Source organism: Triturus cristatus, chromosome 8 (genome assembly GCF_964204655.1).
Source record: "Triturus cristatus chromosome 8, aTriCri1.1, whole genome shotgun sequence".
In the NCBI taxonomy this organism is placed as follows: Eukaryota; Metazoa; Chordata; class Amphibia; order Caudata; family Salamandridae; genus Triturus; species Triturus cristatus.
In genome coordinates, this window is record NC_140591.1 from 41,117,828 (window position 1) to 41,406,185 (window position 288,358).

Below are 288,358 nucleotides of genomic sequence, written 5' to 3' on the forward strand. Positions count from 1 at the left end.
AACTCCTCCCACCGCTCTAGCTCAGGAAGACACATCAGCCTAGTGATGGGCCATCGGGATATGCAGGGCACACCTCAGTTCCCTTTGTGTGGCTATCTAGAGTTAATGCACAAACAGACCAACTGTCAGTCTGAACCATATGTGGATTCCACAGGCAGGCAGAGACACAGAATGGTAAAGCAAGAAAATGCCCACTTTCTAAAAATTGGCATTTTCAAACACCCAATTTTAAAACCAACTTGACTAAAAGATGTATTTTAAAATTGTGAGTTCAGAGACCCTAAACTCCAAATCTCTCTCTCTTCCCAATCGGAAGTTACACTGCACCTTCAATGATAGCCTATGGGAGAGATAGTCTGTGCAGTAGTGAAAAACGAAATTAGTAGTATTTCTCTATCAGGACATGTAAAATAAACCAGTACATGGCCTGCCTTTTAAATGCACTGCATTCTGCCTATGGGGCTACCGTGGGCCAACCTTAGGGGTGCCTTTAAATGTAATAAAAGGGACGGTTTGGGCCTGGCAAGTGGGTGCACTTGCCAGGTCAACATGGTAGTTTAAAACTGCACTTACAGACACTGCAGTGGCAGGTCTGAGACATGGTTGCAGGGCTACTCATGTGGGTTCCACAATCAGGGCTGCAGGCCCACTAGTAGCATTTAATTTACAGGCCCTGGGCACACACAGAGCACTTTACTGGGAACTTACCAGTAAATCAAATATGCCAATCATGGATAAACCAATCACAATCATAATTTACAGAGAGAGCATATGCACTTTAGCACTGGTTGGTAGTGGTAAAGTCCCCAGAGTGCTAGCCAACAAAAACAGGTCAGGAAACAAATAGGAGGAAGAAGACAAAAGGTTTGGGGATAACCCTGCAAAAAGGGCCAGGTCCAACACATACATAAACACGTGTTGCATTTGACTCACGCGTTTCACAATAATTCTATCTGGCTTAGTACCAAAAGAGATTAAAATCACAAAAAATTATACTTACCATGTGTGGTAAAGGCATACGTGGTAAAGGCCGAGCTGAAATGGCATGCATGGTGAAGGATGAATTGAAATGTCATACATTCTTACTGGGGTAGTCACAAATGATTGCATTGGAACCTTATCTAATATAGCTTCTTTGAGGATGTGCACTTTCACTGCATTGTAATAGGCCTCATTCATTATAATCGGTTGAATCAATTCGCAAAGATTACTTTCCAGATTTGCCACAAGACTCATAAATGTATCAAAGCTCATATTTAATATATCTCCTTTTGGCCTGAGAACACTTTCAAACAGCTTGGTCGGGAGGAGGATAAAATTCAGTAAGACACAATGATATTGTCTTTTGAATATTTAACTTGTATATTAATTCCTGGGTCAATCCACAGCCAGATTCATTTGTTCTAATTAAATATGAACCATTTCCTAGGAGTGTGCTACGAGATAGATTGAATGAAACAGGTGCTACAAGCAAGGAAGGGGCATCAAAGGGATACAAGGGCAGGGAAACATGTTAAAGTCACTAAGGAGTGATGTCCTAGTGGGTTAGTACATGCCAATGTGCTAATGAAAGCAGTATAGTATTTCTTCTAGCAGCTGCACTCAAACTGGAACATCCAGGCATGTTTATGTTTTCATCCCAATCCAAAAATATGTTTTTGACATTCATAAAATTGAAAAGCAGCGATTGGCAAGATTACTCCTTGCAGGAGCCCCATAAGATAGAGTGCTCTCTATCGGTTTTATTGACAGAAGTTCTATGAAGCCTTCTTTTTAGAGGTCATTATCTGCCTTGAGATTAAATTATAGGTTACAAACACAGCTGATTTGTTTATGAGCTTCCATGGCACTTAATGCTTTTTAAAAAATTGTCATGCCCAATTTAATAGTGTTAATACTCACATTTGGGCCTGCCCTTTTTGCAGGGATTCAAGACTTTTTAAAAAGATTGAAGGCAGAAGAAATAATGGTTGAGATGATCTATATATGTTTGGAAAGTGTTTGAAAGTCATTTTCAATAACGTTAAATACGCTTTGCTTTGTTTGTCAGTTTCTCTAATTCTTTCAGTAGCTTCTTTTTCAGAGTATGCATGGTCTTCTTTTATAGCAGCATATATTACAGTATATATATTGAAATCTTTTATTCTTTTACGGGATGCACCCCAGAAGAAATGCACTTAAATCCATATTTTCAGTAAGCTTTAGCAGGCGTTTTTATTAACAGAACTCAAACAAGAACGAGGCTGCTACTTCTGAAATAGCTTTCCTGCAGAGTACATAGTTGCAATCATGGAAACTATATGTTATTACTAGGATCTGGACAGTTTGCCAATGGCCCAGCATCTTTTGACATAATATTATCCACTCAATAAGGCTTGTTGTCAGCGAAGGGTCTGGGGGAAATAGTGCTATATTGCCTGGGCATGAATTGAGAGTGTGGCTTAGGCCTATATGCAGGTCCCAATAAATGCACATGTAATCACGCTGGCCTTTGACAGCCTACCAGGGAACAAAGCACCTTGATTGGACAGTCTTACTGTAGAGCTCTTTAAGGCATTTAAGACAAATCTTGCATTGCGGCTAGCTTATCTCTATCAAGAATCGACAGAAACAGGAGTGCTACCTCCCCCCACTGACAGAGAGTCTGTGATCACCGTAATTCTAAATCCTGGCAAAGATGCCCAGGAATGCCCATCCTACAGACTGCTTACTGTATTGAATCTTGATAATAAAAGTCTAGCTTGGATCATTGCAAACTGACTCAACACACTGATGAAGGGATTAGTGTTGCCAGGAGACATACTTCCATGCCATTGCCATTCCCCCTCTGACCTCTTCTTTTTGTCCTAACCATGGAGTATTTCGCTACATGGCTGCAGAAGAGCAATCAACACAGGGGTATTGCCTTCCCAAACAGATGTGTTTTATTATAACTTTATGCTAATGACTTTACGTTCTTTGTGAAAAATTGAGTTCAACCTCTGGGCGATCATTAACAAAAAAACAAGGTATGGGGCACTTACAGGTATAGATATTAATTGGACAAAATCTGAAATATTCCCCTTCACTGACTCCTCCCTTAAGCCACAGGCCAACTAGCCAATACACTGGTAGAAGAGTTTAGAGTACTGAAAAATTAAGTGAGCAGGTTGAACGGTAGATAACGCTGTCATGATCAATGGCTGGCAGAGTTGCTCTGATTACAATTTTATTACTGCCCAGTTTTTAGTACCTATTCAACCACACTCCCATTCCTCTTGGTTAATCTCTTTTTGTTAAGCTACGGTTGGTATGGGTAGAACGAAGACCTAGATTGAATTGGGGATTGCTCACAATGCCATATGATAAATAAATATTTCGGCAAAAAAGATTCATCATAAAGTTGAGAAAAGCCTCACTGGTACTTACACATTAATGGTGGATGTATAAAGGCGTCTGTAATTTGAACAGCACTCAACAGTTGCTATGGTTAATAGGGGATCTGGTCATGGGAATAAGGGATTTATTATTCAAGGCGTCTGATTAATTATAATGGCTTCTGAAGAATTGAAAAGGAAAAAACCTGTAGGGAAGAAATTCCTCTAGGCACCAAGAACCAAGTCCATAGCAGAAGAAAATTATGTCCTTCGAATGAGTGTGCCAATGGTGTATAAGCATGGCAGACATGCCAGTATTCAGCACATGGTGCGTGAAAAGACTAGAATATGCACCCCACCATACAAAGTGTACCGACAAGTGAGAAGAGAAATACCAGCAATAGGGAAGGGACAATATCCAGAGAGTAGTACATGAGGACCACTGAATAATCTGAAACTAAAAACACACACCAGTCCTAAAAAAGTATGCAACATGGAAAACATTGACAAGCATGGATAGATAACCAAGATATACAAGTTATCAGTTTAACAAGGCAAGAAGGAGCAATAACGGGCATGGCGAAGCGGGGAAGAAAGGGTTGGTGCTTTTTTGTCCTATTGAAAACATGAAGATAGAAAACATTTAGTCTCACAGCATGCAAAACCTGTGGATGGTCAAGCTATCCTACCAGAAGGGGCTTATTATCCAAGGAGATTTAAAGGTGCATAGCAAAAAGTGACATAACCAATTATATCCTGGCAGTCACAGTGGGTCAAGTTGGATATCTTACAGCCCAAGAAAGATTAAGAACACTGATCATATAATCAAAAAGACCCTATAATAGCTTTATATATTGGATGATAACAGTTTTTGTTATAAAGCCTTGTTAGCAGTTCGTACAGGGTGTAGGAACTATAGTGCATGACTAATGCATTAAGTGCGGTGATGCGGGCACTAGAACGCGTTAGTCTGACCCATGATGCGTGGTACTTGACATGGCTGGTGATGTCGATACAGGGGTCAGTGATGCACTGCCTGGAGACCAGTCCTTGCAGCGGCACTCTCGTCATTACCCTCCCACGTCCAATGCACTATATCCATATTTTTACTTTCCTTTTTCCCTCACACGTCCCCTCTTCAGAGTCCGGGGTCTGCTGCTGTCACGGGCGCTGTGATCTTTGCTACTCCCCTCAAAGCTGCTCTGAAAGGAAGCGCGGCTTAGGACAGACACACATCTCCGTTCCCTGACATACACAGGGGTGAGTGTTGGGGGCGGTGTTAACCTGAACCCCCCCAACATCCTTTCAATTCGGGGTTCGGTTTCTTCCCGTCCTTCGGCCGCGGCTGGTTTCAGCCTCGAGGCCTGGTCAGGGTCACTGCAGTTTGTGTTACTTCTTAATCCGTTGTCTCTTTCAGTTACTCTCAGGCCGACAGGCACGTGATTTCCTCTTCCGGGTCAGCGAGTGCAGAGACAGCACCAGCAGTGAATGCAGGCACGTCCGCCCTGTTCCTCCGGCTCCAGCAGCTGTAGGGGTGGAAGGATCCTCCGTCTGTGCGGTGACCTTCACCCTCTGACCCCAGACATCACCCTGGCCTCGGATTGTCATCTTCACCGCCCCTGGCCGAGGGAGAGAGGGCTCTGAGCAGGTGTTTGCGCAGGTAGGAGTCTACCTGTCCACCCCTCCCCGTTTCTGGACAACCTTAACTCTCCACTCCCCCACTTCAAGCCATGGCCACTCCCCGCCTGCGGCCCCCTTCACCCCTCCCCTCTCATGTGCAGCCTCTCTCCTTCCCACCTCTCCTGTGCAGCCTCTCCCACCTCACCTGTGCAGCCTCTCCCTTTCCCACCTCACCTGTGCAGCCTCTCCCTTTCCCACCTCACCTGTGCAGCCTCCCCCTTCCACCACCTCTCCTGTGCAGCCTCTCCCCCTTCCACCACCTCTCCTGTGCAGCCTCTCCCCCTTCCACCACCTCTCCTGTGCAGCCTCTCCCCCTTCCACCACCTCTCCTGTGCAGCCTCTCCCACTTCCACCACCTCTCCTGTGCAGCCTCTCCCCTTCCCACCTCTCCTGTGCAGCCTCTCCCCTTCCCACCTCTCCGGTGCATCCTCTCCCACCTCTCCTGTGCAGCCTCTCCCACCTCTCCTGTGCAGCCTCTCCCACCTCTCCTTTGTAGCCTTTCCCACCTCTCCGGTGCATCCTCTCCCACCTCTCCTGTGCAGCCTCTCTCCTTCCCACCTCTCCTGCGCAGCCTCTCCCACCTCTCCTTTGTAGCCTTTCCCACCTCACCTGTGCAGCCTCTCCCCCTTCCACCACCTCTCCTGTGCAGCCTCTCCCCCTTCCACCACCTCTCCTGTGCAGCCTCTCCCCCTTCCATCACCTCTCCTGTGCAGCCTCTCCCCCGTCCACCACCTCTCCTGTGCAGCCTCTCCCCCGTCCACCACCTCTCCTGTGCAGCCTCTCCCCTTCCCACCTCTCCTGTGCAGCCTCTCCCCTTCCCACCTCTCCTGTGCAGCCTCTCCCCTTCCCACCTCTCCTGTGCAGCCTATCCCCTTCTCATCTCTTCTCTTCCCCTCACCTCTCCAGCTTCTCCTCTCTTTTTTTTTCCCGTGATCCGCTTGACCCTGTTTGGTCTCAGATATTTTCCTATGCTATGGTGACCTGGGCGGCGCAGTCTGAGACTCCCTTCTTCTATACATTGTTTATGGAACACACTCTGTCACATGTGGCACTGGATCAGTTCGGCTGCGGGTGGCTCGGAGAAAGCTTTAAATACACAAACAGCACGCGCTGGGTCCAGCCTCTTGTGGATCTCGGCACCTTTTGTTGTTTTCTGACTCCCTGAAACTAGTGATGTAGGCACCTAAACACCGAGCTGCCATTAGGCATACAGACCCCTAGCCCCCACTCACTCCTGTGCCCCTTGACCCTGGATCCAGGGGGTGCATTACACTCCTGCAGGGCAGCTAAGGTCATCCGCAGTGCTTAATTTGTGCCGGTGGTTGCCAGTGTGCACCACTGCCGCTTATTCTTATGTCCGGAACTCTTTCCACACAAGCAGCAATCACAACTGTGCTAGTTATATATATTTTATTTTTTTAGGATGTTTTATTCTGACACCGCCAGGCATCTTGTCGTATGTGTTATGTCATTATGTGACCTCAGCGTTGTAGTGTCATTATGATGAGTCATTACCTCCTCCTTTGCCTGTGACCGCCCTGTCTAGACAGGGTCTCTGCAATTGTAACACAGCCCACCCGTGAAGCAAGACTGCAAGCAGTCATCGGGAAGCCTTAACCGGTAAAACAACCACACCATCTCTTTTCATTCCTAAACGTGCAATGCACTGGTGACGTATAGTACTGCATTGTAATTTCACTTATCACTCCTCGCGTCCTGCCCCCTCCGCCCCTACTTCACTGTCTACAGCTCACAATCATTTCCATCCCAAATGTGCAGTCCATCCGAGAGGTTGTTGGCCCCATGCAAGAGTGAGGGGTCAGAAGGTCATTGGTGACAGTGGGCATTATTTCCATACATCAGATGGCACGTTGGAGCCAAATACAAATACTGCCCCGCATTGGTTAGTGCAAAAACAACAGTTGATGGACAGAATGCAGAACAATGTCATACATTCACCCCAGTACAGAGATCTGGGCCTAAATCCATCGTTTTTTGCTCACCATGCCATTCCAGTTTGAACCCAGCCATATGCAAATCAGTCTTGACCCTGTGCCTCAAGGGAACAGTCCAGCCCGAACTGCCAAGCCAGGTCTTCTCTGGACTGGAAGCAAGCATCCTAGGACCGGTGTCGGGGTTTCACCCCTCTTCAGCCAGGATAGCTTGATTCCAGTGGCATGGAGAGCACGGGACCCACATCTAGGCATACCCGTCTAGACATACCCGTCCCCCTCGGGGTGAAAAATGCAAAAACAACAGTTGATGGACAGAATGCAGAACAATATCAGACATTCACCCCAGTACAGCGATCTGGGCCTAAATCCATCGTTTTTTTGCTCACCATGCCATTCCAGTTTGAACCCAGCCATATGCAAATCAGTCTTGACCCTGTCCCTCATGGGAACAGTCCAGCCCGAACTGCCAAGCCAGCCTGGCTGATGACTGCTGATTAGCCAGAAACCGGTCCCAGGATGCTTGTTTCCGGTCCAGGGAAGACATGGCTTGGCAGTTCGGGCTGGACTGTTCCCATGAGGCACAGGGTCAGACTGGTTTGCATATGGCCATGTCAGAACTGGGTGGCGGAGTGAGCTAAAGAATGATGATGTTGATGGAGCGCAAGACCGGGTAACATGCACCAATATCCTCCCTGCGTTGCAGACCCGACGTCACACTAACTCATTCATGCATGCAGTAGTTGGTGCAGCCCATAACACCAATTCTCACTCATCTCTCTTACTAGTCTGCATACACAGGAGGGATGAGTAGTTCATGCGCTCGACGTGGGGGGAACACCTTATAACCTATAGGGAGGAAAAGTTATTTACAAATATACATTAACGCTCTTCGCCTACAGATCCTCAATCCTAAACATCAAGGCACTCCTCCCACTCGGTCAATGGACCAATTAGTTGGATTAGTTGATGGTGATTTAGAACCAGCTAAAACACATTATAAGATTTAGATCTTACCTTCCTTAAAAACCACAGACTCGTTTTCTTTGTTAATCAATATCTTATTTATCTAAATATTTGCATTAGTCTTTTCAAGTTTTAGAGAGATTATCATATTTTCAATAAATCGCGGAACATCATATTTACCTATTCTGTCTATTTGGAGTCATCTAATTCATTGGCTCTGCATAATCAAATTTTCAGTCAATCGTCCGGAAGGAGGCCAAGCTCAAAGTTCTCTGCTCGGCACGCTACAGTCCCAAAGATCGGCAAAGGACCAGAGGCGTGCAAGCATCTATCATTGCCCGTAAAGTCAGGAAAAGTTCGCAGTCATCAGATAATTGGGCAGCATCCGGACCCTCAAAGCGACGTGGCAAAACGTAGCAAGGCAACGCAAAGCAACGTAGACCCCAAAGTGACGTGCCGTGCCCTCCCTATTCTACCATCGTTTTTATAATAAAAATGAAGTAAAGAAGATACAAATTAATATTTTAGGACAGTCGTGATTGGTTGGTTGAGATCGTCCGATGGTAATGTTATAATTTTCAGTACAGTTTGAGGGGTGAGATCATCGGAAGGTTCAAGAGTTGTCTTTTTTCTGTTTCTACTGTATAGTCCATTGTTTATTTTTCTTGGCAGTCCTCCATATGCCGACCTTGTTCTGGTACACTATGGGTAAAAGGTCGTGACGAGGTTTAGGAGATTTTTGTCGCTTCTGCGCACCTCACTCCACGCCTCGTGGGACAGTGGCCACTCCCTCGTGTGCTTTCAGCGGCCATCTTGGATTTTAGGCCCGAATGTTAACTTAAGCAAAACAAACACAAAAGAGTAATTAATACATAGAAATAATGAATCTAATGTTAACCCCTTACTAATCCCTCTATGTGCTTGTATTTATCTAGCGTAAAGCGACATTTAAAGCAAATATATTCACCTTTTGGTCCTCCTCTCGGGCAACATTACAAAAGTGACATTTATCATGCAGTATTCTATTACCACATTTTCTATTGTTAGTATGCGTACTGATTTTAGTAATAACGGTTATTTAGCCATGCAAATTGCAAATCCCACGTGTAATTCGAATATTAGTAATATTGATTAGTTATTCATGCATCACCCATTAATAATATTATTGTTAATAGATTATATAATTAGTATTTTCATGCGAAATAGAGGGGTATACAACATTTTGTACTACCTGCTCCATCAATGGATTAAACCCAGATCAGTTGAGTGGGGGTGAGTGCTTGCAATGTTCAACACTCCGTCCATCATCCCCTTTGGTTTTGCTCCGCATTGGTTAGTAGCAGACCCCTGGTGCTCTGTAACTCCTATATAAAAGGAGGTAGTGTGCACTGATTGGGACACTGCCATCATCCACTTGTTAATGAGCTGCCTTAAATGGTATTTGATGATCTTAAATGTAAAACACGCCTTTAAGCCCTAAGTCACTTTTTTGAACAAGTCTGTATCTATTTACAGTTAGAAGAGTGCATTTGTTTTACTTCATCATATTAAAATGGAAAAGGTTGAAAGAGCGGTGCTGCCTGGCTTTGAGAAAGCAAAGAGTTTGTTGTGATTGAATGCAGTCAGTCCTCTGTTCGTATTAGTTTGTAATTTATTTGTTTTGCTTGATTTTGATTCTTCCTAAATCTAAACATTTGGGTGGAATAAAAGGCTCACACCGTTTAATTGCTGCATAGTCCAAGGTATCACACATCTTCAAGGGTTAGTAGCTGAACTGTGGTTATTGAAGGCCTGTGTGAAGACATCTTTTCCAAATAAAATCTTGCAATGTAAAGGAATTGACCCCATCCTGTGTTTTGAAGTGCTATGTAGGCACATTTTTTAATTTAAGAACTATTCTACTTTATATGGAAAGAGCAAGCACATAATGAAATGCAGTCCAAGCTTTGTAAAATAGAGCAGACAAAGGCAACACACAGTGAAATCAGATATGAGACGCAAGTTCTACAGTACAAGGGGCAACACTAATATATATTAAATATGTTAAGTAGTTCAGTTTTATATTGGTAATGGACTATTGTGTCCTTGGAAATGAATAGTTTGAGACTCGTCACACAAAAGAATTAAGGAGCACACATACACACCCAGAAAAAATAGTAATGTCGCACATAAGGAAAACGAAAACTTGGCAGCATAGCTGACCTGGACTGTTCTCAGAGACTCCCCTCACAGAGGGACCCTGCTGCTGTGTGGAGCATAGGGTGCAGACAGGGTAGGGTCTGATCTGTCCCAGGGTGGTGGTGTAGTAGCACGTGTATAGCGCTTGATTACCCTGACTAGGTGCCAGAGCACGTTTTCAAAGGATGCAGCACCCGTCCCCTTTGGGTGTGCTATGGATTGAACTTCATCAAGTATATTTGGGTAGTGTTTTGGTGGACTTGAAGACCGGAGTTATATTTTGATTTTGTTCGTCATAGCACTTATGCAAGGATTTGATGCGAAAATGGGTGGGAAATTAGATCTTTTAGCTTTGGGTGCCAGTGTTGGATGGGTACAAACTGCGTGAGTGAAGTACAATTTGTGTACCAGTTGTCGTGGTGTTTTACCTGTATGCAGAGTCAGTTCAAATGACGCCAGAGTAAGTGTGCAGCTTTGTCTGTGCACCAGTGTAGGGAAAAGTGAGAGAAAAGATGCGCTCATCCCTGCAGGTGGATACCTACCAGTTTTGGCTTGGTCTCTATTGGATATGAGCATATCAAGGGACCAGTCATGAGATGATACCACTTCCGGGCGGGTACAATCTTTCATTATCTACAGCATGGGTGCTCATAAACATTATTGCAGGAGACAAAAATAATTGTCTGCTGCAGTGACAGCTCCTGCATTAGGGTGTTGGGACTCCACCCTTCTGATTTTGAGTTCTGGATTTTTTTCCTTCTGTTCTTACACATAATACATCCCATTCTTTAGAGCATCATGGTCGCACAATATACCCTTTTGTGGCAGAATTCTCCCCGCTTCAGCTAAACCTTCTTTTAGGAGTTAGGCGTTGCATGTTTTGTTTGCTTAGTCACTGCACTTCACCTTGGTTATCATTGCTGTCCCACCATTTTGAAAGTTGCCCTGCTACCACTGGTCTGCAGTGTGATTTAGGGCAACAGTGACATGTGGGAGTAAGGTCACCTTTTCTGTACTGCCTTTCCTCGGGTCTGTCACCTGTATGTTTAGGAGGTCACATGCTTTTCTGCTTCTCTGCAGAGAAACAGAAAATAATATGCATGGCCCTTAGAGCGGACCATTTTGCCTTTCACTACAACCAAGATGTTAGGTTTGCCTAGTGAGCTCATACTTAAAACATTAAATTAACTGCTAGGTGCAACCAAAATGCAACAAGCAACGACAACTGGAGACGGCAGAGGGAAACAGAAACAGCAGGAGGCGGCTGTGCAAGCAATAACGGGCAAGCAACGACGACAACGATGACGGGAGAGCGCAAGAATTTCAAAAGGTACCTGAATCCGAGCCTGAGTAGTGGAAGGGCACCTATAAAGTAATTAATTGGAACTTTGTCCATGCTCCTTCAAAGGGACAAACACGAGGAAGAAAGTGAAACTGACAGGCGCTGACCAATGTGATCCAAGGAAAGAAACAAACAAAAGCTCTCGCAAGGGAATCTTGGGCAAAACCTAAAAATTACACAGGGGAGCGGCGTGCAGTAAAACCATCAGTAAAGATTTTAAATTTAAAAATACATGAAAATTATTTACCACACCATAGCTTATTGCACAAGAACTGTGGTGCCTGGCCTTGTCCTTATGGCTTTGCTTAGTTAATCGTGGTCATAAATTTACATAATAAATGCTTCCCCTGCATTGATGCTGCCAGGGCTCACCCCTGAGACGAAGGGCCTGATCTAGATGTTGGTGGATATGGTCCCACCGTCACTTTTTCGAGGGTCTTCCCGCTCACCGTCTTGGCGGTCCACTCATTGTATTTAGATGTTGGCGGGTCTCTGGAGGCAAGACCGTCGGAGTCCCGCCACCTCCACCAGAATCTTGCACCCGCCTCGACAGCATCAGAGGGAGAAGCGGCAGTCAGAGGAAGTCCCGCCAAGAACACCTCCGTCCCAATTACTATGTGCCTTTCTGTCGAGGCAACTGTGGCAGGGAAACTTCCAAACTCGGGTTGGGAGAAACGATGAAAATGATGTGAAAACATAACTTTTTTCGAGATCCCACTTCCGTTTCCGTCCAGGTCCTTCCTGTGCCGCTTCTACGTGACCACTACGCTCCCCCACCCTGTTGTCGCCGGAATCTAAGGTAGGCTTCTGTGTCACTTGTCTCACTATGAATCATGTGGTAAAATTAGTTTCCACCTCATGTATTTTTACATTGCTCTTGGAACCGCCGCGGCGGCGGGACGACGGTAGTCCCAGCAAGATCTAAATCAGGCCCTTAGTTTGTAGGTTATAAGTTAGAGTAGGTCATGATGACTGATCCGACAAGTGAAGTTAAGCTAAAGACGCGCTTGAGCTAGAACGTCCCACTGGTAGAGGTGCCCTGGGTTGACCATGTGCCTTAGCTGCCCCTAAACAGATGGGCGGCTGTCTGAGAAACGCAGTTAGTGGGTTGGTAGCGACTGGCAGCTGGGCGGTGAGAACGGGGCCTGCGCATACCATTGCAATCTTAACCTGAGAGAGGGACTCAATGAGATCATGTTGGGACCGTAACTTTGCACTCGGTTAGAGAAGCATCACTTGAAATGTATACAAGAGATCTACACTGACCACGTCTGTACTGCAAATGGCAATAAAAATAAGTTTAAAAAAAAACTGCTTCCCCTGCCACTAAATTAAAATTTGTTGACTATCCTCTGCAAAAGCACCAGAAATGTACCTCACGCAGGGATTGGGCCAGTGGCCTCATTGATCATGCTAACTGTGTTAATTAATGCCTTGTCTTTTACCTGTAATTCTAGACAGTTGAGTTCTCTCCAGCAGCCAAATGGGAGGCACTGCACAAGCAGAATCAATGAGCAGGGTCATTGCAGAGCAAGATCCTAGATGCAAATCGTCAATTCACACTCCCTGGCAAAGCCAGGGTCGCTGCCTGGCCAGCTATGGCTCCTATGAATGTTGATGGAACTAGTGTCCTCAGAAAATGACCCCATCCAAGGCTCTCTCATTCATCTACCCTGTACCATGGATTCCTGTCCTGCTGGTGGAAGGTCCCCTTCTGTACTGCACCTTCAGCACAGCCTGTCTGCTCTGAAGCTATGAGGGTTGCAGGCATCTAATTAAAGTCCAACAGGTTTGGCTGGTGCTTTTGATCAAATGGAAAATTGCATTCAAATTCAATTTCGTGTTCACCATTATTGCTATAAGTTAGACATGTTTTTAAAACACACAAAGCTGTGCGTTTGCAGTCTTTGCAAAGTTCCACACCTCCAACCTGCGTTGGGGGTGTGGACATTTCAGTGAATGTGCTTTAATACTTGCATTAAAAAAAATACAGATTCCTTCAAATAGAACAGTAATAATTAAAAAGCTCCAAAATCACCTTGCATACAATACCATTTTCCCCAACAAATATCAGTGAGAGCTGCACCCCAAGGGCCTTCCTTTAATGTTGCGTCATTACAGGGGGACATGTCCCCCTTAAAATATACTTGGAGCCTGCCGCCTGCTGATCCACCTCGCGGCTTTGGGTGAAAAAACACAAATGTGATGGTCACAAATCTTGAACCCCCCCCCTTTCATTGTTGAGCATTTTTCTTGAGACTAACTAACATAATTTACAAATAAATCCGTGCACGGTTTCATCAACAGAAAAAGGACATCACTTTCATTTTTTCAATGGAGTTTTGGAGTGCTAAAAATAAAAATAAAGCATTTGTGTATTGCAGAAATGAATAATGCTCACTAGACCTCTTTGCCCAGTGAAAGCCGAAGCCCACTCTGACGTATTTTGCAAAACAATGGCCAATTATGAGGCATTGCGAGCATTTCTAAGCAGAAGGCTTCAAGTGCTAGAGACGTCTCTAACATCAAACTGACCTTAAACGTATTGCACATTCCAAACCTCTATCACCCTCCCAGACGAGCTTCAACAAAGGGAAACCTTAAGGCAGTGGCCTTAGAGTTTAGACTGCCAGGATTGAAAGGGCGTGCACCCTAATGTGCAGTCCATGCAGGACAACACGTATGTTGGTCCTGCCAGCCACTCCGAGAACAACTAAACTTTATCGAGGAGGTTTGGTCTTTTTTTCAGCCTGTGTAAAACATGTTAAAAATTAAGAATACAACCTCTGCTGGCTGAGCAACCTTCTCCAGAAGTCTGGCTCAACTTGTGCCACTGGCACAGTGTGCTCCTGGGCAGCCTCCTTCTCAGGCCGGGTTTACGTCCTGTCCTCTACTGACGTACCTTGCCCCCTTGGTCAGCTTGACTCTCAAACAGAGTCAAAACTGAATACTTTCTTACATTGTATGCATGTGATGGCCAAGTGAAAGTCCTGACAGAGCTTAATATGTATAGATTTTCTTATGCAGCACCAGAATCAAACCATCGCATTAAGGCATTGGCATTTTATTGGCTAACAAAGGAAATGAGGCACAGGGTGAGATGTAGTTCATACATTGCAAGCACTGTAAGCACATATGCCAACACATGCATGAGAGGCAAGCTGACCAAGAGAACAAGGTGCGTCTGTAGTTGACACAAGGTGAGAGATTAATGCTTATGGCCGAGTCTGCTTGGGAAGATCACACAGAGCGACAGTGGCACGGGTAGGCAAGACTTGTGGAGGACGTTGCCCAGGAGCAGGTGGTACGCCAGAGGCACAATGTGAGCATGTTACTTGCCCACCAAGAGGGGAAACAAGCAATGGGATTCAAAAATACTTTCTCGAATTTTTAATGAAAATATTCTTATTTTAGGGAAAAATGCTCAGAAATCGTTGAAAAGAGACTTACCTGAATGCATTCTGAAATATTTAGTCATATTGATTTTGCCAATGAGAACTCGAGTGTTCTGAAATGACATGTCTGATTGCCTCACCATGAAAGTACAGCCCTTATTTGCAGCACCCATAGCTAGAGTGCAGTTTGCTATAACAATATTAACATTTTCACACAACGGGCTTTATCAGACAAAAGGTCGCTACATCCTTGGAAGATACCACTAGCCTACGATCACCCGAAGTGATCGGCTTCCCTGGCTCGCCCTCAGGCAGCAGCGGCCCACAGTGCAGACCCTTCCCACACTGCCGTTCAGGCTCATCATGGTCCTTCATAGTTTACAGAGACGCTAGTATTTTTTTTCTTTTGAGTTTTATATAGCGTGAATAGACCCAAAGGTATCCGAGCGCTTGACATGAGCACCAGTTGCGTTACAGACGGGCACATTCATTTTGTTAGGCACGGAGATTAAGTGATTTGCCCAGAATCACAGGTTGTTGAGCGTCCCTGCCGAGAATACAACCCGGTTCCCCAGCTTTGAGGTCGACTGCTCTAGCTGTTAGGCCACATCCATTCGGGCCTGAACTGCACCTGCAACCTTCCACAGGCCATTGAAGAAGGTCACTGAGGTGTTCCTGGAATTCATGGTCCTCGGCATCAAAAGAGAGCGGGATCTTTCACGCCGCTCAAATTAAGAAATAGGCAGCTGAGTAATGTACTTTTTCTCTCCGTGTAATGTGTGCTCTGGCGACTAGCGTGCACGCTACTGGAGCAACTCTGCATGGTGTGTAATGGCAGGGTGCGTGCAAGTGCGCCCTACTGAGAACATAGGTCTGGAGTCTTTGTAGGAGTTGTTTGGAGATTCAGGCGTAGAATGTTGCCGTAGTCCAGCCCAGGGAGGATGAGTGCTTGCGTGATGATCCGTTTAGTGTTCCAAGGCAACCATTTGAAGATTTTTTTGCAACATGAGTAGGAAGTGGACGCATTAGGTGCACACTGCATTGACTTGAGCCGCTGTACTGAGTTTATTATCTAGGGTGATCCCCAGATTACGTGCGTGGTATGTGGGTGCGGGGTTGGGTCCTATCTTCGATGTCCACCAAATGGAGTCCGTTGAGGAGGTCTTGTTGTCAAAGACCAGTACTTCTGTCTTGTCAGAGTTGAGCTGCAGGCAGTCGGTTCGCATCCAGTCTGCTACCATGGTCATGCAGTTTGTGAAGTTGGTTCTGGCGGTGGTTGTTTTGTCCGTCAGGGAAAAGATGAGTTGTGTATGATCGCTGTAGGAAAAGACCGTGATGATGTTGGCGAGTAGTGTCATGGACATGTTGAAAAGGTTGGAGCTGAGGAACTCTGCATATTAATTTATCTGTCTCTGTTTGTTTTGTTTGTTTTATTTCTGTAACACTAACCAATTACAAGACTTTCTGAGTAATTCAATGTTTTATTGCTCTATATTTATCCTATAGGCTCAAATTCTTTAGGAAGTCTTTAAAGATCTCATAGGATCCTTTCTACTACTTTCCTTAGGCTTAGGCCCAGCAGACTCCTTCTTAGCTCCAGAGGGCGGCTAGAGCTCCACCGCCAGTGTCCTCAGGTTAAAGGACAAGGTAAGTGTCTTTTTAACACAGGTAACATAAAAAAAAATCTAAATGATTGGATATCTGATTCTTCTCAACTCATCATCTACTGCTGTTCTTCCCAACTACATCTTTTCCAGCCATGTTCTGCTTGAATTTCTTTCTGTTTGTTTCTCCTGTCTGTTTTATGCTCTCTTTTGATATGTTTCTTAGTCCTTCATACTCTCTTCTCCTCAACCCTCCATTACAAGAACAAGGCCCTTAGTTAGGCCATCAAGACTTGCTCCTAAAAAAAAGAAATTCAAGAGATTTTAGGATCATATGCACAGTTGTCATGGTTTTGACATCGGTTGTCCTGTACTCTTCCCGAACTACCCCTGTCACGCACCTGGTCATCCACGGTCCTCATCAGAACCATGATGGGCCCACAGCGTTTCCAGGTGGAGTGCAGGCTTCCATTTCTGTCATTTGTCTGTATTTCGAGGTCTGCCTCTTTGCCCTGTGGTGCTCCTCCCTCTAACAGAGCTCCTCAGTTTCGATTCCTTCTGGCTGTTATGAATCTTCATCATGTTCCCTTTGCAGCAGGCTATTCTCCTCCGTGAGTCGACTCCTCGTTGGTGGTCCTCCGCTTCCCAGGTCTTGGGTCAAAGATTGCCAGCATGAGAGACCCTTTTATAGTCCTTTGTTGGTTTTCCCACTCCATGTCTTTCCTCTGTATTGTTCTTTCTGTCTTCTAATTTTTCCTTCTTTCCCTGTTTGTCAGTCTTTCTTCTAGTTCTACATCTTCCTCTCTTCTTCCTTTGCAGGTCTTCGTCCACTCTCAGTATCCTGAGGGCGTCGTTAGGACTACTCCTCCTTAGGTAAGTACTCCCATCCACGGCGGGGTTTACGATAGCTTATTTTTGTCCTCATTGTTTTGTTAGCTCTCTGTAACCAAAAATACAACACTATTGTTCACTCTCAAGCTTACTAGCTAGACGTAATTAAAACCACATGTTTCTGCATATTTCACTCCCTGAGCACACTACAAATGGTTTACATTGCCTGGACACATATCTACTTTTCTTTCTGCAAGGTTGCGCCAAGAGTTAATTCACAACAAATGACTGCCCATGGCTGAGAATCAGTCTGGGGTATACAGAGGCTTTTTATTTTCTAAATTGTCATACTTTTCTCTGTAAGCTCCTCATATTAAAAAATGTGGTGCTCTGCTTCACTATCCACGCTACTAGCAAGACACAATGAAACCCCAAAATCAGATTGAACCCACACTTTAAATCAACAAGAGGCTTAATGTCAAAAGCAAAACCTGAGGTACACTTGTACATCTTTTATTACAGACAGCCATGTCTTACCATTGGTTCTGGTCTCTTAAACAACACGTACGCTCCATCAGCCAGGCCGCAGAATGTTTGGTGCCGGGCTCCGCTTTCACTCTGGCAATGCCAAGTCTGCAAGGAATCCGGCCAGATACTTAGGCAGTGGATAGTCAGCTGGGGGTCATTTGTCTCTATGTGAATGCTGTGCTTGGAATGTTCCATCAGACAGATTCATAGGCAGTGGATTGTCAGCAGGGGGTCTTTTGTTTCTATGTGAATGCTGTGCTCGGAATGTTCAGCAGATTGCTTGTTTCTTGAAGCCAAATTCGTTTGCCAACAAATTCAGAATCTTACATTGAACTAGTTGCTGTCAGAGGCACCACATACACTCCCCAACCCACTACAATCTTCCCAAAAATGAGTGCCCAAAGTATTTGCACCCCAATAATCGGGCCTTTTATTGGATTTTGGACCTGAAAGCATCTGTTCATGCAGGCTGCAAGGGAGTATTGCATCAGACTATTTACTAGAAGAGAATCAGCATTGTGAAAGCCAGTGTGTCTCGTTTTTTGGGACCCATTGGGTTTGCCAGTGCTTTTTGGTGATGCTGTACAGCAGTTGCTGTGCAGCATGGGCAACGCAAAAGTCTGTCATTTTTTAGGCACCCACATGCAGGTGTTATTGCTTGCCTGCTTGTCATTACATGCCTAATAACTGATACGGGGGGCATTTTCTTTTACCTATCACTAGGCATCTTGGCCTCAAGAAATGGAAATAATAAATAGTAATAGCACAAACAGTGATTTTACTAGGCAGGGGCTTCAGCAGCATTTCGCTGCCTGGTCATAGCCCAAAATCAAAAAAAAATTCTGGATTGCAAAGGAGGAGCAGGTGGGAAGGAAGTAACGGGGGTGACTGGGGAGAGAAAAAGCAGCGCATGAGGGAAAGTAACACACTTCACAAAGCAACACATATAGTAGCATGGAGTTTGGGGTAGTTTGGTTGGGAGGAGAAGCACACGAGAGAGCTTGCAGCATGAGCGAGACAACAGCACAGAAAGCCGGGGGACATGCAATGGAGAACTCTGAAAGACACATGGACTTATGAAGTGCTTAAGCAAAATAAGTAGTTTGCTAAAGGTGAGCCATAGAAGATGGGGAAGAGAATGTGCTCCATGGGAGGGTCAAACTCAAGAACAACAACCTGGAACAGGAAAAGTTAGCAATTTAGAAGCCAGCAAATGACTCAAAATTAAGCCAATCATCAGTAAACAGCGAGTGGGCTATAAGCCTAGGCAAGTTCTTTGTAAGCCCACAATAGTTCTTTTTAGCTCAACCTAAAAAAAACGTTCACCACATAAAATTGTCTTTATTTCTTCCTCATTAACAACACATTGTGAGAAGGTGCCCTCTTTTTGCATGGTCGCCCCCCACTTTTTGCCAAACTATTGATGTAATTTGACTGAGTGTGCCCTGGGTTCCTGCCAACCTGTACCCAGGGCCTATGTTCTTTCCCTAAACTGCATTAATACAAAACCCTTTGTCCGCATGTAAGTCCCTTGTAACTGGTACCATAGGTACCAAGTCAACTTTGACCAAGGAAGGCCTCTAAGGACTGCAGCATTTATTGTGACACCCTTGGAGGCCATGTACATTTACACACACACACAGTGCCCTTGCAGGTTGCGTGTTTTGGTGCAACAAAGTGAAGAGTCGACATGGCATTCATCACTATGTGCCACGCCTACAACCCACTTCCCTGGCATAGGTAAGCCACCCCTCCAGTGTTGAAAAGTAAACCTCTTTGAAGAAGAAAGATGCTGAGGCTTGAAGTAGGGTGTCTCAGGTTTATTTTCAGTAGTAGGTATAAACAACTCATCCACCCAACTGTCAGTAAGATAATGATCTCACTGCTCACACACATTCCACAGCTGGCTTAGTCCTGACATTCCAGAACACTAAGCATCATCAGAGTGAAGAACATAGACAAGTTGTACCCCATTGTCTGTAAGCAAAGTCTCAGGAATCCCTTCCTTGGCAATAATATCTTTTAGACATCGAATAACCGTAGCAGAATTAATATTCTTCACAAAAATCACTTCTGGCCACCTTGAAAACAAATCCATGACCACTATAACAAACGTGTCAGAACCATCCCCATGAATAGGCCCTAAAATATCAAGAGCAATATCCTTCCAGGGGCCACACGGACGAACTCTTTTTTCCATGGGCTGTGTCCTAGTTTTCAAAACCTTTTCACTAAGAGCACATTGAACACATTCCCTGACTAAATGTTCAATCTGTGTGTCTAAACCCGGCCACCAATAGCTAGAACGCACCCTCTCCTTAGTTTTAGAAATTCCTAAGTGTGCCTCATGTGCCAAATCCAAAACCTCTTTCCTTAAAGACACAGGGGGTACTAATTTGTGACCTCTCAACAACAAACCCTCACAACTTGAAAGTTGGTCTTTTACCAACCAAAAATCTCTCACGGAGTCACTGCCTTGATCTTTATGGTTCCAACCCTCACAGATTAATTTGGAGACTTCTTGAATAGTGTTGTCACCCTTACAAGCATCCAACCACCTCTCACGAGAAATAACCTTATAATCTACTCCACAGACAAAGTCCTGTGGAAGACTAAAAGATGGATCTGAATCCTGATCCAGTTTGTCTTGTTGTTCGTCAGGAACTAACCTAGAAAGAGTATCCGCAACAACATTTTCTGACCCCGGAACATGTTTAACAATGAAGTTAAACCCCTGTAATCCAACCACCCATTTTGAAATTCTGGGAGATATCGAGTCAATCCCTTTTTTAGTTAGTACTTCACAAAGGGGCTTGTGATCAGTTCTTACAACAAATGAGGTGCCCCACAAAAACTTTTTTAATTTCTAAATGGCCCAGTGTACCGCAAGGGCTTCACGTTCAATTACAGAATAGCGACATTCAGCTCCTTTCAAACACCTAGATATAAACATGATGGTATTTTCTGGCAGAACACCCCCTTGATACAGGACTGCACCAATACCTTTCAGACTTGCATCAGTAGATATAATAGAGCTCTTACTGGGGTCAAAATTCCTCAAATTTGGAGCATTCTGTAATTTCATTTTTATGTCATTAAATTCCTTGTCACACAAACTATTCCAACTAAACTTCTCTCCTCTCTTTAACAAATTTCTCATATTGAACGTGACCTCAGCAAAATTCTTTATGAATTTATTATAGTATTCAGCCATACCTAAAAATCTCATGAGTTCCTCCTTGGAAGAAGGAACCACAAGATTACTAATGGTATTCACAAGGTCAGCTTTTGGAACTACACCTTCCGCACTAATAGTGTGTCCCAAATAGTCAATTTTGTCGAGACCAAACTTACACTTTTCCTTCTTTACAGTCAAATTGTGAGAGGTAAGCTTGTCCAGCACTTGCCTAACCCTTCTTTCATGTTCAGCAACCGTAGATCCATATACCAAAATGTCATCTTGGTACACACAAATTCCAGGGATGTTAATTAAGACCTTCTCCATGACCCGTTGAAAAACTGAGGCTGCAGAAACCAGGCCAAATGGAAGTCTAATAAATCTAAATGTCCCAAACGGAGTAATAAAGGCAGTAAGATCTCTGGAGGACTCATCAAGTAAGATTTGATGGTACGCCGATGTTAGGTCAATTGTACTAAATACCTTTGCCCCACCTACCATGCTCAACAGCTCAGAAATGTTAGGTAAGGGATATTTATCTACCTGAACGCATTTATTGAGTTGTCTGAGGTCCACACAGAGCCTCAAAGAGTTGTCAGGTTTCCTTGCGGCCACCACCGGAGCAAGCCAAGATGTACCCTCCACCTCCTCAATTATGCCCTGGGACTTCAGTTTATTTAACTCCTTAAGCATGTCTTCCTTGACAGTGAACGGAACATTTCTGACTTTACAGGAAACAGGAGCTGAGCCAGGAAAAAGTTTAATCTTATGACAGTAACCCTTAAGGCAACCTAGCTTGTCACCAAAAACCAGTGGATATTGGCTTATCAAAAGAGCCTGTAGTGAAGAACCATCCACCACCGACTCAACACTTCTTTTTTCTCTCAAAATGATAGGAGGATTGCTGTTCGGGTCTAACATGACACCAAGATCTTTTTGGTGCCACCAACTAATAATGCTATCACCTTTCTTTGAAACATAAACCTTCCCACTAGCAAAACGTTCCCAGTATTCAATTAGACCATTAAAGTAACCCCTTAACTCAATAGGATCACCTCCATATGCAGTTGGACGAATGTCTGGCTTCAATAGTTTAACTTTCTTGCACAAATTATCCTCAAAGAATCTGCTAGAAATGATAGTAATTTTGGCTCCTGAATCAAACAAAACCTTGGTTCTGTGACCCTCCACCAAGATGAAATCAAGAGGCCCCTCAGCCCCAACCTGGACCACAATTTGTCCACATTCAAAATCATGTTGATCTGATGTGCTGCCATCAGAGACTTCACTAACTTTTTTCTTTAAATTTTTGAACCTGCAGGCACTTACAAAGTGACCCTTCTTCTTACAATGAGAACATGTAACATTTAGTGCAGGACATGACTTATCATTTGCCCAATGTGAAGTGCTATTGCATCTGTAACACTTCCCACCTCTGTTAGAATTCTCACTAGATTTATTTGCACTCATATCTTTAACACGGGTCTTTACGTGAGAGTCACCCTTGTCCGCTTCTTTCCTAGACGCCGAATTTGTATTAATCAGCGACACATCTTTATTAAGATCTTTCTTTATCACCTTTACACATTGTAAAGAGTGTTCTATTCTCTTAGCGACTACTAGAACTTCATCCAAAGAAGGTTCATCTTTCATCCAGAGTTCATCACGTACTTTCTCAGATACACAACCAAGCATAAACTGGTCACGTATTCTTTCATCCATTAGTGCGTCAAACTTACAACTAGAAGCTAAGCGTCTAAGTTCCGTTATATAATTCTCTATATTTTCCTCATCATTTTGCATACGTTTGCCAAAATGGTATCTTTCCAAGATGGTGCTAACTTTTGGCAAGTAGTGAGCATCAAGTTTATAAATACACTGCTCATACTCATTGAGACCCGAACTGGAACTGCTAGGGACATCCGGTAAATGGTCAAAGACATCCTGTCCCTCAGACCCCAGACAATGCATCAATAAAGCTGTCTTCCTCTCCACACTTAAAGAAGTACCACAGACACGAGCGTAGCGCTCGAAAACCTTCTTCCATTTGGACCATTTAATGGGAGGGTCACCTGGGGATTGTAGAAAAAATGGGGCTGCAGTGACGTTTTGCATGTTAAGAGGAGATAAAGATGTGCAAAAAAAACTGATCCAATAACCAAGTGTCTGGTAGTAAAGAGCTGTGCGTGTCAGCGCTGTTGAGTTGAGGATGATTGGCACACTAAATGTTAAGAAGAAGGCTGAGAGCAATTCCGTTGAGCTGAGCGTGCCAGCACTGTTAACAATAAAGATGACTGACACGCCAAAAGGCAAGAAGATTAGCTGTGCGTGTCAGCGCTGTTCGGCGTTAAGCTGTGCGTGTCAGCGCTGTTAGGATCAAGACGATTGACACACTAGAGTAACGCCGTTAGGCTGTGCGTGTCAGCGCTGTAAAAATAAAGATGATTGACACGCTAAAAGACAAACAAATTAGCTGTGCGTGTCAGCGCTGTTCGGTATTAAGCTGTGCGTGTCAGCGCTTTTAGGATCAGAACCATTGACACACCAGCTATTGAAAAGGAAGACTTTAAATCAGGGCGTTAAGCTGTGTGTGTCAGCGCTATTAGATAAAGGCAATTGACACGCTGGAGGTTGCAAAGAGAGTGCTGTGCGTGTCAGCGCAAAAATGAATATGAACACTGAAAGGAGCTTCCACGTTTGTTCACGTAACATGTGTTCAGTAGTAAAGTTATCAAAGACGGCGAAGACTCTCTCTTAAAAAAAAACTCCTCAACTGTTTATGACGATGTTTGCTTAGCAACCCATTGTTGTAGCATCCAGCAAGCTTTCGAGCGAATCAGATTACGTTAAAATACACAGCAGCCAATCAGGATACAGCTTCTTATCCACCAATCCAGGAGAAGTTCTGAAATTAGTGTAAGCCCTTCATGCGTTTCAGCCCCCATGCATTCCAACCTGTGACGAGGGATATCCAGAACTTCAAGGCGTCATGGCTTCTGCAGGCAGGAGAACGCGCAGTTGATAACGACCAGAGCGCGTGAAGAAGCGCGAGGGCTAGCGTGAGTCATTTGATTATTTCCCAAATTACCGTTAATGAGAAAAGTGCGTGATTAGTGCACTCTTAGTACAAACTATCACAGCTACCTCGTTATCTCAGGGAAGTAAGGTCATTGAATGCTAGTAGAGATATTAGGAAGAGTTTTAGAGATTGCGCAAATGCCGAGCAGAGCGTTCTAAGCAGTAGTTGACAGGAATAATTAAAAAAAATGTCTCTAAACGAAATTTATTAAGTAAGGAACGTTCTTACTTGATGTAAAAGGTCTTCTTTGAAGAGAAGAGATGAAATATTGTAGTTCGCCAGAAATGAGATGAAAGTTGGAGTTGAGTTGAGATCCCAGTCGTCGCCAGTGTTGAAAAGTAAACCTCTTTGAAGAAGAAAGATGCTGAGGCTTGAAGTAGGGTGTCTCAGGTTTATTTTCAGTAGTAGGTATAAACAACTCATCCACCCAACTGTCAGTAAGATAATGATCTCACTGCTCACACACATTCCACAGCTGGCTTAGTCCTGACATTCCAGAACACTAAGCATCATCAGAGTGAAGAACATAGACAAGATGTAATTACAGGAAAAGAAAGCCATTACAACACCACCCCTCTAGCTGGGTGCACTATACCAGTGGTGAGGGTACAGGTGCATGAGCTCTGTACACCTACAGTGTCTAAGCCAATTCTTAGACTTGGATGCCAGTGTGGGATTTAATGAAAAATGCACTCAGAGGGCATCTTAGAGGTGCCCCCTGAAAAACGACCTAACTCTAGTGTCCTGGCTCAGTGGCTGCTCACTAGCTGCCACCACCAGACCTGTTTCTGGCCCCCTGGGTCTAGAGCCTGCTACTCTTGGGGGGTCTGGAACAATGCACATCCTGGGACGAGGTGCCAAGCCTCCTCCCCCAGGATGGGCAGGGTCCACGAAGGGGAAGCTTCAAAGGCTTGCCGCCTTTGTGAGCTATCCCAGCCATTTTCTGCTTCCAGCAACTGGCCCCCACCAGCTGTGACCCCCCCACTTTGGGTGGGAGAATCAGTGGGAAAACCAAGTGAGGAAGGGAGGTGTGCCCACTTTTGCCAGCCCCACCCCTCTGGTGGGGGAGGCAAGGTGAAGCACAACACTCAGTCCCCGCCATCTTGCAGATTGGGGGACCCAGCCAACCCCAACCAGAGAGAGACATATCCCCCCCTCCCAATATCCCCCCTCCCACTGGAGGGTGGCATAATAGGGGGTGTAATCCCTCCAAGGAAGTGACCCATTGGTCCCGACCTGTACCTACCTATAACGCTCCTAAATGTAGTTTTAGTGGCAACCCTGAACCTTGCTTCCTCAGACAAAAAAACAACTAGAAGAAGGGCAGAAGAAGGACCGAAGAAGTCGTGCTGAAATAAGAAGAGGACGACGCCCCCTGACTTGGCCCCTGCCCTACCAGCCTGCCCCCACCTCGAACCTGCTCCAGCGAAATCCCAGTGTGTCCTGCAGCCAGCAGCCCCCAACAACCCGGAGGTCCTGCCCTGCCTTCTAAAACCAAGACTTTGTCTTCCGTGAACACCAGATTTGCTCAACAGACTCTGGCTCCAGCCAAATCTGCAAGTCTGCACCACTCTGCACCCGACGCCCTCACCTGAGTGGCCCAGCCCCACAAGGAGGTCTCCCTGGCAATTCCGACCTGAGATCTGGTGATCTCTAACCTGCCTTGAATCTCCAAACGACCCCTGCAGTCCCTTTCTGAAGGATTCCCCGCGACCAAAGCTGGTATGAAAACCCGACGCCTGCAACCGACGTCCCACGGCCTGGGATGGCCGAACCAATGGTGTCCCCATCCCCAGGCATCTCAACTTACCTCTCCAACCAGTAGTCACCTCCAGAAGATCTTCGCCCCCGAGCCTGCAGTGTTTGTTGCAACCGGAAAATCCCCATTGAAACCAACTGGGCACCTGACGCCAAAACAGCACCCTGCACCCAGCTGACCCATGTGCCCCTGCGGGTGTACTTTGGGTGCTGACTCGGATCCCCGTTTGCCCTGCGCCTAACAGCAGAAGCTTTGCTCCCACAACCTTGTGGCCTGCTTGTGAGCAGCCACTACCCGGAGGCCCCCTATCCCCCATTGGATAAAATTGAGCCTCAGCACTCTGCACCCGGCTGCCCTAGTGCTGCTCAGTGTGTTCTGAGAGTGCATCCTCGACCCTGGGGGAACCCTGGGTCTAACCCCAGAATACCAAATTCAACAAATAAGTACTCACCTGCAAACCGTTAACTTCGTTTCTTTCCATAGGATTGCATTGACTGTTTTTCCTTGAAAATTCTTCGAAGTCTGGAGTTGGTTTGTATGAAACATTGAAAAACTTAAATGTACTAAAAGTGAACTACTTACCTTTTGTCTAGGAAATGTCTCAGTGTAATATCTAGGGACATCACACTGATTAGCAAAAGTAACTTAAAAAGTAATCTAAAAAGTAACATGCACAGTAATCTGTAAAGTAACTGAAAAGTAATTTCGAACTGTTAACCTACCTGTAATTCAACCAACTGCATTTGAACCTGCATTCAACTGCAAATCACTGCATAAGATTTTGCAAAGTATTATTTCACTTACCTGCACCAGGCTTGGCTTGGTTCTAGAAATAAAAGAACTAAATAATATTTTTGATACAGACATATTGGTCTGAGTTCAGTATTTGAGTGTATGGCATCATTTCTTGCCTGAGTGTGTACAACGAATGCCCAACACTACCCTCTGATAAAGCCTTACTGATAACCCACACTACCACACATAGAGAGTAAGGTGCTATCTACTTTTACCTCTGCCTACCTTTGGGGTTCCACTGGACTCTGTGCACACTAGACCTAATTTTTGGGATAGTATATACAGAGCCAGCTTCCTACACACGTCAACTATGTAAACTTGTATTTCTATCAACATTTTAGCTTACATGCATTTTATGATAATGTCATAAATTGTTTTATTTGATTGAAGCTGCATTTATCAAATGCATTAAACTGCCTTTACTCAAGTAACAGGCATAAAATGAACTTTGCACCACCAACCAAGAGTAAAATAGACTGCAGAGCTATGCTAGTTGTCATAGATAAGCCAAACACATATTTGGCTAAATGACATCCAATTTTGCAATAGTCTGTTATAATTTACCCTTTTCAATTTATGTTGCTTTTGCTTCACAAACTGCATTGAATACATATTTAAAAGTCTATCCTTCTGCATCTGAGGTGCAAATAACATAAACAATATATCCCACAAGTAAATGATACATGGGTCCCTATTTAGAGTTTGGCAGATGCCGTACACTGTCACCAACAATGCAGATATCCAGTCAGCAGCAGTGTAAGCAGATTATAGTCTGTAGCACTCTTTGATGGGATAACCTCCACTTTCTGATGCAGTATCCCGTCCGACAATCTCTAAATAAGGCCCGTAACCTTGAATCTGATTATTGTGAAATATTATTCTGTTGGATATATTTCTTTTTTTTTTCTCTTTCATTGACATATGAAATTCAGACATAAATATCAGTTTAGGGGCAACCACATAGGAGTAAAATCAAATGGAGTCTCTTTTGCTAGAAATATTACTAGGCAGTGCCAACCACTCTTATTTTGCTAATCTGCGTACCAAGGTAATAATTGGGATCCCAAAAGGATGTGGTGTCACAAATGTAAACAGACTGAACACCAAACTGGAAATTCTGCCTATCTCAAAAAGAATCCCCCTGCAGAGCATTGGTTTGGCAAATCTCCTGGTGGAGTACTTAGCGTACCCTGAGCAAATCAGAGTGCACACACAAGCTACACTGGTCTGTAAGGGTGAGGCAGATCTTGCAACCATAGCTGTTTGGCCCACTAACATGGGAAAAAAAAACAGCAACCCTTAATTAATGGGATCATAGTAGAAGCCCTGAGAGATACAGGTGCAAGTGTCACCATGGTGACTGAAAAACTGGTATTTCCAGGACAGTATCTGACTGGAAAGACCTATCCAGTCACCAGTGTTCATAATGTTACTAACGTTCATCCCATGCCTATGGTGTCCTTAGAATGGGGAGGGGTAGTGGTCTCTTCTGAAATCCCGGTTGAATGTCTGCTAGGAAATGATCTAGAGTCTTCAGCTTGGCTGAGGTTGAGCTTCCGTCCCATGCAGCCATGCTGGGAATTCCTGAATGGGTGTTCATAAAAACCTGAGCACAGTGCAAGGCCCAGGGTGACCAAGAGGGGTTGGAGCCTGAAAAGACGGATCAACTCTGCAAGAGAAAAGGTAAGAAGTCTGGGAAACCAACTTCTGATTAGCCGCAAGCTCAAGTCCCCTCCCCCAAGGAGGAAGATCTGTCCGCCCCAGAGGGAATGGAGCTCCAGGAGCTTGGGCCTTACACGACTGAGCTCCTGGGCAAAGAAGGGCCCTTGAGAGAAGAGCTGTGCCAAGGGCAGAGGACCTGTTCTACTCTTGAAAGCCTGAGACAGCAGGCTGCTGCACAGGAAAAGAGAGATGTCAGTGGCTCCCACAGGACCTATTGGGAGGAATAGCTCCTGTACACTGAGGCCAGAGACCCCAACCCTGGTGGCACCAGGAGAGTGGTAGTGCCTCAGCAGCTCAGAGAGTTTCTCCTCACATTGGCCCATGACATCCTCCTAGCTGGGCATCTTGGCCAGAGCAAGACTTGGAGTATGCTAGTCAACCACTTCTACTGGCCAAAAATATCCCAGAAGGCAAAGGAGGTTTGCAACTCCTGTGCCACCTGCCAAGCCAGTGGCAAAGCAGGTGGCAACCTAAAGACCCCCTTAATTCTGATTCCAGTGGTTGGATTACCTTTTGAAAGGGTAGGGAATGACATAGTCAGTTCCCTGGACCCCCCCTCACCCCGCAAACTGCATCAGGGAAACCGCTTTTTGTTGGTAGTAGTGGATCCTGCTACCAGGTACCCTGAAGCAATTACACTTAGGGCTACCACTGCTCCTGCAGTAGCTGAGGCCCTCATTGATATGCTTACCAGAATGGGTTTTCCTAAGGAGGTGGTGTCAGATAGAGGTACCATCTTCATGTCTCGCTACCTGAAGCGCATGTGGGCTGAATGTCGAGTGACTGTAAGTTCACTACCCCATATCACCCACAAACCAATGGCCTTGTTGAGAGATTCAACAAGACCATCAAAGACATGATCATGGGGCTCCCAGAAAAACTAAGAATGAGATAGATGTCCTTTTGCTATGCCTGCTTTTTGTTTACAGAGAGGTATCACAGAAGGGAGTACGTTTTTCCTCCTTTGAACTTCTGTGTGACCATCTTGTGAGGGGACCACTTTGTCTGGTTAAAGAAGCCTGTGAGAGACCTCACAGAGAACCTAAACAAGATATTGTGTACTACGTACTAGGCCTCCGTTCCAGGATGGCAGAGTACATGGGAAAAGCAACCAAAAACCTGGATGCCAGCCAAAGAACTTCAAAAACTCTGGTGTGGTTCCAACCTGGGCAACAGGTATGGGTATTGGAGCCCGTGACACCTAGGAGCCTCCAGGACAAATGGAGTGGTCACAACCCTATCCTTGAGAGCAAAGGTGAGGTCACCCATCTGGTAGACCTGGGCACTAGCAGGAACCCCAAAAGGGTCATCCATGTTAATCGCCTGACACATTTCCATGACCGAGCTGAAGTGACTATGCTGATGGTTACTGGTGAGGATCAGGAATCAGAGAGGGATTCCAGCAGCCCCAAAGATGGGTCAGTGGGTGGAGTTGTCTATTCAGACACCCTCTCTGACCAGCATTAAGATGACTGCAGGCAAGTCCTGGAGCACCATGCTGGGCTCTTCTCTATAACCCCTGGACAGACACACTGGTGTACCCATGATGTGGACACTGAAGACAGCATGCCTGTCAAAAACAAGTTCTATCAACAGTCTGACACTGTTAAGGAGAGCATCAAAGCTGAGGTAAGCAAGATGCTGAAATTATGGGTTAATGTACCCTCTGACAGCCCCTGGGCTAGCCCAGTAGTCTTAGTCCCCAACAATAGTCGAGAAGAAAATGCCATATCGGCTATAGGCATGCCTCAGTATAAAATCGGACAATGCAATTTTACTGCCTATATGTAAAAAGGTTAAATGCCGCAAAACCGTTGAACTAATTCCAAACCTTGCATTTCTCACATGACAGATCATCTGACTTAATTGATTTGAACTGATCTAACTGATGTTTTTATCAAATCTTTCCTTTTATCTTCTTAAAATTGTAATTTATAATGCAAACTTTTATAATAAATTTTTTAGCAATGGTTTTAAATAACTACGCGAAATAAAATAAAACTTGAAACTAGTCCCCAACCCTCGCACCAAGGGTGGAAAAGCAGAGATGAGGTTTTGTGTAGCCTACAGAGGTCTCAATGCTGTCACCAAGACAGATGCACACCCCAGAGCTGATGAGTTGATAGACAAATTGTGGGCAGCTAAGTTTCTCAGTACCTTTGACTTAACCTCAGGGTACTGGCAGATTAACATGGCCCCAGGAACCAAAGAGAAAACCGCATTCTCGACCCCAAATGGGCATTATCAGTTTACTGTTTAGCTCTTTGGTTTAAAGAATGCCCTTGCCACCTTCCAAAGGTTGGTGAACAAAGTTCTGGATGGGCTGGAGGCTTTTAGTGCGGCATACCTAGATGATATTGCTGTCTATAGCTCCACCTGGTAGGATCACCTGATCCACCGTGGCAAGGTTTTGCAGGCCCCGCAGGCCTCACTGTCAAGGAATCTAAATGCCAGAGAGGGCAGGCCACAGTTGTATACATGGGCCACCTTGTAGGTGTATGCCAAGTTCAACCCTTACAACCCAAAATCGAGACCATTCTGGATTGAGAAGCTCCAACCACTCAGACCCAAGTCAGGGCATTCCTTGGCTTGACTGGGTGCTACAGGAGGTTCTTGAAGAGGTATGGTACCTTTGTGGCAGCCCTGCCATAACTCACCTATAAGAAGGTGCCCAAAAAGGTGAACTGGACAGTTAGTGGTCAAAAGGCTTTTGACACCATAGAGGCAATGTGCTCGGTACCCATTCTCAAAGCTCCAGATTACTCTGGACAGTTCATTGTGCAGACTGATTCCTCTGACCATGGGATATGAGCAGTCCTATCCCAAACCACCGATGATGGCCATGACCAACCTGTTGCTTTCGTAAGTAGGAAGTTACTCCCCAGGGAACAGTGTTGGAGTGCCATCGAGAGGGAATCCTTTGCTGTGGTTTTGTCCATGAAGAAGTTGAGACCAACCTGTCACTTCCTTGTCAAAACAGACCACAGACCTTTCAGAATGCTGATGCAGATGACGGGTGAGAACCCAAAGCTTTTGAGTTTGTCTATCTGCCTACAGGTAATGGACTTTAGGAGTGGAACACAGATCTGGGACTGACAATGCCAATGCAGATGGCCTTTCCAGGATATTCCACTTAGACAATGAAGACTCTCTTGGGAAAAGTTAGTCTCATCGTCCTTTAGTTTGGGGAGGGGGGTTGTGTAGGAAAGTGCTTCTTTTACATGGACACCCCACACTTTTTGCTGGGTATCTGACACAACTTTGACTGGAAATGTGCTGGGTCCCTGCTAAGCAGGTCCCCAGCACCAGTGTTCTTTCCCTAAAACTGTACCTTTGTTCCACAGTTGTCACCCCTTTCTGATCCCCAAGATCTGCAGCACAAATGTTGCTACCCTAAGGGACCCCTCACCAAGCTCATGCAAACTGCCACTGAAGCCTGCGTGTTTTGGTGCAGAGAAATGCAGAGTCGACATGACACACACCCCTGTGAGCCATCCCTGCAGCACACTGCATATGGTATCGGTAAGTGACCCCTACAACAGGCCTGGCAGCTCTAAGGCAGTGTGGACTATACCCATGTGTGGACATATCTGTGATTCAAAGTTCACCCTTAAATACCACAAGTGCACAGGGAAGACGTACCGAGTGCATGAGCTTGACACCCGTCATTACGAGTTTCCTGGCGTCCCTGTACCACCAGATGTTTGGTACCAAACATCTCGTCTTAGTAAACCCACGCTGATGCCAGAGTTGTATTTACTCAGAAATGCACCCTGAGGGCACAGTAGAGGTGCCACCTGAAAACCTACCGACTACTAGTGTGTAGACGGACTAGTCTCGACCAGCCCGCTACCGTAGACCAGTTTCTGACCTCCCGAGGTGAGAGCCTTCGCTCTCGGATGCCAGGATCAAAGCCTTCCCTGGGCTGAGGTGTTCACACCTTCTCCAAGTAGGATGTACCTTGCAGGGTGGGAAGTTTCAAAGGCCCTGCCTTTTGGCGGCAAGACAGTTGGTAAAATTAGTAAGATTAGGAGGTGTGCTCATCTCAAGCCAGCACTACCGCTCAGGTGGACTAGCTGATGTGGACCCCACTTTTCAAATTCCTCTATGTTATTTTGGGTGGTATTAGCATTCTAGGGTCAGGGTTCTGCCCACATCCCACAGGAAGTGGTCATATAGAGAATATAGACACCCTAAAGGTAGGCAGCCCATTGGATACTACCTGTCACTCTCCTTAATGCCCCTAAATTGAGTATTTAGGTGGCACCCCTGAACCCAAGAACTCGGATTCTATGGATATAGAGAAGAAGGATGAAGAAGAGTCACTGCCTGGTCAGAGCAGCAGAAGTGCTGTGGGCTTTTGGCGCGAAACCCTGCCTGCTGCAGCGTCTCTCGACATTCACGACAGAGTGACTCGTCCTGCCAGCTAGGGGACTACCAAAGCCTTGGGTAGCCTGCCAGCCCCTCGCAAATCACCTCAAGTCTCCATTGGAGTAGAGGAGCTTCTACCCTGCAGCCGCAGGCACTGACAAACAGAGTCCGGTCCACTGTCTTGCAGCTCCACAGCCTGACCGACACTGCAGATGAGGTACTCATGCTCTGGAAGGTCAGATCGGTCTCCGCACCGAGTGTGAAGACACCAGAACCATCTAGAGAGGTGCAGCACCAATCCCTGGGGTACCGGACACCCTTTACCCCACAGCAGCACCAGTAGTCCAATCCAGATTCCGCCTGCCCCACGACTGAGTGGCCATCGAGGTCAGTCAGCATCATTGAAAGCCACTTTGTGAGTGGCCAAGCTGTCTTGATTTTGCGCATCCAGCCCCGCCGACCTAACCACACTGCACCCATTCCGCCTGGCCCGGGTTCCGACGAACCGGCTGTGCTCCTTTGCTCCTAAAACCCTGTTTGGAATCCCTTGGACTTGTTCACATATCCCTGTGAGCAGCCTGTGCTTAGGTGTCCCTTCTTGTCCTTAGCACACCCAGCTACTGACTTCACCAGCACCCTGCTCCCGGTCGAATCCGGGCAGGTCCCAAACTACTGCTGGTAGTACTTTGGACCTTGGGCCCTTACTACTCTGAATCCTGAAGGTGAACCCCCAAAGTTGAATTTACCTACCTTTATTGCATTTATGACCTTTCCTCCCATAGGATTGCATTGTGCGTAAAGGAGAACAAGTTAGAACTATTTGCTAAAAAATAGATATCGAAGAAAGTATTTAGCTTTGAACGAAGTTTTTCTTTTCAAAACATATATAAAAAGAAGTGTTATTTTTCTAATGTGGTCTTACGTGGATTTATTCTTTGTGTGTGTCTCATTTATTTATTCTGTAAGTACAACAAATGCTTAGCACTACCCTCCTGATATGCCTAACTCCTCACCCACAGTACCACGAAAGAGATCCGGGCATGAGTGCCATGGGGTACAGTGCCACAGCACCCTGGCCAGTGTGGAGATATAAGGCTGGTAATTTCCCCCTTGGATGGTAGCACAGGGTGTGTGGCAAGGGGAGGGGGCAATGGGATCACTGCAGTTAAAAATCGGTAGAGTTCACACTTGGATATGAGCAGTTGTTTAATGGCTAATGGAATAAGAAATGGAAATGTAGGAAACATAGTAAATCCAGTAAGATCCGTGCAGAAATGGATAGGCAAGTAACGGGTAGCAATGCTTAATGATGCAAAATGAACTTTGACTCTTTAGAACCAGAATCCTGCAATGAAGAAGGCAATGGGGAGGTGCAATAGTGAGGCAAAGTGCTGTGCACTGTTTATAGAAAAGCCCATGTTTTTGTTATGCATCGCACTTTTAAGACTTGGTACTTTACATATAAGCCTTGTTTTTTATTTTTTTATTTTAAGCACGGTGCACTTTCTTACTTGTGGGCTTTATCGAGGTGCAATGAAGTAGATTAGGCACTCTATATACAGAATAATTCAATAGGGATATGAAATGAATCGAAAATATTTAGTATGTCTGAAATATTTTAGAAAAAGCATATGTATATTCTTGCACTGCACTTTCGGTTATGGCAGAAATGTGGGCACCTTGCCATTCTAAGCATGCTTTTATTGCACTTTAAGCACAGCACTCTTTCTAAATGTGTTGATTTCTCTGTGGCGCCATGAAATGCACCCTGGGTACTTTGCATACGGGAGAGTGCAATTGGGAAGTGAAATGTATTGACATTTCTGTTTGGAATGTACATGGATATTTTTGCACTGCATTTTACTTTATGGCATAGTATATCTGCAGTTAGGCTTCCTTCGGCACTGCGTTTTAGCTTGAAATACCTTTATATTTTGAAACCCAGGACTTAGATGAGGGTACATAAAGATCACTTGAGAATTGTCTCATTTAATGGCAATGGGCTGAGTCATAAGCGTATGGCACGGGCTATTGAAGATTGGATGAAAGGACAGTCACCAGATGTAGTGCTTATTCAAGAGAGACACTTTTGCGACAAAAGGGAGTCAAAGTACAATATGTTCAAGCAGTGGGCAGGGCATCAGTGTATCTCTGGGAGTATTAGCCGGGTCCAGTGGCTTAGTGGACTAATGCTTCCACTGTGGGGGCTGTGTTTGACCTCATGTTCACAGGTTAAAATCCTGGTGGGTCCACTCAGTCTTTCATCATTCTGACTTCGATTAAATACCATTGATTTGGGTACCAATAAACATCTGTTATTCAGCGCCAAGATACACCCGGGTGATCGTGCGCGTTACAATATGTATGTTATGTTATCTCGAGTGCAAGTGCTGCCCATGGGGGTGTTGCAATTTATATAAATAGATATTTCCTGTTCCATGTTGGCTTCTCCCAAACAGATAAAGATGGGAGGTGGGTTCCCTTAAGTGGATTACTTAATAATGTTAGTGTTACAATAGCCACAGTCTACGCTCCGATCTTAGACGATCCAGCCCCACTGGTAGAGCACTATCAGATATTGTTGACCATCCTGGGAAATTGATTAAGGGGGGGATTTCAATAATTTTCTTTGGAATCCAGAGCTAGACTCTACATCTAATACTCGTAAGCAGAATAGGCTGCGAATGGCCATGTCGGACTATATCAAGAGTCTGAGCCTGTTGGGTCTATGGCAACAAAGGTACCCGGATAAGTATGAATTCTCTTGTATTAAAAAAAGACATAAATCTGCAGCAAAGCTAGACTATTTTCTTTCTTCATGAGAGTGGGGTCTAATAGTTAATTGTTTTTCAGATCACTCTTTGATAGATACTTTTCACTCTTTTTATAGAACTGTTAGCTATAGCTGTTCGGATCGATACGAGTATAAACCCGCCAATACGTGGGATGACTAACATCAGGCTATACGCCGACGAAATAGCTCTATTTTTAAACCCGGATTTAGAGAATCAAAAGCGGGTTTTTAAAATTTTGCAAGACTATCAAGCACTTGCTGGATATAAGATTAACATGCTGAAAACTGAGATTTGAATATGTAACTGGGCACTTGACACTTTACTTTAAGAATTCCATTCTCTTGTTAATTCCAGGCTTAAGCGTTATTTCGGAATATTGTTCTCCGTAACATATAATGATCTATATGAACTGAATTACTCCCCTCTGATTAGTCATATTAAGGTGCTATTCACAAGATGAGCCAACCTACCCTTATCGATAATGGGCTGTGTTGCTTTAATTCTGATGTCGGTTTTACCCGCGTGCAATTTTTTGTTTGCTGCAATACCCTGCACTCTTCAGATGAAGTTTTTTTAAGAAAATGGAGGTAATGTTCTCAGGCTTCATATGGCCAATAAAAAGCCTAGATTGGAACCTTTGTGACCCCTTGGGAGACCCCATACTTTGGCTGTTTGTCAGCAGCAAGGCGCTCAGGGAGAAGCCTATCTGTTCACGCCTGGTGGCTTCTCCCCTTGCTTGTGGATTCCTGGCCGATCATTGGTGTTACTTGTTTTTCCTGGAAGAGCTTACTCTCATTTGCTTTTCCCCCACTTGAGAGAAACTTTATTTGATTTATTTTATTCTTTTCTGAGTTTTATATAGCGCTAGCCAGACCAGAAGGTATCGGAGCGCTTTACAACACTTGGTAAAGAGGAGAACACATTTTATAGCAGTATTAAACAGACAGGTATTATAGCAGTAGTCAAACAAGAGGCCCAATGTCGCAGAAGGAGACTTTGCATGTTGTATGCTGCTCGAGGCTGGGAAGTTGCATAGACTCATAATCGAGAGCACAGTATTTCAAGCCGCGCATCCTTCCTGACGGGGGGATAGTGGGAAGGAGTCGGGCTAGGCTTGAGGTAGAGGTCTTAGTTTCAAAGTGACATTGTACCAACGTGTGCACGCTCTTGAGTTTTAGTGGCATTCTATCCATTTGGGATAGTGTTCTTGAGGAAGAGGTCTTTGAGCTGTCTTTTGAATTTTGGAAAGGAGGGGATGGTCCCGATATTAACTGGGATGGAGTTCCAAATTTTGGGTGCATTTCCAGAGAAGGCTCGTGCTGCGGTTTGTTGTTTACGGGTTTTCGGCGGGATGAGGAGTAGAGTGTTAGAACTCCTGAGGCTCCTTGTCTGACCGGCCTTCGTGAGTTTGGAGGCCAGGTATGCGGGTTTCCCTGTGTGAAGGGCTTTGTGGGTGAGGCAGGCAGTTCTGAAATTGGTACACATTTCAACTGGGAGCCATTTCAACTCCCTGAGTGCGGGCGAGATGTGGTCATATTCTTTTACTCCGGTGACCATTCTTGCAGCTGCATTAAGGGTTGATCGGAGGGGAGCTAGGTGTGATTTTGTTGTACCTGTGAGGGTTGCATTTCCGTAATCCAGTCTAGAGAGTACCAAGGATTTACTAAGCTAGGACTTGCCCGTTCTACTAACAGTGCGGCCATCATAAATAGTCTGGCTGCGATAAGCTATTATGTGCTCCATTTTGTAGGATCAGAGAAAGAAAGGGAGGATTCCCTTCTGTGGAGCAGGCTAGAGAAACAAAGATAGGACTTTCCTGTGGTACTCATGGTGCGGCCATCTTGGAAAAGCTTGGCTGCAACAAGATACTATGTTCTCCAAATGGCAGGATTAAAGAAAGAAGGTAGGACTTCCACTCTGCTCTACCTGTGGAGTGGCCATCTTTAAAGTCTCTTTAAAGTTTCTCCTACAACAAGTAACTATGCTAAGCTTTACCTAGGAGTGCTATAATTCACAAGACACAGATGTTCTTCTGTTCAACAAATAGTTTATCCTTTAGCTTCTCCCTGTCGCATTCGGATCCTTAAATGGAATATTACATACTTAACATTTGGTTGTCTGCAAATTGATTTTGTTGAACTCAAATATATAGGGCATTTTTCCGCCTGTTGTCCTTGTTCGCTTTCCTCATCATGGCTCTACCTGCTAGGAGTGCATCGGACCAATTGACCTTGGTAGGCTGAAAATGCTTTTAATATTATCTATCCCCCACCCTCTCGAAGAAAGCAGCTAAGTCTTTAAACACAGTTTACACAAACGTTGCCCTGAAACGTTTATCTCTGATACCTCTTAAAGCTCATCAAAGGGTTTAGTGGTTACAGACCTTATGTGTACACATCCAGAAGAGCCCAGTGTAGAAGAGCCCGAACTGCTACGCTTCGTTCCAAACCCTTGGACAAAACCCCGCACGGCTTCCGAATAGTTGTATTACCCTCTCCAGTACTCAATGCCGATGTGACCATTACTCTCTATAATAATGGAAACGTCCTTATTCAAGCCTCCGACCTAAATCTTGATCGCTTTGGCATTATCTTTATGAAGATTAAAATCTCACTTAATAACTCAATATCTAATTTACATCCTGTGAGTTTGCCCTCTACTGCGGATGCTCTTGTTTCCTCCTGCCCTGCTTCCTCTCCGCCCCCCCTTCATTCTCTATGGCCCGGTCTGATTCTTTCCCAGACATGATGGATGAGGGTAATACGTTCAAACCCCACCCTGTCAGCCTGGATTATCAAATTCAATGCGCCTGTAACAACAACCTTAGTGCTCCCACTACTCTGCACCCAATCCCCCCTCTCCCCAAATTGCATAACCTGATGTGGTTGACTAGTATATTACTCACAAACCCTACCCTGATGATCCTTCTTTAAGTGTCTGTAACACCACTCTAAGTGCTTCGCCTACTCTATACTCAATGTCTTACCCCCAATACATCTCATACCAACCCTCGCCTTCCTATCTCCTATTTCTTCCCCCATCTCTCAGGTGAAATTTTCCTTACTGGTCACTTATACGTCTCCAGGATGCTACCTTCAACCTCCCGCACCGAGCCCAGACGACATCTATGCTAATCTTCCCACTCTAGAGGTTAATATGACTGAACTCTTTCGGACTACAGTATCCCCCTGCAATTTGGGTGATGACTGTTTATCTTCCAACTCCACTCTACCTAAGGGACTCCATACTTGTTATTGCTCCAGGCCAGTCACTGACTATGTTAGTCTCGCTTTCCTTGAGGAGAAAATGGCTGACCTCAAGTACAATCTCCTTACTGTCAGAAATAACCTGCAGACCCTCCTACACTTCTTCTTGAAGATTGAGAATTTTTACAAACTCGATCCCTCCTGCGGGTTTGATCGACCTACTCTTCCAACCAATGTTAAACGCTTCAGGGAGGATAGATCCTCTCTCACTATCCCACACTGGATCACTAACACTCTTCCTAACCACCCCTCCAGGCCCCCAGGGTCTTACCTCAGCTGTCAGTTGATGACACGCACGCTCTTCTTCTTTCGTACAATGGCTCTAGGCGAGGCTCTTCTGACTCACCAGTCAACATACCAACTATCTCTGCCGACCATGGTAGAGAACCTAGTTTTCCTTAGAGGCGTGAATAGTGATAACCTGCTTCAGATCACCACGTCTGGCCCAGAAGCGGTCACTACCTCTTCTCATATCAAATCAATGCTTCTCAACTGCAGATCAGCTTTGAAACACGCTTCTGATATCTATGAACTCAACATCTCTCAACAGCTTGCACCTCAAGATCCATACCGAAACTTGGCTCAATGACCCCCCCCCCCATACTCGACATCTTAATCCCTCCTGATTATGACATTATCAGATGCGATAGACTGGATAAAACGGGAGGGGCATTGCCTGCATCCATCGCTCCAGCCTCACATTGAAACAGGCTCCAAAGGTGCTGATGTCCTCATGGGAGCACCTAGTCACAGAAATCTGGAACAATGGCAAGATTGTTCGTGTGCTCCACACGATTTATCATCCACCTGGTGACAATCTGCTCTTCATATAGCAAATTATGGAGTCCATTTTCTCTTGCACTGACCTTCACGCTAGACATGTCTTCCTCTGGGATTTTAACGTTCACTGGAATGACGCAAATGATCCCCTAGTTTGTTCTTTTAAGGCTTTCCTCTCGGACCTCAACCTCATCCAACCAAGCCTGCTATGGTCCCACCCACAATAAAGGCGCCACCCTGGACCTTATTATAGCTAGAGACAACATTATACTTCTTGATGAGATTCTACTCTGTGACTGGTTGGATCATCACCAAATCTCCTTTCACATTTTGGAAAGGGTCCTGCTCAGACAAGGTCAAGTGCTTAAAACCAAACAGCTGGTTCGCAATCATTAGCAAGAACTTGTTTCAGCCACCCCCTAACATGTCTAACTTGGATGACCTAACGGATCTCTACATCAGTTCCATGTCAAGTATGGTTGACTCTGTCGCTCCCTTGCAACTCAAAAGGATTCCGAGCAAACAATCCAAACCCTGGTTTAATGAATTTGTAAATGAGGAACGTCGCAAACTTAGGCTTTCTTAGGGACTATGGAGAAACTCTCCCTCCACTACAAGCCTCAATCCATTAAGGAGGATGAGAAACGCTTACAACAAACACATTCGTAGTGCGAACATCACTTCAGGGCCCTACTGGACAGCGCTAAAATCAGACCCAAGAAACTGTTTGAAATCATCAAACAACAAGTCACTCATACCACAAACCATATATCGGCACTCGTGACCTCCTACTCCAGTGAGGAGGATTTCTCAGCTCAGTTCTCGGAGACGGCAAGGAAAATTGAACTTGAACTGCAATGTGCCGCACCTAACCAGCGGTCCTTGAGTTCCCCTGCGTTGGCTGTGCCTAAGGCAGAGATTGCTTTTTCACACCATATAGCTGGCTCTTCTAAAAACAACGAGTATTGGAACTCTTTCCAGCACCCGGATGACGCGTAAGTAAAAAAATCATAAATCCGGTATTTGTAAAGCGTGAACTACTCACCCCTACCGGTCTCAAGGCGCTGGGGGCCGTCGTGGAAATTAAGGGAGCTATTGCCCAGAATCACATGGTGCTGAGCTGACTGCCGCTGGAGCTGGGGATCGAACCGTGAGCCCTGTGCTTCGAAGTCAGCTGCCCAGGCCGCTGTGCCACACCTCCACACCGCTGGCTAGCTCCCTGGTGTCTCTAAAACCCTCCAACCACTTCAACAATCCTCTTCCCGCTAATGTTCTCAAAGAACTCAATTCAACCATTCTTCCACTCTGGTCCAGGATCATTCAAGAATCTCTCGTACAGGGGAGGATTCCTGACTCGACTTCTCCCAATCCGGCTTCAGGAAGATCAGGAAGAACCACGGCACCGAACCCACTCTCCTCACGGCAACAACATCCGCTCCCTACTCAACATAGAAGAGACGGTAGCCCTCATCCTCCTGGATGTCGTCGCTGCCTTCTACACCGTCTCCCACCGCACCCTAGCCCGCAGACTCTGCGAAGCAGGTATCCGAAACAAGGCCCTCGACTGGATCGTTCCCTTTCCTCTCCAGCAGGACCCAACGAGTCAGACTCCCTTCTTTTCACTCAGAGCCCACTCCAACCACCTGCGGAGTCCCACAAAGATCCTTCATCAGCCCGATCCTGTTCAACATCTACATGGCCCCGCTCGCATCAATCGTCAGAGCACACAGACATAACATCACATCATACGCAGCTCTCTCCAACCAACCCAACATTGCCAGATGCAACTTACAAATCGATATAGAAGCCGTCGCCAGATGGATGAAGAACTACCTACAACCCTACAACTCAACGTGGACAAAACCGAAGTGCTCATCATGGGTCCACACCCCGACTCCTGGAAAGACTCCTGGTGGCCCCCCGTTGCCACAGACTACGCACTCAATATCGGGATCATAATGGACCGACAGGTCAAGGCCAGCACCTCCTCCTGCTGCGAAAGACCTTCAACTGGATCCCCCACGAACACAGGACAACCGTCACACACGCCCTCATCAGTAGCAGACTGGACTACGGCAATGCAGAACGTTCAGAACGCCGCCACCAGACTAATCCTCAACCTACCGCGCCACTGCCACATCAGCCAACACCTATGGACCATACACTGGCTCCCCGTAGAGAAGAGAATCACCTTCAAGATTCTCACCCAAGCATACAAGGCCCTCTACAACATCGAACCCGACAACCTAAACCACCGCCTCACGTTCCATGCCCCCCAACGTTCTCTCCGCTCGGCCCTTGTCCTAGGACCAAGAAGACCAGAGCAGGAGGACACTCCTTCTCCCTCCTCGCGGCCAAGGCATGGAACTCCCTTCCCCTCCACCTCTGACAGACCACATCGCTCTCTAAGTTCCTAAAGGACCCCAAGACCTGGATCTTGGATGGGACTCAGTGCCCCCCCCCTCCGGACAGCTGCCCCCCCAGCGCCTTGATACCCATTCCGGGTGAGTAGTCTGCGCTCTACAAGCCCATGATTGATTGATTGACTGCCTCAAGATGGAGCAAGTCACTCCCATCCCGGAGAACCCTAATGCTGACTTAGCGGATCCCACTAATTTCCGTCTGATCACTAGCATCATGACTTTAGCGAAATTACTCGAGAAATGCGTCCACACACAGCTCTGCAACCACATCGAGAAATGTCAGCTCCTTGACCATTACCAGTCTGGTTTCAGAGCTTTGCACAGTACTGAAACCGAACTAACCCACATCGTTGATGAAGCCTTGAGATCCCTTGATCAAAATGTCCCTTGTCTTCAGATCCTTTTTGACTTGTCCTCAGCTTTTGACACTATCAAACATGAAAACTTGATTGCCATTCTTCAACATAGGATGGGGTGATCGGGCCCTGTCATAAATTGGTTTGCTTCTTTCTTGCACAACCGTACCCAAAGAATCCAAATCAACCAATCACTTTCTGCCAGTACCCTGGTCACTATTGGAGTACCTCAAGGTTCTGCACTGTCACCCACTCTCTTCAACCTTTTCATGCAACCTCTTTCCAATATTGTGAACGGCTCTAACATTCAATACCATATGTATGCTGACGACACCAAACTATATTTGAAGATCTCCTCTCCTGAGGACGTAAAAATGCTAAATGATGCACTTTGGAAAACGCAGCAGAGGCTAACACATAATCCTCTTATTTTATTTATTTTATTTTTAGAGTTTTCCGTAGCGCGAACAAGACCCAGAGTAGGGTATGTGAGCGCTTTACAAAACAAAGCAGAGTAAGTATTAAAACATTTTGCAAAACAGAGCAGAGAGAGTATAAAAACATTTTTAACAAGGTTCGCTAGGTGGCAGAAGCGATAATGGAGATGATTTGTTCGTAGCATTAGGGATAAGCTCGGGTAAGAGTAAGCCTTAGTGGCAAAGGTGTCATTAAGTGAAGTGTAGAAACAAGTTCGAAGTAGTAGAGTGGTTCAGTGCCATAAATGTCTGTGAAAAAGTTGATGTGATGGTGAGGCCCCAAACGGTGGGGCATGTGCGGGATTAAGGTAGGAATTTGCTCATCAGGAATGATTTTGCTTCCCTTTTGAATAGTGGTGTAGAAAAGGTTTTTCTGATGCACGGAGGTAGCGAGTTCCATATCCTTGGTTCCGCTCCAGAGAATGCTCTGTCAGAAGTTTTTCTTGTTAAAGCAAGAGGGTTTCAGGAGTAGATTGTCGGAGCTCCTAGAATGTCTGTTTCCTCCAGATAAAGTAAGTTTGTGGGATAGGTACTGGGGGGTGTTGTGGTGTAGTGCTTTTTGAATGATGCAGGCAATCTTTAGGTGGATTCTAGCTTTGTAGGGTAGCCAGTTGAGCGCCTTCAGGTGTGGTGATATGTGGTCAATTTTCCTAGATCCTGTTAGGAGTCTTGCTGCTGCGTTGGGACATGCTTTTAAAGGGGCTGTTGAGATTTTGGGAAGCCCCGAGAGGGTGGTACAACCGTACTCAAACCTCGAGATGATTAAAGCCTGAACTGCAGTGTTGAGGTGAGGGATCTCGATGAATGGATTCATTTTTCTGAGAATGCTGAGGTGAAAGCATGCATTTTTAGCCAACAGGTTGATGTGTAATTCCAAGCGATTTTGTGGTGTCCACCAGAATTGGAGTCTAGTTTAGAGCAGTCATCATCTTGGTCCATTCCTTTATCTCCAGTGAGGTGTTTTTTTAGGCGGGAGATTTTAGCTTGAGGAAGTTGGTCGTTAGCCAGAAGACGTTTTTTTTTTTAGCGAGCTTGATTCATCATCTTTATCTATTCAGTGGAAGTATTCTTGATGTAAAGTTGAGTGTCGTCCGCGTACATGTGGTAGGAGATATTCGCCTGCTGTAGTAGTTCGGTTAGTGGTTCGACATAAAGGTTGAATAGCGTGGGGGATAGCGTTGAGCCTTGTGGTGCTGCTAGTAGGTTGGGTGAGGAGGGAGAACGATTTTTATTCACCATGAATCTGTTGTTAAATACCATAAAAACAGAACTCCTTCTGATTTCCCCCTGCAACCACTCGGCTCCTACCCAAGACTGGATCAAACAACTCTGCACTCAACTGCACCTTCCACGTTGTTGACTCTGCTAGATCTGTAGGCATCACCCTGGACAAACACCTAAACATGCAACCTTACATTTAGTGCCACTATTAGGGGTGCCAATCATCAGTTCAACACCCTAAGGAAAGTCAAACCATTCTTGCCTCCTGAGCACATCCAGTCAGCAGTCCAATCCCTAGTTATCTCACGCTTGGAATATGGTTTGGTGACCCTAGCCAGCCTTCCTAAAGCTAGTCTGGCTCCGCTTATAGCCACTCTGAATGCGTCGGCCAGAATCATCACGGGCTCCAGAACACATGACAATATCACTCCGGACTTAATTCAGCTTAACTGGCTATCCATTGAAGCAGGGATTCACTTCAAGATTGCTTGCCTGATGCACAAAGCTATTCATTACAACACCCCCATTTACCTAGCAAAATAACTTGAGCTTATGGGATCGAGTCGGAACTCAAGAAGCACTAATACTCTACTTTTGAAACCACCCAAATTCAGTAAGAAAAGAACTTGCAACCGTGCTTTCTCTGGTCTTGTTCCAAGAATTTGGAATGCTCTTCCTCCTGAGATCAGATCCAACCCATCGACTACTTCTTTCAAACAAGCATTGGCAGAGCCAATAGGTCTCGCCTTTGGAACCTTATAAGTTTTTAGCCATGCAGCACATTATTCTGGGTGCTTAATATTTACAGGTTTTACTACATGTAGCACTGGGTGGGAGATTGCAAGCAAAACAAACGTACGCCGCATGAATGAGAAGAGGAAAAACTTCCCTTTAATTTACAATTTATACTTTTAAATACAAACATCAAAGAATTATCGCTGCCTGCACTTGTTGCTGCGGGGGGTAAAGAGGTGATGGCAGCTCTTATGCCCCCTTGTGTTAGCTTTCCTCAGCACGAGGTGGTCGCTGTAGCGCTGTTGTAGGTGAGGCAACCAGTGTCCCCCAAGCAATACACCGTGCTACACTTGCTCTAGAAGGCTCTTGGGGCAAACTAGGGGGTTGGCAGGTACGTAGCTGTCAATAGTGTAGCGGGTGCAGTGGCACCAAGGCCCAGGGGTGTGTTGGGCAATGTTTAAAGCAAATGTGGCTCAGAGGAAGGCAGAAGACGGCCAGCATTCAGCGTCAGGGGAAGGCAAGCGCTAAAGGTGTGTTCAGGAGTGAAGGATTGCAGCGCTGTGAATCGGCAGTGAGCAGTGTCAGAGATATGACTGTGCCAGAGGTGGCAAAGGAAGAAGCATGCAAAAGGAGGCCAGCGTCGATTGTCTGAGGAAGACACGTGCAGGAGGCAGCCAGTAGTGGGTGCCAGAGGAAAGAAAAGTTACTGCACAAGATTACCGAAAGTGGAGGAAGCACGGTGCTGTGGATTACACCACCAAGTAGCGTCAGAGGAAGGAATGTATGTTGCAAATCGTGGCTGCACTCACCCAAAGATTCATCATGTCAGACGTGAGCACCTGTGTCAGCAGGGACAGACCCCTTGCAGGCTGGCCAGCATATACTGCATGCAAGGTGGGAGAGTTCAGGAACAGCAGTACCAGCAGAGTCCCCTTCCTGCATGCAAGATACACTACCCCCAAGACGAGGGTCCCACGCGGGAGCTGTGCCACAACAGAGCAGCCGTCTCCACAGGACCGAAAATTGAATGGACCCATGAGAAGTAAGAGGGGGAGAGAGCCCACTCTGCTCAGGTTCCTGCACACTATAGAGAAAGAATAAGGTCCCACACGGTGAGAGTTCGCTAGCACTAAGGAAGCGCGCCCACCCCGGCACAGGGTACGCTACAATCAAGACACGGAGTCCACAAGGATGAGTTCAGGAGCAAAAGAACTCTCCTATGAGCCGGGTGCGTGGCAGCTTGAAGAAGGGAAGCTCGCGAGGGAAGGACGTAAGCAGCTGCGCAATCAGATGGCGTACAGGAGGTGGAAAACCCCGGCACGAGCTCTGTCCTTAAGGTTGTAGGGTCAACTCCACCGTATGCTGCCGGACCCTCAGCAGCAACGCCAGCACGGAACCGCCTCAAATGACACTGCATTAACTGCCAACTCACGGTACACTGCTCTCACTCTCACAACCGCCCTTATGCCCAGGGGGTACTGCCGAGCACTGACAGATCATTACAGAGACAGGCCAGGGAGCAGGGCGAGATGCCTGGGCGAGGCAGGTACAGGGTGTGGGTAACTAAGACAGGTACAGGGAGAGAGGTACAGCAAACGAGAAAAGGGAATGGAAGGCAACTACGGTGAGAGGGGCACCCAGATACATGGAGGCGGGGAAGGAAGCAATGCAGGTGTGGAAGATCAGACACAAACCCAGCACAGGTAGGGAGCCACACAAGAAGGGGGAGGGAGTGCAACGTGTAGAGTGAACGGGCAGAGGTGCGTACGCGGCCAAGTGGCGGAAAAAGTGAAAGCAGCTGCAGCGTCCCAAGAGTGGTGCGTGCCCGCTCGTGTGAAATCTGACACAAAACAGAGGGCACACTGCGCGCCGCTGCTCGTAACCGCAAACCGTAGGCCTTTTCACATGCACGAGTTTGTGAGCGATTCCAAGAAGTCGTTTTTCTAGAGCAGCGCATGCACGCTGCACTAGGCTCCACCTAAAAACATGTAAAGTGTCTACAGCAATAGCCCTGATGCCATCTTTACTCAACTTCCATCGCATACTTGATGAACTTTTTAACGGTCGCTCTAAATTTGTTACGTTTCTCTTCACAGGCCCTTTTTTATGTATTGCCTGCTGTAAGTGTTCTGATACTTCTTGTGTTCAAGTTTGTACTGCACCCTGTTTTAAAACTCTTGCCATGTACCCTCCTTTGTACAGCGCTATGATACCCTTTTTTGGGTCATATTTGCGCTTTACAAAACATTTCAAATAAAATTTAAAAAATAATAATAATAAAGGTACATTATATAGGTCAGTTAAAGAAGGTGGCCTCGCCCTTCCAGATTTAAAAGAATAGTACTTTGCGAGTTTTGCACGTTGCTGTTATAGGTACTTTAAGTCTCCCGGATTAATTTGGATGAACAACTGTGAAAGTATTATGGTATTCCTGCTATCATTGGAGTTACCCTCTTGGTAGATGTACATATCAGGGGTCTACCTTTATTAGATTAAGTTTCGAAGTCTAGACTCCTGGAAAGACTGGACTGCAGTTGAACCCACTATTAGGCACCCTTAAGTAATGATGCAATGGCCCATTATTGAGATAAGATTTTTTTTGCAAGAACTGGAGCCTAGAATAATTTTGACAAGTTTGGATCTGGGTGAAGAGCTAATAGTGACTAGAACACACAGATCCATTAGCTGCTGGGTCACTATCTTGAGACAAAAACAGGGTGAAAGGCTCGGGATAAGAGGAAGTCCTAGGAGGGCCTACAGATGTCGGTAGAAACCCGGAATAAGATCCATTTGTTCAAGTTTCCTTTAATGAAGGGGATGAATTTCCATCGAATGCAATTCTATACAAAATGCTTCTTCTATAGAACTCCAGATTTTTTGCACAAAGTTAACCCCCATATATCAGAATGTTTTATGCGCTCAGTGGCGAGGGGAGAGGGGGTGGTCAACAGGGCATGTATTATCTGGGACGGACCAAAAATAAACCCGTTTTGGGTTGAGATTCAGGAGTGTGGCCACCATACATTAGAGACTGAACATCCACTGTATCCCAGACAGCGGTTTCGGGGTCTTCCCCTGACGTCAAAATAGAACTGCTGCAGAAGAAACAATTATTTATAATTGCCTTAATAACAAGGTCAATCATTCTTCAAAATTGGCGGTCGGAAGTGATTCCTACTTTCCAACAATGGCGGTCGAAAATGTTAAAAATTAAGGGTCACAAATATCTCTATGCGTTAGGGTCTGGAACTCCTAACAAATTACACAGACTATGAGGGGCTTTGGGATAGGTGGAGTGATAAGCTGAGGGGCAAAAAAATATGCGGGACAAAGTGCAATGTAAGGTACTCCATTGGCTGTGATATAGAGTGTTTTTGCCGTGTTTTGCCATATGTGTTATTTGTTTATTGTTTCTTTTTCTGTTTACCATTACGATGTAAGGGTTTAATGAAATGTGGTATGTTGGCGGTATGAACTCTTACAATAAAAATAATTTTAAAAGTCTGTAAATAAAGTACAATTTATATAACCCTAAGTCCATCATTTTCATTTAAAAATACCAGGTTTCTTGTAAAACGTACAGAATATTACGTGAGGTACTTAAAAACAAATCTGCATATTATATTCTCACATACATAATATCTAGACATCTCTGATGCATTGATTCATCCACAAAGGCTAAGGGTATCTTTCCCATTTTACTTACAAAATGTCAAGCGCGACACCCAAAATCTCAACCCTTATATTACACCTTACAGACAAGATATCTAGAGATCATTGAAGAGGGCATTAATGCATCTGTGAAAACCACTATGTCTATCCCACTATATTTGTGCAGCCCAACACTGCATGTTATGTTATGTTATGTTATTTATTCATTTCTATAGCGCACGGCTACTCAAAAAGAGTGTCCCGGCGCTTTAATGGAGAAAGAGATAATACTGCAACATAAAAAACATAACACCAAATAGAACTAACAGAAGAATGGGCCAAAGATTCACGGAGAACCAGCTACTGAGAAAACAACCAGGTTTTAAGGCCTTTCCTAAAAGCTAATAGGCTGCTGGCTCCCCGCAGGGCCAGTGGTAAAGAGTTCCACAGCTGAGAAGCCAGCAATCCAAACGAGCGGCCTCCGAGGCGCGCTTTCTTGACCCGGGGGACGACAGCAAAATGCAGGGCTTCCGACCTCAGAGACCTGGTTGGATGGTAAAAAACCAGTCTCTTTTGGAGGTACTTGGCTCCCTCCTTGTGAAGAGCTTTATAGGCCAAGGTCAGCGCCTTAAAAGCGATCCTCTTACGAATAGGAAGCCAGTGTAAAGTTGCCAGCAGGCCCGAGGCCCTGGATCGCCTGCTAAGGCCAAAGATTGCCCTTGCAGCGGCATTCTGTACCACTTGAAGCCGCTGCAACAAGTACTCTGGAAGGCCCAGGTAGAGAGCGTTGGAATAATCCAACCTGGACCCAATCAGAGCCTGGACAGTCAGCGTCCTGTGTTCCATGGATAACAGAGGAAGAAACCTCCGCAGCATCCTGAGGACGCCAAAGCAAATGCCCGACACCCCCAGGATCTGGGATTTCAAGGTAAGCCTGTTATCCATCTTCACCCCCAGATTCTTAGCAACCTGAGAGGAACAGGACGGAGGGAACATATCCCGTGGCCACCAGGCCTGCCAGTCTGGTTCTGTATCACACCCAAAGAAAAGTACTTCGGACTTGTCGGAATTGCACTTAAGGCTGTTTAGATGGAACCAATGAAAAACAGCCCCAAGGCAATCCCGAATGCTCTCCCCATCAAAGTCGCCTCCTCTCTTACAAGAGAAGAGGAGCTGGGTGTCGTCCGCATAGGATACGATCTGGGCACCATGCGACTCCACCAACGCCGCCAATGGGGTCATAATGATGTTAAAGAGGGTCGGGCTTAAAATAGAGCCCTGAGGGACCCCGACTCCCAGAGGCGGCATCACGGCGGAATCCGGCGGGGCCCAGATCGACTGCCGGCGGCCGGCTAGAAAAGAAGAAAACCAGTCGAACACCGTCCCCCGCAGGCCTATCTCGAAAAGTCTAGCGAGAAGACCAACATGGGGAACGGTGTCGAATGCCGCCGACAGATCTAACATCACCAGCATGACTTTGCCCCCGGAGTCCAGAACCCCTTTAATGGTTTCCGAGACCTCCAGGAGCGCAGTCTCAGTACTGTGATGGGGACGAAAGCCCGATTGGGTGGCGTGCAGGATCCCATTAGATTCAACAAAGTTGGAAAGCACGCCATGGACGTGCTTTTCCAGCATCTTCGTAAGGGCCGGCAGCAAAGAGATGGGCCTATAATTAACCGGGGCCTTCGGATCCAAACCAGATTTTTTGAGCAATGGAATCACCATCGCCTGCTTCCAGGACTGCGGGACGACACCAAGCCTCAGTGAAAGATTTAAAAGCGGATTGGCCAACGGGTTGATCACCTCCGCCACTTTCGCCAAAAATTTAGCAGGGCATGGGTCAAGAGGAGAACCCGATTTTAAATTGCCCATAAGAGCCAGGGAGTCCGGAGCAGAGATGGAGGGAAACACACTCAACGTCGCCCCTGGCCCGGCCTGTGGCAATATGGTGATGTCAAGTTCAGCCTGGCCGGCAGACACTGGTGCAAGGAATGACTCCATCACGTAGTACATAAAACTGTAAGGTTCGAGAGAGAGCAGTCTATCCCACCCTATATAATACAAAGATGTGCAAAATTGCTTACTGCAGCCCATTATAGAGTTCAGAAGGGACCGGTCACATCCACTTACCCATTTTCAATTAAAACAAATCCCAATATACGGCGTACTCTCCGCCTTCAGCGCGGACGCCATTTTTAATCCACTTTAATACTCCCGATTCATTTGTTCACCACTGGATTTAACCACCTCCTGCAACCGCCATCTTTGAACCCTTTTCGCCGTTCAGGGCATTATATTTAAGTCCAATGTGTCCATTTACACAAGTAAAAAGGAAAAAAGAGAAACACTAGCCATAAAGCTTCCAATATGATGGGGGGCAGCACTATCTGCGAATGTCACATTTCTTACCTTTTAATATTCCGGGTTAGATATTTGGTATGTTTTTGGGTTTAGAAAGAGGAGTTACACTCCTGCATCCCCCATGGGCACCATATTAGATCCTCTTTCTAATTCAAAACCTAATATCGAGACTCAGTATATTGATAAACATAATGTAAGAATTCCTATGTTGTCATTTTATCCATAATCCCATTTCATAGAATCATAAACCAAGTCTGTCATTAGTGCTGGGAAAAAGCCCTACCCATAAATTTAATGTGGTAATACTCCATATACTCACAACCAGTCGACAGAAAATGATACTTTTCTTTGTTGGTATTATGTCAATATTCCACACTTATAAGTCTTGTTCTCCATTTCGCTTCAGCTTTCCTCAACATTACTTCTCTGTTTCCCCCTCTCTCATTATCCATAACTGGTTCTAATGCATAAAACCAAACTGTGATATCCCCAGGATGATTTTGATTGTAATGTATTGCTACTGGGTTGCCCATGTTTTTACTCCTAATGGCCTCACATGTTTTTGGATGTGCAACTTGGGAGGACGTATGCTACTGCACACCTAACTCATTCCACAAGTGCGTCCAAGAACACGTACCGTGTGTGTTGTATTACAATTTATGAAACTGTTGGTCATATATCTCATCTTATTGTTATAGCAAAAACTCTGTGTCTTGTTCCTTCCAAACTGACACACATTATATTTGCCACAGGTATAGAAGCCCTTTGTTTTAGCTGGCATCCAACTCTCATTTTTAAGTATGGTATTACTACTTTTTATATAACTCGGGCATAGTTGGTTCTTAATGGTCATCCCCTTGCAGTATATAACCTGTGTTCTGGATGAAACAACTCCCTCCTGTAGCTCCATGCCCGGAAGGGTATGCCAGTGTTGCCCTAAATTCAGTTTTAGGGAAGCTCCTGGCACCAGGGAATGTGAACCTGCCAACTTGAAAGAAGACAGATGTGAAAGGTCACAAAAAGCCAGAACAGAAGATCTAGCAACTGACTTTGCACCAACCCTGCCAGCCCATCTGCTGACTTCGTTAACTGCGCCAAAAGATGACTTGTCCTGCAGCTGCTGTGTCTCCAAAGCCTGGGAGAAGCACCAGTACTTTGCCCAAGAACCAGGAACACCAGTGGAACCGCTGAGCTGCTCCCCTGCACCTTCCAGGTTCCAAGAAAGACCTATGAGGCTCCAAGACCATCAAAACCTGACTCCGGAAACCACCACTGCACCCCAGCCATCCAGCCCGAGCTGAAGTGGGCCAATGGTGCCAACTTGGTCCCCCGACCCTCCAGACTGGAAGCCCACCTTGGGTTTCCCCTCTGTGGACTTCTTTATACTACCTGCAGCCTCTGTTTGCAGGCCCTCCTCTACCTCAACCGCTCGTGGTGACAAAACCCAATGCCTAAGGACACCTCTGAATTCGTCGCCCATGGAGAGGAGGACCAAAGGTGTCCCCATGTCCCTGAGCGTTGTGAGGCCTGAGCCTCCTGTTGGTTCAGCCTGACTGGCCTCCCAGTTCAAACCTGCAGCCTCTTTTCATGCAGACCGATACCCAACACTGTATGCCCTACTGCACCCAACCGCCCTAGTGCCGCTGGAGGTGCCCTGCTGGTGCTGCCTTGGACATTACCCCCTACTCACCTTAGGTCAAGTACATTGGTCTTGTAAGTCGCTGTACTCTAGCTGTATGCTGTATTTGTTTTTTGTCCCATAGGATAACATTGCAACCTCTGAAAAATGCAGTGTCGACTTTTAAATCGTAAATGTTTTTCTCTTGCAAAACCTACCTACCTGATCAAATTGATTCTGATGCCCAAGTATATATAAAGATACGTATTATTTTTATAAATGGGTGAGGATTTCCTTATTGAGTCGTGTGCATCATTTATTGACTGTGTGTATTTTGCATATGTCTAACTCTGATCAGCTTAAGCCTTTCTCACTCACACTACCCCCTAGAAGAGCTTCTTAGGATTGCTAGAGCAAGCCCCTGTCCACTGATAAGGGAATACCTCCACTCTTTGCACGGTATACCTTGTTTTTGTTATACCATATGAAGATCTAGTTTCCTACACTGGTGATCCAGCGTCGGGATACAAGACTTGCCATCTGCTGTACCACGTGGTTAATAAGTGATTCCACTAAGGAATCAAAAATTGTCATTAGTTTTAAAAGCATCTTTTCTGATTTTTCATGTTTTTTTAATATGTTTAAAACCTAGCTTTTAGGGCTTTCTGTGTAGTCCCACAGTGAAACTGTTTAGAATTTAAAAAGTATACTACTTGCTGGGCCCAAAAGTCTATTTTAGAATTGTTGTTGTTTCCTAACAAGGTCCCAGCCATAATTACAAAAATAAAAGCATACAGAACTACTAACAAGGCAAAGCTCCAGGAGCTCTTGGCAGAGTATGAGAAAAACCATCCAGGGGATGACTCTGATCTCCATGAGGGTCAGAATGGAGACAGTAGAAATGAGAAGAGTTTAGAGCCTCTTCCCCTTGAGAGAGAGGACCTCACAGAGGAGGAACCCATCCTAGAGAGACTAGCCAGGAGGGCAGCTCTGGAAGCCAAAATCCTAGCTAGGCGCAAAGAAAGAGCTGACATGGGCCTTGGACCAATTTCTGGTGGCAGCAAATTCATAAATAGGGAGAAAGAAGAGGCTTTTGACCCTAAGATCCCCAAAGGAATTGTCCCCAAATAAGTAGACGGTGATGATACCACCAACTGGTTTACAGCCTTTGAGAGGGCCTGTAAAATGAGGCAACTCAGCCAAAGGTATCGAGGCTCTCTTCTCAGGAATATGTAGGGATAGGTTCCTGGCACTGAATGAGGCAGATGCTGAGTCGTATGACCTCATGAAGGATACTGTAGTAATCTGCTAAGCTGTTATCTATTTGCCTAAGCTGTGATGTCATCTATTGAGATATGGAATGTTACAGTTTGAATCCAAGGGGCTGCTGTGACAGTTCCCTGGGGGCTGTGGAGACGAATGGTCATTAAACATCGTGTTCCCACACTTACCTGTTCTGTGGTGATTACTTCAAATTTGGCGACGAAGTGGTCTGACCGTTCGACGTCTCCACCCACGTGTGCCGCAGTCTCGTTTGAGTCCAGTGGGCAGCTGTTGTAAAGTCAGCTGAGAAGTGACCACTGATTCTTCTGGTTTCTGTTGGTGGTGCAGTAACTGTCAGGTCTGCTGAGGAGTGTCAGCTGACAGATTCATTGCCTCAAGCTATCCTTTGGTGGGGGTTCACATCGGAGTTAACATCAGTGGGACGTCCTGGTGTGAGGTGAACCGTGTCTTCTGAGATTGTTCTTGAGGTTCGAGTCAAACAAGCTTTTCCGGTGTGCTGCCACATCGTGTGAGTTCCCTGAGCGTCGTTGGAGTCATGGTGGAAGGAGCGGAGTGTCACATTACTCAGGTACTTCTCTTTGTCATTGTCCTGAGTGCTACAGCATGAATCCTGACATTCCCCAGAGAGTACCAGCTTCAAATGATGACGTGTCAGAACGTTGGATGCCTGACATGTCAAGGGTGACTTGCACGGTGCTGGTGAAAAACGTGTGACAACCAGCGTCTGACGTGTGGTACGTTTTGCGCAGAAGAGGAGTTCTCCGTGTGTGCGGTGTTTCCCTGGCAACCAGCATCTGACGTGTGGAGTGCTTCGTGCAACCAGCGTTTGTCGTGTGGAGTGTTCTGTGCTGAAGAGGAGATTCCTGCCATCGCTGATCTACGGCGTTTATTCTGCTAGATTGAAGAGGTGTGTTTACGGCTTTCGGACACTTATCTGGTGTTGGTCAAGGAGCAGTGGCTCTCAAGTACTTTTGTTTTTGTTCTGCTGCTGCATTATTTTGGTTTTTATTTAAAAAAAAAAAAAATAATAACTTCATGTGATCCTTTAACACATAAGTATTCCGTGAGCATATTATCCGTTATTGTCCTTGACAGTGATTTTGTGCACTGTTTGACTTTAAACTATCTGCAAATATTTTTCTTAAGTATTGATTTAGTGCACCGGGTGACTCTAAAATACTGTATTAATCTATATGCTCACTATTTACTGTTTAAAGGTGAATGATTATTATTACTATTTTTGCGTTCATTTAGTTCAAAATGCAAACTGTCCAAGCACCCCCTATGTTTAGGTCTCGGCTAGCAAAGGCTGCGCTTGCGCAGTCTCGCTCGCGAGATTTAATGACTTTGAGAAGTGGGGCTTGAACCCGCCCCTCTTCTCCCTTGGCTGGCCTCTAAACATTCCAGCCAATGGCAAGAGGAGAGAAAGAAAAACACGCCCGAATCCGAAAATGCCGCTCCGTTTCTCCGAGGCATTTCTGCTTGACCTCGGAGAAACATGGTTACAAAGTCGGCGGGGTCCTGGGGTCGGTGTCAGCCATGCCGCTGTCTGTGGGGCACGATTTGTTTTTCAAGCGCAGTAAACGCACCAACAACTCTGAGGCGGGCGGACGGTGCAGCTTCTGGCAGGCCTCCCCTCCCCCCTCAGCCGCCGCCATTTTGTGTTCACAGCTTTTCCGATCGAGAGCTCCAGGGAGAGAGAGAGGAGGGAGCGCTGCCTCGCCAGGCTCCTACGTAGAAAAGCTTGGCATAAGCACCGGGGACAGGGCCCCCTGCGTCAACATTACACCTCCAGCTCTCGTAAGGTGTACGCGGTATATGAAGTGCTTTAGAAAACCGTCCGAGCAAGCTGCGTGTCCGCTCTCCATGTGCAGGGCGGGGCGGGCCAGCCGCCGTTGTTCTCCCTCAAACTAGAGGTAGGTGGCTTTGCTTCGTTTGGGTTACGATTCTGTCTTTGGTGCCAGGCTGGGGAAGATGCAACATGTACTAGTTACTGTGCTCCTCGTAACACTTACAGTACTACCCCTTTCTGCTTCCACCCCTTCATGTGATCCCGGAGTACATTTTTATCCATTTCCCTATTAGCTTGGACGAAGTTCTACACAAGAGAGACACTCTAAACAAAGCAATCTGTTGCTGTCTAAATCAGGAGACTGCCGCCTAAATTGTTAGTATTGGCATACCTCAATAGAACATACTTATTAAACTAGTGACATAATGAAAACAGTGTATTTTTTCACTCCTGTTAAAAAGTTAGCTTGTATTTGTAACAAGTTCTGCCTTGGCACGTGTTCAGGTCCTGCGCAGCTTTGGTTATCTCTTCTGCAATGCGTGAGCCTCTTATCTGTGAGTGAAATGTCCTCAGCAGCACCCGCTGCCCACAAACAGCAGCAAGCATCTCACGCGCACCCTTTGTTAACCTTGGTTCTGCGCACAGAACACAGTGGCTCGACCATGAGGTGACTATCTTAAAGCATTTTGTGGGTTTTGCATGTTTTGTTTGTAAAATAGAAAACACTATGGCAACCCATAACTATTAACACATACTGGAAGTAACATTTGAGAATCCGTATGCAATATTAAACTCTGTAGCCTTAATATTATAAGCAAACAAAACAAATAAAAGAACGACATAGCTAAAACGTGGAGAAGTATAGTCTTTGAGTAGACTCTTAATTTGTATGAAATTTCATGTATAATTTATACCGTGATTAATATTGTTTCCGATGTATGAACATGGAAAAGACTAGTTCAAGATGGCCGTTTCCTTCGCGGGTAGCCCGCAGCTCGAGCACGCCAGTCTGCTGTCTGTGGCTGCCAGTGGCAGGGCGCTGTGATGGAGAAGGAGGGGGTTGGAAGGATGAGGAGCAGCTGTGGCAGAGCAGGCAGGGAGCCTGGGAGAAGAGGATGGGCAGTGCCGTGTTCTGTGCAGGAGGTCAGTCTGAGGTGAGCGTGCATGCTGTAGCATAGAAGTGGTGCAGTCTGACTGGATGGGCTCTGCAGAGCCTAGCGGTGGTTGGGTCCCGCGCCACATCGGAATACAATGATGATGAGGAGGGGTTATACATACCTACACAAAGAAGAACAAAATGCACATGCAGGGGACCATTCTGAGCGAGAGTTGGCGAAATTGTGTACTGGAGAACTACTACAGTCTGTCAGTGGAAGACCTCATGCTTAGAGCGGTGGAGCTGCGGTATTTTCGAGGGGCGGCGCTGTTGTTTCCTTTGGTCTGACGCTATGCCCCCCCCCCCCTCCCAGAGTAGCGCCCTTGAGTTCTCAGTTTAAAAAAAAAATACGGATTATTTTCAACGCTGGAAAGAGTCCCACCACAGTCACTGGTGAGGGGTTTGGTCTGGCTGGTGCAGAGTAAAACGTACAGGCTTTTCTTTTTCAAGCCAGAGGAATATGGGTTTGCCATATCTATGTGAACACTGGGCCATTTTGTGCAACTCGCACTGTGTTGTCAAAGTTGCCCAGTATTCTCTCCCACTACAGGACACTCATCGTGGTTTTTTTTGTCCCGTCTTTGTGGTAGCCTTTCAAAGGCCTTGCATGCAGCTTTGCCCGGTTTCCATAATATTTACCTGTTGGCGGCTTCTTGTTGTACTCTTGGATCCTCAGACATATTTTCAAAGTGTATTAAGAACACGCATCGTTCGGTGCGCATAGCTATCATGTTTTTGTTTTTTATGAATGGCGACATTCATGTTTACCTTTTGTCACCCATTATTGTGAGAATTTTTCAAGTTGCAGTGGTAGGTTAGCAAGAGTCTCCGTTTCTATTTTTACGCTTTTTTTTCCCATATTGGCGCTTAGATACTTTGAATTGTGTTCCGGGTACATGATCTTTTCAATCTTAGGAAGCATTTTGTAACCAACAGTTAAAAAATCACCATATAATTTTGACCTGGGTTATCTGGTCATACAGTTAACAGTTTTTCCCTCAAAACTATTTGACTGTTTAAGTTGGAGTCCAGCTACAATTGTCTTCTGAATGTAGCATCACTTCAACCATTGAGGTGGCTGCAGGTTTGAGTCCTTCTAATCAATTTTGCTTAACCTTTCTGAACATAAACGCTTGCATCCTAAAGTCCCCAATAAATAAATAAATAATGAAGAAGCGAGGACCAGTGTACCTCCACTGTGAAACATGAGTGCCTACAGTGTGCCCAGACATGTCTGGCGCTGGGAGGCCTGCTGCCTTGTCAACGATAATTAGAACTGCGCACATCTGGTGTCAAGCGCACAAGACGCTCTTTAATTTAATAAGCACCTTCGTTCCCTCCAACCCGTCTGCCTCCCCAGGTGAGGACTTTCTCGTTTTTCGCCACCGTCGACAAGTTGAACAGGAAATGCATCTGGTCGCTGTGAACTAACGGAAGGGAAACTCTTTAATTGAATGTTTTAAACTGACAGCTTCGCCCGGACGGGCACATCACGGGCTTGTTGTATACATGTTTACATCTAACAGGACAATTTTTCTGTATTCCAAGCTCAAACCAGTACCGAGCAGGGCACATGCAGAGTAAATGTGATACCTGTATTCGGATATACCCTGTTCTCGTCTCAAGGCTGGTTTTATTTGCATTCACTTCAGAAAATCATACGAGAGTGGCATGGACTGGCACACGCGAACTGGCATAGTATCTAAGTATGCAAGCAAGAAGGTGTATTTTCGGATCTAGGTACAGCTGTGTGGGTGGCTCTGTGTGTGTGTGGCTCTGTGTGGGTGTCTCTGTGTGTGTGGCTGTGTGCGTGGCTTTTTTTGTAGGTGGCTCTAAGCGTGGTGGCTCTGTCTGTGTGTGGGTAACTGTGTGTGTGTAGGTGGCTCTGTGGGTGGCTCTATTTGTGTGTGGGTGGCTCTATGTGAGTGCCTCTGTGTGTGTGGGTGGCTCTGTGTGTGTGGGTGGCTTTGTGTGTGTGGCTCTGTGTGTGGGTGCAAATGCAATAGGTCTCGCATTTGAGAGTGATTAAGCTATTGACATTGTAAATAACAATGCCGTTTCTTTAAATGTTTTAAAAACAAAAACATAAACAAAAATATTGTCATGGGCAATGCCAATAGCTCTAACTTTAACAATGCCGAGACCATTGCAATGTAAATGCTCGTTTTACAGATTCCGGTAAGATGGAAGATTTGGTATAGAGCTTTTACAAAGTATTTAGGTGCCTTGGGGGGCTTTAGATTCAGTGCAGAACGTAGGAGATTTATTCTGGAACACAATTTAGGTCTAGAGGGTCAAGCTGTTTTAGAACACTTACCCCCTCTGGAAGTTCCAGAATGTGAACCTCTCAACGAGTATGACCAAGCAGTGGCCATGTTAGAAATGCAATTTGATGTAGAGGGTAATTTGGTTGTAGCGAGACATACATTTTTTACTAGTGAACAGGAAAATGATGAAAGTATTGTATCTTATGTTGCCGTGTTACGTATTCTTGCGTCTGAATGTGAATTTGAACAGTTTACGTCACAACTTATAAGGGACCACGTTGTGGCACATTGTAGAGACAAAAAAGTGCAACAGAAGTTATTAACATTAAAAAATCCATCGTTGTAAGATACTATCACTATTGTAAAAATTATTGAACTGTCTCAGTTAGCGTCTGAAGAGTTGAAACCTGATAAGATGAATGTTGGGGCAGTGAAGGAGAACAAGGAGCCAACAGATAAACAAGTTAATGTAATGCGTGGAAACAAGAACACCTCCTACAGACCTGAGAAGAAGTTGAACCCTCAAAAGAATGTGTGTACAAGATGTGGGTTTTCTTCGCACTTTCCCAATGCTCGCATTTGCCTGGCTAAGAATGTTTCGTGTCGCAAATGTGGCAAGCTTGGGTATTTTGCGAAGATGTGTATGTCAAAGGGGAATCTAGAAAACTCATTTCACGAGGATGTAGATAATGGTGAACAAATGGGTGACGTGGTGAGTTCCATGAAGGATTTAATTGTAGTGGTCAAAGATGATGCTGGTGAGTGTGTTGATCCAGTCGTGGAAGTAATTGTGGATGATACATCCATTCAATTGTTGATTGATTCCGGGGCACGCATGACCATGATCACAGAAGAGTTGTTTGAGAGTGTTTGGCAGAACAAGCATCTCGAAGCATCTGACAGGAACCCTGTATCCTATGAAGGCAGGAAAATTGAGCTTAAAGGTTTTTTTTAAACTAAGTTGATATTCAAAGAGAGATGCATTTTTGGGAAGGTGTATGTGGCAAAGAAAGGACGTTTTGGGGTGGTATCACCAAGGCTTATTTGGTATGACCCTTGGACCAGGTACTAAGGTGCAAGTATCGGTGGTGGATGAGTCTCAACAGCCTGAGTGTGTGACAGAATGGTGTGACAAGTTCAAGAGTGTGTTTGCTGATGGTTTGGGGTGCATTAAAGGTTTTTAAGCACTGTATTAAAGTGAAGGATCAGACTACCCCGGTGAAACACAAACTGCGCAATGTGCGGTATAGTGTGAGAGATGATCTGTCGTGTGAACTGAAAAGATTGTGTGAGTCTGGTGTCATTGAACCTGTGGAGTCATCCTTAAGGTTGTCTCCATTGGCCGTCGCCTGCAAGAAGGATCGAAGTTTGAGATTGTGCATTGATTTGCGCAGTCTCAACAAAGAGATTTGGGTTGACTCCCATCTCTTCCCCGCATTGATGACATTCTTGCAAAATTTGCTGGATGCAAGTTTTTTTCGAAAATAGATCTCTCATCCGCCTACCACCAGGTGGATTTGGACCCAAGTTGTAAGCATGTCACTGCTTTCGTTTCACCAATTGGCACATTTCAATTTAAGAGAATGCCTTTTGGGCTTGCATCTGCTGCTTCAGCCTTTCAACGCATCATGGAGCGTGTTCTAGAGGGTTTGGAGGACACTGTTGTCTTTCAAGATGACATTCTTGTCACTGGGAGATGTAAAGATTCTCATGACAGACAGGTTTCAAAAGTTCTACAAAGGTTACAGGGAAAAGGCATTGTAGCTAACGAGTGGAAATGTGTGTTTGGGCAGGAGTCTATTGAATACCTGGAACATCGTGTTTCAGGTCAAGGTATTCAACCTAGAGAAGGGTTGATTGAGGCCATTCGCAATGCTCCTTGTCCGGAATCTAAAGAACACGTTTCCTCATTCCTGGGTGTGTGTGAGTTTTACTCTAAATTCATCCCCAATTTTGCTGCCAAGACTGTCCATTTACGTGAACTTCTCAAGAGAAAGGTTGTTTTTGTATGGGGTAAGGCATGCCAGGAGGAGTTTCTTCGCATTAAGGAAGAGTTAGGTACGTGTAAGGTACTCACACCTTTTGATCCACTTTTACAATGTGTTGTATCAGTTGATGCTAGTCTTGATGGTTTGGGTGGCATGATTACACAAGTGAAACATGGTAAGGAGCATACAATTGGGTTTGCTTCTAGAGCTTTGCGTCCGGGTGAAAAGAACTACTCCGTAATAGAAAGAGAGTTATTGGCCTGCTGTTGAAAGGTTTAAGTGTTTTCTGTGGGGAAAGTCCTTCAAGTTACTTACGGACCACAAAGCACTCATCCCCATACTCAACAGTCACATTGTTAAAGAGCATACTCCCAGAATAGCGAGATTAAGTTCAAAGCTTTTGCAGTACAATTTTGAAGTTGCACACATCCCAGGTGGGAAAAATATCAGTGCGGATTTTCTTTCAAGATCACCTCTTCTCCTGGCTCAAGAGGAGTTGTTTCAGTGTGACGAAGATGAGGAATGCTTGATTGCAGCTGTTGATGTTTGTGGTGTGGGAGGTTTCTCTGAGAAGGAGTGGTTTGAAGCTATGCAAACAGATTCTGTTTTAAGGAGGGTAAAGGAACACATCGTTTTAGGCTGGCCTAAAGAGAAGCATCGTGATGCTGAACTTCAACCCTTTTCCAAGATTTCAATTGAGCTTACATTGGAGGGTGGGGAGTTAATTTTGCGTGGCGACCAGTTTGTACCTCCGGTATCCTTGAGGTCACGCTTCATCACTTTGGGGCACGAAGGTCATTTGGGACAAACCAGCACAAAGAGAAGAATTCGCTCAGTCTATTGGTAGCCTTCAGTGGACAGGCAGATTGATGAGGTGGTTAAGGAGTGTATCATGTGTTGCACTGCACGAGTGATAAGGTCATCAAGAGGGCCTCTCTCCTGTACAAGTGGTTGTTCCACCCTCTGAACTGTGGATGAAGTTAGCTGTAGATTTTTTAGGGCCTTTTAATGCTCTTCCCCATAGATAGAAGTTTGTGTTGGTTGTTGCTGTAACGCCCTGAACGTCTCAGGATCGTTTAACAGACACGATAATGAGAACGCAACCACTTGTGAAGGTTTAGTTATTTTAATGAAGGCAAAAATAATACAAGGAATAAACAAAGGTTATAGTCACTGGAATCCTCCAGGCTAAGTACGTTACCAGCCCACAGCACGGATGGTCCTAACCGTCCTCTGCATATACGCCGATCCCGGCGTATGCCAACAGAGGGCAGAAATGAAATGGCCGACAATGCCAATCGGTAGGCTGTGAGGGGCACGAAGAGTGTTGGGGAGAATCGAGGAGTCAGGGAAACACCCAGCCGGGGTCTCTACCTGAAGGGAGCAGCCGCTCAACCTCTTCCTCAGACTGCACCGGGACGCGGAGTCACCTCCTGGTGATGCGTCACCGATACCCCAATCACAAGCAAAGAAGACTGAACCGAGAGCAGCCGCTCGATCGATCCCGTGGACTTCCGAGTCTGTAACGCGGCAAACACCTCCTGGTGTGCGTTACAGCTGGCAGTCCCTGTATCTCTGGTCGGGCTGGGAGTTACGACTCCAACCAGCAAAAGCGCCACTGCGCTTTGACTCAGCCGAGTCAAAAAGCGAAGCTCAATGGTTATCCGGTAGAGCTTCCGGGTCCTTCACAGGTGACGATGGGGCAAGACACGGCCCAGGGAGTAACGACTCGACCTACCTCCGTTCTTGCCTTACTGGAGCACCACTCCGGAACACTGCTCTTCACTAAGCAGGTACGTCGGTGTAAACACAATATCCGACAGCGTTGTACCTCCCGGTTCCTCCCTTTATAGGGCGTGTTTTCCTTGAGTTATGTAACAGCTCTCCTGTTTACATAAGGGCGTGTTTTCCTTGAGTTATGTAACAGCTCTCCTGTTTACATAAGGGCGTGTTTCCTTGAGTTATGTAACAGCTCTCCTGTTTACATAAGGGCGTGTTTTCCTTGAGTTATGTAACAGCTCTCCTGTTTACATAAGGGCGTGTTTTCCTTGAGTTATGTAACAGCTCTCCTGTTTACATAACCTCTCAACCGCTAAGCCTCCTGGGAGATGTAGTCCGTTTTCGCTGGTTACCGTTTTCCTCCCTTCGCATGACAGGAATTCTTGACAGTTGCTGACGATCATAGCAAGTGGTGGGAAGTCCATTTTATGGTTGATCCCAATACCAGGGAGGTCATTTGTGTGGCTTTATATCATCCCCAGGCCAATAGTTTCATCGAGCGCATGAATCGTATCCTGGTTGAGTGCGTGCAGTGGGCTCTTTCTAATGGTGTTGACATTAAGGAAGCTGTCCACAGTATGTTATGGGCATACCGCACAACTCCTGTCCAGGCCATGGGTAAAAGTCAGTTTGAATTGTTGCGAGGAAGAGTTGCCACTTTTGACATGTGTCCTGCTTGGATGAGAAAGTGCGGTCTGCGTTCAAGTGTTGGGACATCTAACAAGATGTCGAACAGACCTTTGTTGGATTCTCATGATCCTGATATGTGTGCAAACAAAACCACATGAGATTCTTCCAGTAATGTTGTAAAACATTCATTTAATTCTAAGGTTTCTGTTGGCGATTGGGTCAAAATCAAGCTTCCAACTAAAGGGCCAAAATGGTTGTCCAAGTTCAGTTCCCTTTTACGGTGGATGCTGTTTCACGTTTTGCTGTCAGGGTCAATGGCAAGCATTGGTGGAATTGTTTTAGGGTTTACAAGATTCCCAAAAACTTGGTTTTCGAGAAGAATGGTGAGTGTCAGGAACCTGGTGAGTGCCCTTACCATAGGGCAGTGTTATCCCAAAAGACATAGAGTAGTAATTAAACCGGCTACTGTAAATTATTGGTTTAATGTTAACCCGGTGAAAAAGACCATTTCAAGATGGCCGCCGCGTTGCCCACGAAGCATCAGAGCCTCCGAAAGTGACGTTCTATTCTTGAAGGCTTTTCGGAATGATGCGGCTCGCGAGCGCGCTCAACTGCGCACTTCAATTTGAACCTGAGGTAGAGAAGTACGAATTCGAAGCGCGCTTCCTTTTAAGCAATTAGTGGAAGCGGCGCTTATTCAAAGACTTAATTTCACAGAGGGAATTATTTCCCATTCAAGTGTGCGGTGTTCAGGTGTCCAATTCATAATTGGGACATTACTAATTCGCATTGTGAGAGGCCAGTTGTTGAAGCCTTCCAGGAGTTTCGAGAGTACTAAGCTGGTGAGCCTGAGAACCTTCACAGTCAAGTAAGCCAAGAATTTCTCCTGCTACAGCGTTTAGGAGACTGCAACTTTGGAGAAGCGCGTTTGCCTCTGTACCCATCCTTCCTAGCGTTCTTCCCTTTCCTTTCCTTCCACTCTATCCTTCCTTGATCCTTCTTGCGCGTACCTCCCTGAAGCCATTTATCTTCACTATTTCAACGTGAACTGTACCAGACTTCAGGAAGAGAGACTTCGTGAGAGACTTCATTCAATTAGACAAATATCCCGAACCTGTTATGAGAACTATATGAGATAGGTCTAGCTACCAGTTAGGTAGGAGACGTCCATTTCCCAGTTAATAGAAGAATGGTAGAAAGTAGTGTTGTGATACTAATGTAGTGTCTTCCATGTGTGCTAGGAAGCTACAGTTCCAGGCCAGTAGGAACTGAGAGACCTCATTACAGAAGAGGAGCCTATACTCCAGCCATACCTGGTAGGATAGACAAGAAGTGATTAGATAAGTAATGAGCAGAACTGTTATGTGTATTTGAATGCTTCTTTCCCCTTATGTGCATTAGGAATCCCAGAAGACAGAAAAAACAGAAGACAAGGGAATTCAGGTCCAGCTCGAGTGTCTTTCTCTTCTCTGTCCACTCCCCTTTCCCCCTGCTTAGAGCAGCTGCTTTACGCAGTGTGTTCTGAGAGGAAGGAGTTGGGAATAAGCTTCTTCTGCCTCTGTGGAGAATCGACGGCCTTGACAGTGAGTTGGGTCCATCTCAAGATCCATCCATTTCCAATTTTTCTTTTGTGCGTAGGAGTCTAAGGAGATCTGTTCCTCCTAAACGCATGGATCTGTAGTTTTATTATTTTATGATGTTCTTTTATTATCCTGTATCTACATTTGATTTTCTTCCTATGTGTATTTCCTTTGTGCTTTGTCTTCTTTTCTTTTTCTTCTTTTCTGGTTCTTATGTTATTTGCATCCTTTTCCTTTCGCCTCTGTAACTGTTTATGAAAGAAGGGAAATGTTGTAGTAATCTGCTAAGCTGTTATCTATTTGCCTACGCTGTGATGTCAACTATTGAGATATGGAATGTTACAGTTTGAATCCAAGGGGCTGCTGGGCAGTTGCCTGGAGGCTGTGGACACGAATGGTCATTAAACATCGTGTTCCCACACTTACCTGTTCTGTGGTGATTACTTCAGATACCTTGATTGAGGGCTTTGGACTCACCACTGAGGAATACAGTATTAGATTCAGGGATACTCGAAAAACCCAGAGTCGGACCTTGGTAGATTTTGTAGATTTCTCAATTAAAAAAACACTAGGTGGTTGGTTAAAAGGTAATCCGGCCCAAGATTATGATGGGTTTTATAATCTTATTATGAAATAGTATCTGCTGAGTAACTGTGTTCCTGAAAAATTACATCAATATCTGGTAGACCTAGGTCCACTTTCTACTCAAGAGTTGGGGAAGAAGGCGGACCTCTGGGTCAAGACAAGGGTAACTAAGACAGCTAATGGTTGGGGCGACAAAAAGAATGGAGTTACTAAGCCTCCCCCAAGAGAAAGATGGTGACCAGTCCAAAGATAAAAACAAAGAGTCTTCTCAAGGCCCCCAGAAAACTGTTCAGGAGGGTGGGCCCCAAGCCAATATATAATCCAAGGGTGGGTACCACTAGAACTGGGATCATAAAAAGGCTTGTAGCTTTAATTGTAAGGTCAAAGGGCACCGGACTGGAAACCCTAGCGGTCTCAGCAAAACTTATCCCATTAGTTCACCTGCAACACCTGCAGTGGTAAGTCTCCAGATGGTATCCCAGGTGAGCCCTGACCATGTCCGAGAGCTCACTGAAGCAATTTTAGTCTCGGGGGGGGGGGGGGTGAGAGGTGGATATAGCTGCCCTTGTTGTCTGGTCCATTAACATGGAAAAATACAGACAACAGCCTCATAAATGGGATCAGAGTTGAAGCACTGAGGGATGCAGTTGCAAGTGTCACTATTAAGGCTGAAAAATTGATACCCCCGGAATAGTATCTGGCCGGTGAGGCATTCACAGTCATCAGTACAGACAACAAAACTAAGGTCCATCCCATGGCCATGGTATTTTAAGAATGGGGAGGGTTTACTGGCCAAATGAAGGTGGTGGTGGTATCCTCTGCAATTCCTGTAGCCTGCCTGCTAGGAAATGATCTGCAGTCAGCATGGACTGATGTCGAAAGAAAGATCCATGCAGCTATGCTGGGTATACCTGAATGAGTGTAAGTCAAACCCTAAGCACAATGCAAAGCCTAGAGTGAAAAAGAGAAGTTGAAGCGTGGAGTAATGGCCCAACCCTCCAAGAGAAAAGGCAAGAAGTCTGGGAAACCTGCTTCATAACAGACACAAGCTCATGTCCGCTCTCCTCAGGGAGAAGACCTGTCAGCCTCAGGGGGAACCGAGCCCCAGGAACTTGGGCCTTACACGTCAGAGCTCCTATGCCCAGGGAGGCCCTCTAGGCAAGATATGTGCCAGGGTCAGAGGACCTGTCCACTCTTGAAATCCGGAGACAGCAAGATACTTATCAGGAAAGGGAGATGTCAGTGGCTCCTACAGTACCTGTTGGGAGGGGGGCTCATTTACACTGAGGCCATAGACCCCATTCCTGGTGCCACTAGGAGAGTGGTGGTGCTTCACATGTAGAGAGAGTTCTTACTCACTTTGGCTCATGACATCCCCCTAGTTGGGCATCTTGACCATGCCAAAACTTGGAGTAGGAACTCCTGTGCCACCTGCCAAGCCAGTGGAAAAACAGATGGCCACCCAAAGGCCTCCTTAATTCTATTTACGGAGGTTGGGGTTCCCTTTGAAGGGTAGGGGTTGACATTGTTACCCCCCTACACCCTCCAATAGCATTGGAGAACAGGTTTATACTGGTGGTAGTGGATCATGCCACCAGGTAACCCTGAGGCTATACCCCTAAGGACTGTCACTGCAGTTGTCAGAGCCCTCATTAGTATTTTTACAAGAGTGGGTTTTCCTAAGGACTATTGACTGTGTGTATATTTTGCAGCTGTCTAACACTCTCTGATCAGCCTAGGGGTGCTCAATCACATTACACCCTAGAAGAGCACCTTGGGATTGCTAGAGTAAGCCCCTGTCCACTCATATGGGAATACCTAGGCTCTTTGCACAGTATACCTCTTTTTGGTATACCATATATATAACCAGCTTCCTACATCCTGCAACTGGCCAAAAGAGTCAGGTGAGCAAGTTGCTAAAGCGCCATAGACCGTGGTGATCTTATGACCTCAGTTCCTTCATTAACACTTTGGCCTCCCTCATGCAAAGTCGGCAAGAGCACACAGGAGCTACCCAAGTCTAAGGAATTGACTACAGTGGAGGTTATATTCACGATTGAGCTCTGTAAATGATTTCAATATAACTCACATGACCTCCCCCAACTTTGAGATTGCATTCCATCACCGGAGTCCCTGTAACCCCAGACAACTGCCCCAGCCATTTCCCCGACTACAGGAGTGTGTCCTTGTTATACGACGCATCCAGAGACGCATCCAGGCTGGGTTGTCCTGGGTATCAAACCACCGTCCATTTATAATAATTAAATGGGATGCTCTAAGATGAATCCACTACAGCCGCTATATGTCCCTCGAACATGGATTTGAAGCATTTTAACAGAGCAATTCTGGGAAGGGTGGTAGTTCCCTGGAAAACCTTGCAAAACGGCATCCATTTGAGTGAAGAGGTAGCAGGGAATAATATATGGAATAATTCTGTAGATGGTATAATTCGCGAGGCTAGATTACGATCTTAAAGATTGAGGAGCACCCCAAGAAGGACAGAGGGAGTGCTTATTAGAACCCCAGGACCCTGGGCAGACTATCCAGCTATGGTTGAATGTTTCTGTCCCAGGCCCTCTGCACATCCTCTGTAATGTATACCAAGAGGTATTTAACTTCATCAAGACCTGAAAGTCCCCTGCCCTTTCAAACGGTGAAAGGGGGTACACCATAAGATACACAGAGGATTTATCTTTGTTGATGATGGCGCTGAGAATTTCCAAAACATCTGAAGTACCCGGGGTCCTGACTGCTGAGGCTCATCAAGGAATGTCTGGACCTCATCAGCATATAATGCTAGTCTGTCTGACACCCCCGGGGCCCATTCAAGGCCCCTAACCAGTGTCAACACTCCGCTATTTGGTCCTTCACCATTATTTCATTGTTCTTTTTTACTACCCAATTAGTCACATGGAGCCAGCAGCCTCCCAGCCCAGTACGCACTCCACGACTACCGACTCATCCAGAGTGGGGTGATCTGCCCTTCATCTGGTTTGAAGGCATTTTGGTGGTATTTACTTTATAGAGAAAATCAGGATTTTCATTGAAAAGTTGGGTCAAAATGATGAAAAGTAGCTCAATGTGCTACTTGGCTTCACGGGGTCATTCCATAGGTGGTAAATGGATGTTTTCATGCAACCACCCATGGGTATTGACACAAAATCTACTCTATTAGCAGTTTTGGAGAAATATTTACACCAAAACATTATTCTTCCTTGAGGCAGGCTTAACAGAGGAGAATCATTTTAATTTGTACATACTTTTCAATCTTTGCATGTGTGTTGTGTACAAAATGGGAAAAATATGAAAGCTTAAGTTTTTTAACCGGAAAGCTCTCCTATCAGTATAAATCCTATGCTTAGTACAATGCACATACCCTTAAACCATGGTGCACAGGTGTGTGTGTGTTGGCAAATGGCAGCCTGAAGTGCATCAACGCTGGGTGAGAGGATAAACAGTGCATTATCTTGGTGGAGTTTTTCACACTCCCCTTGATGTAACACAGTGCTGCAACATTGGTTGCTACCTTGGGTCAAAAGTTAGCAAAATTCTCCCGTATTGTTAAGTTTTCAGACACTCCCAGATTTATTCTTCAATCCAATTGCAAAGGCATACTTTGACAGAACATTTGTCAGGTAATATAAACGTTACTCCATCATTATCCAGTGCATGTTCGTGCACATCAATAAGGTCTGCTTGCCATTTAGGGCCCGATGTATAATTTGGCCGACAGGCTTTTACTCCCTCGGGGCAACGAAGTCCCGGCCAGCCACATTTAGAAATGGCTGCCAAGCTGGTGGTCATTTTTTAGGCATTGCCAATAACCGCAGCCACGGCGGTTTCTGTCAATGTTTTTTTTTAAGTTTGACACACAGCTCCATCAGCATCATGGAGCCACCCATTAAAATATGTTTTTTTTTATTTTTAGAAAGAAAATCCCCCACCGGGACGTTTGCACTTTTCATTTGCCCTGACCTCCAGGGATTTCCTGGCGGTGATGGGCCGTTAGAACTGACCTGTATGTCCACCCATCTGATTTAGGTTGGTGACATAGAGGTCAGCCTCCGATGGCCCACTGTGGTTACATCAATGGTCTGCCTATATTTAAATTGAGCGGGCTGGCCATTATCGGTCTTTCCTAATTTAATTATTTTCCTTATCATGACATCAAGATGCTGAGATATGTTGTGTAAAATCGAAACCTTATTTTATTAATTATAAATAAATATGTATCTTTTAAACTTGGTGATGTATTAGAACATACAATGCTAAACTAATGATGAAAATGCATATACGTAGGTATGGCACTGAAATACAAAATAATCCATCTATCCCGACCCTCTCAAAAACTTGTGGCACAGAAGCGCAATGTTGGTTTTCTCTGCTGTTACTAGAATTATTCTTTTTACCTTCTTCCCGCCCTCCTCAAGTAGGCTTGACAGCAAATTCCAGAACATATTCATTAGCATTAAACTGTTTCATATTCAGTTATTCTCTGTCTGCAAAATGCACTATATACAGTTGTTGATGCAGTCTTCCAGCTCATCTTTGGGCTCAAGAATATTTTTTTCTATGAACGCTGTAAAAGCCTGACAGTTTCTATTTCACAGCGTGTGCTATAGCACAGAGAGGTCAGATGAAATACTGGCTTTGCTTCTGGCACATTTGATCTGATCAGGAAGTAAAATTTGTCTTCGAGGCATTTAATGTTAAGTTGCACACCGGTCTCCTCCATGTGCTGGAATATTTTTTTTGTGGAATGCAAAAAAAAATTACATAAATAACAACATCCACAAATGTCTTCATTTACTTCTTTCTAAAATACCAGAGGCCCCATTTTTAGACCTTTATAAAGATAATTGATCTTCAATAATACTTCCTACTCAAATTATGTTTCATTATGAAACAAATGTCCTCATTGTCCTACTTGTACATGCTTGCCACTTTCTCTAATGGGCTCCTTACCCCTTTAAAGCGCAGTAAAACCTGCCCAGTCTTCTTAAAACATTCAGCAGGTTCAGCCGTCTATTTCACCCTGTAAATAACTCTCACCACTTCCATAATTGTAAAGGGATGGAGCTTGTAAAATAGGTTTTTTATGAACTTTTCATGATCATCAGCACCCATCCATAACACAGTCATGAATCAGTTGATTGAAGTTGTTAATTTCACACCCATCCCAATGGTCACACCCTGCCTTTAGGCACATTTTTGTGGTTGTTGCTAGCACAGTCTGAAGAGTGCAAGAAACCATTTTACGATTGCATCTCTTTACTTACAGTTGCAGTTTTTATGAGATATGGAACGTTTTTCTATCTTGAGTAAGAGGTAAGAAATACTTGACAAAAGGTGTAGAACTTCCATATTCTTGCGAGCGGCGTCATCCCTCCATGGTGCCTCACTTTGCTGTAAAACAAACATCAACCTGCCTTATAACTACCCTCCTCATTACCATAGATTTAAATGCCCCTAAATGTACACTGCATAAGTTTGAAATATACTTATTTTTTGCATTCCAGGGTCACATGGTCCTTTACCATCCAGTGATTCTATATATTACGTACAGATTATTCGCTTGAATCGAGTTCCATACTATTACTGAAGCCCTACATCCGACTCTTCCTGTTCGATGCATTCATAGTAATTGTTCCACCTTCTTCTCTCATGGCTGCCTGTAGCATCAACAGACTTTTGTCTCCATTTTTGAGGCACTGCTAGGAGACTCCTTATCTGCTGCTGTCTCTGGAGGGTCATTGTGCTGCGGCTCTGACCGCTCTACACCGTGTAGGTGCTTTATTGAGCATGCCTATATTGTTGGCATTGTAGCCTTCAGATTTGGCTCCTAGTTTTCTTTTAAATTTTGAAGTGGTGTGCCTATATTTGTGGCTCCCTTCATCATTATGGCCATAGACTCTCCTGGAGGTCTGGTGTTTGCGCTATTACAAACCATTTTCAAAGAGGTCTAAAGTGTTTACTTTCTTAATTATAAAGTTAGAATTTCTTACCCTGGTCTGGAGCCTTCACACTTGCATCCTTGGTGACCATACTTGTCATGCAGAGATTTGTGTATAAAGTGTTCTTCACAGAGTACAATAGAAGGCATAGATAAGTGGATTAATGCACCTAGGATAGTGTGGTCAGTGTTTACCTTTTGTTTCACAGATTGTAATTAAAGTGATCTAGCTCCTCCCCATGATGTAGTCGCGAAATGAGCTTCAAGTCACACAATGTGAAATGTTTTTTGCAAAAGGACACGATCGGTAATGCAGCTATCAGCTAATTCTAGAACGAAGAATACTCGTCTGTGCTGGTAATCCCCTCTTAAAGACTGTGCCAAGCACACTGCAAGACATTTACGAATCAGGGCTGTAGCTACTACTTCTCTGCTTGTCAATTGATTTGACAAAACACACAACCAGTATTTGCACACCTGCTGTAAACGTATGAGCACAACAAATATACATGCAAGGGCTACATCATTATACTTGGACCTGGCCCTTTTGCAGGGTTATCCCCAAACTTTTTGCCTTCGTCGTCCTACTTTTTTCTCGCCTGTTTTTGTTGGCTTTAGGACTGTGGGCACTTTACCACTGCAGATAAGTGCTAAAGTGCATATGCTCTCAGTATAAAATGTATTGGTGATTGGTTTACCCATGATTGGCATATTTGAGTTACTAGTAAGTCCCTAGTAAAGTGCACTTGGTGTGCCCAGGGCCCGTAATTCAAATGCTGCTAGAGGGCCTGCAGCACTTATTGTACCAACCACATACGTAGCCCTGCAAACATGTCTCTGGCCTTCCACTGCAGTGTGTGTGAGTGAAGTGTTAAACTGCCATGTTGTTGAAACCTTCCATTTCACTTCATGTAAGGCCCCCGTAAGGTAGGATCATGATAGCCCCATGGGCGGGGTGTAGTGTATGTAAAAGGTAAGACATGTACTGATGTGTTTTACATGTCCTGATAGTAAAATACTGCTAAATGTATTTTTCACTATTGCAAGGACTATCTCTCCCATAGATTACCATTGGAGCTGCCTTGTAACCTCTTAGAAGTGTCACTTCCAATGGGGAAGAGATAGAGACTTGGAGTTTGGGGTCCTTGAACTCACAATTTAAAAATAAGTCTTATAGTGAAGTTGGTTTTTAAATTGCGTGTTTGAACTTGAGTGACTTCTGGCCCAGAGTCTTCTGACAGCCAAGTCTCCGTGAGAAACATTGCGTCCAGACTAGCCTCAGATAGAAGATCGAATATGTCTAGCTTGTGGGCAGCAAATACATTTGCCATTTCGTCTTAATTACTTATGGTAAGGCTGCGAACAATAAGAACTGCCCTCCCTCTAAACTGTTTGTATTGAACCTAACAAAATCACCATTATTGAACACTTGGCCAATCTCTGTGCATGCAGCAGGAAGCATTAACACACTGAATTGTGGAAGACCCTCTAATCATGCTTTCGCTTCATATAGACATTGCTTGACCGCTGTCTTTGTCCGTGAACGTACGGACATCATACACTTTGACATGCCACCCAATTCTCTTTTTCCCTCTAGGATTTGTTTTTTGTCCTGAAAATGATTCGGCTGTGTTTTTATTTTCATTGTAACATTATTATTTCCTAAGCTATGAATATGATAAAGTGAAATGTATTAATTAATTTTCTTGCTGTGCCATAGGATTTAAGCCACAACTCACTGACCAAGGCCAACAAGGTCAACACCATTATGTGATGTTGCATATGTTACTATTCAAATGAATCTGGACTCTGGTACATAATGGGATGTTCTTATTTTCTTGCAGCATGATCAATGAATGCTGATTTGCATTAGAATGATTATTGTCTGTAGTGGTACAGTGAGCTAAAAAGAAGGACTGCATTGCAACCTAGAGTAATTACCGGTAGCTAGAATTTATTCAAGTGTTTAATTTTTTTTTACATTTCATCAGAGACATTGTGTACACTTTGCTGCTTATAGATTACGACATTACAGGTATTTTTGTATCCACAGAGAGGAGATTCCTGAACACATAATAAGATGAAGAGTAATGAAGAAAATATGATAAAACTGGAAAGCTATCTGAGAAGAACCAGAAATGCCAAACAGCAATTCAAAATAGAACAACTCAGTAGGAGACAGTGAATCTTGTACATGAACAGACATATCCTGTAAGTGTAAGAACATTGAGTGCAATCCAGTGGCTTCAAGAGTCTGAGGGCATCCAAGGTGCCATTCCCAAAACATCCAAATAAATTAAAATCACAAAAATTACACAGACTGAACACATCAACAATTAAAACATGCTAGATACCACCCTTTATCTTAGATAATTATCAGGTAGTTATAAAACGTGCTCCCCTTACTAATATGACAATATCAATGCTGTGGTGTCAGTCCATCATAAACGCTGTTTTGGCTGGACTTTACAATTCGTAGAAAGAGGTATACAAACATAGGTTTACCAAACATGAATCGTGAAGCAGACATCTGAAAGTTAAAAGATACAAGTGTTGGGCTCTTATTCTAGAACATAACAACTTGGTATTGAGTTTTGTTCTGTGTGTGTTTGTGTCGTTGATATTGTCCTAGAAGCAGACTATTTAGATAAGCTGTGAGTATCATTATTTGCACACATCCTAGAAAGTTCTTAACACACAGCTCCTGATAGATAGACCATAGATATGTTATCAGTCCTGAAAGAACAGATATACTGCAAATACCTAGAGAATAATCAATTATAGTTAGTGGTTCAGGAACCACAATGGTTAGTCAGCAAACACATTAAAATGATTTAAACCAAAATATAACCAACACTTAGACTCCAAACCCCCAAAAAAAAAAATATACACACAACGTAAGACGAGCTTTGGCTTCTCCTCGGTACTGTAGCAGCACCACCAACCGTGCACAGGGTGAAATGTATGAGGATAGATTGAATGTGGCAATAGGGTTCATCAGTCATCACAACTAAGAGTTCATTAACAAACAAAAGAAATAACAAAGTTTCTGTGTTTGTGAGAAGAGGTTTAATCACTCATCCCTAGACTGCCACCAGTAACAACTCAAGAAAAAACGTATTTAGGTGTAATGAATGTAAGATGACTTTTAATGAGTCATCAGCTCTAAGGGGCAAATATCAAATGCATACAGCAGAACGTACAGGCAGTGAAAATGGAAAGAGCTTTACTACCTCCCCAAACCTAAAGATCCATCAACGAATACGCACAGAAAAACCTTACACCTGCAGTGAATGTGGAAAGAGCTTTACTTTCTCAGGAAAACTAAATATCTATCAGCAAACACAAACCGTGGAAAAAGCATATCCTTGCAGGGAATGTAGCATACACTTTACTTATTTACCAACACTAAAGGCCCATCAGCAAAAACACACAGGGGGAAAACAATACACATGCATTGGATGTGGAAAGAACTTTGATGAAGCATTACGTCTAACCACTCATCTGCGAAGGCATAAAAGGGTAAAGACATACACATGCCAAGAATGTGGAAAGAGCTTTAATAGATCCTCAAATCTAAAGAGTCATCACCTAACACATACAGGAGAAAAACCATACACTTGCAGTGAATGTGGAAAGCGCTTTAGTAGTTCCTCACATCTAAAGAGACACCATCTGACACACACTGGAGAAAAACCATACACTTGCAGTGAATGTGGAAAGCACTTTAGTAGATCCTCACATCTAAAGAGCCACCATCAGACACACAAGGGGGAAAAACCATACGCATGCAATGAATGTGGAAAGCACTTTTCTGAAGCATCAGCACTATCCATCCATCTACAATGGCATACAGGAGAAGAAGCATACACATGCAGTGAATGTGGAAAGAGCTATCCTCACTCATCGTCACTAACCTACCATCAGCGCAGGCATACAGGAGAAAAACCACACACATGCAGTGAATGTGGTAAGAGCTTTACTCAAGCTGCACACCTAGCCACTCATCTGCGAATGCATACAGGAGAAAAACCATACACATGTAGTGAATGTGGAAAGAGCTTTACTCAAGCTGCACACCTAGCCACCCATGTGCGAAAGCATACAGGAGAAAAGCCATACACATGCAGTGAATGTGGAAAGAACTTTAGTAGATCTACACATCTAAGGAGTCACCAGCGAACTCACACAGGGGAAAAACCATACACATGCAGTGAATGTGGAATAAGCTTTGCTCATTTAACAAGTCTAAAGATCCACCAGCGTAAGCACCCGACAAAAACCATGCACATGGATGAATGTGGAAATGTTTTCACTTAAGCACCCATCCTCACCATCCATCTGCAAATGAATGTAGCAGAGAAACCATACACTTGAAGTGAATGTGGAAAAAGCTTGGGTAAATCCACACATCCAAAGAACCGCCATTTAACGCACAGGGGAAAAACTTTACTCGGAGAATGTGAAAGAGCTTCACTCAAGCATCAGATCTAGCCATCCATCTGCAATGGAATATAAACGAAAAAACATGCAAATGCAGTGAATGTTGAAAGAGCTTTAGTGAATTCAATCGTCTAAAGAGCCAGCAGCTAACATACAATTTGTGGAGAAAAAAAACCCACATGCGGTGGATGTGCAAAGAGATTTACTCAAGCATCAGTCCTAACTAGCCATCTGTGAAGGCCTACAGAAGAAAAACTATTCAAATGCAGGGAAGGTGGCTTTGCTACCTCAACATACCTAAAATGCCACCAGCAATCACACATAGGAAAAACAACATAAAATATCTGGGCTGTTTCAGTTGTATATAAACTGTAAGACTCCTCCTGTAGATGTAGTAAATGAATGAATGGCTTTTATGATGTATTATGCATATTGGTCAATTAGTGAACACACAAAGAGGAAATAACATTCTGTATGGATGTGATAAGTGCTTCCATGCTTTTTTGCAATTACATGTGCATCAGCAAATGCACACACGAAAACTCATACATAAGAATCTAATACGATGATTTTTCAGTCTGTCATGAAATTATACGTCCTTTCAGCAACACGTCCAAGAAAATAATTTTGGCTACAGTAAACGTGGGAGGGCTTCATTCGCCTTTCACAGTTTTATGAAGAAACAGTGTCTAGACCTTGCAAATGTCAGGTAAGATTCAATTATTGTGCTTTATAGCTTTGGAAAAACACCCTCCCACTGTGGAAGTTGCCTTGCGCATGCTGTAAGGAGAGATAGCTCTTTGGCCGTATTACTTGGTATGTTGGTAACCTTAAACTTTGTTGTTCATGGGGCACATTTTTCTATTCCATTCATGTACGTAGGGATGGTGGAGGCCTTAATGAATTATGTAAACATTTAGGTCCAGGTATATTTTAATGTACACATTCATCATGGGGTTCTGATGACCATATAAACAACAAGGCCAAAGGGCATGTGGTTTGTAAATATGAGCAGATCCCTTAGATGGGAATGTAGGATCATGTCATAAATGTTAGTCAGTTTGTATTTTTTATATTACATGAATATTTTATGGCACTTGGGTTGAATAGTATATCGTTTTTCAAATGGGAATATTTATTAAAAACTGTAAGTGAAGTCTGTATAATTGTGAGATTGTTAATCACGTTCTCAATCTGGATTTTTATCATTGGAATATTCAATCAACAAAAACAATAGTAAAGCTCTGCAGATTGGTTTGAGGCTATTGACTTGCTGATGAAACCCATATTTGAAAGGGACCCATGAAATGCCTGCAGAACCCCATGAGGCAGTATAAGAGCATATTACAGGATTACCCGCTATGTGATTTTTCTCTATTAATGTATGATCTTATGTCATTGCTCAGATCTGGCAAATATATATACTTGTAAATGGAACAGTATAGTGTGCTAAGGATAGGATACATCAATCTTTTTTATGTATATTTTTCTTCTTCTTTTTGAAATAGTTATTATAATGTGTAGGATGACCGAAGGGCACCATCTTACAGAAACTTTTCAAGTCTTGGACTTTCTTTTAACAATCATTTGAATGAGGTCTGTCAGTTTCTATTGAAAAAGAACCACAATTACAATACCTGCAATGCACTAATGCATATTCAATGAAATCCTGCCACGCACCATCCACATGACATTGATTCATCTGCCTATCCTTATGCTGTCCTACTATTTATATTTGATAGAAAAAAAAATCAGAATGCATTTTGTATCTTTAAAAAAATGTTTGATTTCACTTATTATTGGTGATCTTGTCATATCAGTAAACAACGACCCCGTTTAGAACACGTTTCTTTTCTACTTTGTGTACAGATTACTGTTAAGCATAGATATTGTCTTTCTGCTTTGTAGGGAATATTGCTGAAAGGATATCATGCTAATACATTTTTCCCCTCTTAAACAGCACTCTGGCACAAGAATTGTCTCGGGGACATACATGCATTTCTTTTATTTCTGATAAACTCCAGGAGAAGCAGTATGTGCTTGCCAGGTTCAAAAGATTGGACTGTAACATACCCAAGTTGGATGGGGGAAGTAAATTAGGCTTCTTTTTAGAAAAGCAGAACATGCTATGGAAAGCTGTAGATAACATATACCACTTCCTAAGCATTCTCCTTTCCTTGAAAATCGCTAAACTAAATATGGAAGCATGCATCATTCACACAATGATCTTACATGCTAACTTGATACCATCTACTCTCAGTTGACATTGATTGGTATGCCGCTAATGAGGGTCCAGCATGGAGATCTTTCTAACTGTTTGCCACACTGGAGAGCTTTACTATCTATGGAAGGTGGCTCTGTGGAAGGCCCAACATAAGGTACAAATACTTATTTATTTGAAAAGTTTTATATAGCACTGGCTAGACCCGGAGGTATCAGACCGCTTTACATGAGGACGAGCATTGTTTCAGAGCATAGTTACCACTTACATAGTTACAAGTTATACAGTTTCAGAGCATAGTTACAAGTTGCTGGAGCGTAGTTACAAGTGTTAAAACATATACATAAGGGAAAAAGCAGGCAAGGGCAATGATTCAGGGGAGAGAGGATAGGAGCAGGGGAGGTAGACAAAGAATGAAAGAGGTGGGAGGGAGAAGGAGACACAAATGGGAGACGAGGAAAAACAGTGTCCAACGTCTGGAGTGCTGTGATCCCAGTGGAAATGTCACTCCCACACCTCCGCTGTGTGTGGCTCCCTTTACGCTGTTGACTCTCTCAGAGGGGTCTCTGAAACTTCAGGGCATAAATACTGGTTCCATTCCCAACAAGGGGCGAGGGAGTGCTTTGGCAAGGGGCGCCATTCTCACACCACCGCTGTGTGTGGCTCCATTAAGAAAAATATGAGGGCATGGGTTTGAGGTAAAGGTTCCACCAGAACGGGGATGCACAAGTGAGCGCTTTGTCCACATCATATGCAGTGCCCAGGAAATGTCGGGTTCAGCAGTAGTATGATATTTTTATATGGACTGAAAAGGTTGCAGTGGGGATTCTCCTCTTCCTGGCATCATCAAAATGACAAAGATGGTGATTTCCAGGGGTGGAGGGGGAGGGGAGTATTTTCATCTCTGTGTACAATCAGGCAGTGTCATTCTGGCTGTAGTCAATTCTTTAAAAAAGTGGAGTTATATTGGGCATTGTTTTAAATGCAGGCAGAAAAGACCTAGGCATGTCTCTTCTCATGCAGGCTAAAGAAATCTATAAAAGGTGTTGTATGGCTTAATCTTCTGTTCCCATGACTACGGCAGCCATCTTGTACTTTCTGCACAGCTTTATATGGTAACGTCTCAATGCACTGTGAATTGTTCCCTTTATATCACAAAAGGCAGGCAAATGACCAAAAAGTCAAGGTACACCTTTGCAGTATAGCCTTTTCGTTTTACTCTTCACCCTGTGTTCCTGGTCCCTCTCTCTTGAAATAAATGTAAAATGTGTATATGCCAGGGGCACTGGTAGGCCATGTCAAGATGCAGGCAATCATTAACTAGCGTTGGCATAGCCAATAGGTCTTGCCTTTGGGACCTTATGTGTCTAGCCAGAACTTTGGGCTATGTTGTAGAGTATTGTGGCTGCTGTGCACTATGTTGAAAAGTTGTAATAAAAAGTGTTAAATATTTTTGTTACCTTTATACAAACGAAGACGACGTTGCTTTCTTTTTGTTTCATTGTACTTGTTTGATTATAAAGATATGTCATATGGCTAATATTTCATGGTTAGGAGACTTTTGTTTTTACTGAATTATGGCTTTTGAAACTAATGCTAAATGTTAAAGAGTCTTAATCATGTAATTATTCAAACAGAATGTATGTTGATGCATAGACTGTAATATGTTGTGTATGTTGAAAGTGGGTGTGGATTTCGAGTTGGGAAATCTTCAGTTAGTCATCCATCAGCAAAGTTCATAAGTAGCAAATTACAGTCAGCAGCTTTGCGTTGTATGATTTCTCATGCTGTATTCTTGTGTATTAGCTATTGGCAAAACTATTTAGCTATAACCAAAGCCTGATGGGTTGCAGTGGGGGTTGCCAGAGAGCTGCTGCCCACTCTGCTCTAAGCTTCTACGGCCAGAGTCTAAATTCTACCTCCACCTCCATCCTACAGCTGATATGTTTAAAACACCAAACAATGGAATACCTAAATAGTTTTAGGCCAGGGAGGGTGCTTTGTGTGACCGTGGAGCTGACCGGTATATGGGATGCCTGAAGCCAGTTCTGCTGCGGTCGTTCATTCCAGCTGCGAGGTCTAAAGGTGAGATGAGGACCTTTCGATAACTCCATTCTGCTGCAGTACACCTTCATGTGGGTTCCGGCAGAGGATGGGCCATTATTAAGTAGCACTCTGGCAGAGGCCTACGCTGGTTACTGCCTGATTGGACCTGGAAGAGCTCGTGGATGGACTGCAATGGCCTCCTGGGCAGTGACACAGGCCACCACCATCTGGCCTACATCAACATGTCCAGTTGAAGATGGGAGACAAAGAGCATGAGAAGACCGCAGCCACAAGGAATCGAGGGAGGACCCTGTTATCACTCGGGCCTACTTTGTCAAAGTAAGGTGTGGCGTAACAATTCCAGCATGCTCATTGAGAGCCCCAATTGATGCTGCATATCACAAAACAAGATTCTGAACTCAGCGGAATTGCAGCTGTTTACCTCTCACAGGTGCTAATGAGTAAATTTATTTACTTTACATGACAGAGTAACAGCGCATTTTTGGCAAGTGTCCACAGTGCTGGGGCTCGGGTAGGAGGACCGGCTGTGGGCTGCAGGGATTATAACAAGCCTAGGCAAAAGCAAAGTTGAACTGCTGAACTTAATGTTGCAACACTCTTAGGGGTTGTGTTTAGCACCAATACCAACTAAGAGACTCAAAGCCGGATTATGGATGAGTTGGTTAATTCTGACCTTTTTGTGAAGCGTTGATTATGCACTCATTGGAATTACGAGTTAAAAGCTATTTAACTTATCAGGTGTGTTAAATACCTCACAAGAAGCTTCCCAGCATACCAGATCTTTTCACTCACAGTAGGGTCACAGCCAGGCATCCAAACCCCAAACAACCCAACCTTGCAATGTGGCTCCTGAAGTCTTAGAGTTTGGATACTTGCAATTGCCTCCAGAATGTATGGACCTTCTAAAAGAGACAAGACGCCCAAAAACAAGAGCCTGTTGTGCTGCCAAATGGAAAAATGTTGTGCACCCATTTAAAAAAATAAAATATTGCCATTTCAACAAGCATGATAATATGTACAGTATACCAAAACATTTGACAGTTATAGTATGTTGGACTTTTAACCCAACCATAGCAAAAGCAATGTTATAACACATCAAATATCCGCAAACTTCATGTACCATTATAGAAAGACAATTTGCCAAAATGACTAACAAGAACTCCACCTCCCACTCCCAAGCTTCCAATCGTCCACTGGTCAATACATTGAGGAGAACTTCCATGTGCATCCATAAGCCTACCATACTTCAAACATAATTTGGGTGTCCAGTGTCCCGCCCATGTCAATAGGCCCCTCCTATCTGGGGGTTCTACAACACCCCATTCTCAGACCAGCACATTGCCGGATTTGGTGCGTCCATCATGGCATTTCAACCTACAAAGGTTCCGATAGGACTTGCATCATGACTCCACAAGAAAGCAGATCATCTGCCACCTTCTCATCCCTAGGTGTCAGTTCCCATGCAGGGAGGGCTAGCACTTAGCCAACTAATAGCAATACATCTCTTAGCCAAGACAATACCCAGGACTGTAAATCATCTACGCATTATCGGGGAGTAAGCCCAGCAGACACTGCCGAATCATGCAAAGGACATCCCACCCCAGTATCTCCATCCAGTATCTCCATCCAGTAGGTCATTATAACTGGAAAGTGCCACACTACATGGAAGAAATCCTCCACAGCACTACTGCATCTAGCACAGTCCTGATCCCTTGTTGGGTAGACAGCGTGCAGTCTCTTAGGGGGAGGTATACTATTGTCCAGTCCAGCATATAGACCCTTGCGTTTCTACAATACAACAAATAGTATACTACCTGCTACACCTTCAAAAGTTATGTTTAGCATACACTTCCATACGACTGCATCTTGCAGTAATTGCAGCTTATCTCCAAAACCGCAAGCAACTGTCACTTTTCTGTATACCAGTCATCAAAGCTTTTATGTAATGCTTGAAAAGAATAATTCCACCACGTTTACCGACATTCCCTTTATGGAACTGGAACTTAAACGTTGTTCTTACACAGCTAACGTCCACACCTTTTGAACCATTGCATTCATGTCCACTGCAGTCGCTCTCTTGGACGGTAGCTGTCCTTGTTGCAATAACTTCCCTAAGAAGAGTAAGTGAAATTCATGCTCTAACCTTGGGAAAGTCTTACTTTCTGGTTTTCTAAGGTTAGGTTCCCAAAGTTTCTCCCAAGGGTCATCTCTCCATTCCACTAAAACCAAAAACGTAACTTACCAGTCTTCTGTCCTCAGCCAAAGACCGTAGCAGAGAGTGCTCTTTGTGCACTTGATGTACAAAGAGCACTTATGTATTACATAGAAAGCCAAAAATAGGAGTCATAGAATTCTCGCACAGCTTAATCTTAGGAAGGTACACATCGTTTTTCTGTAAGAATCCCATCTCGCGCATGCAGAAGCCCATAAATAACAGAAGAAATGGAGGGGACAGTTATTTTAAATAGCCTACTCCGCATTTTCTCGGGGGAGGGGGCGATATAAGAAGTGGTACCCCCTTTGCACTATTGGAACAGAGAATAGATTCAAATGGTAGATATGTGCTACTACATGGTGTGCTAGATGAGAAACACATAGTTTTGGGAAGTGTTTACTCCCTGAATTCAGAACAGGACAAATTTCTAGATATACTCTCCATGGCACTGTCGGAATGGGATGGGTACCCCTGGGTCTAAGGGGGGGATTTCAGTGCGGTACCAGACATAGGGCTGGATAGGTCAAACCGCCCACTACAATGCACAGGTTGCAAGTAACCGGCAGATGCTTAAGGGATGGGCAGAGGGCTGGAAAATACGGGATGCATGGCGCATGAAACATCCTGCAAGCAAAGAATACTCCTTTTATTCGCCGCCACATGGGTTACATACTCATATCGACAGAATCTTCTGTTCTTTACCTCTCATTGCACATGTATCTGATACCAAGTATATGGGTACAACCCTATCGGATCACAACTCCCTCAAAGTTACATTACTGTGGGGGAAGATTCCCGTGCCAATCCCTACCTGGAAATTGCAGCCTTCACTGTTGGAAGACTCAGTATTTCACAACTCCCTCTCTACAGCGATTGTTAATTTTTGGGGGAACTCCAGTTCCCGGAGTTATTGGTGGACCACAAAAAAGAATTAGAGAGACCAATAAGGGAAGGGAAAATAAGGGCAGCAATTAGGCCCTACCTCGAAAAAGAAAAACAGGACTAGATGGGCTACGAATAGAGTTTTACGCGGCACACTCAACATTACTAGTCCCCCATTTGCAGGGGCTGTATCAAGCCCCCTTAGAATCTGGCTCATTTCCTCCTGCAAGCAATAGTGGTCTCGCTACCAAAGCAGGGCAGGGATAGTAAAGGCATGGTGGGATACCGACCCCTTTCATTGTTAAACAAGGATTATAAAATCTTAAGTAAACTGTTAGCAAATAGACTCCAACAGTTTATACCACAACTAATACACATGGACCAGTGCGGGTTTGTAGCGGGAAGATGCACAGCTGTTAATATTAGAAGATTGCATCAGATTAGGACGTGCTCAACCACGGCTATTAATACACAGGGATGCGTATCCTTGGACCTACGCCAAGCTTTTGACTCACTCCACTGGAGCTATATGCTTCGATCTCTCCCAAGGTTTGGTGTTCCGGAAGAGTATATGAAATGGGTGGCTCTAATTTATACAAACCCTATGGCGCGTGCACGGACAGGGGTTCATATTTCACAACAATACGCAGTAGCAAGGGGTACTCGACAAGGGTGCCTGCTCTCACCTTTGATATTCATACTTGCCCTTGAACCGCTGGCTATTAAAATCCGCACAATGGCAGAACACCAAGGTATACGGTTGGGAAATGACACACACATTATCTCGGCATACGCAGATAATTTAATATTATACTTTGAACATCTTAGAAGGGATCATGAACCAATCCCTGCAATATTTAACACTTTTCAATCGCTATCAGAGCTCTCTATAAATGACACTAAGTTTTATGCGTACTTATTTACTGATACTACGCAGCCTGATCCATTACAATTCGGCTGCTGGACGTTTCCGACATTGGAATGCACTTTTAGATATTTTGGCATTCAAATATACAGAGAGGTGGGAGACCTGTTAGACGGCAACCTGTGCCGGGCAATTACAGCGATATAAACGCAAATTCAATTCTGAACATCCCTGCCACGGTCTGTGGTGGGCATGGTAGCTATTGCCAAAATGGTAATGCTCCCCAAACTGCTTTATTACTTCACGAATCTACCACTCATGATCCCGATGCAAGTATTTAAAACTCTGGATACTTTGCTGGTGGAACTAATATGGGGAACGGGACGCCGGTGGATAGGACTGGCAAAACTGCAGTTAGATGCAAAACACGGGGGGATGGGAGTACCAGACTTCAGAGCTTACTGTTACACATGTCAACTACATTGGCTGGCATACTGGATTGCGGGGCGCACCCAGCAAGAGATTACCATGACTCGGTAGGAATGAGATAGGGGGATACTTCACACACTTCTACTACCACACAGTAGGCTCCCATTACTTGCGCCTCCACTGCTAAAAGTAGCATTGTTATACTGGAAGAGAGCACTGCGATATACAAAAGGACAGACTCCATTTGCCCCTAATATTCCACTATTAGGACTCCCTTTACCATTAGGGACAGTAACACTTCAACGTATATCCGCCCGAGTAGAAGCAGGCATAGACACGGTGGGAATGTTATTCACAGATCACACATTAATGAATCATGACACATATGTGAGGACACAGGGAGTACCAAATACATTATTTCTTCATGCGAATATAACAAGATATGTTCAGAACACATAGGCACCTGGAGGGGCGGAACCCCCAACACATGCAATATTTGATGGGTAAGGGCAGTCATTTGACTAAATGGTTATATCGCGGGATCTGAACATGTGCTGCAGTATCACTACAAACACTCCACGATAAATGGAATATTGACATAGGCCGTGAATTGACGGAGAAAGAATGGAGAATTTGAATGGAATATCCGAGGAAGGTATTGCAAAATCCTAAGTTTAAATTCATTCAGCTTATGATTGTACATCACGCTTACCTGACCCCCAACAGATTAAGTATGATGTTTCCAGACATAACTGACGTATGCCCCCGATGTCAAGACTCAAATGCAAACTTATTACATATGCTATGGGCTTGTCCACGGCTAACACATTACTGGGGAACAGTACACACAATATTAAATGAGGTAGCCCCAAGGAGGGGAGGACAAGATAGTTTGAGTACTACATAGTAGGAATAACCACTAGAGCCAAATGGGAGTCCAACATAGAATTGCCAATTTGGCATTGATCCTCGCCAAACGCACAATAACCATGAGGTGGAAAGCGGCAAAAGCACCGTCTATGCTAGATTGGTACAATGAAGTGGTCAGACGGGGTAAAGCTGAAAGTGCAGAGTTATAAAGGGAAGAACGTAGAGGGCTGCGGAAATGAAATGGAATATGATGTTGGAGGAACTTTTAGCCAAAGAAGTACAGTCACTGTAGAAGGGGCAACATTAGACTGTTAAGGATGCCAACAAAAAGTGGGCGATGCAGAGACCTAGACCTTGCAATGCTATATAATAGGTACCAATTGCTGGACTTGTGCCACGAAATACAACTTTTAAGTATCGTTATGCTGACTATCAACATGAATATGTAAAGGCAGAACTGAGTCTATGGGGTGCGAGGGGTAGGGAAATATAGTTAGATTAGGTCAAGAATGAGAGGGACGAAATGAGTGGTGTAACCCGTTACAGCACCTATATTGTGTTATACGTATAGAAGTAACAACATTTCGATGGTCACTACAATTCAATGGAAGTATACATGTTAAATCTGTAAGATAGTACCACTGGCAATTCATTGACAATAGTACCACTGTTATTTTTTTTTCGAGATCTAATATATGGTATATTAATGGCGGTTTACATAATGTATACCATTGACGGAAGAAGTTGTGATAATAAGAAAATCAATAAAATATGTTATAAAATTTTTTTATTACATAGAAAGGAAGACACAGCAGCTTTTTGTGGCTTTCTCAAATCTAAGGAAAGTTAAAACCATTCCTGTAGCAGGAATTGCAAGATGGATTGTAAAATGTGTCCAAATTTGTTATGTAAAGGCCAAAAGACTTTTACTAACCATTCCAAGAGCTCACTCTACAAGAAAGAAAGGTGCTTCAATGGCTTTCGTAGGAATCATCCCCATAGTAGACATTTGTAAAGTTGGCTACTTTGTCAAATCAACACTCATTGACAAAACACCAGTGTGTGGATGTTCACACCAGACAGCAGTCTCTTGTAGGACAAACAGTCTGACTAACATTATTTCAAACATCTGTACCATCTAATGCCCAGAGCCCCCGCAAGAGGAGTACTGCTTTACAGTCCATGCATAGCATGTGTATGGGCAGCCAACACATGCTACAAATGGAGTATGTTACCCTGTAAGCCTCTATTCGTAGCGTGTAGTGCTGCTGAATCACATACGCCCTCCCGCATTGCCAGCAGGTATGAGATGGTGTCAGATTTACACATATCAAACACTGTATGTACATAAAACCATGTACACATTTCCTCTTGTTACACCCGCGTTCAGCAGCAATTGCTATCTTCGATAGCCCCAGTCTCAATCGCTAACACAGCAGGGAATTTTTTTTTTCAGGAAAACAAAAACAATTGCCTAAATAAGATTAGCCGCAAATTTCTTTATTTTCATTTACTACCTTATAAAATACCAGAGCCCCCATTTTTAAACCCTGATAAAGATAATTGGTCTTTGATAACACTTCCTTCCCAAATTCTGTTTCTGTCCGACTTGTACATTTTGCCACTTTCTCCTATGGGCTCCATACTTCTTTAAAGTACAGTAAAACTTGTTCAATCTTCTTGAAACATTCAGCAGGTTCAGCCATCTCTTTCACACTGTAGATGACTCTCACCACTTAGATAATTTTAAAGGGATGGAGCTCGTAAAATAGGTTTCATATGAACGTTTCATGATAATCCGAACCATCCAGAAGACAGTCCTGATTCAATTCAATGAAGTTGTTAATTTCACACCCATCACAATAGTCACACCATGCCTTTAGGCACACTTTTGTGGATGTTGATATCACAGACTGAAGAGTGCAAGACACCTTTTTACGGTTGTATCTGTTTACTTACAACTGCATTTTTAATGAGATATTTTTTCTGTCTTGAGTAGAAGAGGTATGGAAAACTTGGCAAAGGGTATATAGAACTTCCTAAGTCACGCGAGCGGCTTCATTCACCCCTGGCACCTGTCTTTGTTGATGAAACAATCATCAACTTGCCTCATAACTACCCTCCTCAATACCATTGATTTAAATGTCCCTAAATGTGCATTGGATAAGACTGAAATATACTTATTTTCCGTATTCCAGGTTCACATGGTCCTTCACTATCCAATGATTTCTATATGTCCAATGATTTCTTTGCTAGAATCCAGATCCCTACTATTACTAGAGTCCTGCCTCCGACTCTTGCTGGTAAATGCATTCATAGTCATTGTTCCACCTTGTTCTCTCATGGCCACCTGTAGCATCTGCAGATTTTTGTATCCATTTTTTGAAGCATTGCCTGGAGACGCCGTATCTACATCTGTCTCTGGTGTGTCATTCTGCTGCGGCTCTGACTGATCTACACTGTGTAGATAATTTCTCAAGCACGTCCCTGATTCTGCCATTGTAACCTTCAGTTTTGTTGAGTTGGGTGTCTACATTTGTGGCTTCCTTCATCATTATGGTCCTAGACTCTGATAGAGGTCCAGTGTTTACGCTATTACAAGTCATTGTCAAAGTGTTTGCCTTTTCATTTCTTACCCTGGTCTGAGTCCTTCACACTTGCATCCAAGGTGACCATACTTGTCATGCAAAGATTTGTGTATAAAGTGTTGTTCACAGTCTACAATCGTAGGTATAGATAAGTGGATTAATGCACCTCTGGTAGTGTAGTCAGTGTTTACCTTTTGTTTCACAAGTTATAATTCAAGTGAAATAGCTCCTTCCTATAGTGTACTCGTAAAATGAGCTCCAAGACACCAGAGTTCTACAATACTAAAACATTTATTTATAAAATGCACCCGTATCCGAACACCACCTCAGATTTCCCCCATCTCAGACATGTGCCAGAGCACACAATGTTTAATTTTTTTTACAAAAGGAGACGCTTGTACTACAGCTATAAGGTGAGTCTAGAACGAAGAATATTCGTCTCTGCTATTAATCCCCACTTACAGGCTGCGCTAAGGACACTGCAAGACTTTTACAAATCAGGGCTGTAGATGCTACTTCTCTGCTTGTCAACTGATTTGACTAGAGAGACAACCGTTATTTGCATAAAGTATTAGCACATCAAATATACATGCAAGGGCTACATCATTTAGCATTTCAGGCCCGTTCTTGTCTGCACAACACAGGTAAACTGGATGTCCTGAGAATCAAGGTGCTCTCAATCACCACCCCAGTACGAAGGCCATCCTTTGCCACTAGATTTAGAAGTGCCATCCATCATAAGCGCTGACTGATATAGCCATTGCTTTTTTTAAATGTATTTTATTGACATGTAATAAACAAACATAAAAGTGAAACAAATTGCACAGATATTTGCACAGTCCCAATCCCATGCCCTTGTGGGGAATAAAAAGTTCCATTCAGTTCAGTATGGAGAATCTGTATCACAATGAGACTATTGGGTTAAGGGGTCGACCACCGTCTTAGCTGTCTATAAGCTCCATCCCTGTCTACTCCGGGCCCAGCTGGTAGCCCGTGCAATCTGGTATCATTAGCTCTCAGCATCCCAACCAAATTTTCTCGGCCCCCTCATCCCTTGTATACCAACTTTTCCTTGACACAGCATATGTTCACTTCCCTTTCCCGGTTCCGCAGCCACGGGTTAGTTGGATTTCCCATAGTCTTGCAATCTTAGGGCTGCCTGTCTGTCAATGGGTGCGCTCTCAGTAGCTCCCTCCCCGAAAAGGCGTATCTTGAGACAAGCTCATATGGTATGTATGAACGTACTCTCCTGGAGGCAGGTGCGCAGGCACGTGTTTTTACTTGCGCTGCCGCCTATTTTGTGTAGGAATTACTTCATAGAATAGATTCTCTGTAGTATTTTCATCTTAGTCAGCCGGAAACGTGCCTGTATTGCTCCTTCACGCTAGTTCCCTTACGTCAGTTTGCCAACAGGACCTCAAATGGTCAAGCTCCTTCTGAGTGTTAGTCAGTAAAGTGCCATATTTGAGGGAAATTGCCTTTGTGGTTATGTGGCCGTTCAGCAGCATTCTCTCCAGCAGTGATTCCGCTTTAGTTTCGACCCCGGTGATATCTGTGCTTTCTGTGAGTGGTGCAGTTGGAGCTATTTAAATACCTGTGTGGACGCCATCTCATACTCTGTCCTTATATATGCAAAAGGTACAATACCATTTGCATCCCACTCATGTTCCAAGGTCGAGAGGCCGATATCGTCTTATTTTTTGAAGCCTGGTAATGTTGTCATAGGGACCAGCCTTGTGCACAGCCACAGTGGGGTCTTCAAAGTCAATCTCCTCTACCATTTCATTTATCTTAGTAATCTATGCTGCTTAATTACCACTGTCTCCGGGGGGGAGAGGTAATATGGGGGGTGTCAGCCGAGAGCTCTCCACCGTGCAATGCATGCAAATAGCCCCTCCTACCCAGCCAGAAGATCCAGTCAGAAGGCAGCACTATCTTTTTAAATATTGCTGTCCTGCCCAACGGCGGCAGTGCTCTGTAGGGTTTCACATCTTTGTCTAGCCTATTGTCCAATGGCATCAGGTCCTCCTTTATAGTGGGTATCATCTTTTTTTTTAGATCCACATATTTGTTTACAATGAGATCGAGAAATGCGAATGTTGTCAGTTGCTTTGATTCACCATTGACATTTCGATTAGGTGGCATAGGAAACAGCGCGGACCTGTCGAGCAGGCTGAAACTCAGTACCGATCTCAAGGGAACGAACAGCCTTCTAAATTCTACGCAGAGCACTAACTAGTGGCCTCGTGACCCGTTGACTGGTACAGGCTAACAGATGAGTCTACGGTTTGGATTGGGTAGGGGCTGCAGGCTGGATTTAATTTGTATCATGTTGCAGGGGAAAGCTTCTCCTTTTACACTTTTCCGGCACACTGCACGGTTGGCAAAGATTGATATCGCCCACCTGCCCGGGTTATTGTGTGGCCGACGACCTCCTTGCCCAGGGAGCCCATGTTACCCGAAGGAATGCTTTTCTTGTGGTCAGGCGTTTGCTGGGCTTGGCGCCATCTTTTCCACACCGCCCCCATGTGAATCGACACCGGGGCAATAGTGCCCCTAGTGCCCACGAGTGTAGGTGTGCCGGACACGCCGCCTGGTCTTGCGCCGTGCTGGTTTTATGTCCGATACGATCGGTGACCAGCCTCGTTGGCGTTGTTGCGGTCTTCTGTGCTCCCGCTGGACACGCTGTGTCTACTGCGCACCACTGGTGTCGTGTACCTGGGAGCAAGTTGGCATCGTGCGCGGTGAGTTTGGGGGGTAGGAAAGACTTTTGGGGGCTTTTTTGGCTGCTGATCATCTTGGCCAGGGGTGAACAGGCCTGCCAGTCGTGCACTGGGCTCCGAGCCTCGGGCTTGTATTGGCCGAGAAGGAGGTTTGCAGTGGTACTTGGGGCGGGTTACGCGGCCCTCGGTCTGGCAGCGCGTGGAGTATGCATCCATAGGTTCCACGCCGTCTGGTCAGGCCCTTTCGTGCCGCCAACACGTCGGGTCAGTAGTCACCTTCAGCATGTTTGGCGGTGAGCCACCCCCCCCTCCCCCTTATGGTATGGGTGTCATTGTCCGCGGGACACGCTGGCCTGGTCTGGCGCAGGTTTTGTTGCCGGTAGTACCCTGGCATTAGCTCCCCCCACACCTGCAGTCTCTGAGGCCGGAAGGTGTTGCGCTGCATGGGGGAGACATGGGAGGGCCCGCATAATGGTCCTGCACGGCATTTGCGTGCCCTTAGCATTGTTTCTGCTTAATTGTTTTAATCCATCGCCAAAGTGAGAGCTTTAAGTGCAGGGCCAGAATCATTAGGCAACTGGGCAGCACGAAAAAGGACTTTTAAAGGCACAGGTGAAAATTGTGCATGCTAATTAGTCCTTAAAGCCTACCTCTTGCCAGGAATTCAAGCAGGGGTTCCACGGGAGTACTAGCTATTAGCTACCTAGTTTTGTGAGCAAATAACCAGCATGAAATTTTGATGTGAGGCTGCTGAGTTGCTCTAGCATTGTTTGTCTCGTTTCAGGGCCAATGATTGTTACTTTTCAGGGTTAAGATTCAAATTCTTAGTTGCAATTTTTGGTACTTTGATAGGTTGCCCATATTCATGCAACACTGCAATAAAGTTGTAGTTTTGTGGAGTTTTGGAACTGGGTTGTAACTTACAAGAAACTTATCACAGATCTTGCAGTCTCTTCATTTCAGAACAAAAGCATTTTCAACATTCTTCAAGGAAGCCAGAGTTGTTGCTTAGTCAAATTATGCAGCTTTTTATGCGTGTTCGCGAAATTTCCGCGTGCTCGCGGAGATTTTTTACAATTTCGCTGGAATATGCCTAACGCGACTACGCAAATTCCGCCCACCCTTAGTTTCCAGAGTAGAGTGCTACTCGCCAAAAAAAGTACTTCAACACCCCATCAGGGGTAACAAGCGCTATATAAATACAAACCTTTTTTCCTCTTCTATCTTTCTGCTATCCTTCCGAATCCAAATAACTGACTAACCTATCCACCACTTAAATTACTTTCATATTTCACTATACTAATTCAACACTAATTCCTTTATGGCTCCTGGAGTAGCGTGCTACACACCGAAAAAGCGCTTCGATGCCTCATCTGGGGTAATAAGCGCTATATAAATACAATTACAATACAATACAGAGTAACACCACATGTAAGAGGGGGTGTCCTCGTGGAGGTTACAAAAAGACAAAAAGGCAATTCTAAGGAGGGACTTCTAAGTCTATTGCCCAATGAAAAGTCACCATTTACAAAGGACAGGGACAGGAGCCAATTTAAAAGATGGGTGAAAGTGGGCGAAGCTTCATGTCCTTAGCCTGAATACAGCATGTCTCGAAGAGACAGCACTAGTGCTGCCTAGGCGAGACCTAAAAATTACTAACCCATTACACTTCATTAACCCTAATATACTGCTGTCGTTGCAAAGACGACTTAAATAATAATAATAATAATATTAATGGTAATAGTAATATTTATTCGGCATATAGACAAATATGATCATCAAAGATGCACACTCCGCAACACAACATTACAGTACATTAATCATCATATATGTCACAGGCCAATCAGAGCACCGCAAACTTATAACACTACAATAAACATGTTAAGATATAAAAAAACAATAAAACTCTAAAAAAGAGCGCCAGCTGTTGTCCCCACTTATCGGCTAAATAATTAAAAGTCTCCTCCTATTATGAGCCCCTCGTATTTCTTAGCTTTAGGGCAGATCTTAAAACATTTGTGACACATGATAATGTATAGACATCAGGGCACAGTTTTAGGAACAGTAAGGCCACCCGGGCCTGCTTGAACTTGTGTTTCCTTAAAAGCCCCTTGAGATACACTCTTCTCAGGAATGAGTAATACAGACACAAAAGTACAAAATGAAGGGTGTCCTGTGGAGACTTACTGTCGCAGCCACATGGCCCCTTTTTTTCTAGTTGTGCCGTATACCCTGCCGGGGCAACCAGTAAATGGTGTACCAAGTCCAATCTGAACCGCGAGATTAAAAATCTATTGTGAGCACTGGCTATAATAGCTAGATACTGTTCTATACTTTGTGTGGACGTAACTAAAATATAGTTCCTGACCGAGGGCTTTTTTAGTTCAATTTCCTCCCTTTGGGCCCAAAACTGATTTTTAATAAGATCTTTGTCCCATGGGCTCACCTTGGCCGGGCCAGAGAACAAGTCTGCCCTGCCCAGCATGGTCAGGTCATCTTTTACATATTTTAGCCACAGAATTTTTAACATGTGATCCAAGGACAGGCAGTCTTGAATTATTTGTCTGTTAAAGCCTGTCTCCTCATTGGTCCAAGTATTCACCCAGCACAAAAGGGGTTTCACTTTCACCAGGTCCGAAATGTGCTTAATTCCCAACTCCTCATGTATAATAAAAAAGGGGGTGCTTTGGGGGACTCTCAGCAATTGCCTGAAGTACCTATTTTCTTCACTTTGTAGTTCACTTATCCCGGTGAAACCCCACACTTCACTTCCATATAACGTTTTGGAACTACAAAATGAATTATACAGTTTTAAAATTGTCGCCAGTGACCACTTGCTGAGCCTATAGGCAAAAGATGTAATTGCTCCTGTAGATTTTACCAGGCCTAGACACTTACTCTCTACTAACTGTCTAAAGTTCACTTTTTCATCGAACAAGATGCCAAGATATGGGAAGGCCTGTACTTTCCCCAATGTGTGTGTACCGGTTGTATAATGGTTTGCCTTCACGCTTCTTTTCCCTAATTCCATTACATAGGATCTTGTGAAGTTAGGTGTCAGGTCCAAGTCATTCATGATTGCCACAAACCCTTCTAATAGGATCTGCAAGGCCTTGGGCGTGCGAGTAAGGAGAACCTCGTCATCTGCGTAAAGAAGGACGGGGACTGGCCTTAGACCTAATTTAGGGGAGTCAGCTTGTAATGTGGTTAATGCCGATTCAAGACCGTTAATATATAGTGTGAATAAGAAAGGAGCTAAAATGCATCCCTGCCTGACCCCACTTGAGCAACTAAAATAATTTGGGGTCTTCCCCTCTTGCGTGTATCTTACTGTGGCCAAGGTGTTGGAGTGTAAGACCATAAGTACATTAATTAGTGCGTGATCTGCCCCTAATAACCCCATCAGCTTCCATAATTTGGTTCGATTCACACAGTCAAATGCTGCACTGAGGTCCATAAGGGTGAGGTAGAGTGCCCCCCCTTTCGCTACAGTATACTTCGTGCTAATTAGGTAAAGATTTAAACATTGTGCAACTGTGGATTTGCCAGAGCGGAACCCATATTGGACATCTGTTATAATACCATAGGTCTCTGCCCAGTCAGACAACCTATTTAGCACCACTCTACCCAGAAACTTCGCAGTTACGTCGATAAGGGATATTGGGTGGTAACAATGTAGGCTGTCCCTGTCCCCTTTTTTAAATATCGTGACGATGGTTGCCGTGGACTACGAGGGAGGCATTTTTGTTGCGACTGCCGCATTTATTACTCTTACCAGGATCGAAGCCCATACCTCTGGGTTACTACGGAACAAGTCAGGTGGAATCCCATCTGGTCCCGGGGCTTTGTTACACGTATGACAGTCTATTCCTAGTCTCACCTCATCTAGAGTAAAAACAATACGGCCAGTTATTCCGGTCTCAATCTGTGACTGTGTCTCAACTCCTCTCAGGGGCTGGTTATATAGGCCCTCATAGTGAGCCAACCATTGTTCCGGTAGGATGTTATGGGATAAGGTTGGACTATTTGACTCTTTAAAGCATGGGCTATTTATCACCTTCCAAAATCGGGTGGAATCCTTAAGCTCCGCGGCTTCTTCTTGGTCTTCCCAAGCCTTCGATTGGAGTTGGCGTTTCCTAGTCTTAACTGCCTGTTAATACGCTTTACGACAGGACGTAATCCGCCCCCTGTCTCTAGGTGATTGTTTACGTGCCAACTTTAGGGCTCCAAGGGCCCTTGAACATTGCCCGTCAAACCATCTGGGCACTTCACAGAGTCGTGTAGGTGCAGGGGCTTTTAGGAGGCTGTCCACTAATTGCGCAATGATTGAGAACGTCTGGATTAAATTCTGGCCCTGTGTGTCTAGATATAGGCAGTTCTGAATTTCCTGCTGACCTCTCCTAAAAAGGGATTTATTAAAAACAACAGTGTCCACTTGCGCCCAGCGCAGCAGTCTTCCTTGAGCCGTAGCAGAGATCAATCCCCCCGACAGGCTATACGGAACAGAATGCTGCTGAGCAGCAACAAGTGATAGGGTTACTGGGTTATGGTCACTGAATGCGCTGTGCCTGATGTTAAAGCTGATAATAAATCTCCTCACAGAATGAGACACAAAAATAAAATCTATGTATGATGCGCAACCCCTGCCCTTATACGTCGGAGGCACAGGTATGTCTGGGTGGCCAGCAATCAAATCCATTGTGTGGGTCAGCCCAAAGGTATTTAAGAGCACAGTCAGTTTCCTTCCTGGTTTTGTATGCTCCATGTGTAGCCATTTGTATAGTGTGCGTGCCTGCCAGTCGCGCTCAGTCACCCTCAAATTAGAACACAGATGGCAATTAAAATATTCCATTACTATTAAATGCGTGTGGACCTGTCCTTCAGATTGTAATCTCCCTCAGCAGGTGCTTAGTTCCTCGAAGGGTTTTTATTCATACGAGTTTTGCTGAGCATTATCAAAATTAATAAGTACCAGGTGATAGTTCATAATGTTAAGCCCGGTTATGTTTCCGACTCCCAAGGGGTCAACTTCCACCTCCCCTGTATCTACAAATCTACAAATATGATTAAGCCCCCTCTCGCTCTTCCTACACTTGATCTTCTTGCTGGGCAGAAAAAGGTTTTGTACCCTTCTAAAAAAAATATGTTAGCTGGCTCTCATGTTTCCTGGATAGCTATTATATCAATTTTTTTAATATAGCAGAGCCACTGCTCATCCTGAAACTTGCTCAACAGACCTGCCACGTTCCATGAGATAAGTTTTAAATCATCCAGTTTACATTTCACCTGGGCGCTGGGAACATCAGTAATGTCGCCCTCTGGGCTGAGCGACCTATTTGCCCTTGGGTCCCTATGTTCACTGTAGATGTTGTTTGTTCCCACGGCGTCAACCGTCTCCCTCCCTCAATGTGGGCCTTGATGTGTTTTGTCTGGGTGCCCTCCAGTCTTAGCATGCATGCCCCCTCTGCAAGTCAATCTATATAATTCAGGTCCCTTAATGGGGGGAATGCATTTCTTAACTGCAGAGGGGCCCCTCTCCAACTTAGACCCTCTTCCTGTCTAGCCATGCCCTGGGGGATGTGAGTTTGGAAAGTGGTCTCTAAAAGCCCAATGACACTGGTTTAATCCCAGAATCTGCCATAAATGATTGCGAGGATGAGAACAAAATCTTCTGGGCCATTGACGGATAAAATCAAATAATTTTTTAGACCTTCTGATCCACGCGACCCTTCTCGCCATCAGGATGTGTCTGAGCTATTGAACCAAAGTGTTTCCCTAACCAGTGGGTGACCTTGTTTATCAACTGAGGGCTGGACTCTTCACGTGGGCTGTCATGCCCTGGTACCCCCACTAGTACCGCCGTATACAGGCAGCATGCTGGTGGGAGGTCTATAACTGGCAAGAGTTGTGAGTAATGGACGGATTGGGCAATGCCGCTGGCACCCCTCCCCTCCTCCCCCCGAGGCAGGGACCCCTCCCAATCACCTCTTTCAGTCAGTTCCCTACTATTTATGGTCAACGGATCAGCCCTCTGGATGCCCACCCCCTGGTCCTTCTATGCCCCCAGCCCTGTGTTATCCGTTGCCACTGAGGGAACCTGAGACTCAGTGCCTATCTCTCTACCTGACATAACATTCAAGCCTGTTTGTTTTTGGACAATAAGGTCTGATACCACATCTTGCATCGAGTGGGCAGCCTGGGGTAATGCTTTCTCAATATTTGACAGGGAAACCTTGATATCAGTGACCGTATTTGATAGTTCACTTACAAAGTTCTTTAGGAGGCCGGCCATCAATGTCATGATTTTGTCCTTAAAGGACTCCCAGAGTTCTTCTGCGTCCTTTCCTGGTCCCTTGGCACCCCTTGAGTCTGGATCTTTCGGTAGCTTAAGTGCTGTTTTTCTTTGTATCTTCCACTGTCTCTTTGGGGCTGGAGGGCCGTTCTGGTCCGTGGAACGGCTAATGGAGATCGCTGCCCTACTCCTTGTGATCTGCCCGTCTGTCTGTGCTTCGAGCTCATGTTGGGGCTCTCATTTGGGTCGGAGATCTCTTCTACTTCTTCCCACTGCCCCTGCCGACGCCTCTGGCTCAGAACAGTTACCGCTCTTTTGCCCCCCACGTTATCCGCTACCAGGTCCTCCTCTGTTGTTAACACTGATGTTCCAGATCTGCCCAGCGAGAGGCGTCTCTCTGGTTTATCGATTTCTTTAGTGATTGCACCCACTGCTTTGATTAAAAATGAGTCAATGGGGCCCTTTGGCGTGCCTGCGGGTGAACCATGAGGGGGCCCCTTCCTTTTCCCCATAATCAAAATTAACGAATAAAGTAATCGCCCACGCGAGCCTCCCCCAACCACTTCTAACGTGAAAAACAAAGCAGTTTCAAAGTCTAGGTGCCGCTATTCAGGCTCAGTCCCAACCAAGAGCACTTACTTGGGAAGGTATGCAGCGGGCAGTGAAATACTTTGTTTGCTGGTGGCATATGGAAAGGGTATAGCCCGGCCACCTCCGGTCAGTGACGGGCAAGGACTTGCACGCCCTTGACCCATCCTTCACCCGCGCATGTCCCGCACTGCAGGATGACTTGAGCGCTTTTCAGCGCGTTCACGGCTCCTCCCCCTCCTGGGGTACCAAGGACTTGTGGGAGATGTAGTGCCCAAACAGGACACCAGCAATAGCAACAGTAGGCAGGCAACAGGGAGTCCCGCACCGCGGAATGACTGGAGCGCTTTTCAGCACGTTCGTGGCTCCTCCCCCTCCTGGGGTACCAAGGACTTGTGGGCAATGAGGTGCCCAAACAGGGCACTAGCCACAGCAGGCAGGCAGCAGGGAGTCCCGCGGGATGACTGGAGCGCTTTTCAGTGTGTTCGCGGCTCCTCCCCCTCCTGGGGTACCAAGGACTTGTGGGCGATGTAGTGTCCAAACAGGACACCAGCAACAGCAGGCAGGCAGCAAGGAGTCCGAGACGACTTAAATAGCACTGGACAAAAACACCCAGCTGTGAGTAACCAATGAATGGCCATGGTTATACGCTAGCATACATCAGCCGTAATGCACATAGTGTGTGTTTGCTAACGGTACGCATGTGTCCGTAATGTTTTTATAACTAGTACAATGTATCAATACCATCCTGGAGTGAGCCTGAAATGTTCTTGAGCCCACCTTTAGTGGAGCAGAAGACAACTATTTGCTCCTGCTGTATTTGTGCAAATTTGTTTTTAGTGTGGAAATCATACCTGTAGTACTTTTCCATAGGCAGTGCGGGGTGTTCCCTCTGCAGAAGTCAGTGTCAGTGCAGGGGAAACCAGAAGCGCTGCTTCACACGCCCAGGCCAAGCATTATAGTCTCATGTGCAGAGGCCATCACAAAAAAAGTTCCGCTTCAGAAGTGAATGGAAACAGTACTTGGGCCTCGGGAGACTGCTAAGAAAAACACATGAGGAAAACAACAGGAAATAGTATGCTACAGCCAACAGAAATGGAGGAAAAGTAAGTGGCAAGCACGGGAACCAAAAAGCAAGAAAAGCTAGAAGGCGGGTCGTAAGCCGCTTTTAAGATTTATATTTAATGCAATAGATTTCAGAAGCACAGTGCAAGCGAAACCTAAAAAGGGCAACCCTCAATCCCTGGGGCGATACCTCCCGATATCTTTATTAGACTTGGCGATTAGGCTGGTGGGCAGACTAGTCCTGGAACATCTTCATACCTGGGTCAGAGTCTGATACTCTGTTGGAGGTGCAAAATGGGGTCCGTGAAGGGCTTGGAATGATGGAGCAATGCCTACATTTACATCTGTTGATTGGCAAATACACTGTTGCTAAGCAGGGCCCCTCTGCATGACCTTCACAGACCTATCCTACACCTTCAACAGCGTGGTTAGGTCCAAGTTATGAGAGATTCAGACCAGCTTAGGAATGTAGGGTGAGTTGGTCCAGTTCCAGAGAGAACTACATTATGACCTATTTGCTTCAGTTAGGTTTGGCCCCTCAGAGGAGCAGACAGATTGCTTTAGACTGAGGAGAGGGGTATAAAAGTGGTGTGTCGTAGCACCCTTGTTGTTTTTATTGCATATCAATTGCTTAGGCACCGCTCTGTCCAACAACGTTTCTGATGGCCCCTCTGTTATCAGGAAAAAGGTTCCCGTCCCATTGTATTCAGACGATTCAGTCCTCCTTTCGAGAACCCCCATGGTCTTAACATCCTAGTACAAGAATTCTGTCATCTTTATGGGGTCACTTGGACTTGCCACAAATCAATTAAAAACCTTTATTATGGCCTGCAATCTTAGGCATACGAAGATGCGGGGTAATCCGTTACAAGGTCACCCCGTTGCCCACTCCCTGGATTTTTCATATGTGGGCATTGTTTTTGCTGCAAGGGGTAACTAGGGCCCTTGTACTGCCAAAGTCCGCCAGAAATTTGTTAGCTCGGTAGGGTATGTTTTAATCCTACAAAATGCATTGGTAAAAAACCTGTGGTACCTTTGCTTAAGGTCTAGAGAAGTGTCTACCAATCTTGATGTAGGGGTCAGGCATCTCGGGATACATAAACACAAACCCTTTTCAGCGTAAAAAAAACAAGGTGCTTAGGAGACTATTGGGTGTCCTGGCTGCGTGCTTCACCTATATCCTGCACTAGGAGCTGGGGGTAGATTATGTGGATGAAACTATTAAACCTGCCCCCCTACTCTTGTGGTGCTCAATTTGGACTAACTCACCCACCTCCTTCAACAGAGAAATTGTCAAGGTCTGCCTCTCATGCAAAAAAGGTTTGAATATCCCCGGCTCAGTTACATAAAGGGAGAGCTGATGTGTCTTGGAAGGCTGCACCTCTTATCCGAGCCTCAGACCATGAGCAGAACTGATATGACTTGGATGAAAACTACATTTAAATCAAAAAAGTGCTGCTTCAGAGAGAATTGTGAACTCACCAAACCCTCTGTAGGGAAGTATGTTGTGCTCCATAGTGCTATTGCTTTGGAGCAGTATCTGTGGGATAGAATGTTACTCACCTGTTTTAGATTGGGTTTTGTGAGATTTCTGTTATGCCCCTGTGATTAAAATTCGCCCCAGAGTCTTTTGCACTTTACTTTTTTACTGCCAATTTTATCTAGATTTTAATGTAAAGTACTTAATTCCAATTATCAGGGCCAGTGGTATCAGAAGATCCGAAGCTGCTTTGGTCTATTTGCAACAGCTTGACTTCCCATCTAATTGTATAAATATCTGTTCATTTTTAAAATGTGCTAATAATAGACAGAAATTAATGCTCTTTCAAAAGCAATAATGCCACATATTTTATGTATGTGTTCTTGAATGCTTCTTGGTATTTCATATGCTGAACTATGTAAATGTTTTATCTTGCACTTACACTTTGTTTTATTTTAAAGTGCTGGGGTGAAGGTAGCTTTACATTTAATAGTTTTCTCTCCCACCCAGGTATGAATTAATGTGTCGCATTTGTTAATGTTTTTTTCCATAATGCTTTGACCTGAGTTTTACTTTAATAATGTGCTTTTGATGTATTTGTATGGTTACATTGTTAAGCGAAATAACGTTTTTGACTGACTAACTACCAGCCTGGTATTTATTAATAATGCTCTATCTCATACACCCCTGTGACATTTTAACCAGCCCTGGAAGATCTCTCTGGTTTATTTTGCGCCGTATCAGTGCCTCTAGTGCTCTCTCGCAAAGGTGCTTATTCTTAATTATAATAATAAATAAATCCTTATTGGGGAGCAATCACAGCCATAAAAGATAGTCATACTATAAAATAGGATCATTACAATCCAATTAAAATAAACACTGCACATCCTATAAAAAATTGAGATACAACACCACTTTTTGTCACAGGTGAAACAAAGGGTAAAGGGTGAAAAAAACACACAGGTGGCCAATCAATGATCAATCAGGTCTAGATAGTCTGCATCTATAAGATGCCCACAGTAAACTTGCCACTGCACAAAGTGCGAGACCGTTGGGCAACAGCTGTAGATACATAAGTGCCACTTTGGCGTGCCTAAACTTCAAGCTCTTTAAAAGGGGGCAAAGAAACTGCCTTCCTGGGAGGGTAAAAAATTTGCACAGAAGACAAAATGTAACGTGTTCGGTGGAGACCTGGAGTCACAGCCACAGGGTCCTCTTTTGTTTGGGGGGACAAAGCCTGACGGGGATGCCAAGAGGAAGTGAAGAAGGTTAAACCTAAGCGGGTGACTAAAAACCTGTCAAATGCGCTGGTAATGGTAGAAAGGTAATATTCCATTCCCTGAACAGTCTTTAACAAGGCGTGTGCCCTCACTGTTGGTTTCCGGAGGTCTGTGTTTTCACGGAGGGCAGAGAAGTATTTAAAAAATAGATCTTTGGTAGTGTTAAGGTCCTGCGGCCGAACAGTGTTGCATGAGAGAAAGATATCTGGCGTACCTGAAGCCCAAAAGACTCATTTATATAAGGTAGCCAGGGAATTTTAGATGCATGCTCCAATGACAGGCAGTCTGAGAGGATCGGACGATTTAGGTCCTTGTTTTCCCTCGACCACAACTGAGGCTTAACTGCCACCTGGTCCACTAGAAAGTTAACACCCAGCTTTTCGTGCACTACATAGGCCTTCCTGCCTTGAGGGACCCGCAAGATCCAACGCAAAAACTTGTTTTGGACCACCTGTAATGTGCTGCAATATACCCCTAAACTTCACTACCATATAGTGCCTTTGAGGTGCCTTTGTGGTGCCTATAGACTGGTACAATTTTAGAATCCCCTCTGGTGCTCTAGATTACAATCTGTAGGCATTGCTGGCAATAGCGCATATAGATTTATTCAGATCGCTCAGCTTGCCCACCAGTATTAATTTCCAGTTTAATTGGTTGTCAAATAAAATTCCCAGATAGGGGAAAGTCGTAACCTTCGCTAGAGTGCGAGAGCCTGCTTTAAAGATTTTAGACAGGAGACCCCGGGGGCCAATTTACAAAAAAAACAACTTTGTCAAGTTGACTGACCGGTCCAGTCTATCCATAAAAACAATGAACCCCTCAATTAAAACCTGCAATCCCAGGGCTGTGCAAGCCATAAGCAAAGTGTTGTCAGCATATAGTAAGACTGGCAAAGATCTCCTGCCGAATGTGGAGGAATTAAGACTGTAAAACCATTAATGTAAATGGAGAACAAAAAAGGGTCTAAAATGCAACCTTAGGAGACGCCCCCACCCCCCCGCCCCGTGGACAATTAAGATGCTCAGCAAGGCCCCCGTCCAGGGAAAATGTTACTGCCACTACCGTGTGGACATGAAGACTCATTAGTAGGGATAACATGGAGGGATCAACACCCAGAGAAGTCAGTAAGTCCCACAGCTTCTTTCAGTTAACCCGATCAAAAGCTCCATAAAAGCTAAATACAATGCTCCCGATTGTGCAACCGTATATTTGCTTATTAAAAGATAGAGGTTGAGACATTGATCAATAGTTGACTTGCCCGGGCGAAAGCCGAACTGGACCTCAGATATTATTTGATTGGCGTCCGCCCATGAAGAGAGTCTAGTTAAAAGGACCCGACCCAGCACCTTAACTTTGACATCATTGAGGGAAATAGGGCGGTACCATTGCGGATTGTCTTTATCCCCCTTCATATCAATTGGAATAGTAGTGGCCGTTGACCAGGAGGGCAACATCCCTTTCATCGCTGTGCGTATTCTTGATTCCAGTTTCATTTAAGTGGTGGTCCGCTAGCCAGAGCGTGACCCACTGCAATTGTGCGCAATGTAGTACCCTTTAAAGTATGGGCCCCCATTCAGCCTTTGTCGGTCAGCAGCTTCAGCCTAGCCAGTGGCACTCTTCACCTCCCTGCTCCCCCATACCCTAGTACGGTATCTAGTTTTCTAAAGATAGGAGTAAAAACAATATATTTGCAAAGAAGTACAACAATCACTGCAGCATTATTTGGACACTGCTATTTGCCCCACCGCAGACAGCGAGAGCATGGACCAAAAGGCCACGTTATCTTAGGGATATTGTGGTTCTGTGAATGTTGTCCTCTACCAAGTCCACTTCATTATGATGTATATTTATACCCAAATATTGAAACATGCAGGGTTCCCAGAGTAGGTGACCTGCCATAGCAGTTGTGACTGTCTCAAGGGAAACAAGCATGACTTGTAGTTGACCATCAGTCCCGCTAATACCCCAAATTCCTGAATTGTATTAGCTATTGGTGTCAGATCCATCACCACATCTCTTCCACTTTTCTTCCAAACAACATCATGTTGTCTGCATATAGAGACACAACGTGTTGGTATCCCCTAGTGAAATCCCCCAGGCTAGGCCAGGCAGTCCAATTTTGTACCCCAGGGGCTTCATTGCCAGTGCAAATAATAAATTGGAAAGTGGGCAACCGTGCCTCATCCTAAAACTAATAAATTATGCTGTTCACAATATATAAGTCAGTAGTAGCCCATTGTCATACATTTTCATACTAATCAGATCCTACCTATGGTTTATCCGCGTAGCCTTCTGCATTGAACATAAGCTTTATCACTAGGAAAGCATCACTTATTCGGCCATAAAATGACAGAAACGCACAGATTTAAACTTAGCAAAACAAAATACAACTCCTTCGAAGAGGTCCTAACATTAAGGATCCTGACAGTGCAAATATTTTGCCCTCATAGGAGGAGGTAACAACACCAGAACCCTTGTCTACTACAGTAATTTGTGTGATTCCACCTAACAAAAAACCCATCTATATAGGCTTAATCTCAGCATAAGAATCCACTCTCAAAGGCCTATTGGCTTCAATATTTGCTTTATCGCAAGAAAGAAGTCCAACTACCTTTGTTGTCACTTTTCATACTAAATAGATTAATTTATAGAATCTGACATAACTTTTAACAACAAACTGACCAGGCCTATAGCCTTTCCTTTTATCACCAAAAGAAAACTCTGAATGGAGTAGAAGCTTTTCCAAAAGACAACAATGAGGCAGCCAATAGGATACACACATGTACGGAGTTACTGTTGACTAAATAATGTCCTACCCCTCTGAAGAGCGCCTAACAAGGGTATTCAGAGTGAAAGCCTCTGATGCTTACTGCGGTAATCTGTGAGACTCCATGCATCAAAATACCAGTCCACAGGCATCAGCAAAGAGTAATAATAATCCATTCTTTTATAAAGGGGTGTCTCTAGTTAGCAGTGACTTACACCCTGTCCAAGTAGGGACCCATATTCTAGTCAGGTTAAGGGTATTACACAGCTAAAATAACCCTTCGTCACCCCCTTGGTAGCTTGGCATGAGCAGTCAGGCTTATCTCAGAGGCAATGTGTAAAGCATATGTACATAAACAAGTAGTAACACAGTGAAAACACTAAAAAATGGACACCACACCAGTTAAGAAAAAAAGCCAATCTTTATCTGAATAAAACAAGACCAAAACAGTAAAAATCCAACATACACAAATAACTATATGAAGTTTTAAAGAATATCTCAAAAATACAGTTGTTTGAAGTCGATAGCGCCAACCAGGGATATCACGGCGTTGTGAACAACACAAATCCAATAGCTCAGTGCTTCGGTATCGGGAGGACCTGCAGAACAGTAACTTTGGAAAATAAGAGGCTGCGTGGACCTTACGATCAAAGCCGAAGATGAGGCGTCGCTGGCAGGCGTTGGTTCCGGCAGTCGGCGAGTCCTTGAAGTCACACGGGTAGCGCATCGACCTCCATGCTGTTGAAGTCAGGAATGCTGGCATCAGGGCTGAGATGTTGTCATGGTTCATGCGTCATGCTCCTCATGAGCGGTGACCACAGCATTGAGGCAGGCAGGCAGCGGCACGGCGTCGATGTGGAAGCGCTATTGTCGGCAGACCTGGGGCTACGATGTGAGATGGGGCGATTCGTTGTGCTCCTCATGAGCATGTCCTCAGCCACGGTGCAGGCAGCAACGTCGTTGGACGGGGTCAGAGTCGATGGTGCGGTCGTGGGCAAACCAGGGGCTGCGCTGAGAGACGAGGCGATCTGTCGTGCTCCTCATGAGCGAAGCCCTTAGCCATGGTGTAGGCAGCGGTGTTGATAACATCGTGAAGCTTCGTCGTCGGTAAGGCCGGGGCTGAGATGTTGTCACGGTCAATCCATCGTGCTCCTTACAAGCAGTGACCATGGCTTTGGTGCAGGCAGCAGCATCGGTGACGGCGTTGGTTTTCTTGGACTTACAGCACAATCACTCAGTTCTAAAGGTCCACGACTTGTTTTGGCACCACTTGGCAATGCAAGACTCACAGCAAAAGAGTGCCAGTGATGGCAACAAGATGTGGATGAAGTCTTTGATGTCCCTGAGACTTCCAACAGGAGGCAAGCTCAACTCAAGCCCTTGGAGAACAATGGCAAGCCGAATGAAGAAAACAAAGTTGAGTCCTTTCCTTCTTCAAGACAGAAGCAGCAGGCCAGCCCAACACAGAAATAAGCAGAGTGGCAGTTCCCCTCCTTCACCTTCTCCACCTCTTCTTCTTAGCAGAATCTCCTCTTAGTCCAAAAGTCTTCTATGGGATCACAGCTCCAGTACTACCAGTTTCTGCCTTTGAAGTAGGCAAACTTCAAAGGATAGTCTTTGTAGTGTACAAGACCCTCCTCTTCTCTGACCTGGCTCCAGACACACTACAGGGGGGTAAATACAGAATTGTGTGAGAACAGGCACAGCCCTATTCAGGTATCAGTGACCACTCCTCCCACCGCTCTAGCTCAGGAAGACACATCAGCCTAGTGACGGGCCATCGGGATATGCAGGGCACACCTCAGTTCCTTTTGTGTGGCTATCTAGAGTTAATGCACAAACAGAGCAACTGTCAGTCTAAACCATATGTGGATTTCACAGGCAGGCAGAGACACAGAATGGTGAAGCAAGAAAATGCCCACTTCACTAAAAGATGTATTTTAAAATTGTGAGTTCAGAGACCCTAAACTCCAAATCTCTCTCTCTTCCCAATTGGAAGTTACACTGCACCTTCAATGATAGCCTATGGGAGAGATAGTCTTTGCAGTAGTGAAAAACGAAATTAGTAGTATTTCACTATCAGGACATGTAAAATACACCAGTACATGTCCTGCCTTTTAAATGCACTGAATTCAGCCTATGGGGCTACCGTGGGCCAACCTTAGGGGTGCCTTTAAATGTAATAAAAGGGACGGTTTGGGCCTGGCAAGTGGGTGCACTTGCCAGGTCAACATGGTAGTTTAAAATTGCACTTACAGACACTGCAGTGGCAGGTCTGAGACATGGTTGCAGGGCTACTCATGTGGGTTGCACAATCAGGGCTGCAGGCCCACTAGTAGCATTTAATTTACAGGCCCTGGGCACACACAGTGCACTTTACTGGGAACTTACCAGTAAATCAAATATGCCAGCACCATTGACCAAGCTTTCAGGTTAATGCTTCTTCATTGGAAGACGGTTTCTATCGGCAAGGGTGCTTTATACCTTGCGTTCATTGACCTTAAAACCGCCTTTAACCTGGTCCCCCGCGACCGTTTGTGGTCAATCTTGGAGGAGCTGGGCATCCCTTCCTACATTTTGAAACTCCTCATCCGAATGCACGAAGAGAACTATGCCTGCATCAGATGGGGATCACAGGGCCAGAAAACAAATAAAATCCCAGTGAATAGAGGGGTTCGGCAAGGGTGTGTCATGGCGCCAACACTTTTTACGCTATTTGTCAATGGCGTGGTCTCTTTTTTGCTTGAAGTTGAAGCGGATGTTCCCGCTTTGGCGGGCGATAAAGTTCCAGCACTTCTTTTCGCAGACGACACCCTGTTAATACCAAAAACTCCGTCTGGCTTACAGAAGTTGCTACAGCGCTTCTCTTTGTTTTGTGAGCGCAGAGGCCTCGTCATCAACACCACCAAGACTAAACTCCTTTATTTTAATCCCTCAAAATACTCTGGTTCCACTCTGACCCTAGAGGGGAAACCATTGGAGCGTGTCAGAGAGTTTGACTATCTGGGAATCAGAATCTCTGACAGGCTCAGATGGCAGCCTCATATAGATAAAATGGCACTTAATCTGAAAAGAGTAACTGGTGCTTTGGGCAAGGAATTTCGGACCTCCACTTCCAAACCTATTACCCCAGTGCTAAACATCTATGCAGCAAAGGCTGTGGGTAGTGCACTTTATGGCGCCGAATTATGGGGCTACAGTTGTGTTGATTCACTGACTACCAATGAAAACAAGTTCTTCAGGGAACTTGTATCACTTCCCAGGGGTACCCCGACTAAACCACTCTTTAGTGATTTTGGCAGGCGTTCAATTAGGGATTTAGCCACTCTCCGCCCTCTGTTATACTGGGCGCGGCTGTGGCGAACCCCTGAGCTCTCTAATTATGCTGAAGGGCTCAGGGAGGTTATGAACCTACAAGGTGCCCATAAAATTGAGTGGCTTGTAAATACAAAAAAACTCCTGATTGCAACCGGCCTTATAACTGACTGGCCAGCGGGGGAACCTCTATCAAAGATTGAAGTTAAGCGAGCCTATTGGGCTTGGGTGGATGCCACGGAACAAAGAGACCCCAACATTGGAAGGTTGACAGAGGCTTTTTATCAACATAAGTCAACTATTCTTCTAGAACCATACCTTGACTTCATTACCAAGCCCAGGGACAGGTCACTTTTTATCCAGTTCAGGTTTGGGACGCTTCCAGTTCGTAACTATACTAGTAAGTGGAAACCCCCCCACAAGACCCCCCCTGACTGCCCTTTCTGTCCTGGTGTTACCGAATGCGTCTCCCATCTTTTCTTTGCATGCCCAGCCTACCTATCACCTAGGACGAAATGGCTTAAACCTGCATGTCTACTGTTAGGAACAAGGGATCACATTGTTGCTATGCGAATCCTTAAAACCACCACTAATACCACCTTAGTCTGTGGAGTGGCGAGATTCCTAGGATGGGCATGGCTAATCAGGCAAAAATCTAGCAGGTCCAATTAAAACTTTTTTACAATATTGTTTTTAATTCTCAAAGCTGCAAAAATTTAATACATTTTTAGATATTTATTCCAAACTGTTTTTTTAACGACATGTTTTAAAAATAATGAATTTGTAATTGTTTTATGTGCTTTGTGCTTTTATGACATTACGTGTCGAAATAAAGCTTTGTTGACAATATGCCAATCATGGATAAACCAATCACAATCATAGTTTACAGAGAGAGCATATGCACTTTAGCACTGGTTAGTAGTGGTAAAGTCCCCAGAGTGCTAGCCAACAAAAACAGGTCAGGAAAAAATAGGAGGAAGAAGACAAAAGGTTTGGGGATAACCCTGCAAAAAGGGCCAGGTCCAACACATACATAAAAACGTGTTGCATTTGACTCATGCGTTTCACAATAATTCTATCTGGCTTAGTACCAAAAGAGATTAAAATCACAAAAAAATTATACTTACCATGTGTGGTAAAGGCATACGTGGTAAAGGCTGAGCTGAAAAGGCATGCATGGTGAAGGCTGCGTTGAAATGTCATACATTCTTACTGGGGTAGTCACAAATGATTGCATTGGAACCTTATCTAATATAGCTTCTTTGAGGATGTGCACTTTCACTGCATTGTAATAAGCCTCATTCATTATAATCGGTTGAATCAATTCGCAAAGATTACTTTCCAGATTTGCCACAAGACTCATAAATGTATCAAAGCTCATATTTAATATATCTCCTTTTGGCCTGACAACACTTTCAAACAGCTTGGTCGGGAGGAGGATAAAATTCAGTAAGACACAATGATATTGTCTTTTGAATATTTAACTTGTATATTAATTCCTGGGTCAATCCACAGCCAGATTCATTTGTTCTAATTAAATATGAACCATTTCCTAGGAGTGTGCTACGAGATAGATTGAATGAAACAGGTGCTACAAAGAGTTTACAAGCAAGGAAGGGGCATCAAAGGGATACAGGGGCAGGGCAACATGATAAAGTCACTAAGGAGTGATCTCCTAGTGGGTTAGTGCATGCCAATGTGCTAATGAAAGCAGTATAGTATTTCTTCTAGCAGCTGCACTCAAACTGGAACATCCAGGCATTTTAAAGTAAAACATTGTTTATGTTTTCATCCCAATCCAAAGATGTGTTTTTGACATTCATAGAAGTGAAAAGCAGCGATTGGCAAGATTACTCCTTGCAGGAGCCCCATAAGATAGAGTGCTCTCTATCGGTTTTATTGACAGAAGTTCTATGAAGCCTTCTTTTTAGAGATCATTATCTGCCTTGAGATTAAATTATAGGTTACAAACACGGCTGATTTGTTTATGGGCTTCCATGGCACTTAATGCTTTTTAAAAATTTGTAATGCCCAATTTAATAGTGTTAATACTCACATTTGAGCCTGCCCTTTTTGCAGGGATTCAAGACTTTTTTAAAAAGATTGAAGGCAGAAGAAATAATGGTTGAGATGATCTATATATGTTTGGAAAGTGTTTGAAAGTCATTTTCAATAACTTTAAATACGCTTTGCTTCTGAAGAATTGAAAAAGGGAAAAACCTGTAAGGAAGAAATTCCTCTAGGCACCAAGCACCATGTCCATAGCAGAAGAAAATTATGTCCTTCGAATGAGTGTGCCAATTGTGTATAAACATGGCAGACATGCCAGCATTCAGCACGTGGTGCGTGAGAAGACTGGAATATGCACCCTACCATACAAAGTGTACCGAGAAGGGAGAAGAGAAATGCCAGCAATAGGGAAGGGACAATATCTAGAGAGTAGTACATGAGGACCACTGAATAATCTGAAACTAAAAACACACCAGTCCTGAAAAAGTATGCGACATGGAAAACATTGACAAGCATAGATAGATAACCAAGATATATATAAATTATCAGTTTAACAAGGCAAGGAGGAGGAATAACGGCACGGCGAAGAGGGGAAGAAAGGGTTGGTGCTTTTTCTTCCTATTGAAAACATGAAGACAGAAAACAATTAGTCACACAGCATTCAAAAGCTGTGGATGGTCAAGCTATCCTACCAGAAGGGGCTTATTATCCAAGGAGATTTAAAGGTGCATAGCAAAAAGTGACATAACCAATTATATCCTGGCAGTCACAGTGGGTCAAGTTGGATATCTTACAGCCTGAGAAAGATTAAGAACACTGATCATATAATCAAAAAGACCCTAGAATACCTTTATATATTGGATGATAACAGTTTTTGTTATAAAGACTTGTTAGCGGTTCGTACAGGGTGTAGGAACTATAGTGCATGACTAATGCATTTTAGTGCGGTGATGCGGGCACCAGCACTAGTCTGACCCATGATGCGTGGTACTTGGCAGGGCTGGTGATGTCGATATACAGGGGTCAGTGATGCACTGCCTGGAGACCAGTCCTTGCAGCGGCACTCTCGTCATTCCCCTCCCACGCCCAATGCACTCTATCCATGTTTCTACTTTCCCTTTTCCCTCACTCGTCCCCTCTTCAGAGTCCGGGGTCTGCTGCTGTCACGGGTGCTGTGATCTTTGCTGCTCCCCTCAAAGCTGCTCTGAAAGGCTGCGTGACTTAGGACAGACACACATCTCCGTTCCCCTGACATACACAGGGGTGAGTGTTGGGGGCGGTGTTAACCTCGACCCCCCAACATCCTTTCCATTCGGGGTTCGGTTTCTTCCCGTCCTTCGGCCGCAGCTGGTTTCAGCCTAGGGTGACCAACCGTCCGTAAATTTCACGGACAGTCCGTAATTTCGGCCGTCTGTCCGTTGTCCGTGAAGGATTCTTTAACGGACGCCATTTGTCCGTAATTTTAACAGCTTCCACCCACCTCCCTGCTTGGCTCCGATGCTGCTGAGGTGGGTGTAAGAGACTCCGATGCAGCACCAAAGCTCAGACCCCCAGCAGCATTGGAGAGGCACAGCGGGACGGCGACCCTCACACCTTCAGCCCTTGATGAGCTGTTAAGAGGTGCTTGAAGGTGACTGAGAGGGAGGGGCTGCAGCTTCAGGCGCAGGGGCATCTATTCAGATGCAAACAGCCCTGAATGCCTCATGTCTTTGCAATTTAGAGGGGCCTCACACATTCCCTTTCTGCCCAGGGCCCCAAATACACTAGAACCGGCCCTGATTACACCGAGGCAGCACGTGGTTCTCTTCACAGAGCTTAATTACTGTCACTAAATTGTAAGCAAACCTCGGTTCTTCAAACATGCAGTCTATAATGTAATAAAATAAAGAAATGGCACAATCGCACCCACTCTGATTAACAAAGTATGGAGGACAATCAGTTAAATCAGTTCTCTTGGAGTATCTCCTTTAAGTACTGTACATCACAGTGGGGGATGGCAAAACTAACATTTTGGAAAGAGAGCCTGTCGTCTGGTTGTCTTGTCCAGGAGGGGGTGAGGAGCCCTACCCCACCCTGGAAGTGACCAAGATGATACTAGAATACTGCATGCCCACCCCTGTGCCCACCCTGGTGGATCTTGTTCTCCCTCCTGTGATGGCTCCTGAACCCCCCCCCCCCTAGCGATGGCTCCTGTCCCCCATGTGGTGGCTCCTGCCCCCCCCACCTGTGATGGATCCTGTCTCCATCCTGGGTGGCTTCTGTCCCAGCCCTGGAATGGCTCCTGCAGCGAGGGTGAAGTTCTTGATGGGCCTCAAAATTAATATGAAAAGGTGGGCGAGTGAGTAAGTGAAGGGATGGGTGGATGGCTGGATGAATTAGTGAAAGGGTGAATGGATGAATGAACGATTGAATAGATGGATAATGAGAGAGGATAGATGGATTGATGAGTGAGTGGAAGGATGGATGAGAGAAAAGGTAAATAGCTGGATGTATGGATGGAAGGGTAGCAGGATGGGTAAAAGGGTGGATGGATGAGTGAAAAGGTGGATGAGTGAGTGAGTGGATGGATGAGTGAAATGATGGATGGATTGATGAATTGATAAGTGCAAGGGTGAATGGATGGACAGATGAGTAAAAGGGTGGATGTAAGGATGGATGAGTGAGTGAAAGGGGGGTAGATGGACAAAAGGATGAATAGATGAGTGAAAGGATAGATGGATGAGAGAAAGGATGGATGAGTGATAGGGTCAATGGATGGATTCATGAGTGGATGAGTAGATGGATGGGTGGATGGATGGAAGGAAGGATGGCTAAGTGAAAGGGTCAATGGAGAGAGAAAGGAAGGATGGATGGATGACTGAAAGGGTGGATGGGTGGAAGGAGGAGTGACTGGGTGGATGGATGAGTAAGTGAAAGGATGGCTGGATGGGTGAAAGGGTAAATGGCTGGATGGATGAGTGAATGGATGGATGGATGAAAGAGTGGATGGATGAGTGTACAGATGGATAGGGTGGATGGATGGATAATGGATGGATGAGTGAAAGGATGGATGAGTGAAATGATAGATGGAAGGATATATGATGGATAGGTTTGCAAATGGTTGAATATGTTTGGATATGGCTGCAGTGCTTAATTTGTGCCGCTGCTTTCCGGTGCTCAGCACCGGCACTTCATTGTCAGGGCCGGGGCTAAAAATTATTTTCAGGAGGCAGTGGTGGTGAACGTAATAAAAAAAAAAGAAAACACGAACAAAGGGGATACCCTTCTGCGCTCTTGTGGAGGTTTTTGTAAGGATGGATGTGATTCTGCTGTGCTCTTGTGGCGGTTGAGACGTCCGGTCAGTGGTACCTGATAGCGTTATGTTGTAGGGGGGGTGTGGTTGAGTAAGGAGCCATGAGATGCTCTCTGTGTTATGTACACTTCACATGTGACGTGGGGTCATGCTTATTTACTGTACATCATGTGGAGTTTAACAAGGCCTTGCGGTTGCCTCCTGATAGGACGCCACCTTACTATGCTAGCACATTCTAAGGGGGTGGATGTTGCGTGTTCTTGAAGGGTGCCGAGTTGCACCTTGAGGCATGGGTGATTACACAGTTTAGTGGTGTTCTGTGGGCCGACTATACTACAGCTGGAAAATAATTCCTTTATTGGAAATAGTATTTCACAGCTTTTTGGGGCTTCCGTTTTCTGTGAGCGAACTGGGAATTTAGTTTCACCGGGTGTTTTTCCTTCTTGTGAAATGGCTATTTTGGTCATTGGCTGCATAATGTGTTTTCTTTTTCTTGAGTTGTAGAACTGGTCTATTTGTCTTGTGTATAAATTGTGTTTTCGTATGGCATCCTCCTGTTAAGAGGAATGGGGTTGTTGGCTTTTGTTTAAGTCAAAAATTTGAATCCCGGCAGGGCCACTCAGCCTTTCATCCTCCATGGTGAGTAATTGAGACCCTTTGACCTGGTAAATATTAACACCTGTTGTGTACAGATCGTAGAAAGGGGCAGAAGGGTGGTATGGAGCCGTAAACATACGTTTATTAATAATAAAACAGCATGACTTGCAATATATGCGTTGACCCTCGAACAGTACTGTGCCCTCTAACTTATCATTTGAAGTAAATATGCTCCTTAAAGAACGTCTCATGCATCAATGCTACATATATACTGCTGCAGTTTGGCCACGTTGTTAATGTAGGTTCGGACTAGAGACTGTTGTGCATGTGACTGTCACTCAGTGCCTCAGGGAAGGGACTGCCATGAGTGATCATCACTCGATGCCTCAGGGACTACCATGAATGACCATCACTTGATGTCTCAGGTGAGGAACTGCCATGAGTGACCATCACTTCATGCCTCAGGCGAGGGACTGCCATGAATGACCATCACTTGATGTCTCAAGTGAGGGACTGCCATGAGTGCCCATCACTTGATGCCTCAGGCGAGGGACTTCCATGAATGACCATCACTTGATGTCTCAGTTGAGGGACCGCCATGAATAACCATCACTTGATGTCTCAGGGAATGCCATAGGTGACCATTACTTGGTGCCTCAGGAGAGAGACTGCCATGAGTGACCATCACATGAATGACCATCACTTGATGCTTGAAGTGAGGGACTGCCATGAGTGACCAGCACATGAGTAACCATCACTTGATGGATCAGGTGAGAGACTGCCACGTGTGACTAACACTGGAAGGCTCGGATGAGGGACTGCCATGAGTGACCATCTCTTGATGCCTTAGGCAAGGGACTGCCATGTATGACCATCACTGAATATATAGGTGAGGGACTGTATGTGCATGACCAGCACTGGATGGTTCGGGTGAGGGACTCTATGTGCGTGAACATCAGTGGATGGTTTGGTCTAGGGACTGTATGTGCGTGACCATCAGTGGACAGTTCAGGCGAGGGACTGTGTGCGTGACCATCAGTAGATGGTTCAGGCAAGGGACTGTATGTGTGTGACCATCAGTGGATGGTTCGGGCGAGGGACTGTATGTGCGTGACCAGTGGATGGTTCAGGCTAGGGACTTATGTGCGTGACCAGCACTAGAGGGCTGAATTGAGGGCACTTTCATAAACGTAAACACTTGGTGGCCCATTGGTTTCATGTATTGGTTTCATGCCACCCTCGTCCAGGCCATTGGATTACAGCTCGGCGAGGTGAGCTAGTTGGTTTCTGTGGCTAACTTACTGCCCGGCTGGCAGGTGGCCATCCAGCAGCGAGGACCCCCGCAGAGTTGATAATGCTCCTAGAGTAAGTGGGTGGAGTCAGTGAAGGAAGTGAGTGGAGCCAGGGAAAGTGGATGTGGCCTCCTACAAACATTTGAGCACCTGGACTTCATATTTTACAAATTAAGCACTGTATGGCTGGGCTTACTTATATACTATTGTGCGACCTCCTCTGATGTGTCTGTAAAACTTACCTATTGTCCTGAAGTTTTGTCCTGAATTTTGACTTCCTGTCCTGAATTTGTGTCCTGAAGTTTGACCCTTTGTCCTGAATTTTTACACTCACCGTCCTGAATTTGCAACAATGCCAGTTGGTCAGCCTATTTCAGCCTCGAGGCCTGGTCAGGGTCACTGCAGTTTGTGTTACTTCTTAGTCCGTTGTCTCTTTCAGTTACTCTCAGGCCGAAAGGCACGTGATTTCCTCTTCCAGGTCAGCGAGAGCAGAGACAGCACCAGCAGTGAATGCAGTCACTTCTGCCCTCCTCCTCCGGTACCAGCAGCTGTAGGGATGGAAGGATCCTCCGTCTGTGCTTTGACCTTCACCCTCTGACCCCAGACATCACCCCGGCCTCGGATTATCATCTTCACCGTCCCCGGCCGAGGGAGAGAGGGCTCTGAGCAGGTGTTTGCGCAGGTAGGAGTCTACCTGTCCACCTCTCCCCTCCCCGCTTCTGGACAACCTTAACTCTCCACTGCAAGCCATGGCCCCTCCCCGCCTGCGGCCCCCTTCACCCCTCCCCTGTGCAGCCTCCCCCCTCACACCTCTCCTGTGCAGCCTCTCCCTTTCCCACCTCACCTGTACAGCCTCTCCCCTCCCACCTCATCTGTGCAGCCTCTTCCCCTTCCCACCTCTCCGGTGCAGCCTTTCTCTCCTCCTCTCCCCTTCCCACCTCTCCGGTGCATCCTCTCCCTCTCCTGTGCAGCCTCTCCCTCTCCTGTGCAGCCTCTCCCTCTCCTGTGCAGCCTCTCCCTCTCCTGTGCAGCCTCTCCCCTTCCCACCTCTCCGGTGCATCCTCTCCCACCTCTCCTGTGCAGCCTATCCCCTTCTCACCTTTTCTCTTCCCCTCTCTTTTTTTCTTCCGTGATCCGCTTGACCCTGTTTGGTCTCAGATTTTTTCCTATGCTATGGTGACCCGGGCGGCGCAGTCTCAGACTCCCTTCTTCGGTACATTGTTTATGGAACACACTCTGTCACATGTGGCTCTGGATCAGTTCGGCTGCGGGTGGCTCAGAGAAAGCTTAAAATACACAAACAGCACGCGCTGGGTCCAGCCTCCCGTGGATCTCGGCACCTTTTGTTGTTTTCTGGCTCCCTGAAACTAGTGATGTAGGCGCCTAAACACCGAGCTGCTATTAGACATACATAGCCCCTAGCCCCCACTCACTCCTGTGTCCCTTGACCATGGATCCAGGGGGTGCATTACACTCTTGCAGCGCAGCTAAGGTCATCCGCAGTGCTTAATTTGTGCCGGTGGTTGCCAGTGGGCACCACTGCCGCTTTTTTTTTTGGGTCCGTAACTCTTTCCACACAAGCAGCAATCCCAATCATAACCGTGCTAGTTTTATATATTTTATTTTTCTAGGATGTTTTTTTCCGACGCCGCCAGGCATATCTTATCGTATGTGTTATGTCATTATGTGACCTCGGCGTTGTAGCGTCATTATGAGTCATTACCTCCTCCTTTGCCTGTCACCGCCCTGTCTAGACAGGGTCTCTGCAATTGTAACACAGCCCACCCGTGAAGCAAGACTTCAAGCAGTCATCGGGAAGCATTAGCCGGTAAAACAACCACACCATCTCTTTTCATTCCTAAACGTGCAATGCACTGGTGACGTATAGTACTGCATTGTAATTTCACTTATCACTCTTCGCGTCCTGCCCCCGACGCCCCTACTTCACTGTCTACAGTTCACAATCCTTTCCATCCCAAATGTGCAGTCCATCCGAGAGGTTGTTGGCCCCATGCAAGAGTGAGGGGTCAGGAGGTCATTGGTGATAGTGGGCATTATTTCCATAGATCAGATGGCACCGTGGAGCCAAATACAAATACTGCCCCGCATTGGTTAGTGCAAAAACAACAGTTGATGGACAGAATGTAGAACAATTACATAATTTCACCCCAGTACAGAGATCTGGGCCTAAATCCATCATTTGTTTGCTCACCATGCCATTCCAGTTTGAACCCAGCCATATGCAAATCAGTCTTGACCCTGTCCCTCATGGGAACAGTCCAGCCCGAACTGCCAAGCCCGCCTGGCTGATGACTGCTGATTAGCCAGAAACCGGTCCCAGGATGCTTGTTTCCGGTCCAGGGAAGACATGGCTTGGCAGTTCGGGCTGGACTGTTCCCATGAGGCACAGGGTCAGACTGATTTGCATATGGCCATGTCAGAACTGGGGAGGCGGAGTGAGCTAAAGAATGATGATGGTGATGGAGCGCAAGACCGGGTAACATGCACCAATATCCTCCCTGCGTTGCAGACCCGACGTCACACTAACTCATTCATACATGCAGTAGTTGGTGGGGCCCATAACACCAATTCTCACTCGTCTCTCTTACTAGTCTGCATACACAGGAGGGATGAGTAGTTCATGCGCTCGACATGTGGGGGGAACACCTTATAACCTATAGGGAGGAAAAGTTATTTACAAATATACATTAACGCTCTTCGCCTACAGATCCTTAATCCTAAACATCAAGGCACTCCTCCCACTCGGTCAATGGACCAATTAGTTGGATTGGTTGATGGTGATTTAGAACCAGCTAAAACACATTTTAAGATTTAGATCTTACCTTCTTTAAAAACCACAGACTCGTTTTCTTTGTTAATCAATATCTTATTTATCTAAATATTTGCATTAGTTTCGTCAAGTTTTAGAGAGATTATCATATTTTCAATAAATCGCAGAACATCATATTTACCTATTCTGTCTATTTGGAGTCCTCTAATTCATTGGCTCTGCATAATCAAATTTTCATTCAATCGTCCGGAAGCAGGCCAAGCTCAAAGTTCTCTGCTCGGCACGCTACAGTCCCAAAGATCGGCAAAGGACCAGAGGCGTGCAAGCATCTATCATTGCCCGTAAAGTCAGGAAAAGTTTACAGTCATCAGATAATTGGGTAGCATCCGGACCCTCAAAGCGACGTGGCAAAACGTAGCAAGGCAACGCAAAGCAACGTAGACCCCAAAGTGACGTGCCGTGCCCTCCCTATTCTACCATCGTTTTTATAATAAAAATGAAGTAAAGAAGATACAAATTAATATTTTAGGACAGTCGTGATTGGTTGGTTGAGATCGTCCGGTGCTGCCTGGCTTTGAGAAAGCAAAGAGTTTGTTGTGATTGAATGCAGTCAGTCCTCTGTTCGTATTAGTTTGTTTTGATTAATTTTTATTCTTTCTAAATCTAAACATTAGAGTGGAATAAAAGGCTCACAGCGTTTAATTGCTGCATTGCCTCAGGTATCACACATCTTCAAGGGTTAGTAGTTGAACTGTGGTTATTGAAGGCCTGTGTGAAGACATCTTTTCCACATAAATCCTGCAACACCTTGCAGTGCCAAGGGATTGGTCACCATCCTGTGTTCTTGAAGTGCTATGTAGGCACATTTTTTAATTTAAGAACTATTCTACTTTATATGGAAAGAGCAAGCATATAATGAAATGCAGTACAAGCTTTGTAAAATAGAGCAGACAAAGGCAACACACAGTGAAATCAGATGTGAGACGCAAGTTCTACAGTACAAGGGGCAACACTAATATATATAAACGAATATGTTAAGTAGTTCAGTTTTATATTGGTAATGGACCATTGTGTCCTTGGAAATGAATAGTTTGAGACTCGTCACACAAAAGAATTAAAGTGCACACATACACACCCAGAAAATATAGGAATGTCGCACATAAGGAAAACGAAAACTTGGCAGCCTTGCTGACCTCGACTGTGCTCAGAGACTCCCCTCACAGAGGGACCCTGCTGCTGTGTGGAGCATAGGGTGCAGACAGGGTAGGGTCTGATCTGTCCCAGGGTGGTAGTGTAGTAGCACATAAATATCACTTGATAACCCTGACTAGGTGCCAAAGCGTGTTTTCAAAGGATGTAGCACACTTCCCCTGTGGGTGTGCTATGGATTGAACTTCATCAAGTATATATGGGTAGTGTTTTGATGGACTTGAGGACCGGAGTTATATTTTGATCTTGTTTGTCATAGAACTTATGCAAGGATTTGATGCGAAAATGGGTGGGAAATTAGATCTTTTAGCTTTGGGTGCCAGTGTTGGATGGGTACAAACTGTGTGAGTGAAGTACAGTTTGTGTACCAGTTGTTGTGGTGTTTTACCTGTATGCAGTCGGTTCAAATGATGCCAGAGTAAGTGTGCAGCTTTGTCTGTGCACCAGTGTAGGGAAAAGTGAGAGAAAAGATGCGCTCATCCCTGCAGGTGGATACCTACCAGTTTTGGCTTGGTCTCTATTGGATATGAGCATAACAAGGGACCAGTCATGAGATGATACCACTTCTGGGCGGGTACAATCATTCATTATCTACAGCCTGGGTGCTCATAAACATTATTGCAGGAGACAAAAATAATTGTCTGCTGCAGTGAGAGCTTCTGCATTAGGGTGTTGGGACTCCACCCTTCTGATTTTGAGTTCTGGATTTTTTTCCTTCTGTTCTTACACATAATACATCCCTTTCGTTAGAGCATCATGGTCGCACAATATACCCTTTTGTGGCAGAATTCTCCCCGCTTCAGCTAAACCTTCTTTTAGGAGTTGGGCGTTGCATGTTTTCTTTGCTTAGTCACTGCACTTCACCTCGGTTATTGCTGTCCCACCATTTTGAAATTTTCCCTGCTACCACTGGTCTGCAGTGTGATTTAGGGCAACAGTGACATATGGGAGTAAGGTCACCTTTTCTGTACTGCCTTTTGTCGGGTCTGTCACCTGTATGTTTAGGAGCTCACATGCTTTTCTGCTTCTCTGCAGAGAAACAGAAAATAATATGCATGGCCCTTAGAGCGGACCATTTTGCTTTTCACTACAACCAAGATGTTAGGTTTGCCTAGTGGGCTCATACTTAAAATATTAATTTAACTGCTAGGTGCAACCAAAATGCAACAAGCAATGACAACTAGAGACGGCAGAGGGAAACAAAAACAGCAGAAGGTGGCTTTGCAAATATAACGCTCAAGCAACGACGACAATGATGATGGGAGAGTGCAAAAATTTCAAAAGGTGCCTGAATCCGAGCCTGAGCAGTGGAAGGGCACCTATAAAGTAATTAATTGGTACTTTGTCCATGCAGAGGAAAAAAGTGAACCTGACAGGCGCTGACCAATGTGATCCAAGGAAAGAAACAAACAAAAGCTCTCACAAGAGAATCTTGGGCAAAACCTAAAAAACACACAGGGGAGCGGCGTGAGATGTGATGGAGATGCACACGGATAAATGTAGGCCACAAACACCCCTTCATCAAAAACGTCGAACACTCATGTCCAAAGCCTAGAGTGCTCATGTCTTAACAGCCCCAGGGGTCTGAGATAGATACAGAAACAGACAGATTCAAAGACAGATTGCCATACACACAGAAACACAGACACTCTTAAAACACATTCACACAGGATTTTTCTGCAAAACGAGGGTGTGGAAAGTAGGTTATCTACCGGAGAAGGAATGTACGTGTGTAGGTTTGGGGTCCCCAAAGTTCTTATACAAAGAGCCAGGTTTTCAGCTTTTTGTGAAACTCAAGAAGAGAGGAGGAGGCTGTGTCGTTCCATGTATTGGGTGCAATGTAGGCGAATCAGTGACCTTCAGTTTTGCTTTTGCGAATGCGGGGACGTGTGAGGCAGAGCATGCGTGTCTGGGTGGTTGGGGAAAGTGTTGGCGGGTGTTCTGGTATTCTGGTCCTGTGTTGTGTAATGCTTTGTGTGCGTGAGAAGTCTTAATTGACTGCGCTTGACAATGGGGAGCCAGCGAAGCGTCCTGAGCCGTCGTGTGCTGTGATGTGGGTGCAGCGTAGGAGGTCCAATATGAGTCTTGCAGCGGTATTTTGGATGGTCTGGAGCTATGTTCCCTCTGATTATTTTCCTCTGTGTGCGGCTCTTAAGAGTGTCTTTGTGCTGCTGTCAAAGCTATGTGCATTGAAGACATGCAGCAATTTACCAAGCAAGTGTGCAGTCACCAAAATCTGTGACATAAACTTTTCCAAACTGATGTTTGAAACTGAAATGCAGAGATGTGCATTTCCACTCACTCATATATGCCAATAGACCCGCTTCAGATGGGAGATTCCGATTTTTAAAGCCAAAAAATGGCTTTATTTCAGCTGTTACTGCCTAAATTGCCTCAATTTAAATAGAAGTTAATGGCAAACACATTCTCCAATAGTTTTTTCAAAGTCTCCCACTTTCCTGTTCTATTTTGTCATGTATGCTCACCTAGCTCAATTTGAGGCAGTTTGTGAAACCTACTCGCCCACCCCGTGACAGCATTCACTGTACAGTATATGAATGTGAGATTGTATTGTCCTCCCTAAACCTCACCTACCACAATAATATATATTTTTGTAAGTGTTAACCTCCAGCATATGAGCTTTTTATTCACTATGTTCACAAATTAAGTACTTGTGGTAGAAAGGTTTGCAAGTCAATAAACACATTTATTTAAAACACATTTATGGTTAGTTTCCTCCATACGGAAGGGATGGGAATGTGTAGAATGAGCAGACAGATGAGTAGATCATGGATCCCACCAGACCGCCTACAACAAGGCAGTTAGGACAAGGGTTGCCTAGGGATAGGTGTTAGAAGGTCCAGTAAAACCATCAGTAAAGATTTTAATTTAAAAATACATGAAAATGATTTACCACACCATAACTTATTGCACAAGAACTGTGGTGCCTGGCCTTGTCCTTATGGCTCTGCTTAATTAATCGTGGTCATAAATTTACATAAAAAATGCTTCCCCTGCATTGATGCTGCCAGGGCTCACCCCTGAGACTAAGGGTCTGATTTAGATGTTGGTGGATCTGGTCCCACCGTCACTTTTTCGAGGGTCTTCCCGGCCACCGTCTTGGCGGTCTGCCCTTTGTATTTAGATGTTGGCGGTTCTCTGGAGGCAAGACCATCGGAGTCCCGCCACCTCCACCAGAATCTTGCACCCGCCTCAACAGCATCAGAGGGAGAAGCGGCAGTCGAGGGAGTCCTGTCCAGAATACCTCCGTCCCAATTACTATGTGCCTCTCTGTCGAGGCAACTGTGGCAGGGACACTTCCAAACTCAGGTTGGCAGAAACGATGAAAATGATGTGAAAACGTTCCTTTTTTTATGAGATCCCAATTCCGTTTCCGCCCAGGTCCTTCCTGTGCCGCTACTACGTGACCACAACGCTCCACCCTGTTGTCGCCGGAATCTAAGGTAGGCTTCTGTGTAACTTGTCTCACTATGAATCATGTGGTATAATTAGTTTTCACCTCATGTATTTTTACATTGCTCTTAGAACCGCGGCGGCGGCGGGACAACGGTAGTCCCAGCAAGATCTAAACCTGGCCCTTAGTTTGTAGTTTATAAGATAGAGTAGGTCATGATAACTGATCCGACAAGTGAAGTTAAGCAAAAGACACGCGCTTGAGCTAGAACGTCCCACTGGTAGAGGTGCTCTGGGTTGACCATGTGCCTTAGCTGCCCCTAAACAGATGGGCGGCTGTCTGAGAAACGCAGTTAGCGGGTTGGTAGCGACTGGCAGCTGGGCGGTGAGAACGGGGCCTGCGCATGCCATTGCAATCTTAACCTGAGAGAGGGGCTCCATGAGATCATGTTGGGATCGTAACTTTGCACTCGGTTAGAGAAGCATCACTTGAAATGTATACAAGAGATCTACACTGACCACGTCTGTACTGCAAATGGCAATAAAAACAAGTTATAAAAAAAAACTGCTTCCCCTGCCACTAAATTAAAATTTGTTGACTATCCTCTGCAAAAGCACCAGAAATGTACCTCACGCATGGATTGGGCCAGTGGCCTCATTGATAATGCTAACTCAGTGAGCACATAATTAATGCCTTGTCTTTTACCTGTATTTCTAGACAGTTGAGTTCTCTCCAGCAGCCAAATGGGAGGCACTGCACAAGCAGAATCAATGAGCAGGGTCATTGCAGAGCAAGATCCTAGATGCAAATCGTCAATTCACACTCACTGGCAAAGCCAGGGTCGCTGCCTGGCCAGCTATGGCTCCTATGAATGTTGATGGAACTAGTGTCCTCAGAAAATGACCCCATCCAAGGCTCTCTCATTCATCTACCCTGTACCATGGATTCCTGTCCTGCTGGTGGCTGCTTGTGGAAGGTCTCCTTCTGTACTGCACCTTCAGCACAACCTGTCTGGTCTAAAGCTATGAGGGTTGCAGGCATCTAATTAAAGTCCATCAGGTTTTGGCTGGTGCTTTTGATCAAATGGAAAATTGAATTAGATTCAATTTCGTGTTCACCATTATTGCAATAAGTTAGACATGTTTTTAAAACACACAAAGTTGTGCTTTTGCAGTCCACCTATGTTGGGGGTGAGGACATTTCAGTGAATGTGCTTTAATACATGCCTTAAAACATTTTTTCCCTACAAATATCAGTGAGAGAATGCACCCCAAGGGCCTTCCTTTAATGTTGAGTCATTACAGGGGGACATGTCCCCCTTAAAATATACTTCAAGCCTGCTGCCTGCTGAACCACCTCGTGCCTTTGGGTGAAAAACACAAATGTGATGTTAACAAATTTTGAAACACCCCTCTTTCATTGTTGAGCATTTTTCTTGAGACTGTAACATAATTTACAAATAAATCTGTGCACTGTTTCATCAACAGAACAAGGACATAACTTTCATTTTTTCACTGGATTATTGGAGTGCTCAAAATAAAAAGAAAGCATTCGTGTATTGCAAAAATGAATAATTCTCACTAGACCTCTTTGCCCAGTGAAAGCCGAAGCCCACTCTGACGTATTTCGCAAAACAATGGCCAATTGTAAGGCATTGCAAGCATTTCTAAGCAGAAGGCTTCAAGTGATAGAAACGTCTCTAAAATCAAACTGACCTTAAACGTATTACACATTCCAAACCTCTATCACCCTCCCAGACGAGCTTCAACAGAGGGAAACCTTAAGGCAGTGGCCTTGGAGTTTAGACTGCCAGGATTGAAAGGGCGTGCACCCTAATATGCAGTCCATGCAGGACAACACGCATGTTGGTCCTGCCAGCCACTCCGAGAACGACTAAACTTTATCGAGGAGGTTTGGTCTTTTGTTCAGCCTGTGTAAAACATGTTAAAAATAATGAATACAACCTCTGCTGGCTGAGCAACCTTCTCCAGAAGTCTGGCTCACCTTGTGCCACTGGCACAGTGTGCTCCTGGGCAGCCTCCTTCTCGGGTCTGGTTTACGTACCTTGCCCCCTTGGTTAGCTTGACTTTCAAAGAGAGTCAAAACCGAATACTTTCTTACATTGTATGCATGTGATGGCCAAGTGAAAGTCCTGACAGAGCTTAATATGTATACATTTTCTTATGCAGCACCAGATTCAAACTAAATTGCATTAAGGCACTGGCATTTTATTGGCTAACAAAGGAAATGAGGCACAGGGTGAGATGTAGTTCATACATTGCAAGCACTGTAAGCACATATGCCAACACATGCATGAGAGCCAAGCTGACCAAGAGAACAAGGTGCGTCTGTAGTTGACACAAGGTGAGAGAGCAATGTTTATGGCGAGCCTGCTTGGGAAGTACACACAGTGACAGTGGCACGGGTAGGCAAGACTTGTGGATGACGTTGCCTAGGAGCAGGTGGCGCGCTAGAGGCACAATGTGAGCATGTTACTTGCCCACCAAGAGGGGAAACAAGCAATGGGATTCAAAAATACTTTAGCAATTTTTTTAATGAAACTATCCTTATTTTAGGGAAAAATGCTCAGAAATCGTTGAAAGAGACTTACTTGAATGCATTCTGAAATATTTAGTCATATTGATTTTGTCAATGAGAACACGAGTGTTCTGAAATGATATGTCTGATTGCCTCATCATGAAAGTACAGCCCTTATTTGCAGCACCCATAGCTTGAGTGCAGTTTACTGTGACAATATTAACATTTTCACACAACGGGCTTTATCAGACAAGAAGTCGCTACTTCCTTGGAAAACACCACTAACCTACGATCACCCGAAGTGATCAGCTTTCCTGGCTTACCCCCAGGCAGCAGAGGCCCACAGTGCAGACCCTTCCCACACTGCCGTTCAGGCTCATCATCGTCCTTCATAGTTTACAGAGAAGCTAGTTTTGTTTTCTTTTGCGTTTTATATAGTGTGAGCTAGACCCAAAGGTATCAGAGCGCTTTATATGAGCACCAGTTGTGTTACAGACGGACACATTCATTTTGCAAGGCACGGAGATTAAGTGATTTTCCCAGAATCGCAGGATGTTGAGCGTCCCTGCCGAGAATACAACCCGGTTCCCCAGCTTCGAGGTCGACTGCTCTAGCTGTTAGGCCACATCCATTCGGGCCTGAACTGCACCTGCAACCTTCCACAGGCCATTGAAGAAGGTCACCGAGGTGTTCCTGGAATTCATGGTCCTCAGCACCAAAAGACAGAGCGGGAAATTTCACGCCGCTCAAATTAAGAAATAGGCAACTTTTTCTCTCTGTGTAATGTGTGCTCTGGCGACTGGCGTGCTCTGGCGACTGGCATGCGCGCTACTGGAGCGACTCTGCATGGTGCGTAATGGCAAGTGCACCCTACTGGGAACATAGGTCTAGAGTCTTTGTAGGAGTTGTTTAGGAATTCAGGTGTAGAGTGTTGCCGTAGTCCAGCCCACGGGGGATGAGTGCTTGCGTGATGATCCGTCTAGTGTTCCAAGGCAACCATTTGAAGATTTTTTCCCAACCTGCGTAGGATGTGGAAACATTAGCTGCACACTGCATTGACTTGAGCCGCCGTGCTTAGTTTGTCATCTAGGTTGATCTCTAGATTACTTGCGTGGTCTTTGGGTGGAGTCCGTTGAGGAGGTCTTGTTGTCACAGACCAGTACTTCTGTCTTGTCAGAGTTGAGCTGCAGGCAGTTGGTTCGCATCCAGCCTGCTACCATGGTCATGCAGTTTGTGAAGTTGGTTTTGGCGGTGGTTGTTTTGTCCATCAGGGAAAAGATGAGTTGTGTGTGATCACTGTAGGAAAAGACAGTGATGATGTTGGCGAGTAGTGTCATGTACATGTTGAAAAGGGTGGAGCTGAGGAACTGCATATTAATTTCTCTGTCTCCGTTTGTTTTGTTTGTTTTGTTTGTTTTAGGTCTGTAACACTGACCAATTACAAGGCTTTCTGAGTAATTCAATGTTTTATTGCTCTCCATTTATCCTATATGCTCAAATTCTTTAGTAAGTCTTTAAAGATCTCATAGGATCCTTTCTTCTACTTTCCTTAGGCTTAGGCCCAGCAGACTCCTTCTTAGCTCCAGAGGGCGGCTGGAGCGCCACCTCCAGTGTCCTCAGATTAAAGGACAAGGTATGTGTCTTTTTAACACAGGTAAAATTAAAAAAAAAATCTAAATGATTGGATATCTCATTCTTCTCAATTTATTGTCTACTGCTGTTGTTCCCAACTATATGTTTTCCAGCCGTGTTCTGCTTTAATTTCTTTCTGTTTGTTTCTTCTGTCTGTTTTTATGCTTTCTTTTGCTATGTTTCTTAGTCCTTCGTACTTTCTTCTCCTCAACCCTCCATCACAAGAACAAGGCCCTTAGTTAGGCTATCAAGACTTGCTCCTAAAAGAAAAGAAACCCAGGAGATTTTAGGGTCATATGACGATTGCGATGGTTTTGACCCTGGTTGTCCTCCTTGGACTCCACACCAGCCTCTATGCCTGTACTCTACCCTACCAGTTCCTTCACCGAACTACCTCTGTCACGTACCTGGTCAGCCACGGTCCTCATCAGAACCATGGTGGGGCCACAGTGTTTCCAGGTGGAGTGCAGCCTTCCATCTCTGCCATTTGTCTGTATTTCGAGGTCTACCTCTTTGCTTCGTGCTGCTCCTCCCTCAAACAGAGCTCCTGAGCTTCGATTCCTCCTGGCTGTCATCTGTGCTGGAGCTCCTCATCGTGTTCCCTATGCAGCAGGGTATCCTCCTCCGTGAGTCGACTCCTCGTTGGCGGTCCTCCGCTTCCCATGTCATGGGGTCAAAGATTGTCAGCACGAGAGCTTTTATAGTCCTTTGTTGGTTTCCCCCTCCATGTCTTTCCTCTGTATTGTTCTTTCTGTCTTCTAACTTTTCCTTCTTTCCCTGTTTGTCAGTCTTTCTTCTAGTTCTACATCTTCCTCTCTTCTTCCTTTGCAGGTCTTCGTCCACTCTCAGTATCCTGAGGGCGTCGTTGGGACTCCTCCTCCTTAGGTAAGTACTCCCATCCACGGCGGGGTTTACGATAGCTTATTTTTTCCTCATTGTTTTGTTAGCTCTCTGTAACCAAAAATACAACACTATAGTTCACTCTCAAGCTTACTAGCTAGACGTAAATAAAACCACATGTTGAAAACTCGCGCATATTCAACCCACTAGCTGGAGGCTAGCTGTGCATTTGCTTTACTCTCGACACTCAAAAAACATGAAACGAATATATAGGCATTTTCATTAACCCCAAGACTAATTACTGCATATTTCACTCCCTCAGCACACTACAAATGGTTTACATTGCCTGGACACATATCTACTTTTCTTTCTGCATGGTTGCGCCAAGAGTTAATTGACAACAAATGACTGCTCATGGCTGAGAATCAGTCTGGGGTATACAGAGGCTATTTATTTTCTAAATTGTCATACTTTTCTCTGTAAGCTCCTCATACTCAAAAACGTGGTGCTCTGTAGGAGAGTGGCATCGACTGCATAGTTGCACCCAACTTTTTGCTGATGTTTTGACTGTTTTATGACTCTAGCCAGGCTGTGGCCCTGCTACCCAGGACCCCAGCCTATCTGCTTCCTCTCTTAAACTATGTGAGTACCCTAGGTACAAACCAATTGGATACTGAGGATACCCTAGCAGCCCCTTGTAGATGGTACCCTAGGTACCCAGGGCATGGGTCCCTCAGTAGGCCTACCAGGGCTGCAGCACTTATTGTGCCACCCTGGGACAGCCATACAAACTGTCACCCCCAGACCACTACTGTAGTCTGGGTAAGGTGGTGCTGGCACCCCTTACAGGGATATAGGTACCCTGTATCCCACCCTATTACAACACATATACTCTCATAGGTCACCCCTATAGCAGGCCTTGGTAATCCTACAAGGCAGGGTGCTGAGGTATGTGTGAGGGGGGACCCCTACCTGAGTAGGGCTCCTCTGCAACCTTCGTAAAATCATTGCTGGGTTGTTTGTAGTGTAGCCATACCATATACTCTTAACTGCATTCTAAGTATATCGCGATAGCGTGATAACTTGAGAATGGCTACACAGAACCATATCGTGTTTGGTGTCAAACATGTAGGAATCATACCCCTAGTCCAGCCATGGGCATGAGGGCACGATTCCCCCCTGCTAGAGGGGCGATATGGGCAAAGTGGCAGAATTTAGACACCAATTTAAAATTTCACACGTAGTACAAAATGGATGCTACCAGCCACCCACATGACTCTGGCTGCCTGTTGCTGGGGAAAACCCCAGCCTCGGCAGCTGGACAATAGGGATCCTGTTGCAGGGAGGTGCCAGCACCTCCCCAGACAGGCTATGTGGATTGGAACTGGGTGGGTGCACCATAGGATGCCTTTCAGAGTTGCACGTAGGCTGCTACAGTGCCTACATTGTGCATACACCGCCTGGAACCGGTTCAGGAGCATCCTGCCCCTCGCCCAGGCGGGAAACACACAAAGGGGAGAGGGTGTAACCACCCTTTCCCGCCTCAACTCTCATTGGTGGGCTCTGATCTGGACCCTCCCCTAATCTCCTGGATAAAGGTGAATACTGTGTCTCCAGAGCCTCAGTTTAATCTTGGACTTTACAGACTTGACCTTCGACGAGCTGCTGCCCAGCTGACTGAAGAAATCTCCCTTGGGGTAAAGGAGATACCCCCTGCTTGGCAGGCACCTGAAACACTGCAAGTGACCCGGTTGGAACTTCGCTGCTCCTACGGACTTCGTCAACTCCCAGCAACCTTGAGGTGGGTTTCCTGAGCATCCCCGAGGCCAGTGAGTGTGCACAGCAAGTCTGAGCACCGTGGACCGCGTGGGTGCCGAGATTCCCAATACCCCAGGACACCGGCCACCTCTTGCGTAGCACACAACCCTGACCAGTGGGGAAGTTGTGCTTTGGCCCAATATTGAGCCAACCTCTCAGCAGCAACTGTGTCAAAGATCAGTGCCCTAGCCCCCTCCGGTCACCATATATAGGCAATTTAATTAACCCCAAGACTAATTACTGCATATTTCACTCCCTCAGCACACTACAAATGGTTTACATTGCCTGGACACATATCTACTTTTCTTTCTGCAAGGTTGCGCCAAGAGTTAATTGACAACAAATGACTGCCCATGGCTGAGAATCAGTCTGGGATATACAGAGGCTATATCTTTTCTAAATTGTCATACTTTTCTCTGTAAGCTCCTCATACTCAAAAACATGGTGCTCTGTGTTGTGATCTCTGTAGAAAGACACCTGGAGCCAGGAGGTATTCTTAAGCTATCTTTATTCAGTCTCCAGTTCAGGTTACATCTGTCTCTACTCCAGCCAGTCTAGTGTGGTACCAGCCCCACCAGGAGCAGCCTCCCTAGCTGCTCAGCCCATCTTCAACTGCCAACACTCATCCACTCAGACACCCAGGCATTCCATGCATCACAGGCACACCAACATTCTATGACCATCTCACGCTCTGGCTGAGCAGCTAGTGGCAGCAGGGCTGGACTACAAGTTAATCAATTAAGTAGGATATAACATTATCCCTTTTTCTTCAATGAAAACAAACATGCAAGTGATAAAACAACAAGGAAGAACTATCCACAAGAATAATGAATAATGGTACAAGTGCCACGGATGCAAACATAAAATTAAAACATCGCAGGAGAAAGAACCAGTATACAAAGAACGGATAAGATAAATACATTTGATAAACAATATCTCCCATCCCTTCCTTAAAGAAATAAAAAAAACATTATGAAGCAAGAATAACATTACCCGAAATACATTTGAAGCATTTTGCATTAAACACTGTGACATAATGCACTACAACGGAAAGGGTAAAAGACCTCACCCAACCAATGCCCAAAATAATAACCTAGAGTAGCACTAAAGATAGCATACTCTACTACAACAATCCCAAAAGAAAGGGAACCAAACATGTATATGGGTCGTCACCCATAGAAACTCCCATGAAGGGACATACATAAGTACTGCGCGCAACTAAAACTCAATCCTGTGTGCAACACTAACTCAACCCTGTGTGCAACAATAACTCAACCCTGTGTGAGGGTTAACCATAAATAATGTACATTAGTACTGCGCGCAACTATCTATGGACAAAGCCATAACCCAACCCAGTGTGAGGGTTAACCTAGGTACTCCAAACCCCTTGAAGAGGTTACAAACGAGCTCTTAACCCCCTTGTGGAGGTTACGTACCCCATATGGGAGTAACACACATAACTAATCACAGGGCTATTACCCACAACCTTCCCTCATGTACGGGAACCATGTGAGGACCACCCACGGGACCTTAGACACCCCATGCAAAATAAAACGAAAATCTGTGGCATCATGACAAAAGATGTGCTGTTCTCACTATCTTAACCTCTGATAAATGAGAACTTTGTGGATTAATAAACTACACACTATACATATGCCTCTTAATAAAATATTATGCCCACGTAAAACATGCTGGTGAGCGCTCACACACCCTAGATATGATTGGACAACACTTCTCCTCCCTAAGAGAATCAATGCATAACCTGTGAGAGTCACAGGGCACCCTTGTACCTGAAGCATAGTCATCAAAAACATAGACAAACTGTGTGCAGAAAAATGATCCTTCAACATTCCTCACGGTGTATTCCTCAACTTGTCTTGCCAAAATCCAAACTGGTTCTACACCATTCCTCACGGTGAATTCCAAGTAGACAGACGACCCTTTATCAAATATACCCATAACAAATATCGCGTTGTCGCCGGCCGTCCAGTCATCCTACATAAAACTTTATCAAAAACACAGTGGTTGGCAAGATGTCACGTGGTTGGCAAAGTGCGTCCTTGAATGACTGCAACACTACATAGAACTTGGACATCAACCACCAAACACAAAATGGCCGCACGCAATCCCACTTCCAGCCGGATGGCTCACGGGACGTCAAGACTCCAAATGCGTACTTTCAAAGCTTGTGTGTCACCGAAGATCCCACGAAGAGACGCGTCATGTAGAACTCCACGCGAAGACATGAGGTAAATCAGCGCGCGCTGTTAGTGACTCGTGCCACGTTTTTTGAATTTAAAATGCAACTGCAGATAAATTAACAGTAAAGCGCTCCCATGTTTTTTCCTCGGTAAATCTCCGCAGAACGAATTGACTCGGCCAATACACATAACTGTAGAAGTATGCAGTACACCAACTCTGCATTCACAATGCCCGATAGAGAAAAGCGTGTTGTCTGCTCCCCGCTGGACAGTGTACACTCTCCAAAATACTCCTACAACAGTGCGTCAACATCAACACACTTGCCCGTGCTGGGCCTGCAAACTCTTGAGCAAGTCCCGCTAGTAGTGGATCTCCGCACCAACACAGACATAAGTTAAAAGTCACACGACCCGGAGAGCCCCATGCATAGACATCCTCAAAGTTGGCGAAAACAGGCAATATCATAGTTCCTTCTAGCAGCCTGTCACTTCGTAGCACTTGGTATAACATCCAGAACAGGAATCACGTCACATCCATACTTGCTACCACTGCACGCAAATCTTCGTTGCACACCCATTGCTTGTGAGACCTTGAATGAGCATAATACACGACCTTTTAGCTCAAAACTTGTGATTCTCCAACAGTGTACCACCATATATCCTTTTTCCTTAATGTCACAGTGGTCCAAGTAAGGCAAAGTGAGACACTGTGGCTTTGGAAGCCCCTTAAATCGCTACAACTGTCACTGTGGTTTTGGAGGCCTTCCAAATCGCTGCAACTGTCAATTAAGGACCTTTTTGAACAAGATATACACCATGTGTACAGCCACTGCACACTTTCCGTTTTTACATCTATTAAATTGACTTTTTCTTCTTTCTGTGGCTGGAACACCATATTCATAGTATGACTACTCCTCCAACTCACAGTAATCCTTTTGTGCTAACGTTGTGGCTGGAACACCAGATGCGGTCGTAGTTGAACTACTCCTCCAACTCACTGCAATCCTTTAAGTTAGTAGTAGTATTCCCAGGCTGTAGTGTCCTTTTAATGACACTTCTCTGTGGGCTGTCCAATGGGAAGGACACTGGTGGGGCTGGCGCTGGCTTTCCTGAGAATTCCTTCTTTGTAGATGTAGTTGCTTGTAGGGTCTCTTAGTTTCTCCTTTATTTCCTTTATAGTTCCTTTGTTTCAGTGGTTCACCAAGAGTCTCTAGGGTTCAAGTCCGCTCGTCGCCAAAATAAATGTTGTGATCTCTGTAGAAAGACACCTGGAGCCAGGAGGTATTCTTAAGCTATCTTTATTCAGTCTCCAGTTCAGGTTACATCTGTCTCTACTCCAGCCAGTCTAGTGTGGTACCAGCCCCACCAGGAGCAGCCTCCCTAGCTGCTCAGCCCATCTTCAACTGCCAACACTCATCCACTCAGACACCCAGGCATTCCATGCATCACAGGCACACCAACATTCTATGACCATCTCACGCTCTGGCTGAGCAGCTAGTGGCAGCAGGGCTGGACTACAAGTTAATCAATTAAGTAGGATATAACACTCTGCTTCACTATCCATGCTACTAGCAAGACACAATGAAACCCAAAAATCATATTGAACCCACACTTTAAATCAACAAGAGGCTTAATGTCAAAAGCAAAACCTGCAGTACACTGTTACATCTTTTATTACAGACAGCCATGTCTTACCTATTGCACCATGCCCTGAAGGATATGCCAGTGGTGCACCAAATTCAGTATTAGGGAAGTTCCTGGCTCTCTTCTCTAGGAGCTGTTCTCAGGAATATGTAGGGATAGGTTCCTGACACTGAATGGGGCAGATGCTGGGTCGTATGACCTCATGAAGGATACCTTGATTGAGGGCTTTGGACTCACTGCTGAGGAATACAGGATCAGGTTCAGGGAGACTCGAAAAACCCAGAGTTGGACCTCAATAGATTTTGTAGATTTCTCAATTAACACACTAGGTGGTTGGTTGAAAGGTAACCAGGTGCAAGATCATAATGGGTTTTATAATCTTATTATGAAAGAGCATCTGCTGAGTAACTGTGTTCTGAAAAATTACATCAATATCTGGTAGACCTAGGTCCACTTTCTACTCAAGAGTTAGGGAAGAAAGCTGACCTCTGGGTCAAGACAAGGGTAACCAAGACAACTCATGGTGGGAGTGACAAACAAAATAGTTACTAAGCCCCCCCAAGGGAAAGATGGTGGCCAGTCTAAAGGTAAAAACAAAGAGTCTTCTCAAGGCCCCCAGAAACCTGTTCAGAAGAGTGGGCCCCAAGCCAATATACAATTCAAGGGTGGGTACCAGGGCAAGAACTTGGATCATAAAAAGGCTTGGAGCTTTAATTGTAAGGTCAAAGGGCACCGAACTGGAGACCCCAGCGGTCTCAACAAAAATAATCCCATTAGTGCACCTGCAACACCTGCAGTGGGAAGTCTCCTGATGGTATCCCTGGTGAGCCCTGACCATATCCGAGAGCTCACTGAAGCAACTTTAGTCTCTGGCGGGTGATATGTTGATGTTGCTGCCCTGGTGGTCCTGTTCCATTAACAAGGAAAAATACAGACAACAGCCTCATATAAATGGGATCAGAGTTGAAGCACTGAGGGATACAGGTGCAAGTGTCACTATTAAGGCTGAAAAAATGATATACCCGGAATAGTATCTGGCTGGTGAAGCATTCAGTCATCAGTGCAGACAACCAAACTAAGGTCCATCCCATGGCCATGGTATTCTATGAATGGGGAGGGGTTACTGGCCAAAAGAAGGTGGTGGTATCCTCTGCAATTCCTGCAACCTGCCTGCTAGGAAATGATCTGGAGTCCGCATGGACTGAGGTCGAAAGAAAGACCCATGCAGCTATGCTGGTTATAACCGGATTAGTGTGGGCCAAAACCAGAGCACAATGCAAACCCTGGGGCGAAAAAGAGAAGTTGGAGCGTGGAGTAGTGGCCCAACCTTCCAAGAGAAAAGGCAAGGAGTCTAGGAAACCAGCTTCACAACAAACACAAGCTCAGGTCCGCTCTCCTCAGGGAGAAGACCTGTCCGCCTCAGAGGGGACTGAGCCCCAGGAACTTGGGCCTTACATGTCAGAGCTCCTAGGCCCAGGGAGGCCCTCTAGGAAAGATCTGTGCCAGGGTCAGAGGACCTGTCCCACTCTTGAAATCCGGAGACAGCAAGCTGCTGATCAGGAAAGGGAGATGTCAATGCCTCTTACAGAACCAATTGGGAGGGGGGACTCATTTACACTGAGGCCATAGACCCCATTCCTGGTGCCACTAGGAAAGTGGTAGTGCTTCACATGTAGAGAGAGTTCTTACTCACTTTGGCTCATTACATCCCCCTAGTTGGGCATATTGACCAGGCCAAAATTTGGAGTAGGAACTCCTGTGCCACCTGCCAAGCCAGTGGCAAAGCAGATGGCCACCCAAAGGCCCCCTTAATTCTATTTCCAGAGGTTGGGATTCTCTTTGAAGTGTAGGGGTTGACATTGTTGCCCCCCCCCAGACCCTACAATAGCATTGGGGAACAGGTTTATACCGGTGGTAGTGGATCATGCCACCAGGTACCCTGAAGCTATACCCCTAAGGACTGTCACTGCTCCTACAGTTGTCAGAGCCCTCATTAGTATTTTTACAAGAGTGGGTTTTCCTAAGGACTATTGACTGTGTGTATATTTTGCAGCTGTCTAACACTCCTCTCTGATCAGCCTAGGGGTGCTCAATCACACTACACCCTAGAAAAGCACCTTGGGATTGCTAGAGTAAGCCCCTGTCCACTCATATGGGAATACCTGGACTCTTTGCACGGTATACCTCTTTTTGGTATACCATATATATAACCAGCTTCCTACATCCCACAACTGGCCAAAAGAGTCAGGTGAGCAAGTTGCTAAAGAGCCATAGACCGTGGTGATCTTATGACCTCAGTTCCTTCATTAAAACTTTAGCCTCCCTCATGCAAAGTCGGGAAGAGCACACAGGAGCTACCCAAGTCTAAGGAATTGACTACAGTGGAGGTTATATTCACTATTGAGCTGTGTAAATGATTTCAATGTAACTCGACATGACCTCCCCCTCTTTGAGATTGCATGCCACCACTGGAGTCCCTGTAACCCCAGACATCTGCCCCAGCCAATCCCCCGACTACAGGGGGTTGTCCTTGTTATACGACGCATCCAGAGACCTAATAGCTTCATTCCAAACCTGAAATTTCACTCATGGCCAGAGGGAGAGAAGAAGGGGTCTCTTCCCCCCCATAAAGTAGGTGGAATACCCCGGCCTCCACATCGCCCATTTGTCAGGGGCAAAGGCTGGGTCGCCCCGGGTATCAAACCTTCATCCATTTATACTATTTAAATGGGATGCTCTAAGATATGAAGCCACTACAGCCGCTATATGTCCCTTGAACATGTATTTGAAGCATTTTAACAAAGCATTTCTGTGGACGGGTGGTAGTTCCCTGGAAAACCTTGCAAGACGGCATCCATTCGAGTGAAGAGGTAGTAGGGAATAATATATGGAATCATTCTGTAGATGGTATAATTAGCGAGGCTAGATTACTGTCTTAAAGATTGAGGAGCACCCCAAGAAGGACAGAGAGAGTGCTTACTAGAACCCCAGGTCCCTGGGCAGGCTATCCAGCTATGGTTGAATGTTTCTGTCCCAGGCCCTCTGCACATCCTGTGTAATGTTTACCCAGAGGTATTTAAATTCATCAAGACCTGAATATCCCCTGCCCTTTCAAACAGTGAAAGGGGTACACCATGAGATAAACAGAGGATTTATCTTTGTTGAGGATGGCGCTGAGAATTTCCCAAAGATCTGGAGTACCCGGGGTTCTGACTGCTGAGGTTCATCAAGGAATGTCCGGATATCATCAGCATATAATGCTAGTCTGTCTGACACCCCCGGGGCCCATTCAGGGCCCCTAACCAGTGTCGACACTCAGCTATTTGGTCATTGACCGCGATATCATTGTTCTTTTTTACTACCCAAATAGTCACATGGGGCCAGCAGCCACCCAGCCCAGTACGCACTCCCCAACTACCGACTCATCCAGAGTGGGGCGATCTGCCCTTCATCTGGTTTGAGTTCTGCAAACCCAGCTCAAGGCATTTTGGTAGTTTTTACTTTCTAGAGTAAATCAGGATTTTCATTGAAAAGTTGGTAAAAGTGATGAAAAGTAGCACTATGCGCTACTGTGCTTCACGGGTTTGTTCCATGGGTGGTAAATGGGTATTTTCATGAAACTGCCTATGGGTATTGACACAAAATCTATTCCATTAGCGGTTTTAGAGAAATATTTACACCAAAACATTATTCTTCCTTGAGGCAGGCTTAACAGAGGAGAATAATTTTAATTTCTATATACTTTTCAAACTTTGATGTGTGTTGTGTTATACACAGCACACGTACAAAATGGGAAAAATATGAAAGCTTAATTTTTGAACCGGAAAACTCTCCTATCAGTATAAATCCTATGCTTAGTACAATGCACACACCCTTGCACCATGGTGCACAGGTGAGTATGTGTTGGCAAATGGCAGCCTGAAGTGCATCCACGCTGGGTGAGAGGATAAACAGTGCATTATCTTGGTGGAGTTTTTCACACTCCCCTTGATGCAACACAGTGCTGCAACATTGGTTGCTACCTTGCGTCAAAAGTTAGCAACATTCTCCCGTATTTTTTAGTTTTCAGACACTCCCAGATTTATTCTTCAATCCAATTACAAAGGCATACTTTGACAGAACATTTATCAGGTAATATAAACATTACTCCATCATTATCCAGTGCATGTTCGTGCACATCAATAAGGTCTGCTTGCCATTTAGGGCCCGATGTATAATTTGGCCGACGAGCTCTTACTCCCTCAGGGCAACGGAGTCCCGGCCAGCCACATTTAGAAATTGCTGCCAAGCTGGTGGTCATTTTTTAGGCATTGGCAACAACCGCAGTCACGGCGGTTTCTGTCGATGTTTTTTTAGTTTGACACACAGCTCCTTCAACATGATGGAGCCACCCTATAAACGTATGTTTAAAAAAGAAAAAAAGAACCCCCCCCTACGGGAATTTAACAGTTTTCATTGCCCCTGACCTCCAGGGATTTCCTGGCGGTGATGGGCCGTTAGAACTGACCTGTATGTCCACCCGTCTGATTTAGGTGGGTGGACATGGAGGCCAGCCTCTGATGGCCCACCGTGGTTACATCAACGGTCAGACTATATTTAAATCGAGCGGGCGGGCCATTATCGGTCTTTTTTTATTTAATTATTTTCCTTATCATGACGTCAAGATGCTGAGATGTTATGTAAAATCGAAACCTTATTTTTTTAATTTTAAATAAATATATATGTTTTAAACTTGGTGATGTATTGTAACATACAATGCTAAACTAATGATGAAAATGCATATACGTAGGTATGGCGCTGAAATACAAAATAATCCATCTATCTCGACCCTCTCAAACTTGTGGCACAGAAGCGCAATGTTGGTTTTCTCTGCTGTTATTAGAATTATTCTTTTTACCTTCTTCCCACCCTCCTCAAGAAGTCTTGACAGAGCAAATACCAGAACATATTCATTAGCATTTAACTGTTTCATATTCAGAATTATTCTCTATCTGCAAAATGCACTATATACAGTTGTTGATGCAGTCTTCTAGCTCATCTTTGGGCTCAAGAAGATTTTGTTCTATTAACACTGTAAAAGCCTGACAGTTTCTATTTCACAGCGCGTGCTATAGCACAGAGAGGTCAGATGAAATACTGGCTTTGCTTCTGGCACATTTGATCTGATCAGGAAGTAAAATTTGTCTTCGATGCATTTAATGTTAAGCTGCACACCGGTCTCCACCATGTACTGGAATATTATTTTTGTGCAATGCAAAAAAAGAAATACATAAATAACATCCACAAATGTCTTCATGTTTTCATTTACTTCTTTCTAAAATACCAGAGGCCCCATTTTTAGACCTTTATAAAGATAATTGATCTGCAATAATACTTCCTACTCGAATAATGTTTAATTATGAAACAAATCTCCTCATTGTCCTACTTGTACATGCTTGCCACTTTCTCTGATGGGCTTTATACTCCTTTAAGGTACAGAAAAACCTGTTCAATCTTCTTAGAACATTCAGCAGGTTCAGTCGTCTCTTTCAACATGTAAATAACTCTGACCACTTCCATAATTGTAAAGGGATAGAGCTTGTAAAATAGTTTTTTTAGGAACTTTTCATGATCATCAGCACCCATCCATAAGACCGTCATGATTCAAATCACTGGAGCTGCTCATTTCACACCCATCACAATGGTCACACCCTGCCTTTATGCACATTTTGTGGTTGTTGCTAGCACAGTCTGAAGAGTGCAAGACACCGATTTACGATTGCATCTGTTTACTTACAGCTGCAGTTTTATGAGCTATGGAACGATTTTCTGTCTTGAGTAAGAGAGGTATGAAATACTTGAGAAAAGGTGTAGAACTTCCATATTCGCCCGAGCAGCTTCAACCCCCCCCCCCCCCCCCCCACCACCGCCATGGCGCCAGTCTTTGCTGCTAAAACAAACATCAACCTGCCTCATGCATATAATAAAGACCTCAGTGGATATGCTTAAATGATCTGCACATCATTGAATGTACAAAAATAGTATTAACAAACAGTAAAGAATTAGCTAGTAGTACGGGGTGCTGAACGAAGACAAATACTCGTCCACTAAGAGTATTGAACATGTCTTTTGCGATTTAACAAATCCAAAAGACTTAAATCCAATATACAATCTCTACATGGGATACTTTGAGCTCACGCACCTTTGGAACAAGGGTCCTAGTATACTTATGGAGAATGTACTCTTTCTAGGGAGATACATTGATGATATTTTAATGTTTTGGGCTGGAACCAAGGAAATGTTAGAGGAATTCTTTCTCTTCATTAATGATAATCCCTTTAATCTAACCTTTACCAAAACACAAAGCACCTCACATATCAATTTTTTAGACATCACAATCATAGCAGACAAGGATAGACTACTTTCCAGACCATTTAGAAGAGAAACAGCATGCAATGCAGTACTTCATGCCAAGAGTGCACATCCCCCCTCCCAAATTAAAGCTATTCCTTTGGGGGAGATGATTAGAACTAAAAGAAACTGCAGCGACTTGAAAATACTTGATGAGGAACTTAAGGAGGTTGAGAGGAGATTTTTTGCCAGAGGCTATAACAACACAACGATTAAGAAGGCACGTAAGACTGTAAATAAGATTAATAGAACACAGTTACTGACGGGCAAAGCTTATAAACAAAAATCGACATGTAAGAAAAAACGTATTAGATTCATTACTCCATATTCTACTGCGAGTTCTGACTTATTCAGAATACTTAACAGACATTGGCATCTATTAACGGATGACAATAAGACCAAGGAAGTAGTGGGACACAAACCCAATATTACATTTACAAGAGGTAACACACTTCAACAAACATTGTGTCCTAGTTTTATCCCAACAGCGTCCAACAAAACGTGGCTATCAACTAAACCCTTGGGTTTTTTTAAATGCGGGACTTGTAATATTTGTTCCTTTGCATTAAATAAAACGAAAACATTCAAATATAATTCTGAAAGAATCCATACAGTTAATGACTTTATTAATTGTAATACGAAGTTTGTCGTTTATTGTATTGTATGTATATGTGGGAAAATTTACATAGGTAGTACCATCAGACCTCTTAAGGAACGGATACAGGAGCATATCAGGGCAATTAGAAATAACAATGCCCAATACCCTCTAGCCTCCCACTTCAATACGATGCATAATCATACAGAGCTGATCAAAATAGGTTTTCATGGACCACTTGACCGCCTTCGATACCGTCTCCCATCGCATCCAAATCACGAGGCTCCATAACGCCGGCATCCACGACATGGTACTGGACTGGATCTACTCCTTCCTAGCCAGCCGAACACAGCGAGTCCGATTACCCCCATTCCTCTCAGAACCTACAGAAAGCAGCTTCAGAGTTCCCCAGGGCTCCTCCCTTAGCCCCACCCTTTTCAACATCTACATGGCTCCCCTCGCAGCAATCATCAAAAGCCACAGACTCAAGAACGTCTCATACGCCGAGGACACCCAGCTGATCATCTCCCTCACAAATGAACCTACAGCTGCCAAAATTAACTTTCACAACGGAATGAAGGCAGTTGCTACCTGGATGCAAGACAGCTGCCTCAAGCTCAACTTCGACTAGGCCGAAGTACTCCTCCTGGGACCGGGCCCTCAGCCCGGGAAGGCTCCTGGTGCCCCGCCACACTAGGAACCTCTCCCAACCCTACAGACCTTGCACGCAACCATGGCATCATACTGGACTCTTCGCTCTCAATGAACAGCCAAACCAACACAGTATCTTCGTCCTGTTTCCAAATGCTTAGCCAGCTTTGAAAGACATTTAGATGGCTCCCCACAGAATCCAGAAAGATGGTCACCCATGCACTCATCACCAACAGACTTGACTACGGCAACGCACTGTACGCCGGCATCACCCAGAAAAAGCTCAGGGAGCTACAGAAGGTCCAAAAGACCGCAGCCAGACTGGTCCTCAACATCCCTGCCATAGCCACATGACACATCATCTCCAACAACTCCACTTGCTCCCTATCAACAAGAGAATTGCCTTCAAGCTACTCACTCACAGCCACAAGGCCCTCTACTACGCAGGACTAAAATATCTCAAACATCGCCTCACTTTACACACACCTGCCAGACAACTTCGCTCCGCCCATCTCACCCTAGCCTCCGTCTCACGGATCGACACAACCAGAACTGGAGGAACATCCTTTGCCTATCTTGCCGCCAAGATCTGGAACACCCTACCACTCCACCTCAGGTAATCTACTCAGGAAGGACCTCAAGACCTGGCTCTTTGACTGAAATTCCACACCCATATGGATCAGCAACCCCCCCCACACCCTTCAGCACCTTGAGACCCTCACAGGTGAATAGCAGCGCTTTACAAACCCTTGATTGAAGATCCGTCGCAGAAAAGCCCGGTCTTTAAGGCCAGTTTCAGTGGTAGAGTGTTCCAAAGTCTGGGGGCCAGAAAGGAAGTGGATCTTCAGTAGGTGGGCTGATGAAGATCTGAGGGCTCCCAGGGAGATCAAGAGAGGCTAATGATCTCAACAAGGAAGGGCTCTTTCTATGAATTACCCTGTGAATACTGCAGAGAGTCTTGAACTGCTCTTGGTGTTCCACTGGAAGCCAGTGTAGATCTCTCAGAGCCTTGGTGGGCGATTGGTGTTTCAAAAGGATTGTCTGGAGGCGTGCAGCAGCTTTCTGCAGTCTCCTGGTGACATAGAGGGGTGATCCCAAAGACATGGCATTCCCATAGTCGAGTCAGGAAAGCACAATGGCCTAAATAATCACTCTTCTGGTGGTGGAAGACAGTAGGGGAAAGACTTTCCACAATAGTCTCAGGATGCCGTAGCACAGGCAGCAAGTATTTTGGCTTGATGGTCCATGGTAAGACCAGAGTCAAGCCAAATCCCAAGGTTCTTTATTGAGTTTTTGTGAGTGGGCAGTTTGCTCAGACAGTGTGGGAGAGGGCTCAGAGCAAAGGTCTGAGATTGTTACCCAGCAACATGACTTCTGTTTAGTCTTCCTTGAGGTTTAATTTACAACCCGCCATCCAGCTGGCTACTTCCTGAAGACAAGGAGTCTGAGATAGCTGGCCTGAGCCAGAGTCAGGGAAGATTGACACAACCAACTGGGTATCTCTGGCATAAGGATCCAACTACAACCCCTAGGAGTACACAATGTCAGCAAGGGGATGTAGATAGATATTGAACGGAGTGGGGCTCAGGGAGGAGTCCTGATGCACTCCACAGCAGGACGGGAGACTGGTTGAAAGGCAGGACTGATCCTGAACCTGAATGGTATGATTCTCCAAGAAGGAGGAAAGCCAATCGAATGCTCTGTCCATGAATCCTCTGCAAGAGAGTGGGATGGTCCACCGTATCGAACGCAGCACTGAAGTCTAGCAGAATGGTGGCTGCGGATCCTCCTTGATCCAGGAGCTGCCTGAGTTTCTCGACCACCGCCATCAGTGCTGATTCTGTGCTGTGTGGAGGGCGGAAGGCCATCTGGATGTAATGAAGGAGTTCCTTATGTTCGAAGAAGGCGGAAAGGATTTTATTAGCAAGTTTTTCTAGTAGCTTAGCGACTACGGGTAACAAGGTCATAGGCCTGTAATTACTACAGTTGGAGGGGTCAAGGTAGAAGTGATCTGAAAATTGCATGCTTCCACTGGAGAGGGACCTGTCCACAATACAGGAACAAGATTTAATAGTTCTGTCAGTACAGGGATAAGACCATCAGACTCTTGACGGAGGATGTGGGGACGAGTCAGGATCCAAAGGTGAACTGGAATTAACAGTTTGTAGGAGCTCCTTTACCAAAGCGTTCTTAAGCATCCTGAGCAAAAATACTGGAACCAAGGTCCATCAGATCAGAAATTTCCAGAAACACGGAGTAAACGTCAATGATTTTTTTCTGGCAGAAAGACGCCAATTCCTCACAGTGCTCAATCAGTGCGACCAAAGTAGGGCCGACTGCCAAGGGTTCTGTGATGTCTTTGAAAATATTAAAAATCTACCTAGGGCCATTGGAATAGTTAGTGATGTTTGTGAAGTAGAAGGCGGCTTGCGAACATTTAATCTCTGCATGATAGAGCATGATGGAGTTCCTATATTCAGCTTTACTGATCACATCATAGGTCTTCATCCATCTTCTTTCTAGATGCCTGCATTCTTTCTTCCAAGAAATTAGCTGAGCCATGAACCAGGGGGACTTGTGAGATCGCTTGACGTCTTTATGCCAACTCATGGGAAGACCTCATCCAAAGAGTTGACCAGCCACTCATTAAACTGGTGAGTGGCTAGATTGATATTATCCAAGGGATCGGGTTTAGAGGTTTCCGAGGCCTCCAGCCAATTCTCCAAATTAAGTTTGGCCCAAGGACGTTTCAGCCGTTTAACCAGGTAAGGAGGGGAGGGGGGGAGGACATGGGGAGGATAAGGGGGGGGGATAAAAAATTGGTCTGACCAAGATAGAGAAAGAGGGTTGTAGTCCTGAAGATTCCAGAGATTGCGAAACACCAGGTCAATAGTATGACCTTACTATTAGATGGTCCCTACATATAATGAAGCAGCTGTAGGGAAGCCATATCATGCAATATCATTTTAGAGGCACTACCATGCAGGTCATTCATATGGAGATTAAAATCTCTGGGTAAAGTGAAATTAGGCCTATCCACAGCTAACTCAGCAACTGCCTCCGGGAGACTTTGAAGGAATTTGGTATAGGGGTCTATATATGAGAATTCGGGAAAGTGAAGGTAGGACCGAAGGTTAGAGAAAAGGCTAAGCTCTTACAATTAGAGATGGTGGACAAAGATGAAGGGCAATTAAGTGATTCCCCATAGACCATAGCGATTCCACCGCCAACTTTTCCCTGTCTATGCAGCCTTATAATGCGGTAGCATGGGGGAAGAGCTTGAGTGACTTCGGGGCCAGAGTCCTCTGACAGCCAAGTCTCCATGAGAAACATTGCGTCCGGACTAGCCTCAGATAGAAATTTGAATATGTCTAGCTTGTGGGCAGCAAATGAGCGACACTTGTCTAGATATAAATGCCAAACTACTGGGGAGGATATGCAAGATCCCTGGGGCTAACTAAATCCAGGCTGCGCTAACCAACCATAGTAGTTGCAAGACCGTGATGGTAGATTAAGGTCAAAGGCATGCATACAGGAAGCGGATGGTTGAGTATGAAGTGCTTGTAATTGGCCACATGTTTAAGTTACCTTATCTGATGGGGTAAGGGCAGTATTCCTGGTCCTGGAAGGGCACAGCCCGGCTTGCCTCAGGCATGCCTTTGCTGCACCAGTGGCTCTTCCGTACCTCGGCCCTCATTTAAGGCTGGCCGGGCAAACCGCTTTAGTGCACAAAAACAGCACCTTTAATGGCACAATGCAGAGGAAGCAAATCCTCATTTCCCTCGGCCCCACCCTCTGACAACTCCCAGGAATTCCCCGCAGCAAAATTCAAGCAGCCACATTTTTTATAAGAGAATCGACGATAAACTTCACAGCCCCCCTCGTCCCCATATTCCCTGCAGCAGATTTCAAAACAAGCAGGTATTTTTAAAATTATGTCCCTTCCAGATGCCCGCCCGCTGGTAATATTTGGGAATTCACCCAGTTTATCTCAAGGCTGGAGAAGTGCCCATAAATATTGAAGATCTCACATTTCCACAAAAAATAAGTTTCGTCTGTGTGGGCTAGATACAATAGAATATCATCCGCATAGAAGCTGGGACCAAATCCCATCTTGCTCATAATGCCGAAAAAGAAGGGCCATTTCACTGAATCGAACGCCTTATTTGTATCCAGTGAGGCTACTGCCAACAGAGCCCTAATTCCTTCTGCTGTGGCAATGTTCAATGTGATCGATCTATGTGGCATAAACTCATTCTGGTCAGGGTGTTTCAAATCCAAGATTACCCCTCTCAATCGGTTTGCCATTAATTTGGTGTCCTAATTAAGCAGAAATATCAGCCTGTAAGAGGCCCACCTGTCTGCAGGCTTCCCAACCTTTGCTTGCGTATTTTGGATTTTTGTCATTTTGGTCTTGTTTTATTCAGATAAATATTGGTTCTTTTTTATAAACTCTTGTGGTGTCCTCCTGTAGTGTTTACATTGTTTTACTGTGTGTGTATGTACAAATGCTTTACACATTGCCTCTGAGATAAGCCTGACTGCTCGTGCCAAGCAAAGAAGGGGGTGAGCAGGCACCATCCGTTTCTAATAATTTAGTATAGCAGGCCAATTCTTGTATGCACAACACAGGTGGACTGAACATCCTGAGAAAACTTGCTCTCAATCCCCACCCAAGTACCAAGGCCATCATTTGCCACTAAATTTACATGTGCTGACTGATCCAGCCATTGTTTTTTTAATGCATTTTATAACAAACATAACAGTCGAACATATAAAGAATTGCACACATGTTTTCACGGTCCCAAATCCCACACCCCAGTGGGTAATGTTAGTTCCACTCAGTTCAGAATGGAGAATCTGTATCACAATGAGTCTGGTGGTTGAAGGGGTCCAGCACCATGTCTTTACTCCAGACCCAGCAAGTCGCCCATGCAATCCGGTATCTTTCTCAACTGCCCCAAATGTTCTCAAATTTCCTCAGGCACCCTCTTCCCTTGTATACCAGCTTTTCCTTGACACACATATGTTCGCTTCCATTTCTCAGTTCTGCAGCCGCAAATTAGTTGGGTTCCCCTACAGCCATGCAATCTTCCATTTTGCCAGCTGGAAGCCCAAGGTAACCAGCAATTGTTTTGTAAGCGGAGACGTCTGACTTCCGCCATATCCCCAGGAAGCCTAGAGTAGCCTGTCTGTCAATGGGCACGCTGGAGGCGCTTTCCAGCCTCTTAATAACTAACTCACAGAAAAGGCGTATCTTGGGACAAGCCCATATGGTATGTATGAATGTACCCTCCTGGATGCAGGTGCACTGACATGTCACTGGCCTTGCCTATTTTGTGTAGGAATGACTTAGTATAGTAGATTTTCTAGTATTGTCAGTGTAATCTGCTGAAATCGTGCCTGTATCACTCCTGCACGCTGGTTCCCCTACTTCAGTTTGCCAACGGTACCTCAATTGGTCAAGCTCCTGCTGCATATTAGTCAGTAAAGTGTTATATCTGAGGGAGATTGCCTTTTTGGTTATGTGGCCATTCAGCAACCTCCTCTCCAGCAGTGATTTCTATTTAGATTTCTATTTAGTTTCCTGCCCCGGTGATATCTGTGCTTTCAGTGCATCGTGCAGTTGGAACTATTGAAATACCTGTGGGCACCATCTCATATTCTGTCCTTATATGTCCAAAAGGTACAATACCATTTGCATCCCACTCGTCTTCCTAGGTTGAAAGGCCGATATCCCATTTTTTGAAGCCTCGTAATGTTGTCACTGGAACCAGTCTTGTGCCCAGCCACAGTGGGGTCTTAGGAGTCAATTTCCTCTCCCATTTAATTTCCCCTAGTGATCTATGCCACGTAGTTACCAATTTTATCGAAGGGCGTTGGCCAATAGCTTTTCACCGTACTTGGTGTGCAGATAGCCCCTCCTACCCAGCCAGACATTTCAGTCGGTAGGCGGGATCTTCCGACGGTACGTATGCCCATTTGTTGACAACACTGATCTGTTCAACTTCGTAGTATTTACATATGTTAGGTAGTGCTGTACCCTCATCACAGGTGGACCGCTGAAGTGTTTGGAGTGCTATTCGTGGCTTGAAGTCTACCCAGAGCAGGGTTTTCAGGACTCTTTTTATCATGAGGAAGAAAGTGTTGGGCAAGGCAGCATAAAGGTGAATTGGGGCAGCACTGTCATTTTAAATATCGCTGACCTTCCCAACAGCGGCAGTGCCCTGCAGTGTTTCACATCTTTGTCTAGCCTATTAACCTGTGTGATTAGGTTATCCTCATTGTGGGTATCATCTGCTTTTTGAGATCCACAGATCCAGGTATTTGAAGGGATGGGTGGCAATCTTTAACCACATTGGTTGGTGCCCCTCCACTTCCAGCCACCTCTCGGTAATATTAGGGAATTCACCCAGTTTATCCCAAGGCTGTAGAAGTGCCGATAAATATTGAAGATCTCACTTATCCACAAAAAATACGATTTGTCCGTGTGGGCTAGTTACGATAGAGTATCATCCGCTTAAAGGGATAGCAGTTCTTCCCTTGCATGATTCTATCTCCAGACCCAGATTTGGACGTCGACCCGAATCCATGCCACCAGCGCCTCTATCGCTTGGTCTGAAAGCATTGGTGAAAGGGGGCAGCCCTGCCTCATGTCCCTCTTTAATGGGGAATTCCAGAGAGAGGACACCATTGGCTTTGAGCTGCTCCCTAGGGTTATTATAGATCAACCTGACCCATTTGAAGAAGCTGGGACCACATCCCATCTTGCTCATAATACCAAATAAGAAGGGCCATTTCACTGAATCGAACGCCTTATTGGTGTCCAGTGAGGCTACTGCCAATGGAGCCCTAATTCCTTCTGCTGTGGCAATGTTCAATGTGATCGATCTATGTGGCATACACTTATTCTGGTCTGGGTGTTTCAAATCCAAGATAACCCCTCTCAATCGGTTTGCCAGTAATTTGATGTCCGAATTAAGCAGAAATATCAGCCTGTAGGAGGCCCACCTGTCTGCAGGCTTCCCAACCTTTGGTATAAGGACAATGGTTGCTCTGCACATATGGTCAAGGAGTGCCCCTCTCTGTTGATACAGGTGTTGTTAATGACATAATTTTCAGAGCAGCCTGTCTGATTAAATGGGCCTCATCTTGCTTTCTGTACAGTGATTACCAAGCTACCTGAAATTAACTATTACATAGCATTTGTTATGTGTTAGCATGTTTTGTACAAACCAGAATAATACCACTTTCTATTGCAAAATGTTTGAGTTTAGCATTGTTGCAAAGCATTTAATTTGTGCTAGTTTTATTGCAACAAAATAGAAATCTATTAATGCTTTTTTTGCTCAAGCATATAATTAAGTTAGGAAGTAGATTTGGGTGGGTTTTGTGTGTAAATAACTCCACACCCCAACAGTTTGATGCAGTGTTTGGACACATCTTGATAATGACTGCCGTATGACTAGGATCGGGGAATACTGGGCATACCATAACAAAGACTAGCACATGATGGGTATGATAAGTTTTGAGGTATTTGTATAGTGTGACATAAAACAATTAAACTGCCTCTTAATGCATAGTATAATGAATGTGCCGTTGCATTGTTTCCCAGTTGAGGGATCTTGCATTCTAACCTTAAAACAGCGTCTGCCACTTGATGCTCATTGCAGTAGTGCTATTTGTGCTTTTCCTTTTTATGTTTCTGGCCCAAAGTTATTGTGACCCTAAAGCACTGTCTCTTACCATCTGAGCTGTTGCAGTTTATCTCCCACATGTCTTGGAGGGTTGCATCTTGAACCTCACATCAGGCCATACATTTTAGAATATGTTTGGCTTGTGGTTGGAGATGGTTGTGTCAGTGCTGCTGGGTCTCCAGGTTGCCATTCAAATGTAATATGCTGCCCTTTGGTCTTGTATGTTGCTCAGTGTCTGAGGTGTCATAATTTGTAGTTATTTCGTAGATTCATACCTTCTCTCACTAGCTGCTGCTGTTTTTGTGAGGAGCATTAAATAGAGTTGTAGGTTGAGTTGAGAGAAGTCTGTAGTTAGGAATACATTTTCTAGTTGATAGTTTTAGTTGCACTGAATGCACCAGTTGGAAGGTGCTCTCGGTTCTCTTAAAGTTCTAGACATTTCTGTAAGTATTTTGAGTATCGTTTGATGATCTCTAAGCTCCCAATTTCTGGTGCATTGACAGATTTCTTTGTACTGTGTTTCAATAATCTTTAAATACATGCATCAAATATAGTATCAAGTGGGTGATCTACCAAACCAACAAGTCATCAATTACAGCCTAATGCATACTTACAAAGTGTAATAGTTCTAAATCAGTTACGCTAATTGTTTAAAAGGGTACTCTAAAGTAAAACTGTCAGGTATAAAACTAGGCTGTGTTGTGTTTCAGGAAGGCAACATTTCTTAGACATCCATCACCTTAGACAGTATTTTTTATCATCTTCACAGGTGCTCATTAAGTTTAGGGTCATTTCCTGTGCGCTGCATGTGAATTTTTTCAGCAACACTCCAGTGAGCAGCAGCTTTAAGCAACGTGTTGAGCCTTAACAGTCTAACTAGTGCATGGCTATTCTTCTCCTAACTGATAGCAGGGTAAATACAGAAACACCTTTCAATGCGTTTACTGTTATCTCACATTTAAAGTGCTTGTAATCAGCAGGACTACAATATGTGGATAAAAATCAGCTCTGGGATTTCCATACCTGGTACAGACATATCTCATGTAGCTACTTAAAAGCCAAGTATACTGTGTGTCATTTTAAATCTGGCACTGCCAGCACTTGTTTTAACTTGCAAGTCAGCTTGAGTTAGACCTACACATCTTACTTGGATCTGATTAGCAGATCTGGTTGCTTCCGGATTGATCTGTGCATCATATGTATCATATCAAAATCTAATGGCACCTCATATGGTTGACAGCAGTTAGTTTGAGACTGGACAGTGTTGAAAGAAATTTGCCATTTCGTCTTAATTACTTATGGTAAGGCTGCGAACAATAAGAACTGCCCTCCCTCTAAACTGTTTGTGTTGAACCTAATAAACCTACCATTATTGAACACTTGGCCAATCTCTGTGCATGCAGCAGGAAGCATTAACACACTGAATTGTGGCAGCCCCTTTAATCACGCTTTTGCATCATATAGACATTGCTTGGCCGCTGTCTTTGTCCGTGAACGTACGGACATCATACACTGTGACATGCCACCCAATTCTCATTTTCCCTCTAGGATTTGTTTTTTGTCCTGAAAATGATTCTGCTGTGTTTTTATTTTCATTGTAACATTATTATTTCCTAAGCTATGAACATGATAAAGTGAAATGTATTAATTTAATTAATTGTCTTGCTGTGCCATAGGACTTAAGTCACAACTCACTGGCCAAGGCCAACAAGGTCAACACCATTATGTGTTGTTGCATATGTTACTATTCAAATGAATGTGGACTCTGCTACATATTGGGATGTTGTTATTTTCTTGCAGAATGATCAATGAATGCTGATTTGCATTAGAATGATTATTGTCAGTAGTGGTACAGTGAGCTAAAAAGATGGACTGCATTGCAACCTAGAGTAATTACCGGTAGCCAGAATTTATTCAAGTGTTTAAATTTTTTTTACATTTCATCAGAGACATAGTGTACACTTTGCTGCTTATAGATTACGACATTACAGGTATTTTTGTTTCCACAGAGAGGAGATTCCTGAACACATAATAAGATGAAGAGTAATGAAGAAAATATGATAAAACTGGAAAGCTATCTGATACTTGAGAAGAACCATAAATGCCAAACAGCAATTCAAAATAGAACAACTCATTAGGAGACAGAGAATCTTGTACATGAACAGACATATCCTGTAAGTGTAAGAACATTGAGTGCAATCCAGCGGCTTCAAGAGTCTGAGGGCATCCATGGTGCAGTTCCCAAAACATCCAAATAAATTAAAATCACAAAAATTACACAGACAGAACACATCAACAATTAAAACATGCTAGATACCACCCTTTATCTTAGATAATTATCAGGTAGTTATAAAACGTGCTCCCCTCACTAATATGACAATATCAATGCTGTGGTGTCAGTCCATCATAAATGCTGTTTTGGCTGGACCTTACAATCCGTAGAACGAGGTATACAAACATAGGTATACCAAACATGAATCATGAAGCAGACATCTGAAAGTTAAAAGATACTAGTGTTGGGCTACTTGCAATGCAGAACATTATTCTAGAACACAACAACTTGGTATTGAGTTTTGTTCTGTGTGTGTTTGTGTCATTGATATTGTCCAAGAAGCAGACTATTTGGTTAAGCTGTGAGTTTCATTATTTGCACACATCCTAGAAAGTTCTTAACACACAGCTCCTGATAGATAGACCATAGATAGGTTATCAGTCCTGCAAGAACATATATACTGCAAATACCTAGTGAATAATCAATTATAGTTAGTGGTTCAGGAAACACAATGGTTAGTCAGCAAACACATTAACATGATTTAAGCCAAAATATAACCAACGCTTAGACTCCAAACCCCAAAGAAAAAAAAACATACACCTAACGTAAGACAAGCTTTGGGTTCTCCTCGGTACTGTAGCAGCACCACCAACCGTGCGCAGGGTAAAATGTATGAGGATAGATTGAATGTGGCAATAGGGTTCATCAGCCATCACAACTAAGAGTTCATTAACAGACAAAAGAAATAACATAAATGTTCTGTGTTTGTGAGAAGAGGTGTAATCACTCATCCCTACACTGCCACCACTAACAACTCAAGAGAAAACGTATTTAGGTGTAATGAATGTAAGATGACTTTTAATGAGTCATCAGCTCTGAGGGGCAAATATCAAATGTATACATCAGAACTTACAGGCAGGGAAAATGGAAAGAGCTTTACTGCCTCACCAAACCTAAAGATCCATCAACGAACGCACACAGAAAAACCTTACACCTGCAGTGAATGTGGAAAGAGCTTTACTTTCTCAGGAAAACTAAAGATCTATCGGCAAACACAAACCGGGGAAAAAGCATATCCTTGCAGGGAATGTAGCAAACACTTTACTTATTTACCAACACGAAAGGCCCATCAGCAAAAACACACAGGGGGAAAACCATACACATGCATTGAATGTGGAAAGAGCTTTAATAGATCCGGAAATCTAAAGAGTCATCACCTAACACATACAGGAGAAAAACCATACACTTGCAGTGAATGTGGAATGCGCTTTAGTAGATCCTCACATCTAAAGAGACACCATCTGACACACACTGGAGAAAAATCATACACATGCAGTGAATGTGGAAAGAGCTTTAGTAGATCTACGTCTTTAAAGAGCCACCATCAGACACACAAGGGGGAAAAACCATATGCATGCAGTGAATGTGGAAAGCACTTTACTGAAGCATCAGCACTTACCATCCATCTACAATGGCATACAGGAGAAAAAGCATATACATGCAGTGAATGTGGAAAGAGCTATCCTCGCGCATCAGCACTAACCTACCATCAGCGCAGTCATACAGGAGAAAAACCATACACCTGTAGTGAATGTGGAAAGAGCTTTACTCTAGCATGGGGCCTAACCCTCCATCTGAGAGGGCATACAGGAGAAAAACCATATGCTTGCAGTGAATGTGGAAAGCGCTTTACTAAAGCATCAGCACTAACCATCCATCTGCAATGGCATACAGGAGAAAAAGCATACACATGCAGTGAATGTGGAAAGAGCTTTACTCAAGCTGCACACCTAGCCACTCATCTGCAAAGGCATACAGGAGAAAAACCATACACATGTAGTGAATGTAGAAAGAGCTTTACTCAAGCTGCACACCTAGCCACCCATCTGCGAATGCATACCGGAGAAAAACCACACACATGTAGTGAATGTAGAAAGAGCTTTACTCAAGCTGCACACCTAGCCACCCATCTGCGAATGCATACAGGAGAAAAACCATACACATGCAGTGAATGTGGAAAGAGCTTTAGTAGATCTACACATCTAAGGAGTCACCAGCGAACTCACACAGGGGAAAAACCATACACATGCAGTGAATGTGGAATAAGCTTTGCTCAGTCAACAAGTCTAAAGATCCACCAGCGTAAGCACCCGACAAAAACCATGCACCTGGATGAATATGGAAATGTTTTTACTTAGGCACCCATCCTCACCATCCATCTGAAAATTAATGTAGCAGACAAACCATACACTTGAAGTGAATGTGGAAAAAGCTTGAGTAAATCCACACCTCCAAAGAGCCGCCATCTAACACACAGGGGAACAACTTTACTCGGAGAATGTGAAAGAGCTTTACTCAAGCATAAGATCTAGCCATCCATCTGCAATGGCATATAGACGAAAAAACATGCAAATGCAGTGAATGTTGAAAGAGCTTTAGTAAATCTAATCATCTAAAGAGTCAGCAGCTAACACACAATGTGTGAAAGAAAAAAATACACACATGCGGTGGATGTGCAAAGAGATTTACTCAAGCATCAGTCCTAACTAGCCATCTGTGAAGGCCTACAGAAGAACTATTCAAATGCAGGGAAGGTGGAATAGGCTTTGCTACCTCAACATACCTAAAATGCCACCAGCAATCACACATAGGAAAAACATAAAATACCCGGGCTGTTTCAGTTTTATATAATCTGTAAGACTCCTCCTGTAGATGTAGTAAATGAAGGAATGGCTTTTATGATGTAGTATGCATATTGGTCAATTAGTGAACACACAAAGAGGAAATAACATTCTAGATGGATGTGATAAGTGCTTCCATGCATTTTTGCAACTACATGTGCATCAGCAAATGCACACACGAAAACTCATACATAAGCATCTAATACGATGATTTTCAGTCTGTCATGGAATTAGAAGTCGTTTCAGCAACACGTCCAAGAAAATAATTTTGGCTACAGTAAACGTGGGAAGGCTTAATTCGCCTTTCACTGTTTTATGAATAAACAGTGTCTAGACCTTGCGATTGTCAGGTAAGATTCAATTATTGTGCTTTATAGCTTTGGAAAAACACAATCATATGTTGACACTACCCTTCCACTGTGAGAGATAGCTCTTTGGCCGTATTACTCGGTATGTTGGTAACCTTAAACTTTGTTGTTCATGGGGCACATTTTTCTATTCCATTCATGTACGTAGGGATGGTGGAGGCCTTAATGAATTATGGAAACATTTAGGTCCAGGTATATTTTAATGTACACATTCATCATGGGGTTCTGATGACAATATAAACAAGAAGTCCAAAGGGCATGTGGTTAGTAAATATGAGCAGATCCCTTAGATGGGATTGTAGGATCATGTCATAAATGTTAGTCAGTTTGTATTTTTTATATTGCATGATTATTTTATGGCAGTTGGGTTGAATAGTATATTGTTTTTCAAATGGGAATGTTTATTAAAAACTGTAAGTGAAGTCTGTATAATTGTGAGATTGTTAATCACGTTCTCCATCTGTATTTTTATCATTGGAATATTCAATCAGCAAAACCAATAGTAAAACTCTGCAGATTGGTTTGAGGCTATTGACTTGCTGATGAAACCCATATTTGAAAGGGACCCATGAAATGCCTGCAGAACCCCATGAGGCAGTATAAGAGCATATTACAGGATTACCTGCTATGTGATTTTTCTCTATTAATGTATGATCTTGTGTCATTGCTCAGATCTGGCAAATATATATACGTGTAAATGGAACAGTATAGTGTGCTAAGGATAGGATACATCAATCTTTTTTATGAATATTTTTCTTCTTGTTTTTGAAATAGTTATTATGATCTGTAGGATGGCCGGAGGACACCATCTTATAGAAACCTCTCAAGTCTTGGACTTTCTTTTAACAATCATTTGAATGAGGTCTGTCAGTTTCTATTGAAAAAGAACCACGATTACAATACCTGCAATGCACTAATATATATTCAATGAAATTCTGCCACACACCATCCACATGACATTCATTCATCTGCCTATCCTTATGCTGTCCTACTATTGATAATTGATAGAAAAAAAATTCTGAATGCATTTTGTATCTTTAAAAATTTTTTTGATTTCACTTATTGTTGGTGATTTTGTCATATCAGTAAACAATGACCTAGTTTAGAACATGGTTCTTCTCTACTTTGTGTACAGATTACTGTTAAGAATAGATATGGTCTTTCTGCTTTGTTGGGAATATTGCTGAAAGGATTTCATGCTAATAATTTTTCCCTCTTAAACAGCACTCTGGCACAAGAATTGTCTCAGGGACATACATGCATTTCTTTTATTTCTGATAAACTCCAGGAGAAGCAGTATGTGCTTGCCAGGTTCAAAAGATTGGACTGTAACATACCCAAGTTGGATGGGGGAAGTAAATTAGGCTTCTTTTTAGAAACGCAGAACATGCTATGGAAAGCTGTAGATAACTTATACCACTTCCTAAGCATTCTCCTTTCATTGAAAATCACTAAACTAAATATGGAAGCATATATCATTCACACAATGATCTTACATGCTAACTTGATACATCTACTCTCAGTTGACATTGATTTGTATGCCCCTAATGAGGGTCCAATATGGAGATCTTCCTAACTGTTTGCCACACTGGAGACCTTTACTCTCTATGGAAGGTGGCTCTGTGGAAGGCCCAACATAAGGTACAAATACTTATTTATTTATTTGAAAAGTTTTATATAGCACTGGCTAGACCCGGAGGTATCAGACCGCTTTACATGAGGACGAGCATTGTTTCAGAGCATAGTTACCACTTACATAGTTACAAGTTATACAGTTTCAGAGCATAGTTACAAGTTGCTGGAGCGTAGTTACAAGTGTTAAAAACATATACATAAGGGAAAAAGCAGGCAAGGGCAGAGATTCAGGGAAGAGAGGATAGGAGCAGGGGAGGTATACAAAGAATGAAAGAGGGAAAAAGGTGGGAGGGAGAAGGGGACAGAAACGGGAGACGAGGAAAAAAAGTGTCTAACGTCCGGAGTGCTGTGATCCCAGTGGAAATGGCATTCCCACACCTCTGCTGTGTGTGGCTCCCTTTACGCTGTTGACTCTCTCAGAGGGGTCTCTGAGACTCTAAGACATAAATACTGGATCCTTCCCCAGCAAGGGAAGAGAGAGTGCTTTGGCAAGGGGCGCCATTCTCACACCACCGCTGTGTGTGGCTCCATTAAGAAAATTATGAGGGCATGAGTTTGAGGTAAAGGTTCCACCAGAACGGGGATGCACAAGTGAGCGCTTTGTCCACATCATATGCAGTGCCCAGGAAATGTTGGGTTCAGCAGTAGTCTGATATTTTTATATGCACTGAAAAGGTTGCAGTGGGGATTCTCCTCTTCCTGGCATCCTCAAAATGACAAAGAAGGTGATTTCCAGGGGTGGAGAGGGGAGTATTATCATCTCTGTGTACAATCAGGCAGTGTCATTCTGGCTGTAGTCAACTCTTTAAAAAGAAATTGGAGTTAGAGTGGGCATGGTTTTAAATGCAGGCAGAAAAGGCCTAGGCGTGTCTCTCTTCTCATGGAGGCTAAACAAATCTATACGAGGTGTTGTATGGCTTAATCTTCTATTCCCATGATTACGGCAGCCATCTTGTACTTTCTGCACAGCTTTATATGATAACGTCTCAATGCACTGTGAATTGTTCCCTTTATATCACAAAAGGCAGGCAAATGACCGAAAAGTCAAGGTACACCTTTGCAGTCTAGCCTTTTCGATTTACTCTTCACCCTGTGTTCCTGGTCCCTCTCTCTTGAAATAAATGTAACATTTGTATATGCCAGGGGTACTGGTAGGCCATGTCAAGATGCTGGCAATCATTAACAAGCGTTGGCATAGCCAATAGGGCTTTCCTTTGGGACCTTATGTGTTTAGCCAGAACTTTGGGCTATGTTGTAGAGTATTGTGGCTGCTGTGCACTATGTTGAAAAGTTATAATAAAAAGTGTTAAGCATTTTTGTTCCCTTTATACAAACGAAGACGACGTTACTTTCTTTTTGTTTCATTGTATTTGTTTGATTATAAAGATATGTTATATGGCCAATATTTCATGGTTGGGAGACTTTTGTTTTTACTGAATTATGGCTTTTGAAACTAATGCTAGATGTTAAATAGTCTTAATCATGTAATTATTAAAACAGAATGTATGTTGATGCATAGACTGTAATATGTTGTGTATGTTGAAAGTGGGTGTGAATTTCGAGTTGGGAAATCTTCAGTTAGTCATCCATCAACAAAGTTCATAAGTAGCAAATTACAGTCAGCAGCTTTGCGTTGTATGATTTCTCATGCTGTATTCTTGTGTATTAGCTATTGGCAAAACTATTTAGCTATAACCAAAGCCTGATGGGTTGCAGTGGGGGTTGCCAGAGAGCTGCTGCCCACTCTGCTCTAAGCTTCTAAGGCCAGAGTCTAAATTCCACCTCCACCTCCATCCTACAGCTGATATGTTTAAAACACCAAACAATGGAATACCTAAATAGTTTTAGGCCAGGGAGGGTGCTTGGTTTGACCGTGGAGCTGAGCAGTATATGTGATGCCTGAAGCCAGTTCTGCTGCGGTCGTTCATTCCAGCTGCGAGGTCTAAAGGTGAGATGAGGACCTTTCGATAAATCCATTCTGCTGCGTAAACCTTCATGTGGGTTCCAGCAGAGGATGGGCCATTATTAAGTAGCACTCTGGCAGAGGCCTATGCTGGTTACTGCCTGATTGGACCTGGAAGAGCTCGTGGATGGACTGCACTGGCCTCCTGGGCAGTGACACAGGCCACCCCCATCTGGCCTACATCCGCATGTCCAGTTGAAGATGGGAGACAAAGCGCATGAGAAGACAGCAGCCACAAGGAATCGAGGGAGGACCTTGTTATCACTCGGGCCTACTTTGTCAAAGTAAGGTGTTGCGTGACAATTCCAGCATGCTCATTGAGAGCCCCAATTCATGCTGCATATCACAAAGCAAGATTCTGAACTCAGCGGATTTGCATCTGTCTACCCCTCACAGGTGCTAATGAGTAAATTTATCTACTTTACATGACAGAGTAACAGCGCATTTTTGGACTTTGTCCACAGCGCTGGGGCTCGGGTAGGAGGACTGGCTGTGGGCTACAGGGATAATAACAAGCCTAGGCGAAAGCAAAGTTGAACTGCTGAACCTAATGTTGCAACACTCTTGGGGGTTGTGTTTAGCAACAATACCAACTAAGAGACTCAAAGCCTGATTATTGGTTAATTCTGACCTTTTTGTGAACTGTTGATTATGCACTCATTGGAATTACCTGTGTGGGCACCATCTCATATTCTGTCCTTATATGTCCAAAAGGTACAATACCATTTGCATCCCACTCGTCTTCCTAGGTTGAAAGGCCGATATCCCATTTTTTGAAGCCTCGTAATGTTGCCACTGGAACCAGTCTTGTGTCCTCTCCCATTGAATTTCCCCTAGTGATCTATGCCACGTAGTTACCAATTTTATCGAAGGGCGTTGGCCAATAGCTTTTCACCGTACTTGGTGTGCAGATAGCCCCTCCTACCCAGCCAGACATTTCAGTCGGTAGGCGGGATCTTCCGACGGTACGTATGCCCATTTGTTGACAACACTGATCTGTTCAACTTCGTAGTATTTACATATGTTAGGTAATGCTGTACCCTCATCACAGGAGGACCGCTGAAGTGTTTGGAGTGCTATTCGTGGCTTGAAGTCTACCCAGAGCAGGGTTTTCAGAAGTCTTTTTATCATGAGGAAGAAAGTGTTGGGCAAGGCAGCATAAAGGTGAATTGGGGTAGCACTGTCATTTTAAATATCGCTGCCCTTCCCAACAGCGGCAGTGCCCTGCAGTGTTTCACATCTTTGTATAGCCTATTAACCTGTGTGATTAGGTTATCCTCATTGTGGGTATCATCTGCTTTTTGAGATCCACAGATCCAGGTATTTGATGGGATGGGTGGCAATCTTTAACCACATTGGTTGGTGCCCCTCCACTTCCAGCCACCCCTCGGTAATATTAGGGAATTCACCCAGTTTATCCCAAGGCTGTAGAAGTGCCGATAAATATTGAAGATCTCACTTATCCACAAAAAATACGATTTGTCCGTGTGGGCTAGTTACGATAGAGTATCATCCGCTTAAAGGGATAGCAGTTCTTCCCTTGCATGATTCCATCTCCAGACCCAGATTTGGGCGTCGACCCGAATCCATGCCACCAGCGCCTCTATCGTAGGTCTGAAAGCATTGGTGAAAGGGGGCAGCCCTGCCTCATGTCCCTCTTTAATGGGGAATTCCAGAGAGAGGACACTGTTAAATGGTAGCGGCAGTTTCAGTCGATAACCTTTCAAGTATTTGCCCGGCGGTAATCGCCTCTCATACCACTCGATAATTTACCAATGAAAGAGGCAGGCGCCGGAGACTGGAAGGCAGGAAACAAAGTTTTATTCCGTCGGAGCAGAACACATCAGATCAGACAGCAAGGTATCGTCACGAGGTGCTCTAACTGCATCTCTGAGACCTGGTCTCTTATACACCGGTTTATTGCTTTATTACACATAGTACATTCTTGAGATTCCCTTGATGTATGAGAGAACATCCCCTGAAGCCCCGGCTCAGATCCGATCCCACACATAGTTACAGTAGAAGTTCCCACCTTACCCGCAGTAGGAGATGGCTATCGCGCAGCAGGGAATTCCGCCAATTCTCCGGGGGTGTGTGCGACCGGCCGGGTCTTAGGGGGTAGGGGCTTTGATCCACTGTAATCCCTTTGATGTGGGGTGTTTCCCTTACAGTAGGGGCAATAAACTGCATCCGCAGGGCTAGGTGATGGCCTGGGACCAGTTCGGACAATGGGGCGCAGAGGAAGGGGGTTATCAAAGGAGCGGCATGACCACATGTATGGGATGTCGGTCGGATGTGGTTCCGTAGCAGGGTCGCGCAGAAGGAGAGGGTTTATGGCCCGTGTATGAGAGAGCGGGGGCGGCCGGCGCGCGGGGGGATGCTTGCAGCGCCAGGGGAAAGCGCTGGCGATAGAGAATGAGCGGGGAGAGAGAGTGGGGTGCCTAAAATGGCGGCCGTGCATTCGCTGTGCGTGGCGCTGGGGAGAGGCAAGATGGCGCAGATAATGTTCAGTTTGCAAGCTAAATTTCCACAGTCCTCCCTTTTAACATATCTCGCCAGCTTGCCTAATTTGGATCTATCCCCATAATACTCCGAACTTCCACCTCATACAGAGCTTTCATTCGCTCTGTTTCAAAGTCCAAAGTCTTAGGGCAGATGCAGTTCATAAAAAGCGAACATAAAGGTGGCAGACACTGAATCCCCAAGCAACATCCACATAGTATCACAATTGGTATGAGGATAAATGAAAACAGCCTCCATCCCCAACTTTTAATAGTGTCCCAAAACCAACTCCCCAGTGACCATTCTTCTTGCTCTTGATGGACCTCTGTGGACAGTCTGTGAAGGTGTTCAATTGCTTTGTAGACTGAGGGTGAGTTATCCGGTACGTAGGTACAACAGCTGGACCCAATGATGCGGCATGCTCCTCCACGATCAGCCAGAACCACATCTAGAACGAGGCGGTTCTGAAGAGCCACCAGGCGGACGGCCTGAAGCTCAGCGGTGTTGTTGGCGAGGGCGCCAGCTGTAATGTTCATCGCCGTCTCGACTGCCTGGGTTAAGTGGCGGATGGCACGGCTGTTTGCCATTGGACCCCAGAGTGGAACAAGGCCTTTCACTGCGTCCATGAACTGTGCTCCGGCGGAGTCGGCTTGCACAATGTCTTTGGCCCGCTTCTGTCGGTGATGGTTTGCTGGAGCCACATATGTCGGAGGAAGGACAAAGGCGATGTAGCAGGTGCCTCCCCAACCTTTCGGAAGCCAGGTGTAGGCCTTAGTACCACAGACGAAGTACATATTCGGGGAGGCAACAAAGGAGGGTGGGTCAACTGAGTCCAATGTTCGGGTGATGAGGCAGGAGCTGTGGCCCACCAGCTGCGCCCCCAGGCCTTCGAGGCACACAAATCCAGTGATGTTGATGACGGACAGGGCCACTGTTAGGGTGGCGGCCGTCCGTTTCCGGAGGTAAGAGAAGGTGGGTCTGGCTAGGTTGTTGAACACTTGCATTTCAACTCGTTCTTTGGCAGGGATGTCCATGTGAAAGGAAGTGTTCGATCTCAGATGGCAGAAGAGGGCAGAAGTTCTTCCAGTTTTGTTCAGCCAGAACCCATGGTAGAAGTGTGACATGGTTCTGCCGGAAGTGGCATTGTCCTTGTAGCTTTCTTGCAGGAGGATTAGCCAGGCGAGGCAGGAACCATGGACAGAAAAAGGTGAAGGGATGAAAGGGATAGAGTGTCCAGTGGCAGCAATCCACAGATCCAGCAATTAGTGGCGTTGGCAGCAAGATTGTGTTGGTGGAGCAACTGCACAAAAGAGTTATTCCAGAACTCCTTACGCCTTTCTCGGAGTTGGGGTGAAAGTGAGATCAGATGGTGTTCTTTCGGGGTGGTAGGTTGAACGGTGGTCAGCAATATCTTATGAGCGGGTATGCCCTCCTCCATGATCCAGAAGGTGACCACGAGGAGAAGGCAAAAGAGAAGGGTAATGAAAAGTGCGATAGTCTTGAAGCTGTGCATTCGGTCAGTCTTTGGGTTTTTGTAGTGGATCTTCGGACGTCCGGTTGCTTCCATCATCTTCATGTCGGGCGCTTCCATCACCTTCAAGAGACTCGGTAGCGGGCAGAACCACAGACTTCGCTTAGTTTCTCTCCCGGTGGCCTTTGAGGTGACTAGGCTACCGCTCTGAGATTTCCACTTAGCCTGTGGTCTGCTTAGCCGAAGTTCTCTCCTTTCGTCGCAAGTTATACCCTTCCTTGGATGGCACGGTGGGATCAGGATATCTTACTAACTCGAGTGTCTCTGTATCTGGGCAGCGGCTCAGGGATGGTCGGTCTTTGTCCAGAAGTTCTTCTTGGGCGGTGATGTTGTCCGTGGTTGTCAGGGTCGGTGATACCTTCTTGCAGTGGTGTGCATGCAGCCAATTGCGTTTCCCCTCCACTCGAAGAGCTGTTCGGGTGGTGATCAGGACTTGCAGGGGGCCCGTCCACCGGGGCTCCAGACTCTTGGTGCGCTGGAAGTTACGCACTAAGACGAAGTCACCGGGTTGGATGTCGTGTCCGGGGCCCCTAGAAACGTCGGGAATGGCGTGCAGCACCTGCTGATGGATAACAGACAACGTTTTAGTTAGGTTATACAAATAGTCAGACATGAGGACGTCCGGGACGTCGTGGATGGATGTTGGTTTTGGTGCAGTCCAAAGGTTCATGGGCCGCCCAAAGACGACCTCGTAGGGGGTTAAGTGGTGTTTGGTGGGGGTGGAACGCATTGATAGCAATGCTAGTGGGAGAGCGTCTGGCCATCTTAGTCCCGTGGTGGCGACTATTTTTGCTATCTTAAGCTTCAATGTGGCATTGTGTCGCTCAACCAGGCCTGCAGATTGGGGATGGAAGACCGCATGGAATTTCTGTTTTACACCCAACCCTTTTAAGATGAGTTGGATAACTTCGGCTACGAAGTGGGGGCCGTTGTCGCTCCACAAAATTCGACAAAGGCCATATCGGGGGAAGAATTCCTTCAGTAGTACTTTTGCAGTAGTCATAGCGGTGTTGTCGTGGGTTGGATAGGCTTCCACCCACTTGCTGAAGGCACACAAAACGACAAGTACGTACTTCAAACCTTGGCACCTTTCTAACTGGACATAGTCCATTTGTAGGACTTCAAAAGCGTGATTGGGGACCCCGAACCCTCCCCGGGGTACAGCAGTTCCTTTCCCAGGGTTGTGTTGGAGGCATACTAGGCATTGTTAGACCAGACGTTTGGCTGAGTCTGGGATCTTGTCGTTGTGCCAGACTTTGGAGACGAGTTCGATCATGGGGGCAGACCCTATGTGTGCGGGGGAGTGTGCCATGGTCAGCATGGGGATCAAGTATGAGTCTGGTAGCAACCATTTGTTCGAGTCTTTAGTCCGCCAGCAACCATCATCGTCCTTCAATCCCACCCGTGCCCATTCAGTTAACTCGTGTGGTGTACTGGCTAATTGGATGTCCCTAATCGTTTCCCCAGCATCCTTCCATTTCTCAGCTTGTGACCTGGTCACGTACATACGGGTCGTGGACCTATTCTCGGCTGTGGTTCGGGCAGTAATGTCAGCTAGTGCATTTCCCTGTCCTATAATGTCTGTCACTTTCTTGTGTGCTTGGCATTTGATCACAGCCAGCCGTGTGGGGAGGAGGACCGCTTCGGTCAGGGCAGAGACTAGATCTCCATGCAGGATGGGTGTGCCATGAGAAGTCAAGAATCCCCTCTCTTTCCATAAGAGCCCAAAGTGGTGAACTACCCCGAAGGCGTACTGACTGTCTGTGTAGATGTTTGCGGTTGTCCCTGCTGCCAGGATGCAGGCTCGTGTGAGAGCAATTAGTTCCGCCGCCTGTGCGGATCGCTGTGTGATGCGGGCTGTCTCAACAACTGTTCGGGCTGTGGTGACTGCATAGGCAGCTGAGGTGGTGCCATCGGGGAGCTTGATGCATGAGCCATCCACCCACAGTTCTCCGTCAGGGTCCGGGAAGGCAGTATCTCGGAGGTCGACCCTACTCTTGGTCTGTTCGTCGGTGAGGGTCACACAGTCGTGTATAGGGGACGCATTGGGATCAGTGTCCGGGAGAGGTAGTAGGGTAGCTGGATTCAGAGTGGTGCATCGTTTCAATGTGATGTGGGGTGCAAGCAGAGTCAGTTCGTAACCGGTCAGTCGTGCGCTAGTCAGGTGTTGAGTCTTGGTCTGGTTCAGGAGGGTGTCAACCGCATGGGGTACCAATACTGTGAGGGGGTTTGAGAGTACGATCCCCTCGCTTTGCCGGATAGAGATAGCCGCGGCGGCTACTGCTCGAAGGCATGCGGGCAAAGCTCTGGCTACAGGGTCAAGAGTGGCAGAGAAGTAGGCACAAGGGCGTTGTTTAGGGCCTATGGACTGGGTTAGGACAGACAACGCACATCCCTCCCTTTCGTGGGTGTAGAGGGAGAAAGGTTTAGTGTAGTCTGGGGTTCCTAGGACTGGGGCCGAACAGAGGGCGTCTCGTAATTCTTTGAAGGAGGATTGACATTCGGGTGTCCAGGGGAGGGGGAAGGGGACATCTTTAGCCAGCAGGGAAAGTAGAGGTTTTACGATAAGACTGAAGTTTGGCAACCATTGTCGACAAAAGGAGGTGAGGCCTACTAGGGACCGCACTTGCTTCTGAGTTTTGGGAACAGGGGTTTCTAGGATGGTCTGAATTCGGTCAGTGGTAAGTTTCCTCCCGTCTTTGGATAGTAGGTGGCCTAGATACGTTACTTGGGGCTGGCAGAATTGCAATTTCTTTCTGGAGACCTTGTGACCGTTCTCCGCAAGGAAGCGGAGGAGGTGAATGGTGGCTGTGACGGCAAGTGGAGTGGTGTCGGCCGCCAAAAGAATGTCATCGACGTACTGTATCAACACCACTCCATCGGGTAGTTGGACTGCATCTAGCTGTCTCTTGAGGGCTTGGCTATAAATGCTGGGACTCTCAGTGTAGCCTTGGGGTGCCCTACAGAATCTGTATGAACGGGCTTTTAGGGTGAAGCCGAAGAGGTAACGGCTGTCTGGGTGGATGGGGATGGAGAAGAATGCGTTTTTGAGATCAATAACAGTAAAGGTGGTGGCAGTGGATGGAATCAGGGTGAGGATGGTGGTGATGTCTGAGACCACGGGGTACTGGGGTATGACTACTTTGTTAACCTCTCGCAAATCAACAATGAAACGGTAGGCTTTCTCATCTCCCTCGCCTTGCTTCTTTACAATGGGTAGGATAGGGCTGTTGCAAACATTACTGACTACTTCTTCTACCACTCCTGCCTCGACTAGGGACTCGATGATTTCCACCAATGCCTTCTCGCCTTCGGGTGATATCCGATACTGTGGAAGCTTTGGGAGCACTGCGTCCGGTCGGACGGTTATGTGTACTGGGTCAATCACCATGCGCCCTACATCTGAGTCGGTTTTAGCCCATAGATGTGAAGGTAATGTATCGAGTAGGGACATGTCAGCATCGGTTATAGAGAGCATACGCCGTGTGTGACAGGGTCTGGACAGATCTGGGTTATCGTGTAGGATGACTCGAACTCCGTCTGGGGAGCATCTGATGGTAGCTCGAAAATGTTTTAGCAAATCAAGTCCCATAATAGCATCAGGGGTGTTGGAGGAGAGCAGAAAGGTCGTGTCAGTGGTGTTATCTTCTAAGTCAAAGGAGATTGGTGCTGATAAGGGGTTAGTGGAGGGCGTTCCATCGAAGCCTATTGAGGTTACATGTGAGCCAGACAAGGGTGCCCTAGGGATCAGTCGTTTGGATAACGCACTACGTGTCGCCCCAGTGTCTACCAGGAATGGAGATTTTGTGCCCAAGACCTTAGCAGTGACGTAAGGACCTTGCTGGTCAACACGGAGTTCGACTGGATCCCTCCCTTGCCCCTGGGGGTCCTATGCGAAGTCATGGGTGCTTTCGTAGTCGGACTGCTGACACTGGTTTTGTCGGGGGCGATCAAAGGTGTTTGGTCTGCCTGGCCTGACGTTGATTGCGTCGTCCGTGTGCCCTCGTCCCTGTCCTCTATTTCTGGGGTCATATGCTGTGTCTCTGGGATCCCTATTTTTGTTCAGTTCCAGAAGGACCGGGCACTGGGATTTCCAGTGTCCGAACCCTCTGCAGAACGCACATTGGTTCCCATCTAAGTCTCTCCGTCCGTTGTAGGGTGCAGGTGTATGGTCTCTAGGGGGTAGCTTCCTAGGGGCGGTTGGTTGGTAATTCTCTTTCGGGGGTTCCCTTCCTATGGTCACCCCTTGCAACTGCGCTATCATTACCCTCTCCTTCAGTTCCTTTTTCTTCTTCTCTGACGCCCTGTCGTTCTCGTTTTTCTGGTTTTCGTAGTATTGGGCCATCTGGAGAATTGCTGCGGGTTTGGAGGCTGCCCAACTACTCTCGCTGGTCTGTATTTTCTGGGAAACTTCTTGTGACAGTCCCTTCACATAATTCTGGACAAAGAGGTGATGTCCGGATGCGGTGGTCATGTCTTGGCCACTGTAATCGGAAAACACCGTCTCGAATCGGGAGAAGTATTCAGACACATCCTCCTGGGGTTTCTGGCGGCAAGCCGTCACTATCGACCAGTCTACCTTTCTTTCTGGGATTAGAGTCTTCAGCTTTAGTACAATCTTGTCTGGGAGCTCTAATATGGCTTTCGGGGGTTTCTGTCCTGGTTCTCGCTGCTTATCTATGGTATCGAGTTGTACCCAGGTATATCCGAACGGCTCAGCGTGGTCAACTTTCCGGATTTGTTTCCACACATCAGCCGGCAGACATAGCCCAAAGAACAAGTCGATATCTGCTAAAGTCATAATCGTAGAACCTAAGGCTGTACCCAGTTCAGTGTAGAAGGCAGTCGGGTTCTTTCTCAAGTCGGGTAGAGTTTTTCTAAAGGTCAAAATATCTTGCCGGTCCCACGGCTGGTAGACCCAGTTAGATACAACCCTTCCCTTCGCATCTTGGTGGTTGATGTCGTCATGTGTTCCCTGACCTCGTGGGGGGACCCAGTAGGGGGCAGCTTCTTTGATGGGCATCATGGCATCAGCCCTTCCTTCCTGGGGCTTAGTCGCTATGGGGGTTTCTGCTTTGGTGGTCTGCCTATGTTCTTTAAGGTGTCGGTAGACCTCGAGTGTACGAGTGAAGAGGTTCGTCACGTCGCCCTCTCTTTCTTCTCCGATGTCTACCTTCCTATATAGGGCCGCTAAGCCTTCGGGACCTTTATCGTGGTATCTATCCTCATATGCATTCAGGGCGTGATAACAGAGCCGTACGACAAAGTGTCGTCTGCGGCTGTCGGCATACGAGTTATACACGTCTGTTATATACTCCTCACTTTCTTTTCGCTCCACCAGTGTCCCTACTATCTTATCAATTCCTGCTCGTTCATCCTTCGTTAATCGATTCATTCTGGTGGAATCTTTCTTTCCCATCTCATGGTCATCTAGCGTTATTGCCGACGTTGTGTTCAGCACAAGAGGCTCGGCCGGCGCGGAGGCCGTGAGGACCGAGGCCCCTGTACTGCTTTCGCTCGTGTTCGGGGGTTGTGGGTGTTGCACTACTGACTGGGAGGGTGCATATGGAGGGGGCATGTAAATGATCGGGGGACCTAACAGTAATTCGTCATTCGTTCGCTGCTTGGAGGACAACTCAGGGTAGAGCAAAGAAGGGGTCCTAACAGCGTACTGGCCTGATGTTTCGGGCTCCTGTCTTAGTTTAGTTTCCCTTCTCTCCTTTATTTCTTCTTCTAACTTTCTAGCGGCAAGGTGGGCTGCCTTTCGTAATTCCTTTTCTGCTTTTACTTCTTCCCTCTTTTTCCGTTGCGATGCTTCTTTGCGCCACATGCCGATACTGTCAAGCATAGTAGGCGTCGTCTTATTGCTACGCAGAGCTATTTCTAGCACTTCTATCTTATGGTCGTCGAAGGATCCCATCAGTGGCCACTGACTCTCGGGGTCCTTCTTTGTATATTTATGCCATAGCTTGGTATAAGCTACGGCGACTAGTCCATATTTAGTGAACATGTCCTTATTAGGGGTGCCTTCCAGTGGAGCCGGATGGTTCACCTCTAATAAGCGGTCCGGGCAGAACCAACTACCAATCAGTGGGGAGAAGATAGGCATGACGGGTTTCAACGGGGACAAAAGTCAGCACTACCTATCTTTTCACTGCTTGCAAAGACTAGACAGAATATCTCTATTCTTCGTTATTTGTAAGCAGAGAATACCTCCAAAGAACCAATATCGAACAACTAGTGTTCGGACAATCAATCAATCAATCAATGGGGAGATAAAGATAGGCATGACGGGTTTCAACGGGGACAAAAGTCAGCATTACCTACCCTTCACTATTTGCAAACACTAGACAGAATATTTCTATTCTACGTTATTTGCAAACAGAGAATATCTCAAAGAGCACTATTCTTCAAAACAATCAATGTTCGGACAATCAATCAGTGGGGAGATAAAGATAGGCAATACGGGTTTCAACGGGGACAAAAGTCTGCGTTACCTACCCTTCACTATCTGCAAAGGGGGAGAGAGAGAGTATTTCTACTCCTCCCCGTTTGTAGACAGCGAATATCTCAAAGAGAACAATCAATGAGCACAATCAATGAGCAATACTAGTATTCCAAAGCTTCAGACAATCAATCAATTATTTCGCAATTTGTCGTGTATCACGACCTTACCCGGACCGCGTGGACAGTTTCTCGTCTTCCGCCTCCAGCGCCCGATCGTCCTCTACTCTCCGTATTTGCCGCGGCACTCCTGATGGTTCCCAGTCAGGACCGTAGATCACTCGAGAGAGGTCTGCTCGGAACCAGTGAAGTTCGGATGATCGGCTGCCAGACGAGGGTCTATTGGGCAGGAGCTCTCCCGATCGTTGCAGTCGTTCACTCTGTCGTCAGGACCTCTCCCACTGGATCCACGTGTCGCTGATGGGCCCCACGTTTGGGACGCCAATTATTAAATGGTAGCGGCAGTTTCAGTCGATAACCTTTCAAGTATTTGCCCGGTGGTAATCGCCTCTCATACCACTCGATAATTTACCAATGAAAGAGGCAGGCGCCGGAGACTGGAAGGCAGGAAACAAAGTTTTATTCCGTCGGAGCAGAACACATCAGATCAGACAGCAAGGTATCGTCACGAGGTGCTATAACTGCATCTCTGAGACCTGGTCTCTTATACACCGGTTTATTGCTTTATTACACATAGTACATTCTTGAGATTCCCTTGATGTATGAGAGAACATCCCCTGAAGCCCCGGCTCAGATCCGATCCCACACATAGTTACAGTAGAAGTTCCCACCTTACCCGCAGTAGGAGATGGCTATCGCGCAGCAGGGAATTCTGCCAATTCCCGGGGGTGTGTGCGACCGGCCGGGTCTCAGGGGGTAGGGGCTTTGATCCACTGTAATCCCTTTGATGTGGGGTGTTTCCCTTACAGTAGAGGCAATAAACTGCATCCGCAGGGCTAGGTGATGGCCTGGGACCAGTTCGGACAATGGGGCGCAGAGGAAGGGGGTTATCAAAGGAGCGGCATGACCATGTATGGGATGTCGGTCGGATGTGGTTCCGTAGCAGGGTCGCGCAGAAGGAGAGGGTTTATGGCCCGTGTATGAGAGAGCGGGGGCGGCCGGCGCGCGGGGGGGATGCTTGCAGCGCCAGGGGAAAGCGCTGGCGATCGAGAATGAGCGGGGAGAGAGAGTGGGGTGCCTAAAATGGCGGCCGTGCATTCGCTGTGCGTGGCGCTGGGGAGAGGCAAGATGGCGCAGATAATGTTCAGTTTGCAAGCTAAATTTCCACAACACCATTGGCTTTGAGCTGCTCCCTAGGGTTATTATAGATCAACCTGACCCATTTGAAGAAGCTGGGACCAAATCCCATCTTGCTCATAATACCAAATAAGAAGGGTCATTTCACTGAATCGAACGCCTTATTGGTGTCCAGTGAGGCTACTGCCAATGGAGCCCTAATTCCTTCTGCTGTGGCAATGTTCAATGTGATCGATCTATGTGGCATAAACTTATTCTGGTCTGGGTGTTTCAAATCCTAGATAACCCCTCTCAATCGGTTTGCCAGTAATTTGATGTCCAAATTAAGCAGAAATATCAGCCTGTAGGAGGCCCACCTGTCTGCAGGCTTCCCAACCTTTGGTATAAGGACAATGGTTGCTCTGCACATATGGTCAAGGAGTGCCCCTCTCTGTTGATACAGGCGTTGTTAATGACATAATTTTCAGAGCGGCCTGTCTGATTAAATGGGCCTCATCTTGCTTTCTGTACAGTGATTACCAAGCTACCTGAAATTAACTATTACATAGCATTTGTTATGTGTTAGTATGTTTTGTACAAACCAGAATAATACCACTTTCTATTGCAAAATGTTTGAGTTTAGCATTGTTGCAAAGCATTTAATTTGTGCTAGTTTTATTACAACAAAATAGAAATCTATTAATGCTTTTTTTGCTCAAGCATATAATTAAGTTAGGAAGTAGATTTGAGTGGGTTTTGTGTGTAAATAACTCCACACCCCAACAGTTTGATGCAGTGTTTGGACACATCTTGATAATGACTGCCGTATGACTAGGATCGGGGAATACTGGGCATATCATAACAAAGACTAGCACATGATGGGTATGATAAGTTTTGAGGTATTTGTATAGTGTGACATTAAACAATTAAACTGCCTCTAAATGCATAGTATAATGAATGTGCCGTTGCATTGTTTCCCAGTTGAGGGATCTTGCATTCTAACCTTAAAACAGCGTCTGCCACTTGATGCTCAATGCAGTAGTGCTATTTGTGCTGTTCCTTTTTATGTTTCTGGCCCAAAGTTATTGTGACCCTAAAGCACTGTCTCTTACCACCTGAGCTGTTGCAGTTTATCTCCCACATGTCTTGGAGGGTTGCATCTTGAACCTCACATCAGGCCATACATTTTAGGATATGTTTGGCTTGTGGTTGGAGATGGTTGTGTCAGTGCTGCTGGGTCTCCAGGTTGCCATTCAAATGTAATATGCTGCCCTTTGGTCTTGTATGGTGCTCAGTGTCTGAGGTGTCATAATTTGTAGTTATTTCGTAGATTCATACCTTCTCTCACTAGCTGCTGCTGTTTTTGTGAGGAGCATTAAATAGAGTTGTAGGTTGAGTTGAGAGAAGTCTGTAGTTAGGAATACATTTTCTAGTTGATAGTTTTAGTTGCACTGAATGCACCAGTTGGAAGGTGCTCTCGGTTCTCTTAAAGTTCTAGACATTTCTGTAAGTATTTTGAGTATCGTTTGATGATCTCTAAGCTCCCAATTTCTGGTGCATTGACAGATTTCTTTGTATTGTGTTTCAATAATCTTTAAATACATGCATCAAACATAGTATCAAGTGGGTGATCTACCAAACCAACAAGTCTTCAATTACAGCCTAATGCATACTTACAAAGTGTAATAGTTCTAAATCAGTTACACTAATTGTTTAAAAGGGTACTCTAAAGAAAGACTGTCCGGTATAAAACTAGGCTGTGTTGTGTTTCAGGAAGGCAACATTTCTTAGACATCCATCACCTTAGACAGTATTTTTTATCATCTTCACAGGTGCTCATTAAGTTCAGGGTCATTTCCTGTGCGCTGCATGTGAATTTTTTTGAGCAACACTCCAGTGAGCAGCAGCTTTAAGCAACGTGTTGAGCCTTAATAGTCTAACTAGTGCATGGCTATTCTTCTCCTAACTGATAGCAGGGTAAATACAGAAATTGTTGTCTCTTTAAACACCTTTCAATACGTTTACTGTTATCTCACATTTAAAGTGCTTGTAATCAGCAGGACTACAATTTGTGGATACAAATCAGCTCTGGGATTTCCATACCTGGTACAGACATATCTCATGTAGCTACTTAAAAGCCAAGTATACTGTGTGTCATTTTAAATCTGGCACTGCCAGCACTTGTTTTAACTTGCAAGTCAGCTTGAGTTAGACCTACACATCTTACTTGGATCTGATTAGCAGATCTGGTTGCTTCCTGATTGATCTGTGCATCATATGTATCATATCGAAATCTAATGGCACCTCATATGGTTGACAGCACTTTGTTTGAGACTGGACAGTGTTGAAAGAAATTTGCCATTTCGTCTTAATTACTTATGGTAAGGCTGCGAACAATAAGAACTGCCCTCCCTCTAAACTGTTTGTGTTGAACATAATAAACCCACCATTATTGAACACTTGGCCAATCTCTGTGCATGCAGGAGGAAGCATTAACGCACTGAATTGTGGCAGCCCCTCTAATCACGCTTTTGCATCATATAGACATTGCTTGGCCGCTGTCTTTGTCCGTGAACGTACGGACGTGTATGATGTCCGTACGTTCACGGACAAAGACAGCGGCCCAATTCTCATTTTCCCTCTAGGATTTGTTTTTTGTCCTGAAAATTATTCTGCTGTGTTTTTATTTTGATTGTAACATTATTATTTCCTAAGCTATGAACATGATAAAGTGAAATGTATTAATTAATTGTCTTGCTGTGCCATAGGACTTAAGTCACAACTCACTGACCAAGGCCAACAAGGTCAACACCATTATGTGTTGTTGCATATGTTACTATTCAAATGAATGTGGACTCTGCTACATATTGGGATGTTCTTATTTTCTTGCAGAATGATCAATGAATGCTGATTTGCATTAGAATGATTATTGTCAGTAGTGGTACAGTGAGCTAGTAAGATGGACTGCATTGCAACCTAGAGCAATTACCGGTAGCCAGAATTTATTCAAGTGTTTAAATTTTTTTTACATTTCATCAGAGACATAGTGTACACTTTGCTGCTTATAGATTACGGCATTACAGGTATTTTTGTATCCACAGAGAGGAGATTCCTGAACACATAATAAGATGAAGAGTAATGAAGAAAATATGATAAAACTGGAAAGCTATCTGATACTTGAGAAGAACCAGAAATGCCAAACAGCAATTCAAAATAGAACAACTCCTTAGGAGACAGAGAATCTTGTACATGAACAGACATATCCTGTAAGTGTAAGAACATCGAGTGCAATCCAGCGGCTTCAAGAGTCTGAGGGCATCCATGGTGCAGTTCCCAAAACATCCAAATAAATTAAAATCACAAAAATTACACAGACAGAACACATCAACAATTAAAACATGCTAGATATCACCCTTTATCTTAGATAATTATCAGGTAGTTATAAAACGTGCTCCCCTCACTAATAAGACAATATCAATGCTGTGGTGTCAGTCCATCATAAATGCTGTTTTGGCTGGACCTTACAATCCGTAGAACGAGGTATGCAAACATAGGTATACCAAACATGAATCGTGAAGCAGACATCTGAAAGTTAAAAGATACAAGTGTTGGGCTACTTGCAATGCAGAACATTATTCTAGAACACAACGACTTGGTATTGAGTTTTGTTCTGTGTGTGTTTGTGTCATTGATATTGTCCAAGAAGCAGACTATTTGGATAAGCTGTGCGTTTCATTATTTGCACACATCCTAGAAAGTTCTTAACACACGGCTCCTGATAGATAGACCATAGATATGTTATCAGTCCTGCAAGAACAGATATACTGCAAATACCTAGTGAATAATCAATTATAGTTAGTGGTTCAGGAACCACAATGGTTAGTCAGCAAACACATTAACATGATTTAAGCCAAAATATAACCAACACTTAGACTCCAAACCCCAAAGAAAAAAAACCATACACATAACGTAAGACGAGCTTTGGGTTCTCCTCGGTACTGTAGCAGCAGCACCAACCATGCACAGGGTAAAATGTATGAGGATAGATTGAATGTGGCAATAGGGTTCATCAGTCATCACAACTAAGAGTTCATTAACAAACAAAAGAAATAACATAAAGTTTCTGTGTTTGTGAGAAGAGGTTTAATCACTCATCCCTACACTGCCACCAGTAACAACTCAGGAAAAAACTTATTTAGGTGTAATGAATGTAAGATGACTTTTAATGAGTCATTAGCTCTGAGGGGCAAATATCAAATGCATACAGCAGAACGTACAGGCAGTGAAAATGGAAAGAGCTTTACTGCCTCACCAAACCTAAAGATCCATCAACGAACACGCACAGAAAAACCTTACACCTGCAGTGAATGTGGAAAGAGCTTTACTTTCTCAGGAAAACTAAAGATCTATCAGCAAACACAAACCGGGGAAAAAGCATATCCTTGCAGGGAATGTAGCAAACACTTTACTTATTTACCAACACTAAAGGCCCATCAGCAAAAACACACAGGGGGAAAAAAATACACATGCATTGAATGTGGAAAAAACTTTGATGAAGCATTACATGTAGCCACTCATCTGCGAAGGCATACAGGGGTAAAGACATACACATGCCAAGAATGTGGAAACAGCTTTAATAGATCCTCAAATCTAAAGAGTCATCACCTAACACATACAGGAGAAAAACCATACACTTGCAGTGAATGTGGAAAGAGCTTTAGTAGATCTTCGTCTTTAACCTCTTCAGCGCTCATGACGTTGGCCGCCGCTCCTCCCACGCTGCGCTGATTCCCCGCCTGTGCGGGCGATTAGCGCAGTGGGCGGAGTCATGACGGAACCACTCCGTCATGAGCACAGCTCAACCGTGGCTCATGACGGAGTGGCTCCGTCATGAGCACAGCGCCACCGCGCTGCCCCCAAACCCCCCCAGCGCTGCGGCGGAATTCCTACCGCAGCCAAGGGGTTAAAGAGCGACCATCAGACACACAAGGGGGAAAAACCATACGCATGCAATGAATGTGGAAAGCACTTTACTGAAGCATCAGCACTATCCTTCCATCTACAATGGCATACAGGAGAAGAAGCATTCACATGCAGTGAATGTGGAAAGAGCTATCCTCACGCATCGGCACTAACCTACCATCAGCGCAGTCATACAGGAGAAAAACCATACACATGTAGTGAATGTGGAAAGAGCTTTACTCTAGCATGGGGACTAACCCGCCATCTGAGAGGGCATACAGGAGAAAAACCATATACTTGCAGTGAATGTGGAAAGAGGTTTAGAGCATCTACTCATCTAAAGGTCCACCAGCGAACACACACAGAGGAAAAACCATACACATGCAGTGAATGTGGAAAGCGCTTTACTGAATTATCAGCAGTAACCATCCATCTGCAATGGCATACAGGAGAAAAAGCATACACATGCAGTGAATGTGGAAAGACCTTTACTCAAACAGCACACCTAGCCACTCATCTGCGAATGCATACAGGAGAAAAACCATACACATGTAGTGAATGTGGAAAGAGCTTTACTCAAGCTGCACACCTAGCCACCCATGTGCGAAAGCATACAGGAGAAAAGCCATACACATGCAGTGAAAGTGGAAAGAGCTTTAGTAGATCTACACATCTAAGGAGTCACCAGCGAACTCACACAGGGGAAAAACCATACACATGCAGTGAATGTGGAATAAGCTTTGCTCATTTAACAAGTCTAAAGATCCACCAGCGTAAGCACCTGACAAAAACCATGCACATGGATGAATGTGGAAATGTTTTCACTTAAGCACCCACCCTTACCATCCATCTGCAAATTAATGTAGCAGAGAAACCATACACTTGAAGTGAATGTGGAAAAAGCTTGGGTAAATCCACACATCCAAAGAGCCGCCATTTAACACACAGGGGAACAACTTTACTCGGAGAATGTGAAAGAGCTTTACTCAAGCATCAGATCTAGCCATCCATCTGCAATGGCATATAGACGAAAAACATGCAAATGCAGTGAATGTTGAAAGAGCTTTAGTAAATCCAATCAGCTAAAGAGTCAGCAGCTAACACACAATTTGTGAAAAAAAACCACACACATGCGGTGGATGTGCAAAGAGATTTACTCAAGCATCAGTCCCAACTAGCCATCTGTGAAGGCCTACAGAAGAAAAACTATTCAAATGCAAGGAAGGTGGAATGGGCTTTGCTACCTCAACATACCTAAAATGCCACCAGCAATCACACATAGGAAAAACAACATAAAATATCTGGGCTGTTTCAGTTGTATATAAACTGTAAGACTCCTCCTGTAGATGTAGTAAATGAATGAATTGCTTTTATGATGTATTATGCATATTGGTCAATTAATGAACACACAAAAAGGAAATAACATTCTGGATGGATGTGATAAGTGCTTCCATGCTTATTTGCAATTACATGTGCATCAGCAAATGCACACACGAAAACTCATACATAAGCATCTAATACGATGATTTTCAGTCTGTCATGAAATTATAAGTCGTTTCAGCAACCCGTCCAAGAAAATAATTTTGGCTACAGTAAACGTGGGAGGGCTTCATTCGCCTTTCACTGTTTTATGAAGAAACAGTGTCTAGACCTTGTGGATGTAAGGTAAGATTCAATTATTGTGCTTTATAGCTTTGGGAAAACACAATCATATGTTGAAACTACCCTCCCACTGTGGAAGTTGCCTTGCGCATGCTGTAAGGAGAGATAGCTCTTTGGCTGTATTACTCGGCATATTGGTAACCTTAAACTTTGTTGTTCATGGGGCACATTTTTCTATTCCATTCATGTACGTAGGGATGGTGGAGGCCTTAATGAATTATGTAAACATTTAGGTCCAGGTATATTTTAATGTACACATTCATCATGGGGTTCTGATGACAATATAAACAACAAGTCCAAAGGGCATATGGTTAGTAAATATGAGCAGATCCCTTAGATGGGAATGTAGGATCATGTCATAAATGTTAGTCAGTTTGTATTTTTTATATTACATGATTATTTTATGGCACTTGGGTTGAATAGTATATCGTTTTTCAAATGGGAATGTTTACTAAAAACTGTGAGTGAAGGCTGTATAATTGTGAGATTGTTAATCACGTTCTCCATCTGTATTTTTATCATTGGAATATTCAATCAACAAAAACAATAGTAAAGCTCTGCAGATTGGTTTGAGGCTATTGACTTGCTGATGAAACCCATATTTGAAAGGGACCCATGAAATGCCTACAGAACCCCATGAGGCAGTATAAGAGCATATTACAGGATTACCCACTATGTGATGTTTCTTTATTCATGTATGATCTTATGTCATTGCTCAGATCTGGCAAATATATATACTTGTAAATGGAACAGTATAGTGTGCTAAGGATAGGATACATCAATCTTTTTTATGTATGTTTTTCTTCTTGTTTTTGAAATAGTTATTATAATGTGTAGGATGGCCGGAGGACACCATCTTACAGAAACTTTTCAAGTCTTGGACTTTCTTTTAACAATCATTTGAATGAGGTCTGTCAGTTTCTATTGAAAAAGAACCACAATTACAATACCTGCAATGCGCTAATGCATATTCAATGAAATCCTGCCATGCACCATCCACATGACATTGATTCAGCTGCCTATCCTTATGCTGTCCTACTATTTATATTTGGTAGAAAAAAAAATCAGAATGCATTTTGTATCTTTAAAAAAATGTTTGATTTCACTTATTATTGGTGATCTTGTCATATCAGTAGACAACGACCCCGTTTAGAACACGTTTCTTTTCTTCTTTGTGTACAGATTACTGTTAAGCATAGATATTGTCTTCCTGCTTTGTTGGGAATATTGCTGAAAGGATTTCATGCTAATACGTTTTTCCCTCTTAAACAGCACTCTGGCACAAGAAGTGTCTCAGGGACATACATGCATTTCTTTTATTTCTGATAAACTCCAGGAGAAGCAGTATGTGCTTGCCAGGTTCAAAAGATTGGACTGTACCATACCCAAGTTGGATGGGGGATGTAAATTAGGCTTCTTTTTAGAAACGCAGAACATGCTATGGAAAGCTGTAGATAACTTATACCACTTCCTAAGCATTCTCCTTTCCTTGAAAATCACTAAACTAAATATGGAAGCATGCATCATTCACACAATGATCTTACATGCTAACTTGATACCATCTACTCTCAGTTGACATTGATTGGTATGCCGCTAATGAGGGTCCAGCATGGAGATCTTTCTAACTGTTTGCCACACTGGAGAGCTTTACTATCTATGGAAGGTGGCTCTGTGGAAGGCCCAACAAAAGTTACAAATACTTATTTATTTGAAAAGTTTTATATTGCACTGGCTAGACCCGGAGGTATCAGACCGCTTTACATGAGGACGAGCATTGTTTCAGAGCATAGTTACCACTTACATAGTTACAAGTTATACAGTTTCAGAGCATAGTTACAAGTTGCTGGAGCGTAGTTACAAGTGTTAAAAACATATACATAAGGGAAAAAGCAGGCAAGGGCAATGATTCAGGGGAGAGAGGATAGGAGCAGGGGAGGTAGACAAAGAATGAAAGAGGTGGGAGGGAGAAGGAGACACAAACGGGAGACGAGGAAAAATAGTGTCCAATGTCCGGAGTGCTGTGATCCCAGTGGGAATGTCACTCCCACACCTCCGCTGTGTGTGGCTCCCTTTACGCTGTTGACTCTCTCAGAGGGGTCTCTGAAACTCCAGGGCATAATTACTGGGTCCTTCCCCAACAAGGGGCGAGGGAGTGCTTTGGCAAGGGGCGCCATTCTCACACCACCACTGTGTGTGGCTCCATTAAGAAAAATATGATGGCATGAGTATGAGGTAAAGGTTCCACCAGAACGGGGATGCACAAGTGAGCGCTTTGTCCACATCATATGCAGTGCCCAGGAAATGTCGGGTTCAGCAGTAGTCTGATATTTTTATATGCACTGAAAAGGTTGCAGTGGGGATTCTCCTCTTCCTGGCATCATCAAAATGACAAAGATGGTGATTTCCAGGGGTGGAGGGGGAGGGGAGTATTTTCATCTCTGGGTACAATCAGGCAGTGTCTTTCTGGCTGTAGTCAATTCTTTAAAAAAAAAATGGAGTTAGAGTGGGCATTGTTTTAAATGCAGGCAGAAAAGGCCTAGGCATGTCTCTTCTCATGGAGGCTAAAGAAATCTATAACAGGTGTTGTATGGCTTAATATTCTGTTCCCATGATTACGGCAGCCATCTTCTCCTTTCTGCGCAGCTTTATATGGTAACGTCTCAATGCACTGTGAATTGTTCCCTTTATATCACAAAAGGCAGGCAAATGACCAAAAAGTCAAGGTACACCTTTGCAATATAACCTTTTCGATTTACTCTTCACCCTGTGTTCCTGGTCCCTCTCTCTTGAAATAAATGTAAAATGTGTATATGCCAGGGGCACTGGTAGGCCATGTCAAGATGCAGGCAATCATTAACAAGCGTTGGCATAGCCAATAGGTCTCGCCTTTGGGACCTTATGTGTTTAGCCAGAACTTTAGGCTATATTGTAGAGCATTGTGGCTGCCGTGCATTATGTTGAAAAGTTATAATAAAAAGTGTTAAGCATCTTTGTTACCTTTATACAAACGTAGACGACGTTACTTTCTTTTTGTTTCATTGTATTTGTTTGATTATAAAGATTTGTTATATAGCCAATATTTCATGGTTAGAAGACTTTTGTTTTTACTGAATTATGGCTTTTGAAACTAATGCTAAATGTTAAATAGTCTTAATCATGTAATTATTAAAACGGAATGTATGTTGATGCATAGACTGTAATATGTTGTGTATGTTGAAAGTGGGTGTGAATTTCGAGTTGGGAAATCTTCAGTTAGTCATCAGCAAAGTTCATAAGTAGCAAATTACAGTCAGCAGCTTTGCATTGTATGATTTCTCATGCTGTATTCTTGTGTATTAGCTTTTGGCAAAACTATTTAGCTATAACCAAAGCCTGATGGGTTGCAGTGGGGGTTGCCAGAGAGCTGCTGCCCACTCTGCTCTAAGCTTCTAAGGCCAGAGTCTAAATTCCACCTCCACCTCCATCCTACAGCTGATATGTTTAAAACACCAAACAATGGAATACCTAAATAGTTTTAGGCCAGGGAGGGTGCTTTGTGTGACCGTGGAGCTGACCGGTATATGGGATGCCTGAAGCCAGTTCTGCTGCGGTCGTTCATTCCAGCTGCGAGGTCTAAAGGTGAGATGAGGACCTTTCGATAACTTCATTCTGCTGCAGTACACCTTCATGTGGGTTCCGGCAGAGGATGGGCCATTATTAAGTAGCACTCTGGCAGAGGCCTACGCTGGTTACTGCCTGATTGGACCTGGAAGAGCTCGTGGATGGACTGCACTGGCCTCCTGGGCAGTGACACAGGCCACCACCATCTGGCCTACATCAACATGTCCAGTTGAAGATGGGAGACAAAGTGCATGAGAAGACCGCAGCCACAAGGAATCGAGGGAGGACCCGGTTATCACTCGGGCCTACTTTGTCAAAGTAAGGTGTGGCGTAACAATTCCAGCATGCTCATTGAGAGCCCCAATTCATGCTGCATATCACAAAACAAGATTCTGAACTCTGCGGATTTGCAGCTGTCTACCTCTCACAGGTGCTAATGAGTAAATTTATTTACTTTACATGACAGAGTAACAGCGCATTTTTGGCAAGTGTCCACAGCGCTGGGGCTCGGGTAGGAGGACCGGCTGTGGGCTGCAGGGTTTATAACAAGCCTAGGCAAAAGCAAAGTTGAACTGCTGAACTTAATGTTGCAACACTCTTAGGGGTTGTGTTTATCAACAATACCAACTAAGAGACTCAAAGCCTGATTATGGGTGGGTTGGTTAATTCTGACCTTTTTGTGAACCGTTGATTATGCACTTATTGGAATTACGAGTTAAAAGCTATTTAACTTATCAGGTGTGTTAAATACCTCACAAGAAGCTTCCCAACATACCAGATCTTCTCACTCACAGTAGGGTCACAGCCAGGCATCCAAACCCCAAACAACTCAACCTTGCAATGTGGCTCCTGAAGTCTTAGAGTTTGGATAGCTGCAATTGCCTCCAGAATATATGGACATTTTAAAAGAGACAAGACACCCAAACACAAGAGCCTGTTGTGCTGCCAAATGGAAACATTTTGTGCACCCATTTAAAAAAATAAAATATTGCCATTTCAACAAGCATGATAATATGTACAGTATACCAAAACATTTGACAGTTATAGTACATTGGAATTTTAACCCAACCATAGCAAAAGCAATGTTATAACACATCAAATATCCGCAAACTTCATGTACCATTATAGAAAGACAATTTGCCAAAATGACTAACAAGAACTCCCAAGCTTCCAATCGTCCACTGGTCAATACATTGAGGAGAACTTTCATGTGCATCCATAAGCCTACCATACTTCAAACATAATTTGGGTGTCCAGTGTCCCACCCATGTCAATAGGCCCTTCCTATCTCAGACCAGCACATTGCCGGATTTGGTGCATCCATCATGGCATTTCAACCTACAAAGGTTCCGATAGAACTTGCATCATGACTCCACAAGAAAGCAGATCATATGCCACCTTCTCATCCCTAGGTGTCTGTTGCATGTGTGTTTCCTCATCTCGCCCATTCCAGTAGATCTCTCTTCCAGTCCCCATGCAGGGAGGGCTAGCACTTAGCCAACTAATAGCAATACATCTCTTAGCCAAGACAATACCCAGGACTGTAAATCATCTACTCACTTTCTTCTTAGCATTATCGGGGAGTAAGTCCAGCAGACACTGCCGAATCATGCAAAGGACATCCCACCCCAGTATCTCCATCCAGTAGGTCATTATAACTGGACAGTGCCACACTACTTGGAAGAAATCCTCCACAGCACTACTGCATTTAGCGCAGTCTCTTAGGGGGAGGTATACTATTGTCCAGTCCAGCATATAGACCCTTGCGTTTCTACAATACAACAAATAGTATACTACCTGCTACACCTTCAAAAGTTATGCTTGGCATACACTTCCATACGACTGCATCTTGCAGTAATTGCAGCTTATGTCCAAAACCACAAGCAACTGTCACTTTTCTGTATACCAGTCATCAAAAGTTTTATGTAATGCTTGAAAAGAATAATTCCACCACGTTTACCGACATTCCCTTTATGGAACTGGAACTTAAACGTTGTTCTTACACAGCTAATATCCACACCTTTTGAACCAGTGCATTCATGTCCGCTGCAGTCGCTCTCTTGGAAGGTAGCTTTCCTTATTGCAATAACTTCCCTAAGAAGAGTAAGTGAAATTCATGTTCTAACCTTGGGAAAGCCTTACTTTCTGTTTTTCTAGGATTAGGTTCCCAAAGTTTCTCCCAAGGGTCATCTCTCCATTCCACTAAAACCAAAAACGTAACTTACCAGTCTTCTGTCCTCAGCCAAAGACCGTAGCAGAGAGTGCTCTTTGTGCACGTGATGTACAAAGAGCACTTATGTATTACATAGAAAGCCATACATAGGAGACATAGAATTCTCGCACAGCTTAATCGTAGGAAGGTACACATCGTTTTTCTGCAAGAATCCCATCTCGCGCATGCAGAAGCCCATAAATAACAGAAGAAATGGAGGGGACAGTTATTTTAAATAGCCTACTCCGCATTTTCTCGGGGGGGGGGGCCGTGATATGGATAAGAAGTGGTACCCCCTTTGCACTATTGGAACAGAGAATAGATTCAAATGGTAGATATGTGCTACTACATGGTGTGTAGATGGGAAACACATAGTTTTGGGAAGTGTTTACTCCCTGAATTCAGAACAGGAGAAATTTCTAGATATTCTCTCCATGGCACTGTCGGGATGGGATGGGTACCCCTGGGTCTAAGGGGGTATTTCAGTGCGGTACCAGACATAGGGCTGGATAGGTCAAACCCCCCACTCCAATGCACCCGGCAGACGCTTAAGGGATGGGCAGAGGGCTGGAAAATACGGGATGCATGGCGCATGAAACATCCTGCAAGCAAAGAATACTCCTTTTATTCGCCGCCACACGGGTTACAGACTCGTATCGACAATCTCCTGTTCTTTACCTCTCATTGCACATGAATCTGATACCAAGTATCTGGGTAAAACCCTATCGTATCACAACTCCCTCGAAGTTACATTACTGTGGGGGAAGATTCCCGTGCCAATCCCTACCTGGAAATTGCAGCCTTCACTGTTGGAAGACTCAGTATTTCACAGCTCCCTCTCTACAGCGATTGTTAATTATTTTGCAGAAAATTATGGTACGGCTAGCACGCGGCAAGTGGAATAGGACGAATTTAAAACGGTAATACGAGGAGTGGCAATTAGTGCATGAGGGGGACTCACTTTGTTATAGTTGAAAGGCTAGCGGAAGTTGAGAACTCTTGGAAGAACTCTGAGTATTCGATTATCCTTTATACACACAAAATCAGCATGGAGAAGCAGAGTGGAGGATTTTCAAAGACACGCCGGTGCAGCTCCCCATTCTTGAGATTACTACTTCGGAAGGCACCGCTGTACACATCCAATCAGAGCTAAATGTGGCCTTTAAACATTATTATAAAACATTGTATCCGGCGCCGGTGGAACCTTGTGGAACTGATTATGAAACATTTTTGGGGGAACTCCGGTTCCCGGAGTTATTGGCAGACCACAAAAAAGAATTAGAGAGACCAATAATGGAAGGGGAAATAAGGGCAGCAATTAGGCCCTACCTCGAAGAAAAAAAACCAGGACTAGATGGGCTACGAATAGAGTTTTACGCGGCATACTCAACATTACTAGTCCCCCATTTGCAGGGGCTGTATCAAGCCTCCTTTAGAATCTGCCTCATTTCCTCTTGCAAGCAATAGTGGTCTCGCTGCCAAAGCTGGGCAGGGATAGTAAGGCATAGCGGGATACCGACCCCTTTCATTGTTAAACACGGATTATAAAATCTTAAGTAAACTGTTAGCAAATAGACTCCAACAGTTTATACCACAACTAATACACATGGACCAGTGCGGGTTTGTAGCGGGAAGATGCACAGCTGTTCATATTAGAAGATTGCATCAGATTATGACGTGCTCAACCACAGCTATTAATACACAGGAATGCGTATCCTTGGACCTACGCCAAGCTTTTGACTCACTCCACTGGAGCTATATGCTTCGATCTCTCCCAAGGTTTGGTGTTCCGGAAGAGTATATGAAATGGGTGGCTCTAATATATACAAACCCTATGGTGCGTGCACGGACAGGGGTTCATATTTCACAACAATACGCAGTAGCAAGGGGTACTCGACCAGGGTGGCTGCTCTCACCTTTGATATTCATACTTGCCCTTGAACCGCTGGTTGTTAAAATCCGCACCATGGCGGAACACCAAGGTATACGGTTGGGAAATGACACGCACATTATCTCGGCATACTCGGACGATTTAATATTATACTTTGAACATCTTAGAAGCGATCATGAACCAATCCCTACAATATTTAACACTTTTCAATCGCTATCAGGGCTCTCTATAAATGACACTAAGTCTTATGCGTACTTATTTACTGATACTATGTAGCCTGATCCATTACAATTCGGCTGCTGGACGTTTCCGACATTGGAATCCACTTTTAGATATTTTGGCATTCAAATATACAGAGAGGCGGGAGACCTGTTAGACGGCAACCTGTGCCGGGCAATTACAGCGATATAAATGCAAATACAATTCTGGACGTCCCTGCCACGGTCTGTGGTGGGCATGGTAGCTATTGCCAAAATGGGAATGCTCCCCAAACTGCTTTATTACTTCACGAATCTACCACTCATGATCCCGATGCAAGTATTTAAAACTCTGGATACTTTGCTGGTGGAACTAATATGGGGAACGCGGTGCCAGCGGATAGGACTGGCAAAACTGCAGTTAGATGCAAAACACGGGGGGATGGGAGTACCAGACTTCAGAGCATACTGTTACACAGGTCAACTACATTGGCTGGCATACTGGATTGCGGGGTGCACCCTGCAAGAGATTACCATGACTCTGTAGGAATGGGATAGGGGGATACTTCACAAGCTTCCACTACCACACAGTAGGCTCCCATTAATTGCTCCTCCACTGCTAAAAGTAGCATTGTTATACTGGAAGACGGCACTGCGATATACAAAAGGACAGACTCTATTTGCCCCTAATATTCCACTATTAGGACTCCCTTTACCGTTAGGGACAGTAACACTTAAGCGTATATCCACCTGAGTAAAAGCAGGCATAGACACGGTGGGAATGTTATTCACAGATCACACGTTGATGAATCATGACACATATGTGAGGGAACAGGGAGTACCCAATACATTATTTCTTCATGCGAATATAACAAGATATGTTCGGCACACATAGGCACCTGGAGGGGCGGAACCCCCGACACATGCAATATTTGATGGGTAAGGGCAGTCATTTGACTAAATGGTTACATCGCGGGATCTGAACATGTGCTGCAGTATCACTACAAACACTCCGCGATAAATGGAATATTGACATAGGCCGTGAATTGACGGAGAAAGAATGGAGAATTTGAATGGAATATCCGAGGAAGGTATCACGAAATCCTAAGTTTAAATTCATTCAGCTTATGATTGTACATCACGCTTACCTGACCCCCCACAGATTAAGTATGATGTTTCCAGACATAACTGACGTATGCCCCCGATGTCAAGACTCAAATGCAAACTTATTACATATGCTATGGGCTTGTCCACGGCTGACACATTACTGGGGAACAGTACACACGATATTAAATGAGGTAGCCCCAGGGAGGGAAGGACAAGATAGTTTGAGTACTACATAGTAGGAATAACCGCTAGAGCCAAATGGGAGTCCCACACATAGATTTGCCAATTTGGCATTGATCCTCGCCAAACGCACAATAACCATGAGGTGGAAAGCGGCAAAAGCACAGTTGATGCTAGATTGGTACAATGAAGTGGTCAGACGGGGTAAAGCTCAAAGTGCAGAGTTATAAAGGGAAGAACGTTGAGGGCTGCGGAAATGAAATGGAATATGATTTTGGAGGAACTTTTAGCCAAAGAAGTATAGTCACTGTAGAAGGGGCAACATTAGACTGTTAAGGATGCCAACAAAAAGTGGGCGATGCAGAGACCTGGACCTTGCAATGCTATATAATATGTACCAATTGCTGGACTTGTGCCACGAAATACAACTTTTAAGTATCGTTATGCTGACTATCAACCTGAATATGTAAAGGCAAAACTGAGTCTATGGGGTGCGAGGGGTAGGGAAATATAGTTAGATTGGGTCAAGATTGAGAGGGACGAAATGAGTGGTGTAACCCGTTACAGCACCTATATTGTGTTATACGCATAGAAGTAACGACATTTCGGTGGTCACTACAATTCAATGGAAGTATACATGTTAAATCTGTAAGATAGTACCACTGGCAATTCATTGACAATAGTACCACTGTTTTTTTTATGTCGAGATCTAATATATGGTATATTAATGGCGGTTTACATAATGTATACCATTTACGGAAGAAGTTGTGATAATACGAAAATCAATAAAATATGTTATAAAAACAATGTACTACATACAAAGGAAGACACAACAGCTTTTTGTATCTTTCTCAAATCCAAGGAAAGTTAAAACCATTCCTGTAGCAGGAATTGCAAGATGGATTGTAAAATGTGTCCAAATTTGTTATGTAAAGGCCAAAAGACTTTTACCAACCATTCCAAGAGCTCACTCTACAAGAAAGAAAGGTGCTTCAATGGCTTTCGTAGGAATCATCCCCATAGTAGGCATTTGTAAAGTTGGCTACCTTGTCAAATCAACACTCATTGACAAAACACCAGTGTGTGGATGTTCACACCAGACAGCAGTCTCTTGTAGGACAAACAGTCTGACTAACATTATTTCAAACATCTGTACCATCTAATGCCCAGAGCCCCCGCAAGAGGAGTACTGCTTTACAGTCCATGCATAGCATGTGTATGGGCAGCCAACACATGCTACAAATGGAGTATGTTACCATGTAAGCCTCTATTCATAGCGTGTAGTGCTGCTGAATCACATACGCCCTCCCGCATTGCCAGCAGGTATGAGATGGTGTCAGATTTACACATAACAAACATTGTATATGCATAAAACCATGTACACATTTCCTCTTGTTACACCCGCGTTCAGCAGCAATTGCTATCTTCGATAGCCCCAGTCTCAATCGCTAACACAGAAGGGAAAAATTGCCTAAATAAGATTAGCCACAAATTTCCTTATTTTCATTTACTACCTTATAAAATACCAGAGCCGCCATTTTTAAACCCTGATAAAGATAATTGGTCTTTGATAACACTTCCTTCCCAAATTCTGTTTCTGTCCGACTTGTACATTTTGCCACTTTCTCCTATGGGCTCTATACTTCTTTAAAGTACAGTAATACTTGTTCAATATTCTTAAAACATTCAGCAGGTTCAGCCATCTCTTTCACACTGTAGATGACTCTCACCACTTACATCATTTTAAAGGGATGGAGCTCGTAAAGTATGTTTCATATGAACGTTTCATAATAATCCGAACCCATCCAGAAGACATTCATGATTCAATTTAATGAAGTTGTTAATTTCATACCCATCACAATGGTCACACCATGCCTTTAGGCACACTTTTGTGGATGTTGATATCACAGACTGAAGAGTGCAAGACACCTTTTTACGGTTGTATCTGTTTACTTACAACTGCATTTTTAATGAGATATTTATTCTGTCTTGAGTAGAAGAGATATGGAAAACTTGGCAAAGGGTACATAGAACTTCCAAAGTCGCGCGAGCGGCTTCATTCACCCCTGGCACCTGTCTTTGCTGATGAAACAATCATCAACTTGCCTCATAACTACCCTCCTCAATACCATTGATGTAAATGCCCCTAAATGGGCATTGGATAAGACTGAAATATACTTATTTTCCGTATTCCAGGTTCACATGGTCCTTCACTATCCAATGATTTCTATATGTCCAATGATTTCTTTGCTAGAATCCAGATCCCTACTATTACTAGAGTCCTGCCTCCGACTCTTGCTGGTCGATGCATTCATAGTCATCGTTCCACCTTGTTCTCTCATGGCCACCTGTAGCATCTGCAGATTTTTGTATCCATTCTTTTGAGGCATTGCCTGGAGACGTCGTATCTGCATCTGTCTCTGGTGTGTCATTCTGCTGCGGCTCTGACTGCTCTACACTGTGTAGATGCTTTCTCGAGCACATCCCTGATGCTGCCATTGTAACCTTCAGTTTTGTTGAGTTGGGTGTCTACATTTGTGGCTTCCTTCATCATTATGGTCATAGACTCTCATAGAGGTCCAGTGTTTACGCTATTACAAGTCATTGTCAAAGTGTTTGCTTTTTCATTTACAAACTTGGAATTTCTTACCCAGGTCTGAGTCCTTCACACTTGCATCCCAGGTGACCATACTTGTCATGCAAAGATTTGTGTATAAAGTGTTGTTCACAGTCTACAATCGTAGGTATAGATAAGTGGATTAATGCACCTCTGGTAGTGTAGTCAGTGTTTACCTTTTGTTTCACAAGTTGTAATTCAAGTGAAATAGCTCCTTCCTATAGTGTACTCGCAAAATGAGCTCCAAGACACCAGAGTTCTACAATACTAAAACATTGATTTATAAAATGCACCCGTATCCGAAGACCACCTCAGATTTCCCCCATCTCAGACATGTGCCAGAGCACACAATGTTTAATCTTTTTTGCAAAAGGAGACGCTTGTACTACAGCTATAAGGTGAGTCTAGAACGAAGAATACTCGCCTCTGCTATTAATCCCCACTTACAGGCTGCGCCAAGGACACTGCAAGACTTTTACAAATCAGGGCTGTAGATGCTACTTCTCTGCTTGTCAACTGATTTGACTAGAGAGACAACCATTATTTGCATAAAGTATTAGCACAACAAATATACAAGCAAGGGCTACATCATTTAGTATTTCAGGCCCGTTCTTGTCTGCACAACACAGGTAAACTGGATGTCCTGAGAATCAAGGTGCTCTCAATCACCACCCCAGTACGAAGGCCATCCTTTGCCACTAGATTTAGAAGTGCCATCCATCATAAGCGCTGACTGATATAGCCATTGCTTTTTTTAATTGTATGTTATTGACATTTAATAAACAAACATAAAAGTGAAACAAATAAACAATTGCACAGATATTTGCACAGTCCCAATCCCATGCCCTTGTGGGGAATAAAAAGTTCCATTCATTTCAGTATGGAGAATCTGTATCACAATGAGTCTATTGGGTTAAGGGGTCGAGCACCGTCTTAGCTGTCTATAAGCTCCATCCCTGTCTACTCCGGGCCCAGCTGGTTGGCCGTGCAATCTGGTATCATTAGCTCTCAGCATCCCAACCACCCCAAATTATCTCGGCCCCCTCATCCCTTGTATACCAGCTTTTCCTTGACACAGCATATGTTCACTTCCCTTTCCCGGTTCCGCAGCCACGGGTTAGTTGAATTTCCCATAGCCTTGCAATCTCCCCTATTGCAAGCAAGAAGCTCAAGTAAACCAGCAATTTTTTTCGAAGAAGAGACATCCAAGTTCTGCCATATCTCCAGCAAGCCTAGGACTGCCTGTCTGTCAATGGGTGCGCCAGCGGCTCTTTCCAGCCTCTCAGTAGCTCCCTCCCGAAAAGGCGTATCTTGAGACAAGCTCATATGGTATGTATGAACGTACTCTACTGGAGGCAGGTGCGCAGGCACGTGTTTTTACTTGCGCTGCCGCCTATTTTGTGTAGGAATTACTTCATAGAATAGATTCTCTGTAGTATTTTCATCTTAGTCAGCCGGAAACGTGCCTGTATTGCTCCTTCACGCTAGTTCCCTTACGTCAGTTTGCCAACAGGACCTCAAATGGTCAAGCTCCTTCTGAGTGTTAGTCAGTAAAGTGCCATATGTGAGGAAAATTGCCTTTGTGGTTATGTGGCCGTTCAGCAGCCTTCTCTCCAGCAGTGATTCCGCTTTAGTTTCGACCCCGGTGATATCTGTGCTTTCTGTGAGTGGTGCAGTTGGAGCTATTTAAATACCTGTCCTTATATATGCAAAAGGTACAATACCATTTGCATCCCACTCATGTTCCAAGTCGAGAGGCCAATATCGTCTCATTTTTTGAAGCCTGGTAATGTTGTCATAGGGACCAGCCTTGTGCACAGCCACAGTGGGGTCTTCAAAGTCAATCTCCTCTACCATTTCATTTATTTTAGTAATCTATGCTGCTTAATTACCACTGTCTCCGGGGGGGGGAGAGGTAATATGGGGGGTGTCAGCCGAGAGCTCTCCACCGTGCAATGCATGCAAATAGCCCCTCCTACCCAGCCAGAAGATCCAGTCAGAAGGCAGCACTATCTTTTTAAAATATTGCTGTCCTGCCCAACGGCGGCAGTGCTCTGCAGTGTTTCACTTCTTTGTCTAGCCTATTGTCCAATGGCATCAGGTCCTCCTTTATAGTGGGTATCATCTTTTTTTTTAGATCCACAGACCCAGGTATTTAAAGTGATGGGTGGCAAACTTTAATGGCTTGGGGAAGCTCCCCTCTACTTCCCAGCCTCACATCGGGAATATCAGGGAATGCTCCCAGTTCATTCCCAGGCCAGAGAAGTTCCCAGAAATAGTGAAGATCTCACTTATCCGCAAAAAAAGATTTGTACGGGTCAGTTAGGTACAATAGGATATCATCCGCATAGAGGGATAGCTGTTCATCCCATGTGTGATCTCATCTCCAGCCCCAAATTTGGGCTGCAACCCAAATGCATGTCACCAGCACCTCTTTCGCTAGGGCAAATAGCATTGGTGAAAGGGGGCAGTCCTGCCTTGAGCCACTCTTTATTGGGGGATTCCCAGGGGAGGACAACATTGACTGCGCCCTTGGGTTAGTATGGACAACCTGACCCATTTCAAGAAGTTGGGATCAAATCACAGCTTGCTAATAATGCAGAATAAGAAGGGCCATTCCACTGAATTGAATGCCATATTGGTGTCGAGTGAGGCTACTGCCAACGGAGCCCTAACTCCCTCTGCTACTGCAATGTTGTTATAAAGACGTCGAAGGTTAAGTTTGGTCGATCTATGTGGCATAAGCTCATTCTGGTCTAGGTGCATCAAATCTAAGATTACCCCTTTGAGTTGGTTTGCCAGTACTTTATCCAGTATTTTGGTGTCTGAATAAAGCAGAGATAACCGCTTGTAGGAGTCCCACCAGTCTGCAAGTTTCCCAGCCTTGGGTATAGGAACACTTGTTGCTGTGCACATATGGTCAGGGCGCACCCCCTGTCGATACAGCCATTGGTAATGTAATGATTTTTAGAGCAGCCTATCCAAATAAATGGACTGCATATTGCTTTGTGTTCAGTGATTACCAAGCTACCTGAAATTACCTGCTACGGAGCATTTTTGTTGTGTCAGTATGTTTTGTAAAAACAAGAATAAACCACTTTCTATACAAAATGTTTTATTTTAGCATTGATGCAAAGCATTTAATTTGTGCTAGTTTTATTAAAATAAACTAGAAATCTATTAATACATTGTGTTTGCTCAAACATATTGTTCATTTAGGGAGTAGATTTGAGAAGAGAATTTCTTTATAGGCCGGATTTCTCTAGCATTTTGCCCTTGGGTAAGTTTAATAAAATCCACACCCCAGCAATATGATGCATTGTGTGGATACATCTTAATTATTACTGCCATATAACTAGGAGTGGGGAATACTGGTCATATCGTACCAAAGACTAACTAGCACATGATGGATAAGTTTTTGAGAGTAAGGTATAGTGTTGCATAAAGCAATTAAACTGCCTTCTAATGCACATTTTAATTAATGTTCTGTTGCATTGTTTTCCAGTTGAGGGAGCTTGCATTCTAAGCTTAAAACGGTGTCTGCCACTCAATGCAAATTGCAGTACTGCTATTTTTACTTTTGCTATTTATGTTTGTGGCCCAAAGTTATTGTGACTGTAAATCACTGCCTGTTGCCATCTGACCTGTTGTGATTTATCTCACAGCACGTCTTGGAGGGTTGCTTCTTGAACCTCACATCAGCCCATGCATGTTTGCTTTGTGGTTGAAGATGGTTGTGTCGGTGCTGCCGGGTCTGCAGGTTACTATTTGAATGTAGTATGCTGCCCTTGGGCCTTGTATAGTGCTCAGTGTCTGTGGTGTTACTGTGGTTAGTTTTTAAAATATTTCAGATTCATATCTTCTCTCACTAGCTGTTTCTGTGAGTAGCATTAAATAGAGTTGTATGTTTAGTTGTGAGAGGTCCGTAGTTTGCAATAGATTTTCTAGGTAATAGTTTTAGTTGCCATGAATACCACACCAGCACCCTCATCGCTCTCAACCCAGGACGAACCCCCACCTGCTGCAGGGCCACCCCGAAGCGCACCCACGGTCCCTTCGCCCGCCAGAACTGCAGCTTCTCCTGCATCGAAGACGCAGAGACACCAGCCACGACAAAACACTACCAGCTCCGATGCATCCTGATCAAAACCCGCTCCGCACGCAAACACGCCGTCGAGCTCTGGGACCTACTCGACACCGCATCTCCAGACGTTGCCTTCTTGACCGAGACCTGGATGAATGAAGCCTCCACTCCAGACATCGCCATAGCCATCCCCGACTGATACAAGATCGCCCGCAAAGACAGCAACAACTGAGTCGGAGGAGGAATCGCCATCGTCCACAAGAAGACCATCAGGGTCTCAACAAACACCGACGACACTCTCAGCACCGCCGAACACATGCACTTCCAGATGCACACGGACCCCAAGACCACCCTAAGAGACACCCTCGTCTACAGACCACCCGGACCCCGACCACAATTCTGCAACGCCATTGCCGACTTCATCAGCACGCAAGCTCTGACCTCCACCGACTACATCCTCCTCGGAGACCTGAACTTCCATCTGGAGAACAACAACGACAGCAACTCCTCCACCCTGATAGACAACCTCGCCAACCTCGGACTGGAACAGCTCGTCACGACGCCGACCCACATCGCCGGACACACACTCGACGCCATCTTCTCCTCAAGCCCACATGTCTCCTTCAGCCACGTCTCCGAACCCACCTGGACCAACCACCACTGCATCCACTTCACCTTCCAGAAACCCGTCGCACATCACCGCACCCTACAGATCCCCCGTCGCTGCTGGGGCGAAATCACCGAAGTACAACTACAGACAAACCTCGCACTCAACCCACCGGCCAACCCCCCCAAAGCCGACGAAGGTGCGCGCACCCTCAGATGATGGATGGACAACTGTGCCAACACCTTAGCCCCGCTTAAAAAACAAACCCTCAAAGACACCAGCAAGAGAGCCAACTGGTTCACAACTGTACTCCTAGCGTCAAAGCGCACCTGCCGGAAGTTGGAGAACATATGGCACAGCGAAAAGTCGCCGCAACCACCACCACCTCATCAGGACCACCAAGAGGACCTCCTTCAAAGACCGCCTCGACAACAACGCACACAACAGCAAGGAGCTCTTCAACGTCATGAAGGAACTCTCCAACCCCAGTTCCAACGCCAACGACATCCCGCCATCGCAAGCCCTGTGCGACTCCCTCGCCACCTTCTTCCACCGCAAGATCGCCGACATCCATGATAGCTTCAACCCCCGGACGACCCTAACTGGCCCCAACACGCCGGACCCACCACACCCCAACGACCACGACCCCTTGACAACCTGGGCCAATGTGAGCACCGAAGACACAATCAAGACCATGGGCACAATCCACTCCGGCTCACCGTCTGACCCTTTTCTACACCACATCTTCAACAAAGCCAGCAGCTCCATCGCACCCCACCTGCGCAACATCATCAACCTCTCCTTCGAGACCGCGACCTTCCCTGAAAGCTGGAAACATGCCGAGATCAACTCCCTACTGAAGAAACCCAAGGCGGACCGAGCAAACTGAAAAACTTCCGGCCCATCTCCCTGCTTCTGTTCCCAGCTAAGGTCATCTAGAAGATAGTCAACATCCAGCTCACCCGGTACCTCGAAGACAACAGCATCCTGGACCCCTCCCAGTCAGGATTCCGCAGCAACCACAGCACCGAGACCGCCCTCATTGCTGCCACAGATGACATCAGGATTCTGCTGGACAACGGCGAGACGGCGGCCCTCATCCTTCTGGACCTCTCCGCCGCATTCAACACTGTCTGCCACCGCACACTACGCACACGACTCCACGATGCAGGGATCCAAGACAAGGCCCTGGACTGGACCTCCTCCTTCTTCTCCAGCAGAACCCAGAGAGTCCGTCTCCCCCGTTCCGATCCGAAGCCTCCGAGATCATCTGCGGCGTCCCGCAGGGATCCTCCCTCAGCCCGACGCTGATCAACGTCTACATGGCGCCTCTCGCACGCATCGCCCAACATCACGACCTCAACATAATCTCCTACGCCAACGACATGCAACTGATCCTCTCCCTCACCAAGGACCCCCTCACCGCCAAATCCAACCTCCACCAGGGAATGAAGGCCGTCGCCGACTTTATGGAGGATAGCCGCCTTAAGCTGAACACAGACAAGACGGAGATCCTCATCCTCTGGCCCAACCCCTCAGCATGGGACGACTCCTGGTGGCCCGCGTCGCTGGGGACACCACCCACACCCATGCATGCAACCTGGGAATCATCCTCGACTCTAAACTCACCATGACCAAAAAAGTCAACGCTGTCTCCTCCACCTGCTTCAACACCCTCCGTATGCTCCGCAAGATCTACAGATGGATCCCGACAGACACAAGGAAAACAGTCACCCAGGCCCTAGTCAGCAGCAGACTCGACTACGGAAACGCCTTCTACACCGGAGCCCCGACCAAGCTCATCAATAGACTGCAAAGAATCCAGAATGCCTCTGCACGCCTGATCCTTGACGTCCCGTGCCACGACCACATCACCCCCCACCTGAGGAACCTGCACTGGCTCGCTGTCGACAAAAGAATCTCCTTCAAGCTCCTGATCCACGCACACAAGGCACTCCACAAGACCGGCCCAGCCTATCTCAACAGTCGACTCTCCTTCTACGTACCCAACAGAAAACTCTGCTCCGCAGACCTCTCCCTGGCTGCCGTCCCACGCATCTGCAGAACCACAGCCGGAGGCAAATCCTTCTCCCACCGTGCCGCCAAGACCTGGAACACCCTCCCCCTCATCCTACGACAAACCGAAGACCATCTAACCTTCAGGAGACAACTCAAGACCTGGCTGTTCGAACAGTAGCAACAGCACCCCCCCCCTCTCCCCACCCTCAGTGCCTTGAAACCCTTGCGGGTATGTAGTGCGCTTTACAAATTATTGATTGAATGCACCAGTTTAAAGGTTCCTTTAAAGCACTAGATATTTCTGTAAGTGTTCTGAGTATTGTTTGATGATCCCTAAGCTCCCAATTTCTGGTGAATGTTTTAATAATATTTCAATACAAGCATCAAGCATAGTATGAAGTGGTTGATCTACCAAACTAACAAGGCATCAGTTATAGCCTATACATACTTACAAACATTGTTCCCTGTAAGCTGCATGCATGCCAAGTGTGCACACAGTCTTACAAAGCGTGCACGTCTCTGCTTCACAAGCGATTTAGACCGTTCACCAGCCACAGCCTTAAAAATGGGAGCGCCGTGAAAAATAAGTTCTTTTTCTGGGGGTGAAGTGCAGTGTGCATCTACAACGCAGGGGGAGCAGCAGTTTTGCATTTTTAGGTCAGGGCCTGTGGAATGCCATAGAGTCTGGAGAAGGGGAAAGTTATAGATGCTGTTTTTGCTTTTTGTGTCGAAAGGGTGGGGGGCCTGCACACATTCACGAGAAAAGTTTATTTTCATTTCAGTGTTACAAGAAACAATGATTTCTTGTTTCATGTTGGTTTGTATGCTTGTAAGTTCTTGTCGAACTACAGCTGTTCACACTGTAGAATTAGAGTCGCTTTGCACTTGCATTTTTAGAACATGCACTGTACACATACCAGTCCGTGTAGTGCAGGCCATGTTTTATTTCTCCCCATGACTCCCTCCCCACCTCCCCCACCCAGTATACATTCAAGTATGGAACGGCCCCTGGTCGAGGTTGCTAAAATTATATAATGTAACTGCTGTGTTTTAGGATCAGACTGTGAGCTGAGTAAATATTGACATTTTTGTATTGCTTTTTTAATAAATGTTTTTTAGTTTCATATGATAACATGATGGATATCTCAGCATTGGTCTGTTGGTGTGCTGCTTTAGCTCTTGGTGCAGTCATACCAGGCTCTGACCTTGTGGGCTGGGGGTGATGCGTTCAAAATAACTTTTCCGTTGAAAAGCAGGTGCTACAGATTTCCTCGGGTGTCCAGCAGTCGTGATGCAACAATAAAAGTGTCGAGATAACTTTGGTGATTGTTGCTCCTTCTAGAGAGTGCAGAGTTTTGTCTAGTGGCAGTTTCAGCTCATCTTAAAGTAGAGCAAAGGGTTAATGTGCCTACTACATATCCTCAGTTCTGTGATCTGCATGTGACACGTCAGAGTGAACAATGAGTAGATCTACAGAAAATTAAATGTATGTGAGATAATGCTCAATATGTTTTCACTGAGTATCCTGTTTGTTCTTTATCACATATGAAAGCATTTCTAAATACATTCATTCAGAAAGTTCGATTTACTAAAAAATATCACTTCTGTCCCATCACCGTCCCTGTCGGGCACTCTACTGTTCCACAGTAGCTATGAAATTTGCTGCTGCCCTGTAAGACCTCTAGCATAGATTTCTACTGCTCTGCATCTGTGGACTTCCTTTTCTTCCTTTCACACACTCTTAGGTAACACCTGCATCACTAGGCTAAACCTGTGCAGGTCGGACTTGAACCAGTACATGGTACAAAGCAGCATCACAAGTATAAGGTATTGCCAGGGCCACTGAAATCATGTAATTATGTAGCCAATGCTTTTATTTTTTGTATGATTATGGATTTGGCACACATTTGGCTACCATCCTAGCGCCAAGACGCCCACGGGCATTCGCTGCGCTCTACAAATTCATAAATCAAATCAAATCCATCATCTGCCATATAATCTGCAGAATTTAACCCAAAAATAGTAATTTCTAGCTTGACCAAATCAAAAGTTACTAAAACGTTGCGAGATATGTTTGCATGCATTAAAGATCCTTCTCAAAGGTTAGGTGGTCATCTTTCAGCCGCTTATTTCTGTACTGGGTTAGTAAACTGATACTAATGAGGTGAAATTATTGCCAAGACAGGATTACCATGTGTAAAAATATATATAAAATAACGAAGCAACACTAGAAAAAATGTGCTGTAGTATGCCACATAATTTGGCTATTCTCGCTGCATAATTTAGTCAATCCGCCACATAATTTGGTGCTTTCCCCTACTGCATAATTCTAGTGGCCCTGGGTATTGTTGTGCAGCTTTTCTACAGCATACAATTTGCAATTACTATAATTCCATTGAATATATAGACACTGACAAACGTCCTCTCACTTACCTTCCTCTACAGTCTTGCTAATCATTCACAGAATTTCAGGCCATATACTCAGTCGCGCTCTCTCTATCTCCTCTATGCCCCCCAACTGCCAAGCCATTCATTCAGGTTCAGAACGATTCTTTATATTAGTCAACAAAAAAATTACAAAAACATTAAAAAATGCATTAGCAAAGAGGCTAGCAGCAAACAGCAGATCAATTGGCTCTTTTGCTTTTTTCGCTCTGGTGTTATCCAACACCTTTTGATTTTACGAAAATGTTACATAGTCATAGGTCTTTTCAGTCAGGCGTCCTCCATTAGTCTGTTGTTGTCATCCACATTTTTCTTCCACCCATTCCAGCATGCATCATGGGGCAGTGAGTCAGTTCTCTTCAGCCACTGGCTGACTTTACTGTAAGTTACAACATGATGCCTTTTCAGACGGAGTACAACCACACAAAAAGTAGTTCTTTTTAGAGCCAAGAACTAGTAATGTGTGTTATTTGCAGACCAGCAAATACTTTTGCTTTTAACCAGTTGTTTACATTTTTTTAGATTGAGAGCACACCAGCCTACCCCAAAAAATATTTTGGCAAAACCAAAACAGAAACAAAAATGGAATTGCTAAAGCCAAAAGGCAGCGGCTACCACCAGGCTGCTTGGCTTTGCTAATGCTTGTTTATTTTTGGAGCACAAAGATCCCTGCTCGACCAAATTGTGTGACCCAATGAAAATACTGTATTTCACCTCACCTCCGTGTTGTTCATTATTACGAGACCACCTTCAAACACTTGAGTACAAGATGCTCACTATACAGAAACCTTTTTTTATTTTTTATTTAATAGCCTATTATTATTCTCCAGCTATAGCACAAATCAAGCCACAAAATAATGTATACATGCTAATGGACTTGTCTCTTAGTTCAGTAGCAACACTGAGGTTATCAATCAGGATAGCGAGAGGTTTCTAGGTGGGATGCAAGCAGCCATAGACAAGGTGCCTCTGGCTCGGAGGGAAAGAGTAAGGAATAAAGGCAAGTGGGCCCCCTGGTGTACCCCAGCACTAACAGAAAAGAAGCAAAAGCTGCTCCAATACAAAAGTAAATTTTGGAAGCGGTATGAGCTGGAGGCCTTGAGGGAGTATACACCGATGCTGGGAATATATAAAGGAGCGATCACAGCGACTAAAGCAGAGTTTTATGAGTTAAAGATCACAGAGAGGTCCACCTCTCAACAGCCCCAAGTCTGGATTATATAATGAAACAGACTCTTGGGATGGTCAAGCTGGGGAAGGAAAGGTTAGGGATTGCAGGGAGGGAGATCTGTGAATGAATAGAAAGAGTAGTAAGATACCCTTTTACACATAATAGTCACTTATCAAAATCATCAGGCGAAATATAGAGGAGTATCTGAGTCTATGAAGAGCTACTGTAAATAAAAATAATAAACCCCTTAACAGGAGAGATGAGAGGGTGGATTCAGGATTCCAACACGAATGCTGTCATGGAGAAACAACTACATGGCAAGTTTGAATGAATACTCATTTCATAGATAAAGTCAATTCAATACCAGTAACAAAAATATGAAACTCCTTAAACAACACACCTACCCTTTTTGGCGTGTTGGAAGGAATCATAGGTGACCAAAGGCGTCAGACTTCCAATCACCCCCTACTGACCCCCCCGTTAAAGAACACAAAAACACAAAAGAATAATGCCACGGCTTAGTATCTTCACTCTAGATGTAACTCCTGGAATATCTAGGCAGCAGAGTCATATGAATGTATCACACTGTACAAGTTCCAAGCCAGTAGTGCATGTTTTTCCTAAATAAATAGGGACCCATTTTGGGAGTTCCTCCATATCAAGGCAGCATGGTACGTGGATAATAACAGGCTGTACTCTCTCTGTGCCGAATTGCAGCCCTCCAATTAACACACAAAAGCAAACTAGGAGTTTAGTCACTTCCTCAGTACTATACAAAGAAATCTCCTCCGCAAGTGTCCTAAGAAATAGACTCGCCAATGGAGGAGATGTTTTTCACGTCCTTGCTCTTCAATGGGAGAGTGAGAGCGGAGGAAGAAGCATAGGCTTTCCTGGATATATCCTAAGTAACTTCCGCCCCCGCATGAGACCGCAGGCTCTGTCTGATTCGTCAACGCAGGAAAAGTTGTGAATACACGAAAGCCCCGAAACACTCACAGGACTTCAGGAAAAGCTAATGTTGGTGCTACAAGCACCCTTACCGGACCTTGACCTCCACACAAGAATCCATAAGCAGAAGGAAAATACAAATAATCGGCAGTCCAGTGGATAATTCGTCAAGCTATTTCCGGGTTTCCTGCGGCACGCACATGACTGCGTGCCACGTCAGAAGCATGAGGAATGATGGGAATTAGAGTTCCTGATGCACAGGAGTGCTTTCCTCCTTCCGATTCCCGCTTCAGTGTGTCAGTGTACGGCTGTCAGTGTACGGCAGGACGATGCGACCTGAAAGTACATCTCCTCAGAGAACACTGACAGATACACCGTTTGTCTGGGAATCTTTTATGGAAGGCCGCCACCAGACGGGAAGCGTGCACAGCAGCAGACGGTTCCCAGGAATTTTCCTCAGGACCATACCCCTTCCAAAACAACAGATACCACAGTTTCTGTCTTATGAGTTTGGAATCGAGTATTCCTTTCACTTCATATTCCATTTCCTGGTTTACCCATAGAGGGACGGGGTGCCTTTTGTCTGGGCTATGGGATTGCTTTAAAAGAGAGACGTGAAAAACAGGATGAATTCGGAGATGGGTCGGTAGAGTTAGTTTTACTGCCACGGGGTTCACATGTTTCACAACCTTATAGGGGCCTATGTATTTGGGGTTGAACAAACTATGTTTCTTGAAACTTATATTTTTTGTGGAAAGCCATACCAAGTCACCTTTCTTATATACCTGGTTTGGTCTTCTGTGTTTGTCTGCCTGGCTCTTATACAATTCTTTGGCATGCTGAAGGTGTTCTTGTGTGTTTATCAATATTTTTTAGGTATGTGCTATCCTATTATGACCCTTCGGGAGTTTTCGATTGTGGCTGGGTGATAAGAAAGGGATGAAACGTGGGTGGAACCCATAAGAGCTATAATATGGTGTGTAATTCGTGGAACTGTGAGTGGAGCTATTATATGCGATTTCTGCAAGCCATAACCATTCCACCCAGGCCTCAGTATTATTGTCAACGTAGCATCCCAGAAATTGATTGAGGGTTTGATTAAGGTGTTCTGTCTATCCATCAGTTTGCGGATAAAAACTGGTAGACAGAGCGGAAGATATGTGCAACTCTGAACATCACACCCTCCAAAACTGAGCAGTGAATTCTGTGACACCATCTGATACTATAATTCGAGGGTGGCCATGTGACCTGATCACATTAACTAGCAGTAACTTTGTTAACTGTCCTGTGCAAGCAATGAAATGTCCCATTTTGGTTAAATAGTCAATAACTGTATATCCCTGGGCAACCCAACTATAAAATCCACAAAGAATCTTTTCCATGGTTTCTCGGGAGTTGGCAAAGGTTGAAGTAGACCTTGCTGTTTGCTTTTGTCAGCCTTCATTTGAGCACAGGTGCTATATCTTTTCACCCATGTTAGTATGTCTTTTCTGAGAGATGGCCACCAGAACTGCCTCAGGATTCTTTCTGCTGTCTTCTCAATATTGTTGTGCCCTGCACAGGGTAGTGTATGGCACAACTGGAACACTTGTTGTCTCAACTCCTTGGTAGGGATTAGGATTTGTTTTCCTTTTAGCGGAATGCCTTGTTTCAGATGCCTCTCATGATGTCGTTTCAGCCAGTCTTTCCAGGTAAATGTGTGTACTCCTCGGGCTACCTTTCTTAGAAATGTATCTGTTTGCAATACGCAAAGGACTTTGTGTGGTTCAATGATGGCTCGTTCCGGATTCACTCTTGATTCTGTTTGAGTTTCTTGACGTGTCAAAGCGGCCACTTTTTTGTTTTCGCTACGAGGTCTGAAGGTTACAATGAAATGGTACTTGGCGAAGAACAGCATGCATCGGAGTTGATGTGGAATTAACTGCCTGTCTGACTTCATGCTCTGCGAGTTACGATGGTCGGTGTATACAGTCACCCTGTGTTTAGCACCCATTAATCAATGTCTCCATTCTAAAAAGGCCTCTTTAATGGCTAATAGCTCTTTTTTGTCTATGGTGTAATTTTGTCCAGTTCTATTCAGTTTCCTGACATGAAGGCTATTGGATGCAATTGGCCTGTTGTTGCATGTCCCTGAGACAACACTGCTCCTACCACCACCTCAGAAGCATCAGCCTCCACTTCAAATGGTGTTTCTGGGTTAGCATAAGCCGATACAGGAGGTGAGTCAAATGCCTTTTTGAGGGATTCGAAGGCCATCTGAACTTTTTCTGACCACTGGAATTGAATGAATGAATGAATGAATGAATAAGACACTTATAAAGCGCATGGCTACCAAAGGCCTCCCAGCGCTTAAAAAGACACACCTAAGACTGCAAATCTAACTGCTCCAGAGAACAAAAAGCTTTTAAGATGCTTGCGAAAGATAAGATGGTTGGCCTCAAGACGAATAACATCAGGCAACTGATTCCAACTTTTAGCAATCATGACAGAAAAAAGACGGCCCCCACACCGGGCTCGCTTGGATCTAGGGACCGTAGCAAGATGTTTCGACTCAGATCGTAGAGGTCTTCTGGGGACATACAAGGAAATAATCAATTGAAGGATCGGGGGGAGAGTTAGCCACCAAGGGTTTGTGAGCAATGCACAACGCCTTAAATTGAATTCTTCTATCAACTGGCAGCCAATGGAGTCCCTTGATGTACGGTTTCGCGGATTCTCTATTATGAACCTGCATCAGAAGTCGTGCGGCACAGTTTTGGACCGTTTTAAGCTTTTTTTATAGTCGAACAGGGAGAGCCCAGGTAGAGCACATTGGCATAATCAAGCCTAGATAAAATTAGTGCTTGTACCAGCAGCTTCCTGGCTATAAAAGGCAGAAGGGGCAAGATACTTCGAATCATTTTAAGAATGGCATAACAAGAGCCAGCGACCCTAGACACCTGAGTTTTGAAACTAAGGTTGTGATCCAACCAGACTCCCAAGCTCTTTACTTGGTCTTTAGGCGCCGGCATGTCTCCCATACATTTAGGCCAGAGAGTACCACTCGTTTTTCCCAGAAACATAAGTTCTGTATTTGCCACATTCAGCTTAAGGAAAGAAGTGTCCATCCATTCCAAAACCTTTTCCAAACAATCGGCCAGGATAGACTTGTTATTGTTTAACAGGTTGAGGGATACAATGAGCTGAGTATTGTCGGCATACGTAATGATCTTAACCTGTAACAGCTCGACGATATCAGCCAGAGGACGCATATACACATTAAAAAGTATGGGGCTAAGCGAAGAGCCCTGAGGCACCCCACACTGCAGTGGCATCCAGTTGGAGGTAGCATTATTCTCAAATACTAGAAAAGATCGATCTGAGAGATAGGACGCAAGCCATTTGTGTAAGATGCCAGTCAACCCACTTTCCTCAAGTCTCGCCAATAACAGTTGGTGATTTACTGTGTCGAAGGTTGCGCTGAGATCAAGTAGAATAATCGCAGCGGAGCCCCCGGCTTCCAAGATTTTCCTCGACTCCTCAACAACCGCTAGCAAGGCAGTTTCAGTGCCCTACTGGGGCCTAAAGCCTGTCTGAGAGGAATGAAGGCAATGGTTGCTTTCCAAAAAAGCAGAAAGACTAGAGTTAACATGCCTTTCGCATATGTTGGCAATCCCAGGAAGTAACGAAATAGGGCGGTAATTGGCAAGCACTTTAGGATCTAAGGTAGGCTTCTTCAAAAGGGCTCTATCCCTAGCCTGTTTCCAAAGAGAGGGGACAATCCCAGTGGAAAAAGAGCTATTTATTAGCTCAAGAATAACAGGAGCAATTGAATCAAATACCTGGTTAAGGATGCGGGGGTTGCTGCGTTACTAAGGGAACCAGATTTAAGGCGCTCCAGTTGCAGTTTTAAATTTCCCAAGTCCAGAAATGGAATGGAGTCAATAAAAAGTTTGGAGGGAAGGGGTTCATCTCTTGTCAAAGGGGGATTCGCCCCACCTCCTAAAGCCGAAAAAGGGGGAAAGGCCAAGTAAATATCCTGAATCTTCTTATAGAAAAAAAGAGCCAATTCGTTGCATCGCCCTTTAGCATTTTCAGGGGGCAAGGAGGGCTCAGGAAGTTGCATAAGAGATTTAGTCATTTTAAAAATTTCACATGATGAGTTAGCCGCAAACATAATTTGATTTGTAAAATAATTAGATTGGGCAGATCTAATTTCAGCTTTGTAAACTCTAATGGCATCTCTATATTTAAGTTTCTCAGTGATTGAGAAGTCCTTTCTCCAGGTTCTTTCATGGCATTTACAAAGTTGTTTCAACTCCCTAAATTTAGGGGAGTACCAGGCAGCGCCATGATCAACTTTTTTCCTAAATAACCATTTTTGGGGGATATGGCTATCTAAAGACGTCTCAAGCCACTGATTAAATTTAATATTATCACGTTCAGGGTCATCACTAAGCACCAGCCTAGTGCTATCAAGAGTAGACGCCCATGCATCCATGGAGAGATTAGCCCAGCTCCGATTCCAAAGTTTTACCCTTTCCCTTGGCTGTCCACCCTCCTGAGGAGTCTAAGCAAAAGGAACCATGAAGTGGTCTGACCAAGGTAGAGGGATAGGTTTATCCACTGACAAATCGTTGATATTGGAAAATAAAGGGTCCAGAAGATGACCTTTTTGATGAGTGGAGCCAGACACGTTTTGCTTCAGGGCCAATACTTCTAAGATATCAGTAAGCACCTCAGATTCAGGGTCCAAAGCCAGGTCAAAATGAATTTTTAAGTCGCCTAGAACTGTAAAGTTAGTGGTGGAACTTACTAATTTGGCTATGCTGTCTGGGAGCTCTTTACTAAAATTGACACTAGGGCCCGGTGGTCGATAAATAAGAGTACCCGAAAAGGTACATGTGGGGGAGAAGCCTATCGTAAAGAAGCAACCCTCACAATCCAAAATCAAACTGTCAGTAATCTGACAGCGAAAAATATCCTTGTACACGATAGCTAATCCCCCTCCTCTTCCTCCAACACGGTCTTGTCTCTGGATCAAATACCCAGACGGGAGAGTACAAACTACTGCTGGTTCTGCAGTACTAGATAGCTATGTTTCCGTAAGGAACAAGGCATCAGCAGCAACCTCAATTCTGTAGAATGTTTGGGAAGGGAGCGACAATTCAACATGGACATAAAAAAAGTCCTATTGGCATGAGGGGAGATAGTAGCCCTAGGCTCAAGAGAAGACTGAAATTCAAAAGAGCAATGCCCACATTTATGATAGCAAGTATCGGGAGCCATAGAATAGCTACATGACAGGGAGACACTATCTTTAAGCTGGAGTAATTGTTTGTAAGAATATGAAAGCTTACCTCTGGTCACCTGAGCCAAGGGTCCTAGCCCCTGGGCCTGGTCGACCGTGGACGGGCGCAGACGGGCTTGCCTTTGGCGCGCCAGCAGCGCGGCTGCATCATCCGCCCCTTAAAAGGAGTGGTGAACGCCAGTACCGCCGCAGCTGGGAGGCTAACCTTTGTTGTTATCTCCCGCCTAAAAGTCCCCCCGGAGCATTGAACGCCGCTCCTACTCCCCGTTCACCAAGTCTGTGCAAATGAGCAAGTCCGTGCGATATCAAGCAGCACAATACTACACCCCACAAAATAAACGGTCATAAACTTTTAAAATGAGCAGAGTTCTTCCCAACAATTTTGTACTTAAAATTGAGCAAAGTTCCCCCCAAAGCACAAGCAATAAATGAATATATATATTTTTTAAAACACAGAAAAGAACCGGCAGAAGCCTCAGAGTCCTAGCTGAGCCGCTAATGCACGATTATGTAGTGTCAATTGGGTCTTCTTCCACAACAATCTTGTTATGGGAGCTACTTTGTCCATGAACTGGTTGATGAAGTGCCTATAAAAATTGGGGAAGTCTAGAAAACACTGAATGTCTCTGATATTTTGTGGGCGTGGCTACTCCGAAACAGCCAAAATCTTCCTCTCAGCCATTTCCTGTCCAAAAGGAGTGAGCATAACTCCCAAAAATTCCACAGTGGTAACGTGGAATTCACATTTGCTGATCTTGCAAAAAAGGTGGTGGTTCTGTAGAGTTTGTAGAACAAGACTCGCATGTCCTTTATGTTCTCCTTCGTTGGAAGAATAGACGAGAATGTTGTCAATGTAGATGACCACGAAATGGTCCAGGTATTCTCTGAAAACATCATTCAAGAACTACTGAAAGGCTGCGGAGGCATGGCATAGCACAAAAGGCATAACTTGATATTCATACAAGCCGTAACGGGTTTTGAAGGCCGTCTTCCATTCGTCACCTTCACACGCCCACAAAATGGTATGCCACTCTGAGATCAAGCTTGGTATAAATCACCTCCTCCTTCACTTGTTCTAACAATACTGGTATCAAGGGGAACAGGTACTGGTTTTTGATAGTGATAGCATTCAATGCTCGGAAGTCGATGCATGATCTTAGTTCTCCGTTTGCTTTCGGAATGAAGAATAAAGGAGAAGCAGCAGGATATCATGAGTAGCGAATAAACCCCAGGGAGAGATATTTCTCAATATATTGATGCAAATGTTCGTTTTCTGGCTCAGTAAGGGGGTAGATCTTCCCACAAGGAACCACTGCTCCCGGGATGAGATCTATCTGGCAATCGTATATCCTATGTGGGGGAAGCACTTCCGCCTTTCGGTCGCTAAACACATCAGCGAACCTTTGATAACAGGTAGGTAATAACACTTCTTTTTCAGCTGCGGTGGCTATGTGGTATCACAGTGCTAGAGCCTTGGACGGATATTGGGTGTTCGGATGCAGTGCACTCTGCAATAATCAGACTCCATTTTCAAGACCATTTTAGACCACTCTATGGAAGGGTTATGTTTCGGTAACCAAGGTAGGTCCAATATCACTCCATACTGAGGAGCCTGAATGATGTTAAAATACAGATGTTCATAATGTTTTTCTTTGTAACTTACTTCATACATTACTTTGCATAACAAATGGGTCCAAAAGCTTACCATCCACTGCGAAAGCCGTTTCAGGCGTAGATTTGGGTGTCACTCCCAGTCTTTGGGCTTCCGTCTTATCCATGAAGCACCCTGTGGCTCCTGAATCAACCATAGCCTTGTTTTTCCAGTGGTCTTGGTTGATTTGTATGTCCATAAGGATGAAGAAATGTTCTTTACCTGAGGTGGAATCTTGTTTCACCGTAGGGATAATACGAATGCTCGAGGGCTCCCCTTCACTAGGCCTCAAGCGAATTAGTTTTCCGAAGTTTTGTTGGTGGTTACTGTGGCCACTTCACCATATCTAGGATGACTATTTTTGGGTTTGAGGTAATATCCTTTTTTCCCATAGTCCAAACACAGCCCCTTCTTGCGTCGGTATTCTCTTTCATCGGGGGTTGAGGAGGCTCGCACAGCTCCGTTTTCCATTGGTTCTGAAAGGTTAGGGACTGCAGGGAGGGAGTTCCATGAATGATAAGAAGAGTAGTAAGATACCCTTTTACACACAATAGTCACTTATCAAAATTAGCAGGTGAAATATAGAGGAGTATCTGAGTCTATGGAGAGCTACCTGTAAATAAAAATAATCAACCTTATAACAGGAGAGAGGAATGGGTTGATTCAGGATTCCAACACGAATGCTGTCATGGAGAAACAAACTACATGGAAAGTTTGAATGAATACTCCTTTCATAGATAAAGTCAGTTCAATAACAGTAAAACAATATGAAACTCCTTGAACAACACACCTACCCTTATTGGCGTGTTGGAAGGAATCAAAGGTGAACAAAGGCTTCAGACTTCCAATTACCCTCTACTGACCCCCCCTGCTAAAGAACACAAAAACACAAAAGAATAATGCCACAGCTTAGAATCTTTGCTCTAGATGTTACTCCTGTAATATCTAGGCAGCAGAGTCATATGAATGTATCACACTGAACAAGTTCCAAGCTAGTAGTGCATGTTTCACTTTGCTCCTCAATATCAAAGCAGCAGGGTATGTGGATAATAGGCTGTACTCTCTCTAAGCCCGAATTGCACTTCTCCAATTAGCACACAAAAGCAAACTGGGAGTTTAGTCACTTCCTCAGTACTGTACAAAGAAATCTCCTCCGTAAGAGTCCTAAGAAACGGACTCGCAAACGGAGGAGATGTTTATCACGTCCTTGCTCTTCAGTGGAAGGGCGCGAACAGAGGAAGAAACATAGGCTTCCCTGGATATATCCTAAGTAACTTCTCCCCCGCATGAGACCGCAGGCTCTGCCAGACTCGCCAACGGAGGAAAAGCTGTGAATATACGAAAGCCCCGAAACGCTCACAGGACTTCAGGAAAAGCGAATGTTGGTGCTACAAGCACCCTTACTGGACCTCGACCTCCACACGAGAATCCATAAGCCGAAGGAAAATACAAATAATCGGCAGTCCAGTGGATACTTTGTCCAGCTATATCCGGGTTTCCTGATGGCATGCACATGACTGCGTGCCACATCAGAAGCGTGAGGAATGACGGGAATTAGAGTTCCAGATGCACAGGAGTGCTTTCCTCTTTCTGACTCCTGCTTCAGTCCGTCAGTATATGCCGGGATGATGCGAAGTGACAGCGAGTGATACTCAAAGGGAGACTTTTAAAGTATTAAGGGAGTTAAGCCAAACCAAATAACAGAAGGCAGTCCTAGATCCACAGGACTGTGATAAGATACAGGACTTCTTTCTAAAGAAAATGTTTGATATTCTAACTGAAGTAAGAAACACCTGGCTTTGTCCCTGTCCACTGGAAGTGGATGAGGTGCATGGCTTTGAAAGTGGAAGAGGTGCCTGGCTTCAAGGGTGAGATGCTTTCAGCATTTTAACCATTGGACCTTGAGGCCTTAGCACGGTCAATGGCAGCAGTTAAATCTGGCTCGCCGGAAGACCCTAGCCTTCCTAAGGTACTCAAAATGGCCTTTCCAGTGGTGGGGTTGAGCTGCTTTCCTTTCCGAACTACTCCCTGGTGGTAGGTAAAGTACCACTCCGTTTTAAGAAAGCTATGGTAAGCCCATTATTGAAGAAGGCTGATGCAGACCCCAAAAACCTAAAAAACTACTGCTTAGGTTACCTTTTCCAGCTAAGATCGTGGAACAACATGTAAGTAGAATCCTTGCAGAGTTTATGGAGGAGCACAAACTGCTCCACGCTCGCCAGGCAAGTTTTTGGGCCCATCACAGTACGGAACTGGTGATGCTTTTGGTACTGCATGAGCACATACTGGCGGCTGATAGGAACAGGCCCTCCGTGCTGATCCTATTGTATCTTACAGCTGCATTTGACACGGTTGACCATCAAGTATTGATGGATGCATTACGGGTACAAGGGATCACATATTCTGCCTTTCGGTGGATCTCCTCGTTCCTGAATGACCGGTCACAGAAGGTACAGCTGGGTGGCTATGTGTCTAGAGAAAGAGTACTCCTGTGTGGGGTTCCCCAGGGATCTGCTCTGACCCCACTTTTATTTAATATCTATCTTCAGCCTTTGGTGGCGGTCGCTGATCCTGATGATTGATAACTCTAAGCAAGCGCAGTCAAACGTGCAGAATATCCTCAGGTTTATGATGAACTGGATGTCGGTTAATTCACTCAAAGTGAACCCAGATAAGACGGAGGTCTTGGCAATTACCACCAAAAGTAATCCTTAGATGGATGGTTTTTGGCCCCAGGAGTTAGGTGTTACCCCAAAATCTGCGCCTATTGTGAAGAGCTTTGGTCTTAAGTTGGTTAAGAAGTTGGCAATGACTGGGCAGGTGACGACAGTGGTGGTAAGCTGCGTGGGTCTACTTAGGCAGCTTTAGAAACTGGTGCCTCTTCTATCTCTCGCAATGGTGTGAACAGTAGTGGCAGCACTTATTGTGTCACGGCAGGACTATGGCAATGCGTTATACATTGGGCTCCCGGACAAGCTACTGGATAAGCTCCCAGTAGTTGTGAACAATGCTGCAAGATTAATATATAATCTACCGAAATGGACGCATGCCTCACCTTTGTTGCAAAAATTGCACTGGCGTCTAGTAAAGCAGAGGGCCAGGTTCAAGGGCGTATGCATTGCACATTAAGGCCCTGTATGGGACAGAACCAGTGTACATTTATGACCATCTAAGGCGATGTGTACCAGGACGCTGTCTTCGCTCTTCTGAGGCATTCTTCTGAGGCATCTTTGCTGACCTGTCCACGTTTTTTTTGCTTTTAAAAGATCTGTCCACGTTTTAACAAATCGACCATGGGCAGTCGGACTTTCTCAGTCCTGATACCTCAGCTGTGGAACGGACTCCTGGAAAGTCTGCAAAGAGTAAACAATCTCCTTCTATTTCGGAAGAGATTGAAAACCTTTTTGCATGAACAGGCCTTTGGTAGAGTCTGATCGAATGTCTCTGTCAAGTATTAGTTGGTGCTAGGCGGCTAATCCTAGACAAGCACTAGGTTACCGATGATAATTAGGCGCTATATAAGTGTTACTAACATAACCTACATTGTTATTAAGATGGGGCCAAGAATGTAAGGTGAAACATTTCTGTGTGTTAAGAGAATGCTTTCTTGAATTTTGAATGTACCTTATCCTACTCTAACATGCTCGTTGAATGATTTAGAGGTAGAGCCAATTCTTGGCTCTGCTGTACTCATTATTTTCTTGGCTTGTCCACCTCTACTCTGAGGTAATCCTTATCTTGTATTGCTATATTCTGGGGTAGGTGCATTAAAAATTACTTGTATGGGGATGGTCAGGGTAATTTAGTATTTCTTATCTTGCTCTTTTGTCAGCCTTCCACATTACTTTGTACAGGCCTTACATGATGGATCTGTCTGTCACAAAAGCAGATATACAAGCTGATAAATTTACACAAGAACTACATTTTATCTTTCCTTTCTCGGGTTTGATGAGTGCTATTGACATATACCATCAGCCGTACTTGAATGTCCAACCAAAAACATGTTGTACCTTTTGGCGCTTGTCAGCCAAGTCCAACATTTCAATCATCAAGTGCAGACTGTGAACTAGGATTCAGTCTCTTGAACACTATCAAGTCTAAATCAAGAACTAGACTGGAGGAGAATCACTTGGGTATGCTGATGAGAACAAAGGCCTTTCTCTTATATGGCAAAGTTGCCCTTGATAGAGTTTATCAGCACTGGAAGAATGGTAAAGGACCAGCGAGAGAAACAAATGTGTCGCACATCTAGTGATGGCACTTGACTTGTCTAAGCCACCCTTTCCCACAGTCTATGTTTGGCCTGGATGGGCACATTTCACACACTTCTTTTTAGCAGTGACATTAATCATTAGCTTGTACATCAAAATTAAGCTGTGGTATGTAATTGTCAATTTGCTAAAAATATATATTCTCTTGTATAGTCTTCCAACAATCCCCCACCAAATGATCAGTGCTCCAATCAAGAATATTCAGTAAAATCTTATAATAGGGCTCCCTTCTGAGTCCTGTCCTTTTTTTTAAGCCTGGGGTGTAGGTGCAACTAGAATAAACAATGAATGTCATGATGATCTGTCTCCACACTGCAAAACGGTCTCAAGACCCTGTTAGAGCTATATGTGTGAAATGCACATGTTCTCCATCTCATTGTAAACAAATATTTTGAGTGGCAATTGCCATGGATTTATTTACTCACGTGCTGGTATGCTTGGCGCACACAGCCTAGGCTGCAGCGCACAGGGATCTTGGACTGCCACACACAGAGAAATAAAATTAGAGAAAACATTGCTTACAAAGTGTAATAGCTCTAAATCAGTTACACTAATTGTCTACAAAGGTATTGTTGTGTTTCAGGAAGGCAACATTTCCTAGCCATACATTACATTACACAGCATTTTGTATCATCTTTCCAGGTGCTCATTAAATTTATGCTAATTTCCTGTGCGCTGCATGTGAAGTTTTTCAGCAACTCTCCAGTGAGCAGCAGCTTTAAGGCTCTTGCTGAGCCTGATCAGTCTAACCAGTGCACGGCTATTCTTCTCCTACCTGGTAGCAGGGTAAATACAGAAATTGTTGTCTCTTTAAACACCTTTCAATAAGTTTACTTTTATCTCACAGTTACAGTGCTAGTAATCATCAGGACAACAATATGTGGATAAAAATCTGCTCTGCGATTTCCATACCTGGTACAGATATAGCTCATGTAGCTACTTGGAAGTTGAGTATACTGTGTGTCATTTTAAATCTGCTACTTCCAGAACTTGTTTTAATTTGTGCATAAGCCCTGTTCCAATCCATTTCAGTTAGTCCTACACATCTTACTTTTCTGATTAGCAGATCTGCTTGCTTCCTGACTGATCTGAGCATCATGTATCCCATCGAAATCTAATGGCACGTCATATGGTTGACAGCAGTTTGTTTAAGACTGGACAGTGTTGAAACAAATTCGCCATGCCAACTTAATTGCTTAGGGTAAGGTTGTGAACACTACGAACTGCCCTCCCTCTAAACTGTTTGTGTTGAATCTAATAAACACGCCATTATTGAACAAATGGGCCATTCTCTGTGTATCCAACAGGAAGCAGCAATACACTAAAATGTAGCAGCCCCTCTAATCGCACTTTGGGATCATATAGACATTGCCTGGCCGCTGTCTTTGTCAGTGAACTTACAGACATCATACACTTTTACATGCCACCCATTTCTCATTTCCTCTCTAGGATTTGGTTTTTGGCCTGAAAATGATTCTATTTTTCGAACTGCTATGCTGTGTTTTATTTTCATTGTAACATTATTCTTTCCTAACAATTGAACATTATAAAGTGAAATGTATTACTTGTCTTGCTGTGCATAAAATTGAGCCACAACTCACTGACCAAGGCCAACAAGGTCAATACCATAATGTGTTGTTGCTTTGCTTATGTTACTAATCAGATGAATGTAGACTCTGGTGCATACGTGGCTGTGGTCTTTTTTGGGAGCACGATCAATGCTGATTTCGATAAGAATTATTATTGTTGATAGTGGCACACTGAGCTAAAAAGATGGACTGCATTGCTACCTAGAGTAAATACCAGTGGCTGGAATGTATTCAAGTGTTCAATTTCTTTTACATTTCATCAGAGACATAGTGTACACCTTGCTGCTTATGGATTTTGACATTACAAATATTTTTGTATCCCCAGACAGGAGATTCCGGAACACTTAATAAGAAGAAGAGTGATGAAGAAAAATTAACAATACAGGAAAGCTATCTGATGCTCAAGAAGAACCAGAGATGATGCCAAACCGTAATTTGAAATAGAACAACTAAGAACATTAAGTGCAATCCAGCGGCTTCAAGAGGCTGAGGACATCCATGCTGCCGGACCCAAAACATCCAAATAAATTAAAATCACAAAAATTACAGTGGTAGAACACATCCAATATTAAAACATGCTAGATACCACACTTTATCATAGGTAATTTTAACCCCTTCAGTGCCCATGACGAGCTGGACTCGTCATGGGCCGCGGTTGCGCTGTGCCCATGACGAGTCCAGCTCGTCATAGACCCCGCCCGCTAATGCAACGGCCGGCACAGGGCGGGGAAAGGAGCGGGCACTGAAGGGGTTAAGGTAGTTACAACAGTGCTTCCCATTCTAACGTGATAATATCGATGCTGTGGTGTTAGTGTATCATAAACACTGTTTTGGCTGGACCTTACAATCTGTAGAAAGAGACCATAGGTATAGAAAATATGAATCTTGAAGCAGACATCTGAAAGTTCAGAGAAAAGTATTTGGCTACTTGCAATGCAGAACATTATTCTAGAACATAACGACTTGGTAATGAGTTTTCTTTGTGTGTGTATTTCATAAATACTGTCCAAGAAACAGACTAATTAGATAAGCTGTGTGCTTAAATCTTTGCACACATCTTAGAAAGTTCTTAACGCAGGTTTAAGAGACCGCTCCTGATAGAAAGACCTTACATATGTTATCAGTCTTGCAAGAATAGATGCACTGCAAATACCTAGCGAATATTAAAATGTAAATAGAACCACAATGGTCAGTCAGCAAACACATTAAGATGATTTATGCCAAAATATAACCGAAGCTTAGACTCTAAACCCCAAAGAAAAAAGCATACACACTACGTAAGACGAGGCTTGCCTTCTCCTCAATACTGAAGTTGGATCACCAACTATGCACAGGGGAAAACCCATGAGATGAGGACAGAGCGAATGTGGCAATAGTGTTCATCAGCCATCACAACTAAGAGTTCAATAACAAACAAAAGAAATAACATAAATGTTCTGTGTTATTCTGGATAGCTTATTTTGCTTTGCGTGCTACGCCCCTCTTCACTGGTGATCTAAGTTTGAATTTATCTTGCTTTCTCGTCTAATCCTCCGTTGGCTTTTTTACACTATATAATGTGGAATGACGTCACAGTGTCATAGGTGACATAGATGCCTTCTGTTGGTGACATCATTACTTGAGGTTGGGGAGCGGTAAGATGGCGACGATGGAGCAGAGAGAGACAGTTCCTGGCACTGAGCGAGAACAGCGAGTCTTGTTCCTGCAGGAGCAACTGCGCGCAGCATTGGAGCCTTACGAACCGGCGCTCAGTTATCTCCAGGCCCTGTTGCTGTGGGAGAAACGTGGACACAGCGCATTGCTGTGTCTGTGGGCAAATGTAGTGTTCTGGTTTTTTGCACTGACCTCGCTCAGAATAGTATTTTTGATCACATTTGGACTAATATTGATGGTTTGTGTGGATCAGTGGAAGAACAAAATATGGCCTGAATGCAGAGTTGCAAGACCTGACCAAGGTGCTCATGAGAGTTGGGGCATGGTCCACCCACACCTCCTCAGCCTGCCAGAAATGTGTCACCATGCCGCTGAAGCACTGGTTAGCACAGCCATTTTTTTAGAGAATTTATTGCTTTTCAAGAGTGAAAATCCTAGCAAGTTTTGCATTCTAGGTTGTGCTGTTTTTACGTTCTTTGCTGTATTGGGCCACTATATTCCTGGTGCTGTGGTGTCATACTTCATGTTGCTTTTTGTTCTGCTGTGGCCCCTTGCTGTTTACCACAGATTGTGGCAACAGATTTACTTGAAGATGGAGCCAGCCCTGCAGCGGCTGGACTTCAGTGTACGAGGCTACATGGTGACAAAGCAGAAGGAGAGAGAAATGAGACGTCGAGTGCTTCGTCAAAGACATACTGATGACGATAGTGACAGCGAGGAAGAACTTGCAGCATTCTGCCCAAAGCTGGATGACTCGGCTGTTGCTAAAGAACTGACAATTTCTGACTCTGAACATTCAGATGCTGAAATATCTTATACTGAAAATGGAACATTTAATCTGTCCAGGGGGCAGACTCCCCTGACTGAGGGGTCTGAAGATTTTGACCACCACAGTGATCCAGAGGAGTCATTTGCAAGAGACCTTCCAGATTTTCCATCCATAAATCCTGAAGCTTTGGGACTAGATGATGAAGATGATACTAGTTTTGGCATCCCAAGCACTGCTTATCACTCACAGAGGGCAGAAGAAGCACAGCTCTACTACGACCAGGAAGAATTAGACGCTGAGATGTCGCTTAGCGGACTACCACCTGTTCAGAATTTCACAAGCAATTTAGCTGGGTTAGTTACCAGAGGGATGATCCAGTATGCCCTATCAGGAGCTGCCCAACAAATGCCCTTATTCAGTGACAATCCGCCACGACCAGCAAAAACATATCACAGAAATTCTAGTTCTGAATTGGACACTGATGCAGAAGGGGATGATTTTGAACTGCTTGACCAGTCTGAGTTGAACCAGTTTGATCAAACAACTAACCGTGGCCATCAATAAGCCCTTGGTGTTTTCTGTAAGACCTAAGAAAGGTTTGATGAAACATGTTAATTGTAGATTTAATCTTTGAATTCTGTCTTTGTGTGCGTGTGCAAATGAGATTTCGGCCAGTGTTCCGTTCAAACTAGTTGTGCTCATCACTGTGACGTCTGAGTCTGTAAGATTAGTTTGAGTTTAGAAAAAGTAAACAAAAGCTATTCTTTGACAGAAAAAAATAGATGCTCTTCATATGTGTTCCTTCAGAAGCATTTGATGTATCCACAAAACAATGCTGTACACATGTTCTTTATTTTTAACAATCCCCCTCAAATTTTCAGTGGTAGGAATGGCCAAATATGTTATTCTAGTAATAAAATAATGATCTCTAAAAAAAAAAAAAAATGTTCTGTGTTTGTGAGAAGAGTTTTAATCATTCATCCCTACACTGCCACCAATAACAACTCAACAGAAAGCTTATTTAGGTGCAATGAATGTAAGATGACATCTACTTTGTGGGGCATATATCAAACACATACAGCAGAAACCACAGACACAAGCATTGAAAATTGAAAGAACTTTACTCTCTCAGCACATCTAAAGATCTATCAACGAACACACACTGGGGAAAAACATATCCATGAAGTGAAAGTAGCAAACACTTTACTGATTTATCAAAACTAAAGGTCAACCAGCGAAAATACACAAGGGGAAAACCATATACATGTAGTGAATGTGGTAAGGGCTTTACTCGAGCATCAGACCTGACCATCCATCTGCAACAGCATACAGGAGAAAACCCATACACTAGCCAAAAATGTGAAAAGTGCTTTAGTAAGTCCTCACATCTAAAGAGGCACCACATACAATGGGAAAACCATACACGTGCAGTGAATGTGGAAAGAGCTTTAGTACATCTTCATATCTAAAGAGCCACCATCTAACACACACAGGAGAAAAGCCATACACTTGCAGTGAATGTGGAAAGAGATTTGCTTGTTTATCTGTAAAGAAACATCAGCCTATGCACACTGGGGAAAACCTTACACTTGCAGTGAATGTGGAAAGAACTTTAGGAGAGCTGCATATCTAAAGAGCCACCATCTGATACACACGGGGGAAAAAACATACACATGCAGTGAATGTGGAAAGAGCTTTACTCACGCATCACACCTCACCATCCATCTGCGATGGCATACAGGAGAAAAACCATACACTTGCAGTGAATGTGGAAAGAGCTTTACTCGAGCAGCACACCTAAACCCCCATATGCAAAAGCATACAGGAGAAAAGCCATGCACCTGCAGTGAATGTGGAAAGATCTTTAGTAGATCTGCACATCTAAAGAGCCACCGGCGAACACACACAGGGGAAAAACCATACACATGCAGTTAATGTGGAATAAGCTTTGCCTCTTCATCAAAATAAAGGTCCACCAGCGCAAGCACAGGAGAAAAACTATATACATGGAGTGAGTGTGGACAATTCTTCACTTGAGCATCAATCCTAACCATCCATCTGCAAAGGCATGTAGCACAGACACCATACACTTGCAGTGAATAGGTAAATAGCTTTAATAAATACATACATCCAAAGAACCACCATTTAACACACACAGGAAAAATATACACATGAAGAGAATGTGGAAAGAGCTTTACTCAAGCATCAGACCTAACCATCTGTCTCCAATGGCATACAGAAGAAAAAACATGCAAATGCATTGAATGTTGAAAGAGCTTTAGTAAACCCATGCGTCTAAAGGGTCAGCAGCAAACAGAAAAAAACATATACATGCAGTGGATGTGGAAAGAGCCTTACTCAAGCATCAGTCCTAACCATCCATCTTTGATAGCATACAGACAAGAAACCATACAAAAGCAGTGAAGGTGGAATTGGCTTTGCTAGCTCAACATACCTAAAATACTACCAGCAATCACACAGGAAAAACAACATAAAATATGAAGGATGTTTCAGTCATTCAAAAAATGTAAGACACTTCCTGCAAACCCACAGATGTAGTAAATGAGGGAAGAACTTTCATGATTTATTATGCCTAGTGGTCAATTAGTTAACACACAAAGATAGAAATAACAATCTGTTGTAATGGATGTGAGAAGAAATTCCATACTTTTTTGCAGCTACGTGTGCATTGGCAAATGCAGACACAGGAAATCTCGTACATAAGCATAGACTAAGGTGTGTTTTAGTATATCATGAAATTATAAGTCGATGTCAGCAACACATCCAAAAAATTGTTTGGCTACGGTAAATGTTGGAGGGTTTCATTCACTTTTCAGCATGCAGAGTTGTAAGGTTTATGAAGAAGCAAGGTCTATACCTTGCCAATGTCAGGTAACATTACATTCTTGCGCTTTCTAGCTTTGGAAAAACACACAAATGTGTTGAATCTACCCTCCCACTGTGGAAGTTGCATTGTGCATGCTGTAAGGAGAGATAGCTCCTTGATCCTGTTACATATTTTATTGGTAACTTTCACATTGTGGACCATGGGGCACATTTTTCTATTCCATTGATGCACATGGGGATGCCTTAATGAATTATGTAAATATTAAGGTCCAGGTATATTTCAATATATAACCTTTTTTCTTTAAATTTCTGTTTATAGAAGTTTTAAACTGAGTTACACAGAAAAACCACACACCACAGCAGATCATACAAGTGTAGGCCGTACAACGATCTGGTGACACAGTCAATTCCAGCAAATAAACAAACTTTACAATTCACAAGAGGTCAATGAGCAGCAATGCGAATTAGGGGTAAAGCAGGGGAGGAAAGAAGATGGGAGACAGGGCAACCACCTAAGAGGAGTGGGTAACCGAAGCTCTCACCCTGATGTCTCCACTTGCCTTTGTGAAGGGGCTCTACTAAAATGTGGCACGCCGTAGCTCAAACTTACCACATCTGAGGGCACTTATTGTAGGAGGCAATATTGCACACTATTCTGCATCTTGAGCACCGGAGTCGGCGTCCTTCACTCCCTCCCCATCTTGCATTCGTAAATGCAATTCTAAAGGGGGACCAAATGTCTTTGGGGCGCGGCCGGACCAGCATCAGGTTCCAATACGCCGTCAAGTGGTCCTGGCAGTACACAGCATCCTTGAGCCAATCGACCAGCCGTGGGACCATGAGATGGCCCAATAGATCACCATCTGTTGTTTGCCTAGCAGGAGCAGAAGAGTGGGCAGATTCCACAGCTCCAAGGGAGGACCTCTTTAATATAACCCAGCAGCACTACCTGGGGAGTACACTCAAGCTGCAAGCCTGTGAACTCATCAATAGCATCAAAGACAATATGCCATTTGGCGCAATCCCTGCCAGGTCCAAGCTAGATGAAGGAAATCAGCGCTCAGTTCCGAGCATATGACGCAGTGGGGATTGTCTAGATATTTAAAGTGCACCAAGCGTAGCCTATAATTGGCCAATAGCGCCAGAGCGTGAGCGCAGCAAAAGAACCACTGAACCTCTGTAATGGTAAACTGGGAAAGCATGGGCGCATGCCTGGCGGACTCCAGGGACACGCACCAGTGCTGTCTCCTGCATTCTGACATAGAGCCTGGTAACAAGCTTGTGCGGTGTGGGGTTCACAAAGTCCTCAAGAACCTGAAACTGCAGGGATTCAATGTATAACCTTTATTTTTGGGGGATAATATTAGTTACGCGTGGATAATGGTCCTACATTTCCACCACAGAGTTCTGATGATATCATACACCACAAGGCCAAAGACCATGTGGTTTGTAAATATCATCAGATCATGTAGTCATGTCATAAATGTTAGTTTGTATTTTGTATTACATGATTATTTTGTGGTAGTTGGGTTGAAAAATGTATTGTTTTTCAAATAGAAATGTTTACTAAACGTCATAAGTGACATTTGCATAATAGTGAGATTACTAATGCCGTTCTCCACATGAATTTTAATGATTGTTTGAGGCTATTCACTTGCTGATGAAACACATATTTCATTGGAACCCATGAAATGCCCCCAGAATCCCTTTATGCCAGTATAAGAGCATATTACTGGATTACCTGCTATGTGATTTTCCTCTATTAAAGTATGATCTTAAGTCATTGCTCAGATCTTGCAAATATGTATATTTGAAAAGGAAGAGTATAGTGTGTTAAGGATAGGATGCACCAAGCTTTTTATGTATTCTTTTTCTAGTAATTATGATTTGTAGGGTGACCAGATGACAGCACCTTACAGAAACTTTTCAAGTTTTGGACTTTGTTTTGACAATCATTTTTATCGGGTGTGTTAGTTTCTATTGAAAAATAACCAAGATCAATACCTGCAATGTACTAATATATTTAATGAAATTCAGACCTGTCAAGCAGCATCTATATGACATTGATTCATCCTGCCATCCTCATGGTGTCCCACTATGTATATTTAATAGAAGGAAATACTTCAGAATGCATTTTTTTACTTTTTCAAAATGTTTGATTTCCGTGACTGTTGGTAATCTTGTCATATCTGTAACATTTTTCTCTACTTTGTATACAGATTTCTCATTAGCATAGATATTGTCTTCTTTCTGCTTTGTTGGGCAATATTGCTAAAAGGATTTCATGTTAATACATTTTTCCCTTATTAAACCCTTCGATGCTCGGTGCCCCTGTGCTCATGACTGAACCATTCCGTCATGAGGCCAGGGGCACAAAATCCCTCTGCTGCAGACAACAGAGGGATTTCTATTTCACCTCTGTGACCTTGGGAGCTGGGGAAGAGCCTCCCCAGCTCTCGAGGCCCCCTCCCTGGTTTCTGTGCCATAAGGATCAGCGCGCACGTCGGGCTGTCCTCATGCCCATGCCCTCCCCCTCCCCTGCAAAAATTACAGCCTTTCTGCCCTGCCCCCCCGGGGGGCAGTAGCCCCCAATCTGACCTCCGGGGGGCAAACAGCCCACTTGACGCCAAGGATTTTTTGGGGCAAATTTTTATTAGGGTTGGGGCATTGTGATGCCCGTTTTTGGCAACCCCCACCCTAATTAAAATTTGCTCAAAAAGATCTCCGGCATCCAGTAGGCTTTCTGCCCCTACTGGGGGGCAGATGGGGACATTAGCCCCCAATCTGCACCCCCGGAAGGGCAAAAAGCCCACTAGTTTCCAGTGCTATTTATTGTAACTATCAATGCTTGTTTGAATTGTATCTTTACCTCCAGCCTCATAAAGAGACTAGTGGGATTATTCTTAGAATAAATACATATATTTTGAATATATATCTGTGTGGACTACTCTTTCATTTGGTCATTCAAGAGGTTATCTATGGTAAAACAATAAGCTTAACACTCCTTCAAGACAGCCTGAAGGCTGCTCTCCACAGCTACCACTAGGATAGCTTTCTTTAAAGGTTGTCTTTTAACCTATCACCTTAAGAGTCGAATTGGACTGGTGCAAGGTGTCCCCTATAACTAGTGGACAGCATATGCCAGGCCAACTTGGTATTTTGGCTCTTAATTGTGGTGTGGAGTTGCTGGGGGTCGCGTAACTAGTTAGCATGAAGGAGTTAATAACGAACGAGGCTCCTCCATGCTAACTAGTTACTAGTTACCAAGTCCAAGTCCTGAAGAGAATCCCGGATTTGTTAGGGATTCGAAACGCATTGGCATTGAGTTTGGGGGACTGTTGATGGGGTGTGTCATTAGGAATGTTAAATAATATATCCCTCAGCAGCTTCTGACAACACCCACCAGTAGGTTAGGTATCTCCATCCTATCACAGGCAGGACAGGAAACATGTGTTGCGAAAATGAGTAACTGTCCATCTGGTGTTAATATGAATGTAGGACTGATTTAATTTCAGCCTGGCACACATGAGTTATTGATGTTTTTCTTGTTATCATTGATTTGTTGTTATTATTTGTTTGCAAAAACGTTCCATATATTATTATTTTTTCACACAAAACTTTTTGGGGCACTATTTAAATGTTGTATATAGTTCTATTTCAAACGTTTTTGAATTGTGTGATTAGTAATGTGGTGTTTCTTTGAAAAGACATGCTCTATTGATTTATGAGTGTCTGTCGAAATATCAAAAATAAGCGAAATAAAGCTTGAAAACTTCGGAATTAATGGTCTAAGGTTTATCACAACTCTAATCAAAATAACCCCCCAGACATCCTGTTTGCTTATTTCAATATTGAGGTGGTCCAGTCTGGGGAGTTACGGACCCAAGCCTTGCTTGCTTCTAAATGTGGCAGCCTTCGCGGAGGCTTAAAACTTTGAAAAACTATAGACAGTTTTGTTCCAATATGCCATTGTGGTTTGAAGCATTTTCCGAGCAGGAGACAAAATCTACAGGAAAAGGGAGAAAGAAGTCTTGGTGGTCTGTCACCATCATTCTCATCATTCTCATTTCAAGCATGCACTAATTTGTCCCAGGGTTCTGCAATAGGTCTTTTACGTAACCCTCGCCTTTCCTCTTTATGGAGCGCTCCGCCTTCCTCTTCCGCCCAGGGCACCACTTCTTGCCTCCAACTCAACGCAGATGGCACCGATGAGGCCTTCTTGGCTAATAGTAGGGCAAGGTCCACAAATGTAGTGACTAAAGTAGTCTTTTTTTGGTTGCAGGTGTATCTCCAGTCAACAGCCCTCCATTCTCCACAGGTCAGTTTTTCCCACTGCTCACATCACACAATCTACTGATATTTGGTATTGCAGGGCAGCTCCACACCATCTGCTTAAAATGTACTGTGTCTTCATCACACATAGGGAGGCAGAGGAGGACTCTGGGTATATCCGACCGATCTTGCATGGTGTGAGGTATGCCCTGTGTAATATAGTAAACTGATTATATGAAAACTGGGCATTGAGGGATACTTTTTGCAAGTATTCTAAAGCTTTGCCACTCCTTGTCATTGAAGGCATGACCCACTGAGAGTTCCCATTTGGCTCTAAGTGTCTCTAAAGTGACGCCTGTGTATTCTTGTATAGATTTGTAGAGCGAGGGGACCACCCTACAGGCCCTCCTATTGTATATAGAGGTTGCACCATTGCATGGGTAGGAGGTTCAGTATTGCCTATGTTCCACTGTTGTCTGAGAGCATGCACCAATCTATTGCATGGTAGGGATTGCCCTATCGGAATGTCTCATGCATCTGCTACTGTCTGACATTCTATGAGGGTATTGTCTTGATATAAAGCTCTTACAGTGACACTCCTTGCTGTGTCCCTCTGGTGTAAATCTGTGGGAGTAAGGTGTCCCCATGTAGTTGGTAGCACCTTCAATGGGTTCACTGGTGCGTTTGTGGGAAGGGTATGCCCAGACGTGGGTCCCATGCTCACTACGCCACTGGAGTCAAGCTATCCTGGCAGAAGAGGGGTGAAACCCCGAAACTGGTCCTAGGATGCTTGATTCCGGTCCAGGGAAGACATGGCTTGGCAGTTCGGGCTGGACTGTTCCCATGAGGCACAGGGTCAAGACTGATTTGCATATTGCCATGTCTGAACTGGGGTGGCGTGGTGAGCAAAATAACGATGGATTAAACCCAGATCTGTGACTGGGGTTGAATGTTTTGCCAATGTGCAACATTCCGCCCATCATCTTGTGTGTTTTGCTGTTCGCCCTATGTGAGAAGGGTATGCCCAGACGTGGGTCCCGTGCTCACTACGCCACTGGAGTCAAGCTATCCTGGCTGAAGAGGGGTGAAACCCCGAAACCGGTCCTAGGATGCTTGATTCCGGTCCAGGGAAGACATGGCTTGGCAGTTCGGGCTGGACTGTTCCCATGAGGCACAGGGTCAAGACTGATTTGCATATTGCCATGTCTGAACTGGGGTGGTGTGGTGAGCAAAATAACGATGGATTAAACCCAGATCTGTGACTGGGGGTGAATGTTTTGCCAATGTGCAACATTCCGTCCATCATCTTGTGTGTTTTTCTGTTTGCCCTATGTGGGAAGGGTATGCCCAGACGTGGGTCCCGTGCTCACTACGCCACTGGAGTCAAGCTATCCTGGCTGAAGAGGGGTGAAACCCCGAAACCGGTCCTAGGATGCTTGATTCCGGTCCAAGGAAGACATGGCTTGGCAGTTCGTGCTGGACTGTTCCCATGAGGCACAGGGTCAAGACTGATTTGCATATTGCCATGTCTGAACTGGGGTGGCGTGGTGAGCAAAATAGCGATGGATTAAACCCAGATCTGTGACTGGGGGTGAATGTTTTGCCAATGTGCAACATTCCATCCATCATCTTGTGTGTTTTGCGTATGCAAATACCAGCTTTGTATAAATAATGCAATGTCTCAGACATCCCTTTGAAGTCTGAGGAAAAGGGAGAAAGAAAGAATGTCTTGGTGGTTTGTCACCATCATTCTCATTTTAAGTATGCACTAATTTGTCCCAGGCTCCATCAATAGGTGTTTTACGTAACCCTTGCCTTTCCTCTTTATGGAGCGCTCTGTCTTCTACTTCTGCCCAGTGCACCACTTCTTGCCTCCATCTCTCTAACACAGGTGGCACCACTGCCTTCCACCTCATAGTTGAGGCCTTCTTGGCTAATAGTGAGGCAAGGTCCACACATTAAGTGACTTATTCTTTTTTGGTCACAACTGTATCTCCAGTAAGCTGCTCTCCATGCTCCACGGGTCAGTTTTCCCTACTGCTCGGCCACACGGTCTACTGATATTTTGTATTGCAGGGCAGCTCCACACCATCGGCTTAAAATGTACTGTGTCTTCATCACACATAGGTCAGGCAGTGGAGGCCCCTGGGTATATCCGACCAATCTTTCGTGGTGTGAGGTATGCCCTCTTTTATATATTAAACTTGAATATATGAACACTTGGTAGTGTGGGATACTTATTGCAAGTATTCTAAAGCTCTTTGCCACTCCTTGTCGTTGAAGGCATGACCCACTGAGAGTTCCCATTTGGCTCTAAGTGTCTCTAAAGTGACACCTGTGTATTCTTGTATAGATTTGTAGAGCGAGGGGCCCACCTTACAGGCCCTCCTATTGTATATAGAGGTTGCACCATTGCATGGGTAGGAGGTTCAGTATTGCCTATGTTCCACTGTTGTCTGAGAGCATGCACCAATCTATTGCATGGTAGGGATTGCCCTATCGGAATGTCTCATGCATCTGCTACTGTCTGACATTCTATGAGGGTATTGTCTTGATATAAAGCTCTTACAGTGACACTCCTTGCTGTGTCCCACTGGTGTAAATCTGTGGGAGTAAGGTGTCCCCATGTAGTTGGCAGCACCTTCAATGGGTTCATTGGTGCGTATCAAAATACCAGCTTTGTATAAATAATGCAATGTCTCAGACATCCCTTTGAAGTCTGAGGAAAAGGGAGAAAGAAAGAATGTCTTGGTGGTCTGTCACCATCATTCTCATTTTAAGTATGCACTAATTTGTCCCAGGTTCCATCAATAGGTCTTTTACGTAACCCTTGCCTTTCCTCTTTATGGAGTGCTCTGTCTTCTACTTCTGCCCAGTGCACCACTTCTTGCCTCCAACTCTCTAACACAGGTGGCACCACTGCCTTCCACCTCATAGTTGAGGCCTTCTTGGCTAATAGTGAGGCAAGGTCCACACATTAAGTGACTTATTCTTTTTTGGTCACAACTGTATCTCCAGTAAGCTGCTCTCCATGCTCCACGGGTCAGTTTTCCCCACTGCTCGGCCACACAGTCTACTGATATTTTGTATTGCAGGGCAGCTCCACACCATCTGCTTAAAATGTACTGTGTCTTCATCACACATAGGTCAGGCAGTGGAGGCCCCTGGGTATATCCGACCGATCTTTCGTGGTGTGAGGTATGCCCTCTGTAATATATTAAACTTGAATATATGAACACTGGGTAGTGTGGGATACTCATTGCAAGTATTCTAAAGCTCTTTGCCACTCCTTGTCGGTGAAGGCATGGCCCACTGAGAGTTCCCATTTGTCTCTAAGTGCCTCTGAAGTGACAATCGTGTGTTCTTGTATAGATTTGTCAAGCCTTCATTATGAAATATATTTAGACCCAAATATTGAAAGGTGCAGGGTTCCCAGAGTAGGTGACCTGCCACTGGGGTTGTGACTGTCTAAAGTGCAACACACTTGTTGTTGACCATCAGTCCCACTAATACCCCAAATTCTTGCTTTGTATTAGCTATTGGATTGATTTAATTGAAGACAGAATCTCCACTCATGCACACATCATCAAGGAGTTCGCCCAACCCACTAGCGAGTCCACGACATCCCTCCCTCACAAGACCTCTGCGACAAACTCAGCACCTTTTTCCACCACAAAATCAAGAGCATCTACGACAACTTCGACAAAGACAACCAACACACTGAACCCTCCCCAACACCACCCGACACCCTGAAGCCAGCGATCGACAACTGGACAGCCCTCACCACCGAAGACACTCTGAAGACGATGAAGTCAATCCACTCCGGGGCCCCCACGGACCCCTGCCCCCACCACATTTTCAACAGAGCCGCCAACACCATCGCACCCATGCTCTGCCACACCATCAACCGCTCCCTGGCAACCGCCTCATTCCCTGACGACTGGAAACACGCTGAGATCAACTCCCTCCTGAAGAAACCCTCGGAGGACCCCACCGACCTCAAAAACTACAGACTCATCTCCCTGCTCCCGTTCCCAGCGAAAGTCATCGAGAAAGCCATCAACAGCCAACTCACCACATTCATCGAAGAGCACAACATCCTCGACTCCTCCCAATCCTGCAAAAACCACAGTACAGAAACCACCCTCCTCGCCGCAACAGAGGACATCCGTACCTTACTGGACAAAGGAGAAACTGCAGCCCTCATCCTCCTCGACCTCTCAGCGGCGTTCGACACAGTCTCTCACCGCACCCTAATACGCAGAATCCACGATGCAGGGATCCAAGACAAGGCCCTCGACTGGATTCGCTCCTTCCTCTCCAGCAGAACACAGCGGATCAGACTCCCCCCTTTCCTCTCAAACCCTACACCTACCACCTGCGGAGACCCCCAGGGGTCCTCCCTCAGCCCTACGCTCTTCAACATCTACATGGCTCCGCTCGCCCCCATCGTCAGAACCTACGGACTCAACACTGTGTCATACGCAGACGACACCCAACTCATCCTCTCCCTATCCAACGAACCCAACACCGCCAGATACATCTTTCGAGAAGGCATGGAAGCCATCGCCAAATGGATGAAAAACAGCTGCCTACAACTAAACACCAACAAAACGGAAGTACTCATCATGGGCCCAAACCCAGATGCCTGGAATGAGACCTGGCGGCCCCCCCCTCAGAAGCCCGCCTACCCCAATGGACCACGCACGCAACCTGGGAATCATCCTGGACTCAGAGCTCAAAATGGACCGCAAGATCAACTCCGTCTCGTCCTCCTGCTTCCACACCCTCCGCCTCCGACGTAGGACCTTCAAATCGATCCCCCTCGAACACAGAAAGACCATCACTCACGCCCTGGTAACAAGCAGGCTCGACTACGGCAATGCACTCTATGCCGGAATAAACAAAAACCTCACCCCCTAGCTATAGAACATCCAAAATGCCACCGCAAGACTGGTCCTCAACCTGCCAAGACGCTGCCACATCTCCCAGCACCTGCGAACACTCCACTGGCTCCCCATCGAAGCTAGAGTCACCTTCAAGATGCTAACCCACACTCACAAGGCCCTCCACGACACCGGACCAGCATACCTGAACAGCCGACACAAATTCCACACACCCAAAATGACCCTACGATCAGCCCAGCTCTCCTACGCAGTGGTCCCCCGCACCAGAAAGACCAGCTGGGAGGCCGCTCATTCTCCTTCCTCACGGCCAGAGCCTGGAACGACCTTCCGCTCCACCTCAGACAGATAACATCGCCCCCTGTCTTCGCAAGCAACCTCAAAACCTGGCTCTTCGACAGACCCCTCCTTGATGGACTGGAACCTGCGAACCCCCCCCAGTGCTTTGAGACCCTTACGGGTGAGTAGTCGCGCTTAACAAACACCTGATTTGATTGGATTCACCGTAAAGCAATCAGCTGCTGTCTTGCCACTTGCTACACCGCTCAGATTTCATTACCCATAATCCATGCTGCCCCACACCGCCCAGGAGGACAAAGGAGGGGCTAGGCTGCCTGCAAATGCTGCGGAAGACCCACGGGTGTTGGACGCGTCAATAGAGAATCAGCTGCTGTCCTGCACTTGCTACACTGCTCGGACTTCATTACCCATAATCCATGCTGCCCCACACCGCCCAGGATGACAAAGGAGGGGCTAGGCTGCCTTCAAAGGGCTGCGGTCAACCCGCAGCACGCGAAGCGCGCAAGACGTGCCCAAGGTGCATGCCCGAGTGAAGAGAGAGCCCGGGTGCGCCCATCCATGGCAGGGCCCTTCCTCTTGGGCAGGAACTTTGAAAGACTCCGATAAACAACAGAGGCTTAAGGTTTGCTTGTTCCCAGGGCCGGACTGGCCGTTTTTGGGCCCTTGGGGGCCGCTTTTGTTACATGGCCGTTTTTGCAGCATAGCTGCAAAATTGGCCCTGCAACAAAATTGACTAAAAATGGGCCCTGGCAAAGAGCTTGGCCGCACCCCCAACCGGGGGGCGGGTAGCGGCCGAGCACTTGGCCTGGGCCAGTTTTGGATCCCAGTCTGGCCCTGACTGGCGTGCATTTGAATGAAGAGGAGGAAGAAGCCTACTCAACAGAAGAAGGGGGGGCACAAGGAGGGCTCTGTGACCCGCTGATAACAACATATCTGACATCAGCTTGGGGCATAACACAGGCCCCCACAGCCCCCATAGTGCGGGGGGGCAAGCTCCAGGGGGCCCCTCAGCACAGCACTCTGGCCGGAGAGCTCCTGATTGAGCCTGGAGGGGGCCCCCCCACGTACCTTGCAGGGAGTCCCCCTCGAGTATCGTTACGCCAGCTATTGGCACAATTACAACGGAGCTCCAGTTAGTGGAGGATCATATAGACGGTGTCCAGAAAATGAATGAAATCCCCCCTCCGCAAACCAGTGAAATGCCTATAGATGGTTTTACCAATCCGTCGGGCATAGTGCCCACTATAGACCAAAGGGACCCTCTGCCAACAAGCGTTAACCAAAACCCGCCGACGGTTGTAAGTGCTGCAAGACCCGGGATGGATCGGAGCTCAAGGCAGAGATGACTGAAGTTTGCAAGCCCTTCCTCACAAAAATGGAGGAAGCTGTGTCAGTCGTTTGTCAGGGAATTGCAGAGCAAATCAAGTCATAAGAAACTAAAATGCAGGCCATGACCAGATACAGGAGAAACCCCATCAGCTCCAGCACATCAGCATGCGGAATGGCCCAGCGACTGTGCAGCTCTGGTGTAGTCCCTGCCCCAGCACAGACATGCCTGTGCCCTTTTGCACAAGGGCCCATGAATTGGCTGCTGCACAAGTTGGGGTTCATGGCCCAGCTGGATATTCTATACCTCCCCTTAACATATGGGGGTCGACCTCATGGTGTGCAACGTTATGTGATCTTCCCCCTGCCTCGTGTCCCTTTGTTATTGTTATGGTAGATGCCCCACGGTTGCGCCCTGGAGCGAGTGAGTCCACCATGGACCTTATCAATACAGCCATTCACTGGGTTAATGGGCACTCCAGGCCCCAGGGTAGCCTATTTCCGGAGGTTCTTATAGCAAGAAGTACAGGGTGGATTGAAAGGTCGCACAAAGAATTCCCACGGATTGTGTTACTGTCACTTTTTAAGCCTCATGGTTGCCGGTGATTTAATCCGGGCTTCACAGCTTGGCCAAATTAAAAGTAGCAATATTCAGATCTTGGCCCCTTGGTTTCTTTTATAGAGACTTGGCTGAATTTTCTCACATTAGGATGCGCTCACCTAACCCTTTGGCACCTCACCACCTCCTTTCAATTTTCCAACTTTAACTGTTTTACCACCTGGGCGACTTGACAGAAAAAGATTGACTTCGTACTTGTGATATGTCTAGTTAACCCCCACACAAGGGGCTAGATGTGATGTGGGACCCTCTGATGCCCAATCCCGCACTCCCCACGTAATGGTAGATTCTGGGAGCGTGACAGTTCCTGACCATAAGGTGTTATCCCTGCCACCCAATGAGGCAAATCTAACCATCCCGGCGGGCCCTGCACACGAGGTTACCATCCTTTTCTGGAATATTGCTGGCCATGCCAGCAAAATGGACTGTGATGAATGGGGCCAATTTACAGGCAAAAGTATGATATTGTTTACTTTCAAGAGACATGTGCCACAGAGGTCATTAGTATGGATGGTTACTATACACATATGGTTTCCGCAGTTCCATTGTTATGATTCCCAATGTACCCCAATATAGGCCTGGGTAGTCACCTAACCTTTCACCTACATTTACCCTGCCATTGTACTATATAACGGTTTTTGGTCTCCGAAAACTAGCCTAATTTATTATGCATGAGGATTCTCAGAATCACAGCAGGATTACCATCTTCTGCATAATAACTGTGTATAAGGTTCACCACTATTGTCATCCTTGGCCACCATGACACAGCAAGGTAAAACCCCTGAGGGTACCTTTTGGGTATATAAGCACCACATATTTGCTGGGGCAGGCAGAGGAGAAAGACTTCTATGCTGACATGCTGACACAAGATGCTGAGGTCCCTGCACCCAGATACTCCAGCACGCAGCGGTCTGACATCCCTCACGGGGTGTCCAACTCGAGACCAAGACAGGGTCCTTCATTTTTTACTACAGGTAATGGGGTTGGCTCTATCATAGGGGGATTCTTGGCTATACATCTAAATACATGCTAGGAACAGTTGGGGTTATGGTTACAGTTCATGACTCAGCAGCATTGAGCAGTGGGGATTTGCGGCACGGAGCGGAGCAGCGGTATGGAGCAGCGGCACACCGAGGACTGTGGATTGACAGTGGGTTGAGATTACCTACGGTCTTCTCTGCCCTAACCCTGCACTACGCGTCTCAAACCATCGCGATGGTGTGGACCTGCAGCTGCCGTAGCAAAACAGGTAGCAATCAGACAGCAACCAGGCGGCACCGGGACCCAGAATAAAAAATGCAGGTGCACCACCCAGAGTGCTACATGAAAGCTACCTGAAAGCACTACTCAAGGAGGTGAGGCGGGGGGCAGGCAGGTGTCGGGGAGCTCACATAGAGCCCACGTAGAGGGAGCTCTAGCAGGTGCAGGCAATAGCACAGGGGCAGTTTGGGGTCAGCAGCTGCAACGATCAGGAGCAATCTCTCCCACCTGCTAAAGTGCAGGTAGAGTGCGGTTTTTGTGAGCTAGAGGGGTCTACAAGCCCCCACATTAAACACTCTTGGGGTTCCACCTAGCCCCCACCCTATCCTCCCAGCCTGCATCTCGCCAAGTCCGCCTCAACTTCCTATTGGGTACTAAACTAAATAGCCATCAAGTAAGCAAGCATCAACCTCGCTAACCCCACTACCTCAAGTACCCCAAGTAGGGTGGTTGTAGATATAAATAGCTGGGGCTTATTGGACCGATATTGCTGCACAGGAGTGGCCGTAGCAACAGTCTGCTTGACATCGGACATCGGCTGTGAGCCAGGTGTAACCAGCTACAAACTATTTTAGTCTAAACCACCAGGAACAGCCACAAAACAAGACAAAAAAGACCAGGAATAAAAAAAATTAAAAAAATTAATGGACATATTCAGCTATAAACAAGGGTACACAAGGAGGACCAACAAATGAACTAAAGAAACAAAATCTTTAATAGAGTTAAAAAAACAAAATAAAAACAACTTGGAAAAGCATGGAGGGAAGACTACACACAGTGCACAGGAGAAACACGGATAAAACAGGATATACAGTACAAATAAAACCAAATAACAAACACAAACAAAATATGATATACACGACATACAGGACAAATAAAACTAAACAAATAAAACCAACCAAACGCAAATATTTTGGCAAACTAAGGAAAATCTAAGGAAGAAGGGCACTAATAAATTTAGTGTTTACCAATCCCACTTTACCCTACCCTACCCTACCAAACACCAGTACTGGTTACTCTCAAGAAGACTCAAAAAGTCTCAAGAAGTTTTGAGAAGAACGGAGTGGGGGGGAAACATTGGGGTCCCTTGACATCATAGGGATCACACGATTACATGAAACACTGAGTTGCAGAAAGGATGAGATCAGGCTAAGTCAGATGGACCCCAAAGCAGCAACAGAAGCCTCGGAATACCCAGAAGACTAGTAGCACAAATCAAGGAACAAGGAAAGAAAATACGAATCAACGTGAAACAGTAGTAGAACAGGACGCATCTAAAATAAATCCACTTATTTGACCAATTTTTACATTGTTCAGGAATTTAGAAACCAGAGGCCCTAAGGGAAAAAGCTCCAGGTCCGGCTTCTTCTTTCTTAAAGACCCAGGGGCTGCTATATACTCAACACCATGAGAAGTACCAGGTCTTCCCACACCTCTAACTCTGCAAAAGCTGCCACATAGCATTGCAACAGAAGAAAAGCAAGGTGCTTCTATGACAAATATAACAGAACCAAAAAGCGAAGCACACAGTCAAAATCTGGGCCAGGCAGACACGGATATGATCATCCCTAAGGTTGAAACAAGGGCGATGTGCAAGGTCAGTGGGATAACATCCACAAACAAGGATCTCCACCCTGAGAACCCAGAGAACTCCCCTGAGGGTCAAACAAAAAATAATACTGCTGTGCGCAATAATAAGGCTTTAGACGAGCCCGAGCCCTGCCATGGAAAAGAAGGGAGCCACGGAAGAGAAGACAAAAATGTAAAAGCTTATTCTCCAAATCAGTGTACAGGCCAAAACACATTATTTAAATTTACTTCAAAGCAAATAACATCACATGAATCAATACAAGGGTCTACAACGGTGGCTCAGATCCACCAGATAAATTCAGAAAAAGCAAAAGACCAGGAAGACCGAGAAGACCTAGAAAACACATGGCTCCGAATTTTAAGCTTCACCACTAATAAGGAGGCATCACGAGACAAAGACGCTAAGGTATCACCGCAAGACACAGACACTAGAGAGGCATAAGGCTGTGACGCCAACACTTTCCAAATGCAAAACAATGGTGTATTAACTAGCCCCCATAAAAAGGAAGAAGCATTTACAGCTGCCCTAGAATACTAGCCAAGCAGTCACCAGAAGTCATCTACCAAACTTTGAATCAACACCGATATCACCACCAGAGACAATACCCAACAACACATACAGCACATACAGCTATGCTGAGCACTTTGAAACTCTATTACAAACACTTCAATCCTCAATAGAGGCACTTAACTTGCAATCAGACAAGCTGGACATTCAAATTGATTTTATGAATATTACAGCACTACACATCGCTGGGATAAATACCAAGTTGGACAACCTCAACAATCTAATAACAAGAGCACAATCCAAATACTCATTAGAACCAAGTCCCTGTGCTTGTGGTCCAATCATCGACAAACTGAGTCTTTTACCAACTCTCCTAGAACAAATCATAGCCCTCAGACAGCGAAAACCAACGTATATCAAGCACCCAGGCGCTGACGACAAAACACAAATAGTAACTCCTAAGCAGGAGGACAACAAGGTACAAAAAGCAAGTCCTAGGAAGGCGAAAGAGAAAGAGGACCATAAGGAAGTGATAACGTCAGCCGATCCCCAAAGATCTATGGGAACGAAGGTAGCACCCCTAACGACAAAGCTTGGATATACAGCAACATCAAATCTGGATGTACATATTCCAATTAAGCAAACAAAAAGATTAAAAAAACGTAAAAGGAAAGCCAGAAACAAATTAACAATTGGAAACAACAAATCAGTGTAAGAAACTGGCTCTATATATACTGCACCGAACTGAGGTACAGTGTGTATAGAGTCCAAGAGTCTCCAGAGGTTTGGCAGAAGTTAAAGTTAGATAGAAACTTACTCTCTAAAGTGATAGCTTGGTCGTGCAGTAAGGCAGTATCAGAGGACAGTGTAAAGCATTTGGTGTACACACTCAGTCAGCAAATGGTCTCACACTCAAGAATTGAACTCTAGCCCAATTGTTTTGTATAAAAAATATACTGTTGTTTTATTTCTAGAACCAAGCAAGCCTGGTACAGGTAAGCATATAAATACTTTGCAGTAGTAAATTACTTGTATAAGCACAGTTCAAACTTGCAGTATGACTTGTACTGGTTTTGGTTACAGTTTTAAGTAAGCAGTTTGCAACACATTGCAAGTATAGTACATTCAAATAAATGGTCTTTTTAAGAAAAATGCAGTTAATTACTTTTCAGATTACTTTTGCTAACACAGGACTGGATCCTAGCTTCAGCCCTTGGACATCTACTTAAAATAGGTAAGTAATTACGTTTTTGCAGTTTGTACGATTTTTAAAGAATATTCTCGTATTTCAAAAGTTGACACTTAGAAACTTTTTCACAAAGAACCCTCAATGTTATCCTATGGAAGGAAATTCAATTCACAGGTAAGTTACTTTTTAGTTACCTTTCTTACTCAGTGCTGGACACCTGGGTTATTTGTGCGATTTTTAAGGAATATTCTTAGTTTTCAAAAGTCGACACTTAGAAACTTTTTGGGAGAAAAAGTGTCAATGTTATCCTATGAGGAAAAGTGAGTTATCGGTCTCGAGGTAAGTAATCGGTCTTTTGAGTTAAGGTTCTGGGGTTAGACTCAGAGGTCTCCCAGGGTCAGTTATGCACTGTTGTTGCACCCCCAGTGGCACTAGGGCGGCCAGGTGCAGAGTTTGAGGCCCAATGTTATCCTATGGAGGATAGGGGGGGCCATGGGGTTGTGGGAGCAAAGCTCCTAGGGTTAAACTCAGGGCAAGTTTGGGACCAAGTTAGCACCAAAGGGGCACCCTCAGCGGCGCTAGGGCAGCCAGGTGAAGGGTGCTGTTTTGAGGTCGGGTGCCCTGTTGATTTCAATGGAGATTCTACGGGACAAAAAAACACTGCAGGCTCGGGGACGAAGATCTTCCAGGAGTGATCACCACTTCGAGGGGTAAGTTGGGATGTAGAGGGATGGTTAGGCACCACTAGGTTGGGCACACAAGGCCGTGGGGCGACGGGTGCCTTTGGACGTCGGATTTTCTTACCCGCTCTGGTCGCGGTAGGGAGGGTCTCCTGGATTGAGGCTGCAGGCGTCATCTGGAGTCTTGGAGCAGGTCAGGGGTCGCCGGATCTCGGGTCAGGATCGCCGGTGGGACCGCCTCGTGGTGTTTGTTTAATCAAACACAGGCCGGGCTCGGCGGGTGCCGAGTGTGCTGGATTTGCGGTTTCTGGCTAGCACCAGAAGCTGCAGTTCAAACACATCCGGTGTTCACGGGACAAGCAACTTGGGAAGTGAATGCAGGCAGGTCCTCCGGGGTTTTTGAGGTCGCTGGCCGCTGGATACGCCGGGGTTTCGCAGGAGCAGGTTCAAGGGGAGACAGGCCTGTAGGGCTGGGGCCAAGTCAGTGGGCGTCGTCCTCTTGTTAGCTCTGCACAGCTTCTCGTCCTTCTTTTCTTGTGGTTGTTGGATCTGAGGAAGGAAGGTTCAGGGTGCCCCTAAATACGAAATTTAGGGGCGTTTCAGATAGGTAAAGGGCAGGGACCAATAGGTCCCTTCCCTGGGGTGGGTACACCCCCTTTTCTGCTACTCTCTAGTGGGAGGGGGGCAGGAGCCTGTCCCTGGTTGGCTGTGTCCCCCCCATACTCAAGATGGCAGGAACTCGAGGTTGTGCTTCACCTTGCCTCCCCCACCTTAGGGGTGGAGTTGGCAGAGGTGGGCACACCTCTCTTCCTCACTTGTTTTTCTTGCCGGTTCTCCCGCCCAATGTGGGGGGTAGAACCAGTGGGGACCAGTTGCTGAAAGCAGCAAATGGTCTGGAGAGGCTCACAAAGGCGGCATGCCTTTGAAGCTTCTCCTTCGTGAACCATGCCCATCCTGGGAGAGGAGGCTTTTCATCTCGTCCCAGGATGTGCATTGTTTCAGGCCCCAGGGGTCCAGAAACATGTCTGGTGGTGGCAGCCTGCTCAGCCACTCAGTTAGGTAACTGGTAGTTTGTCGTTTTTCAGGGGTTAACTCTAAGATGCCCTCTGTGGTGCATTTTACATTAAATCCCACACTGGCATCAGCGTGGGTTTAATGTGCTGAGAAGTTTGATACCAAACTTCCCAGTCTTCAGTGTAGCCATTATGGTGCTGTGGAGTTCGTAATGACAACCTCCCAGCACCATATACTCTTAATGGCAGCACTGCACTTACAGGGCCCAGGAATGGACCTGGGCACTGTAGGGGTACAGGGCTCATGCACATGTACCCTCACCACTGGCATAGGGCACCCAGCTAGAAGGGTGACTGATGTATGCCAGGGCAGTGGTTTTTGGGCATGTCGACTTTGTTTTGTTCTGCAGCCAGACACTCAGCCTGCAAAGGCAGGGTGTGTGTGTCAGGGTACAGAGCCTCTAAGGGTGGCACAATAAGTGCTGCAGTCCTTAGGGGCCTTCTCTGCTCACAGTGCCCTGGGTACCTATGGTACCATTTACCAGGGGCTGACATGTGGCCAGAGATGCCAATTGTTTTGTTTTGGGGAAAGAACACGGGCCCTGGGGTCCTGATTGGCAGGGCCCCAGAGCACATCAAGTCAAAGAGCATCAGTAGTCTGGCAACAAAAAAAAGGGGGGCGGGTGTTACTGCAACAGAAACCCACCTTCTCACAATCAGGAATTAAAATGTACCAATATTCAGCTCAACAAGGGATACACAAGGCAAACTGAACCTCACCAGAACATCGGTGGGAACAACTGACATCTCAAGTGGCAACCACACAGACCGGAACATGGAGACGGAGACCCGGGGACACGGGGTCCAACAACAATTGAAAGACACTCACATCCATAGCATGGTCGAGCTCAGACTCAGGGGAAAAACAGCAATTCTCACCAGGGGGTGGCGTCGATCCAGGCACAAGAAAAGGAACAACAAAAAACCCACAAGCTGTGACCCAACTCAGGGGGGCTTTGATTTTTACACAAGAAAAGTGGAAACTAAAAAACCACAAACTAGTGACCAAAACGATGAGATACCGGAACGGGGAAAAAATCAACAATATAGAAACCCTGTGCAACCTGCTAATTTGATACCCCAAATACTTGCCTCCGGCAGTACCAATGTGAAGCTTAAAGATCAAGTAGGAGGAACCTCAAATAAGAAAGATGTGTCTAAATCACTGCTTCGCACAGACGCCACAATTAAGGATGGGATCAAGCAAAGACCCTCGGAAATAGTACGAGGTAGGATTGAAGTCAACGAGCAGGAGATCAGGGAGTACGCAGAAACATCCTTCCAAGATAAGGACCATAAGATGACACCAACATTGGCGCTTAAGACCTCTTCCCCCAGACCCAAAGGAAAGGGTATTATGCAGCATGAAAAAATGAGATTTCACAAACAAAAAAACGAAAATGCAAACTTAACAGAATGTAATCTAGGAAATCAGCCAAGGACTATCATCCGAGAAATTCAGCCAGGAATCCTTGAACATAGCTACAAGACAGACTGAGACAAATCAGAATAACCTGCCATCGACAGCAACTTTAGCACAAAACAGCACCAAGAGCAGTACGCACCATAATGGAAACCACAGACGGCAAAAGTCACCAGTAGTGGGAAAAAATAAAGAAGATGAAATTAACACAAATATCATGCAGTGTGGACTACCATTACAACAAACACTGTTTACACCAGAATATGAGTCCCAGGGGCGGCACGATATTCTGAACAGGGGCAACATATTAAAATTACTAACCAATATTCCAGATCTAAAACATCTAAAGTCAACCCACCTGTTAGCCGTGGAATTTTGCCAGAAGGAAAAAGAAAACCCCAACGAACAAACACTCACCACATGGCAAACAGTAGAAGTTGCCAAGCTCATTATGAGCCAAAATCAACAATTTGACATATGGGGCATAAAACTTTCTGAACCAGCCACACCACGTTACCCCGGCCCGCTTGCTGAAAATTCCATCCAGAAGGCAAATGTAGGGCCAGGACAAACAAAAGAAAAACCACAGGTACATTCAGTCCTTCAGAAAGTTAAAGGGAGGGGCCCATCCATTACGCAATGTAACTGGGCTCCGCTAGACAAAAAGACAAACTTAGAACCAGATAATGACCAATGAAGCTGGCTCCCTGGAGCCCTGAACATAGAGAAAAACAACTGACCTACAAATTAACAGGTGGAGAACTCCAGAAACGGGAATCTACACCTTCTATCATGGAACATAACTGGAGCTAGAAGAAGGCAGCCCCCCTCAAGTTTTGGCAACATGTGACATAATTGCCCTTCAGGAAATGTGGTCTCTGGAAGAATTGCCTCTTAAAGGTTATACACATTTCTACACACCAGCCGAGAAACGCAGGAAACATGGTCCTCCAAAAGGCGGCCTAGCAGTCTTCGTGTCCACAGCCAACAACATCTTATCGGAGCAGTTAGCTCCCTCTGGCCCAAATGTGCAAATAATAAGATTTTCACTATTGACTAAAGAGAAACCAAGAACAGTACTACTAATTAACACCTATACACACCCATCGACATCGGCGCAAAAGAAAAAATCCCACAACGCGCAGCTAACAGCCATAATTTCCAACTTAAGAGGTGCCAATCCCTCCTGCCACATAGTTGTAACAGGGGACTTTAATTCAAACTTAATCTTCACCCCAGATGAGGATGAGAAACTAGCTGCAGATTGCAAATGTTGTAATGTACAACCCCAATTTCAAAGTAAGATGCCTCGCCCGGATATTGTGGGGCAACGATTGGTGAAAACGCTTGAATACCTAGGCTTGTGAGTCATAAAAGGTAGAACACCGGAAGACACCCCGCCAAAGCATATTTTTTTGGGAGGGAAGTCGCGATCAAGGCTCGACTACACAGCATTTTCACTATCGCTAATGCCTTTTCTTTCTCAATTTTTTTAAATTGAATTTACCACCAGGAGCGATCATGCGTATCAACATATTTACTTTATTCTAAATTTACCAAAACACCAGACCAACCTGGCAACTGAGGAATGTATTCACTCAACTGACCTGAAACGGCTGAAATGGGCAAAGGAGAAAACTGAAAAGCACCAAATCAAATTACAAAAGCTCAAAACAGAAAATGAAAACGTTGATCTAACGAAGACACAAGACTGGGAAAACTTCACTGAGAAAACTAACAACTCTAATGACGGATAAACCGAAACAGAAGCCAAGAAACAAAAACAACACACCACCGGCAAGAGAGGTCTTTACACTCAGACGAGAACTAAAAAAAACCATCAGGATACTTAAAAGAACAGAACAGGACCACACAGGCTGGGAGTCTGTATGCTACCTAAGGAAACTATACAAAAAACAGCTATGGGATCATAAAAGAAGATGTGAGGACAACCTTTCGGCAAAATTACTATACAATGAAAAAAAACTAATTCCAATACATTCTGGGAAACAATAAACAATCTGAGTCAGCCCGTGAACTCTTTTTCTTCAAATGTACAAGAATACGATTGGGTAATGTTCCTAACAAAAAGATTTACAGAAACTGCAATCCTGGAACTCCCAGTTGATAATGAAGAAAAGTGTGCAAAACATCAGGACCAAGAAGAACTAAAGGAAAATAACGTTGCCTCCAGACATAAAAAAGACAGAACTATGCATCAACGCACAACTATAGAACTGCCAGCAGACGAAATGCAATGGCATGGCACCGAGACCGGTCCCCGATTTGTAATGGCAAGATCAGACAGGTCTGCCTATGCAGCGGACGATGTAAACAGAATAATACTGAAAGGCTGAGGAAATGGGGCACCAGGTCCAAATGGCATCCCCCAAGCAGTCTTCAAACACTCCTCATCCTTCTGGAGCAAGAGGTTAGCGAATCCATTCACAGAAGCTGAGACCTTAAATCATATTCCATCAAGCTGGCAAGGTTCAATAATCTCACCAATCTATAAAGGAGTAGACAGAACCTGTCTGGCAAATCATAGATTAATCGCTTTACTAGACGTAGAAGCAAACTATTATGCCTCCCTGATCCTGGAAGACCTAACAACCTGGTCAAACACACTCAATCTGATCCCCATCAACCAGACGGGTTTCAGAAAAGGAATTGGGACAATAACTAACATTTTAACACTTTCCCTAATTGCTGACTAGTATAAATGGAGAAAACAACAACTGCAACTTTGCTTCATAGACCTTAAGGCTGCATTTGACAGTGTGGATTGTCATCTCTTATAGGGAAAGTTAAAAGCATGGAAAATTCCCGAGAGAATCTTCAGAGGAATACTGCTTCTTTATTCAACACATGGATGAGAGCAAAGCTGGGAGATGGCTTCAGGACTCTAGCAAAAAAACTGAAGGGGCCATCGTATAAACCTTTGCTTGGAGTGATAACGGCTAAAATGCTTCCAACATTAACATACGCCAGTATTGTTTTACACGGTAAAGATTCAGAACTATTGAACAAACTAATAGTCTCAACATTTAAAAAGGTCTTTCAGATACATCAGTCCGCGTCCCCAGCGCAGGTCAGACTTGAATTTGGTTTAATAAACGAAACATTGGGGAGGATATATGCAACAATTAAGTTATGGTACCCATTGAAACAAAACAAAGTAGACTCTGTGTTGAACAATTCACTGTGGGCTGAATTACAAATTGAAAAAAAGATCACCTTATAATCAATATCTCCAAAAAGCACTACTAACAACTAACACAGGTGAGCTTTGGAAACACGAACCTGCCCTATCCCCATCAGCGCCTTGAGATCCTCACGGGTGAGTAGTGCGCTATACAAATTGATTGATTGATTGATCCATCTTTCAAACAAGCCATAAATAAATCAGCAAAATGTCACTCCTTGTTAATTGACAAAAACATCTTTAGCAAGAGAAAACATTCATGGATGGTGATCAATAGCTATTATATTCTTGCGCCGGCACAATACCCAAGTATTACATTCTCGATCCATCGGAAACAACACCTGATGGCCCTTCGCTTCGGCAAATTACCTTCCATTGCAGATCAGCCAACATGGATCCATAAAGGACCGACAGAATGCCGGCTCTGCAGCAGCAATAAAGAGGACTTCATCCACTTAATCTGTATATGTCCCAAACTTTGCACAGCACGAGTCACTTTACTAAGGAATGGGCAGAACATCAGAAGAATAAGGACTGCAGATCGGCTATTATAGCAGGTCTGGATCCAACTGACACTCTAATGAACTGTCAATTGATAAAGTTTCTTAATTCCCATGAACAGGCTTTGAAAACAGAACAGTTAGCTATCACCCCGATATGTTAAAAAAAACTCACATTCCATGAAATTAAAACGAGGTTATCTGACATCTTAGATTTAAGTTTGGAAGGTTACTCTTTGATTATACAGAGGATCATTAACCAATTAATACGCAGAACAAACTTACTGTAAGCTATGTACTCTTGTATAATTTTATAACCAAGAATGTAAAGTATTTTAAGGTTTTAAAAAAATGACACAATTTTAGCGTTTATATATATGAGACACAAATTGTTATTGTTTTAATTAACAAAGACAATAAACATTTATTTACCATTACCATTACCAGGGTTAACATCGTAGGAGTACTGTCATGTATCTATATACCTGCATATATTCATTGTTTTAGCACTATGGTAGAATTCTACTATCTAATTACTCTGTTGTGCTTATAAACGCATATATCTGTTTCTGTCTTATGGTTGTAGCAGCACACATATTTTACACTAGAATGACGCTGGTTCAATAAATGCTTATTGAAAACATCCCCATCATTTATTCTGTCTGAGAGAAACACGTAGTGATAGATTCCTTACCTTAGAATTACCCACAGGCGTCAGACTGGATCCGGAAAGTTTTTGTCAGCAGTACCCCTGCGTGTGGGAAGGTGTCGTCGTGCGGCTCCGCGTCCGTCGTTGGCATCGTGGTTGCCGAGACGACGACGAGTATTTTAGAGGCTTTTTGTCTCGTCGTAGGGATGCCCGCCTTCAAGAACTGCGGGGACTGCGAATCGCGTCTGAATTCGGACGTGGCGCAAGGTCTATTTCAACAGTGGGGAGAGCCTTGGTTAGATCTATTCGCCACCGAAGAGAACGCGCATTGTCATTGGTTCTGCGCGTTGGAATTTCCAAGTTGGCACTCGCTAGGAGATGCTTTTCATCGTGAGTGGAGTTGCGGTCTACTATACGCCTTTCCACCTATACCACTTCTGCCCAGAGTGCTGAAGAAGATCAAGCGCGACTGGGCCTAAGTTATTCTTGTGGTTCTGGACTGAGCTCGAAGAGTATTGTATCCCGAGCTAATCAGCATGGCCATCGATCCTTCGATCAGACTGCCTCTTCGGGAGGATCTTCTGTCGTAGCAACAGGGGACGGTCCTCCACCCGAACCTGTTCAGCCTCCACCGCCTTGAGTGGAGATTGAGCGGCGGCAGTTGACGTCATTTGACCTGCCTCCCGAAATCTGCGATGTTATCTTGGCAGCCAGGTGTCCCTCCACTAAGATGGTATATGCCTGCAGGTGGAACAAGTTTGTGGCATGCTGCACAGCAAAGGCTGTGGATCCCCTTTCTACCCCTCTTTCAGAGGTACTCTTATTCCTCCTTTCTTTGGTCCAGCAGGGCTCTGCTCTGGGCACTATAAAGGGCTATCTCTCGGCCATTTCAGCCTTTTTAGTAGATTCTTAAAAAGCTTACTCATCTTTTCCCTCCTGTTCCTTTCATAATGCCTCAGTGGGACTTAAACCTGGTTCTGACATATCTACTGTGTGCTCCCATTGAGCCACTTCACAACTGCCCTCTTAGTCTTCTCACTTTAAAGACTGCTTTCCTGGTTGCCATCACCTCTGCAAGAAGAGTGAGTGAGCTCCAGGCTCTTTCTTCTAAACCTCCTTTTCTTTCTGTCCATCCGGACAAGTTGTTCTAAGTACTCGTCCATCTTTTCTGTCTAAGGTTGTCACTGCCTTTCACATCGGGCAGATCATCACTTTGCCCACCTTCTTTCATCCCTCAAAAGAGGAAGAGAGGCTCCACCATATGGACACAAAACGTGCACTCTCATTCTACCTGAACCGCACACACCAGTTCCGGGTGGATGACCAGCTCTTTGTTGGCTATGTGGGCGCCAAGAAAGGTCGGGCCGTGCACAAGCGGACCATCTCTCGGTGGGTCGTTCTGTGCATAAAGGCTTGTAAGTCTTTGGCTAAAAAGGAGCCTCTGGTGGGGCTAAGCGCCCATTCTACCAGGGCGACGGCAGCCACTACTGCTTTGGGATGGGGAGTTCCCTTGCATGACATCTGTTAGGCAGCTACATGGGCCTCACTGCACACGTTTACCAAGCACTACTGCCTGGACAGTCAAGTCCAGAGAGACGGCTTCTTTGGCCGTTCTGTTCTCCAGGACTTTCTGGTGTGATCTTGGTTCGCAGACCCACCATCGGGGTTGGTATTGCTGGGGTATCCATTCTAAGGAAAGGAATCTATCACTACATGTTTCTTTCAGATGAACAAGTTACTTACCTTCGGTAACGATATATCTGTAAGAAACATTAGTAGTGATAGATTCCCTACCGCCCCACCCATCCTCCCCGTTTCTGCGAACTGATTTCTAGGGTCAAGGTAATCCCTTTCAGGGCCTAGTTTCAAGGCGCCAGTGGTCAGGATCTTGCATAGCTCTGCGTTCCTGGCGTGGCAAGGCGTGTACAGAACTGATGTCAGCACGCGATGGCGGCGTCTAAGTAGCTGCCGCGACATCATCTCGGCGACCACGATGCCAACGAGGGACGGGGAACCGCATGACGCCACATTCCAAGGCACAGGGGTATTGCTGACGAAAACTTTCCGGATCCAGTCTGACCCCTGGGGGTAATTCTAAGGTAAGGAATCTATCACTACTAACGTTTCTTACAGATATATCGTTACCGAAGGTAAGTAACTTGTTCGTATATCTCTCTGAGAACAAATGAGCACGAGTGACTGAGCGAAAAGTACTGTACTGTTTCCACGATCCCTGAGGGGTCAGGGTTGTCATGTTCGATAGTTGCCAGAAACTATTTTCTCCTTGGTAAAAGGGGTTCATAGTAGCACGGTGAGCTAGCAGTTATACAAGCCCACATACCCGGTGGGGGTGTCTGGAATCAGTCTGGACACCAGTCCCACAGTTTGTTTTCTAAACGTGCAGATACTATATAGATTTATAGGAAATACACAACACCATCTTCATTGGGTAGGGTCTCGTGACTTGGTTCAAAGTTACCTTGAAATGTATTATCACTCCAATCCCTTCCAGCAGCAATCTGTTTCAAGCTTTTTTATCCACGTGGCCCTCTGGCCTGAGCATTATCTTTATTAACTTTTATAATGGGTATTTTGAAAGTGACCATCTTGACAATCTCAATGTGTTGTCTGATTTTATTTTCGGCCTTAAAGCCTATTTTGCTTCTGCACTCAAAGGGAATCACATTATCCTAGGAGGAGATTTCAATGTCAAATTAGGGCTAACCCAATCGGAAAACAAATCCTAAATGTTTGATTGCCTCAGCATAGTGAGAGACAGGCAGCCCGGGGATAAGGTGGGTCACGTCCTTTTTCAAACCATGTAAATGTTTGATCTGCTTAATGTGAATGAATTCTTTGACCCATTATATCTAATGAAAGTCTCTTTTGAAAGAGTGGAATGCCCCTCTGCTCTTGATTATATTTCCGTTACCCATGACCTGTTAGCCAGGGTTTCTAGGAATGCAATTAATGGAAGCAATCATAGTGACCACAATCCTTTACATTTTGGTTTATATATTCCTAGGCGGGAGGATGGCCACAAGAGCGTGGCATCTCAATCTTTAGAAACCAAGACCCAGGGCCTGCCTCTGGCCTGTAGAAATGCCAAATTGAGCACCCTTTTAAACAAGCATTGGAAATGCAATAGGTCTTGCATTTGTTTGAGTAAGAGCTATTGGCATTGTTAATGTCAATGTATTTTACCTATGTGCTATGGAGTGTATGTATGTGGTGTGTAGTGGAATCATGTGGGTTGGATTGGATAAGTTAGTTGTGGAATTGTGTGGTGTGAAGTGGATTTGTGTAGTGGAATTATGCGACATGGTGTACTGTGGAATTATGTGGATAGTAAATATGTAGTATTGAGTATACTGGAATTATGTGCAGTGGTATTGTGTGTTATGGAGTGTAATTATGTGGAACAGTATTTTGTGTTGTGGAGTGGTATCTTCACAGCAAAACAAAGAATGTAATTACATATGAAACATTCACCTACAAACCTCACATCTGCACAATCCAGCCCGTCCCAAAAATACGACACCACCTATAAACAAGTCCATATCTCCCCTGCCTTACTATATAAGGCTTATACAAATAAGTTGGTTCAGCGCAATGGTGACCCATAACACCAGCAAAGCTCACAAACAGCGCTAAATGTTCTGCCTAAGGTGCCTTTAAATGCAAACAGTTACGAAGAACACTTAAAAACAAAAACTGATACATTAAGTGCAAGCATAGTGGTTCATCCTGAATTTGGCCTAGGGGTAGTTGGTACTGCACGTGAGCATCTCAGTGCAATGTGCCCTAGTATATGAGATGATGAAAGTGCTATGTGAGAAATACTCCCTGCGGCCCACGATTGAGTTAATGCTCCTTTGCAGCTAAACAAAACTGTCAAAGATTGAACTACACTGATGATCTGCACATAACCTCAAATCAAAGAAATGCATGTAGAGGGGTACAGAGCTCAGACCTACGGGGTGCAAACTAATGATTAACTACCCAATGCTGATCATCTTTAATAAGAACAGTTTTACATTAAACTTCTCTTGAAGAGGTTCCCTACTTTCCATACCTGGGCATAAACTTTTCAAACGAGGTAAATAGAGATAGTAGCTGAACCGCTCAGGAAATGTGGCAGCCCAGAATACTGGGTGCACCCCACTTTGTTGGTAATAAAGGTGGTCATGTGATCTGCCTGTGTTCAAGCTGCAGTGATTCGTATGAAGAACAGTTTGAGCTTGTTAATGCCTCAGATTTATTGTCCTGTGACCCAGAATTAGTTTTAAACAAGTACTAAAATCGGCATCAAGTACACCAAGGCTTCTCTATCTCAGTTTAATGGATAATGGGTCCATAGCAAGGCTGCGGCCTTCACTCTAGTGGCAAGACAGTGGTGTACCACAGAACTCGAGACATTCATGGAGGGGTTAGTACCTTGGACTGTCCTTGGACAGCTGTGGATCTTTGAGCGAGGGGATAGATATAGGAGGTAAAACCGGGTAAAGAGATTTCCGCCAGGGGTCTTGAGATATGTGCAATGCCTCCAAACATACACCACTACAACTGTGCACCAACGGGAGGGACACCGTGAGCCCCGAGCTCTAACCCATCAGGATGCATGGAAAGACAGGCAGGGGTGGACACCGTGAGCCCCGATCTCTAACCCATCAGAATGCACGGAAAGAGAAGCAGGGGTGGACACCAAAAGCCCCGATCTCTAACCCATCAGGATGCATGGAAAGACAAGCAGGGGTGGACACCGTGAGCCCTAATCTCTAACCCATCAGGATGCATGGAAAGACAAGCAGGGGTGGACACCGTGAGCCCCGATCTCTAACCCATCAGGATGCACGGAAAGACAAGCAGGGGTGGACACCAAGAGCCCCGATCTCTAACCCATCAGGATGCACGGAAAGACAAGCAGGGTTGGACACTGTGAGCCCAGATCTCTAACCCATCAGGATGCACGGAAAGACAAGCAGGGGTGGACACCGTGAGCCCCGATCTCTAACCCATCAGGATGCACGGAAAGACAAGCAGGGGTGGACACCATGAACCCCAATCTCTAACCCATAAGGATGCATGGAAAGACAAGCAGGGGTGGACACCGTGAGACCCGATCTCTAACCCAGCAGTATGCACGGAAAGACAAGCAGGGGTGGACACCATGAGCCCAGATCTCTAACCCATCAGGATGCACAGAAAGACAAGCAGGGGTGGACACCGTGAGCCCTGATCTCTAACCCATCAGGTTGTACGGAAAGACAAGCAGGGGTGGACACCGTGAGCCTCGATCTCTAACCCATCAGGATGCACGGAAAGACAAGCAGGGGTGGACGCCGTGAGCCCCGGTCTCTAACCATCAGGATGCATGGAAAGACAAGAAGGGGTGGACACCAAGAGCCCTGATCTCTAACCCATCAGGATGCACAGAAAGACAAGCAGGGGTGGACACCATGAGCAAAAAATCAAAGGAGGGAGTGAAGAGGAAAACGGTAGAATCGTCCTCCTCTTTATACTGTTATCCAACATAGGGATTCTACCATGTATTATGTGAATATATATGCACCCATGTGTGTGCTGCTATTTTTATTTTTATTTGAAGTGTTTAGTCATACGTGAAAAATGGTGCAAAAGGATCAGAGCTCCTTCTCTCAATTTGTGGGAAGGGCAATGTTTTGAAAAATTGTAAAATACCCCTCACACACTGAAACCTGATTCAGTGTCATGCTTCATCATTGGGGTCTTCCCGCCCCTCTACGGGACGTGGCGTGCTACGACTTACGTAGACACAGGAGCACTTTATTCAGTGATTGGTGAGTATGTGTAGTGCGTGGGCTCGTGAAAAGAAAATGTGAGATGGTTACAAATTCTTTGGCTAGTGGAACAAAAATACTTTATTGTCTTCTCTGGCTGAGAATAGTAAAAGTGGGGAGGTGTAGATGGTGTACTATAATGAGTCACCTCCTACAAGGTCGACATGTTTCAGAAGCCATCCCCTTGGCTTTCTTCCTCAGGACCAAAAAAACGATCCCTGTTACACCTCAATGGGTAATAGAATAAATGTACATATGCCTGATAGTCACAAACACTGTCCTTTGTTCCCTGTTATGGGAGTAGAAAAATATACCACTTGTATATCTTAAAAACCTGAAAAGAAAAATATTTTGGATAAATCATGGCTTTCATCATTTATCTTTATCTATTCACATCACCATCACGTGGAAAGTTTTAAGCTTTTTTGTGATATATTTCTCTTGTGCAACTCTGTTGTAGATAATGGTACCATTTGGTAAATATCCTCTACTCATAAATCATCTGAAAGAACCCTCCTTGTGATTTCTAGTGCCCAGTATCACATTTACTCAACATTCTATCATACATATGTTGCTCCTAGCAAGATACATCTTATGTTACAACACATTCATACATAAAGGAAGTATATGTACACTCTGATTGAGCCCAGATCTCTAACCCATTAGGATGCACAGAAAGACAAGCAGGGGTTGACACTGTGAGCCCCAATCTCTAACCAATCAGGATGCAAGGAAAGACAAGCAGGGGTGGACACCGTGAGCCCCGATCTCTAACCCATCAGGATGCATTAACACAAAAAAAGTAATGTTGGGCAACGAACGCATACTGTAAAATATGGCATCATTAATTAAAACATGTGCCCTGTTCTCTTGCCGCAATATTTATCAATAACATTGCTATAAGAAACCGGGGGGTACCTACACATTCTGGTTTTAGGCCAGACATTTAAATAGCTCACATCAGAGCTGCAATGGTACCCAGACAAGCCGGCCACTCAGACTCCTGCCCGGTTTTAGGTGCATAACTCTCCCATTCCTGGACCACTTCCTGTCCTAGACTAATCTTTGTGACGTCTCACTCTAGGACGCTGCTGTACTTTTACACTTATTTGGCTTTGCTGAACAAATTTCTTAAAGCTTTAGAGAGAGCTACCATGGGGCCATACTATGCAGGCACATATCTAAATTAGGCGGCACTATCGAAATTGTACTAGACTGGAAACTGTGGTGCGCGAGCTGTGGATGGAACGGCTGACGGTGGCTAAGCGTTGCACAAAAGTAAACATAGCCAAAGCAGAACCGGACCCAAGTAAATAAAATATAATAATCAACCATTAATAAGAAATGCTCATTGGCAAGGCCCGGGCCTGACTCATTTTTTTGTGAAAACATTTCAATTTTCAATGCATCCCTTCAACATATTCATGTGCAATGGGCAGAAGGGGAGATTCGCGCCCAGTCAGGGCACCCACCCTCTCTCTACAGATTTTACAATCTCAGAGCCAAGTCAATGCGGCTGCCCACGCCCCACGCAGGGGGCCACCCTAAAAGGGCAGCTCTCTTAGTGCCAATTGGGCACAAACATCACACCTCTAGTTCTGGGGACTCGGGGAGGAGTCCCCCTGCTTGGCACGCTAGGCCTTCACTTCCGGCGCATAGAGGTTGGAGGAGGGTATTTATACCTCCCCCGCCTGGCATCCTCTTTTGCACCGGTCACGCCGTCGGGTTGGTCGTGCTGCTGTTTGCTGCTGGTCTCAGTGTCGAGCTATTGCCCGGGTCGGCCTCCGTCCCAGCTGCAAACTCCCTGGTCCAGCCCCACAGGAGGCCCGCAGGGTTGGTGCCTTCGGTCGGGGTTGTGGCAAAGGACTGGGATGAGGGCAGGGCTAGCTGGGGGGTTCAAGCTTCCCGGCCTCACACCATGCAGGCCTGTCCAAGCAGCTGCACACGACAGAGTTTCTCTGGCTCCTCATGCCACCCTCCATGCATGGCCTGTTCCGGTAGCAGTCCCCTAGGGCTCCAGTGGCGATCCTGCAAGGGGCAGCAAGTGGCGCATTGGGCCAGACTGCTAGGGGTAGAGCCCCCACAGGGGGTCGGCCTCAGCGGCCATGCTGAGGCCTTGTGGGACTTTACCTGGGCGCCGTGCCCCCGCCAAGCCGAGAAGCGCACGAGTGGGGCAGCAGTTGGTGGGGCATTGTATCTGCTCTGTGAAATCAACGAAAGTCGTGTTTTCACCCAATGTCAGTTGAGCAGTGAGTGACGCGAAGACACATCAGTTAACCAATAGTATTTTAAAACGTGTTCTCTGGCCGGGAGGCAGTAGCTTGCTGCGGTGAGTCTGGGCCCCTCGGGTCAGTTCTCCTTGCCCCCTTGGGACTATGTTGTGTGTGGGCGGGTTAGCGCAGTTTGTTAGAGCATGGTGCTACTATCGCAAAGGTTGCAAGTTCGATCCCTGTCGGGCCACATCTTTTGCTTGCGAGGTAAAAGTTAATGACAGCCCGTGATCGGGAGGTCACGAGTTTGAATCTCGTTAATACGGATACAGCTTTCTCACCCGTGAAGTAAGTGAGGGGTATTTATTTGGGCAGCCGTTGGTTCCGGTGTTCTCTGCTGATCCACCCCCTTAACCTTTATTAATCAGCATCAGCATGGTGGGGGCTTGCAGCCATGTTGGTGCATGTGCTTCTACTTGTGTCTGGATGACACGTTTGTTTGGTGTTGCTTGAAGGCGAGTTGTTGGAGTCGCGGCAAGCCCCGTGACTGAGCCGGTGTGTCCAGCTGCGAGCAATCACTTTACCAAGCGCAGCATGCGCCGCGCCGGCATTGTTGATGAGGTTCGTGTATGGCATGGTGTTTGCCTCAGGTGCAACATATGTAGTGGGGGTCGCCCCCAGCGCCATCCTTTCCGGGGTTGGGGGAAGATTCAGAACGCCGCAGTATTAAGGGGACACAAGCATAGGGAATGTGGTCAGCTGCTTTGATTCACCATTGACATTTCCTATTAGGTAGCATAGGAAACAACGCGGACCTGTCGAGCTGGCTGAAACTCAGTCCCGATCTCAAAGGAACGAACAGCCTTCTAAATTCTACGCAGAGCGCTAACTAATGGCCTCGTGACCCTTTGACTGGTACAGGCTAACAGATGAAGAGTCTAAGGTTTAGATTGGGTAGGGGCTGCAGGCTGGATTTAATTAGTATCATGTTGCAGGAGAAAGCTTCTCCTTTTACACTTTACACCTGCCTGCCCGGGTTATTGTGCGGCCGGCGACCCCCTTGCCCAGGGAGCCCATGTTACCCAAAGTAATGCTTTTCTCATGGTCGGGCGTTTGCTGGGCTTGACGCCATCTTTTCCACACCGCCCCCATGTGAATCGACTCCGGAGCAATAGTGCCCCTAGTGTCCACGAGTGTAGGTGTGCCGGACACGCCGCCTGGTCTTGCGCCGTGCTGGTTTTATCTCCGATACTATCGGAGACCGGCCTCGCTGGCGTTGTGGCGGCCTCTTTTGCCCCCGCTGGACACGCAGTGTCTACAGCGCGACGCTGGTGTCGTGTACCCGGGACCAAGTGGTTGGTGTCGTGTGCTGTGAGTTTGATGGGTAGGGAGGACCTTTGGGGGCTTTCTTGGCTGCTGATCATCTTGGCCAGGGGCGAATAGGCCTGCCAGTCATGCACTGGGCTCCGAGCCTCTGGCTTGTATTGGCCGAGAAGGAGGTTTGCAGTGCTGGGGGCGGGTTGCTCTGCCCTTGGTCTGGCGGCACGTGGAGTGTGCATCCATAGGTTCCACGCCGTCTGGTCAGGCCCTTTCGTGCTGCCAACACATCGGGTCAGTAGTCGCCTTCAGCGCGTTTGGCAGTGAGGCCCCCAACTTTATGGTATGGGTGTCATTGTCCGCGGGACACACTGGCCTGGTTTGGTGCAGGTTTTGTTGCCGGTAGCTCCCCCCTCCCACATCTGCAGTCCCCGAGGCCAGAAGGTGTTGTGCTGCATGGGGGGCAGCATGAGAGGGTCCACGATATGGTCCTGCACGGCCTTTGCGTGCCCTTAGCAACGTTTCTGCTTAATGGTTTTAATCCAATGCCGAAGTGAGAGCTTCAAGTGCAGGGCCAGAATCATTAGGCAACTGGGCAGCACGACAAAGGACTTTTAAAGGCACAGGTGAAAATTGTGCATGCTAATTAGTCCTTAAAGCCTACCTTTTGCCAGGAATTCAAGCAGGGGTTCCACGGGGGTACTAGCTATTAGCTACCCAGTATTGTGAGCAAATAACCTGCATGAAGTTTTGATGCGAGGCCGCTGAGTTGCTCTAGCATGGTTTGCCTCGTTTCGGGGCCAGTGATTGTTACTTTTCAGAGTTAAGGTTCATATTCTTAGTTGCGTTTTTTGGTACTTTGATAGGTTGCCCATATTCATGCAACACTGCGATAAAATTGTAGTTTTGTGGAGTTTTGGAATTGGGTTGTAACTTACAAGAAACTCATCATAGATCTTGCAGTCTCTTTATTTCAGAACATTTTCAACATTCTTCAAGGAAGCCAGAGTTGTTGCTTAGTCAAATTATGCAGCTATTTACCATGGAAAAGTCAATAGCCCTGGCTGGCGATACGTCCACTGTGGCGGGTTGAATAAATAGATGGATACAATGACAGAAGAGGCTGAACCATGCGGCACGCTAAGCCAAGTAAGATATCAGTTTAAAGGTTTTAATCCAATGCAAAGGGAGCCTCACAGTGCGCGCCCGTTTCATTAGACATTGGGTGGCTTTACTAAGTACTTTTAAGCGTGCATGCGGCACATTTGATAATGGTGCGGGATAATTATTCTTTAAGGTTCACCTTGTGCCTGCCGAATGGGGATGAACCGTCCGGTACATGAACATGCAATTTAAATCACTACTTTGTTTTAGTCGGCAACTTGGTACCATTGAAAAGGTCAAGGGCCCTGGCTTGCTGTAGGTGCAAGGTTACGGGTTGATCATATATATGGACACAATAACAGAAGTTGCTTAACTATGCGGCATGCTATGCTAAGCATAGGTTTCAGCCTAAATGTTTAAATCCAATGACAAAATCAGAGCAAGTGTTAGGGTCAGAATCATTAGACCACAGGGTAGCTCGACTAAATATTTTCAAACCCTCGCTATCCTCGTAAGGGAGTTGGAATTCTTTCATGAGGTAGAACATATATGGTTCTTGCGCTCATCTTGCCAGTGCAGGTAATCATTCGGTAGGATTGAGTGCTGCACGTGTGACCTTCCTTGCTTATCTATAAACAAGCTTGTGGAAACTGACTCAAGGAGGATATCGAAGTGGATCTACACACCTGCTAAGTAAGTGTACAATGCAGATCGCAGGTCTTTGGGTCACTCTGCTGGTCTGAGTGGTCCTTTATGGCAGCGTAGATGTTAAAATCTATATGTACAACATAGAACAAAGAAAGGTATCACGGATAGGGAGCATATTAGTCTCACAGCGGTTGTGTAGCACAAGATGAACGGGTACACACGAATGTCAGGCCTCACTGACGCCTGTCTTAGCAGTTCGGATCCCACCACAGAGAACAAAGGACAAGGCCATGGCCCCTGATGGAATATGTTAATTTCAGTTATGTGGGATCAGGGCTTGAAATCTCATTCCAATTGCAGTCAGGAACGGAAATTGTAAAGGAGTTTTGTGAATGCATTGGGCTCACTCAGCCATATAGTAAGCGAGAGTTTAGCACAATTTCCACATGCCTGCAGGGTGGTGCAGGCAACAAGTTTAACACAGCCAAAACAAATCAAGGCACTCCGTGGCAGATGCACAATAGACATACATTCACAGAAACCAGAGTGACACCATTCATTTCCCGGCCCTAGTTTATCAACAAAACTGCCTGCGCAAAGGTCTGGTCGATGCAGCTACGTATGTGCACTCTGTAAACAGGGCATGTATCAGGTTGCTTCAGTGAAGCTATATTCACCCGCCCTTTAGCCATGGCAGCCAGGCGGGTTGGGGAAGTTGTCACCTAACAAGTGTGCTGCGGGTCAAAAGTTGGGGAAACACTGGGTTAGAGCACAAGTGGCTAAAATGTTTAAGGAACATTTGGCATTCCCAGTATTCAAGAAAGGGCAGGTATCTGTACATATTGTTCCCCTCCTGTTCCCATCGACTTGTCTGCTCCCTGGTATACATTAGCAGGAGTTTGGGAGTGCAAGACCTCACCTAGGGCGGGGACTGGCTTAATTTTGATGGACAAGTCCAAAATGTTTCACACTAACAGAACGTGGGAATTTATCACTTGTCTGTGCATAGTTTCTCATATACTAAGTATCATATTAATTTAAATAATCACTGTATTGACTAGTGCGACCAGCACGCAACAAGGCATCTGAAGCGGTGAGTGTTTCTATGCTGTAAGGATATAAAGGTTAAATACAACTGCCAGGTCCCGCTAGGGTGTCTGCCCATTGGCCTCTTACTGGTTAAAAGGTGAGTTCAAAAGGCACATGAGGGGTCATGGCATAGGATACCTGAACCGATTTATCTTTGGGTCTGGTGGTTTGTTCAACCGCATGGTCTACAATACCATGTTACAGGTCACACTGGGCTTGCTACCAGCGTGTCACTTGTGTGAGCGGGTTCACTGCCATTGGAAAAGTCATAAAAGGAGCATGGCTCAACACACGATTACTAGGAAGTATATCAGGGACCAGCAACCGATACACGTTTTGGTGGAGGACAATCAATTCCGGGGTAAAGCAAGTGAACCAGGTCTAGTGCTTTAAGCAACATGGGTCACATCTGGTTAGTACACAGTGTGTATCTAGGAATGGACCAGGCACACTCAGCAGTGAAACATGCAGAAAAGCTGCACATTGCCACAATTTGAAGTGTGATGGAAGCAACAATTCTATCTCAGCCAAAGCAAATCAAGGTACTGACTGTCAGATGCACAACATACAAACGTTCCCTCCAGCCTCATTGCATCAGTCTTGACACGAGCAAGTGATCGACATAGTGCATCAGTATCCCTGACTGGGCAAAGGTCTGGTCTCCTAGTAGAAATTGTGACCCCCCCATGAACAGCGTGTGTCAGTGGTACTTCAGTTAAAGCTATTTTCGCTCGCATTATCGCCCTTGCAGCCAGACGGCTTGCGTAATTGTTACTCAACATGTATGTGGTTCCGTAGCTGGGTAACACTGGTTTAGAGCACATAGGGTCTCAGCTAGCTAAACACATTGAGCATTCCCATGTCCAAGAAAGGGCAGGTATCTTTATTTAGTATTCTCCAACAGCTACCAGCCCTCAATCTTTTCCTGCAGGTCTGCATTATGGTAATCCTTTAACAGGGGTATGGAACGGGACATCTTGCTCCAGGGTGCAGACATTTAGCTGGCTACACAGCAGACAGACTACTGTCAAACGAGAGTGCTTGCGGGCTAGGTGGCCATGTAATAAGCAGAATTAACGGTAAAGACCCCTGTCCCCCACCGGATTGCCCGATGTTGTGAGGGCAGTGGGATTTGCAATTTTACAGGTGTTTTATTCGTTCACACAGGGGCATAAGTGTACATTGCAGGACTCTGTATATTAAGAGTGGGGGCAATACCTATAGAAGAAGTGCACGGGTAACCATGAGCATGGGGGTACGATCAAAGTCTCGCAGCGGTTAGTCAGCCAGGTGGGTTACGTCAGAATGTGTGCCGTGGCTCCAATAGCGTCAAGAAATATGGGTTTGAAGCACTGTTGCTGACAATTTCAGAGCACACTCTGCAGCTCAATCTCAGTAGGTGAAGGTAAATATGCTCATATAATTCTCAATGTCTTCTCAATCCAAAGGCATTGGCATCTTTTGCCGCACCTGGGATACCTGCAACAAAAGCATGCGATGGACCATATTTGATGGGTGGGGTCACCAGCATGGCGACACAGCGCCTGTGGATCGCAGTCAGGCGAATGGGTGGTGCAGGCAAGAAGGACATAAGATGTGGCAGAATCTTTGGCGTCCCCTTAGGGGTCCTCAGGACCCTCCACCTTTAGATCAGATTCACCTTGGCCTCTTTGGGTGGGCAGGTCCACCTGGCATTCTAGGAAGGCATGACAACCCTTGCTGGGGCAGCAGTTGGTTATCAGTTTGAACCCGCCAGTTGGGTCTCGCTGAGCTCGGGGTGGGGTTTACTATGGCTTAAACCACCCCCCCCTCCAACAAAGGAAATGCATATCCTTGCACACTGGGCTCTACTGATTACAGCACACTGGACTGTGGTCAATGTAGAGCAGTAATTTGTTATGCTCTTCGGGTCCCATCTCCTGTGGACACTGCGCAACCGTCAGTGGGTTGAGATAAGGGTATTGGTTGGCCCGAACAATAACTTGCAGGATAAACTAGGCTGTGGTTAAAGACGAGAACAGTGTTCCAAACCTCCGGGGAGGCCAGCGTACATTCCTGTTCGCCATGGTTTAGCAATCAGAAAGGTCTGTGCAAATATCTGGTCAACCTCACAAAGTATGTGCACTCTGCTCCGAGGGCAGGTTACGGGTTGCGTCAGTAAGCATAAAAGTCCCCGCCCTGATAGCCATAGTAGATAGGCTGGTGTGGAAGCGGTCATCCAACAGGTGTACTGCTGTCACACAAATTGGGAAACAGTTGTTAAGGCACATAATGGGCTAGAGGAATTGCAACTACAGGTTGCAGGAGATCGGAGCCTACATTAGCTTGAAGGGTAATATAGCTGTGGTTAAGAGTAGAGCTCCCTCCGGGGAGGCTATCGTACATTCCTTTTCACCATGGTTTAGCAATCAAAAAGGTCTGTGCAATGTCTGGTCAACCTCAACAAACTATGTGCACTCTGCTTCGAGTGCAGGTTATGGATTGCTTCAGTTAAGCAGAAAACTCCTCGCCCTGATAGCTATAGTAGATAAGGGTTGTGGAAACGGTCATCTACCAAGTGGGCTGCCGTCCCAAAAATTGGGGAAACCAGGTTAAGGCATATACAGTGCGGACTGCAACTACAGGGTAAGAGGTTGGAGCCTACATCAGCTTGAAGGGTAATATAGGTGGTTAAGAGTTGAGCTCTCTCCTGGCCTTGTGAGGCAGTTGAACATTCCCGGAGAAGGATAAACAGCTCCGTGCGCAAGTTCGCAGGGCATGGTGGCTTTGGCTTCATCAGGCATGGGCTAATCTAGGCGAACACCAAATGTTATTTTGCCATAGATGGTGTGCACTTGTCACAGGTGGACATGGATCTGTCCCTACCGGACATGAAGGAGGCCCTGGAAATAGCGGGTTGCAGGTGAGGAAAGTAGTAGTGCTGGTGGGGGGCTCTGTAGGCGACGGGGGCTGCCTCCAGAGCTGTGGCGGAGTAACAGGGCGATCTGGAGGCATATGGGTACAGAAGGGTACCTCTGCAGGAGCACAATAGGGGTGCCAGAGCCAAATCCCAGGAGTCCTCATGGCAGGTTTCTGGAAGAAGTCCGTCGGCACCCCGCTAGTCCTTCGGGTGGTCGTGGGCCTCATTAACTGGGGGCTTGCCTTGCTACGCTCCACCCTGAAAGGGGCGTGAGTAATAGAGAACCAATGTGTCACGTGATCACCCCATAATGTGTAGCACTGATTGGGTTCGCCACAGTGCAAGTTGGCTCATCAGGCGGGCAGGGCAGCATAGGTCGGTTACCGCTGCCTGCCCTTGGATCGCCGATAAGATAACCCACCATATTGCATATTTTTGTATGGAATGAACCTGCAGCAATATTTTCCCAAACAAAAGTTGTGTTGTGTATTTATTTATGTCATCATCATGCATGCTCTGACAGTGGGTGGGGAGTGTTGCCTATAATGGCACTATGCGGCCGCCTGCGGCCGAGGCGGGGGGCCACCCTAAAAGGGCGGCCCTGTTAGTGCCAATTGGGCACAAACATCACCCCTCTAGTTTTGAGGACTCAGGGAGGAGTCCCCCGGCTCGGTGCGCTAGGCGCATAGAGGTTGGGGGAGGGTATTTATACCTCTCCCGCCTTTCTGGCATCCTCTTTTGCACCGGTCACGCCGTCTCCCGCCCTACCGCTTACCCGTTGTGTAGCGGGGACGAGCAGGTTACGTGGAACGTTGTAATGTTTTCTTTTGTGTTGCAGGCGGAGTTACAGGGTGATCTGGAAGCATATGGGTACAGAAGGGTACCTCTGCAGGAGCACAATAGGGGTGCCAGAGCAAAAATCCCAGGAGTCCTCGTGGAAGGTTCCTGGAAGAAGTCCATCGGTGCCCTGCTAGTCCTTCGGGCGGTTGTGGGCCTGAACAACCTGGGGCTTGCCTTGCAACGCACCGCCCTGAAAGGGGCGTGAGTAAAAAGGGACCAATGTGTCACGTGATCCGGCAAAGAGGATCACTCCATAAGGTGTGGCACTGATTGGGTACGCCACAGTGCAAGTTGACTCATCAGGCGGGCAGGGCAGCATAGGTCGGTTACCGCTGCCTGCCCTTGGATCGCCCGTAAGATAACCCACCATATTGCATACTTTTGTATGGAATAAACCTGCAGCAATATTTTCCCAAACAAGAGTTGTATTGTGTATTTATTCATGTCATCATGCGTGCTCTGACAGTGGGTGGGGAGTATTGCCTATAATGGCACTAGGGCTGTGGTACGTGATCTGCGTTTCATTGCAAAGTACTTAGAAATGCACGAATGGGTCATTGTGTATCACCTTATGTATTTAAATAACACACGTGTCGTGCTTTGCAAAAAAAAAATTCTGGGCTTTCTATAGTGACGGCGGGTTACGATCATCTAGAGTCAGTCTTAACAGAGCAGAAGGATGTCGCAGTCCAGCAGCCCGCTGCGTAAAACACCCCAAGCTGAGCAGCCAGTAAAGTAAACCAGCAGGAGGGGGAATGCGCAGATCAAGATTTACATGCAAGCAGAGTGAGAACGGTCTGCAAATAAACAGAGAAGCCCTTTACCATGATTTCAAAATGAGATGTGCACTCCGTGTTGGGAGAGGGTGTTGGGGGGTGTCAGGGGAAGTAAAAGGGAGAGGAAATAAAGTCTAAGCAGCGCTGTGCCCTGTGGCAAAGAAAGGGTGGAAATAAAAACAAATATGCTGATGTGCAGAACACACTCTGTGGCAGGAAGTGTTGTTGGGGTAAGGCAGGGAGAGAGAAAATGAACACACCAGTGGGGAAGATGGTGTTGGGGAAAGGCAGGGGGAGAAATGAACACTTCGGGGCGTGAGAGGGTGTTGGGGTAAGGCAGGGGGAGAGGAAATGAACATTCTGGTGAGGGAGAGGGTGTTGTCGTAAGGCAGGGGGAGAGGAAATGAACATTCTGAGGAGGGAGAGGGTGTTCGGGTAAGGCAGGGGGAGTGGAAATGAACACTCCGGGGTGGGAGGGTTTTGGGGAAAGGCTGGGGGGGAGGAAATGAATACTCCGGGCAGAAGAGGGTGTTGGGGTAAGGCAGGGGGAGAGGAAATGAACACTCTGGAGTGGGAGAGGGTGTTGGCGGAAGGCAGGGGGAGAGGAAGTGAACACTCTGGGGGTGGGAGAGGGTGTTGGGGGAAGGCAGGGGGAGGTAATGAACACTCTGGGGTGGGAGAAGGTGTTGGGGGAAGGCAGGGGGAGAGGAAGTGAACACTCTGGGGTGGGAGAGGGTGTTGGGGGAAGGCAGGGGGAGGTAATGAACACTCTGGGGTGGGAGAGGGTGTTGGGGGAAGGCAGGGGGAGAGGAAGTGAACACTCTGGGGTGGGAGAGGGTGTTGGGGAAAGGCAGGGGGGAGGTAATAAACACTCTGGGGTGGGAGAGGGTGTTGGGGGAAGGCAGGGGGAGAGGAAGTGAACACTCTGGGGTGGGAGAGGGTGTTGGGGGAAGGCAGGGGGGAGGTAATGAACACTCTGGGGTGGGAGAGGGTGTTGGGGAAGGCAGGGGGAGGGGAAGTGAACACCCGGGGGTGGGAGAGGGTGTTGGGGGAAGGCAGGGGGAGAGGAAGTGAACACCCTGGGGTGGGAGAGGGTGTTGGAGAAAGGCAGAGGGAGAGGAAGTAAAGTGTAAGCAGCGCCGTGTGCTGCGGCGAAGAGGGCAGAAATAAAAACAAATACGCTTAAGAGCAGTGCACACGCTAGGGCAGGATGGGCTGTTGGGAGAGATTATTTTGGGGAGATTAATTAAAGTGAAGCATATGATGAGTCAGGGTTGGGGGAAGTGCGTATCTGTGCCTGCAACGCCAGCTACCACGAGAAAGTGGCCTCCCACGGGCTCCGATGCTGAGACGGCCTGCCTGGCCTGCTCAGGGGTCTGCCAGGAGACTGAAGATGGAGGTGAGGCATAGTTGGGGCCCAACGAGTGACCCGGAGCGAGAGGCATGCAGATTCCGGGTGGTAAACATTATCAGCAATAAAATTGACCTTAAGGAGAAAAGGCTCTTAGTTCAATCAACATGGTGTCTCACCCGGACACTCACCCGTAGTCCCAGCCCTGGGTCCACTCACTGCAGGGCCATCCGATTCAGTGGCCCAGACACTACCTAAGTTTACAAAGAAGCCTGCCTTAAGTTCCACGTCAGTCCTCAAACAGTCAAAACGTTTGGGCAAAACAGGCCAAAAGGGAATCTCTACCCAGACGGACGAGCCACTGCCAATCCATACACCAACTTTCGATTCTGACCACCTCTGCTTCCCGATAGGGAAGGAGGCTCGATGGACTCGTTGTCTAAATTACCTGAGGGGGTGATTTAATTGGAGAACAGCCTACTGAAGATCAAGGACTTAATTCAGGCAGCAATTTCACCGGACGTAGCAAGGTTGGACACCATAGAACATATTCTTCTGGCCCCTAATCGTCTAGAGGTGCCCGATAACTTGAACCCTACTATAGCACAGGCCCTTAAACCAATCTTGGCGGAGGGCACAAGGATGGGTCATAAAGCCCACTGCTCATCTCCCCAGTACCAGTTTGTTTCACTGCCAAGGGCCCAAATGTTACCAATAATTCTGCAGACCCTTTAATAACGGGTGACTGCTATACGTCTAACTTAAGTAGGCAATGTCAAAAGGAGCTGTTTCAGATCCACAACAAGCGTGGGAAAGGCCTTATGTGGAGCCCAACCCAAACAATCGAGCAGCCTGTGATAAATCCTCCTCCAGCTGCCTGTCCTTATGTGCTGGTCTTATGGGGCGTGTCTCCATTACGAAAGGAGCAGCGGGAGACTTATGAGGATTTACCTAACAAGACTCTGCACTGGTTGTCCCGGTTTAGAAACTTCCCCCTTAACTTGAAAAGTAATATTCTATTGACAAGAAGAGTGGGCTAGATTGGCAATGGGCCTGTGGATCGGCAAGGTGACTGTATAATTGTACATTTTAAGTCACCCCTTTTGGCTAAGAAACTACTTTTTGGCCAAGCAGGAAGTGCTCGGCCTCCAGCACTATTCTTCCACTTCCCCTGGCCTATTTTTATACACTAAGGGATATATTCACAAGAACGTGTGTTAAACATCACCAGAGTTCACTAACGCAACTTTTCACATCGCAGCTGATTGCAGTAATATCTGTGTCAACGTGGAATTCACAACACGGCGGTACCATGCGATAATCTGCCCATAACGCGGACAATTTCCGTGAGACAACAATCTCAACAGAGTTAAAACAAAAAAGAAAAACGTGTGATGAGCTCATTCGCGTAAGTAAATGGTCTTCTGAAGAACTGTGAAGTACTCGGGGTGTGGCTGTGTGTGCCCGAGAAGCTGTCTCAGCACGGGCTGACACACACGACGTGGGAGGGCTGGGGTGTTTGCAGTGAGCATTCGTTGCAGCAATGGTAAATGAAGGCGGGTGAAGGTGAGTGGAGGATAAGAACCCTCCGTATGGTGTGACTTCAGAGTCATAATGGCCAGTCCTCCCTTGTCCACCGGAAATCCACACGGCCCCCACATGGGGGCTGGAAGGGCTGGGAAAATAGATTATTGGCCGAGTCTCTGCACTGCAGTCAATTGCACCCCCAGGTTCATCTACAAGACGTGCACTTCAGCCATGCGCATGGGGATGTGAAGTAGGCGGTCACCCCAGCCTCCATGCAGCTGTTCCCCGGCAGGGCACCCCCTGGGGTCCTGCTCAGATGCACACACCGGGGGGGGGGAGAGAAGGAAGAGGAGTGGGCCGCTGAGGCCAAACAAAGTACGACTCTCCAAGTCATGGGGGGTTGTTTGGGCAGTAAAATGGGGGTAGCCCCCTACCTCCACTGCTCTAATGCCAGGAGTGATGCCAGCGTCCCCAGCTCTCATGTCCCCTAGGGCCAGACCCCTCACCACCACTCCTGTGATCTGAAGCTTAGGGCAAGGCCTGCTCCGCCTGGCTGCCGGTGTCAACCACAACTTCGATGCTGCAGCTCATGCATCTCACAGGATCGGGCCTCCAGGTGTCTCTGAGCCCCTGTTTACTTGCCCTGCAGCCGATGTTAGCCAGCACTGCAGGATACATCTCCCCTGGGACCCAGCCTTAGGCGGCCTCAACAGGGGCCGCCATACCATGCGGGGCACACTCCGCTCACCTACTGCAGCCAAGCCCTCAGCCCCACTGCACATGGCACCCCACCCAGACATTGGTCTTGTGTCTCCACCAGGAGCCGGGGAAGTACAGGGGCACAAACCAGGCACCTGTGGGTCTTCCGGTGTGGCTCTTGGCTGTGTTCCCTTTCATACAGCAGGTAGTCGTCCTGCTTAACACCAGCAAAAGGCAGGTGTAAAATCCCTTGTGCTAGCACAGCTTATCATCTGTTTTTGTTTCACTTCGCAGATCTGGCAGTTCGTTGTGAAAGTTGTGATGTGGTTTTTTGTGTGTTTTTGCACGGGAACGCCTACTCTGCATCTAATTAGAGTTATTTGGTGGTGTCCATCGTGGAGATAAATTTGGGGACGGTTATCACTGGAATACTGGTGGTGGCTGCAGTTTGCACCAGCTTGTGAATGGGGTGTTAATTCTATCACCACTTTTGCTGCGTTAAAGTGGGGATAGTTCGGAGTTAAATCCTTGTGAATATGGCCCCAAGTTTGCCCACTTCTGGATTTGTACGTGGTCCTGCTACTGTCCTTAACCCTCCGCCTCTTTCATCTTTTAGCATTCCAGTACATAATCACTATGCTGTGCTAGCCGAGTTATACTGACAAGAAGATACAGGGAAGGAGAGCGCAAGATCTGCAGTTGTCCAGGATTCTGCGAATTGGTCTTTTGTCTCCTCTGCCACTTCCCTTAAACTGATCTTTTGGAATGTTGCAAGACTTGAAACCAAACCATCAGATCCAGAGCGTTGTAATTTCATCAACTCTTATGATGTACGTCTGTTGCAAGAGACCTGTTCCACCACTCCGCTCCATTGTCTAGGGTTCGCATGTTATAGCGAGGTGGCTGTTTCTTCAGGAAGAGGCAGGTCTTCTGGGGGTCTCACAATATGGGTTAAAACCACTCACCGTGCTACTATTTAAGGAGTTAAGTTGGGTTCACCAGATATAGTGGGCATCCGAATAGTATCCTTAGATCGCATATCCTGTCATGTTTATAATATCTATTGTAGGCGGTAGGGTGTTGAACCAGAGTCGGTGTGGTTAGTTACCTACACGCATAGCTGCACTTCCCAATCAATTTGTGGAAATAGTAGGTGGAGACTTTGTCAGTTTGAACCATTGGATGTACATCTCGATCTCCAGTCCTGTGAAGAGGACCAAGTATGGTCCATACCTCAAATGACAATCACTACTGCAGTTAGATGGTCCCCCCTGGCAGTCCAGTTGAATGCTTTCACCTGAATTTAGGCCTTCGGCCTGTAATGGTAGGACTGCTTCAGATAGGGAGGGATGCCACACATTTATCGGCTCCAGGGACCTAGTCTTTTGGACTACTTCCTTCTGGATGTCCGGCTCTGGCCTGCCCTAAGTGGGATGGGTATTCCCAGACGTGGGACCCGTGCTCACTACGCCACTGGAGTCAAGCTATCCTGGCTGATGACGGCTGATAGCCAGAAACCGGTCCTAGGATGCTTGATTCCGGTCCAGGGAAGACATGGCTTGGCAGTTCGGGCTGGACTGTTCCCATGAGGCACAGGGTCAAGGCTGATTTGCATATGGCCATGTCTGAGCTGGGGTGGCGAAGTGGGCAAAAGAACGATGGATTTAACCCAGATCTCTTGACTGGGGGAGAATGTCTGCATTGTCAGCAATCCGTCCATCATTTGTTTGTTGTAACGCTTTTCGCCCTAAGTGGGATGGGTATTCCCAGACGTGGGACCCGTGCTCACTACACCACTGGAGTCAAGCTATCCTGGCTGATGACGGCTGATAGCCAGAAACCGGTCCTAGGATGCTTGATTCCGGTCCAGGGAAGACATGGCTTGGCAGTTCGGGCTGGACTGTTCCCATGAGGCACAGGGTCAAGGCTGATTTGCATATGGCCATGTCTGAGCTGGGGTGGCGTAGTGGGCAAAAGAACGATGGATTTAACCCAGATCTCTTGACTGGGGGAGAATGTCTGCATTGTCAGCATTCCGTCCATCATTTGTTTGTTGTAACGCTTTTCTCCCTAAGTGGGATGGGTATTCCCAGACGTGGGACCCGTGCTCACTACGCCACTGGAGTCAAGCTATCCTGGCTGATGACGGCTGATAGCCAGAAACCGGTCCTAGGATGCTTGATTCCGGTCCAGAGAAGACATGGCTTGGCAGTTCGGGCTGGACTGTTCCCATGAGGCACAGGGTCAAGGCTGATTTGCATATGGCCATGTCTGAGCTGGGGTGGCGTAGTGGGCAAAAGAACGATGGATTTAACCCAGATCTCTTGACTGGGGGAGAATGTCTGCATTGTCAGCATTCCGTCCATCATTTGTTTGTTGTAACGCTTTTCGCCCTAAGTGGGATGGGTATTCCCATACGTGTGACCCGTGCTCACTACGCCACTGGAGTCAAGCTATCCTGGCTGATGACGGCTGATAGCCAGAAACCGGTCCTAGGATGCTTGATTCCGGTCCAGGGAAGACATGGCTTGGCAGTTCGGGCTGGACTGTTCCCATGAGGCACAGGGTCAAGGCTGATTTGCATATGGCCATGTCTGAGCTGGGGTGGCGTAGTGGGCAAAAGAACGATGGATTTAACCCAGATCTCTTGACTGGGGGAGAATGTCTGCATTGTCAGCATTCCGTCCATCATTTGTTTGTTGTAACGCTTTTCGCCCTAAGTGGGATGGGTATTCCCAGACGTGGGACCCGTGCTCATTACGCCACTGGAGTCAAGCTATCCTGGCTGATGACGGCTGATAGCCAGAAACCGGTCCTAGGATGCTTGATTCCGGTCCAGGGAAGACATGGCTTGGCAGTTCGGGCTGGACTGTTCCCATGAGGCACAGGGTCAAGGCTGATTTGCATATGGCCATGTCTGAGCTGGGGTGGCGTAGTGGGCAAAAGAACGATGGATTTAACCCAGATCTCTTGACTGGGGGAGAATGTCTGCATTGTCAGCATTCCGTCCATCATTTGTTTGTTGTAACGCTTTTCTCCCTAAGTGAGATGGGTATTCCCAGACGTGGGACCCGTGGTCACTACGCCACTGGAGTCAAGCTATCCTGGGTGATGACGGATGATAGCCAGAAACCGGTCCTAGGATGCTTGATTCCGGTCCAGGGAAGACATGGCTTGGCAGTTCGGGCTGGACTGTTCCCATGAGGCACAGGGTCAAGGCTGATTTGCATATGGCCATGTCTGAGCTGGGGTGGCGTAGTGGGCAAAAGAACGATGGATTTAACCCAGATCTCTTGACTGGGGGAGAATGTCTTCATTGTCAGCATTCCGTCCATCATTTGTTTGTTGTAACGCTTTTCGCCCTAAGTGGGATGGGTATTCCCAGACGTGGGACCCGTGCTCACTACGCCACTGGAGTCAAGCTATCGTGGCTGATGACGGCTGATAGCCAGAAACCGGTCCTAGGATGCTTGATTCCGGTCCAGGGAAGACATGGCTTGGCAGTTCGGGCTGGACTGTTCCCATGAGGCACAGGGTCAAGGCTGATTTGCTTATGGCCATGTCTGAGCTGGGGTGGCGTAGTGGGCAAAAGAACGATGGATTTAACCCAGATCTCTTGACTGGGGGAGAATGTCTGCATTGTCAGCATTCCGTCCATCATTTGTTTGTTGTAACGCTTTTCGCCCTAAGTGGGATGGGTATTCCCAGACGTGGGACCCGTGCTCACTACGCCACTGGAGTCAAGCTATCCTGGCTGATGACGGCTGATAGCCAGAAACCGGTCCTAGGATGCTTGATTCCGGTCCAGGGAAGACATGGCTTGGCAGTTCGGGCTGGACTGTTCCCATGAGGCACAGGGTCAAGACTGATTTGCATATGGCCATGTCTGAGCTGGGGTGGCGTAGTGGGCAAAAGAACGATGGATTTAACCCAGATCTCTGGACTGGGGGAGAATGTCTGCATTGTCAGCATTCCGTCCATCATTTGTTTGTTGTAACGCTTTTCGCCCTAAGTGGGATGGGTATTCCCAGACGTGGGACCCGTGCTCACTACGCCACTGGAGTCAAGCTATCCTGGCTGATGACGGCTGATAGCCTGAAACCGGTCCTAGGATGCTTGATTCCGGTCCAGGGAAGACATGGCTTGGCAGTTCGGGCTGGACTGTTCCCATGAGGCACAGGGTCAAGGCTGATTTGCATATGGCCATGTCTGAGCTGGGGTGGCGTAGTGGGCAAAAGAACGATGGATTTAACCCAGATCTCTTGACTGGGGGAGAATGTCTGCATTGTCAGCATTCCGTCCATCATTTGTTTGTTGTAACGCTTTTCGCCCTAAGTGGGATGGGTATTCCCAGACGTGGGACCCGTGCTCACTACGCCACTGGAGTCAAGCTATCCTGGCTGATGACGGCTGATAGCCAGAAACCGGTCCTAGGATGCTTGATTCCGGTCCAGGGAAGACATGACTTGGCAGTTCGGGCTGGACTGTTCCCATGAGGCACAGGGTCAAGGCTGATTTGCATATGGCCATGTCTGAGCTGGGGTGGCGTAGTGGGCAAAAGAACGATGGATTTAACCCAGATCTCTTGACTGGGGGAGAATGTCTGCATTGTCAGCATTCCGTCCATCATTTGTTTGTTGTAACGCTTTTCGCCGTAAGTGGGATGGGTATTCCCAGACGTGGGACCCGTGCTCACTACGCCACTGGAGTCAAGCTATCCTGGCTGATGACGGCTGATAGCCAGAAACCGGTCCTAGGATGCTTGATTCCGGTCCAGGGAAGATATGGCTTGGCAGTTCGGGCTGGACTGTTCCCATGAGGCACAGGGTCAAGGCTGATTTGCATATGGCCATGTCTGAGCTGGGGTGGCGTAGTGGGCAAAAGAACGATGGATTTAACCCAGATCTCTTGACTGGGAGAGAATGTCTGCATTGTCAGCATTCCGTCCATCATTTGTTTGTTGTAACGCTTTTCGCCCTAAGTGGGATGGGTATTCCCAGACGTGGGACCCGTGCTCACTACGCCACTGGAGTCAAGCTATCCTGGCTGATGACGGCTGATAGCCAGAAACCGGTCCTAGGATGCTTGATTCCGGTCCAGGGAAGACATGGCTTGGCAGTTCGGGCTGGACTGTTCCCATGAGGCACAGGGTCAAGGCTGATTTGCATATGGCCATGTCTGAGCTGGGGTGGCGTAGTGGGCAAAAGAACGATGGATTTAACCCAGATCTCTTGACTGGGGGAGAATGTCTGCATTGTCAGCATTTCGTCCATCATTTGTTTGTTGTAACGCTTTTCGCCCTAAGTGGGATGGGTATTCCCAGACGTGGGACCCGTGCTCACTACGCCACTGGAGTCAAGCTATCCTGGCTGATGACGGCTGATAGCCAGAAACCGGTCCTAGGATGCTTGATTCCGGTCCAGGGAAGACATGGCTTGGCGGTTCGGGCTGGACTGTTCCCATGAGGCACAGGGTCAAGGCTGATTTGCATATGGCCATGTCTGAGCTGGGGTGGCGTAGTGGGCAAAAGAACGATGGATTTAACCCAGATCTCTTGACTGGGGGAGAATGTCTGCATTGTCAGCATTCCGTCCATCATTTGTTTGTTGTAACGCTTTTCGCCCTAAGTGGGATGGGTATTCCCAGACGTGGGACCCGTGCTCACTACGCCACTGGAGTCAAGCTATCCTGGCTGATGACGGCTGATAGCCAGAAACCGGTCCTAGGATGCTTGATTCCGGTCCAGGGAAGACATGGCTTGGCAGTTCGGGCTGGACTGTTCCCATGAGGCACAGGGTCAAGGCTGATTTGCATATGGCCATGTCTGAGCTGGGGTGGCGTAGTGGGCAAAAGAACGATGGATTGAACCCAGATCTCTTGACTGGAGGAGAATGTCTGCATTGTCAGCATTCCGTCCATCATTTGTTTGTTGTAACGCTTTTCGCCCTAAGTGGGATGGGTATTCCCAGACGTGGGACCCGTGCTCACTACGCCACTGGAGTCAAGCTATCCTGGCTGATGACGGCTGATAGCCAGAAACCGGTCCTAGGATGCTTGATTCCGGTCCAGGGAAGACATGGCTTGGCAGTTCGGGCTGGACTGTTCCCATGAGGCACAGGCTCAAGGCTGATTTGCATATGGCAATGTCTGAGCTGGGGTGGCGTAGTGGGCAAAAGAACGATGGATTTAACCCAGATCTCTTGACTGGGGGAGAATGTCTGCATTGTCAGTATTCCGTCCATCATTTGTTTGTTGTAACGCTTTTCGCCCTAAGTGGGATGGGTATTCCCAGACGTGGGACCCGTGCTCACTACGCCACTGGAGTCAAGCTATCCTAGCTGATGACGGCTGATAGCCAGAAACCGGTCCTAGGATGCTTGATTCCGGTCCAGGGAAGACATGGCTTGGCAGTTCGGGCTGGACTGTTCCCATGAGGCACAGGGTCAAGGCTGATTTGCATATGGCCATGTCTGAGCTGGGGTGGCGTAGTGGGCAAAAGAACGATGGATTTAACCCAGATCTCTTGACTGGGGGAGAATGTCTGCATTGTCAGCATTCCGTCCATCATTTGTTTGTTGTAACGCTTTTCGCCCTAAGTGGGATGGGTATTCCCAGACGTGGGACCCGTGCTCAAAACGCCACTGGAGTCAAGCTATCCTGGCTGATGACGGCTGATAGCCAGAAAGCGGTCCTAGGATGCTTGATTCCGGTCCAGGGAAGACATGGCTTGGCAGTTCGGGCTGGACTGTTCCCATGAGGCACAGGGTCAAGGCTGATTTGCATATGGCCATGTCTGAGCTGGGGTGGCGTAGTGGGCAAAAGAACGATGGATTTAACCCAGATCTCTTGACTGGGGGAGAATGTCTGCATTGTCAGCATTCCGTCCATCATTTGTTTGTTGTAACGCTTATAGACATGGCAGTGTTATCTCGCACTGATAGCGACCATTATGCGTTATCGCTAGAGCTGAAATCAATAGCGCCCATAGTCGACCCGACCATGACGAATCCTTTGATAGAAGGTTGGCACTATCTACTAACAGACGTAGGGTTAAATGGAGTGCTTTCTCTCTGTCTGAAAAGTTAATTGGTGGTAAGTATATATAGCTGGAATAGATGACATTCTGCTGTTGTTAGAACAGTCCCAGCATGTGCTGGGTGACTGGGCTACACTTGTTAATGTCCATTTGCAGCTGTTTTCCAATCTTCCAGAGTTCTTCTATGTAGAATCTTGTCGCTTAGGCAAGAGTCAGAAATAACCGTGGGAGTTCAACTCCGCTATGTGGACGAAGTTTGCAGATTTTTCGCGACTCTGCACTCCGCTCAGAGTGAGAAGTTCAGCAAAAAAACTCCAGCTCCATGGTGTAGCGGCGTTTACCCTGCCACAGTGCCACCAACCCGAGGCTTACCTGGTCACGGCACTTCCCCGCTTCTGTGCCCTGCGCCAGCTGTCCTCCTCCTCTTGGCTGTCTTCTCTCCACTCCAGGCTCACTCCCACGCAAAACGAAACCCCTCTGTCACTCTCGAGACGACTGCCCATGCGCTCACGTGCATGCGCAGTTCTCCCAAGACGTAGAACAGCTAGATTAGCGTTGTCATATGTCTTAAAGCAGCAAGATCTATTAAGGGTTCAGGAGCCCAGTGCATAGCAGAGGCTAAAGTAGATTATACCTTACTTTCTTTTGTGGTAGTGTGGTTGAGCAGTCAGGTTTTTTAGAGGGTAGTGTTAAGAATTTGTTGTGGACACTCAGGCAATAAATGATGTCACACACTCAAAGACTGAATCCAGACCAATTGTTGGTATAAAAAGTTATTATTTTTTTTTTTTGTATAGCGCAAGCTTGACCCGAAGATATCAGAACCCTTAACATGAGCACCAGTTTCGTTACAGATGGACACATTAATTTTTTTGTTAGGCGCGGGGAGATTAAGTGATTTGCACAGAATCACAGGAAGTTGAGCATCCCTGCCGTGACTCGAACCTGGATCCACAGCTTCGAGGTCGACCGCTCTAGCCATACGGCTACATCCTCTTCCTCTCTCCTCTTTCTAGAACTAAGATTTACTTAGTAGCAGGTAAGTTATACTTTTCATACAATGTTACCTTTCAAAAGACAGCAAATACTGGTTTGGTAGGAACATTTTGATTACTTTTGCAGGGAGAAAAACAATTACTAAACTGTTCAAAAACACTAAGGGGTATATTCACAAGAACGTGCGATAACCACCGCAAGAGTAGCGTAACGCAACTTTCAACATCGTAGCCTATCGTGGGAATATAACCCCGTGCCAACGTGGAATTCACAACAAGGCGGTAGCATGCGATAGTCACTAGATAACCCGCCAAATCTCCGCGTGAAAAACAACACCACGCCGCATAAATGCGATAAGCGAACGCAAAAAAAATGCGATGACGCCAACCGCGGTACAAAAAGTAGCGAAAACCAGCCACAGGCCTGCAAATCCCACGTGTCTGGTGGAACAATGCACCATAAAAACCACCGAAAAAATACACCAAAAACAATCCAAAGCGCGGAGCAACATGGATGCACCCTGACACAGCGCAGGGGCCAACTCGAACCCCACAACCCCCACAGACTACCAGCAAGGAACAACGGGGTCGGGGAAGGCCAAGGAGAAGAGGAAGAGGAAGACGAGGTGCAGACCACAGGAAAACAAGACCAGCATCACGGAGGTGACAGAACACTACCAGCAACTGACCTACTAGCAGACCACTTGGATTGCAGTCGAAGTGCCCAGTAGGCCAATAGGCGCCGGCATGACGTGACTACCTAAACCAGACACAAACCCGCTGCCAACAGGATGGCAGCAACGGTGACAGGAGGTGGCAGTCCAGCACCACCGGAGGAGCTGAAGGAAACCCAGGCCACAGTCATCAGTGTGGAGACGGTGCAAGGAGTAGGGACTACGGACACAGCTCAAGAGGACCTGACACAACATCAACAGAGAGTGCAACGAACAGGGACTGGGGGGACGGGGGGAGTGGACACAATGGCAAACATGCACAACAAGGTGTAGCACATTGCATACCCACAATCACCCAGGTCCATGGGCCCGATCTCCTTGGCACACTGCAGCACACACACATAGCACGAACAGCACACCCACATTGACGACAACGAGGAACAACGCGCATGGCCGACACTGCAGAACAGGGGACACGACTGGCTCCGCACATCCACAGAAACATGCCTACTACATCTGACGGAGCAGGGAACTGTGAAACGGAATTGTACGCGTACGACATCACTTCCGTCATGTAGACCAAATGTACACTGTTCCGCAGAAGAATCCAGCACCTCCCCAGTCAGTCACAATGTACATTGACATTCAGTCTGCATACAAACCTGCACAATGCGCCAACATATATGTCAACGCAAAGTCAATAAGCACCTCCTATTCACATCGCAGAGGGGCACACAACACCTTCAGCAGAACACAGAATACAACACATCAGTGATGCAGGAGAGGACCACCACACCGTCGACACCGACGCCCTACAACAGCACATGGATATCTCACGCAACCCCCACCAGGACCCGGACAGCCAAGCTACTCAGAGGAGAACACCCAGCCTGCAACAGACCACACAGCAGAAAGCACCCGCAAGCACAGCTGGCTCACGACACTTCACCCACCCACACATCGCACCCCAATGCCATGTTCCTGCATGCCAAAAGGAGGTGGCCCAACAGCTGTAGGTGGGGGCCAAACCATGGAATACAAACCAGGACACATACGTAGGTGTCCCTCACCCTTCAGGGGCTACCAACACCCCACTAAGGAGACCCACACAGCCAATGAGGCACATGCAGTTGCACATTCACAGCACAGAACAGAACCACGGGCAGGGGCGCTCAAATTGCAGTCCCACACCCATGTTGGCTCTGCGTACGACAGCCCTCAAATTGAGTGGGTGACGACAAAGCTACATGTCCAAGCTCCAACCCGCTGCCTGTGGTGACACGTCTAGCACAATGTAATGGCGTCGGGCCCAGGGCACTCATGCATACAAGACCACAGGGACACACACAGATATCATGTTGAACTGGCTACGGGCACATGCGCCCGGCCCCTTTATTGGCAGGGCCACATGTACAGGGACGCCTGTGCTGGATGTGTGTGGGGTGAGAGTAAGCCATTCCGCACGGAATGTCTGGTGCTGGCAACCACTTGAACATTAGACACCAGTGCAATGGAAACAGAAAACACATACATAAAAGAGTCAACAGCTGAGCAACATGGAGGGAGCCAGAGAAAGTCCAGAGGACAGCCAACATGCAAACCGAAGTGTCCGTGAGTTGCAGTGCGCTGGGGATGGGACACTAGAGATGAGTGCGCCCATGTGAAGAAAAAGTCTTGGATTGTGTCCCTCCGACAGACACCTGATGCAGATGCAGAGGGGTGTGTTATACCTGCATCATCTTCCCCATCAACGTCTTAGGGTCCCACACTGTTTGAGGTGACATAGCTGCGCAACCTCTCCACAGCTCAAAACTCAATCAGTAATGGACAATGGCTTGCGGTGCACTGAGTTACTGGCACCTGGAGTGCTGAGCAGTTTATTAGCCTGATGATGGCATCCATGACAGGTCTGATCAACTCCGTAAGTCTGTCAGGACCACCGTGTCGACTGTGGCAGATGGCTGTTGGAGGAGGTCCTGTGGGGATGCCACGTCCGGGCCAGTCAGGACTCGATTTGGTGTGTGAGCCCTGGTGGGACGCTGTTGGGCACAGAGGCTGCGTACAGCACAGGGCCACAGAGAAATGGCGTTGATGACCCCAAGGCCAACGCTTCAGGGGCCATCCAATATCTCAGAAGAAGGGGTCCCGGACCTGACCAGCACAGATTTAGTGGCCCAGGATGCACAGTGGCCGGCACAGGCACCCAGCCACAGGAGTCAGATGGGCCATGCGACCTGAACGGGTCACCATCAATGTCCGAGGTGTATGTTGCAGAGGGTATCGGGGGACAGTGGAAGGTGTCCTCCAGGACATGATGCCGAAAGGTTTGATTTTATCCAGAAGCAACAATTGGAGGAGTAGAATGCGACAGCCTCGTTGCCACCACCAATTAGCTATCAGCTATATTAGGATGAAAACTGCCCCCTAGCCCATAGACTCAGACGCCACCAAAGTTCGACCAGAGAGTGTCCATGATTGTCGGGCAACAGACTTAGTGGCACTAGGGCTGAGAGCGGATGCTGTCTGCGATGATGCCGGTATGCTGATATGTACTCAGCCATTGCAAAATGAAGAGTCTGTGACCTACTGGACCGCAGTGCAGGCTGGAGCCAGCGGTCAGCAGTGGCCCACAGCCACGTGGTGTTGGCTGGCGAGGCACAGAGTTAGTGACACAAGGGCAGTTGCCGGTAGTGTTCGATCACCTCCGTAACGATGATCTTGTTCCCTTCGGACTGCAACACATTATTCTCTTACGCCTCTCCATGCGGTCGATGACATGTATTCTGCCTTTTGAATAACCGATGTTCAGTTCCAAATCTATGACCTACTCGTGCGCAGCATAGGCTGAGGGCAGTAGTCCGCGTAGGGCCACAGACGCGTGCGGTTGTGATGCCATGCACAGACTTGTTGGCACACATCGAAGTGAGTATAGTGACTTGTCCTATGCCTTAAATGGTGTTCACTGCCATGGTGTAATCAAGACTCAGTTCCAAATGTGTGACCTACCTGACCGTGGTGTAGGTCTGAGGCAGCGGTCAGCATGGCCCATTCACTGAGTGTCGCCGGCATACGTTGGATGGCCCCACCAACCTGCCTAGTTCAGGTTCAGTGGTACCACGTGATGGGACACCTCCGTGTCACTGGCTGGCATTGAACAGGGTTAGTGGCACCACGTGTCGCAAGAAGCCCATATGGAACTATGCCTCACTGATCGAAGGGAGTCTGGTGCTGTTGCCGGTGGGCCGGATTTGGGGTCACTGCCATTCATGACTCAGGACACAGTTTCACACATGGGACCTACTGGGCCGAGGAGTAGGCCAGAGGCGGCAGTAGGGTACGTCAACGAAAAAGGACTAAAGCGGACCCGTGTCGTGGAGGCCGTGATGGTCTGAGGAGGCTGCCAAGGTAGCGGGACTCTGGCCTGGAGCTTGAGCCGGAACGTGGTAGGCCCTCCTTGGCACACGCCGGTGTCTGCAGGTGATCAGTGAGCCCTGGCTGCACAGGGGCGGGCCTGACAGGTTTGTGGTCTGGCAGGCGCACAGCATCGCAGGCAACTCCGCTCTAGAGGACGGCATCGGCCTCATGGCGGGGTGAGAGGTGCTGCCCTGGCAGATATGTTGGGCTTTCTGGAAGAGGACCACGCACAGGGCTACGTGCTACTTATTCACACCCCTATGCTGGCGTGGCGTATGCCGGGCCATCCCACTCCGGTCATGCTTAGGGGGGGCGTAACAGGCGAGATTTCCGTGAGGTCCCCCTCTGGCTGTGGTGACATGGTTGCGACCACTGTCCACTACACTCCATACACCAGAGGTGTATGTATTCATGGATATGGGTGTGTGCTGCATACTGTGGTCTGTCCAGCACATCTCCGCCACTCTTGGCATTGTGTACTTTCCCAATCATGGTACTACTGCATCCTTCACACATGCCTGTTTGCCACCTCTCCCCACATTCGGTTGTTGTGTGGCTGAGGTGCCATGCTGTTGATGGCTCATGTTCACGGCTTGGCCAGGTAACCATTGTGAGTTGTTCTGTCGTGTCTGGTGGGTGGGCATGTTGTTGTGCATGTTGGTTGTGATTTTGTGCCGTGTGCATTGCCAGAGTTGTGATTTGCATGGTTGTGGAGTTGAGGTGAGTGGGGTGTTCATTTGGAACTTGCCATGGGGCTGTGCGTTTCCCTTGGTGCCATCCTGGGAACGCTGGTTGCTGATGGACTGTTGGAGGATGAAGGAATCATGCACACTGGCTGTGTATTTGAAGGCGACATTGTTAGAGGTTCCATGGTGTTCTGTTGTTGCCTGCACATTGGGGTGGGACGTATGCTTTCTGTTGCGGTGATTGTGTGCTGTGTCACCAGGGGGCACAGGTGGGACTTGTGTGCTGTGGATTACCCCTAACACATGCGTACATCCTGCTATGGCGATTGATCCTTGCTTGGTCTCCAGCGTGACCTGCGCATTGTGTTGGAGGTATGGGGACTGGGGTACCAGGGTGATGGTGATATCCAGGACAGGTGTGAGGGACTTGGATGTGGCTGGCAGTGAGACTCCTCCGACTCTGGCGGGTGTTGGTTGGGGGGTACCAGGGGCCAACAGGTGCAGCCAAGCCAGCAGCTTGGAGTGGGGTGGGATGTTGGTTGTGCACTGTGTTGGTGCCGTAGGCCTGTTGGGCGATGATGGTCGGGATGTGTGGGGTGGTTGTCTCTTTCAGCCTGTGGTGGACGGTGACATTGTCTGAGGTTGGGTCTGTGCGGCTGGTATGCTTCAGGGGGTCCGCTATCTTTGTCTGCGCTGCGTACGTGGTGGTCCGGGGGGGGGGTTCCGGGTGTGGGTTGTGGTCCTGGGGTGGTGTCGGTGGGTGTTGTGGCCCTCTTGGGTGTCCGGGTCGCATGATTGGTGGCTCCATGGCAACTGTTGCCCTTCCGATGTGGCCCTGGGCTGGTCTTCCTTTTGTGGTGCAGGCTGCCGTCCGATTTTACACCAGGTCAGAGCAGGTGTAGATTTCCAGGTGCTAATGCGCCTTATACCTGTTTTGTGTTTTTATCGCAGGTCTGTCTGGTCGTTCAGAATGTTGAGGTGTGATGTTGTTGCGGCTTTTGGCACGGGAACGCCCACTCCGCATCTCATTAGCGATAGTTGCGGGGGGCCTCTGTGGCAATGTTTTTTGCGGCTGCTATTGTGGGTAAACTGGTGCTGTGGGCTGGTTACACCGGCTTGTGAATGAGGAGGTATTTTATCACGACTTTGGCTTAGATAAAGTGACGTTGGTTCGGCGATAGCTCCTTGTGACTATGCCCCTAAAATTACTGTTAGATTACTTTTAGATTACTTTGAGATTACTTCTCTAGTTTAGCATGAAACATAATCCTAACACTGTCTAAGCAACACAGGACATTAGTAAGCAGGTTAACTCGTTTACAGGAACTAAGTTACTTTTGTTGCAGTACAAGACAGTTCAACACTTAGAAGATTGCTCAGAGAAAACCCACCATAAAGTCCTATGGAGAGAAAGGAAGTACATGATCAGTTTCAGCTCCTTTATTGGAAATATGTCTTATTGGGGTTGGGACGTTTATATGTGGTGTTCGTAGATCTCAGATCAGCATTTGGTTTTGTTAGAAATGGGGGTCTCTAGTTGGCAATGGCTGGCCACTGTCCAAGTAGGGACCCTTCTTCCTAAGTCCTGCTCAACCCTGTGGTAACGCAGCACGAGCAGCTAGGCTTATCTCAGAGGCAGTGTGTGAAGCATTTATGACCATACACAGTGAAGAACACTACAAAGGGACACCACACAAGTAATTATAGAAAAATAAGTATCTTTATATATAGACTTATCACAAGATCAATAACGATAAAAAGCCACAATACTGTAAAATAGGATTATTCTTGAAATGCTGCAAACATAGTTCAAAGTGTGCAAAGAGGAGTTCAGTTCAAAGCAGTGGTCTCTGCGACCCTTTTACTTACAAGGTACCTGGATTCTGTAGCAAAACAACCAAAATGTCGCAAGGGCGCTGTAGCGATGATTTTCCTCACGCGAGACCAGCGATGCGTTGAATCCTTGCCGCAAGGGAGGATGATGCGCTGATCCGCAGAAGCGTGCAGGGCAAAGCGACAAACTTCTCCACGCTAAGCTGGCGATGCGTTGAAATACTTGGCACGAGGGAGGATGATGCGCCGAGCCTGTTGCGGGTGCGATCTTGTTGCGATGAAAAGAAATGGCGACGATCCTGATGCGATGAAAATGGCGAACGCTCAGCGTCCACGCTGCAATGTCGTGCAGCAATAAACTCGATGCGATAACCTTTGGTTAGCGAGCACTTGGAGGCCAGCAAAGGTGCGATGCGATGATCTTCCGGTTAGCGAGCCTTTGGCAGCCCGCAAACGTGCGATGATTTCCGGTAGCGAGCCCTCAGCGGCAGCAGTGTGATTTTTCGTACGCGCTTCAGCTGCGGCGGCTCGCAAACTGGCGTTAGTGACGGTTTTCAGCACTCTCTTCTCTGTAGTAGAACTAGAGGCCCTGGAATTCACAGGAGCCTCACCTGCAGATAGAAATCCTCGCTGGGAGGAAACAGGAGGCTGGTGGTGGAGTCTGGTGTGCATGAGACTCCAGGAGGAGGCTAGCTCTCTTCTAGCCCCTGGGTGATTGCTGTAGCAAGATAAAATTAAATTTCCTTCAAAGTCCTTTTCCTCTTCTTCCAAGTCCAGTAGTAACCACTGCAGGCCAATCCAAGAAACAGCACACAAGCACAAAGATAGTAACCTCCTGCAGATTCCTTCAGTTACACGGACAGAGGTTCTTCTTGTTGTCCAGGAGCAATACAAATTGTAGGGGTTTCAGCACAGATATTTATACCCCAAAAGTCTTTGTTCTCAGAAGCTACAAGTCACTGAACCCAGCCAGAACCAATTCTGCCCAGTCCTGGAGCACTTTGTTTACCAGGCTGCATCCTTCTTTTCAGAAAGAGGGGGTCTGCCATCGGACGCACAGTGGGAGGTGGCACCAGCATTGTGGAGGGAAGGCACAGCCCTATTCAGGTCCCAGGTGCAACTCCTCCCACCCATCTAGATGCAGATCTCTCTATTCACCACAGGGACACCTCACCCTGTCTCCTGGAATTCCCCAGCCCTGTCAATCCAAAACCAGACAGCCAATACACATAACAGAAGAGCACACTGGAAGGCTTAGGCAAGAAAATACCTACTTTCTAAAAGTGGTATTTTCAAACACAGAATATAAAAATAAACTTCACTAAAAGACGTATTTTAATATTCTGAGCTCAGGCATACTAAATTCGTTTTTCTACCATGTTCTTTGGGTCAGTTAGGACTATAGAATGTAATAGTCAAACTGCCCATTCAGGCCTATGGAGAACAGGTAGCCTTACAGAAGTGAAAAACGAAATTGGGTGTAATTCATTACCAGGACATGCTACACATATCAAGTCATGTCCTACCTTACACACACAATGCACCCTACCATAGGGGGGGATTACATGATGCCAAGGTTCAGGGGCTGGGGAGTGGGTGCACTTCACAGCCAAGATGGCAGTCCTGGACTGCACAGAGACACTGCAGTGGCAGGTCTGAGGTACACTTTACAAGCTGCTTCTGAGGGTGGCGCAAACCAGCGCTGCAGGCCCACCAGCAGCATTTGGTTTACCAGCCCTGGGCACACACAGGCCACGCTACTAGGGACTAACAGGCAAACCAAATAAGCCAATCATGGATATACCAATTCACATGTCATATTTACAGAGGGAGAGCATATGCACTTTAGCACTGATCAGCAGTGGTAAAGTGCCCAGTGTCATAAAGCCAACAAAAACAGGTTAGGAAAAATCCAGGAGGAAGGCAAAAAGCTTAGGGATGACCCTGCAAAAAGGGCTATTTCCAACAGGTTTGATATTCCTCACTAAGTTATGGCCGGTTCTTGATGATCTGGGGTTTCCGCATTACTTAATTAATATAATTAAGCAACTGCATGAAGGTAACTTCGCCCAAGTAGGATGTGGTCAGATGGGAGAATTAACCGGGTCCTTCCCTGTCAAGAGGGGGTAAGGCAAGGGTGTGTCCTTGTGCCAACGCTTTTCTCACTCTTCATTAATGATTTAGCAACCTTTGTAGATCATGGTGGATCAGATGCTCCGACTCTTTCAAACAACAGGACTCTGGCAGATGACACTCCTCATCTCAAAATCCCCCATGGGTCTCCAACGGATTTTGGATAGATTTGGCACCTTTTGAAGCCTTAGAGGGTTGGATATTAATCTTGCTAAAACTAAATATATGGTTCTCAACTCTTGTAAAACTTCCTGCTCAAGCCCTCATCTCAGTTTCTGTTCCCTGAAACACAGATGAGCACTGCTGAGGGTGTGCTGAGCTTCAATGAGGTTACTCCAAGTGTGTCTTGGTCAGAGAGGGCAATTCCTGGCTTAGGGTGAACAGAGAAGGCATATGTAGTAGGCAGCAGTTGGCACAGGGTGTTGAGGCTCGGCAGAGCAAAGCTAACAGCTGACATAGAATGACATACAGCACTATTATGGACTCCACTTGATGTTCAACTGAGCTGTTAACAAAGGACCAATAAGTAAAGTGGCTGAAAATACATAGAAGTTTTGAATTATAACTGCAAATTCCATTATAAACAAGCATTTGCAATGCAATAGGTCTGACATTCTTTAGAGATATAGCAATTGGTTTTGTAAATGTAAATGTGTTAAGATGCTGGTATTGACAATTAAGTGCGGTGCCGAGCACTGAAATCTCAGGCTCAAAATAAGCATTGGGTACACTGTGATGCTGTGATAGCTGTCGCCAGTCTGGCCTCGTTGACTCATAACATACCCTTGCTGTGAAAAGGGCATTTTGAATTGTATCCTGAATACGTTTCCAGGAAATAAGGTTGTTCATAAGAACAGCCATAATCTGCTGAGACAGCGATTTGGCATTATTTTTCATATCATTCCACACAGTGACAAAATTGAGACAGCCTGAAATTATGTGTGTTTGAGAAAGTCAAAAAAACTTTACATCATCACACTCTTCCTTCTAAGCATTTTGTTGGGATGTTTTTGTTGCTAGAATATCCCATGATATGGCATTTAAATGCAACCAGCTGTTCCCTCTCAACTGTTTAAAGCTATCTTGTCACGCCCTCTGTGCGCAATGAGCCGGAATCCCTCCAGACCCATCCGTTCTCCTCAGATTAACTCACTGCCATAAAATATTCCCGGATCCCTTTAATCTGCATCATCTAGGGAGCAGATTATCATTCCGTGGACAATTGGGCTCCAGACCCTGCCCAATTGTCCACGGACTCGATAATTCTCGCTTCGGTGCCTACTCTAAGCACGAGTTCACACTATGCAGCTCTGGGCAATAAGCTTGCTTAATCTCCACAACGGCCCCCCGCGGCGGGATGCCTGGCTTTCACCTTGGGGATGCCCAGTACGGGTTATCTCACAGGGAAAAACCAGGACGGGTTCCCAATGCAAGCGCCGAGATGCCCAAGGGTAATTTGAGCGCTATATAAGACCGCACATACATACATACACATCCTTAGAAACTAGTTTTAGGAGGTTTAAATTAAGAAGGTGTGACAGCATGGACGCATGCGTGCCTAGAGGAATGTATGTGCAGATTAATGTATAAGATGTGTCTATGTGGTACATGTGCATATTTATGTCTGTGTCATTTATGTGGTTATATGCATGTGATGTTTGTGGGCTTGTGTGTCTGTGGTGTGTGCATTTGAGTGTTTGCATACAAGCGATTTATACTTGTATGCAGACAATGTTGATAAGTTTGAGTGAGTGTGTGTCGACTAGATTCAGATAAACATGCACATTTATGTGATGGCTGTGGTCAAATCACATGCATTTCTGTTTTACACGGACTCGTAAATAACAACATAGTTTTGAATGATATACAGATACAGTTGCTCTGCCTGCGGTGGAACCAGAGAATGAAACTGGGTACAGGAATGTCTGGGCGGAGGCAGCGGTCGCTGCTGCTGCTGTAGGTGTGCTGCTAGTGAACACAGCGCTGGTGGCCGACCAAAGATGATCCCTTAGTTTATCTTTAGCTGCTTCTTGTCCCTCCGCCCCATAGCACCTCTTGCTGCCAGCAGCTAGTAGGCCTGCAGCGTAGCTCTGCCAAGTGCAAGGTAATAATAATCATACCACGATTTCGCTGCAAGAGCCCTCTGGGTTTACGTCTTATAAAATTCATTTACAGCAATTCCTGGTAGAGCAACAGCAGAGATTTTCCACAAGGCACGCCTTTCTTTTCCACTGGAAAGATACCATGGGTGGTGGTGTGTCGGGTGAGTGCCTGAGTTACTAGCCAGCTCCGACACGAGTGGAGGGTCACGGGGGATCGTCACGGGCCTTAAATAAACACAGGAGACCGGAGTGGGGTTTCGTGGTATCGCCGTCCGTAGCCCAACTGGTGTACGTGCATGCGTACCCTATTTATTTAGTCAAGGGTCACGGGGGTTGCGTGCTGGGGCTAGGAGAATTTTCCAGCAGTGAAATTTAAATCAGTTTCTGAAAAAGACTGTAAAAAATGTCCTTCTCCCCAGTGCCAAGAAATCATACAATTCAGAGAGAATAAGTAAGGCACAATTAACCTAGGGACTGGCATTTTACCAGGAAACATCGCGCACTGGCACAGCTATTAGTGTCTTAGGTTATCCTCTGAAGGAACCCAGTAATTAAATACAAGCATTTGCAATGCAATAGGTCTCGCACTTGCAACATTTTTAGCTATTGGCATTGTAAATATTAATGCCTTTTATTCATGTGTTTTGAAAACCTGCAAGAGGCGCGTTAACATCGCTTTCAGGTTTTTAATACACAAAGAAAAGGCATGGTAATTTATAATGCCAATAGCTCAAACACTTGCAAGTGCGAGACCTTTGTGACACTCGCACTTTAGCTGTAACCATCGTAGGCTAAAGCGCTGGTGCCGCGATTGCTTCAAAATTAAAGCAATAGATAAACCCTTTTTAAAATGTCTTTACTTTTCAAGCAATCGCGGTACCCCTGCTTTAGCTTAAGATGTTTAAAGCTAAAGCGTGGGTGTTGCAATTGTAACAAAAGTAAACAAATAGAAAGAAAATGGTGTCTGCATGCTTTTTTTCCCTATTTGTTTACTTTTGTAACAATGGCGGCACCTGCGCTTAGGCATTGAACATCTGAACCTAAAGCAAGGGTGCTGCGATTGCTTCAAAAGTAAAGAAATAGAAAACTAAATCTAATTTTATTACTATTTATTTACTTTTCAAGCAATCGCGGCACCTGCGTTTTAGCTTAAGATGTTTAAAGCTAAACGCAGGTGGCGCCATTGTGAAAAAAAGGTAAATAAATAGAAAAAAAGGCATGCGCGCACGCAAGTAACAAAAGAAAAGCGTGGCCGACATTATTCTAATTCGGGCGTGTCACACTAGTTAAAAAAAATTTAAAGTGGTGCGGGAGAGTGTGTCCTGCCTGCAACAGTCAGCAGGAGAAAGCCCTTTAAGAAAATAGTGCTCTGAGGCTGTAATTAAAACTTCCCCTCCACAAACCTTTTTTACTTATCCAAAAGCCTCCTCCTAGAGCTATGACCTCCAAAAAAAAAGAAAATTACAAAAATAAATAAATAATCTAAATCCTTCACTCTTCTATCCCTCCACGATCCTTTTCAATCAAAATAACAAACTAACATATTCACTTCTCAAATTTCATATTCCACAATACTAATTCAACACTAATCCTTTATGGGTCCCAGAGTAACATGCTACTCACCAAAAAAAGCACTTCAACACGCCATTGGGGGTAGCAAGCGCTATATAAATAAAAACCTCTTTCCCTCTTCTATCTCGCTGGCTACCCTTCTCTATCCAAATAACTGAATAACATATCCACCACTCAAATTACTTCATATTTCACTATACTAATTTTCAAAACTAATCCTTTATGGGTCCCGGAGTAGCGTCCCATCAGGGGTAACAGGTGCTATATGAATGCAAACCTTTCTTCCCCTTCTATCCCTCTGCTATCCTTCTCACTGCAAATAACTGACTAATATCTACCACTCAAATTACTTTCATATTTCACCATACTAATTCACCACTAATCCTTTATGGGTTTCCAGAGTAGGGTGCTACTCGCCAAAAAAAGTGCTTTAACACCCCATCAGGGGTAACAAGCGCTATATAAATACAAACCTTTTTTTCCTCTTCTATCTTTCTGCTATCCTTCCGAATCCAAATAACTGACTAACCTATCCACTACTTAAACTATTTTCATATTTCACTATACTAATTCAACACTAATTCCTATATGGGTCCCGGAGTAGTGTGCTACTCACCGAAAAAGCACTTTGATGCCTCATCAGGGGTAGTAAGCGCTATATAAATACAATTACAATACAATACTGAGTAACACCAGATGTAACATGGGGTGTCCTCATGGCGGTTACAAAAAGACAAAAAGGCGGTACTAAGGAGGGACTTCTAAGCCTATTGTCCAATGAAAAAGTCACCATTTAGAAAGGACAGGGACAGGAGCCAATTAAAAAGATGGGTGTAAAGTGGGCAGAGCTTCATGCCCTTAGCCTGAATACAGCATGTCTCAAAGAGACAGCACAAGTGCTGCCTAGGCGAGACCTAAAAATGACTAGCCCATTACAGTTTTTTATCCCTAATATACTGCTGTCGTTGCAAGACGACTTAAATAGCACTGGACAAAAACACTCATCTGTGAGTAACCATTGAATGGCCATAGTTATACACTAGCATACATCGGCCGTAATGGACATGGTGTGTATTTGCTAATGGTACGCATGTGTCCGTAATGTTTTTATTACTAGTACAATGTATCAATATAGTCCTGGAGTGAGCCTGAAATGTTCTTGAGCCCACCTTTACTGGAGCAAGTATTTGCTCCTGCTGTATTTGTGCAAATTTGTTGTCAATGTGGAAATCATACCTGTAGTACTTTTCCATGGGCAGTGCGGGGTGTTCCCTCTGCAGAGGTCAGTGTCAGTGCAGGGGAAACCAGAAGCACTGCTTCACACGCACACGTCAAGCATTATAGTCTCATACTGAGCATGCGCAGAGGACATCACAAAAAAAGTTCCGCTTCAGAAGTGAATGGAAACATTAATTGGGCCTCAGGAGACTGCTAAGAAAAGCACATGAGGAAAACAACAGGAAATAGTATGCTACAGCCAACAGAAACGGAGGAAAAGTAAGTGGCAAGCACGGGAACCAATGAAAAGCGAGAGAAGCTAGAAGGCGGGTCGTAAGCCCCTTTTAAGATTTATATTTAATGCAATAGATTTCAGAAGCACAGTGCAAGCGAAACCTAAAAAGGGCATCCCTCAATCCCCGGGGCGATACCTCCCGATATCTTTATTAGACTTGGCGATTAAGCTGGTGGGTAGAATAGTCCTGGAACATCTTCATGCCTGGGTCAGAGAGTCTGATATTCTGTTGGAGGTGCAAAATGGGGTCCGTGAAGGGCTGGGAATGATGGAGCAATGCCTAAATTTATATCTGTTGATTGGGAAAATACACTGTTGCTAAGCAGGGCCCCTCTGCATGGCCTTCGCGGACCTATCCTGCACCTTCAACAGCGTGGTTGGGTCCAAGTTATGAGAGATTCAGACCAACTTAGGAGTGTAGGGTGATTTGGTCCAGTTCCAGAGAGCACTACATTATGACCTATGTGCTTCAGTTAGGTTTGGCCCCTCAGAGGAGCCAACAGTTTGCTTTAGACTGAGGAGAGGGGTACACCAGTGGTGTGTCATAGCACCCTCGTTGTTTTTATTGCATATCAATTGCTTAGGCACCGCTCGGCCCAACAACATTTCTGATGCTCCCTCTGTTGGCAGAAAAAAGGTTCCCGTCCTATTGTATTCAGACGATGCAGTCCTCCTTTCTAGAACCCCAATGGTCTTAACATCCTAGTACAAGAATTCTGTCATCTTTATGGGGTCACTTGAACTTGCCACAAATCAATTAAAAACCTTTATTATGGCCTGCAATCTTAGGCATACCAAGATGCGGGGTATTTCATTACAAGGTCACCCCGTTGTCCACTCCCTGGATTTTTCATACGTGGGCGTTGTCTTCGATGCAAGGGGTAACTAGGGCCCTTGTACTGCCAAAGTCTGCCAGACATTTGTTAGCTCAGCAGGGTATGTTTTTAATCCTACCAAATGCATTGGTAAAAAACCTGTGGTACCTTTGCTTAAGGTATATAGAAGTGTCTACCAATCTTGATGTAGGGGTCAGGCATCTGGGGATACATAAATACAAACCCTTTTCAGGGTGAAAAAAAACAAGGTGCTTAGGAGACTATTGGGTGTCCTGGCTGCGTGCTTCACCTATATCCTGCACTAGGAGCTGGGGGTAGATTATGTGGACAAAACTATTAAACCTGCCCCCCCTTCTCTTGTGGTGCTCAATTTGGACTAACTCACCCACCTCCTTTGACAGAGAAATTGTCAAGGTCTGCCTCTCATGCAAAAAAGGTTTGAATATCCCCGGCTCATTTACATAAAGGGAGAGCTGATGTGTCTTGGAAGGCCGCACCTCTTTTCCGAGCCTCAGACCATGAGCAGAACTGATATGACTTGGGTGAAAACTACATTTACATCAAAGAAGTGCTGCCTCAGAGAGAACTGTGAACTCACCAAACCCTCTGTAGGGAAGTATGTTGTGCTCCATAGTGCTATTGCTTTGGAGCAGTATCTGGAATGGATCGACAATACGTGGGATTGAATGCTACTCACCCGTTTTAGATTGGGTTTTGTGAGATTTTTGTTATGCCCCTGTGATTAAAATTCGCCCAAGTCTTTTGCACTTTACTTTTTTCCTGCCAATTTTATCTAGGTTTTAATGTAAAGTACTTAATTCCAATTATCAGGGCCAGTGGCATCAGAAGATCTGAAGCTGCTTTGGTCTATTTGCAACAGCTTGACTTCCCATCTAATTGTAAAAAATGTCTGTTCATTTCTGTTCTTGAATGCTTCTTGGTATTTAATATGCTGAACTATGTAAATGTTTTATCTTGCACTTACACTTTGTTTGATTTTAAAATTCTGGGGAGAAGGTAGCTGTACATTGGGTAGTTTTCTCTCCCACCCAGGTATGAATTAATGTGTCACACTTGTTAGAGTTTTTTTCCATAATGGTTTGACCTGAGTTTTACTTTAATAATGTGCTTTTGATGCATTTGTATGGTTACATTGTTAAGCGAAATAACATTTTTGACTGACTAACTACCAGCCTGGCATAAAAAATGCTCTATCTCATACACCCCTGTGACATTTTAACCAGCCCTGGAAGGTCTCTCTTGGGTTTATTTTGCGCCGTAACAGTGCCTCTAGTGCTCTCTTGCGAAGGTGCTTATTCTTAATTATAATAATAAATAAATCCTTATTGGGGAGCAATCACAGCCATAAAAGATACAATCAAACAATAAAATAGTAAAATTACAATCCAATTAAAAGAAACGCTGCGTATCCAATACAAAAATTGAGATACAACACCACTCGTTGTCACAGGTGATAAAAAAGGGTAAAAAAAAAAAAAAGAAAAAAAACACACAGGTGGCCAATCAATGATCAATCAGGTCTAGATAGTCTGCATCTATAAGATGCCCACAGTAAACTTGCCACTGCACAAAGTGCGAGACCGTTGGGCAACAGCTGTAGATACATAAGTGCCACTTTGGCTTGCCTAAACTTCAAGCTCTTTAAAAGGGGGCAAGTAACTGCCTTCTTGGGAGGGTAAAAAATTTGCACAGAAGAACAAAATGTAACGTGTCCGGTGGAGACCTGGAGTCACAGCCACAGGGTCCTCTCATGTTTGGGGGGACAAAGCCTGACGGGGATGCCAAGAGGAAGTGAAGAAGGTTAAACCTAAAGCAGGTGACAAAAAACCTGTCAAATGTGCTGGTAATGGCAGAAAGGTAATATTCCATTCCCTGAAGAGCCTTTAACAAGGCGTGTGCCCTCACTGTTGGTTTCCGGAGCTCTGTGCTTTCACGGAGGGCAGCGGAGTATTTTAAAAATAGATCTTTGGTAGTGTTAAGGTCCTGCGGCCGAACAGTGTTGCATGAGAGAAAGATACCTGGCCTACCTAAAGCCAAAAAGACTCCTTTATATAAGGTAGCCAGGGAATTTTAGATGCATGCTCTAATGACAGGCAGTCTGAGAGGATCGGACGATTTAGGTCCTTGTTTTCCCTCGACCACAATTGAAGCTTAACTGCCACCTGGTCCACTAGAAAGTTAACACCCAGCTCTTCAGGCATTACATAGGCCGTCGTGCTTTGAAGGACCCGCAAGATCTAACGCAAAAACTTGTTTTGGACAACCTGTAATGTGCTGCAATATACCCCTAAACTTCACTACCATATAGTGCCTTTGAAGTGCCTTTGTGGTGCCTATAGACTGGTACAATTTTATAATCACCTCTGGTGCCCTAGATCCTAATCTATAGGCATTGCTGGCAATAGCGCATATAGATTTATTCAGATGGCTCAGCTTGCCCACCAGTATTAATTTCCAGTTTAATTGGTTGTCAAATAAAATTCCCAGATAGGGGAAAGTCGTAAACTTCGCTAGAGTGGGAGAGCCTGCTTTAAAGATTTTAGACTGGAGACCCCGGGGGCCAATTTACAAAACAAATAACTTTGTCAAGTTGATTGACAGGTCCAGTCTATCCATAAAAACAATGAACCCCTCAATAAAAACCTGCAATCCCAGGGCTGTGCAAGCCATAAGCAAAGTGTTGTCAGCATATAGTAAGACTGGCAAAGATTTCCTGCTGAATGTGGAGGAATTAGACTGTAAAGCCAGGAGGGCAGCACCTAAACCATTAATATAAATGGAGAACAAAAAAGGGTCTAAAATGCAACCTTAGCGGACCCCCCCCCCCTCCCAGGGCAATTAAGATGCTCAGCAAGGCCCCCCCCAGGGAAAACTTTACTGCCACTGCCGTGTGGGTATGAAGACTCATTAGTAGGGATACCATGGAGGGATCGGCACCCAGAGAAGTCAGTAAGTCCCACAGCTTCTTCCGGTTAACCCGATCAAAAGCTCCATAAAAGCTAAATACAATGCTCCCGATTGTGCAACCGTATATTTGTTTATTAAAAGATAGAGGTTGAGACATTGATCAATAGTTGACTTGCCCGGGCGAACGCCGAACTGGACCTCAGATACTATTTGATTGGCGTCCGCCCATGAAGAGAGTCTAATTAAAAGGACCCGACCTAGCACCTTAACTTTGACATCAATGAGTGAAATAGGGCGGTACCATTGCCGATTGTCTTTATCCCCTTTTTATCATTTGGAATAGTAGTGGCCGTTGACCAGGAGGGCAACATCCCTTTCATTGCTGTGCGTATTCTTGATTCCGGTTTCATTTAAGTTTTACAAAAAGCATGCCAAGACAAACAGTGGCAAAACTAAAAGGCTGACCACCAATTTCAGACCTACTGGATTTGCCAATGCTTGTTTATTTTGGTTTCCCATAATCTTATTGAAACTGGTTACACCAATTTTCCATTCTGAATATATTTGGGAAATGCCAGCATACATCAACACTTTTTACTAAATGATGCTGCAAAGAAATGGTACCTAAAATTTTACAGGAGTTTAGCAAAATGTTTTTTTTTCCTATTTGCATTTTTTGTGAACATTTTATTTTGAAGGAAAAGAATCTTCAATCTTCCTTTCAAGCTTCTGCAAATTTTTGCATCTAATCAGAGAGCATTCTGGGAGCATTAAACATAGCCTCATATTGCTAAACTTTGAAAACATGTGTCCACATTGTTATACTGGAACCACTGTCTGTAGTGCAGTCTGAGCTTACAACATTAACTTAGAGCGCTCTCGGGGGCATGGCGAACTGCTGGTGATGGCGGAAATGTGAGCATAGAGCTTTGCTTCGGCCCTGCCTTTACCCTCTTTAAATGAGCGGAGCAATCAAGATTTATTGGCCGGGAGTGGCGGTACCGATGCTGGGAGCAGAGGCGCTAACCTGAATGAAAGACTGGTTATGCTGTGCATCCTGCTGGCGAGAGAAGTCCGATCGTAGCTGCGGGCCTGAAACCCCGGCCTCGCGTACTGGACTGCAGTGAGACTCGCTGGAGCGGAGCGGCGATAGCTGAGGAGTGACTGCGGGGCTCGAGCTGGCACAGACAATCCAGCAGCGACAGGGAGTGATTGTGTGCTGCCTGAAGGTGGGTGACTGGCCGACACATCCGAAGAGGCCCGACCCGCCCGGCGCTGAGAGATTGAGCCGGGTGGCTGGACCTGGAGCATCGCACCCGGGCCCGCTGCATGGTGGGGGCCGCCGGAGCCGATTTGTGGAAGAAGTGACACCGCGGAGGGGTGCAGCCTTGGAAAGAGGGGCCCACTGAGACAGGTGGTCCCTGGAGAACCGCCGCAGAGTATCTGGCGCCAGGGCTGTGACACAGAATACTCGAAGTAAGGAGCATGGCAGGCCCCGAACAACAGGATAGACAAGGGCCTTTGCAGCAGCGAGCGTAGCGAGCCAAGGAAGGGCCCCGTTGGGAAGATGGAGGGGGCCCCTGCAGCATATTAGCGGCCACATAAAGTACGGAGTGAAGAGTACTGGGGGAAGCGCCAAGTCACTGAGTTGCACCCCAGTGAGCAGAAAAAGGGCCTGCGGCGGATAGTTAGAAGTGGAGAACAGGCCACATTGGTGCACACAGGAAGGGGTGTGCATAATCATAAACTGACGTGGGGGAGGCCTGGGGGCCCCATTGCGGAAACTCTATGTGATGACTGGGCCGAGACTGTATATGCCTGGACGGGATCCCAGGAGCAGTGTGCTGGTGTAATTCGTGGCCCGGAGGCGGAGCTTTGTGCAGGACTAGGCCACTGGTTGCACTGGAAAGTAGGGACATAGGGTGGCTGGGCATTTTGTGACCCGCTGAGCTCCCTTGGAGGGCCCGCTTAGGAGTTGGGGGCCCCATCAGCATCAGAACCTGACATTATGGGGAAACCGCGGGGGAAACAAGCTGGAAACGCCCCTCAGCACGAGGAAGAACCTGTTGATCGGCGGAGGGGCAGCCCTGAACCTCAGCCGAGACTAGACCCCATCCAACAGAAGCTAGCCCAAATATTGGAAGCCATTTCGGACACAAAGGTCACACTCCACCAAGATAGAAGCGTGGACTTGGCGGGGCAGGGTCTCCTCCGGGCAGAGCATCAGAAACTCAGCAAGAGGGTAAAGGGAGTGGAAACTG

The 288,358-nt window shown here is 45.5% G+C and overlaps 4 protein-coding genes and 1 long non-coding RNA gene across 11 annotated transcripts; 4 read left to right on the forward strand and 1 right to left on the reverse strand.

The window, feature by feature from the left end:
* Positions 1 to 4,757: 4,757 nt before the first annotated feature.
* On the forward strand, positions 4,758 to 79,628 carry LOC146799920 (uncharacterized). The gene is made up of 4 exons (XM_085620879.1): positions 4,758 to 5,016; positions 16,437 to 16,516; positions 17,293 to 17,346; positions 73,486 to 79,628. The coding sequence occupies exon 4, from the start codon at positions 74,574 to 74,576 to the stop codon at positions 75,750 to 75,752; it is 1,179 nt and encodes a 392-aa protein (XP_085477005.1). The 5' UTR covers positions 4,758 to 5,016; positions 16,437 to 16,516; positions 17,293 to 17,346; positions 73,486 to 74,573; the 3' UTR covers positions 75,753 to 79,628.
* A 24,981-nt stretch (positions 79,629 to 104,609) lies between these two features.
* Positions 104,610 to 115,160, reverse strand: LOC146799921 (uncharacterized). The gene is made up of 2 exons (XR_014967606.1): positions 115,048 to 115,160; positions 104,610 to 105,871 (listed from the first exon to the last, which is right to left on the reverse strand). It is a non-coding gene; the product is annotated as an uncharacterized LOC146799921 (long non-coding RNA).
* Positions 115,161 to 115,197: 37 nt separating this feature from the next.
* LOC146799922 (uncharacterized) lies at positions 115,198 to 212,038 on the forward strand. Of its 6 annotated transcripts, none has more exons than XR_014967600.1 (6): positions 115,198 to 115,395; positions 126,220 to 126,299; positions 127,130 to 127,183; positions 142,961 to 143,091; positions 150,144 to 150,308; positions 211,655 to 212,035. XR_014967600.1 is itself a non-coding variant. In XM_085620875.1 (5 exons), the coding sequence occupies exon 5, from the start codon at positions 151,258 to 151,260 to the stop codon at positions 152,602 to 152,604; it is 1,347 nt and encodes a 448-aa protein (XP_085477001.1). In that variant the 5' UTR covers positions 115,198 to 115,395; positions 126,220 to 126,299; positions 127,130 to 127,183; positions 128,784 to 128,939; positions 150,144 to 151,257; the 3' UTR covers positions 152,605 to 156,495. The 6 variants fall into 6 exon arrangements, 3 of the variants coding, with proteins under 3 accessions (XP_085477001.1, XP_085476999.1, XP_085477000.1); XR_014967601.1 differs by lacking the exon at positions 211,655 to 212,035 and adding an exon at positions 171,928 to 172,038; XR_014967602.1 differs by lacking the exon at positions 150,144 to 150,308 and having other exon boundaries at positions 211,655 to 212,038.
* LOC146799923 (uncharacterized) lies at positions 172,108 to 173,738 on the forward strand. The gene has a single exon (XM_085620881.1). It carries the CDS (start codon positions 173,042 to 173,044, stop codon positions 173,612 to 173,614), a length of 573 nt encoding a protein of 190 aa, XP_085477007.1. The 5' UTR covers positions 172,108 to 173,041; the 3' UTR covers positions 173,615 to 173,738.
* Positions 212,039 to 212,332: 294 nt separating the features above from the next.
* LOC146799924 (reticulophagy regulator 3-like) lies at positions 212,333 to 214,696 on the forward strand. 2 transcript variants are annotated; one of them, XM_085620877.1, is made up of 2 exons: positions 212,781 to 213,159; positions 213,298 to 214,696. In XM_085620877.1, the coding sequence occupies exons 1-2, from the start codon at positions 212,969 to 212,971 to the stop codon at positions 214,313 to 214,315; spliced, it is 1,209 nt and encodes a 402-aa protein (XP_085477003.1). In that variant the 5' UTR covers positions 212,781 to 212,968; the 3' UTR covers positions 214,316 to 214,696. The 2 variants fall into 2 exon arrangements, with proteins under 2 accessions (XP_085477002.1, XP_085477003.1); XM_085620876.1 differs by having other exon boundaries at positions 212,333 to 214,696.
* The last annotated feature ends 73,662 nt before the right edge of the window (positions 214,697 to 288,358 follow it).

Bases quoted from the DNA above. Each gene is read 5' to 3' on its own strand.
- LOC146799920 (XM_085620879.1), top strand. From the start codon at position 74,574: ATGACTTTTAATGAGTCATCAGCTCTAAGGGGCAAATATCAAATGCAT.
- LOC146799922 (XM_085620875.1), top strand. From the start codon at position 151,258: ATGACTTTTAATGAGTCATCAGCTCTGAGGGGCAAATATCAAATGTAT.
- LOC146799923 (XM_085620881.1), top strand. From the start codon at position 173,042: ATGACTTTTAATGAGTCATTAGCTCTGAGGGGCAAATATCAAATGCAT.
- LOC146799924 (XM_085620876.1), top strand. From the start codon at position 212,969: ATGGCGACGATGGAGCAGAGAGAGACAGTTCCTGGCACTGAGCGAGAA.